General features: G+C 49.6%; 7 protein-coding genes across 14 annotated transcripts; 5 read left to right on the top strand and 2 right to left on the bottom strand.

Moving 5' to 3' along the window:
- Positions 1-406: 406 nt before the first annotated feature.
- Positions 407-28,985, bottom strand: HADHA (hydroxyacyl-CoA dehydrogenase trifunctional multienzyme complex subunit alpha). 2 transcript variants are annotated; one of them, XM_034060560.1, is made up of 20 exons: positions 28,838-28,985; positions 24,323-24,364; positions 24,164-24,234; positions 23,250-23,383; positions 20,914-21,052; positions 19,771-19,890; positions 19,584-19,686; positions 15,764-15,886; positions 14,993-15,111; positions 14,093-14,149; positions 10,293-10,402; positions 9,275-9,409; positions 7,987-8,158; positions 7,185-7,271; positions 5,352-5,492; positions 4,025-4,093; positions 3,451-3,646; positions 2,473-2,587; positions 2,070-2,215; positions 407-998 (listed from the first exon to the last, which is right to left on the bottom strand). In XM_034060560.1, the coding sequence occupies exons 1-20, from the start codon at positions 28,923-28,925 to the stop codon at positions 853-855; spliced, it is 2,313 nt and encodes a 770-aa protein (XP_033916451.1). In that variant the 5' UTR covers positions 28,926-28,985; the 3' UTR covers positions 407-852. The 2 variants fall into 2 exon arrangements, with proteins under 2 accessions (XP_033916451.1, XP_030902425.1); XM_031046565.2 differs by lacking the exon at positions 28,838-28,985 and adding an exon at positions 26,912-27,077.
- On the top strand, positions 28,932-43,909 carry HADHB (hydroxyacyl-CoA dehydrogenase trifunctional multienzyme complex subunit beta). Of its 4 annotated transcripts, none has more exons than XM_034060561.1 (16): positions 28,932-29,127; positions 30,763-30,837; positions 31,197-31,238; positions 33,026-33,122; positions 33,739-33,783; positions 35,201-35,300; positions 36,481-36,568; positions 37,126-37,313; positions 38,313-38,493; positions 39,412-39,533; positions 40,906-40,985; positions 41,072-41,119; positions 41,512-41,599; positions 42,441-42,515; positions 42,985-43,149; positions 43,779-43,909. In XM_034060561.1, the coding sequence occupies exons 1-16, from the start codon at positions 28,947-28,949 to the stop codon at positions 43,812-43,814; spliced, it is 1,611 nt and encodes a 536-aa protein (XP_033916452.1). In that variant the 5' UTR covers positions 28,932-28,946; the 3' UTR covers positions 43,815-43,909. The 4 variants fall into 4 exon arrangements, with proteins under 4 accessions (XP_033916452.1, XP_033916453.1, XP_033916455.1 ...); XM_034060562.1 differs by lacking the exon at positions 28,932-29,127 and adding an exon at positions 29,185-29,255; XM_034060564.1 differs by lacking the exon at positions 28,932-29,127 and adding an exon at positions 29,224-29,243.
- A 568-nt stretch (positions 43,910-44,477) lies between these two features.
- Positions 44,478-47,567, top strand: LOC115946071 (sterile alpha motif domain-containing protein 12-like). Of its 4 annotated transcripts, none has more exons than XM_034060565.1 (4): positions 44,478-45,360; positions 46,068-46,166; positions 46,752-47,013; positions 47,095-47,567. In XM_034060565.1, the coding sequence occupies exons 2-4, from the start codon at positions 46,107-46,109 to the stop codon at positions 47,097-47,099; spliced, it is 327 nt and encodes a 108-aa protein (XP_033916456.1). In that variant the 5' UTR covers positions 44,478-45,360; positions 46,068-46,106; the 3' UTR covers positions 47,100-47,567. The 4 variants fall into 4 exon arrangements, with proteins under 4 accessions (XP_033916456.1, XP_033916457.1, XP_030902452.2 ...); XM_034060566.1 differs by having other exon boundaries at positions 44,478-45,343; XM_031046592.2 differs by having other exon boundaries at positions 44,478-45,310.
- A 5,438-nt stretch (positions 47,568-53,005) lies between these two features.
- On the top strand, positions 53,006-61,814 carry URGCP (upregulator of cell proliferation). The gene is made up of 2 exons (XM_005146461.3): positions 53,006-53,058; positions 53,148-61,814. The coding sequence occupies exon 2, from the start codon at positions 53,150-53,152 to the stop codon at positions 60,470-60,472; it is 7,323 nt and encodes a 2,440-aa protein (XP_005146518.2). The 5' UTR covers positions 53,006-53,058; positions 53,148-53,149; the 3' UTR covers positions 60,473-61,814.
- Positions 61,815-65,149: 3,335 nt separating this feature from the next.
- Positions 65,150-92,232, top strand: SELENOI (selenoprotein I). The gene is made up of 10 exons (XM_005155222.4): positions 65,150-65,258; positions 81,770-81,838; positions 82,144-82,252; positions 84,548-84,622; positions 85,029-85,291; positions 86,696-86,804; positions 88,707-88,755; positions 89,191-89,371; positions 90,138-90,320; positions 92,167-92,232. Exons 1-10 carry the CDS (start codon positions 65,211-65,213, stop codon positions 92,230-92,232), a joined length of 1,152 nt encoding a protein of 383 aa, XP_005155279.2. The 5' UTR covers positions 65,150-65,210.
- An 8,194-nt stretch (positions 92,233-100,426) lies between these two features.
- Positions 100,427-196,525, bottom strand: OTOF (otoferlin). Its single transcript, XM_031046596.2, has 52 exons — positions 196,447-196,525; positions 190,643-190,701; positions 181,488-181,576; positions 166,111-166,210; positions 160,994-161,205; positions 157,605-157,691; positions 152,379-152,411; positions 150,375-150,410; positions 149,295-149,315; positions 148,152-148,199; positions 145,894-145,923; positions 139,982-140,055; positions 137,493-137,613; positions 137,154-137,208; positions 134,800-134,931; positions 134,297-134,359; positions 133,339-133,423; positions 131,868-132,027; positions 130,468-130,654; positions 129,958-130,144; positions 129,058-129,281; positions 127,481-127,589; positions 127,074-127,257; positions 124,652-124,772; positions 123,906-124,006; positions 123,236-123,326; positions 122,260-122,376; positions 119,797-119,949; positions 119,132-119,321; positions 118,612-118,736; positions 118,006-118,140; positions 117,373-117,534; positions 116,650-116,769; positions 115,967-116,128; positions 114,906-115,068; positions 113,907-114,037; positions 113,412-113,441; positions 112,630-112,770; positions 112,178-112,244; positions 110,405-110,559; positions 109,638-109,772; positions 109,234-109,371; positions 107,860-107,987; positions 106,857-107,027; positions 106,151-106,311; positions 105,360-105,502; positions 104,809-104,897; positions 103,992-104,090; positions 102,919-103,160; positions 102,263-102,441; positions 102,043-102,143; positions 100,427-101,571 (listed from the first exon to the last, which is right to left on the bottom strand). The coding sequence occupies exons 1-52, from the start codon at positions 196,523-196,525 to the stop codon at positions 101,391-101,393; spliced, it is 6,306 nt and encodes a 2,101-aa protein (XP_030902456.2). The 3' UTR covers positions 100,427-101,390.
- Positions 196,526-208,377: 11,852 nt separating this feature from the next.
- CIMIP2C (ciliary microtubule inner protein 2C) lies at positions 208,378-213,385 on the top strand. The gene is made up of 3 exons (XM_005146463.2): positions 208,378-208,512; positions 209,491-209,603; positions 213,241-213,385. Exons 1-3 carry the CDS (start codon positions 208,378-208,380, stop codon positions 213,383-213,385), a joined length of 393 nt encoding a protein of 130 aa, XP_005146520.2.
- The last annotated feature ends 936 nt before the right edge of the window (positions 213,386-214,321 follow it).

Here is a 214,321-nt window from a genome sequence, read left to right on the forward strand (position 1 = left end):
GCATCACCCAGCTCCTGTCCCCAGCCCTGGCAGGATGCAAGAGAAAGGCTGGAGCTGGGGAGGCGATGCATGGCATCACAGCAAGCCCAAAGAAGTGAGACCGGGCCAAGCTCTGAAATCAGTGACAGGTGCAGGGAGATTTAAAGCCTTTTAGTTTAAACTGAGCTCTCCCCACGGGGGACCCTTCTGGTCTTTGCCTGCTCGATTTGCAATTACAGGCGGGTCCATCTGCCAGAATAAGCCCGGCAGCAGTGCTCAGGGCCAGACAAAAGAACCGGAGGCTCCTCACAGCCCCTGATTGATGGCAGAGGTGACAGAGGCAGCCTTTGTTCTGCACTGCCTCCAGCAACTGCCAGCAGCCCCTCGGTGGGTGGCTCAGCCAGCAAAAGCAGAGAGGACCCCAGAGGATTGCCTGAACGCTTTATTTCCGACTTGAACAGTTCTGTTCCTCGGTGCTGAGAGGCTGCTGCCCCAGCGAGACGGGAGGACAAATAGGTATGGAGTCCAAACCCAGGAGATGGGGGCTTATTCTGTTGGAAGTTTACGGAAAGGCTGCGGGGCCGGTGCCATCCTGGGTGCAGCCTGCCCAGTGGGGAGCGCTGGAGATCACAGCATGGAGGTGAACGCAAAAGATCTCTTCCAGCAAGGAGCCACCAGGCCCACGCTGGCACAGGACGGACGTGCCCAACACACAGTAGCTGCTGCTAAGGCACTTGAAATGAGGAGAAGCCATGAGGCGATCCGCTGCCACTCTCCTTCCTCCCCTGGGTGCGTTGGAGATTACCTACGGATTGGGGTGCCTCTGGAGCTCGAGCTGTCGGCGCGTCACGGGCGGGTGGTGTGGGGCCACGCTCACTGGTGGAATTTCTTGCTGGGGTTGCTGGCGTAGTCCAGCAGCAGCTGGCACGGCGTGAACTGGCAGCCGTACACGGCCTCGTACTTGCGCAGCTTGTCCACCAGCTCCCTGGCTCCGTACGAGTCTGCGTACCTGAAGGGACCTGCAAGCACAGGGGACACAGCTGTGCCAAGGAGGCGAGAAGCACCAAGGGCAAGAGCACTGCATTTGACCACTCCATCCTTCTCCAAAGGAGAGCCCCAGGCTCTCAGCAGGGCAATCCAGGACCTGGTCCCTGCCTGCCCACCTGCACAAAGCGGACACACTCGACTGCTGGGACTGCTCTCTTGCCTCAAAGGGTGGAATGCAAGGCACGGGGCAGAAGCACTATCTCATGGGTCAAGAGCCCCTGGTACCCTTCAGGTGCAACCCCAAACTCAGCTCATGTCTCATCCATGGCCACAACCACCCACCCAGGTTGCAGATGGGTCCAGGAGCACTTTGCTGATGCTCTTGGCTGGGCCCAGCAAGTATCTTGGCCTGAGATGTGCTTTGCCCCATGGCTGAGGTTGTCAGTTCAGCTTTATCTGTTGTCCTGGGGCACAATTTCTGAATTCTATGTGCAGCATGAGTAACATTCCAGCAGTGCTGGATGTGTGCCTGCCCAGCCAGGCAAGTTGCAGTGGTAAGATATGAGACACCAGAGCCTCATTTTTCACCAAGCATTGTATGGCTGCACAAAAGCAAGCCAGGGATTTTCTCAAGTTGCAGAGCCTTTGCAAGTCCCCATCCCCCCTACAGCCCACAGCTATCAGGCATGGTCAAAGCTCTTCCATCAAAGTTCTCCCAGGAAGTGCTGATGAGGCTGGAGCCAGCAAGGCTCTGCCTTCTTATTCAAACCTGAAGACACAGCAAATGACCTGGTTGGAGTGTTTTGACTCCAGCAGCCACAGCTCTGTTAAACAGCTGTTACCAGTACAGGAACTCCACAGGGTCCTTGCCAAAACATCTGACAGCAGCTCTCAGGCTCACTGCTACCTCTCATAGGGTGGGAATGCTGGAGTAACCTCTCTGGCTCAGGCTTTACATGGGAAAAGGACACCTGGGCTTGTAGACTGCAGCTCAAACTTGACCTTAACATCTGCCTTGCCTCTGGTGCTAGAGCTCACTAGGGAAGCCCGTGACAAAGCTGTTGAACCAAGCCATACAGCCTAGCTCAGCTGAAACCCCTTACCTCCCAGGCACGGTGGGAAGCCCAAGCCGAACACAGCACCAATATCTCCCTCCAAGGGGTTGCTGAGGATCCCTTCCTGCAGGCACATGGCTGCCTCATTCACAAACCTCGTCACCAAGCGCATCTGGATGTCCTCCTCAGTGCAGCTGCAAGGAAAGGATGTAAGGGCTGTGCAGGTAACAGGAGCTGGAGGGAGGAGCACATGATGCCAGCATGCACGGGAGACTCTCTAAAGCCAGGGGGAGAGGATGGGTTCTCACATTGGGGTGTCCCTATCCACATGTGGATAAGGACTATGCTCTGTGCCATGTCCCAAAGCAGGCACATAAGAATGGCAAAGGCTTGATCAGGTCAGGGGTGGGAGCCAGCCCACACCACCACTCAAACACGCACAGCTACTTACACATCAGGATTGGCTGGCACTTGGAACTGTGCTAAGACCTCGTCCATAGCAGAATTGACACTCCTGTTCTTCACCCCCTCTTGGTAAACATAAAAACCTTTCCCTGTCTTACGACCTGCCGAGCATAAAAAAACATAGTCACATCCTGCCACACATCCCATTTGCTCCTGACATCTTTGCCACTGATGATATTGTGACTCCTGCTGCTGTTAGCACAGGTAGATCCTTCCAGCACAGGCAGCATCTCTGCACTTCATAGGAAGCCCATTTACTGCCTCACTAAGGACAGAGTGAAAAGGTCCCATGTTCAGCCAAATCCTTAATGAGATGTTGCCTCTGTGCCAGGCCCTAATGTCTTCACTACTACTAGAGGACGGTCAAATAAAACCACAATTTCTGTGGCTAGATCAGCAAAAGGACCCTGGGAGCAAGGGACAGAGATGACAAGATCTGAAGAGCAACTCTTTCTGCCAGGAGTCTGGTCACAGCATAGGTCACTGGAGGATGAGAGCTATCATGGTGTATGTGCAGATCCCACTGATGGACACTACTTTGTTTTGGCATGCTCAGAGACCCAGCTGCCTCTGGCACCCAGCGGCATGGCCTCTATCATGTGGATGGAGCTTCTAAAGCTCAGCTCAGGGCTTGTTTCACCTGAGAACATTTATTTCCAGCCACTTGCTCCCTGTGTCCCAGGGCACTAGGGCAGGTTTCAGGAAGGGGCCACAGAGAGGTTCATGAGATCTTGTCTGCTGCCTTTGCTTTGGGCAGCATCCTGCCAGCTGCTGCTGGTTCTGCAAAAGAAGGTCTGGTTGCAGCCAGAGGTCTACCCAGGGTACAGCTGGGAGGGATTCCAGACCCATTCCCAGGACTCTTTATGACTGCTCACACCTGAAGGCAGAAGAAGCTGATGGATACCAGTGCTTTTCCTTGAACAAAGGCGAAATACGGTAACACTAAACCAACCTAGTGTCTCACCTAAGAAGCCTTTTTGCACCATAAGCTTGAACAATTCGATGCTGCCTCCTCCAAAGCGCTCGCCAAAGGCCTTGCCAAGGTCCTCAGCCACGTGTGCAGCCACATCGACACCCACCTCATCGATCAACGTGGCAGCACCCACAGGAAAGCCAAAGGCTGTAGAGATGGTGTCTATTTTCTTTGGGTCAATGCCCTCCTGCAGGAATAGAAGGGGAAGCAACGGTATTTCTGGGTGAGTGTCCCGAAACCAGTGTGGGGCAGAAATCCCTCACTCATCTAGGGCCACAGACTGCAACCAGTCCCATTAGCCATCTGATGACTGACAGGGGCAGTGTCATCGTGCTCACCCCATTCCTGATTCTCCCTGGTGCTGTGTAGGGAGGAGAGACCCTTGTTACCACATCCCATCAAACCCCAGCTCAGCCAGTAGTGGTCTGGGGACAAGCACAAGGACGGGGGCTGGTTACACACCCCCCTTCCTGGCCAGGGCTGGGGTCAGCCTGATTGAGGGTATGGAAGAAGCGCAGTTTACATGACTATTTGGCAGAGGCACAGTAGCTGATGGGATACACACCTGGAGAACTCGGACCACTTCTGCCAGCATCGGTCCCAGGCACCTGGTGGTGTAGAAGCCAGGCCCATCCTGTGAAGAGAAGTGCAGCAGGAAGGCAGGTGAGTACAAACTGCAGGAACACGGCCCCTCTTGGCAGCACAAGAACTGCATTTCATGGCCCAAGCTTAGGCACTGACACACAGGACAAGCACACTGAACTCCATTTCTAACAGTAAGCTATAGACTACTAGGACAGGTTATTTTATCCTGGAGGGCTCTGCAGTGTTTGAAGACCTCCACAAACTCACTCACTGGAAGTTCTCACCAGAGTGGTTTTATCTGAAATAGTGCTTGGAGGCTCCAAGCAAGCTGCATAAGTCCCCTTGCTTCACCAAACCTATCAGGCTGACAAAGGAAAGGGTGCTCAGCACAAGCAGAACTGGCACAAACTGGTTGGTTCAGCTCTGAAATTGCTCACAAAGTCAGGAAGCAGGAGATTACCTGAAAACTGCCATGCCAGGAGGCATGTGGGGATGAGGGTCAGAGAAGCAGCACTGTATCTCCACTTGCTTTGAGAGCACTTTTTGACAAGCCAGTTTTCCCAGCACCACTGGAGACACCTGCTCAGCACTGCTGGTAACCTCACACACCAGTGAAAACACCAATCCGATAATACACTTCTCTAGCTGCCCTGAGCCTACTGGATGAACCTCCCACCTAGCTCAAACAGCAGCCCTGCTGAGCATGAGACCAGCTCCACTTGTAAGACCGTGAGTTCAACAGCAGCTGTCAGCTTGATGAAACACTTGAAGCCCATGGTTTTTCTGAGGCTCTGCTACCTCCTCCTAGAGACCACAGTAGTTTGTTCTCAGCTGCTGCCTTGCTGTGCTCAGTCTTCACCCTCCGCTTGGTATAGATCTTTGCCTACACTTATATATGTATTTCTGCCCCCCTCTCACACAAGTTTTAGATCCAGAAAGAGGAGGGTTACTGCTCACTGACCCTCTGTCCTTGCCGCCTGGCAGGGAAAAGAGGTGGTGAGAATCCTGCCCCACCTCTGCTCTCAGATGCCACTACAGACTCAAGCCTCCTGGAAGCTGTGTAGAGCAGGACTGCCAGCTCCTCATGCTGGCTGATCAGACTGCACCTGTGCCTCGTGGCCTTCCATGGCTGCTCCAAAGGACACTTCAGGGATCATCTGCACCTGCCATCTTCTAACCTCCATTTTTCCTTCTCAGCATGAGTAGCTAATGCCAGTGTACCCTCAACCATCTTTCAGCCTCCTCAGTGCATAAGCCTGCCCTTTCATTCATTATCCCAGCTTATATTCTGTGCAGTGCTCCCTCACCTTTACTACGATGACGACCTTGCCCTGTTTGAGGCCAACAGCAACGGCAGAAGCAGCTGTGTCCTGGGATGTTTTGTCTGTGGTGATGATTTCCAGCAGCTGCATTCTGTCAACAGGGGAGAAGTAGTGCATCCCAATCACCTGGGCAGAAGGAAGAGTTCAGGGTTAAGACAGACTTTGGCTCCCCGAGTAATCTGCTATGCAAGTCAAGTGCCCAGCTGCAGAGGGAAGCAGGGCTGCAAGACCCACCATCACCACAGTGCACTATCCATTCACCCACACACTCCACTGTATCCCTTTCTGACAAAAATGCTCCTCAACTCCCTTCCCTCCTTGGCTTTCCTGAGGACATATCACATGCCCCACAGTTCCTGCCTCAGTGAGGACAAAGGGGTAACACAGGATCAAGAGTGCTGCTCAGCTCTCTTTATGCTTGTTAATAGTCTGGCAACAAAAGCTGCCTGGGAATCTCAGTAAGCTCAGTCCCCAGGTAAATCACAGACACTGTGTGACTGCAGGTACTGTGTGAGCTGGCTGGGGAGCCACATGCCTGGGTGGTGCTTCTGCTGAGCATCGAGAGTGGAACAGCAGCCACAGAAAACAGGTGTTGATCAAAGTCCCTCTGTTCTGCTTGTCAATGATTTGTTCCTAGGTTTTCACCACAAGCATCTGTCACTGGAATAATCTCCTTGGGGACCTGGTGACTTCCCAGTGTTGGACACTGTTGAGATTTGTCTGGACAGGGTGCTGGGACATCTAATCTAGGTCACACTTTGCCTAGAAAGGTTGGACCAGATGATCCACGAGGTCCCTTCCAACTTGATATTCTATGCTTCCTTTTTTTGACAGTAAAGTGAATTTAAGGATGAGAAGACATGCTTCAAGAAACTAAATGCGGAGGTAAGAGCAGCCTTCCTCTGGGAACAGCATTTAAGTGGAGATTATTTGGCAGTGTGATTCACTTTCTTAACACGACCATGTAATCAACTTGTCACCTTCATGCCTCTGGGAAGCTACACTTGGCACTAAGATCTGCCAGAGGAGCACCTGCTGGAGAGAGCTGCAGACTGAAAAACTAATTTAAGAAAATACACTAATTAGTTAACTGATTTCCTGTTAGTTTCCTATATAGAGTCATTACACAGTCAATTTATACAGCAAGAGGAAGTTATTTGCAAGAAGAAATAAAACTCAGTTTGCATTTCCGATGTAACTAAGGTCTGACAGTAAACCAGGAAGAGGCTCATGAATATGAGAGGAACCTCCAACAGTTGCTCTTGACATCCTGTTCATGTAGATCATCTGGAGCCGGAAAAAAACCCCCAACCTTCCTGCAGGAGCTGATGCCACGGCTGACCAATGCTGTGATTTCAGCATCTCTGAGTTCCGCTTCCAGTCACTGACCTTCCTTCCCTTTTTGCTGCTAGGTTAGTGTCCTCTCCAAGAAGGCGTCAGCATTCTCCCATCATGGCAAATCACTCCTAGGTCTAATCAGCTTATCAAACTAACTGAAGTTGTTGACTGGAATCGCTCGAGTTCTTCCTCAGCTTCTCTGCACCCATGTGCATTAACATTTCCTGGAAGTGCACTGACCTCCCTTCTGCACCCTGCCTTGATAACATCACACTTGGGGCAAGTCTACCTTCACCCACTTCCTACCCATCCAAAGATCAGAAGCTCTTTGTTCAATGCTTGCACTGGGGGCAGAGGATGAGCTGTTTCATGGTTGAGGAGGAAGTAGAAGTTCCCAGCACTCACCTCCAGCAAAGACAGTTTGCCCCTAACAGGCAGCTCAGTGCAGAGCAGAACAGGCAGTTGGCGCTGGGTACTCACCTTCTCTGGCCTCTTGCTAACAGAAGCAATCTGGCTGATTGGGAGGGCAGATGTGTTACTGGCGAAGATACAGTGAGGAGGGATCACCTGTGGCAGGGGGTGGAAGAGACAGTGTAAATGCACAGGCTGCGGAGACAGGTGCAGAGTGTGATGTGCAGAGCGCTGTGAGAACAGCACAATCACCTGGCAATCCTGACAAACCAGGCAAACTTGATTTTCTCTGTCAGCATTAGAAACCAATTCTAAAGAAACAGCCCAAGTCAGCCAGATCTGACTTCCCCTGAACTCTCCACAGGTCTGCAAATCTCAGAGCGCCCATGTTTCTGCCAGATCACAGTAATGGCATTACACATGGCAGAGAGGGACTTCAGAAAGGTGCACAGACCAAATCTTTTACCATCCAATTACTTCCCCAACTGTCCTCTTGAACAGAAAAGTGCAGTGGTGGGAAGCTAGAGACAGCAGGTAAAGGAATATAAATTGTGGAGATATCAAAAGACATTACTATCATGTCCGTGTTGTCAGACAAATAGAAGTGTTTTTGGAGTGGTTCCCAGGAGTCAGCAAATGTCAGAACTGTCCCATTCAGCTAAAAACTACTGACTCCTTACTGAACAGTAAATATCCTTAGAGAATAGAAAGGCTGCCCTTACCACTTACCCCTCTACTGACATAAATTGCACCAAGCACTAAACTGCAGCACAAAGGAGATGTGACAAACTCAGCAGTGCAGGACAGGACTACCTGAGTCTCCACCATACGAGGCCACATCTAGCACAAGCTGCTCAGAAACAATACTCACAGCTTCCACTTCCTTCAGCACTTTATGCTTGATGTTGATGTCCTCAAACACTGCCTCGATCACCATGTCTGCCTTCTCAAAGCCCTTGTAGTCCAGCTGGCCCGTAAGGCTGCTGAGAATGGAGTCCCTCTCAAATGATGTCAAGCTCTTCTTCTTCACCTTGCTGTTCAGCCTAGGGAAGGACAGCTTTGTCATAACTCCATAGCAGGCCAGGCTGCTGGAGGTGCACCATGCCAGCAAGGGCATCCCTGCCTCCCTCCTGGACCAAAATCACCATCTCCAATCCAGAAAGACTGACACTGGCCTCTCCTTCCCCCTGGAAAAAGGAGAGCCCAGCTCACACAACTCAGCTGGTGCATTAGTCTGAAAGTCAACTAGTCTGAAGGTCAAGGACAAGCATCTACTGGAGTTCAGCAGAGGACTATGAATATGATTAAGGGACTGGAGCATCTCTCTTATGAGGAAAGGCTGAAAGAGCTGGCCCTGTTAAGTCTGGAGAAGGGATGACAGAGAGGGGATCTCATCAATGCATACAATTATCTCAGGGGTGGGGGTCAATAGGATGGGGCTACTCTTCTCTGTGGTGCCCAGTGACAGGATAAGGGGTAACAGCTACAAACTGAAAAACAGGGAGCTCCATCTGTATACGAGGAAGAACTTATTTACCATGAGGGTGATGGAGAATTGGAAGTGGCTGCCCAGCAAGGTTGTGGAGTCTCCTTCTCTGGAGGTATTCAAAACCCACCTGGACACAATGCTGCACAGCCTGCTCTAGGTAAACCCGCTTTAGCAGGGCTGTGGGACTGGATGATCTCCAGAGGACCCTTCCAACCCCAACCCCAACCAGTGATTCAATCACTGATAGTCCTGATGATGCACCGCTGAGCACTATTATTGCTGAGCCAGGAGGACAGGGGAAAGAGATCCAGCTTTTCAGAAGTGTGACCCAATGCCTCGCCTAACATGGGCTTTTAGGCAGCCAGGGTTATTCCGTTCCCCCTTAGCTCTATAAGCTACTGCTGTACCTAAAAACTAAAGCAATGGTCTGTTAGGTCATCTACCTACCTAAGGAGCTAAGGCTGAATACACTAGGCCTATTTCATAGCAATATACCAGCACACTGCATAGAAAAGAAAGCACTAAAAGAAAGCACTTCTGTGACATCTGATGGTAGAAGACTCCAAAGGAACAGAGGTGTCAGGAGCTCCTGACTGCTTGAAAGCAGAGGAGAATTTTGACTGACGGCAGCCCTACTCCATCCCAAGTAAATTCCTTTTAATTCACATACCCCTTGAAGATCTGCTGCTGTCCTCTGTCCAAGCCTTGCTGTGCTGTGTCCTTCAGAATGGTCTTTAGCCCTTTATCCACTGAAACCTGTGCAATGCCAGCTCCCATGAGTCCTGCTCCCAGCACTGCCAGAGTCCTGTACAGAAAAGGACGAGGGGACACGTTTAAAAGTAGAAATCATAAAATCATAGAATAGTTAGGATTGGAAAGGACCTCAAGATCATCTAGTTCCAACCCCCCTGCCATGGGCAGGGACACCTCACACTAAACCATATCACCCAAGGCTTCATCCAACCTGGTCTTGAACACTGCCAGGGATGGAGCATTCACTACCTCCCTGGGCAACCCATTCCAGTACCTCACCACCCTAACAGTAAAGAATTTCTTCCTTATATCCAGTCTAAACCTCTGCTGTTTAAGTTTCAACACATTACCCCCTGTCCTATCACTACAGTCCCTAATGAATAGTCCCTCCCCAGCATCCCTGTAGGCCCCCTTCAGATACTGGAAGGCTGCTATGAGGTCTCCACGCAGCCTTCTCTTCTCCAGGCTGAACAGCCCCAACTTTCTCAGCCTGTCTTCATATGGGAGGTGCTCCAGTCCCCTGATCATCCTCGTGGGCCTCCTCTGGACTTGTTCTAACAGTTCCATGTCCTTATGTTGAGGACACCAGAACTGCACACAATACACCAAGTGAGGTCTCACGAGAGCAGAGTAGAGGGGCAGGATCACCTCCTTTGACCTGCTGATCACTGAATTTCCATTGCTGCTGACAGATTCCCACAGCTCCTGTCCACTCAAGAACTATTTTTAGTGAAATTATGCAAGTTTTCACTTGTGGGTGAGACCTCCCAGCTGCAGAGCATTAGCCTTTGGAAGGCTGGAAATCAATCTGTGCTGCTACACTGCTTTTCAGGACTGTAGACCACTCACTCCAAGAACAGAGGTCCTCCAGAGGTCCTCTCTCTTTAGCAGAGGTCCTCCAACCCATCCTTCAGGCATCCCACACATGCACTTACTTGACCTCTCGCTGAGGTGCTCCAAACTTGTTCTTCTTGCAGTGTGTCTGCCCGTGGTAAAGTCCTATCAGTGCTTTGGATTCCTTAGTCATTGCAAGTGTGCCAAAGTTCTGGAAGAAAGGAAAGAGGAAGCAGAGAGTTTGGCATTTAACATCTGTCTCACTTCCAGCACACACACACACACACGCACAGCCACAACTGCACAGACTAGTAGCCAAGTTAGAAAAGGAAGAAGGGACAGAGCATATGAATCCTCTGCAGCAAGGCACCTGCTGTGCTAAGCACGGTCTGCTTTGCTCCACTGCCTTCCACACAGGCTGCCAAAGAGCAGCAGGGAACTACTTGTTCAATGGCCTTTCCCTTAAACACTATCATTTAAACCACCTGAAAAAGTCTGTACCTCTTAGGCTCCCATCTGGAGGCATAGGGGTTCTGCCAGGGAACAAAACCAGCCGGTTGTAGTTCCATGTCCATCTCCCTCCTACCCACTGAATCATTCACAGCTCATTTCCACCCTCCCATCACAGCTTTGGGAGAAGCATTGCCTGGCAGTTCACTGCCATGATGATAGGCCAGAAATGACACAGCTACCTTGACCAGCCAGCAGCTGCAGGGTCCCTCAGTGCAGGAGCCACTTCTAGCTCCCCAGCAGCAGGACTGAATTTCACTTATACAGAACCCTTTCTCCCCTACGTGCATCCTGCTGTAGCTGGGACCATTGCCTGGGTAGCTTCCAAGTGAAATGCCTCTGCCCTCAGGCTTTGAGAAAAAAAATCTTTAAATAGGCCAGTTCTTACTGACAGCAGTAGCCTGGCACTATTTTCAGAGGATCATAGACCAGGCAACAAAAGCTAAGGCCTGCATAACCTCCTAGCGCTCAGCATGAAACGGGAAAGTAGTCAGGAAGACAAAAGACGGCATAATGCAACAGAAAACTAATGTTGTCTGAGCCAAGTCAGTTAAGGAGAGACACCTAATCAGTGTAGTTTGGAGCAGGCTGTGCCTTCCTTCTCCACATTCCTGTGACTTAGAGGCTTGTTAAAATATCAGAAACACAGAACCTGGAAGAGAATCTGCAAATCTCTTATCCTAGAGGAAAGAGGGAGGCATTAAAGAAGACACGACACTGACACTTATTATTCTTTAGAGTTCTGGGAAGATCTCCATCCTGCTGCTGTTCTCAGGAAAAAAACATTCATTCTTTTCAGTAAGGAACAGAGTATCCCAAGCCTTTTATTCAGCACCAGACCAAATGTGGGTGGAATGCATAACCAGAACAGACGGGATATACCCAGGAGATCACTGTTAAGGTAGGAGGCAGACAGCTACATCTCAGACCAGAACACTGTCACGAGGAGAGAGCAAAAGGAGCTACTAAGCACGGCAGGAAAGACTGGGATGTGACAGATAGCAGTGTGAGAAGCTGGTGAAAGTTACAGATAGTACTGTGGGGGACAGATGGATTTCACCAGCAGTCACAGGGCAGCAAAGTGAGCCATGACCCAAATGCAGAGATAACCAGATGGGAGCATTGTGGGTCTTCTGGGGAGTCAGGTCTTGCAGAGCCTTAAGTGTCAAGGGACCCACACCAGTGACACTGTGCACAGCCAGAATTACCTCTTCAGTATCAGAAGTAGCAAATTTGAGTGTGGATTGAGTGAGGAAAAACTAATCAGGGGAAGCTTGTTTATTGAGACAAAGACAAGGGCAGAGAAGGGGAGGGATTGGGATGACTGAAGATGAAGAAGCATGGGAAAACAAAAATTATGTGTATGTGTGTAATAAAAGGGTTATGCATGAGCAACCTGCCGGTGAGGACATTTGCCTGCTGAAGCACTGGGCCTGCCCACCACAGGCTGCCCTACATCCATATCAAACTCTATGCCTATCTTCCTTGGGTATGTCACTAGTAAACCTCAGGCAGGAATGGGTGGCATTTAAGACACAAGGTCCATGTGCCAAGCAGCTAGTCAGACTGGGCACTGTGGCCAACTGACAGATTAAACATCTACAGACAGCTAATAAAGGGGTGTATGTGCACATGTGAACTTCAATTCTGATCACCTAACCTGGAGGAACAGCATCAATCACCCACACTGGCCATGCCCATGAGCTGTTTGTGTTTATGTGGGTGTCACCAGTAAAGGCACCATGCTGTTTGTGCAGCCAGCCATCCATATCATGTGTCTGTGAGAACACGTGTGCATGTAGCTGTACCTCTGCAGTACAATATCTTCTATGATTGTAATATCTACTCAGCCTCACTACCGGCTGGACCTATACAGGGGAAAAGCAGCAAGCAGAGCAAGAGGTGAAGTCTTCTGGGTCTTGAATGCAAAAGACCTAACTACCCTTAACAGCTGATATTGGTGCTAAACTCAAATGATGTGCCAGGAAAGTAAAGAACTGAAAGAAAAGGAAGAATGATACAGAGGCTTGTTTCACAGAACCACCAAACCACTGAATGGTTGAGGTTGGAAGAGACCTGTGGAGATTGCCTTGTTCCACCCCACTACTCAAACCAGAACAGGCTGCTTCGGACTGTGTGTAATTGGGTTTTGAGTACTGCCACAAAGGGGGACTCCACAGTCTCTCTGGGCAATCTTCCTGCATTCCATCACCTTTACAGGAAAACAGTTGGTTTGCATATTTAAATGGAATTTCCCATTTCTGTTTGTGCTCTTATTCTGCCACTAGAAAAGGTAGAATGGAAAAGTGGAGCCTGGGTCCAACCTTCCTGTAAAGAAGGAGGGTTGGGTTCTAGCCAGATGATCTTTAAGGTCCCTTCCAACCCAAGCCATTCTATGATCTATACACATTGATAAGGTCCCTCCAAAACCTTCTCTTCTTCAGTTCCAGTTCTCACACTGTCTCTTTGTGCACCAAATGCTCTCGTCTTTAATCATCTTTGTGGCCCTTTCCTGGACTCTCTCCAATCAAGTTAGCCCAAGCCTGGACTAGTGCATGGGGTTATTCCTCACCAGGACAGCACTTGGCATTTCCCTTCACTCAGCTTCATGAGGTTCCTTTCCACCCTGATTTGTTGAGGTCTCTCTGCACGGCCAGTATTAGCCAGTACACTGAATTGGAGTGTCTACTAGGAAGGTTAAGTTTGACAAACGGACAAGGAGAGAGAAGTCCTATTTGGGGTGAGAAACTACTGCTGAAAAATACCCCACCTAATTTTCAGAAGCACCCAAAATCATCAATGGGTGAAAAAGGGCCAGCACAAAGTATCTGGACTAGGAAACAGGGTAAATGGCAAACCGAGAATATTTGAGACTTAGCACCCTGAAAAAAGATAATGGTGAAAAAGTGTGACAGAGTAAACAGAGCAGTGGTAAAAATTCACGTTAACTCTTGGAGGAAATGGCTTCTTTGCAGCAAATTGTCTGGAAACAATGAGGAGACCAAAAGCACTACACCCACACCTCTGGATACCTGTCCCAGGTGATAATCAGGGGAAACAAAGAGAGCTCAGACACATGGAGAAATCACAGTCCTGCTCCATGAAACCTGTATTGGTGAACTCCCCCGGGTCATTCCCTACTCAGAAAGGAAACACAGACAGGAATGAGAAAAGGCACAAACTGTTTTCAGAGATGAAGAACCCTGAAAAGCAGTTCTGTTGTTTAAGCAGGCCTTTTTCACACCCTTGCTGCCAGAAGAAGGGGCAGGGAGTGAGATACCATTCTGAGCAGCCTGGGATGAATATTATCCTTTGTGCGTGGTTAGATACAAATCCCCCCCCCCCCCACTACAGAATTCACTAAGTACAGCCAGGGATCTAATCTCCTTACCTGGGATTCAGTGAGGTATCCGGCGTCACTCCCCTGATCAAGACCAGTCTTTACAACCTAGTCAAAGAAGAACAATAAGGATATGCCACTGTTAAGTCACATCTGGCAACATCTACTCTTTTAACAGGATCACTTGTTTAGCTGCACCTCCTGTTTTCACATGTGATTCCTCTCCAATATTCAGGTAACACTTTAGACTTTCTGGGTCCTGTCCATGCTGTTCAAAGCAGAGCTATGGAACACCTTGTCCTTCTAGCATATAACAGGTATGATGGAAAGGGGGTTTCCATCAGGTTCATTTTCACACATACCTTGTGGTTTCACGGATTGATTTTCAGTAGGACTGTGCTCCTGTAATGACCCTGCTCTCAGAGTCAGAGCTGGACATTCACAGATCTTAGAGAAGTCTTGGCAACAACTTAACAGTGGGAACTCATTTTAAAATAATAAGGATTCAACCATGGATTGTGCCTGTAAGTCACACAGTGCCTGTGTAACCTGGGGAACTAACTTTTTAAGTATGGTGTGGTTCATGCTATGAAAGCAGCAATTTGTATTTTCTTAGCTTCAACCAGATTCACCCAACTCTTTGTAAACTAAAACTGCAGCTGAAAGTTTCATTTAGACAACGTATTACAGCCAAGCCTCCCTTCAACTGGGATTCTTGATCTACCCCTTACTGATGCCACTATCACCTAGATTGGTGATTATACCCTGGGAAGCTATTCTGAACTTTACCATGCTTGCTTGATGCATCACACGGCCAACACACACCAAGGCTGATCTGTGAAGATCAGGATGTAAGGCTTGGCTCAGAGTAATGAACTACCTTCCCTCCGTCTGTTGCCATGTTATCCCACAGGTCCACCACAGTTTCTTACACCTCACAGTGGGGATTACCTCAATAATCTTTACTGGAGCGGGGTAGAGTCCTTTGGTTTGTTTCTGAACTTTGCTTTCCACTGTCTTGTAGACTTGCTGCCTCACAAATGGAAGAGCCATGGCATAGTCTGTTATCTCTGCAAGATGGACAAAACATGTCTCAGCACAGTGCTACATGCACAATCAGCCTTTAAATGATTAACCAAAAGTATAGGTGTGAATGTCGCATTTCTACACCAGAACCTCAGCCCCAGGTAGCAGGGTCTGCTCAGGAGGATTTCTATGGCTTGTTTCACAGACAAGTCTCTTTTAGGGCTGCAGTATCCTCTTAATACAACTGGTGACAATCGGAGCTCTGGGGAGCAGAACTTGCACAGAGATGTCACCTTTTCTGGTCTCTAACTATGTAAGGGCTCCAGTAAAGAGGATTAGAGCAGAGCAAACCCATATGCCTCTTCCCACTTGATTACACAAGCTTGGTACAGAACTTGCTACTATAACTTTGAAGATGGGCAAATCCTCTGGAGACAGCTGTTGAGGCTTGAGTTCTCTTGAGGCTTGGCTCCCTTCTTCAGGAGCAGCACCATGTGCAGCTCTGGCAATGCCACCTCAAAATATGCAGAGCAATGTTTTCTCTACTAACCCATCAGGCTCAAGATATGTCTACAACATGAAATAACTTTGTTTTGCAAATGGAATTAAGTAGGAGCACAAACACAGACATGTGAAGAAAACTGGATTATACCCTCTACAATCCCTTGGGATCTGCCACAGTGTCTACAGACTTACTCTGTACTAGCCCTTTCGATCTTTTGGAAGACACAGTCCTGTTAGCTAGTCCTCTGGCAAAGCCAATAGCTACCTCCTCTAAATACTCAATTGTTCGTGCTTCTGGAGTCTTCACACCTGGCCCTGTGAATAAAAAAGGAACTTGTGAGGACATGCAGAAGAAGTTATCACTGATAGCTGAGGATGCAGAGGAGCAAGGATGAGACTAGCAACATGACATTACTTTGAATTACCACCACTTTATTCCCCACACCTACATGACTTTTCTTGCTGATGAACAGTGAGGGAAAGGCTCAGACAACTATATCAAGGCCCCAAGGCATATATTATACATGGCTTTATACACAAATGCCAAAACATCAGCTCCCAAAGGGAGCAGATAGCATTATGCTGCTTAAACATTAGTGCTACTTTCACAGAACCATAGAATAGCTTTGGAAGGGGACGTGAGACCATCTGCTCTGATCTGCTACTCAAAGAGGGGTCAAGTTCAAAGTTAAATCCAGCTCTGGAATTAGATCAGGCTGCTCAAAGACATGTTTTGCCAGCCTCTGGAGGACTCCAAGGGTGGAGGTCCCATCCCCTCTCTGCACCCCTGCTTCAGCACCTGCTCATCTTTTTGCAAATTGTGCCCTTTATTCCTCAACTTCTTATTTAATTTAATTGCAGGCACTCCTGGATCCCAGCAGAACTCCAGTGTGCTGCCTGCCCTCTCTCTTGCTGCACCTCTCCTTTCTTACATGGTATGGTACGTCTGTACAACACTGTTGGTATTAAACATACAGATGGCAGTTGTGAAGCAGTGTATCCCTGAAGATTACCTGTCCTGAAGCTGATGTCCAGTGAAACCTCCACCTCTGGCCCCAGTTGTTGGAAATCTCTCTTGCTTTACCTAGTGCAACACCCAGCCTAACTCAGAGCTGTCCCACAAACAATGAAGCAAGCCACCACAATCTCTGAGGGTGGGTTGCACAATTTCCAAGCACTGAACTGGTATCATCAGACAAGAGGACGGAGCGCAGGGCTGAAAAGGCAGTTGTGTGAACTTGCTAGAAGCACAATGAGTCACTGATGAAAGAGCAATGCCCAGTGACTCTGCATGGGCCACCACGAAGAGCCTGCAGGTAAACCTGCAGCCTTGGGCTGCCTCTGAACTAGAAGAACAAACCTGTTGAGGTTACAACTCTATCATACAGCTGCACAACCTCCTTAACCTTCACTGTAAACTGCTCCAGCTACACCCAGATGCTCCACAGAGTCCTCACAGCAAAGAAACCACCACAGCAGACAACTACTCTGACACAGGAGACAGTCAAAAACCAAAACTAAAACAGAAACCCCCTCCTCTTTCACCTGCCACTATTCCCTCCCTCCACCATGAGCTGAGGTCTTGAGAGAATCACAGAATAGTCTGGGTTGAAAGGACCTTAAAGCTCATCCAGTTCCAACCCCCTGCCACAGGCAGGGACACCTTCCACTACACCAGGTTGCTCCAAGCCCCATCCAACCTGGCCTTCAACACTGCCAGGGATGGGGCAGCCACAGCTCCTCTGGGCACCCTGTGCCAGGGCCTCACCACCCTCACAGGAAACAATTCCTGCCTCAGATCTCATCTCAATCTCCCCTCTGTCAGGTTAAAGCCATTCCCCCTTGTCCTGTCCCTACAGGCCCTTGTCAAAAGCCCCTCTCCAGCTTTCTTGTCAGCCTCTTTAGGCACTGGAAGCTGCTCTACGGTCTCCCTGGAGCCTTCTCGTCTCCAGGCTGAACAAGCCCAGCTCTCTCAGCCTGTCTCCATAGCAGAGGTGTTCCAGCCCTTGGAGCATCTTTGTGGCCTTCCCTGGACTCACTCAAACAACTTCAAGTTTCATCTCTCTGCACATAAATCTTGAGAGAATACACTCAGTAAACCACAGACGCTGCTGCCTACTGGAGGGTCTCATAGCAAGAAGCAAATAAAGCAGCATGTACATTTTGACCAGATCATGAAAGCTTGCTGTTGCGAAGTCTCACTCATGCCCTGGCAGTATGACAAAGCCAGTGTAGAGAAAAACAGCCCAAACAAAGCAACATCTTTCATGTTACAGGCAGTACACAAAAACTTAATCCAGAGCTGCTGCATAATCTACATTTCAGCAATGCCCAGGGGATCTGAGAGAATTTTTTGGAAATCTGAGAGCATCTGGGATGGATTTCTGAGCTCCAACCTTACTTGCTTCCAAACTCTCTTCCCATCAGCAGATGCAAATACCTGGTTTCTCCCTTCCATTAGCTTGGATGTGCTGAAGCTGAACTGCAGCTGAAGAATAAAGCTGTTTACGTGTAAGTCTGAGCCATAAAACTACTCAGTCAAGGTGGTCAAACCCATGTATGTGGCTTTACTTGCAGTTACCTCCCAACATTTTGCTGTGTCCTAACCCGGGAACTCCAAATGGTCGACTCACATCTGCTTTCCTGTACAAATGGCACATGCCAGAATTAGATCTGGGCACAGTAGTAAATACATGAAGAGCATGCTGTAGAGCTCCCTACAGAAGGAGAGCTGACTGCACCCCATGAAATTGCCTCCTGATTAATGCTGTCTCTCTCTTTCAAAGCTTTGTATAATCAGTTAAAACATTATTCTCCATTTAAAGCTGCTTTCCCCCAGACATTCAGAATGAACATGCAAATACTCAGCAGAAAGCCTTCTGGCACTGGCTGCTATTTGAATGAGCAAGAAATGCCTCTAATGCCTGCACATAAATTGTTTTTTGTGTTCCTCCTACGTGCTTATCTGGTCTGAGCTAGGATTGCAAACAGCTCTTCAGAAAGTTCAGGTTTCCTTTAAGGAAGCTATTGTAATAATTGGTATAAAAAGCCACACTGGCTGTCTCTTAAAAGCCAATTCACATTTGAGCAAGTATACAGCACTGAAGTTTACTCAGGCAATTTTAACTCAAGCCTAGGTACCCCGATCTGTTTTATAAGTGAGACTACAGCTAAGGATCCAGCTGAACACTGGCATACAAGAGAATACCTACAAAGGTTTCCATGGCATTTCTCAGGGCAAGCAGCAGCACCTTTCCGTTTTGTTTATTTCATTTTCACCTACTGCAGGAGCTAAGGGCTACCAGGGTACTCTGGCCATGCTCTGCCTGGGGAAACCAAGCTCAGCACCCTGCTACTCTGTGGCAGTACCAGCTGACAGTCTAACTCCTGGCTGCAGCTGCTCAGACCTTTCAGAAGAGGCTGTGGAGGGCTTGCCCCTTCATTTAGTCACCTTCCATGAAAGCTGCCCTAGGGAAGGAAAAGCAGAAGCAAGAAATTATTCAGTAGCCCACTCAGCACTTGGAAATAAGCGTTTTGCAAGGAATTTCTCCATCCAACTGAAAGCTGGTTGACAATTCAGAGCACTTAAGCCATGGGGGTTGGCTTCTTGTCACAGAGATTAACATCTGGAGGCTGCATACACGTAGACATCAGTTATCTATTCTCCTTTCATTATAGGTTGTAATCTGTCCCCCTGACATGATAAATGAGGAATGCAGGCTCTTATCTGTGTAATTAGCTCATGCAAGAGAGTCACCAGCAAGCTGCCCTCTATACTAACCTTTCTTTAGTCACTTAGCTTTAGCAGGAACCTGACATTTCAAGGTTCCCATACTCAAGCTTCTGAAGAGGGCATGGAGACTGCACTGCAGAGCATGCATGGCAAGGACTTCGTAGTCCATGCTTTGCCCTCACTAAACTGCTGGCTGCACCAGTGGCTTCTTCACCCACTTCACTGAGGTGGTAAACTGATGGGCAGCAGATCAAGAAACTAAAAGGAACCATGTCTGACCTAGCGGGTCCACCAGCTGGTCAACCAGACCCATCTTCTTTGCTTTGTCAGCACGGATGTTCCTTCCAGTCAGCATCATATCAAAGGCAGCAGGAAGTCCCACCTGGAAGGGCAGAAAGGAGAATTCAGAACTGGAGCATGCCATGTGGCAGAAGGGGCTACTGAGTAAAGTTCTTTTCTTACTTACCATCTTTGGCAGCCTCTGAGTACCCCCTGCTCCTGGCAGGAGACCCAGTAACACTTCAGGTGTTCCCAAGACTGTTTTCTTGTCCTTCGTTGCTATTCTGTAGTGACAGGCAATGGCAACCTTAAGAAGGGAAAAGAAAAATAAAGGTTTCCTTGTGAAAGACCACAGAAGAACTGGGTGGGCATCCATCACAAAGGTCTCTTTTACACACTGCCTGAGCTTTCCTCCCACCCCTACCCCAACTCCCTAATTCAACTACCACAATTCCCTCTGTGCTCACTGATGGCTGCTTCTGGCAAAAGTGCACAAGCGCAGGTGATAGCAGGCAACTATGACATGAACATGAAATACAAAGCTAAGCCAAGCTACTTTTAAATCTCATCTAGGCCATCAAGAGCTAAATTCACTCATTACACTGACAGCATAGTTCCATATGCAGATCAGCCATGATATCTGGTTTATCACTGGATATCTAGGTCCAGATCCTTCACCATTGTGCTTGCTAAAAGCTGTGACTGCTTGAGAAATCAGAGTGCAACTGAAGAGACTCCATTCCCACAAGGTTATTCTGTTTTAGTAACAGCTTTGCACCAAGAATCACCCCAGAGTCCTTCAGTTTACAAAACCCTTAAAGATTATGAAGCAAATACTGCACATAGCCGAAGTGAGAGGCAAGAGAGTGAGCAGAGTACACAGGCCAGGGTGGAGCCTGGCCAGGTTACCCATGCTCATCCTGCTCACCACAACCTCTTAAAGAACAGAAGTTGCTGGGATACAAGCCTCAATTAATCTGAAAAGCAGCAATTTCCAGCCTGCGCTCTGCCAGCAGCATTTATCCAGATCCAATGCCTGCTGGAAACAGGCAGTTTTCTCTGGGACGCTCTCATCTAAATATTAGCCTGGCCCACATGGATTCATATTTGATTAGCTCTCAACAGAAGCAGAAAAATTACCATGGCAGAGCCCTGAAGCACAACCAAGCCATTAACTTGCCACCAACTCATTGGAATGGATGTAATGAACCCTCATCAGGTCTCAAATCCCTCTCACAGTAAGCAGTCCTGCAGGCATCATTTGGATAATTTAGAGAATCAGCACTATCAACTTCTTCTCCTGCTTGTCAGACCCAGAATTGTGCAGTACCTCCAGTCCTCCTCCCAGGCAGGAGCCACTGATGGCAGCAACTATGGGCTTTGGAGAATGCTCAATTTTTTCTAGCATCTTCTGTCCTTCCTGAGAGAGCTGAGTCACTTCCTGAGCAGTCTTGCAAGCTTCAATCATGCTGCAGTGAGGCAGAAAGACTGATGAGCATTGGAAAGGCACTGTGAAAACAGCAGTAAAATGAGAGTGCTTCAAGGAGTTTGTTCCTTTTTTTCCCACAAAGCTCCAGTGACTGACAGACAGGCAAGAGCTATTTAGTCCTCCAGCCTTAGATTAACAGACAATACAGGAAGACTACTAAATTCAGTGGCTTCAGCCACTGCACATTGACACTGGGCTGAGCCTGCAGGCACTGAATGAGTTTCCTTGTGTCAGAGCTTTGAAAGACTTTGGGGAAGAGGAGAAAGGGTCATAGGAAGTCTCAAAGCACTTGCAAGAAAGGGTGGAGGGGGAGAGCCCAGGATCACTTTTTAAAGGAGCAGATGGCCAGGGCTCTGATGTTGCATTCTGCCAATTAGAGGCTCCCTGTGCCAGTTATTCTCATGAAGGTCAGCAGTGCTTGCCAAGCTGGTGCAGTTCAGGAGCCTCCTAGCACTGAGACCATCAGACCCTTCTTAAACACAGCCTGTCCTTTTGATCTGCTTACCCACACTGCTTCCTTCCCACTGTATCATGTATCAAGTCTCTGCCCTGAATAAGGCCAGACAAAAAGGTTTTAATGGGTGTCTCTCCAATCGCTCTACTTTCCTCAGAGGTTTCTGGCTTTTAACAACTGTAAACAACTATTTTGTCCTGTCTAATGTCAGGACTAGGAGCAGTGGTGCTCCAGATCCCAGTGAGAGCACCAACACAGTTTGCCCCACACCATGCCAAGGCTAGCCAGGCTGAATTGCCTGGGAGGCTGCTCATGCTCCTCACAGCACAGTGCCAAATTCTGCCCAATCAAGGGGCCATGCTGGCAGACTGCCAAGCAATCAAACCCAGCTTAAATGAAGTCCTGAATGTAAATTATCTGCTCTTGTGTCCCATACCAAAGGACAGTGCTCACCCCAGAGCCAGCATGGGTTTCTCTGGCTGAACTCCAGCACACAGGAAGGAGTGACCAAGTGTTACAGCCAAATGGGGTTTCATGACTTGCCATGTTCCACTTTATAGAATCACAGAATGGTTTGGGTTGGAAGGGACCTTAAAGCTCACCCAGTCCCAACCCCCTGCCACAGGCAGGGACACCTTCCACTACACCAGGTTGCTCCAAGCCCCATCCAACCTGGCCTTCAACACTGCCAGGGATGGGGCAGCCACAGCTTCTCTGGGCACCCGGTGCCAGGGCCTCACCACCCTCACAGGGAACAACTCCTGCCTCAGATCTCATGTCAATCTCCCCTCTGTCAGGTTAAAGCTGTTCCCCCTCATCCTGACCCTACAGGCCCTTATCAAAAGCCCCTCTCCAGCCTTTTTGTCAGCCCCTTTAGGCACTGGAAGCTGCTCTAATGTCGCCTTAGAGCCTTCTCTTCTCCAGGTTGAACAAGCCCAGCTCTCTCAGCCTGTCTCCACAGCAGAGATGCTCCAGCACTCCGAGCATCTTTGTGACACTCTTCTGGACTTGCTCCAATAGGTCCTAACTTCATCTGAGCAGGTTAGGCATCCTGTGCATGCAGATCTGAGACCTCACTTGTAGTATTGTGTACAGTTCTGGTGTCCTTAACATGAAAAAAGACATGGACCTGTTGGAACAAGTCCAGAGGAGGCCACGAGGATGATCAGGGGACTGGAGCACCTCCCATATGAAGACAGGCTGAGAAAGTTGGGGCTGTTCAGCCTGGAGAAGGCTGCTTGGAGACCTCATAGCAGCTGTCCAGTATCTGAAGGGGGCTATAGGGATGCTTGGGAGGGACTCTTCATTAGGGACTGTAGTGATAGGACAAGGGGCAACGGGTTGAAACTTAAACAGCAGAGGTTTAGACTGGATATAAGGAAGAAATTCTTTACTGTTAGGTGGTGAGGTACTGGAATGGGTTGCCCAGGGAGGTAGTGAATGCTCCATCCCTGGCAGTGTTCAAGACCAGGCTGGATGAAGCCTTGGGTGATATGGTTTAGTGTGAGGTGTCCCTGCCCATGGCAGGGGGGTTGGAACTGGACGATCTTAAGGTCCTTTCCAACTCAAACTATTCTATGATTCTATGATTTTGTTTGCATCCTCTCCCTCACCCCTTGGATACATCAGTAACAAACTGCTCGGCCTTCACAGTGTACCTGACCTGGATGATAGACTTCAGAGAAAGCTCCATCAGTATAACTTCCAACGCCCCAATACTTACGTAATATCTGCTCCAGCAATGAAAGAGCCTGGCTTTGAAGAGATCAGAACGGCACTTTTGATAGCTTCGTTGGCCCAGATCTCATTCATTACCTCATTAAACTCAGAGTTTAGTTGTTTGGAGAGAGTGTTCACCTGTAAACAGCAAATAAGCACTGTAAATAGGGGGACCAGATGATGGTGGAGTTTAGCCTCTAATTAAGTACTGGACTCAATTATTTTATCATCCTTCAGAAAACTTGTACAGAAGACAGACTGACAATAAAAGAAACAAAGCCAATGTAGCTCTGAGTGGATTTTCCAAGCCAGTAGGAGCTGCAGTTCTATGGTCTTTCAAGATCTGCCTTTTGGGGAAAAAAAAATAACATGGACTAGACTACCCAGGAGCTTGCCCAACAGCCAGCGCATTGCTTGGCACAATTATAACACTTCTGAGGTGCTTAAACTGAGCCTAGATTTGCTATAAAAATTAATTCACTCTGTGTCATAATATAATGAGAAAAAAACCTTCCAAGATGAACCCTGCAGCAGATCATCAAGTAATTTGCTATTAAAAGTTCTTCCTTAACCTCTCCAACAGTGGTGACTTCAAACACAGATTTTATGAGCTGTTTTTTTCTCTATACAACATACACTCTTTAACCATCTTGAATACAAGAACTTAATATGACTTTAATAAAACTTCACACCAGTTAGCTTAGTACACACAACACATTTTCATGAGGCATTTTCAAACCTCTCATTAAACACTCCAATACTCATCTTCCTATTTCTGCTTTGCTCCTAACATTGAAAGGCTGCAGGTTAGGACAGCTCTTAGACTTAGACTAGACCTTCCAATGTCTTCTCTGTACCACTGCTATTCCTGTCATTTCCACTGACATGCCCATCCACCACAGCCAGGTAAAACAGCACCTTCGAATTTGGTGTGTTGAAGCGTACAACGGCAACATCTCCTTTGATGTCATAGCTAACGTGGGTTCTAGCTGGAAACAAACAGAAATACGTTATCAGCTTATGCTCAGCGGATTCCAAGAAAGCAAGGTAAATTACATAGCAAAGCTTTACACTTACTCTGAAGAGCAGTGGAGGTGGAGATGTTACGGCAAGCATAACCTAAAGAAAAGATATTGCAGATATTAAAGGAATTCTCAGTAGTCTCCGCTGAACTCTCCTTTATTAATGCATCCTCCCATCTCCCCTCATCTACTGAGGGCAGCATTTCAGAGAATCTCGAGTATGAGCCAGTTCCTTCTCTTACAGCTTGACCTGTGGCAGCACCAGAGTTCAGCAGACCCCACACTACTGAAGTGACCTTCACAGCAGAGTCCATGCTGGCAATGCCAGACTGAGAGTGAAGAAAATAATCAGAGCTTTCTTCCCAAAGAGCTGATGAGAGGTAGCAGGTGGCACACAGGGGGGTTCTACCTTTTGGATGCACGGTTCAACATCTCTTCACATGCTAAACCAGAGACCTTGCTACACTTTGGAGTGTTTCCAGCCTATGAGCTAACTTGTCTGCAAATCAAACACAACTGCCCTAGAATATTTCTGCAAAACCACGCTCTGGTGCCAGGGAATTGTGCCACCCGAAGTATTACTCCACAGAGCTCAGGGTGCACGGCTGGTGAGACACAAGAAGAGCACACAATATTTATTCTCACCTTCCTCTCTCAACAAGATACGCAATCTGTGTCTATTAATTACACATGGAAGCCCCGAGACAAACTTGTCTTGTTTCAAAGCACTCAGAATTCAGACCATGGTATGAGCAAGTTCTGTCCACAAGAGAAATGCCACTTTTCTCCCTCATAAATCCCAGACCTCCTTTTTGTGCTGAGAAACTGTATTTGGCCTGATGGCCTCTCAGTACATGAATGAATCTCAGTTCCATTCAAGCGACCTTGATCTTGACCAAGAGGATCCTCTGACACAGATCCTAGGCTGAATCCCTGCCAAGGCTATGTAAAGTCTGAAATCTAGTAAAAGCATTACTTCTAGAGGACCACATGCACATCTACAACTGGAACAGTGCCATTTAGCTTGGAGAGGTTTACTGCTTGATGCTGATAAAATATTCAGGAATGAAACATTTCCATTCCCAGCAGCAAGGAGGCAGAAAATCCAGTACAGGGAAAACAAGCTTAAAACCTCAGCCTGAACCTCACCAACAGGTGGTTCCCCCTTCCCACAGCCCCGTGACACGGACTCAGGAACGGAGTTCTGCTGCACTTTGGCCTTCTTTCCACTTTGTCTCCAGTGCTGGCAGTAGGGATTGACCTTTGTTCTCCATTCCCTGAGCCCAGGATACACTGTGCGCCGCTATGAGGATGGAAATTCAGCGTCAGTCTGTTCTGGCAAATGGGGCTCTGTGTGCATGTGCATGTCACGTGCCCACCACACCATTTTATAAACAAAGAGTGAACTGGTTTCCACTCCAAAGCTGCTTTAAAGTATTTCTTGATTACAACGATCTCCAGATTGCCATTGCTTTAGCCAGCATTAATTTCCCTGAACTTTTTGAACACTGAAGTCAAGTACTCCTGAAAATAAGCACCAACATTCTCGTCCCACAAAACCAAGCGTGGTTTCTGTGCTGATAAACAGTCCACTGAAGAATATGATGCACTGTTAATGGCAGTATTTTAACCCAATAAAAGCCATACAGTCCTACTACCTTAAAAAAGAAGTCAAGGACTGAACTATCTCACTGAACTCCCTCATTTCACTTCCATATTGCTGCCCACGGCTAGGCACAACCAGAAGAATCAGATCAAACAAATCTCAGCTGCAATGCAAGTGATGTTTTCTTTCCCTTTCCTCAGTCAGGTACCTGCTAAAGCTGAGAGCAAGGCGCTGATGGGGTAGTAAAAACTATACTGCATGCAAAGCAATATCAGCTCTAAATAAAAGAGGGAATGGATTAACTTTTCTCTCTTTCTACCATCTAGCATGCTTTCTTCTTTCATATCAGTTTCCAAACAGACTTGCCTCCCTGAAAACCTTAAACCTTGAATTCACTTTGCCTTTCAGTTCAAGCAAAACAAAAGATATGAAGTAGGGGAAAAAAACCCAACATCAAGGGCATGACAGAACCAATCTCACTACATTTTAATATGAACTCTTTTGAGGTTCTGCCATCAGAGTAACAGCTGCTTAATACTTGAGTGAGGTTTCTTTAGCCTGATAGTATTTTATTTTAGAGCCCAGGATACTTGTGGAAAACTTCTTCCACATTTAAAACTAAAAGCACAGTTATTTGGTCACAGTCACAGCACATCTGCTTCAGGCTTGGATTCATTCAGCAGCACAATAGTGACTTGTCAAGACTGGAGCTAGAAAAGTCCTCCCTCCGAATGCAGAAGAAAGCAGCAGCAGGCCAGATGCATGCTTCTGCTATTCCACTGACAGTCACTGTAGAATTAAAAGCTTTGAATATTGATTCCATTTTCACTACTTCACTCACTCCAATTAAAAGACAGTCTAAACATGGACACCAACACTTCAGACAGATGCTCTTGGGACTTGGCCAGGAACTTGGATGCAGCAGAGAATGGAAAACACCCCTTTCACACATTCTAGCCAGGACCTGTTTCTTCTCTTTCCCTTTTCCCTGTTCCTTCCTCAGATGTCTCCCCTGGCACTTCCCGCCTTCAAACTCACCCAGACGTGGCATGCCACTTGACGTGGGAACAGCATCCATGGTTCAGGAGAAAAGCCTTCCTGCAGTCCTGGACCAAGCAAGTGTCAGCAGAGCAAACCAGCTGAAGCTAAGGATGACTGCCCCTGCTTTCAGCCTGTACCTGCAAGCTCACGGCACTGAGCACCGAGCTGTGAGGTGGGGAACTTTTAAGAACCTGAGCTTCTCTATCCCCTGTGGGGACCTGCCAGCACACGGCATGTGGCTCAGCAGGTACAGCCAGCTCTCAGCTCCCAGTCTTCTGTCTGCTTGCTGCCTTTTGCATACTCTTTGGCCTGCCTTGGTGAGGTTTGCATCTAGCTTAACAAACACTGTGTTACAGCAGAGCAATGGTGCTAATTAGGGCAAGTGACAGCTTCATCACAGCACCAAGACTGTTAGTGATGAAGAATTTTGTCAGTTGTAACAAAGAGTCCAATCAATAACAGCCTGGAACAGCCACACTTCATAGAATCCTAGAATCCCAGGTTGGAAGGGACCTCAAAGATCAGCTGGTTCAACTTCTCTAGGCAAAGCATGACCTACACTAGATGGCCCAGTACCCTGTGCAGCTGAACCTTAACAGTGTCCAACACTGGGGAGTCACCAGTTCCCTGGGAGTTTATTCCAATAGCTGGTTGCTCTCACAGTGAAAATTTTTTCCCTTGTGTCCAGCTGGGATACCCCCAGGAGAATTTGTGCCCATTACTCCTTGTCTTTTCCATGGGACTCCTTGTAAAAAGAGTTTCTGTCTTCTTTGTACTGACCCTTTAAACACACTGAAACAGTTCTGCTTGTTAATCTATTGCAGCACCCTGCTCCTGGAGCAGCCAGCTCACGTACAAACTCGCTCCAACATTGCCTGTAGAACAGGTATTAGGTTTAAACAAATCTCTGCCAGGTTTCAAAGCACAGAAACGAGAACTGGTTCCCAGTGGCTCTCAGCCTTGCCCTTCAGCCTTCCTAGGGGCAAACAGTGCCTTCCAGCTCTGGAGGCTCTGCAAGGAAGCACCACAACCCAGCACTGCAAACAAGGAGAGTGCCTAGACCATGCCCAGGTTGGCAGATCACAGAGGAGCATTAGCCGACAGCTGAGACATCTGTATAGCAAAGTAATGCCAGATCCTGGCACGCATAGAGATGCTGATATGCCTGGAAGCATCCCACCCATACAGGGATCCCCGCTTCCGATAGCTTCACCTGTATGCCTGGAGGACAGCCCCGGGATCCAGACACCCAAGGACATGGGGACATTCTACCCCCAGGGGCATCGAGAACACGCACACATGCAGACAAGGACACTCTCATCCTGGGGATCAGTTCATACACCGATGACAATCCTGCCTCCAACCAAAGCAGGGTCACAGGATCCCCCCCCCCCAGGACCACAGATGGATTCCCAAAACGTACCCATGTACAAGGACATGGGAACCATGGCCGGGCACACAAAGACGAGCCTGCCTTGGGGACCGGCATGGAAGTGTCTCTCCCGTGGGCGTACCCCCACACCGCGGTGGGCCGCGAAAACACGGACACCTGCCCTGGGGAAACCTTGGCAGGGGATACGGACATGCCAGGGATCCTCCTGCGCGATTCACGGGCCGCGGAGCCAACACCCTGGCACAAGACACAGGCACACACAGGGAGAGCTCCGCAGCGGCAGCCCCCCCTCGCACCTGCAGCGGAGACCGGAGCGCCCCCCGCCCGTACCTCAGAGACCCCTCCCCGATAACAGCCCGTTTCTCGCAGCCGACCCCCGCTGAGACCGAGGCCGCACCGCCCGGTGACCCCCACCCCACGGCCCAGCCGCAGGCGCACCCCGCCACAGGCCCGTCCTCACGCGTGCCCCCTCCGCGACACCGCGTCCCGCACCCCACCCCGAGAGGCCGCGCCCGCTGCCCCGGGCTCACCCGCGGGCGGTGGGCGGCAGGACGGGCTGTACTTGGCGGCCGCCGTGAAGCGCCCCAGGCTGCCGATAGCACGCACCGCGGCCGCCATCTTTCCTGCGCGCGAGGTCGAATGAGGGAGAGGCCGCTCGAGGGCTTGGCCGCCCCGTCTCCGCCCTTCCCACGGCCGCCGAGGAGCTGCCTGTCCGCTCGGCCACCACCAGCTCCCACCTTCCTCTCTTTTCTCCTCTCTCCGTGTGGCCGTGGACGTTTCTGTTATGTACCGAGAGGGAACGGAGGGAGGGAGATCGCGGGTAAGGGCTATGGGATAGGTGGAATTCCTCAGGCGGGTGGCTGGTGTGCTGCCCAGAGGGTGGGGCGAGCGCGGGGTCCTTAGTGAGTGGCGGCGCGGAGGGCGGTGGCAGTGGCGGTGCGTGCGGAGGTGAGCGGCGGGGGGCTGTGGAGTCTGTGTGGTGTCCAGTGTGTCCCGTGAGGTACCTTGTGGTATCCCGTGTGGTACCTTGTGGTGTCCCGTGTGGTACCTTGTGGTGTCCTGTGAGGTGCCTTGTGGTGTCCCGTGTGGCACCTTGTGGTGTCCCGTGTCCCCCGCCTGGGTGGAGGGGGCCGTAGCTGTGCTGTATGTGAGGGATAGGTGCGTGTGCGTGGTGGTTACTGAGTTTCGGGGTGTGCTGTGGGTGAGTGCGGTGTTCGTGGCCGTGGAGGGGGTGCGTTGTGGGTCTGGGTTGTGCGTGGGGTGGACAGCCTTGGCCAGGTCCGTTTGTGTGTGGAGGGCGCTTCGGGGTGCTGGGGAGCAGCTGGTTTCTGAGAGCGCGGGGGACGGAGCGTGGGGCGGGGGAGGTCAGGTGAGAGCGGCTGTGCGGGAACGGGTCTGGTTTGGGAACCTGGAGAGGAGCAGTTCTGTTGGTTGGGCAGAGATTTGGGGTTGTTCACCCTGAAGAAGAGAAGGCTCCAAGGAGACCTTAGAGCAGCTTCCAGTGCCTAAAGAGGCTGACAAGAAATCTGGAGAAGGGCTTTTGAAAAGGGCCTGTAGGGACAGGACAAGGGGGAATGGCTTTAACCTGACAGAGGGGAGATTGAGATGAGCTCTTAGGCAGAAGTTGTTCCCTGTGAGGGTGGTGAGGTCCTGGCACAGGGTGCCCAGAGAAGCTGTGGCTGCCCCATCCCTGGCAGTGTTTAAGGCCAGGTTGGACGGGGCTTGTAGCAACCTGGTGTAGTGGAAGGTGTCCCTGCCTGTGGCAGGGGGTTGGAACTGGATGAGCTTTAAGGTCCTTTCTAACCCAAACCATTCTCTGATTCTCTGAAAATCTTCAGCCTGGTGTGGGGAGGAAGCCTGGCACATGTGGAGCAAGAGTGCTGTGACAGAGAACTGATCCACAGGAGGGTGGCAGTGAGAAAATCTGTTTTCTAGATCTCTGCTGATAAACTTCAGATAAGGATCTTTTTATAGGGAAAACTCTGTTTTGGAATGAGCTTTGGGGAGAGGCACCAACTCATCCTGCTTCCCGTGGGGATACACAATAGAAGTTATTGAGGTTAAAACGAAGGGTAGTGGCATAATGTGCCAAGGAGAGCGTGTCAGGAGCGTCACGCTGGCAGCGAGATTAGCTGGGCACTTGGACAATTTTCCAGTAGGGAAGAGGCGGAACAGTTACTATGAGTGGAATTGAAAACTGCGCTGGCTGCTGTTCATACAGTGCTGGGTCACTGTGGAGGTGACTGTTTATTTACAAGAACATTTGCAGGCCACAGTCCTAAGCCAGGCTCTTCATGAGTTCAGAAAGTGCGAAAGGAAGTAATTCTCCCTGCTGCTGCCCTTGGAGTGTCTTCTGGTTCTTCACTTTTTAGCTCTGTGTAAAGCAGGCAGATTTTTTGAAACTATTCAGAATAAACCAGGTTGGACTAATACCAGCCTTTCTGCAACTCTCTAGACAGCAAGATGAGTTGCATGCTGACCTACACCATCAGAAACCTCCCTGCTTCCTCAGCATGGGCTGCCAGGGGCTGTAAGTATCTTTATATTTATTGAAAGCTTGACTTGGGCGGTCATACAGTTCTGGTTTAAGTGTTGGGCTTGGGACAGATGCTGTATCTGAATTTCTGTTCTGATGTCATCATAGAGATGACTTTTTTAAAATTAATTCAACGTTACCATATTTGTCAGTTCCAACATTAGCTGTAGGAGGAACATTATGTTGTAATGTGAACTTAGTTTTGTGAGCAAACTAAAAAATACCTCAGGGGTGTTTAGATGCAGTTGTCTTCCTATGACCTTATCATATGTTTCAAACAGTTCTTACAGAAACTAGAAATGTTTTTAATGTTTCAGGTTTGACAGACTGGTTTTTTGTTTCTGTATTTTCAGTTGTTCGATCACTCAGTTGTTCTTCGCCGTTACAAGCAGCAGGTAAAGTTAAAACACCAGTGGGTCTGTGCTAGAGGAGATGATTTTTAAAGCTGCCTCCTTTTTCAGAGCCTCATTCTACTTAAATCTCAGAAGTGCAGTGCAGACTGCCTTAAGGCTCTGGGAGGACCAGGGGCCGACAAGAAAACTGGGGAGGTGCTTTGGCAAGGGCACGTAGCAATGGGACAAGGGGGAATGGCTTTAACCTGACAGAGGGGAGACTGTGATGAGATCTTAGGCAGAAGTTGTTTCCTGTGAGAATGGTGAGGCCCTGGCACAGGGTGCCCAGAGAAGCTGTGGCTGCCCCATCCCTGGCAGTGTTGAAGGCCAGGTTGGACAGGGCTTGGAGCAACCTGGTCTAGTAGAAGGTGTCTCTGCCTGTGGCAGGGGGTTGGAACTGGATGAGCTTTAAGGTCCCTTCCAACCCAAACCATTCTGTAAGTAGTCTGTGTGCTCCACAAAAGCTGCAAATAAGTAAAATTGCAGGTAAACTGTTGTTTGCAGCAGAATACTCTCAGCCTCTGCATACCCCTCACTCTCAGCATCTCTGCCTGGTCCAGAGCTCAGTCCCATCATCACCTGACAGTTTGCTATTTCTAGAACTTAAACTAAAATGCTAAGCTCAGACTGTAAAAACCATCTGGGCACAAGGAGATCACTTACCCAGAGGGGAGGAGATTGTCCATGACAAGGAGAAGCTTGTGGAATTAGTTTTGAACTCCAGCAAGACCAGTAAGAGACTCGGGTTTTGTCAGAGCTGCTCAGCACATGCAGTTACAGGGGTTTTTAGTTGTGGCCCTTAGCTAGCAGCTGGGGTGATCCAGCATTCTGGGGTTCACTGGGGGGAGTTGCTCAGGTGACATGCTCTAAGCTGCATGGGTTTTGGAAATAGGCCTAGACAGTAGCTCCCTATCGTCTTCTTGGCTTTACATGGAGAACCAAGAGCAGTGGCAGAGTTCCATCCTCACTTGCTTAAGCAAAGTATTTAGCTGCACTTAATTTGCTTTTATGTGTCTCCATCCTTTTCCTGCTTGGAAAAGAAACTGCCCCCATGCTGCCATATACGCTCACTAAGATTTGCGGGCCTGATTGCATTAGGACATTCTCATTGAACTCCTTGTTAATCATCACTCCAGAAGAGTTCTGGCACTGGCTGTTAAGCAACACTGTGTCATGACATGCTTTACCTTGAGCCCGAGGTGCTCGGACACCTTATGGAGAAGTAGCAAGTTACCCACAGCAACTATACACACTACTCTTGTTACTGCTTTCCTCTGAGAGTGAAAGTTGACTTCTTGAGCTGTGTTTTGATTTCCATTGAATCATCTCACCTTCTCACCTTTACCATGCAGCAAGAACACACACACAGGCAGTTACTATGGAAGGTAGGTTGCTCTTCACAGTTCTTGCTGCTCCCCAAGCAAGAGATCTTATTCAGACTTTTGAATTTGGTCTGCGTCATTTGTGCTGTAAGCTGTGCAACATTTTCAGAGGCATTGCTTCATGCAGTATTCTTGTCAGTGGTAGCAGAGACTGGGAGTTAGGTGCCTAGAGAGCAGTGCCATTGCCTCAGTGTAGCTGCAGATGAATCTGCTGATGAGGGATGCTGTTAAATCTTTTCACAGATCACATAATTAGCCAGAGACAAGATTACAACCAGGTGACCTACCTATTCTGCTAATGGTTTACACACCAAAAGAGACTTAATTTTCCTAATTTTGTAGTACCTTTTACAGGGTCTTAATTTGAGCTTGCTGGTATTCATGTTAACATTGCTTTTCTCTTACCAGTCCAGCCTAAGACTAAGAAGACCTTAGCCAAAAGTGGTGTGAAGAATATTGTTGTGGTGGAGGGTGTCCGTATTCCATTTTTGCAGTCTGGCACCACGTAAGTGTGAAAATAAGAAGATAAATGCTGACTTGATTAATAGTATATTCTTTTCTGTGAAAAGGGTTGCCTGACTTGCTCATTTTAATGTAGTTATTATGCCTAAAAGTACTGAGGTGGCAGTAAGTCAGGCTGCTACTGTTATTCCAGCTTAAGCTAATGAAAAAACATGATCTGAAGAAGATAGTCCATGTGTATGAGTTCTAAGAAGAGTGAGGTTTTATGCTGCATGTCTAGAGGAAGTTGTTGGTGAACCTATAGCAGATAAAGCAATGCATTTCACAGAATTGCAGGACATGTGCAGAATCTGCTGTAGACTCTTCCTAGACTTTTATGCCACCAGATTCATAGTTGAATTAAGACAAGACCTGGCTCTTAGGATGGACGGAGTATTTATTCTGTTACTGCTGTTTTTCAGTTGTTTTAGTACAGCAATTACCTGGTGGCCTATACACAGAGTCTTCACAACCTGGGATATTAATTGTTTGGTTATAAGTGCAGTGGAGCATTTCTGGCATGTCACTGGCTCTTTGCTGCTGATACGTGCTTACTGCAGTGAAGTAGACCTCTGGATTGGTTTCTGACACCCCTAAGTATGTCCTCTTCTAACTTCCAGGTACGTGGATCTTATGCCACATGACCTAGCAAGAGCAGCACTGCAGTAAGTAAATCAAATAGTAGAAGGGCCCAGAAAACTCGCTGGTGTCTCAGTGTTGGTATAGTAGCTTCAACAGATTTGAAAGCCAGGGCTCTAGCTTTATCTCTAAACAATACATCCAGGCACTTCATTTTTCATGGTCCACCATGACCTTCATAGGTGGCTTAAGCAGTAGGGCTTACAACAGGCTTGTGCTAAAGGGTGTTGTTACGAAGAGGTGACATTGTTCTCCTACTTGGCAAATTTTAGTTAATTTGAACTCTATAGTTTTCTAAATACAGAGATCATAGCTACTGTCTGTTGAGGTGTACTTGGGGAAAACAACCTGAAAAAAAACCCTGCCATTTTGAGAAAACTAAATGGCAATAAGAATAACAAGCAGATTCCATCATCTTGCCTGTCTCTTCCATTCTGGAGTGATTTGACAAAAGCTATAGGCCATTAGCTGTGAGTTTGGTTGAGGTGCAAGGCAAAGTGCTGTTAAAAAGAGAGAAGGCTTTACTGGGTGCATGGGGAAGGAGATTTCAAGGCCCAAGAAAAGAGCTGATTTGGTTGACAGTCACTGTGTTAGTCACATATGAGGGCTGTGCCCTGGATGTTGATGGGGTTTTAGTGTGCTGCAGAAAAAAAGGGGAATGGCTTTAAACTGACCGAGGGGAGATTTATATGAGATCTTAGGAAGAAGTTCTTCCTGTGAGGGTGCTGAGGCCCTGGCACAGGTTGCCCAGAGAAGCTGTAGCTGCCCCATCCCTGACAGTGTTCAAGGCCAGGTTGGACAGGGCTTGGAGCAACCTGGTCTAGTGGAAGGTGTTCCTGCCCATGGCAGGGGGTTTGGACTAGGTGATCTTTAAGGTCTCTTCTAACCCAACCATTCTAGGTTTCGGGTGCCTTTAGTTTCATCTTTCTTTGGTATTTTGTAGTGCATGAAACTACATTTGAATCCCAAGGGCCTCGAGTCGCTGCTGGCAGTGGGATTTGCTGTGCTGGCCTGTTTGTTGAGATCTTCTGTCAAATCATCCAATATGTTTTGTAATACTTTTCACATTGCTTATTTTCTGTGCACCTTATTGAAGTTTTAGGTGTTCCTACATCAGTTAATTTGCTTTATTATCTCTTAAAGCCCTCTTCCTTTAATTTTGATATCAGAATACCCCAAGTTGGGGAAATACTAACAACTATTTTAGGGAGGGGTGAGGATGTGGTGTAGTTGTTTTCATTAAAATCTGTATTATTGCCATGGTTACTTTCAGTCTGTAGTCAGTTACCTTTTTAGTAAGTACAGCTAAACACAGGATTTCCTTGTGACGTGGCTCCGTTGTTGCATTGTTCTCCAGCTAAGCTGCTGGAAAGGGGATGTCTGAGGGCTGCAATAAATTTATTGCTTATGTGGTGCAAATACTGTTTGTTGTAATCTTCTTAGGGGGTTACTGAACCGGACCAGCGTCCCAAGGGATGTTGTGGATTACATTGTTTATGGCACAGTTATCCAGGAGGTGAAAACAAGTAATGTGGCCAGAGAGGTGGGTTCTGTGCAGCATTTTTCCTGTGAGTCTGATTGTTGCTGCTAGTATGAAGATGACAAATACTTGGAAAAAAGAAAATTCCAGTATTATTGTTCATTTAAATGTGATTTGAGACTTGTGCAGCTCTGTCTGTCAAGTAACTGTGGGATCCTGTCTCTTGTTGAAATCTGCCTGTATTTTAATGTTTGATTCTTCCCTGAAAGGGAAGGTTTTATTAAGGACTGTTGATCACTCAGCTCTTAATTACCAATGTGACTCAAATGCTGCCTTGCCTGAGGTACTTGGGAAGGACAGCGTGTGCTGTGATAGATTGATTTACTGTGGTATTTTGGTATTTATTTATTTTACTTGGCTGATCAGATGAGGCTCTTGAGTGATCTGAAAGGGAATAGCTTAGCTGCGCTTTTCTTTGGCAGTCAGAAAACAAAATTCACATACATGCATATTATACTCCACTGAAGTTACAGAGGTGGCATGTGATTTTTCTGTAACCTCAAACCTCTGTTGTTGTTCTCTGCAACTTGATAAAACTATGATGTAACCTGGGCTGGAAACAGGCCGTTGTGAAGCTCTCCAAGTCCATTTTATGTATATGCAAATACTTGCTTTGGTCACGTGCCAGTCAGATGAGGCTGCGGTATAATTTTAACTTGGGAACAACTGTTGAACTTTAAACTAGTTGGCCACGTCTCAGCTGAGGCAGGTCTTGCTGGGAGCAGTTCTGCAGTGCGAGGCTGTGCTCTCAGCTGGGTCAAGCAAGACGCTGCATTCTAAAGTGCAGGAAATGTTTTCTGTTCTGTGTAAAATGTCTCGCAGTGCCTTGTACTGAGTGATCTAAAATCCTTTCACGTGTTGCCTTAAGCAAATAAGGTGAAGCAAAAATTATGTCAAGTAGTTGGAAAATTCAAATTGTGGGGTGTTAAATTGTGATTAGTTTGTCTCTTTATTAGTGGGGGGGCAGTGACTGTGTGCATAATGCAGTTGAGAGCCTGGGCAGCTGCCATCTCCTATTCCCAGTGTCTCGGGAGGGAATGAACGGCTGCAGGGACTGGCTGAATGAAACCTCAATGTGCTTATTCTCAGCTTAGTCTGGAAAGGTGTGTTGCTGGGCAGAAGGTAGCTCTGACCTGTGAAGCAAAAGGTGCAGGTTTTAACAGCCAATCTCTGTTGCTCATAGGCTGCCTTGGGAGCCGGTTTCTCTGACAAAACTCCAGCCCATACAGTCACCATGGCTTGTATTTCTTCCAACCAGGCTATGACCACAGGTATGTTGGCTGGAAAAACGAGCTGTGGGTTTGAAGAAGAGCTCAGCAGCTCCTCTACATCCTGCATTTAACTTGCAGCACTTAGTGTGTATAAATAAGCATCTGAAGAACGCTTTTCTGTTCAAAACCCAACAAAATATTCTATGAATCGGATGTCTGCTGTAGACCTGCCAGCAGCTTGATACACTTTGCATTCAGCAGTAGTCCCTGCTCAGTGACTGTGATAGCTTGGGAGGCAAGGGCTCCATCATGATCTGGAAGTTCACCTTTCATCTTTGTCTTACCATAAAAAGAGAAAAATAAATTGAGACCCGCTCTCAGAATGCTGGGTGTGTTCTCCCAACTGCTCTGTGTGACAGAGAGAAGTGGAAGCAAAGCTTCAAAAGTAGTATGATTCAGAAAATGTCTGTTCAGCCCAGTCAGTCACTGTGATGCAGAGTTGTATAACCTGGCTAAAGCCAGAGGCTGAAGGAAATAAAATGTAGCATCCAAGGCATTAATGGGTCAGTGTTACTTCCCCCTGCAGCTCTGACAGGCAACTCTGTCTCATTCTGCAGGTGTGGGTATGATTGCAGCTGGACAGTGCGATGTCGTCGTAGCAGGGGGTGCGGAGTTAATGTCAGACGTTCCCATTCGGCACAGTAGGAAGATGAGGAAGACAATGCTGACTCTTAACCGAGCCAAGACCTTGGGCCAAAAGCTTGCCGTGATTTCCAAAATTCGCCCTGACTACTTTGCTCCTGAGGTAATCTTTTTTTCAGGCATTAAGATACTCAGCTAAACTGTTTCTCGAGGTGCAAAACAGGTTGGCTTAGATAATTTATTTAGCCCCAGCAGAGAGGACTTAAAAAGGTAAGGCGGTTGCCTGTGGTTTGCCTGTATTGGATCTTTGTCCTGTACTTCGGGTTAAACCTGCAGTTGATTAATGCATCTCATAGCATTTCTCTCTTTGTCTTCTTACATGTTGGTCTTCAGTAATCCTACCATCTTTCAAAACCTCCTTTCTTCTGCAACTCCTAGACAAACTGCTAGGAAACTACAGAAGCAGAAGCTTTTTCCCCATAAATATAAAACTTTTACAGGGGTCCTAAAGGCTCAGAAGAACTTTATTAGATAATAGAGGTAACGTGCTTAATATCAGAGAGGAATATCCTCAGTGTATTAATAAAACCCTTTGATTAATGCACCTTAAATATGCCTTTATGACTACTATTCCTGGCCAGATCCTGCCAGGTACTGCATATGTTTAGCTCCCATATTTGGGCACGGGAGTCTGATGATTAGTTAGTGTCAGGACTCTGCTACAGAGGGAGCCACTCTTTTCTGTGTCAGAGGTCATGAGAGAGGTGAATTACAACATCGTGAAGATGGGAAGGGAAAACACTTCCCTCCTCACCACAATAAAACTGCTTGTGTCTGGGCTGCCTTTAGCAGGAGTGCAGGAAGCAGAGTGTACACACAGCAGAGATCCAAAGTCCGAGTAGATATAAAAATTGCAGGCTTAAATGCATGCAGGGATTTCCTGTGTGCTGCTGGAAGAAGATTAAATCACCTGGTTTTGCTCAAGCAGGTATTTGACAAGGAGTTTTAAGATCTCAGGATGTGGTGTTTCACCTTAGCCCAGAAAGTCTGGTTCCTTCCCACCTGGTATTCTAAGATTCTATGATTAACCAACATTTGAACTCCATATAACTGCCCAGGGATGGGTGTTTATGATTGCTAACTTAATTTTTCTGTTCTGTAGCTTCCAGCTGTGGCAGAGTTCTCCACCAGCGAGACTATGGGGCACTCTGCTGATCGTTTGGCTGCTGCCTTTGCCATATCCCGTTTGGAGCAGGATGAATATGCCCTCCGTTCACACACACTAGCTAAGAAAGCCCAGGATGGAGGGATGCTAGTAGATGTGGTACCCTTCAAAGTGCCAGGTAAAACTGCACATTTCATTGCTAGCATGCACTACTCTAATGAATAAACACTTTATTTACAAAATGAGGAGAAGTACTGGGACGAGATTCATAATGTTGTATGTATCTAATTTGGATTTTAACTCTCTGCTGTTTCTCCCAGGAAAACTACTGACACAGGATAATGTTTCTAAACGCACATATCTAAATATATAACCATATCCTTACACATCTAAATTTTGTCGCACACACCTTGTATCCATGCTAGTAGGGTGATAGAGCATGGAAGATCAGGATAGTGGGACCATGAATCCCCTTGCTCTTCCACTCGGGTGAGAGAACCCATCTTTATATGCCAAGCTATTAACAACAAATAGAAAACCCAGTAAAATCTCAGTCTGCTGAGTCAGGGATTGGGTAGGAAGAGCTGAAACCAACTTACTACCCAGCTGGTTCAACTTCCTCATATTAGGAAGGAGATCCTCACTGTGAGGGTGGTGAGGCCCTGGCACAGGTTGCCCAGAGAAGCTGTGGCTGCACCATCCCTGGCAGTGTTCAAGGCCAGGTTGGACAGGTCTTAGAGCAACCTGCTGTAGTGGAAGGTGTCACTGCCCATTGTAGGGGATTGGAACTGGATGAACTTTAGGGTCTCTTCCAACCCAAACCTTCCTGTGATTCTGTGATACCTGCTCATTTGGGGCACTTTTGCACTATAGTTTCCTAGAAAGGCCTTACTTTTGTAGAGTGTGGGTTACCATCTTTATACTAAAATTGGGAATTTATGGTAATACCATAAATGGATTAATGGACTTTCCTTTTCCCTTCCCCCACTTGTCATAAAAAGCAGTTTTCTGCATTCCCCTGCCACATACTCCCACAAATTCATGTATGTTGCTGACTTTCATAGTTGAAATAATGTTTTTTGTTTTTCATCAACAGGCAAAGAAACAGTTACCAAAGATAACGGGATCCGTCCTTCCTCATTGGAGCAGATGGGCAAGCTGAAGCCGGCTTTTGTCAAGCCCTATGGAACTGTTACAGCTGCCAACTCCTCCTTCCTGGTAATACATGTTCCCATCACTGTGAGCCTGTGGGGAAAAGTCTCCAGGTTACCCTCTGCCTCACACAGGCATGTAGATCAAGCTGATGTAACCTGTGAGAAAGAGTTTTCTCCTTTGGTGAACTTGGAGTTTTTATTTTTAAATGAGTAACTAACCCCCAGAAGCTTTGGTCTTTCTTAACCAGTTTGCTTTCTGTAGCTGCCTCATGAGGATTCATCATACTGCCCCATGGGCAGGGACACCTTCCAGTAGACCAGGTTGCTCCAAGCCCTGTCCAACCTGGCCTTGAACACTGCCAGAGATGGGGCAGCCACAGCTTCTCTGGGCACCCTGTCCCAAGGCCTCACCACCCTCACAGGGAAGAACTTCTGCCTAAGAGCTCACCTAAATCTCCCCTCTGTCAGGTTAAAGCCATTCCCCCTTGTCCTGTCCTTACAGGTCCTTATAAAAAGTCCCCCTCCATGTTTCTTGTCAGCCCCTTTAGGCACTGGAAGCTGCTCTAAGGTCTCCCCAGATCCTTCTATGTTAGGATGAACTCTCTTCTACATATGCTTCTTTTTCTCTCCTTGGCATTTTTAAAGGAAGTTTTTTTTTTTAGATGCTGAAATCTAAGGTAGTTGTGACAGACAGGTGAGGTGTTTCTGAGCCCCAGTTCTGAGACTCAGCAGAAGGTGGTTGCCACTGAAAGTCTTCAGCTGAGGTCTTGAGGTGGCTACATTGCTCCTGCATGCAGCCCTGTCAGATTGTTATGTATTTAAAAGGCTGTTTCACAGTTTCTGATCAACACTTAAAAAGAAGAAAGTAACTACTGCTGGGGCCCTTTCAGCAGCAATGCTATTTACTCCTTAGTGGTTCTGGGAACTTGCATAAAACTGGTGAGTCTGCAACCTTGGTGTAGGAATATCTGAAATGCTGTTGGTGCACTCTTGCTGCCAGTCTGTATGCAGCTAAGGTTGTTATTCCAGAAATTGATTTGACCACTGTGTGCCAAAGCTGTGATGTTCATTTTTGCAATGTCGTGAGCCTGTGGCTTGTGTCATCCCAGAATTATACTCTGGGTTTGGGATGGAGCCAGGTGGACAGGTGGGTGAGGTAACCAGCTTGTCCATAAAACTGGCAAGGGCTCCTAGGCACCTCTGTGTGGGTTTTGACGGTAAGAAAGTGCTTCAGCAATGTGTGTGCTAATGTCGTGTTCCATCCACACACCCATCTATCAGCTCAGTCATGCAGACATAGGGGGATGTCCTGGAAGACCTGAAAACATCAGGTCCTGTCCTGCCAGCAGCTCTGCAAGAGGGCTGTCAGGCTCCCTTTGGGCACAGAGTGTGCTTGCTCTTCAGGCAGAGACCTCACTCTTGTCTGCCTCTTTCAGACGGATGGTGCTTCGGCAGTTCTGCTTATGTCTGAGGAGAAAGCTCTGGCGCTGGGCTACAAACCGAAGGCCTACCTAAGGTAAAAAAGGGCTTGCTCTGCATGGCCTCTGACACCTGCTCTCGCTTCTCTCACCTCCTCTTTCTAATAGCATTTCTCCTGTGTAGGGACTTCGTGTATGTGTCCCAAGATCCAAAGGACCAGCTGCTACTGGGGTAGGTGCCGATGCTCAAAAGCCCTAACAGTCTGTACTAACCCAGCAGCCTGACTTTTCATTATATGTATTCTCTTTTGTGAAGTGTCTCATGAGATGTTAATCTTCAGGCTCTCTGGCAGAGGAGCCAGAGCTGGTGTGCTAGGTGTGACTTGGAGGGTGAGGTAGTGAATGTGGGAGAGAAGCTGTGGCAGACATCCCCACCCTGGTGTGCTGGGAGGCATCTCAGTGTGGTGTTACTAGCAGTGGTTACTTGGGGTTGTATTTTGATTAGACAAGCAGAGAGTTGTACCATGGACCTAGGGAATGTAACATGGGTTGCTGTGGAAAAAGGGGGCGATGATGTGATGAAATGTATTCATGTAAGACTTCTGTTTCTTAACTTCTCTTCAGTCCAACCTATGCTACTCCCAAAGTGCTGGAGAAAGCGGGTCTGACCATGGCTGATATCGATGTGTTTGAATTCCATGAAGCTTTTGCTGTAAGTACCAAGCACTAGAGCACTACCCATCCAGTCACTGCTCAGGTCAGGCTGGGTATCAGTCTGCGGGTGCTGAGCAGTTGTATTCTCTTCCCTTGTTTTTTCCTTTATCATTATCATTATTGGTGGCAGCAGCAGTGGTTTGTGTTATACCTTAGTTACTGGGCTGTTCTTGTCTCAACCTGTGGGAGTTACATTCTTTTGATTCTCCTCCCCATCCCTCTGGGAGCAAGGGGAGGAAGGAGAAGAGGGGTGAGTGAGTGGCTGCTTGGCTCTGAGTTACCAGCTGGGCTTTTAAAGCACGACAGTACAGCTGGAGCACTAAGGATACCTCCAGCTGTAAAAAGCTGTTCTGTAGGCATCTGCTTTCGTGTTGGTGAAAGCTCTTGATAAGACCTTCACTAAACATACATAGGTGTAATTCTACATTCATGTCTGAAGAGAAGTACTGTATATATTTTAAATATATAACATTTAATATGGACACAATCGACACTAAGAGTGGCTTTTGTTGTTTGAAGTCACCAAAGGAATACAGATTCTTCTAATATAATATATAAACAAAAATAGTTGTACTTCCCCAGGACCCTTGTATGAAAGAAACCACATCACCTGCTAACTGGATTGGGAATCCATCTTACCATGGTGAGGTGGCTCACTTACTGGATGGCACCTTTCTCTAGCGAAGGTTGAGCTGACATTAACAGGCTGAGCCTGTATTTGGCTGTGTTAGTTTAGTGGTTGTAGCAAGTCCTGGGATATCTCCCTCTTGGTAGCATTATCCGTAGATTTTCTTCAGAGCCTGCCCTTTCTTGTTACTATCATGCTTCCTCCCTTTCAGGGGCAGATCCTGGCTAACCTGAAGGCTATGGATTCAGACTGGTTTGCACAAAACTACATGGGCAGGAAGTCAAAGGTAAGACATAATCAGGACACTTTAATCTTCAGTTTAGCATAACTTGAGGATTTATTGAGTCCCTTGTTGAAGCAGGGTGTGTGGTGCTGCAAAGCATGGCTTTTGTTGTGTGTCCTCTGAGTTAGCAAATCCCAGTGTGAGTAGTTTCTCTGGGAGTGATGGAATTCCCATTGTCAGCAGGAGGTAGAGGTCTGAAGTCATAACAGAAATTATTGGAGATGGGAATTAAAGACAGTGGGAGGGGGCCAGTCCTCCTGCATGCTTTCTGGGAGTCTGGAGTATCCCTGCTGGGCTGCAGGTGAGGTGACAAAGCCTTTAGCACAGCTTTGTCCTGTCTTCAGGCACTTGTCCATGGCAACAGACACTTTGCAGGGCAGCCTGGGCTGTTGGAGGTTTGGTGGTGTCAGGAGTAGGTCAAGCAGCCTCCATGCAGGCAGGTGATGGTATGTGTCCCTCTGTGTCCTCGCAGGTTGGAGCCCCTCCTCTGGAGAAGTTCAATACCTGGGGCGGTTCCCTCTCACTGGGCCATCCTTTTGCTGCCACTGGCTGCCGGCTGGTCATTACTGCTGCCCACAGGTTGAAGAAGGAGGGAGGGCAGTACGGCCTGGTTGCTGCCTGTGCAGCAGGAGGGCAGGTAATGATGCTTTGGGGTCAGGCACTGTTCCCTCTGGAGAGTTAACCACATTTCTGATCCTGGTGGTGCTGTGAAATCCTGTCTTGGCACGCCAGGTGACAGTGGGTGTCCCTGACATGCTCTGACTCTGTTCAGTGGGCTCCATCTGCCTCATTCCTCTTTAGAGACTCTCCAGCCCAGCTCAGAATCATCAGCTGGGGTTTGTGAATGTCATTCTTCTCACCTTGGGAAGAAAGAACTTAACTAGAAAAATGGGGGTGAGACTACCTACAGCTTTTGGGCCTTTGGATGGGAGTCTGGTGGAGGCTGCAGTGACTGGTGGCACTTCCACAGGGACCTGGCATAGCTGGTACTCTGTAACCCAAGGGTCCTGGTGTTCCTAGCCTGGCGCTTGGGACAGCCTGATGCATTGGCTGGGGGGTACTCCAGTTCCTTGCCCAGCCTGGAGCAGCTCTGCTGTCCCAAAGCCATCAAACTGCTGTTGGCAGAATCCTCTCAGTGAGCCAGTGCTGGATTTTCATCTCCCCTTTTATGTTAAGGTGTTCAGGAGATGGCAGCTCCCATCACGAGCATGTCTGTGATGGTTATTCTTTTCTGTGACCATTCCCTCTCTTTCTCTCTCCTTCCAGGGCCACGCAATGTTAGTGGAGCTTTACCCTCAGTAGTGGGACAAGGGGCTGCTGAGTTGGTATTCATCCATCCTGTGCCTGGCAATGCCATTTCAATGCACTAATAAAACATCCTACAATCCTTCTCAGAAGGGGTTTTTGGTGGCCTTTATAAATAAATCCCCTCTAGCTACTCAGCTGGTAATTTTCAACTAATGAATGCAGTCTAAGAAATATTCCACTTCCAGGAGAGTAAAAGTTAAGGTAGCTTTTAGCCTCTTGTGGCTCATTGTAACCACTGTGATTCCTAATGCAACTCTTCATTAAGCAGGATTTCTCTCCCTGTGGAATAGAGGGATGATTCCAAAGCCATGTATGGAGAATTAAATTTGGGAATAAGGAGAATGGAAGGTACTGGAGGTCAGTGGGCTTAGGTGGAATTAATGTGGGGAGTAACGACTGTTTTCAGGAATGGATTCAGGCTGAGTTGGCTGACCTGGTTTTGAAGGAGGAGGTTTGCTGCGCAGTGTCCGGACAGCACTGGAATTAGCAAATCACTTCTGAACAAATGAGTGTCACTGATGTTAACCACAATAAATCAGGAAATAAAATAGTCTGGCTTTCTAACTTCCTTCCCTCACCTGACAGAGGTTGGGGATGGTTTCTGTAGGGGATGTGCTCTGAGGTGACCCCTTTCCGAAATGGGAGGTGGTGGGTCTGAACTCTGGCCCAGTGAATCATAAGAAGAGATGCTTTTGAGGGTGTTTTGGTGACTTGCTTTTCATGGCACCTTGATCTCACCCTGCCAGCATCTGACACGATTGAGATTCAGCAGTGGAGGAGGCACACCTGAGATAAGGGACAGGTGTAACGGGGTGGTTCTGGCTTCTTCCTGATTGGAAATCTCGTGCTGCAGTGGGAATCCTGTACTGGGAGGTGGCTGTGGGAGCTGTGTGGATGGTGGGTAAAGGAGGCTATCAGGAACTGCCTGGTTGAGGGGTGAAGGGGCCAGTTCCCTTCTCTGTGTGTCTTTAACCCCCATGTTGCTGCTTGCTTTGCTGATGTGGACACCAGCCTATCTGCAGCAGTGGGTGCAGGAGGGGTGATTGCCTTACTATCACTCTGGGGGGCTGCTGTGTCTGTGCTGGGGAAGAGCTGTGGATGGGGTTGCTTCAGGGAGCCAAGGCTTGTGTGCAGCTCGTGCTGGGAGGTGAGCTGATAGGATGTGAAATGTTTCCACAGCTCAGGTGAATGTGCATTGCTGTGTCCTGGGGCAGCCCAAGCAGCTCTGTGGCCCTGTTTGGATGTTGCCTGTTCCATAGTGGCTCATTTCCATAGTTCTCTTGGAGGACTTAATCCACCTCCGGGGCTGTGCTGTGGCCTGTTGCAGGTGGTGGCTGGGTTCCTGCATGCTCAGTGGGGCAGGGCTGCCGGCCTTCAGGCTGTGACTCATCCTGGAGGTTCATCCTGCTCCTCCGCCTGCTCTCCCAGTGTCTCTCCTGCTTCCTCACCACGCACCAGGACCCTCACTGCCGCCACCATCATCATCATAGGCGAAGCTGCTCTGTCCCTTCTGTGCAGAGAAGGTGCTGGGGCAAACGGGGTGGGTTGGCTGCAGAGAGCTGGGATAGGGGACATGGAGAACACCTTTACAGAGCTGCTTCTCTGGCCCTTGGTACAGATGAAGCCCAGCTCTGCTCTTCTCCAACCAGGCAGGAGTCTGACCCTCTGTTTCCTGTGCTGGGGAGCCCCTCGCAGCTCAGGAGTGCTGCATGCCGGGCAGAGCTGGGCTGCTGGGGCATGCATAGGGCTGTGCCTGCTGAAGCAGGGCCAGGGCAAAGGTTTCTTTCGCTCTCCGCGTGTTTGGCGCTGACCTGGCATGGGAGGTGTGGGGTGGAAGGTGGTGAGGAAGGGGAAGGGGCCGTGGCTGGGGAAGCTGTGCCGTGCTGGTGTGTCCCTGTTGGGCTCACAGTGTGGGTGAAATGGGCAAGTCAGGGCTGATCTCACCTCCTGGGTGTGCCCGGCTCTGCATGCTCATGTGTTGGGATGGGCTGTGGGGATTTGCCACAGTCCCTCACTGGAACCCTGGTGAGCAGCCTCATTCTGCTGGGGGGCATGGAGCAGGTGACATGAAAGAGGATGGTCACCCTCACCTGCATGCCCCTCGGGGATGCTGCACCACCTGCAGTGGTGAGCAGGGACCATGGGATAGGGTGCTTTGCCATGGTGGGGCACTGGGGGGGGGTATTTGGCTGACAGAATTTGGGAGGCAAATCACAGGCATCCTGTCTGATGAAACCCTGTTTGCAGGGAGCCTGAGCTGCCCCTGTGCTCTGCCGGCTGCCCTGCATGGACGCTGGGATGCAGAATGGGGCTGAGGCATCACTGGAGGGATGCCTGATGGCTGAGGTGAGCATGGGCAGGGGCTTGGGGGGCAGGAGCCACCCCAAAGATACCTGTGGCTGGGGTACCCCCACAGTAGAGGACAGAGGATCCCCATGGGTGGAGGAGGGGGGTGCAGGTGCAGCCATCAGCATCAGTGCAGGGATGAGGCTGAGGGTCGTGTTCAGAGTGGTTAGAGGGGATTGTGGTATGGACACAGGTGGAGAAGCTTTTGACAAGGGCCTGTAGGGACAGGGCAAAGGGGAATGATCTTAACCTGACAGAGGGGAGATTGAGATGAGCTCTTAGGCAGAAGTTCTCCCTTGTGAGGGTGCTGAGGCCCTGGCACAGGGTGCCCAGGGAAGCTGTGGCTGCCCCATCCCTGGCAGTGTTCAAGGCCAGGCTGGAGCAGCCTGGTGTAGTGGAAGGTGTCCTGTAGTGGCAGGTGTCCCTGCCTGTGGCAGGGGTTGGAACAGGATGAGCTTTAAGGTCTTTTCCAACCCAAACCAATCCTGTGATTACACGGAGGAAACAGCTTGACCCTGTAGTTCCCACGGGTGAGAGGCCAGAGGATGAGGGAACACCGCAGCTCACCCTGTCCTCCCGCTGCAGGAGCTGGAGGAGAAGCAGCGCCCGGTGGCGCAGTGGACGGTGGCCGAGGCTGGCGCCTGGCTGGCGGCACGCAGCGGGGCCGGGGAGCTGGTGGAGCTGGCACATGAGCACGATGTCTCGGGCCGGGTCCTGCTGCGGCTGACGGAGGGGACCCTGCGGCGCATGGGGGTGACCCCGCGGAGCCGGCGCCGGGACCTGCTGCGGGAGCTGCTGCAACTGCGGCTACAGCAGGAACTCGAGGAGCTGCTGAGCACCGTTGGCAGTGAGCATCCCCACGCCACATGTGGGTTGGGGGGGGCATTGGTTCCCTGGGTGAATGCTGGTCATTGTCACCTCTCCTCAGAGTGAAGACAGTGTCACTGCGGATGTCCTGGAGACTGCAGGAGGACAGATGGTGCCATGGGAGGACAAAGCAGTACCTAGGACTGAGCACTTGATGCAGGAGCAGTGCTGGAGGAAGCCTTGAGGTGACTTTGTCTCCCCTGGAGAAGCCCAAAGCTGGCTGGAAGAGGTGGCCACAGGGCCCCAGGTGGCACAAGTTGAAGGGTGGCTGCTGGCTCCCAGGGCGTCCTCTTGGCTCTGGCACGATGGGGCACTCTACCAGCCCTCCCCCCGTCTCCGATCCTGCTGCAACCATGAAGCAGCCTGGCCTCAGGAGTGATCCTCCAGTCTGTCTGTGGCGTAGGGCATAGGGGGACAAGTTCCCAAGTTGCTGTGTAGAGGAACCTGTCTCCTTGGTGCCCTGGGGCTGGCAGGAGCAGGGCAGCAGAGCCCAGAACAGAACTGGTCTTAATAAACATTGTCCTGGTAAGTCCAGAGGGGTCCCCACTCTGAGGACCTTGAAAAGGGCTGAAAGCCCAAACCCAGCCACCACAGCCCAGGACAGGGAGTCTGCAGCCTCCTCTGCCCTGGTATTTTTCTGGCCCTAAACTTCTGCACCGGTGCAAAGGGCCGGCCGTGAGCTGCAGGGCAGGATCCATCCCCAGGACCCGATTCTCCAGAGAAGAAGAGTGGGGCAAGCAGTCCTTCCTCCCACACTACCCTGCTGTGGTCTCCCGAGTCTCATGTGGTCCAAGGGTCTGGCTGCATCCTGTTGACCCCTGTGGTCGGGCACCCTGAATCCTGGTACTGGCACTATCTGTGCCTGCTTGCTGTGCTGGAAAATGTGGTGGGAGCTGAGCAGGCAGCCCTGTTGAGCCGAGGGACAGGAAACAGTTTGTTTTCTGCTTATTTTAGCGCAGATCATGGGCAGATTGAGAGTTTACTTTTTTTTTCACCTAGCTTGCGAAACAGGCATTGTTTCCCAGAAATAAAATCCCTTCCTGGAAAGGGCTCAGACAGCCCACAGAACTGAATTGGCTCCTCAGGCTCATGTGTTTTCACACAAAAAGCCTCACTTCTCTTTTCCTAGGTGAAGACTTTATCCTCTAAACATCTCTTGAAGATGGAGGATGCCAAGAGGTGCTGCTCTGGCAAGTCTTCCTGCAGGAACCAGCTGTGGGGGGCTTCCAGTGCTCCTGGGACAGTGCCAGTGGGGCTGGAGCATATCCCACCGGGCAGCTGGAGGGATACAGAAAAACACAGACTTCCACCAGGGCCTGACCCACGCTCAGCTGAGCCTGGAGCAAGAGACTGCTCTCCTTGGGCAGCCCATAGGAGGGGTCCCACAGGGCAGAGGAGCCCTCTTCTGCTGCAGAGACTTCACCTGCAGGAGCCCATTGGGTGCTCCGAACGGCTGCAGTGCAAAACCAGCACAAAACACATGGAGTGGAGGGGATGCTGGCTGGTTGGGATCTTGGAATGGTTTGGGTTGGAAGCTCATCTAAAAGCTCATCCAGTTCCAACCCCCTGCCACAGACAGGGACACCTTCCACCAGTCCAGGTTGCTCCAAGGCCCATCCAACCTGGCCTTCAACACTGCCAGGGATGAGGCAGCCACAGCTTCTCTGGGCACCCTGTGCCAGGGCCTCAGCACCCTCACAGTGAACAACTTCTGGCCAAGAGCTCATCTCAACCTCCCCTCTGTCAGGTTAAAGCCATTCCCCCTTGTCCTGTCCCTACAGGCCCTTGTCAAAAGCCCCTCTCCAGATTTCTTGTCAGCCCTTTAGGCACTGGAAGCTGCTCTAACGTCAAATTGCTCACGTTCTCCTCCAGCCTGCTCTCACTCCAGCCTTCAGCCATCCTGTTTTGCTCAGCTCCATTCCAGGCAGCAGCTGCCAAGTTTCACTTTTGCAGCTTTGTGAAAATGGCCTGATTTCCAGTAAATTGGGATGCTTCTTGCCATCTCCATTATCAAAAAGAAGGAAACCATGTGCTAAACACGGGCTCTATAAAGGGAGGACTTCGGACAGGCTGACTCCACCCTGGGAGGTGCTGAGCATTGGAGGCAGATGGTAGGACCTTGATGGTTACGCTTTGGGGAGGGGGTGGGGGGTGAGGGGTGATGAGGGATCAGCATAAAGTAGGGATTTTGTCTGTCTTCTGCTTCATATTTCATGGGTTTTACCATCTCCTGAGAGATGCCAGGGGTTTAGGGTGAATGGTCCCTGCTCTAAGCCTGGGATGCAGGAAACAGCCTTTGCTTGCCAGCCTGTTTGAAGAAGCTCAGGGGACTGAGGGCTGCATGGGTAGAACTGGGAGGGCAGGGAGGAAGCGGGGGGGGGGTCAATGCAGGAGCCTGTGGGGAAGGAAGAGGGACTCGGGGCTATGCAGGGGTAGACTGATGCCTGCACGGGAGTAAAGCCTGGCTTCAGCACCTGGCTGCAGGGCTGGATGGGGAGGGACCTGCTACCTGCTCTGGGGTCAGACCTCTTGCAGAGCCCCTTCTCTGCTGCGAGCTGGGAAACGCTCCTGCAGCAAGTGCTGATCCTGCCCACCCCGGACACGACCCAGTCCCACGGTGGGCCAGGATGGTTGTGCTCGCCCCGAGCACAGCGTGCCAGGGCCGGGAGCGGGGGTGGCTGCGGAACGGGGCAGGCACTTACATCCTGCTGACATCTGCTTCGGCTGGGCTGGGCTGCGTCGGGGCCAGAGGAGAGGTGGAAGGCAGCCCTGCGGGAGCTCCTATAGCCCAGGAGGCTGAAACGGATAGTTTGAGGAACATCACTGATGTGATGTGATCACTGAACCGTTTCGGTGGTGTGTGTTCTGTCAGCTCTAACAGGGGTTCAGAAGCAATGGGTGCTGGGGTGCAGTCCTTGGGCTGGCGGCGTGGGCAGCTTGGGCAGTGGTGCCTGCCTCCTGCCCCGCTCATTATGGAGTGTGGCAGCACTGGGGTAACTAACGAGGGGCAGCTGTGGGGCACCCTGCCCTGTTCCCAAGGACAGGGGGGGAACTCTTCCTCCCCCCCCCCATGCAGTGATGGTGGGATTCACCTCTCCCAGCCCCTCCTACAGTCTAAATTTCAGCACCCAAAGTGCTCTGGTCCCTGGCACAGCCTCTCAAAGGCACAAGCTCTTCCAGAGCCCAGCTCCCCTGGGGCAGGGATGGGGAAAACACTCTTGAGGGGGCTGCTCCCATGAAGCAGAATGCAGGCAGTCCTGCTGTAGGCCATGCTGCCAGCCTTACTGCTTCCCTTGTTTGCTTGCAAGGAAGAAAGCAATCCCGAGTTATTCCAGAAATACACTTAATAGTCCTCTTTCTGCACTAACACAAAAGCATGTGCCTTTTTCTTGAAGAAGTATGAAGCCATGCTGGGACTTCAAAGCTAGGTTAAGTGTTCAAGGCTAGGTTGGATGGGGCTTTGAGCAACCTGCTGTAGTGGAAGGTGTCCCTGCCCATGGTAGGGGTTGGAACTGGATGAGCTTTAAGGTCCCTTCCAACCCAAACCCTTCTAGGATTTAATGATTCAAAGTGTGCCTGCGTGCTAGTTGAGGGTCCAGCTGGGCTGGAGTTAATGTCTGCTACTGTAGCTCTGCAGTGCTGTTTTGGGCATCTGAGACTAAAATAGTGTTGGTAATGGGCCAACAAGCATGGAGCTGGGAGGGGACAGAACCTGGATGGGTGGCCTGAGCTGTGTGGCACTGGGCTCAGCAGTCAAAGTTGGGGCAAAAATATAGCACTGCCATAAAAAATAATCAAAAGTACTTTTTGAAATAGACTAGCAATAAAAGGGGGGCCAAGGAAAAGCTCCACCCTCTACTGGATACTGAGGATGAGGAAAAGGCTGAGGTACTTAATGCTGCCTTTGCCCCAGGCTTTAAGAGTCACACTAGCCATCTTCAGGTTCATGAAGACAAAGTGCTGGGTCCTGCATTTGGGCCACAACTACCCCATGGAACACTACAGGCTTAGGGAAGAGTGGCTGCAAAGCTGCTTGGCAGAAAAGAGCCTGAGGGTGCTGACTGGCAGCTGCTGAACATGAGCAGCTTCTGCCCAGGTGGCCAAGTTGGACAACAGCACCTTGGCTTCTGTTGTCAATAGTGTGGGCAGCAGGGCCAGGGCAGTGATCATCCCCCTGTACTGGCACTGGTGAGGCTGCACCTCAAATTCTGTGTTCAGTTCTGGGCCCCTCACTACAAGAAAGACATTGAGGTGCTGGAGCAGGTCCAGAGAAGGGCAATGGAGCTGGTGAAGGGTCTGGAAGTGTGATGGGGAATGGCTGAGGGACCTGGGGGTGTTCAGTCTGGAGAAGAGAAAGCTCAAGGGGCAGCTTATTGCTCTCTACAACTGCCTGACAGGAGGTTGTAGTGAGGTGGGGGTAGGTCTCCTCTCGCAAATAACAAGTGACAGGACAAGAGGAAACAGCCTCAAACTGTGCCATGGGAGGTTTAGACTGAATATTAGGTATTTCTTCAGAGAGGGTGGTCAGTGGAGGCATTGGAACATACTGCCAAGGGAAATGGTGGAATTGCTGTCACTTGGCAGAAAAAAATCAAAAACCATGTCCAAGAAACATGTAGATGGAGCCCTCAGCGATATGCTTTAGTGCTGGTCTTGGCAGTCCAGGGGTAATGGTTGGACTTGATACTCTTAAAGGTGTTTTCCAGCCTAGTTGATTCTATGATGCTGTGATTCTCCTCTCCAGAAATCAGGCGTGAGTCCTGTACCTGGGCTGGGACAATCCTAGGCATAAATACAGGCTGGGCAGAGACTGGATTGAGAGCAGCCTTGAGGAGAAGGACTTGGGGGTGTTGGTCAATGAGAAGCTCCCCATGACCCAGCAGTGTGCACTTGAGCCCAGAAACCAACTGTGTCCTGGGCTGCATCATCAGCAGTGTGACCAGCAGGTTGAGGGAGGGGATTCTCCCCCTCTGCTCCACTCTGGTGAGACCCCCCCTGCAGTCCTGCATCCAGCATAAGAAGGACATGGAGCTGTTTGAGTGAGTCCAGAGGAGGCCACGAAGATGCTCCAAGGGCTGGAGCAGCTCTGCTATGGAGACAGACTGAGAGAGCTGGGCTTGTTCAGCCTGGAGAAGAGAAGGCTCCAGGGAGACCTTAGAGCAGCTTCCAGTGCCTGAAGGGGCCAACAAGAAATCTGGAGAGGGGCTTTTGACAAGGGCCTGTAGGGACAGGACAAGGGGGAATGGCTTTAACCTGACAGAGGGGAGATTGAGATGAGATCTGAGGCAGAAGTTGTTCCCTGTGGGGGTGGTGAGGCCCTGGCCCAGGGTGCCCAGAGGAGCTGTGGCTGCCCCATCCCTGGCAGTGTTCAAGGCCAGGTTGGATGGGGCTTGGAGCAACCTGGTCTAGTGGAAGGTGTCCCTGCCTGTGGCAGGGGTTGGAACTGGATGAGCTTTAAGGTCCTTTCCTACCCGAACCATTCTATGATTACATGAGTCATGGATAGGTTTGCTTTTCCTCCCTGTGATGCTGTTTTGGTGTACAGGCTTTAGAGTCCTATCCTGAGCCACCTTGTGCTGTATGCAGAAGAGGCTCTTAAAGCAGGAGATATGTACTTTGCAAACTGTCCCTGGCCTAATGTACACAATGGGTATGTTGATTTATGTCCCAGTTGAAACCGCAGTGTGGTCACCACCCCAGAAAGGCCCTGATGGATGTGTCTTTGCTGGCTGGACTGTCATTACCAGCGAAGGGGGATGCCTCAAGTGCTCACTGGAATGAGTCCTCTGCATTGATGGGTTGCCATCTTCTGACTCTCTGGTTTTCTCCTTTAGGATTTTGGGTCTTTCCTTCCCAGTGTTTTTCCTCCTGAATTCTTGAGGTGGTTCCCATCATCTTCTTAAAGCCTGGGCTTGCCTAGCAGGCCTGCTGTGTGATGGTGTGCTGTCTCAGCTGAGCTGGGGAGCTTGGCTGTCTGTGTCCTCTGCAAAGTCAAGTGTCTGACCAGAGGCAATATCTGCTTGAGGTGAGATGAATCAGACCCAATACCCTCTTATAGGAGGCTGGGGCCTCTGACAACCCACCTTAAAAAGAGACTGTTTTATTCTTCCACAGCCATGGACTCACAGGAGGACAAACTAAAGGATGATGAAAAGGCCTATCTTGCAAAAAAACTACTGGCAGAAGCATGTGAGAAAGAAGGACTGGATGATAAACACTGGCTTCCCCAACTGTCAGAAATACTAGGAGTAAAGTCAAAAGAAGCCCTGAAACATACGCAATATGAAGACTACCTTAAGCTGGAGCCTAAAGTAAGGCACCCCTGGGAAAAAAAGGGTCTCCAGAAGCTTCTGGGAGTAACAGTCTACAAAACAGATGCAGAAAAGACTTTTGAGGAGGTGCAGAAGAAACACTTGGAGATGGCAAAGCAGAGACAAGAAGCATCCAAGCTACTCCTGAAGGAGCTGAAAGAAATGCACAAGAGCCACAGCCACAGCAAGGATGATATAAGAGAGAAAGAGGAGGCTCTGTGGCAAGCCATTGAAATTCCCAAAGAGTACTGGCCACCACCAGAGGAGTCACTGGTGGGTTTGCTGGAGAAGATTGAGAAGCAGCTGGAGCAGCAGGAGGTAATAGTGAACAGGGCTGAAATCATCTCTGACATGGAGGTCCTGAGGCGGGCATCAGGGGGACTGGCTCTGCAGGGCATCTACAAAACCAGCAGCTTTGAGGATGTGCTGGCAAAGCGAGACCAGCTCATTCAGATTCCGGATGGATTCAGGCTTGCTGGTCCAGAGCAGGGGTCTCTGTTTGAAAGGAAGGAGTTCTCTTCCTCTGCAGCAGAAGCTGCTTTCACCAAGTGCATGGAGAAGCTGGGGTTCAGCATCACCGTTTCTGCCAAAGCTGGGTTCTGGGGGTTTAATATTGACACTGACATAGATTACAGCAGGTCTTCACAGTTGAAGGAGACCCATCAGTCCAGCTCTGAGCAGAGCTACATTTGCACCACCAAGTACAACTACATCCCTCTGGCCTCCTGCTACTTCCAAAAGCATCAGCTTCACCTAACAGATGTGTCCCTGCAGGAGCTGAAAGACATCGAACATCTTTTGAGCAGTGTTCCTGAAGAAGACAGGTCCAGCGTACTGAAGAGCAGGTGTAAGAACTTCTTCAGCACATTTGGGTCCCACGTAAACCAGGGTCCCCTCCACTTTGGGGGGATATTCCAGTGGAAGGCATCTGTAACAGGATTCAGAGCTGAGCAGCGGGAAGAGATGAAGCAACAAGTATCTGAATCACTGAATGGCTATGTAAGTGCCACCTACAGCAACTTCGGTGTCAGCATGGGAGTGGATGTGGAAGGTTCAAAATACAGCTCACATGCTTCTTCTCACGGAAGAGATGGAAGAAGAACCTACACAGGAGTTCAGCACAACGTGACCAACATAGGGGGCCCACCAGAGACAAATTATTTTCCTCAGTGGAAACTGGGACTTGTAGCTAATAACACAACCTGGTGTATTATTGACCGAGGCTTTCAACTGATCCCAGTGTGGGATATAATCCTGTTCAATCACAGAAGCGACTTTAAGTCCAGCTCTCAAATGAGCAGCAGCCTCAGGGCTGCATATGAAGCATTAACGAATCACAGTGTCAGCATCATGTTTGGAGAGGAAGTGGTCAGTGCAGTGGAAGAGGCCAGAGCTTTCATGGAGTGTGTGAAGGCCTGGGAGGTGACAGTGGATGAAGAGAAACTGTCCACGCTGATAACATTCAAACAGAATCTGTATGAAAAAACCAAAACCCATAATGTCTGGATCAACATATGCCTGTCAGACAAAGGACTGCAGGAGTTGCTTGTGAATACTGTTCTGTTTTTCAGGAAGTCACCTACAGAAAATGACATGTGTATCAAGTCTCTGTTGAAGTGCCTCCTGGATCCTTACATCTATTCTGTCAAGGACTTCCCTAAGTCTTCCTTCATTATGCAATGGATCTTTGATAGCAAGTACACGCTTCCTGAAACTCTCAGTGTTTCTGAGCTTGAAGATCTCACCAAGACAATGCTACAAATGAAGGAGTACATCCAAGAAGTCACCTATGCACCAGAAACTGCAGCATCTGCCATTCATGAAGCAAAGGTAAAAGCCACGCTGACTATAAGCTCAGCTGTTTATTCCTTACTCCAGGTTCTCCAGGGAAGGGCACAGAAAGACATAGAACTGCTAGTACTTCTAATTACGACCAGCACAGGATACCAGATGGAAGGGAACAATTTTCAGTATCTCCTTGGATGTCCAGAAATTAGCTTCATGATAAATGAAATACAAGAGGGACATAAGGAGTATCTGAGTCTGAAAGAACAAGATGTTTACAGAGCTCAGGCTTTCCTGCTGCTGATGGGTCTAACGGTAACACCTGAATATAAAGAGGTGTCCCCTGAGCAGAAGAATGAGCGTTTAACTTTCATGGAAGATCAAATGAAAAACTTATGGTCCACAGAGGTAAAAACTCTCTTTGAAAAGCACCATGCACTCAAAGACTGGGAGACGCTGGAAGAGGACTTGCATTCCCTCATCAGTGGGCGCTTGGAGGACACATGTGACGATCTGAAGAAACACAGTATAATCAAAGACATGAAAGATACTTTTCAAAGAACAGAACCTTCCAGTCAGTCCAAATCCAAATCAGACAGCAGTAAAACTGAAGCAAATCAAACCATTACAAATCAAGAATTCCTCCACTTACTTAAGCGCCTTGGACTGGAAAGTCACTATCCAAGGAAGATGGGGACAGAAGACTTCCACATCATATACAAGAAATCTTTACATGACAGCCAGCCTAGCAACGACAAGGAATTGCCATTTTACTTCCTGCAAAAGCTGTTAACTGTGGATTATCGGGTGAGGTACCTGACTTGCAGGAATGAGAGCAACGCACGACCCGCACCTGTAACAAAACCCACAGAGCAAGAGCATGAACCCTCAGATTCCTTTGATGACTTTATCACATTGAAGGAAGAAGACCCTGAATCTGCAGCCAAAGACAGTTGTGTGCACCCCATGGACCTCCAGATGGCAATTTTTCATTGCGCTGATGATTTCATGAGACAGTACATTTCAACAAAGCTTGCTTTCTGCCAATTTGCACTACCTCTCCTGGTACCAAACCCGTGCACTTCAAAGATAGAGTTTCCCCTCTGGTCCCTCAGCCAGATAAAGAAGAGCTGGAAAGAGGCTGAGAAGCCAGGAAAGCAGGCCAGAACTAACAGTTACAAAAATAAATTCATTTATCAAGCAGAGACACCCATTGTGTCCTTCATACGGATTGGCAGTTGTCCTTCCTCGTCCAAGTCTCAGATCCTGAATGGTCTGCTGAACAATCTAAAGCATAACACTTTTTTCCACCGGGGTTGCAAAGGCGGCACCAAAGACTGTTTGCTGATGAAAGGTGTTGTGGAGATCTCCTGGTATTGCCCCCGGGGCAGTGATGATGACAGCTTTGACTGCTGTGTTGCTTTCTGTAACCTGCATGGAGATGCAAGGGACCACGAAGAACAGCTGCAGTTTCTACAGGAGATATCAGCCGTGAATGTGGTTCTTCGACCTGACTCTGATCAGAGTGACAAGAAAGGGATGAAAATTGTACGTGACCTGTGGCAGTCGCAGAAGCCTTTGGTTTGTCTTTACACTGAAAAAGAGAACATTGCCCCTGTCCGATCTGGCCAAAACATAAGAATAGGTATCAAGAACAGAAATGAAGCAGAATTAATGGACGAGCTGAAAAAAACCATTGGAGAACTTGTGGAAGGTTCTAACACACTTTTCAGCCTTGATTCCTGCCTGGACAAAGCTCGCAAGCACGGATTCTTAGTCGATGAAGATATAGATGCATGTGTAACAGCCAAAGAAAAGGCAAAGGAGCTGGTGAAGCTTCTGAAGGAAGAGAAGTTGTTTGAGATCAAATCCAAACTGCTGCCTCTTCAAGGAAAACTGTGGCACATGTGGTGCAAAAAGGACAAAGAACTCACTCGCTTGCAGGAAAAGAGGAACCAGAGCATAGAGCATCATCGGAGCCAAACTGAATTGGAGAAATCAGCAATAAGAAGAAAACAACTAGAACAAGCATTCCCGCTCAATCAGCTGATGAAATCAGTCCTTAGCTTTCTCCAGTCACAGCCAGCAGATACCAAGAAATACTTCCTGCACTGGATGAAGGTTTTCATGGATGATCTGTCTTCCGACCGCCTTGATGAACTGAAGAAAGAATATCACCTGTTATGGTCTCAAGTCCTGGCAATAACAAAAAGCAATGACAACACCCATCTAAAACCTCGGTTACTGAAGGATATAGATGCCCTCTCCAATGAAATCAACTACTCATCCATTGGCCTTGAGCATATATTGAGAGAAGTAGGGCAGATTTATGAAGTTCTGGAATCGATGAACTCAAAGGATGAATGTTTTGTCAAACTACCTGAAATTGCAGCTGATCTGATGGTTTCAGGGTATCCTGTCGAGCTGATGGATGGTGATGCTTCTTACATACCATTACAATGGGTCAATGCAATCTTTGACAGTTTAATTAATAAGCTAGGGGACAAACGAGTATTTGTTCTCTCAGTGCTTGGCATCCAGAGCACAGGGAAGTCAACCCTGCTGAATGCCATGTTTGGTCTTCAGTTTAATGTCAGTGCAGGGAGATGCACTCGGGGAGCATTTATGCAGCTAATTAAAGTAGATGAGAAGCTGCAACAAGATTTGGGCTTCAGTTACATGCTAGTTGTTGACACAGAGGGACTTCGTGCCATAGAAATGGCCAATAAACAGTCCCTTAACCATGACAATGAGCTGGCCACCTTTGTCATTGGCATTGGCAATATGACTCTGATCAACATCTTCGGAGAAAATCCTTCAGAGATGCAAGATGTCCTCCAGATTGCGGTCCAGGCTTTTCTGAGGATGAAGCAAGTAAAACTTTCCTCAAGCTGCCTGTTTGTACACCAAAACGTGGGAGAAATAACTGCCAAGGAACAAAACATGGAAGGACGAAGACGCTTCCAGGAAAAGCTGGATGAAATGACTGTGATAGCTGCCCAGCAGGAATTCTGTGATGTCTACTGCTTCAGCGATGTCATTCACTTTGATGTGAACACCCATATTCATTACTTTTCTCACCTGTGGGAAGGAAACCCCCCAATGGCACCACCCAACCACACCTACAGCCAGAACGTCCAGGAATTAAAGAGCAAAATTCTCCAAGCTGCCCAGAAGAGACCACCAGGCAGTATTTTGAGGCTCTCGAGCTTGAAAGTTCGTATTAGTGATCTCTGGAACGCTTTGCTGAATGAAAACTTCATTTTCAGCTTCAAGAACTCAGTGGAGGTTGCTGCGTATAAGAAGCTGGAAACTGCATTTGGCCAGTGGAGCTGGCGGATGAGGAGTCACGTCTTAGACTTGCAAATGAAACTGGACAACCAAATTCGGAATGGGGACATGCAGGAGGTCCCCAGAGAAAGCCTTGAAAATGTAGTGCAAAAGACAAATGATGACATCCTGAAAGACATGGAAAAGTATTTCACTGAGGAGAAAGACCACGAGATACTGGCCCAGTGGAGAGTTATCACAGAACTGAAGCTGAATGACCTAAAGGAATCTCTCCTTCGTGAAACTAGACAGAAGTGTCAGAATCTGATTGAACTAAAGAAGAACCAGTGTAAACTGGATGAAAGCAAGTCAGAATATGAAAGTGAGCTCTTGAAAAAAAGTAGGGAGATGGCTCTGTCTCTAAAAGGCCAGAAACTAACTGAAAGTGAACTCCGAGACAACTTTGTTCGTGTCTGGAATAGGTGGGTTGCTATATTTTCCTCTGCTGCACCCCCTCTGAGACAGGTTGATGTCAATAAGGACATAGTAGAAGTCCTTCTAGATCACTTTAAGGAGCCTAACTTACTAGCACGGATAAGGGAATTTCCCAAAACCAAAACATTTTCTGTTAACTTTGAAAAACACATCGCTAAGAAAAAACGTTGGTACGTCTTTGCTCAGAATTTTGATCCTGCTGATATGAGCAACATACAACAAATTACAGATAACATCATAAGGTGTGTGACAAAGAACATTGAGCAGAAGGAACAGGAGAAAAGGGATTATAATCAAAGTTTTATTCATGAAATACTAAATGAAGTACAGAAGGGTATGAGCTCTGTCCCTAGCAATGCAAAATACAGTTTTAATAAGGATTATGCAATAGATTTATCTCTGTATCTGTGCAGAATGGCAGCAGAAAGATTTAAAGGCATGCAGGAAACATTCAAAAAAGCAAACGATCCATACACCTACCTGGTGAGCAAGAGAGAAGATTTCTTTAAATATTTCCAGAACTCTTGCCAAGGGGCCACTTCTGTCACAGCATTTGCTGTTTTCCTGTGTGACAAGATTGCCCCAGCTCTTCGCCAGGCAATCTATGAGAGGACAGCTCTTACCATAGCTCAAGACATGAGGGGTAGGCTGCCAGATTTCAGTGGCAATAGATCCTCTCTGGAAGTTTGCATACTGAAATACCTAGCAGAAGAAGAAAACTTTGAGTATTTCTGCAGGTATCTTAATTTCCCAGGAGACTTTATGAAGAGTTACATTGAGAGACATGTTGAGACATACTGTTTAGATAAGAACAAGAGGCTGGAGAAGTTTTTAGATGACTCCCTTACTCACCTCTATGAAAGCATTCTGTCAGCTGTTTTTCAATCAACCAAGATTGTCAAAGACAGAAGAGACAGAAATGACAAAATCTCTCTTTGGCTGGATGAATTTTGCAAGGCACTTAGAGAGGTGCTAATCTTGCCCAGAAGCAACCTGAGGAGCATTGAGCATCAGGAGATTAAAGACATAGACTTCCTGAAAAATGCCATGACAGAAGCATTGGCTTCCCTGAAGGACAGTCTCAAGAAAGAGTTTCCTAATGCTGATATGAGCATATTTGAAAAGCAGCCCCACGCAATGTTGGCTGAGCAATTTTCAGGATGCTGGAATAAGTGTCCCTTTTGTGGGGCAGTTTGCACAAACACTATGCCACATCATGATGGAGACCATCAGCTTGTCTTCCATCGTCCTCAAGTTTTGGCAGGTTACAGATGGTATAAAACAGACAATCTGGTCATTGATATTTGTTCTAGTAGTATTGTGAGTAACATTTCATTCGAGATTGACGAAAACACATGGATCCCTTTCAGGAAATACCGTGATGCAGGACTTCCTTATTCCAATTGGCTAATTCTTCCTGATACATCAATGCAAGCGTACTGGAAATGGTTTGTGTGTCATTTCAGGACAGAGCTTGAAAACTTGCACAATGGGAAATTTCATGGCAAAGGAGAAATCCCTGCCTCATGGCAGAGAATTACAAAGCAGGAAGCGCTTGATGAACTGAAGAAGCTTTAGGCCAAGTTGACATCAGAGACTGTAGCGATAGGACAAGGGGCATTGGATTCAAACTTACACAGGAGAAGTTCAGGCTGGATATAAGGAAAAACTTATTTACTGTGAAGGTAGTGAGGCATTGGAACATGCTGGCCAAAGAAGTGGTAAATGCTCCACCCCTGGCAGTGTTCAAGGCCAGGTTGGACAGAGCCTTGGAGGACATGGCCTACTGTGATGCATCCCTGCCCATGGCAGGTGGGTTGGAACTAGATGATCTTATGGTCCTTTCCTACCCAAGCCTTTCTGTGATTCTGTAATATGAAGGAAGAACTGCATCCGCTTTGCATTTTAGAAGAGCATAGTATGAGTAATTCCACAAAATATTGTTACAATATACAATATATAAAATACATATGCAGGCTCAAGCAATACGAATGATAGCTAATTGCTGACAAAGTTGGGTGAAATAAGGTGTGCTGCTCCCACTTCAGAAACTCCCTTGCTTCATGATACTCAGAATCCTCTTCCTTTTTTGCCACAGACATTAACCTCTGCTTTGTCTTATATAAAAAATGAAAAACATTCCCACAGCGAGGAGTCACATGAACAAGATTAAGACCAAGTGTCAGGCGAAGAGCAAAGACAGCATTTGAAAGTACCGATTTTATCAGCTGCTATCAGAATAAAAGTGACACTGACAGAAAATAGTTTTTCCTGCAAGTACTTGTCATGCTTAAAGAAAAGGCTGTGGGATCTGAATTAGCATTCCCTTATCAATCCCCTATTGATAAACTGAGGTAGTACTCAGGTTAGTAGCTGTTCTGTCTCTGACATCATTAGGGCAGTTAACACCACATGTGTATTTAGGTAGTGATTTAATTAGGTTAGTTTTAGAAAACTTTTAGTTAGTTTAGAAAACTTTAGTTAAGTTTTAATTTGGTTAGTGGTTTATTAAACATACTTCATTTGTTAAGACGACCCATTCCTCACTGGGCCTGTTGAACTTTTCTCCACCTCTTAGCTATCACTAAGCAGCCACTCTTCTATTTGCTTAGCTGCTCAGTGAAAACCTTTGTATAACCAATGTGGAGGATTATGTGTCTTTGCAGCTTCCTCAGCAGCCATCAGCAGTGTGTGATGTTAGTGTTCATGTTGTCAGGACAGGCTGGTGGCAGTGGAACCATGATCTGGAGAACATGTAACCAGCCGGGACTGCACTGAGTTGCCTGGCAGTTTTTGCTCTGCAGTTCCTGCAAGGCCAATGGAAATCCAAGGACAAGCCCTCCTGGAACATTGGCTAAAGTTGTTATTCAGTATAATTCCTTGTACTCTTTTCTAATAAACTAGTCAAGTTAGACTGGAATGGTCTCTGCATCCTTTATTTTCAAGTTAGCTGCAGTTGTGCGTGACCTCAGTGTTTGTGCTGTGAAGACAGGCAGGCGGCAACTGGGCGAAGATCTGTGTGGATGGAGAATGTCTCCTCTTCAGGGTGAAGGACCTTCTTTACTGTCTCAAGGGATAATAAGAAGGGGAGGAAGCCATAAATAAGATCATTCAGTCAAATAAATCTAACCAAGAGCTGATGTGTTGAATGGCCTTAAACTGACAGAGGGGAGATTGAGATGAGCTCTTAGGCAGAAATTGTTCCCTGTGAGGGTGGTGAGGCCCTGGCACAGGGTGCCCAGAGAAGCTGTGGCTGCCCCATCCCTGGCAGTGTTGAAGGCCAGGTTGGACAGGGCTTGGAGCAACCTGGTCTAGTGGAAGAAGATGTCCTGTGGCAGCGGGTTGGAACTAGATGAGCTTGAAGGTCCCTTCCTACCCAAACCATGTTATGAGTCTGTGATTCTTTGATCTCTTGCCCTAGAGAGCACCTTTGAACCAGCTCTGGCAATTAAGAAGCTGGCATCTGCTCCAGGAGCAGCAGAGACAAAGGCTCTTATCCTATGTGCTCTTACCAGCAGGATCTAAAGGGGTTTGTAGGTCCCTTCCAACCCAAGTCATTTTGTGATTTTAAGATTCTATGATGGAGCCTGTGGTGGGAACCAAGCCTGGTCAGTCACACTAATGGATGAATGGGAGACCAAGAAGGGTTATTTCAGTGAGGTTATCAGCGCAGGTGCTGGTTGGTGGGAAACTAAAGGAAAAAAGGGGAACCAAACCCAAAATATATCATGACACAGCCCTGACAAAACAGACGTGGAGACAATGGCTTGGAAACAAGCCTCACCAGTGTGAGCATGTGCTGCAAAGAGAAAGCGAGTGGTGAGACCTGCGTGTGTGTTTGTGGATTTGACTCCAGCTCCTGGAGTCACATGGGTGTAGATGCCTGTAGATGCTCTGCTGGAGCAGGAGGGGTCTCAGTGCAGTGACAGGAGTGAGTGAGGATCTTTATCTTACAACTTCTGGTGTGGGAATGGTGCGTGGCCTGAAAACCAACCACTGGTGTCAATGAGGTGAGTGGAGGGCCGCTGGTGCAGGACCACAGGTCACAGCCCAGACTGGGTGTGCATGTGAATTCACCAGCAAACTTCAAGCTGGAGTGGCTATGAGAGAGTGGCCTTGGCCCAGGCTGTATCCAGGGGTTGCAGTGTCCGTGTTGCCTCATCACATGTGCGAAAGCACTCTTTCAGGTCTTCTGTTCTCCTATGTGTACTGTGCATAGCTTGCAAGCTTTCGGCAATCTTTATCTTTCAGATGTCTCTGTGCCTGTAACCTCCAGTTCCTTCTCTAGTACAGGAAGGCAGTGCTCTACATGGAGGCCTATGGATGTCAGCATCTCTGCCAGTCCACCCTGGCCTGAATCTTCTTTGCAGGGATCACCTGGCATGTCCTTCTCTGTGGACACCGCTGTGGGAAGGAATGCAAGGACACAAGGATGCACAGTTTGTAGCTAAGGTTCTCAGGATCACTGACTTGCTCAAAAGGAGTTGATAGGGGAGGCAAAAGACCTGACGATGTTGAGATATGAATGGAAAGCTGAGCAGGAACTGCCTGGTGGGGGTCTGTCACAGGGGCCAGAAAACACAAGTGACAGGGCTGGGGTGACAGGCTGGGAGGCCAGGACGGGGCTGTAAATGGAGAGTTGGAGATCTTAGTGTACCAACGTTGAATCATACAATCACAGAATGGTTTGTATTGAAAGGGACCTTAAAGCTCACCCAGTTCCAACCCCTGCCATGGGCAGGGATACCTTCCACTAGACCAAGTTGCTCCAAGACCCATTCAACCTGGCCTAGAACACTGCCAGGGCTGGGATGTTAGAAAAGGTGAAATTTTATGTTAAAAATAATTATATTTGAAAGTTTGTAAATCAATAGAAGGCCTCTATATATAATAACAAGTTGTAATTTTGCTGTTCTGTACCTTAGTTATAACTTTGCTGTTCTGTACCTTAGTTATAATTTTGGCATGGGCGTATTTAAGAAAGTATTGTAAAACCTTATCCAAGCAGAACATACAGACTGACCAGAGGCAGCCAAGTGAAAACAAGAGAATACTGGCACCCACATAATGGTTGGGACCTGTCCAAAGAACAGACAGGTGAAAAGGACAAAGCGAGGAAGACTTCTTACTTCATCTGAGGAAGACCCGTTACTTCATCAGGACGACCACCAGAGGGGGACTGCGACTGCCAGACGAACGCGATGTGACGAGGTCGAAGCCAGATTTGGGCGAGTGCCCCTGGTTTCCCAGCGCTGCAATAAAGCACCTCATATAACCACTCCGCTGGTTATGTGTGTATTCTTACGCTAACACGGGCGGCCACAGCTTCCCTGGGCAGCCTGTGCAGGGCCTCAGCACCCTTTGCTTTCGTTTTCTCTGCTCCCCTTCCTTGCTCTATTTTTCCTGTTCTTTCTCCCTGTGTGTATCCCCTCCCACCCCCACCCTGTGGCATCCCAAACACGTATTTCTTGTCCCACCTGTCCCTGGAGCTGGTGTGACACGGCTAGCCTCCCTGTGGAACCCAGAAGTTCCCCTCATCCCAGTCCTGGCATCTACGCTCCTCCTGGGGTTTTGCTGATCCTGGCCTCTTGCTGATCCTGGCCTCAGCATGTACAGAGCCTGGGATGGTCCCAAGTCCCAGCTGCACTGGGAAGGTCACAGAACCATAGAATCACAGACTGGCTTGGGTCAAAAGGGGCCTGAAAGCTCATCCAGTCCCAGCCCCCTGCCACGGGCAGGGACACCTTCCACTAGACCAGGTTGCTCCAAGCCCCGTCCAACCTTTGGACCACTTTTCTCACTCTTTAAACGGAAACAAATTACAGATTCAGAGTCACTGGGGTTGGAAAAGAGCTTTAAGATCATCGAGTCCGACAGTAAACCCCGCGCTGTCCGGGCCACCATGCCACTGCTCCCCTCAGCGGATGCTCAGCACCAGCGGCCGCTCCTGCCCTTTCCCTTTCCCTTTCCCCTTCCCATTCCCTTTTCCCTTTCCCTTCCCGAAGAGGGCTCCTTTGGAGCCCCCGTGCCTCCCCCTCCTCTGCCCTAACCCCTACGGGCCCTCCCCGGCTCTTTATTTCTTCCCCACGAAGCCGCTTCCCGGCTCCCGTCCCTGCTCCGCTGCCGAGCGCCACGCTCCTCCCGGCCTGCAGGCGGCGCCCTCGCGCGGCGGGCGGGGCGCCGTGGCGTCACGGCCACGCCAGGTGGGCCGATGCAGCGGCGAGAGGCGGGCTACGGTGGCCGGCGGGGGTCAGGGGTAGGGCGGGCGCGGAACGGAGCAGCGGTGCTGGCCGCGGGAGCAGGCGTGGGGGCCGCCATGGAGTACGTGACCGCAGAGCAGCTGGCCGGCTTCAGCAAGTACAAGGTACTCGTGGGTCGCGGTTGTCGGGGGCCTGGCCGTGGGGCTGGGGGCATCTCGGGGCCTGGCGCTGTGAGGGAACGTCCAGGCGGCTCTCACTGGGAATGGCGGCAGTTGGGCGGGGGCTGCAGTGGCCCCCGGTGCCGGGTTGTGTGTGGGGTGTTGCGTGCTATGGGAGGGGGTGTCGTGGGGCTCGGGAGTTGGGGAGGGAGGAGCTGCCCTGAGCACTTGAGGCTTGGGGGGAGGCAGGGGCTGCCGTAGATCCTTGCCCCGTGCAGGGGGAGCCTCGGGGCCTGGTTCCGTGAGGGGAGCCAGCGGCAGTGGGGTCGGGTCCCCGCTGCGTGTGTGTATTAAAAGGGTGGTTGTATGAAACACGTCCCCCCACCCCCTAGCTGCCTCACTGTGCGGTGCGGTGAGGCCTGGGGCAGCGTGGTGGGTGCTCGGTTCCATGCAGGACCCCCACCCATCCTCCTCCTGCCCTGTTCCTGGGTGGGCTGTGCAGAGGGCCCCCAGTGCAATGCAGCCTGATGAAATAAATGCTTCTCCCCCCGCTCCGAGCTCGGTGCATTGAGGACCAGTGTGTTGAAGGTATGACCGTGTGAGACGTGGGACCCTCTGCTTGCTGGCGAGGACAGGGAGCTGCCGTGTGCGCTGCAGCGAGCCGAGGGGTGTCTGAGTGCAAACTGGGCACCCCCCAGCCTGTTTCCCAGCGGCGACGAGGATGCCACGTGCAATGCTGCAGGGTACAACGTCCAGCACAGTGCAGTGTGAGCATGTCTGTGCTCCAGGTGGGCACTCCCAGGCTGTTTGCTGCCTGGGGAGGACAGGCAGTGTGCCCAGCAGTGGGGACAGCAGAGTGTGGGGCAGTGGCAGTGTGACTGCGTGCCAGCTGTGGTCCCCTAGGCATGCCCCTGGAGTGGGGACACACTGTCATGTGCAAGTACAGCACACCATAACGTTACCAAGTGTGGTGTGAGCACATTCAGTGTGTGTGCCCGCCTCCCTGGTCTGACCCTGGGAGTGAGGGGCATTGCTGGGGACCATGTGGTTGTGATTTTGAGGGGTGCTGTGGCAGCTTGCTTCTCCTCCCTCTCCTTCTTTGGCTGTCAGCGATGTGGTCAGGACAGGCAGTTGTGGCATGTCACCACATGGTGCTTTGCCAGGTTGCACTGTGGCCACCCTTGCCACAAAGGGGCTGTAGAGAAGGGGGCTGTGGGTGCGTGTGGGATCCCATATTTAGCCTGGGACCATGTTGCTTCTGTGCTGTGCCTGCTACGTGTGTGGTCAGACCAACAAAAACATGTCAGATGTTATCCCTGTCTCTTTGTGTGAGCGTGCCATGTGTGCAGTCTTTGAAGGAAGGCTCTGTAAGTGTTGATGGACTCTGTCATGGCAGTTTAAATCCCTAGGGGCTGATACGGGGCCAAAGTATGTGGCATCTTTAACACAGGGGAACACTGTGTTTATGCGGAGGGTGTTGTATTTCTTTTTCTCCCAGACGAACAGTGAAGCTGAAAGGTTTTACCTCATCTTCTCCTTTGTTCTTGTGCTAGGATCCATCACATTGGGCCATGTTGCAGTCATCCTTCCAGGGTGATTCGCAGAGTGTCCTTTAAGTCTGGATGAGTCTGAGACATCTGAGGAGTGAAGCTCCTCCTGGAGCAGTCTGTGGGGGCAGGAGTGGTCAGGGCTTCCTCACAATCTCCTTTTGCAGGCTCACCGCTGATGAGGTGGAGATAAATGGACTTGGTAGAGCGAGTTTGACCAATGTGACAGGTGGCATGAGATTCTTTGTGGAAAGCTGAGCGTATGGGGATTTGTCAGTAAAGTCTGTGTTTAGAAAGGCAGTGAAAGATGGCAGTTTTGTGTGGGTGCTAGAAAAAGTTAAGTAAAACACACTTGGGTTTGAGCCAGGCCTTACAAAGTAACCGATTTTGCTCCTGTGAAGACAAAGGTTTTGCTTAAACAGGGAGCCTCTTGCATATTGATCCCATTTCCAGCAGTGTGTAGAGGGCTTTGTGGTGTTGCTGCCTTCCCTCTCAGTACCTGAGTGCTGAGAATGGGGTCCCCACCCTCTACAGATGGTGCTTGCAGTTGAACTTGGGAGGGTCCAGACAACTGCAGCAAGATTCTCATTTGTGTAGCAGGCACCAAAGACCTGCTCCCAGGTCATGGTCTTTATGAAGGTGCTTCTGATGAAACGCTGTTGCAGTTAAATCTATGAACAGGACCTGGAATGCAGACCAGAGAGAGGAGAAAGGTCCTGTCTTGCACATGAAGTACAGTGTAGGCAGCACTGGCCGCTTGCTGTCACCAGTTATGCACTGGTGTTGTATTTACTGGCCTTGGTTTCGGATGGCATAGGGCTAAAATGGGTAAGCAGGTCTCCGATGGATGGTGGAGGTACCGCTCCCAGCCTGGCACAGCTGAATGGATGGGCAAAGGCCAAGAAAGCTGCCTGTGTCCTGAGAGCAGGAGTGCAGTCTTGCTGGCAGAAGTAGCTTTGTTCTAGAGATTGTGGTTTTATTGAGTCAGTAAGGACTTTGATAAGAGCATGCAGGTTCATGCTTGGTGCTCAAAGAGCATCATTCTGTCCTGTGCTGAGGATTTGTCTTATATGCTCCCCAGGGCAGTGTGAGCACCTGCAGGTTAAAGTGCTTTGCTGGACATGGCAATAAACTGTATGGAAAAGAGCAGTCAGTGCTGACATGTCAGACTGCCATGGAGGGCAGTGAAGCCCTGGTCAGTCTCTGCAGTGCTGCCCTCCTGTGTGTGATGTTTGCTTGGGGAGCTTTTGTTTTCTTTGCTATTTTAGCCTTCAGAAAAGAGGTCATCCAGGCCCAAGTATCTAATACTGGCTTGCATATTTCAGCCTTGCTTTAAGCATTGAGGTTTGTCACAGAATCAGCATCTTCTCTCACAGAGAAGAACAACTTCCTAAGATCTCACTTAAGTCTCCCCTCTGTCAGTTCAAAGCCATTTCCTCATGTCCTGTCCCTACAGGCCCTCATCAAAAGCGCCTCTCCAGCTTTCTTGTTAGCCCCTTTAGGCACTGGAAACTCCTCTAAGGTCTCTGTGGAGCCTTCTCCAGGCCGAACAAGCCCATCTCAGCCTGTCTGCTCTGCCCTTTCCTTTCCTGGAAGGTGACTCTAGATCCATCACCACTCTGTTGGTGAAACGGTGATTGACCTTCTGCATGCAGCTAAGTGTTCTTGCCCAGAAAACTTCTGCAATGGTATAACCTGTCATCCTAAATGGACAGAGCAAGGAAGAAGCAAAGTTGGATGTGTATGGATGGCAGTACAAAGGAACAGAAGAGTAATGTAGCCATTGCTGAGCTGCTTTCGGTGCCTCGTGCCCAAAGTGAGCCTGTGTTTTTAACCTGAGTGGAAGGAGTCAGTGTGTGGCAGCAGCACCAGATCACCTGAGAAGGTGGCTCATGTTGTCTAACTTGAATTTTTACTTGGAGCCAATGTAGCTGGAAGCCTTTGAGCTTAGGTCATGGTCAGAACCAAACCCTCTGCAGGAAGGCTCCTTCAGTTCCTGCTGCTAACAGCCCTGTAGCCTTTGACTGCCTCAGCCTTCTGCACCTGGCAGAAGCTTTCCAGCCTTCACGCAATAGATATGGAGAAGAGCAAGCAGACTGAGGGGCACATGGAAGAGGCAACAAATGTCCAAGGGAAGGAATGTATTCTCAGAGAGGAGTGAATGTCCCTGCAGCTGATACAGGAGGAGCAAAAGTGCTTCATGCAAGATGATCCACAGCTTTCTCCAGCCCTGGCTGGTTTACTCCCCCTGTTGCTGCCAGGAATGCATATGGGAAGCAGCGACTCAGGAATCCAGATGGTTTTAGCTTTGCAGTACGCACATATCTCCTGGCTGGGGGAGAGGCCACCACTCCTGTCACCAGCTGCCTCAGTGCTGCAGGTGGTGGGGTGTAGAGGGAGCCGTCCTTTAGCTGCTCTTGAAGGGATGCTGAAGAGCTCCTGTACTGAGGAAGCTGCACGGCAGAAAGCACTGTGTTTATTCGTACGCCTGACACTTCCTCAGTAGGAGATTGTGATTTGGGTGTAGCACATGTACCTCTGGAGACAATTTAAGCAAACCTAAAGTGGGAAGGAAGGGTTTCTCTGCCAAATCAAATACATCTTTTGTCACTAATGTGTCACAGCCTTGCCTGACAGCAACATGGCAAGGCTTCTCCTGAGGGGATGCTGTATGTGGCAGTTGGAGTGCTGGACAAATCCAGGGTGTGTCTGCTCCAGTGCTTCCTCTGGCTTGTCAGCCTCGTGTAGTTGATTGATTCTTCTGTCAGGGTGGAGCTCTTGATATCAAAAATAAAGCTTTGGTTTTGAGGCTGTAGAGCAGGATGCATGTGTTGACCTTCCAAAGAAAAGCAAACCAGATGCTCTGCTGTTGATGAGTATTGAATGTCCTCTGCCAAAACCATATGCTCTGTTGAGTACTGAATGTTTTTTGCCAAGAAAGATGCAGCCGGGCACTGTGATTTCAGAGTGTAAACTTTGTAGCTGGATGCCAGAGGTTGTGATCTGCTTCTTAAAAACCCATCTGCAAATTGCTTTCTGACAGGCTTTTGGGCAACCTTCTTCTATAATTTTATGGGGAGAGGGAAAAATGGGATTATCTGGAACATTCACAGAGGTGTCTACTCCTACTTTGTTTTCTCTAGGGGAAAGACATCTCCCTTTCTTCCCTCTAGGCTGCCTCCTAGTCCTGTTTTCACAAAGCAACCCAAACAAATTTCCCTTGTGGAAGTTCTCTTCCTTTCTCGAGTGTGGTGCCCAGAGCTGGATGCAGTGTGTGAGCTGGAGCCTTACCAGTGCAGTGGAGAGGGGGGGAGGGATGGCTTTATGTGTTGCATACAGCACTTGTATTACTTCTGCCTGTGCATCCTGATGAGCCGCACGTCGCTTTCTGCAGCACTGTGACTCTTGTGGCTCCCTTTAGCGGGTCGGGAGGCTGCGCTCACAGCTGCCATGGTGCCAAAAGCTGCTCCACTGCTAACAAGGGCAGAGCGCTGCAACATGGCTTGTGCTGTTAGTTACAGACAGCTTTGATGGTTTGTCACTGTCTTCGTGTTCCAGTCATGTGCCCTGCATTTTCTGTAGCCTTTCCCTGCCCAGTGCTGTATGAGCTGCTTGCAATTCTGCTTTATTCAGCTTTATGCTGTGGTGTCCTGTGCTGTACTGGTGTCTTCTGATGTGATGGAGTCACTGATGACTATTCCTAGGGCATGTCTTGCAGCCAGATGTGTGGTTGCTCTATGGCTTTTTCATCCAGCTCATGTAGAAGGAGGGAAAGTACTTGAGTGACTGCTGTGTATGAGTCTCCAGCTGTGTGTGTAAGTGGTCTCTGCCAGTGTGTTTATGTCACCGTGTGAGCTGGGTGGAAGTGCAGTCATGAGCCTGTCTAGTGATGCCGCCTGGACCTTTGGCTTTCCTTAAGGGTATGTGTTATCCTCAGGAGTGAAGGTTTGGGGGAAATGCTTATAAAGGAGGATGTGAGAATGCTGCTCCTTACATGTGGCATGGGAGGGACATGAGAGGGAAGGCAGTGCCACGTGTTTGGGTCCAAAGGTGGGACAGCTGAAGTCTTACCTAAGAAGGTTTGGGAGCAAGTATGAGTTCAGTAAGAGAAAAGCAAATTTGGTCTTGGGAAGTGCCTTTTATAGCAAAACTCCCGCACCCTAAAATCTCTCCTGAGCAGGAGCTGGTGATGGCAGCCCACGGGTAACATGCAACCAGCAGTGGCGTGAGGGAGGCTGGTGGCTCTTGTGAAGAGGTTCTTTGTCTCGTTACCTATGTGGGCAGTAAAATGAAGTCCTCTTGGTGTCTGCTGCCACATGCCTGCTGGGCTGAGGCTTGGGAGCAGCTAACAGTGCTCAAGTGCTAGAGAAAGCATCCCTGCTGCTCATCCCAGCTTCTCTCTGCAGCAACCTGCAATTTGCTGTGGGTTTGCCTGGCAACCTGGTGTGAGCTGGTTGGGTTCTCAGCATGGAGGGGAGTACCTCAGCACATGTCAGCCTTGCTCTCCTACCAAGGTGGCTGCTGTAGAGCTACCCAGAGCAGCACTGCAGAATGGCTGCAGCAGTGAGGGGTGACAACTCTTGCCTTGGCGAAAGACAGCCCTTCTCCAGCTGCATGTTCCTGAGGGTGGAAGAGGCATCTGGTACGGAGCGTAGCTGTGTGTCTGAGAACATGGCAAGCACTGGGGGGCTCATACATAGCACCAGGAGGTGCTGGTCTGTTATTCCAACAAGAGAAGCACTCAGCCTCTGGAAGGTGACATTTCAAATGCCATTTGTTAGAGCTAATGCTATAAGGAGCGAATAGTATAGATAATCTTGCAACCCTTTTAGATGGTGGGAACCTCAAGTGGTGTAGCATCAAATGGGCCTGTGATCCATGTGCAGTGTGCTGGACAGATCCTGTCTATGGAAGATATTTCATAGAATCACAGAATGGGTTGGAAGGAACATTAAAGACCATATGTTTCCAACCCCCTGCCACTGGCAGAGACGCCTTCCACTAGACCAGTTTGCTCCAAGCCCGTGAGGTCCAACCTGGCCTTGAACACTGCCAGGGATGGGGCAGCCACAGCTTCTCTGGGCACCCTGTTCCAGGGCCTCAGCACCCTCACAGGGAACAACTTCTGCCTAAGAGCTCATCTCAATCTCCCCTCTGTCAGGTTAAAGCCATTCCCCCTTGTCCTGTTCCTACAGGCCCTTGTCAAAAGCCCCTCTCCAGATTTCTTGTCACACCTTTAGGCACTGGAAGCTGCTCTAAGGTCTCACTGGGCTCCACAGTTTGATCATTTGAGCTATTAGAGGATCTTCTTGCAGGAAAACAACTTCATTCCTCATTTCCAGTGTCAGATGGAAAGAGTGTTCCCAGGAAAGCTTCTTGCTGCACTCCTGGGTAAAGGCAAGGACATGCAGTTGGCCCAGTTACTGATACCAAGTAGCAGCTGCCTACAGACTCTTCTGCTGCAACAAGCTGGCTGAGCTTATCCTGTGGCTGTGGGATCTGTGCAGTGCAGCACAGGCCTGGGCACTCTGGGGCTGATGCAATGTGAATTGCTGACTCCTTAATGTACGCCAGTCCCCATGTCGGGGTCACTGCAGCGGACTGGATTTGCAGTATGCCAAGCAAAGTTGTCCTGCAGTGTTGATGAGACCCTAGCTTGGGAGACCTGGTGCCCTGAATGCACCAGAGGGCTAGGCATCTACCTTAAAGGACTTTTTATCATGGAAAGTACTTTCCTTCTGGGTGCTTTTCTTTTCTGCATCCTTTCAGCTGGGAACCCCTGATCTCCTGGGCTGTCATCAGCCTGAGCCAGCACCAGCCCTGCCAGGCATTGCAGGTCCATGAATCATGTGTGTATCATGCTTTGCAATTTCTGTAGCTCCCTTAAGCAAACAGCAGGATGCAGAACTGCTGGTGTGCTCTCTGCCCTGAAGAATAGGGTGCTCTTCCCTTCAGACAGCCTCAAGAAATCCTCCTGCCTTCAGACTTTAAGTGCCATGCAGAGCAGGACTACAGATGGCTGGAAGGTGTCCCTGGCAGGCTGCTCTGGAAGTGCAAGCCCTGAAGTGATCTCTGCAGGGTTTGCTCTGCAGAGCAGCCACCAGTGTGTGCCAGTAGCAGCTCAGACCAGTGGAACAGCAACAAAACAGGTAGTGAGAGCAGCAGAAAGGAAAGGTTTTTTATGCTAGTGATGTGGATGTGAGGCTTGAGGCTATGGTGATTAAAAGGCTTGTCTTTTCCACCCCCAGACAAACAGCTTGTCTTCTTCAGGATCCTTAGCAGGAAGGGTGTGAAGAAGGGAAAGCCTTTGAGCCCTGTTCTTGAGTAACTTAACTCCTTCCTCAGGGGCTCTTCTGATTGCTCTGAGACTGTTTGCTTTTAAACAGTGCATGCTTCCCAAGGTGCAGGAAGTCCTCCTAGATTCCATGACCTCTAAGATGTGCAGCTGTAAAAGTTAAAGGTGTTTTTCTTCTCCATTTCTGCAGCTGAATTCAGGGTTTTGAGCCTCTGCTTAGCTTAGTGTGTCCCATGCAGCTCTTGTGGTCTGAAACCTGCCCAGCTGCTATGGTTGGAGGAAACAGTGTTTGTAGGTTAACTGGAAAGGACCTGGCTCATGAGCCTTGGCTGAGCTTTTGCTCTGTGCTAAAGCAGTGAGATGAGGGTAAGTGGTTTATCCTGCATCCTAAGATACTTCTAACATGTATTGTGAGGTTTACATGAGTGATGAGCTAGTTCTGCTCCTAGGACCTAGTCTTTGTGTGTCTCTTAATCTTGAACAGTCCTAATATTGTTGCTGGTCTCTCAAGGTGCTGTTTGCTGCTGCCACAGGTCTGGTTCTTGAGTGGTGACAGTTGATCTATGGGGTATCAAAGATTTTGAACCATGTTTTGATGAGGGATCCCCATACTCTCTGTTTTTTAGCTGTACAGTGGCAGTGTTTGAAGACCTTTTTGTGGTAGGGGATCTCCTGTTTCAGTCCACAGTGAGTCCTGCAGGGTTTCCTAGAAGGGACTTCAAACCTCTGTGGGTTTTTTGTGTAAGAAGATGGCTCACCCAGAGACACACAGCTTGGCTATATTGGCTGCCAAACAGCTGGACTATTGGACCAGGGCTGCCTTGGTTCCAGGTTGGATGGGGCTTGGAGGAGCCTCGTATAGTGGGTGTCCCTGCCTGTGGCAGAGGTTGGAGCTGAATGAGGTTTAAGGTCCCTTCCAACCAAACCATTCTAAGATGCTGTGGTTGATGCTCACAGGATGAGGCTTGTGCTGCTGCAGACCACCTCTCTGCCTTTCCTTCTGGTGAGGGGAGCTGTCTTTGGCCCTGCACTGCTGTTTGTGTGGGGTTTTTTTTACTCCAGTCTCTGCCCTTAAAGGCCAGAATTGGGCAGCCTGAGTAATGGGTTCAGGTAGTGGATTCCTTGTCCTGTCCTGCATCACAAGCCCTTTTGGCTCTTCTCTTGCTGTGCAGGTGAAGGATGAGGCTCTCGCTCTGCTCAGCTGACCCTCTGCATCAGCCCATAACCCTCTGCATCCTTTATCCCACTTGAAACAATGGACTGCTGCCCCCAGATAGATGGGGGCCTTTCTCTGGATGTGAGCACAATGGAGGAGTAGGAAGAAGAGTGTGCAAAGGACAGCCAGGTCACAGCTCTTGCCTGGAGTGCTCTCCCAGTGTTGCAAGATGTGCAGAGCAGTCATTTAAAAATAGCATAGGCTGCTCATCAGTCCACCTTGGGTCTCTTCAATTGCACTGTAAGTTTACTGTGGTGTTTATTGGTGCATGTTGCATCTTGGCTATGATGAACTCTATCCTAAAAGTCGCTCTTTGCTAAGTAGCAGCAAGTATTTGGCTATTGGGAGTGTTTGGAAGAGAATCAAGAGTACATTGTGGAAATGAAAGTATCCCATAGCAAGCTTAGAAAATGGCCGTGTTATTTGGGCTCTATAATTGGCCTGACTTTGCTGTGCTTCAAGTCTTGCACAAAGCAGGATGTCAGGACTTACAAAGTAACACATCTTTTTTATGCAAATTGTGAATTTCCTCTTTGTGGAGAATCGGGACAAGAGATGTGGGGAGGCAGAGTGTTACGTGTTATAGAGGACTATGTGCTTTGGAATAGAATGTTTTATTTGTGCCTTTCACATAGACTGTTGAAACTTGAAGGTCGTCTTCCCCCTCCTTCCCTGCAGTGCTTTGTTTCATCTGTAATCATCTCCTGATGTGTGGGGGGTTGTGTTTTCCTTTGATATAGGTATACTTAAAAGTTCATTTCTTTTTCTAGGCACAGTAACAAGTTCTCTTTTCTTGCACTGACTCGTGTATTCTCCTGGTTGGTGGCTTGGCATCAAACCCAGCTCATTCCTGGTTTCAGCCCAGTCCTGCCTGGCCTTAGCAGACTGGGGCTGCGCTCCTGTGAGTGCCTGCAGCTCCCCAGTGGTTCACTGTGGCTCCTGTGAGGGGCAGCCCGGCCTGGAGCCTTCTGCCTTCTGTGCCCCCTTGCCCAGGCTGCACTATCATGCTCACTCTTGTCATTTGTCATCTCCTTGGGCACCAGGAGCAGGCTTGCACAACTAGTCTGGTCCCCCTCTTGAGTTCTTCAGCCCTTTTTTTCAAAGTCCAAGCCAGCTTTGTCAGCACTAGGAAAGTCTTTTGGTTGTCGCTGTTACTGTAACAGGTTTCCTGTTTGTGCTTTTCTGTGTCTGCGTTTTCTTCCTCCCATTTTTCCTCCCCAGGATCACTGCTCTGATCTCTCAATTCCCACTCCAAAGGTTCTTCACTGGCTGATCGCCTTCCAACTGCATCCCTGCCTTGTGCCCCTGAAGGTTTATCTTTCCCACTCCTGTCTTCACCATCTGTGCATCCTTTCTGCAGCTGATCACCTCGAACTGTAGTGGAAGCAGTGGTGACCCATATTCATGGATATTTAATGCTCCCAAACAGAGAGCTCCTGGATGCAGCTGAAATTGGCAGGCTGCTCTCTAAAGCCTGCCATCATCAGGTGTTGCTCCATGTTATGTATCCATGGGGAAATAATTCCCCCCCTTCCCTCAGCACAGTGATGTCCCATCTCTGACAAGGCCAGTGTTCAAGGCCAGGGGCTTTGAGCAACCTGATCTAGTGGAAGGTGTCTCTGCTCGTGGCAGGGGATTTGGATCTAGACCTTAAGGTCTCTTCCAACCCAAACCATTCTATGAGTCAGGTGCATGGAGGGCCCTGGTCTGGGTTAGGCTGGGTGGGCATGTGCTGGTGGTTTGCATTCAGGGATGTTTGGTTTATCCCTCTGCAGTAGCTCTTGTAGCTGTGCTCCTGAGGAGCTTTGCTTTCCCTGAAGCTGATTTCTCCTGCCAGATTAAGGACATTGCAGCACGTTCCCCAGCCACCACACCAGTGGTCCTAAACACTTCTGCTCACTGAGCTGCAGCAGAGTGTGAGCTTTTCCCCAGTGCTCATCACCATTGACTTTGCTAGAGGAGTGGTCCCTTCTCTGTGTTTGCAGAAGGCAGGGACAATCTCCCAGCTGGTGCCAGGGAGAACTCAGGCTCTGAATATGAAAGGGTATTGGCAGGGCAGAAAACAGGTTTTCCCAATGAATTTGCACACCCCATGGAGCCTGGTGAGCAGGAAGGAGTTTTCTGCCCATCGTGGTAGTTTCTCCTGGGGAACAGGGACTCTGACCTTGCCAAAACCTTTGCATGCAATGTTTTGAAGGATCTTTAATTTCTAGATGTCTAAAACCTGCATGGTGAAAACCAGGCAAGAGGAGGGAGGTCATACTGGTGTTAAAGACACTGTGGGCAGTGTCTGCTTGCTGCTGGGGCAGTTCGTCCTGACTGTGGAGCAGGCAGATTGGATACTTGCCCTGCTGTTCCCTGCCTGCTGCTCATGGTGGGAGCCAAACCTGTCAGCTCATGTGGTCATTGCAGGTTTACCACTGCCAATGCGGTCTGTTCTTACACCAGCTGAGAAGTGACCTCAGAGATAAAGAGGAATTGAGTTAATAAGTACCATTAAAGCACAATTTGACTTCTTGTGCATCAGCAGAGTGTGGGCATAGTGCAAATGCGGCATGTTTGTGCTGGCATGGCTCTGCTTGGTTACATTTGCTGGGGTTTGTCGAGTTTGCTGCCTCTTGGCTTATCACGAGCTTGATGGGAGAAGGTTCTTAACCTTGTGCCCTCTTGTACTTCAGGAGATGTATAGGAAACAGCTCTATGGACTTGCTAGAGCTGCTCTGCTGAGGCTCCCTCTGCCCTGCTCTTGCTGCCAGTGACAAGCAGTGAGGCACAGGTTCATGGCCAGCAGCACAGGCTGCTGTGGACCTTGCCAGGGTGCCTGGGTGCAAAATGGGGTGTACAAATCCATCCTTGCTTGCCGTTCCCAGCATGGGTGCCTTTACCACCAGTGCTGTCCACCTCCAACCTACCCTGGATGGGTTCAAGTGTCTGACACTGGTGTGCCTAGTCTATGCAACTGTTTTTGCTTTGCTGCTAGCTCTGGGTAACCAGATTACTTAACAGTGCAATTGTTTTTCTGGACAGGAAGGCTATTAGTAGAATCTGGGTTATAAATCTGTATTTTTTCCTCCTTGGACACATAATTGGATCTTCCAGAAACTGCCTGGTTGAATGATGAATGTTGCTTTTAAGCTATAGGAACCATTCATGTCTCTAAATCCCATAACAATGCCAGTCAGATGGAGCAAGCAGGGGGCTGAGGGATCCTGTGGCTGTCCTGGCATGGATGAGGTGCAGGGGAGGCTGCTGCTTCATAGTGCGAGAGACAAGATTGTTTCTGCAAAGTTGGCTTTGCTCTTTTCTTGATGGGACCATCTGGGCTGGGTTGGCTCCTTCCTGCAGTTGCATGAGAAGTGGTGTCTGCATAAACAGGACTATTTTAGAGCAGGGCCTGTTACACGTGCCTGTCTGTTTTGAGGAGGGAGCTCTGGGGAATCTGAAATGCATTCTGTGCACTTACACTTTTCCTTTGACCTTCTCTTCCCGAAAATGAGGGGGAAATCAGAGTCCTGCCTAGAGGTAGTCATTGGTAGTGATATAAAAATTACTTGGAGAAGGATAATATTCACATGCATGAGTCACTAGACCAACATATAGAGATCTGAAATGGAAAAGGTGATGCTAATTGGCAGAGAGGATGAGGTGGGTGAATGACAGAGCTGGTGCTGTGCTTGCTGAGCTGAGATAATGCTGTGTTTGTGGCCTTGAGAGTGTTTCAGCAAAGCAACTGCAGCAGCTAAGTGTGATAGCAGTTCTGGGGGTATACAACCCTGGTCCTCAGTCTGGGGCTCTCTAGGGCTGTTGGGCTCCTTCCCAAGCTTTACTCCAAGGCACAAGCGTGTGTGAACAGGCAAGTTGAGACTCTGCATTCCCAGTGAAGGAATGTCAGTCTCCATAAGCATTGGCCCTGGAGGGCTGACACAGGAATAAGGAAACTCCATCACTGGTGTGGCATCTCCTGCTCTCTCCACAGTGTGGGATGCAAGGTGAGTGGCCAGAGGAGTGAGCTGTAAGTAAAACACCTCCACATCTTGCTTTGTTCCCAACTCTGATCACACAGAGGCCTCACACCCAGCGGAGGTGATGTCCATGCCCACCTGTCCTTGCTTGTCCCTCCTCCTGTGCCCACTGCTAGCATCCCCATCTTTGGAATGTTTGTAGGAAAGAAACCAGATGGCAACAAGCAGTTGTGGTGCAGCTGAGCATGGCAGATGTTGCTGAGCTTTGTCCCAGAAGGTGCCTGGCAGGTCATTGCTATTCTGGCAGGTGGCTCTCCTGGGCAGGCAGCCGTGTCCTGGCTGGCCAGGAGCGCTGTTCCTTAGGGTGACTGGCAGCCTGGCACCAGGCCCAGCTCCGTTCCCTGTGGTCTGTTGGTGTCCTCTGAGCTGGCAGAGCACTCACCTGCCTCGCTCAGCATTGAAGTGTGCCTCCATGAGGAGGGTTGGAGCTGGGGTGGTTGTATCAGCAAGCCTCTGCAGAACAGCTGCCTTCTCCCCTGAGAAACGGGTCACTCCAGAGTCACTGAGTTCTGCATGCAGGGTGGGAACGTGTGTGACCACGGGGAAGAGATGCTTATTTGCTTGAATCTGTTTTCTTGCTCCAGGGTGTTTTGGGGATAATGAGATTTAATCAGCCTCCAGCTCTTCTCCTCTCCTAACCAATGGCTCAAATCCTATTATCATGTAAAGCATTTGGAATTCTGTCCCCTGAAATTGCATTAATCCAGGATGGAAATTCCTTGTGGCTTAAACCTTGCCTCCATATGGCATCAAGTTGCTGCTGCTTGCTCTGCTGCAAATACAGGCTTGCTGGCGTGAGAGTGTAAGTGCTGGGGCTAGCCCCCAGTGAGATGGACTGATCCATCATAGGGAGGACCGGGAAGTGCTGGTAGGGGTACAGGAGTGCTTGACAAGGATGGGATTCACCCAGTTAGGAGCAAATGTTGTAAGCTCTTAGCCAGTGTGCTCAGAGCTCTTAGAGACCCACTGCACCTTCATCTTGCTGTGTTGTGGAGTGTTGCTTTGTCTTTTCCCACATTTTTCCCAGCTTTTGAACTGGACAGACTGATTCCAGGGAAAATGGGGTTTCCAGCCAGAGAGAGGAGCAGAGAGAGGAACAAACTGTGGGTGCAGGGATGGTGGCTGGTTCAAGGCCGTGGGGTAGGTGGGACATGAAGCTGCTCTGTGCTGATGGTTTCCTTTTGCCAGCTGCACTCCCCTTATCTCAGAGAGTGCATAGGTTGTGTCTGTGTGGTGGTGCAGGAGAGGTGGAGGCTTTGATTGCTTTCTGTAACACTGCTCATTACCTTGGGATTAGATTCATGCTCATGTTGAGGAGGTGTGGGGTAGTTTTCCCCGCCATGGAGACCCAAGGTGGGTGGGCACCAGTAGCCGCCCCACTTGGCACCAGAGAGTCTCATAGTCTATGGCATTCTTCGTGGGATTCTTATCAAAGTGTTACTTGGGGAAGAGGACTTCAGACATAATAATCTTTGCTAGGAAGGGCCTGTGAGCTGGAGAGCAGATCAGAGCTTGTGGAGCTCTTGAGAGCCAGATGGTGTCAAGTTTCATCTTTCTGATTAGAAACTGCTTCATGGCTTCTCTAGGGCTTCGATTTTTACTTGTGTTTTTATTTTTCCCACCACATACACACCCTCACCACCTCAAATGATCTAAGAGCAGTGGGATAAGAGGATTTCCCAAGGGCAGGAGCTGCCTCTGCTGGAATCTTTTCTCCTTAACGGAGAGGAGCCCTCTGAGACCTGTCCAGTGTGGGGTACCCATGGGCCTCCTGGTGTTCACCCACTAGTCTTCCTCCTTTGGAAATGTGAACTCCAGCTCCCAGAGCTGGACACAGACGAGGAGGAAGATGCTGATCCTTCACCAGGTCTGTGGGTAGCTGCTTCAGACTGCTCTGCCCTCACTGAATAAAGAATAATGACATGGATCCTACCTCCAGATAGTGAAACCTGTCATCTCTTCTGCTGCAATCACTGTGTTCCTTTGCTGACCCCAGTCTCTGTCCCTACCTCCACCAGTGAGGCAAGAGCCTTGGCTGGGAGCCCCGTGTCCTAACTGTGTGATGTGTGGATGTGTGGAATTTGGAGATGCTTGTGGATGTGTGGTGCTGTACATGGTGTTTTGGAGTATCTACAGGACAAGGGAGGAGGTTGAAGACCTTGCTCATAAATATCTGCTCTTGTTTCATGAAGAGAAAGTCTTTTCCAAGTGACTGGAGATGTGCAAGACCATGATAGCTGCCATCTCAATGGGCTTAGTCCTTGACTGAAGTGTGCCAGCTCTTGTGCAGGACCTCTGGGGTCAGTCACTGATGGTGTTTGGATCACTCAGAGCTGTTAGCACAGAAATGTGTCTCTGTTAGTATCCTGTCTGTCAGAGAGTAGTCTCCTGTTTTGGGGACCCCACCAAGGGGACTCATCACTGTTCTCCTGCAGCCTTTGGCAAAGGGGGTGCCAGGGTGGGGAAGCTGATGAGCCTGCAGACCAGTGGGGCTATAGGAGTGGCCCTGGCTCCTATGGCTGGGGGTGAGGTCTCCCCCAGCCCTTCTGCAATGGTACCTTTGGATGCTGAGCTGAGGATGTCCCTGGTCCTCATCTTGTGGGACAGGGCTCAAGCAAGAGCACACCAAGCTGTCCTGGGTGGGTTGGTCCTATGGTGTGGGTGCTTGGGGCCATGGGACTGTCGCTGCTGCTTCAGCTTCTGAGGATTGCCACCAGGCCTGGTGTGGCCATTGGAGTGTGGGGCTTTGGTGGGAGTGTGGGCTGCAAAGGAGGTTGCATGTCCTTGAGTCTCTTCCAGTACCTGAAGGGGCTGACAAGAAAGCTGGAGAGGGGCTTCTGACAAGGGGGAATGGCTTTAACCTGACAGAGGGGAGATTGAGATGAGCTCTTAGGGAGAAGTTGTTCCCTGTGAGGGTGGTGAGGCCCTGGCACAGGGTGCCCAGAGAAGCTGTGGTTGCCCCATCCCTGGCAGTGTTCAAGGCCAGGTTGGATGGGGCTTGGAGCAACCTGGTCTAGTGGAAGGTGTCCCTGCCTGTGGCAGGGGTTGGAACTGGATGAGCTCTAAGTTCCCTTCCCACCCAAACTGTTCCATGGTTCTATGATTCCTGCCTTCCAAAATCTGTTGTGGTGGGCCTGGTACCTGTTCTTCTCATGGGGCTGCTCCATGCACAGGGGAGGCATTGACTGCAGGCAAGAAATGTGCACCTGAGGGCTGCCCCTGTGGGGTTGTGTCCAGTGTCACTGGAGTGTTGAGTGCTTTTTGGGTTGTTTAGCCCTATCCCTGGTGAGGATCTGTCCCTGACCCAAGTGCTCTTGCAGTGCCAAGACTTGGGTAGCAGGTATCCTCATGGAAAGCTCAGTGTTCAGGATCTGTTTTTCTGCAAGTGTTGGTGGAGCCCTAACTACTGGTTTTTGGTTTTCCCTTGTCATTCACAGTACAGTGCTGTGGACAGCAACCCTCTGTCTCTGTATGTCATGCATCCCTTCTGGAACACGATAGTGAAGGTAAGACCTCCTCCTCCTATGAGTGGCACAACAAAACTCCGGTCACCCTCTGTAAAACTGTCAGCTGAAAAGCCCTGCTTTGTTTGTGGTGCAACTAATGACAAAGAGTGCTGCCTGCCAGCCTGCCCCGAGCTCACAGCATTGCAGTCTAAAGCTTCTACCTGCCCACTGATATGCCAGATGCAACTAAGCAGTGCTGTCTAATGCCCGGATGATTGCAACCAAGTCTGCCATGGCCGGGAACAGCACATGGTCCCTAGTACATGTTTTAATGAGTTATGTGTTCTTTTGCTGCTTTCCCATAGATCTTCCCTACCTGGCTGGCCCCAAATTTGATAACGTTTTCTGGCTTCCTGCTGCTTGTCTTCAACTTCTTCCTCATGGCATACTTCGACCCTGACTTTTATGCTTCTGGTAAGGCTGCATATTCATGTTTGGATGTGAAGCATCTGAGTGCTAAAATCGGTTGCCTCCTCTGCAGTGACCTCTGGTACTTGTTTATAAGGCCTCTAAATCTGGGCCTTCACAGAGAGGGGTGCCTGTGCCAGACAAGGGACAGAGTTGAGGGGTTGAACTTGCTGGGTTTCAAGACAAAGGCCTGCCCAAATGTGAGTATGCTGGGTTGCACTGCAAGGAGTATGGCCAGCAGCTCAAGAGAGGGGATTCTCCCCACTCGGCTGTGGAGCTGTTGGAGTGAGTCAGGAGGAGGCCATGAAGATGCTCCAAGGGCTGGAGCGCCTCTGCTATGGAGACAGGCTGAGAGAGCTGGGCTTGTTCAGCCTGGAGAAGGCTCCAGGGAGACCTTAGAGCAGCTTCCAGTGCCTAAAGGGGCCAACAAGAAATCTGGAGAGGGGCTTTTGACAAGGGCCTGTAGGGACAGGACAAGGGGGAATGGCTTTAACCTGACAGAAAGGAAATCGAGATGGGATCTTAGGAAGAAGTTGTTCTCTATGAGGGTGTTGACGCCCTGGCACAGGGTGCCCAGAGAAGCTGTGGCTGCCCCATCCCTGGCAGTGTTGAAGGCCAGGTTGGATGGGGCTTGGAGCCATCTGGTCTAGTGGAAGGTGTCCCTGCCCATGGCAGGGGGTTGGAACTGGATGAGCTTTAAGGTCCCTTCCAGTCTGTGGCAACTTCCCTCTGCTGGGTGGATGTGTGCCTGGTTGGCAGCATGTGTGTGAGGCAGGAGGAAACAGTTAGAATCTTGAGTAGGGTTTGGCTCTGCCTACAGAGCAGACAATAACTCAACACCCTTATTTTTAATCTAACGGTGTAACTTGGGAAAGTCTGCTTCCATAATGTCAGCAGGTAGAGCTTTGTTCTTTGCATCCCAGCTAATTACCCTGTTGCAAAAACATGCCAACACCACATTCAGACTAACAAAGGCAAAATCCTCTTTCTCGATTTTCACTGTTCCACATGAGGATATATGCAGCTTTAAACTTTTTCACAGTATCCATGTTCCTCTGATTGTGAATCCAAAGGTTCATTTGTGTCCCCTTCCTCATGGGACTGACCCAGGGCAAAGATTAATACAACATGATCACTTTCAGTCACTTACCAGTAGCTTTCTCTCTCAGTTTCTCTCTCCCTATGCCCCTTTCAGGTTTGGTTTAGGTTGCTCAGGAGAGACCATCTAGTTCTTCTAAAACTGGGCCAATTATCAAAGCACAGTTAAGTGGGAAGAAGTTGGGGTTCTTGGGATTGCCTTCATCAGTATCAGACAAGTACTGTTCTAGTTAAGTCAGGTTCTCAAAAGCTCAGGTGGCCTCAGTGGCTGTCACCTAATATGTGGACTGTGTTTTGGCCCACAAGCCATGGGAGGAAAAGTAGCTCAGGGTAGGAAGCTCAGTATGAGAATCTGCAGAACTTCAGGCATCCAGAAACTTGAGCTCTGCCATAAGGCTGGTGAAGCTCATACTTTAGAACCTTTTACATACGTGTTATGCATGTTCTGCTTGGAAACAGAACTTTTCATTTTGCTGGTGAGGCCTCCAGAAGCTTCCACCTTCCTTCCTTGTGAATGGGTTTGTAGACATGATGCCTTCCATTTGCTGCTGGAAAGGCACCATCATGCTGCTCTAAGGAAATAGGAGTTGACATTTCATGGAATCACTGCTCCCCTGGGAGACCTCCTCTATGTGTCTTCCTGTGAGGCTGCTGCCAAGAAGCTGTGTGCTGCTTCCTCCTCTTTTTCAAATGCACCTTTAGGCTCCCTGAGTCTCGGACGGCTGAGCTGGCTCTCTGCTGAAATGGTAGTGGAGGAGGTGGAGGTGTTATAAAGAAGGAGCTCTATCTCAGTTGGCAGGGTGCAGTCTGGAGCCTGGGCAGGGAATCCCAAGATGCAGAGGCAGGGTGTCTCCATGCCTTGGAGAGGCTCTACTTGATGCTCTGTGAGCAAGTGATTGAGGAGAGTCTGATCTGCACACGCTTCCGTTGCATGCATTTGGCTAGCTGCGATTACCAGTTCTTAGATCCCATGGTTCTGGGGAGCTGGGGACAGAGGACAAGTATGTTCTTGGAAGCAAAGTCCTTGGTGACCCAATTTCTCATGCTGTCATGTCCTGAAAAGCTAACATCTCGATTTCACTGTTTGAGTTGTGTAGGTGCCTTGTCTCGGTGAGCTGTCTTGTCACGGTGCCTCTTGTGCCAAAATAATCCTACTGAAAGTATGTGCTGAGCTGTCCTGACATGGGTCTTTGATCTCTGCAGCTCCTGATCACCAGCATGTTCCAAATGGAGTGTGGGTCATTGTGGGTCTCCTGAACTTCATTGCCTATACCCTGGGTAAGACTATCTAGCTGATTGTGGGGGTTTTGTGTCTGTCATCTGTTCAAGCTGCTTCTACCACGCACAGATCCAATTGCTGCTTGGGCTGCTCAAGCAGTTTCTGGAAGCTGCTTTGCAAAGCAGGTAGAAGGAAGTTGTCCCACAGTGAAAGGAGGATGCTGGGACCGACTTCATGGCAAAATGTGAAATTCTGTCTTTGGTCTGCTTTAAATGGGTATGATTTTGTCAGGCTATTGCATCTGTCAGTCTCAGAGAAGGGGGTGGGGAGCACACTCCCTGTTAGAGGGTGGAGGTAGTGAGAGCTGCTGTTTGCTGGCTGCGTGCATGTTGTTGGCTGCAAACTGGCCCATTGCTTTGCCTGGGAGTGTTTAACGAAACTCCCCATTTCTCCTTCTCTTCCCAGATGGTGTTGATGGGAAGCAGGCTCGCCGGACCAACTCCAGCACACCTCTGGGAGAGCTCTTTGATCATGGCCTGGACAGCTGGGCATGCGTGTACTTTGTCGTGACAGTCTACTCCACCTTTGGACGGGGTTCCACCGGTGTCAGTGTCTTCGTTCTCTACCTCCTCTTATGGGTGGTTTTGTTTTCATTCATCCTCTCCCACTGGGAGAAGTATAACACAGGGATTCTCTTCCTGCCTTGGGGATATGACATCAGCCAGGTGGTAAGTACATGCTGCTGCTCTGCTTTTGCAAAAGCTCAATAAGCCTATAGCATCTCTGGGGTGTGAGAGTAACCACTGAGGTGTGTGAGGGATGTGTGCAGCTCCAGTCTTGTAAATGGGTAACTGCAATGCTCCCTGGAGGTGGGCATCCTCAGCCTGTCTCCAGGCATATGGAGGAGGAAAGCTTTCCAAGGCTGCTTGCAGGCCTTTGAGCTGTAGTTGTGTTAATGACTTGGGGTCTTAGAGTGCTGGTAGCACTAGAGTTTGACTGCTCAAAAACCATTAAATCCAAGGTGATTTGTGCCATTCTGTGATTTTGTTCCAAGCAGCTTTTGTAGATAGACTCTCCACAAAACATGGGGCTTGAAGAATGGAGTTTCCTCTGCCTTGAGTTATTGCCTTGAGTTTCCTCTGTTTCTGCTCTCCTGAGATATCTGTTTTGGCCACCTGAATCATTGCTTTAGTTACTTTCCCACATTATACCAGTGTGGGTAAATTCAAGTCTAGAAGTTTGGGGTGCCTTTTGGCACTAGCAGGATGTGTGTCTAATTGTAATGGGGTTAATTGGCATGTTAATCTCTGTGCCAGGAGCAAAGGTTCCTTCAGGAGGTGCCTCTCTGTACTTTGGTAACTGGGCAGTCAATATGGAGACTGACTGGTGGTGAGGGACCCTTTGGTATGTTGGCATGTCTGTATCTTTAAGGACATCTCTGCAGGAAGCTCCTTCTGAATCACAGAATGGTTTTGGTTGGAAGAGATCTTAAAGCTCACCCAGTTCCAAACCCCTGCTACATGCAGGGACATCTTCCACTAGACCAGGTTGCTCCAAGCCCCATCCAACCTGGCCTTGAACACTGCCAGGGATGGGGCAGCCACAGCTTCTTTGGGCACCCTGTGCCAGAGCCTCAGCACCCTCACAGAGAAAAACTTCTTCCTTATATGCTTTAAGGTCTCTGCCTGTTGCAGAAAGGCAGGGGATGGAGTGCTAAGCTTCTCTGCAGTGTGTTTTACCGAGCTTCGGGGCTGCTATTAAAACTGAAATACCCCTTGTTAGCTTTTTCCCTGCAATTGCTTCTGCAGATGGATGAGAAAGTTCCCCAAGAAACGCTCCAGGGTCACTGCAACTTGCAGTATAAAACTTCACTCTTGTGCTTCAGTCTCATGAGTTCAAGCTGCATAAAGGCATCTTTGCTTCTGTTGTGAGGAGCAGCTCTTGGCTGTATCCTTCTCAGCAGCTCAGCTGCTACACTTATTAGACCTGGTCTCATAATATGGGGTGTTTGTGGATTTTTTTATTTCTTTTTCTCTTTCCTGCTGGTGGGGAGAATTGAACACGGTGTTGTGCTGCTTTCCAGTCTTGCCTCTCTGGTTGCTCAAGCCTGCTTGTCCTGTGCTTTCTTTCAGACCATTTCAATTGTCTACATAGTGACAGCCATTGTGGGAGTTGAGGCCTGGTATGCACCTTTCCTGTTTAATTTCTTATATAGAGACCTATTCACTGCAATGATTATTGGTAAGAAACTCCATGTTGAAGCCTGTCTTTTAAACTCCACCTTTTTAATGAAACCCAATGTCTTAATTATATGGTAATGCTGCTGTTCTGTTTGCTGTAATGAAAACTCCTGTAGGCTGTTACTGAAGTGACTAATTGAGGGTGTTCTTGCAGCCTGACTTTTCCCAGGATTTCAAAGTATTGTCTTATGCATAGCTTCTTTACAGAAGTTAACTCCAGTCTTCCTGGGTCTGCTGTTGACTTAAAACAGCAAGAGAGTGGAGCTCTGTGCTCATGTCTTGGATGTATTTTGTGCCAATCCTGAGGGTATAGGAGCCTGCTGCTGCTTGGGGAATCAGCTCAGGTGCTGTCTGCCTGGGGCTGGGGATATGTGTGGACAGGCAAAAAGTTCATTCCTTGCTTGGAGTGCTGTGGGGGGCAGGTGAGAGCAGCTGAGGGCTGTGGCTGCTGCTGCTTGTACCACGGCACTAGGAAGCAGCTGGAGCCTAGCAGAGGCGCCTGGATGCTAAACATGAGCCTCCTTCATGCCTGGAACCTGTGAGCATGTGAAAACATGTTTCCTCCAAAGAGCCGTGTTGCCCGAGCACTGGGGCTGTGGGATTGGTATTGCCCAGGGGAAGCAGGGCTTGTTTGCAGCAAGAGCCGTGGGGTTTTGGGTGACAGAAGGCTGCCTAGCACCCACTGCAGGTGGCCAGCAGGGACCCCCAGCACTGTTTGCAGAACACTTGCTTTGCTGCTGTGGCTGTGTTTCAGAAGCTAGATCCCAGATGCTGTGTGGGAGCCTGGGGCTGCTGTGGGGGGGGGGATGTTCCAGCCATGGAGGTGGGCAAAAGCAGTCTGCTGTCTGGGGATCCTGCCCTCCATCTGCCCAACTGAAAATTACATTTAGAAATGTACAATTAAATAAAAGCCCAGCCTTTGTCTCCAGTGGTCAGTCAGAATCAGCTTCTGCAAAGGGGATGGTAATGCAGAGAAGCTTAGCTGGGGAGAGCTGTCCTTGCTTAATGTAATTTAGCTTATTCAGACATTCTTGCTCAGTTTAATTTTTCCTAGTGTATGTCCCTTTCCTTAGGGGTTAATTGTATCTGCTCAATTTCAAGTTAATATATCTGTTATATATATCTGTGGGAACTGTCGTGTTAAATCTAATGGTTGCACTTAATCAGGTGGATGCTCTGAGCTTTCCTTTGACAACTATATAACTTAACACATGAATAAAAAATGCACTTTCCCTATGTGAAAACTGGAGCACAATGCCTCTGTTGGCTGTGTTTGTGCACTCAGGTAGGGGTTGGATTATTAAAAGCAGGAATATTTACAGCTCTGTTAAAATACTTACTGCTAGATAATTACAGAAGGAGCTGATACACTGTCATGGGCTTGGGTGTTGTGGATGATTTTTCCTATTGAGGTCTAGAGTTTTCAGAGTTATTTCGACTCTTTGCATTGTTTGTCAAGTTAAACAAGAGCTTTTTTGCACAGTGGGAAGTGAAAATGCTTGCTCACAGTGACAGAAATAGCAAATTGTCTTTATTATGAAGACTGAAAACTCTTTTGTCCACAGCCATGCCACTTGTGGAGTTTGAACTTGCCTCGTGCCTCATTAAATACAGTATTTTAATTAAACTTTGTGACTGTTTAAAACAGAATACTAGACTCATTAATGTAACTTTTGAAAATGGAAATGTCTTTAATTTATAGCAGATCTTAACTTGTAATTACAGCTCTTGGACCAGAATTAGGAGCACCTACTTTTAAATGTGCCAAGCTATTCTTGGGCCACCTCTGAACCATTTTTGTTGCAAGCACCTTAAGCCAGGTCACAACCCTCTGCCCATTCATAGGATGCATGTGATGTTCTCCCTCTGTCACAGAGCAGTAACGCAGCTCTTTCTCTTCCAGCTTGTGCACTCACTGTGACACTGCCCATGAGCCTGTATAACTTCTACAAGTAAGTTCCTCCATCCTCGAGTCTCTTTCCCTGCACTAGCGCCTTCGCAAGAGCCCCTAAAGCTTCTTAAAACCTGGTTTCCTTAGTAGTTTTCAGGCGAGTGACTTCAGTGACAAAGTGGCGCTGACACACCAGAAGGTCCCAGTTTGCAGGGTGGGCTGGCAGCCTGCTCAGCAGGGTCTTGTGGGAGGGTCCCCAGCTTTTCTAGTCTTACCCTATTGGTCACAACACAGAGCCAGACAACCAGGTACTTCTGTAGTTCAGGAGGGTTTTGGGTTACTGATGCAGGTGTGCATCTTTCTCATCTGACCATGGTTCTAACTGACACCAGCAGTTTCGAGTAGCTGAATGGCCAGTGAGATTTTACAGCCCTCTGCTGAAGGTGGGACCAGGTATTTCTCAGCTGTGATTTTGATTTCTTTGCTTGTATTTCAGGGCCTATAAAAACAACACCTTGAAGCACCACTCTGTGTATGAAATAATGCTGCCACTAGTATCTCCAGTGTTGCTGTTCTTGCTCTGCACCACGTGGGTCTTCATGTCCCCGACAGACATCCTCGAGGTCCAGCCCAGGCTCTTCTACTTCATGGTTGGAACAGCCTTTGCTAACATTTCTGTAAGCAGCTTTTGCTTTATGCTCCAGTGAGAAGTGTGAAGCCTCCTTGGGAGGCAGCTCAAATGTGAGGAGAGGGGCAAGTTTCCAAGATAAACTTAACAACTTTTCTATTTTACTGTGATTGGAAGAACAAACAGGAAAATAGTGTTTGGGGTCTGTGAATTTTGTGCTGCAATGCTCACTCTTGAGAAACTAGAGAATTACTTAAATGGAGTGTGTTTATATTCTCCTGCACCCTCTGTGCTGTGAATAACAAACTGCTAATACAAAAGGAGTTGCTGCTTCCTTTTTTGGGCTAAACTTAAAATGGAAGGGACTAAAGGTTTTGTCAGAATCCAATTTAGCCGTATATTGCATCTCTGCTTGCTTGGGACCTTAACAAAGGCACCTGTGCCTGTCACTGCAGCCATGTGACTGAGCAGCTCTGTGCAGCACACTGCTGCATGGCATGAGTTTCTGCTGATGATGCAGATAATATTGGTGAGGCTCAGTCAGCTCAGGGGAACTCCCTTTTTCTTTCAAAGATGCCCTCAATGCCTGTTTCCCTATTACCTCCCTGCCTCACAAGGCTTTGCTCTGGGTCCCCTGCAGGAATTCTAATGCAAAGAAAGATAATTCACGTGGAACTTAGAAACTGCCTGGTGGTAGTTGTAAGTGCAGATGGTTGGTACATGTATGTGTGTGACTGTCCTCTGCCCTGTAGACAGACTCTGGGCTTGCAGAGTCGATACCAGGAACAAGTTCTGACAGCTTTCTCTTCCTGCAGTGCCAACTGATTGTCTGTCAGATGAGCAGCACACGCTGCCAGCCTCTGAACTGGATGCTGCTGCCCATAGCGGCAGCACTGGTCATGGTGGTGTCTGGGTTCGTGCCCAACAGCGAAACACTTCTCCTCTACGTGTTAACTGCTTTCCTCACCCTGGCACACATCCACTACGGAGTAGTCGTGGTAGGTGAACTTGGCATATGGGCTTCAGGCTTGGCTGCCATGCTTTGGCTGCAGGTGTGGCTTGGGTGCTGCTGCTGTTTGGGGCATAGAACACTCTGCTTAAAAATGGGAACATCGGTGGGGAATGGCTATGTCACACTGTGACCACATGAGACTCGAGCTGCCTTCCTTGTGAGAGGCTTGTGCAGGCTGTGGGTGGGAGCTGTTTGAAACTAATGCTTGCACCCCTGCTGCCATGTTTAACTCCTCCTGGCTGGGGCTGCAGCTTAGTAACCAGCTTGGATATAAGCAAGCGTGGGATACCCACACTTGTGGGCAGTGGGAAGGGCAGCTGCAGCAGCTACTCTGTCTGCACATCAGGCAGGAAGTCTTCCTTTGGGAGTCTTTGTATAAAAACTTAAACTGCTGTTGGTGTTACTTTGATTAATGAGTTTGATTTGTGATCAACATGCCCTGCGCTATAGTCACTGGGAGAGCCAAGATGAAGGGGTGATGTCCCTGCTAGAGAAGGTGGGGGTTCTGTGGCTGCAGTGCCTTGTTCCCTGCTGCAAGGGTTGTATCGAGATTCAGGCACCAATTTGCTTCCCTTGCACTGTGCCAGCTCTGCCTGACTCCCTGAGTTTTGATTAAGAGAGAAAACAGACTCAGAGGAGACTGAGTCCCATCAGAAATGCCTTGGGAAGCTGCTGAGGAATGAGGGCAAGGGACCAATGTCCCCTGTGGAGCTGGCTGCTGCCACCTGTGTGCACCCTTCTTGGGAAGCTCTGTCCCCTAGGAACCCCGGCTCTGACATGGAGCCTCTGGAGTCAATTTTGAACTGTAATTACAGCAAAGAAGTAATAGCTGGGTTGTCTTTCCAATTAGTGTAATGAGGCTTCTGTGTGAGAAGGATTTGAATAGCTAAGAAGCTTAAATAAATTTGGTCTTGGAATCATAGCTGGAGATGGGGACTGAGCGGGTGGTGTAATCCTCCTGCCCAGGCTTGCCCATCCCCTGCAATGAGCTTCTCAGTGCTCTGCTCTCCTGAGTTTGTGTTCCCCTCGTTTCCCTCCAGCTTCCCAAGGGCCCATTTTTGCAGTTTCCTCTTGCAGGATAAAAGAAACTTTTAAGGCTCTGTGTCTGCCACATAATCCCAAAATGCTCTGAATTTTGGAGTAATCATTAGGAATAAACCCTCTGCCCAGCTCACTCTCTAGTACTGCTCAGCACTGCTCACTCTTGGTTGTGCAGTGACTGTTACCTTGCAGTCACCAGATGCTGGTGCTGCTCCGTCCACTTTAACCTCCTGTCTGCATTTCTCTGAACCATGCCTGAAAGCTCATTTCCTGGTGCAGCACTTAGTCATAGAATATAGAATGGTGTTCAGTTGGAAGGGACCTTAAAGGTCATACAGTTCCAACCACCCTGCCATGGGCAAGGACACCTCCCACTAGAGCAGGTTGCTCCAAACTTTGCACATCCTGGCCTTGAACACTGCCAGGGATGAGGCAGCCACAGCTTCTCTGGGCACCCTGTGCCAGGGCCTCAGTCACAGGGAAGAGCTTCTTAATAACTAGTCTAAATCTACCTCACAGAGCTGTGGCTGACCCCAACATTGAGCTGGCAGGGGCTGGCTCAGGTCCTGGGCAGGGCAGCGTGGCTGGCCACACAGCTGAAGACAGAGGCTGTGGTCCCAATCTGCTGCACCCATGGGAATGTGTGGTGTGGCAGTGGTTTGGGGAATTGCACATAGGAAGGTGGCAGGGGCTTTGTAGCCATATAGGGAACCTGTCTGATATTCTGGGTGCTTTCCCCCTCATCTATCCAAGCCTTGCTAATCCTGTCCTGTTGTCTGCCTTGTCCCCAGGTGAGCCAGCTGAGCAGGCACTTCAATATACGGCCCTTCTCGCTAAAGAAGCCCACGCCAGATTGACTAGGAGTGGAGGAAGAGAAAATTGGCTTGCGGTCTGCAGAAGTACTGTAAATAACTGCTGCAAATACCTGTAAATACTTCAACCATCACCACAGATCTAAACCTATCCTCTGGACAGACATCAGGGCAACGTACGCACGGTATCCGGTGCAGCCAGGGCAGGACTGGTACGGGGCAGCCCCCGCTGCTGTTTGAATGTGAGCTTTTGGTTTTGGGTGAAACTGGATGAGGAGGGCATTTATTTCAGGTCATTGTTACTGTATATTAGACCAGCTGAATGTTCCCAGTGAAACCTCAAACTCCAGCTCTTGCTCAAGTAAAGCCAGTTGGGTGTGCACATGGCTTTACCTGAGCAAAGAGTCTTGACCTGTCACCATAACCAACATAACAGTTGATTTCTACAAGGTCAGGGAACATCCTGGAGGTCAGGGACATTCCTGTCTGTCCCTAATCCTGCCTGGCAGCCCTTGTCCTGCACTGGTACTTAGGGAGCAGGTGTTGACTGCTCTCCCATATTCTGTCCTGCCTTCCTGCATTCACCTGTTTGGGCAGATACTGACACCTATTTGATTTTTGTTTTAAGAGGGGGAAAAAAAGAACTACACACAAAACTTTTAGTAACATTCTGCTTGGAGGGCTTAGAAAGTCAGGGCTTGATTTCCTGCAAAGGTGGGAAGGTGGCTCCTGCCTCCCCTGCTTGAGCTGCGGCTAGCATGGGACTGCATCTCGACCCTGTTTCTGTCTGTCCATGTGTGTTCCCCACCTGGGAACTGAGTCTGGGTTCCAACTGGCAGCTGCAAGTGGCTTACACCAGCCTAACACAGAGCTCATCTCCCCCTTCTGCCTCCCAGTAAGAACTTGGTGTTTTGGGCCGGCTCTGCGGGGCGGCTGCATGCTGCCCAGTCTGTGCCTCTCGCAGCTCATCACCCTTCCTGCCAGCCCTCCAGTGGCCACAGATCCACTGCTTAGAGAAGCACCTTACCTGCAGCGTTGTGTTGGTCATGTGTGCACTTTCAGGGAGCTCACAGGTGCATGTGTGTGGTGGGATCCTTTCCAAATACTGCTTTATTTTCCAAACCGTTGTCCCCAGCGGCTGCATGTCTCATCCAGGGATAATTTGTTTACTGTCCATTTGTACAAGACATGTTTGCATTGATTTATTTTTTTAAATTTGGGTTTTTTTCTTTGTGATTGAGTTAGAGTGGGGTGGTGAAGATGAATGCTGATTTTCTTTTCTGTTCACTTTATTTAATGAAGACCTGTGCTTGAATGAAGAGTGTAGCTTAAACCCAGGCTCTGGAAAGGCTGCATCCGGAAGCGAACAAGCACAACAGATTGTGCATATGTAATCTACCATGGGAACAAAGTCGCTTATACACTGATTATTGTGCAATGTGGCTCCTAGCAGCTTGGTCACGGCTTTTTCCTTCTGCAGGTGATGACTCCTCCTGCTTTAGGAAACCTGTAACTATTATTTAATGCTTTCTTTTGTAAATTTGAATCATCGTTGTGCAGACTGAGACTTGAAATCCTGAGGTGAGCTCACACGTTCCCCATGTGCATGTGGGTGCTTGGTTGTTACGTGTCCTGCGAGGAGCGAGCTGGTGCGACATGGGAATGTCTGTGTGCTCATGTGTCTGTCTGGCTGCAGCGTGTCTGGGAAGGGTGGCTGAGCTGGGAGAGGGGCAAATGGTTTTCAGAGTTTATTTGATAAAGCAGCTTACTCCTATATATTTTACTGATGTTGTACAGGAAAAAAAATCTTAAGTGTACAAATGAATTGGGCTGTGCTTGAATTTTTGACTCTTGCTATTCAATGAAATGTGGTTATGAAGGGAGATAAATTTAAGTCATGCTCGCACAATATTTACAGGGAATCTTAAAATGGGCACAGTGTTGATCTATGGGACATCTTCAGGTAGCAGAACTGTGCTGGCGGCACTGACAAAAAGTGGAGGTTGGATGATTTGCTTCCTAGTTCTGTGTTTGCAGGACCAGGGAGTAACTGGGCTGTTCCCTCAGGCTTTCAGGTGAGCTCTGGGTCCCCACCCTGGAGCTGGTGTTGTCCTGTCTCCTTCCACCAGCAGTGCTGGGCCCATAGGACTGGGCCACAACTGATGCTATGAGACGTTGTATGATGTTATATCTTAGGATGTCGCTTTGTCCCCCTCACACACTGTCTGTCTGTTGTCCTACTGACCTGTGAGCTGCTGCCCTTTTGCAGCATGTACCCTGAAAAACCCCTTTGTGAAGATACAAACATGTGGAAACAGGGCTTCCTCTTTAAAGTCCTGCAAATATTTGTGCTGTAGGAGAAACATCTGTTAAAAACTGGAACTGCTTCCTATCTGCACTGGCTTTATCGTTGGAGAGTCCTGGATTATTGGTGCCTTAATTTATTGCACCTTGAAACTAGAAGAACTGTCTGCTTCAATCAGTGCTGGAAAGCAGGGTCGCTTGCCTCTAGCACTACCAGGCTTGTGGCAGAGTGAGGAGAGCTCAGAGCTGATCTCAGTGCACGCATGACTCTTCCCAGCTCCTGCTGCTGTGAAGCTGGAGGGTTCCGTTGGGCTGTTGGAATTGAAGTGATTCTGCTCCCAGATTCTGGTAGGGGAGTGGAAGCAAATAGATTGACCAAACTATCTTGCCGTGGTGGGGTATGGCATGCTGAGAAACAAACTATTCATGAATCAGAATGGTTCTAAGTCTTAAGAATAAATGTGTTCCTTGCTGAGAGCATCTGGTGGTAATTGTGTTAAGAGTGGAGTGTGCTGGCTAGACTCTGTCATTGCAGTGGGATGTGCTTCCAGGGATGGGACAGGGTTGTGTGCTTGTTCCTCTGCTCCTGCCTCAGTATTTGAGAGCTGATCTGTGTTGTCTCTGCTTCCAGGGATAATGAGTCCTATTTTATTACCCATGGACCTCCTGGGTTGGTAACAGGACTCTTATGCTTTCCTAAATCTGTTCTGCACACTTTATCTCAATACAGAGTTCGACCAGGGGCAAGCCTATCCAGGGAGGGTTGAAGTCATTGGAGATGTCAGTCTCCCGACTGGTCCTTGTGCTGTGGAGAAAGGCGGCCAGTGCCACCAGCTTCTCCTCATCCTCACCATGCTTTGCTCTGAAGCAGATTTCTGTGGGAACCTGGGATGCTCCAAGGTGTCAATGCAGGACTCGTATAGCTGAGGCAGAGCAAGAATCTTGCTTGCAGCCTTTATCATCTTGATCTTTTGTTTCCTATCACAGCTCATGCCTCTGCACCAATCCAGGGACCCAGCGCAGGAACTCACAAGTGGAATTGGGGTGGAGGATGAGGTGTAGGTTTTGGGACGTCCTCAGGTTTGGGCCATCTAAAAGTGATTTTTACAAGTACAGATGCTGTGGCTGACCTGCAGGCTTACAAACACACACCTGTGTGCTGTTGGTTTCAGCTTGGTCCTTCCTCTGCTGTGTCTGTGCTCCAGTTACCTCCTTTCGTCAGTGGCTGGTCACTGCAGGGGCTTGGCGGAAGCCTCTCCTTTCATAAACATCAACCACCTGCTAGAGGTGGCTTTCCCAGCACTGGGGGAGCTCCATGATGTAAGTATGAGTTTCTCAGGCTCTGCAGACACTTTTTTAAGCTCCTTAAAGGGAGCTGGCCCAATGTTATCTCCTGGGTGCACTCAAACCTGTAGGTTGAACTTTGGGAGCTGTCCTAATCTCAGTCAGGTCAGTTCTAGCCAGGCCCTATAAATGCAGGGCAGGGACCATGTCTGCAACTCAGCTACGGGCCCCAGTATAAGAAGGAGGTGGAGCTGGTGGAGAGAGTCCACTCCAAACCATCCTGTGATCTGATGATTCTGCGAGCCCTTCAGAGCATCTTCAAGGGCCTGTGTCCACGGGGCTATTCAATATTCCTGGGCAGGGTGTGGAAGCAGTTGGTGATGCTGCCTCGTCCTTCCAGGAGCTAGTTCAGGTCTTGTCACCAGCCCCCTGTGCAGTGGGGCCAGAGAGCTGATGTAGCGGCTGCTCTCAGGTTCCCAGCACTGTGAAATGAGTCAGTGAAAGACAGCTTGGTGCTTGCGGTGGTTTGGTTCTTCCCCTTCCCTGCTGAACCTTCCCAAGGAGCTGCTTTTGGCAGGAGCCTGGATGCTCTGCTGCGCTCCCCACCAGAGCCGAGTGCTCTTGGTCCCTCTGGCTGGGGTTGTCCCAAAACAGGGATCAGATGAAGCTGCCGTGGGCCTTGGGACCCCGGTCGCTGTCCTGGAGCCCTGTCTCTGGGAGTTTAGGTACTGCAGTGGGTTTAAATTCTGGTCTGTTAAATGCTATTGCCGAAGTATTTATTGTGTTTAAACAAAACTATTCAAATATTGTAAAGAATAAAATTTCCAAAGCCTTTTAATGGAGTTTGTCTTTATTTCTTCCCTTTTCTGACAAACAGGCATCTCAGTAGAAGGGGCATGTTTGGGCAGTGGTGCCAAGGCTGGAGCTTCAGCCCCACTTTACCATGGCAGAGGTGGAAAAGCTCCTGTGTGGGCTCTTCCTGGAATGATGGGGTTTACTCTGGTGCTGAGCTAGGCTGTGATCACAGTGCTCATTGAGGTGCTGACTGGAGCATAGGGCAAGGGACACAGAGAAGGTGCCATGTTTGGGGATACGGCATCCTCTTTTTAGCTCAAGCACTGCCCTCCCAAAGGCTCTCCCTTCATCTTCAGGCTTCTCCCCTTTGTTCTGCCAATTCTGCAGCTGGTGCTCATCCCTGCATCCCTGTAAGTCATTTTGTGCCCTGGTAGCATGCCTGGGGCACTCATGGTGAGGAAGAAGAAGGTAGGGTGAAGCAGGATATAGGCTGTGTGCAGAGAGGTTTGTTTCTTGCTGTGTTGTGGATCGAGCAGTGAGCAGTGTCAGGGAGGCTGTGGGTTGTAGTTGGTGTGGTGCATATGGCTGTTGCAGGGGGATAAGCAGCAGGCCATGGACATGGACAGTGATGGGATAAGGGAGCAGTACCTCCTGTCCTGTTCCTGGTTACAGAGTGCCAGTTTGGGACCTGGGGAAAGAGGTGGCACCTCTGACCTCCCCAGGGCAGGTATCAGGGCTACTCAAAGTAGAATCATTGAATCACAGGATGGTCTGGGTTGGAGAGGACCCTAAAGTCCATCTAGTTTCACCCCCTGTCTCCACAGCACCCTTAGAGTTGGTGCTGCATTTCCACAGGTGCTTGGCAGACTTGGGGCTCCGTGGGGCTGTGGCTCTTGGGGATGGCCCCCAAAACACAGGGCTTGGAATATGGAAATGCCGCATTTCATGGGACTGGGGGTCACTGGAAGTGGGTGTTTTCCCATCAGCAGCGTGACTGCCCTGACAAGCTCTGCCCTAAGAAAGCTTCCTATCGTCACAGCGGGCTCTTAGCACCACTGGCTTTGGGGCTAATCTGGGTGATCCTGCCTTATCCCTGCTCCGGTGTGGCCGGGCCTGTACACAGGGGAATAAGCTGCTCTTGGTGGCTGCTGGCCCTGGGCAGGAGACCACAGACACCTGATTTAGCCAGGGAGGCTGAGGTCAGGAATTAAGAACATCCTCTCATGTCTCAGATCGACTTTCTCAGGGGGGTGAGTGGAGCCACAGCCCTCCTGGGTCCCCTGGCTTCAGAACAGGACTGTGCTGGAACGTGGAGGTGCTGGAACATGGTGGCCAAGTGATGCGGGATGCTGTGGCATGGGAGGGGATGGGGCCTGCCTTCTCCTTTCCAAACACATACCTTGGAGCTGGGTGGGGAGAACATGGTTGGTGACTATGGGAGTTTCCAGCCCCAGTGCCACTCTTCTGTGGTTCTCAGTGTGTGCCTGGTGCCCTTCAGGATGGTGCCATATTGCCTGGATGTGTTTGCAGTTGGGAAAGCTCTGCCTTCCTCCACCAGTGCACAGGGGCTTTGGTGGTGTTCTTGGGTGCTCTGCACACTGCATGGCAATGTCCACCTGCTGGCATTTCCACCGAAACCAGCAGGAATTGCTCTATATAAAGGTGTGTGATGGTGGTGCTGCTGGGGCAGGAACCACACTCTCCCAGATGAAACTGGCTGTGAAACATCTCCAGGAGCTGTTTTGCTCCCCAGGTGAAGGGATTGCTCAGCACCCTGCAGCTGCATGGGGCACAGTGGGACATCACAGTGGGCATGGGCTGTGCTCCACTGCAGGCCTACTCCAGCATATAGGGTGACAGCAGAGGCAGGGAATGCGGGGCTGAAGCTGTCCTGGGAGCAGTGGAGGAGGCTACAGGCTGGTGGCAAATCCTTGAGTAGAACACAAGAACCCTGCTGCCTGTTCCGGTGGCCCCTGGGCTAGAGCCCAGATGTGTTTAAGCGATGCCTCATCCTTTATCAGCATCTCACAGCTTCCTCTAAGAGGATTGCTGTGGTAGGTGTAATATACTTAAGGGATTGTTAGTAACAATGGTGTTTTGGCAGCACACCACATGCACTGGCTGCTGTCATGGTCTGCTTGAACCTTGGAGGTTTACAGGACAATGTACTCTGTCAAACTCCATTTTATGAACTTATATAGGAAGGAGAACCAAGGACTCAATCCCACTTGTACAGGCTAGGTTAATGGAAGAGGTCACTAATTTGTCACTGACTTAGGGGAAGACCTGTACTGCTGTTGGCACCAGAGCTGCTTGCTCACCTGTATTTGTCCAGCCATGGCCTCCTTCACCCCTCCGTGCCAGTGCCCAGCACCCAGCACTGCAGGGGTGTCTCCTCACACATCCCTCTGCTCACCCCCACACATGCACATGACCCTTCTGAAACTGGGGGGAAGAGAGGGGTGTTCTTGCAGGCTCCCCAGGGTCTTCTGCCAAGGGCCCTACCCCTCTCAAAGCACCCATAATGTCTGTGGTCCTGACATAGAAAGGACATGGAGCTGTTGGAGTGAGTCCAGAGGAGGCCACAAAGATGCTCCAAGGGCTGGAGCAGCTCTGCTATGGAGACAGGCTGAGAGAGCTGGGCTTGTTCAGCCTGGAGAAGAGAAGGCTCTAGGGAGACCTTAGAGCAGCTTCCAGTGCCTAAAGGGGCCAACAAGAAATCTGGAGAGGGGCATTTGACAAGGGCCTGTAGGGACAGGACAAGGGGGAATGGCTTTAACCTGACAGAGGGGAGACTGAGGTGAGCTCTTGGGCAGAAGTTGTTCCCTGTGAGGGTGCTGAGGCCCTGGCACAGGGTGCCCAGAGAAGCTGTGGCTGCCCCATCCCTGGCAGTGTTCAAGGCCAGGCTGGATGGGGCTTGGAGCAACCTGGTCTAGTGGAAGGTGTCCCTGCCCATGGCAGGGGTTGGAACTGGATGAGCTTTAAGGTCCCTTCCAACCCAAACCATTCTGTGGGTCTATGATTCAATGCTATGGTGATGGAGGTGTGAGGAGCTCAGAGCAGGTGGGACTGTCGTGGGCAGGGTGAGCACAGCATGGTGGGATGTGGACAGGATGGGGCTGACTTGTGCAGTCATCAAAGCTGTGGTGATCAGGATGTGTTTCCGCAGGATGATAGAGTGTGGTCTGGGAGGGCTGGGATGGTGGTGAGGGATGTGATGGCTTCTCACTGACTTCTGGTGTGGACACAGAGAGAACTTCTAGGAGGGAAAGCACAGGGTCCTGTTGTGTGGAAGAGGCCAAGGAAGGTGGAATCCCAAAGGGCTTGCAGGGGGAGAGGGTTAATGCCAGGGAAGTCCAGGAGATGCCTGTGCCACAGCTCAAGCGTAGTCCCTTTGCTCAGGGCCCCTGTTTGCACCTCAGGGCCCCTCTCTGCCCCCAGCCTGGGGCTCTGAGGAGCCTCCCTACCATGGGGGTCCTGCTGGGGGACAAATGGATCCCTGGTGTCCCTTCTTGCCTCCTTTCTCCCCCCTAGGATGGGCAAGAGGAGACTCTGGGCAGCTCCCCACAATGCAACCAGAAGGTGATGGGGAGCAGTGACAGGGACCCTTCCTCTGGGGTCCTGGGGTGGAGGTGGCTTCCTCCCTCCTGCTGTCCTGCCCTGGGGGAAGGCAAGGCCATGCCTGGTCTGCTCCATGCAGCTGAGGGACCAGGCTGCTGCCCAGGGCATGGGACCTGGGAAGAGGCAGCAGGAAAAGAGGCTGTGACTGGGAAGCAGTGGGGCAGGCAGGGGGGAGGAGGAAAAGCAGCCTGCAATGAGCCCTTTCCCCACTAGCAGGAGACCCTGGCAGAGAACATGGAAGTGAAAGCTGGTTTTTATTGTCTGATTAAAACAGTGGTGCCCTAAAAACATTCCCAAGATCTCTTCAGTTATTCACTGAGGGTCTTGCACCCCTGAAGCTGAGAAGGGCAGCTCTCCAACAGCGGAACGTTGAGGTGAGCTGAGAAAGGAGCCCTTCCCTAGCATGCACGGCAAGAAGGACTCCAGCCGTAACACATACCAATCCAAACAGAACGAACTGAGCATCAAGAGGCCCACAGGGAGCTCACTCACACTGTCCAGGGAGCCTGGCTCCCTGTGAGCCCCTGGGGATGTTCCAGCCACCACCACCTCCGGGTTGGTAACCTTGGGAAGGTGGATGCTTCAGAGAGGGAAGGTCAGTGCCTGCCCCTTGCACAGCTCCAGGGCTCTCTGCAGGGCCTTGGTGGCTGCTGGGGCACAATGCCTGGTGTTGCCCATGGTGGGATGGAGCCCTGCACCTGGGGGCAGTGAATTGCAGAGCTGAGTGGAGCAGGGACTGTGGTGGCAGCAGGGACAGGCAGTGGGGATGCTGTGTGCTGTCCCCATGCTGTCCCAGACCCCTGCTTTATCCTCGTCTCTGAATGCTCCTCCAATGGGCCTTTTGGGAGCAATCCCATAGCTCCATCTTGCTCTCCCCTCCCCTTTCCCCAGGCAGGTGCCAGCCATGGCCCCAGTGGGCAAAGGGCTCCAAGACTTACAGCCCCAGAGCCCCGCGGTAACTGCTGGGCACCTCTGCCAGCCCCAGTGTGGGATGTGTGGCCTTGGGATTGATGCCATCCTCCAGCCCCATTCCTCTGGGACTAAAGCTGTGAATGGGACCCACAGAGGAGGAATGTAGAGGCCCAGCAGCAGCAGGGAGATGTCCCCCGAAGCTGCTGAGAGGCTGCAGGGTGGAGAAGGACATGCAGTTGGGGACAGTTGTGCCACAAGGCTGGGGACATGGAGGAGGCTCCCATGCTTCATGCTCCCAGCAGCTTCTTGACCATGTAGCCTGGCATGCTGTAGAGGAAGAGGGCAACCATGACGAGGAGCAGCAGGGCCAGCACGATTTTGATGATGAGCCACTTGTAGCGTGTGCAGATGAGGTATTTGATGGACTTGAGTGGGTTCAGGAACCAGATGAAGGATGTGTCCGGGCGGCTGTAGGGGAAACAAACAACTCATCATTAATGCCATTGCCATGGAGAAGGGATGCATGGCCAGCAGTGCATTAGTGGACACAGTGGACAAGCCTGCAGAGAGGAAAGGAGCCCAGCCAGGATGATGAGGAGGGTGGACAAGGGGACTCAGTACAAGATATGCCAAATGGAGTAGTGGAGATTTGTGAGAGAGCATGAGGATTCTGGTTGAAGCTGGGATCTGGTGGTGAGGACTGGAGGGGAGGAAGAGGTGGCGGGAGGCCACAGAAAGGGGATGGAGCCAACAAGAGAGGCAGAGCAGGAACAGAGCAAGGAAGAGCAGCAAGTCAGTGAATGGTAGGGACCAGCAGAGATGGCTGTGCCCATGACCGTCATTCCTACATCCTCCAGTGCAAACCTCCCTCACCTCCCCAGGCCTGGATCCCACCCCACAGCACCCTGGTCCTGCTGGGGAGTGGGATTTTCCACTTACTTGGGTTTCTCCAGTGGATCTGGCTCATTTCGGGCCAGCCCCGCGGGGGATTTCTCTGCCTCTTCTGCTGTCAGAAGGTGCAGCTCAGCCTCAACTTTCCCCTGCAGGGAGCAGAAAGTTGTGCTGAGACCTAGGAAACGCACCCCACCTCAGTCCCCAGGGACACGGTGACAGAGGGGACCTGAGGGATGTAAAACATCTCCGTTTCCCCCATGCTTACAGTGACCTCCAGCTCATCATTCTCATCTCTGGCCACAAATGGCCACCAGCCCTTCACCCGCTTCTGCTTGAAGATGGAGATCATGGGCAGCTCCGCCTCGTTGGTCACCATCTCCAGGCTGCACTGTTTTGATGTCTTGGCTCCCCGGGGGAAGCGGTTCAGGTCCAGCTCGATGGCCCCTGGCAGGAGAAAGGGGAGCACAGGTGTTGGCACCCACAAAATGCTGAGTCTTGTCTGGAGGTGGGCTGGACAGCATCTTCTCTGGAGAAGAGAAGGTTCCAGGGAGACCTCAGAGCAGCTTCCAGTGCCTAAAGGGGCTGACAAGAAACTGGAGAGGGGCTTTTGACAAGGGCCTGTAGGGACAGAACAAGGGGGAATGGCTTTAACCTGACAGAGGGGAGACTGAGATGAGATCTTAGGAAGATGCCCCTGCCCTTGGCAGCAGAGACCAGGGCTCTCATCCTGTGTGCTCTTACCAGTATCATCTAAAGGGGTTTGCAGGATGTTGAGGATGTTGTGGACTTGAGGAACAGAGATGCCCTTCCAGTTTCTGTTCCTGCATAGGCTGTGTCTCATCTCACACTGCTCTTTACTTGTCCAGCCATGGGCTTCTTGCTGGCTGCCCCATTGCCCCAGCTCAGTGGACCCTCACTTACCAAGGAAATCATCGGCTGAGAAGTGATCAGCATCCCAGACCTGCAGAGTGAGGCGAGCTGGGATCTTGTACTCGGTCTCATCCCAGGAGAACATGGACTCCTTCTTGGAGATGACAATCTTCTCCTCCGCCATCAGGTAGTCAAAAGGGAAGATATAGCGCCAGTTGAAGTTGCCTTCACCAGTGAGTGAGTGGTAATGGACATCTGTGTCTTGCTTGTCCTCCTGTTGACCCTTCAGCCACCTGTGGGGCCCAGAGGGATAGCAGACATTACAGGGGGAAGGAGTAGGCATAGGACCATCCTGTCCGTGCAGCCAGGATGCCTCCAGGACAGACTGGAAGGACCTAAAAGTGTGAGCAATGCTCCAGCATCTCCAAAGGGCAGGATGGGCATAGGGGCAGGAAGATCATATCAGGCTGGTGGGTGACTTATGGGCTGTTTAACAGACTGGTGAGAAATCACCCCATAGTCACCCACCAGCCCGAAATGCTGATGCATTGATACGAGGTCCTGCAAATAATTTGGCTGTGGAGTTGTTGATCCCCTCATCTGTGTACAGGTAAGTCTTGGAAGGGGCTTTCCCCAGGTGCTGGGTCAGAATGAAGTGGAGATGAGAGCTAACCACTGTTTGGCTCTGGATACTGGGATTGGAGGTTGCAGGGCTGAAATGCCAAGTAAGGGCATCAAGGCAAGGTCAAAAAGGGGCAGACAGGCAGGCACAAACAAGCAGCAAGGCCTTGGCCATTAACCCCTGGCATAGATGTCAGACATCTTCTTTCCTACCAGGAAATCATCATCCAAAACCACCTCATTGGTGTTCCAGACAATAGCCTGCAGCTGAGAGCTGGGCAGCCAGGCCAGGTACACACAGGGGGTCGTGCAGCCAAGAGGTGGAGAGGCAAACACCCAGCAAAGAGGACAACAGCAGCATTGGTGCTATCTGATCCCGAACCATAGTCCAGGTTGTACCCTCCTTCCAGCCCCAAAACCCCCATGGGGACCCCAGTGAGCACCAGCACCCATGCCAGGGAGAAGCAGAGGAGGTGACACTGGCAGGCTAATGCTGTACCTACCCCCGGACAAAAATGTCACTGGATTTCTCTCCAGTGAAGTAGTCATCGTCCTCCAGGATGACCTCGTCTGTGTTCCACACTATCACTCTGAGCTCGTATCTGGCAGGAGGAAGGGAGACAAGAAGGTGAGGCACATGGGAAGGGGTAGGAGGGAATGGGGAGACACTGCCAGTGTGACAGAGGAGATGGATTAAACTCACAGGATAATAATCAGGCATAACCCTCCTTGAAACAGGCTGTCTACCTGCAACCCTCTCATCTAGCTCATAGTTTGGGTTGGAAGGGACCTTCAAAGGTCATCCTGTCCAACACCCCTGCAATGAGCAGGGACATCTTCATCTAGATCAGGTTGCCCAGAACCACATCCAGCCTTGAATGTCACCAGGGATGGTGCCTTCACCACCTCTCTGGGTAACCTGTGCCAGTGTTTTACCACACTCATTGTAAAAATATTTTTCCTCTCACCCAGCCTGAATCTCCCCTCTCTTAATTTAAAACCATCACCCTCATCCTGTCGAACAGGCCCTGCCAAAAAGTCTCTCTCCATCTTTCTGATAGGCCCCTTTTAAGAACTGAAAAGCTGCTCTAAGGTCTTCCCAGAGCCTTCTCTTCTCCAGCCTGAACAAACCCAGGTCTCTCAGCCTAGGAACATCTCAGCTGCAGCTCATGGGGAAGTCATCTCCTTATGACTTGGGATCTCTGGAAATCCCAGCATGGTCAAGGGATGCAGGCTGGGCTGCAGAGGAGAGGGGAGAAACAGGGGTCCGTTCCCAGCCTCCAGTTTTTGGTGGGGTTGGTTGCCTGGGAGGTTTCTTACTTCTTTGGTTTCCTGGGAGAAATATCAATGGCAGGGCCGGGTGCTGGCATGTCCATGGGGAACATGTCCACCCACATCTCCAGGCGGCCCTGCAAGGTTAGAGAGGTGCAGTCAGCTCCCCTTGTCCCGCGCAATGTGCAGTCCCTCCCTCCCTTGCCCTTCAGCATCAGTCTGGCCATGCCAGATGTGCTGCAGCACTGAACCCTGCCAGATGTTGAGCAGGGCAGCATTCCCCTGTGCCATGAGTCCTTTCCCCCTGCCTGCAGAAGTGTTTCATGGCATGGTGTGCTGCTGAGGTGCATAGGATGATGGGACTTGGGGGTATGAAAAGCATGCAGGCTGGAGCAGGAGAGGTACTGATTTAGTTTGCTACAGTCAACAAGTTAAGGGCTGTTGATGCCCAAGTGCCACTCTTTGCAGGATGCCTCCCCTGCCTCTGCTGCCCACAAGATGGGTTATGGCTGGTCTACTGATCCAACCATCTCTGCTCCCTGCTCAGAGGGGCTCTGCAACATGGGCTGCCTCCACCTCTGCTCTGGATCTTTGAGGACCTGCTCGATGCCCGGCTTGTCAGGATTCAGCAGCGGACGTGTCTCCACGTGCTCGGGGACCAGCTTGCAGCCTGCCCATGGGATGTCCTCCCAGTGGCGCAGCACAGCCAGGGCCAGGTGCTCATCCGTCTGCTTCTTCTGACCTGTGTGGGCAAATGGAGGGATGAGCTGGGCAGAGACACCAGGGACAGAGAGGCCCTGTTCCTCTACCCCTACCTACTCCAAGGGTGCAGCACTGCCTATCAGCTACTCTCCATTTCCTTCCATACAGTTTGTTCCACAGCCAACACTTCCTAACTCCTCTCTCTTCATTCACAGAAGGTCCAGATCCCCTGACAGTCTACCTTTTCCCAGGCTTAACAGGCTCGACATCCATCTCCTCCCCTTCTGCACCCCTCCTGGCCTGCCTTCATCTTTCTTGGGCACATCTGAGTGTGTTGGGACACAACCACTGTTTGGGGATGTAGTTACATGAAGAGCAGATTCCTAAACCCTGGAAAGGACAGAGCGGGCTGTCGTCATTGCTCTTCGGGCATATGGTGCCAGGAGGGTGTTTTCAAAGGCAGTGCCATGGACACTCATGAATGATTCTGAGAGCAGCCCACTGGTGGTCTATAATAATCTGTCTAACTGGTCTCATACTGAAGGGCCATTTAAGGTGGTGGATGGAAAGTGACCACAGTGCTGCTTTGGGGGGATGGGACCACTGTTTCTGTCTCCAACCCTGGATGATAAGGGGACACCCCAGACTCCTGCTTCCCTCCACAACCTTCATCCCATGTGGCAGATACCATTTTCATCCTCAATCTCCGTGGGGCCAGTAAAGACCCTGTTGGCAACTTTTACTCTTCCTCCTGGCCCATAGTGTGGCCCATCCACTTTGCCATCTTTGCATAGCTTGGACAGGATCTGGGAGGGCTTCATGGGGTCACGCCATGTGTTGTAACCATGTCTGTGAATAGGAGGGCAAGGTCAGTGAAGCAGCAGTGAAATGTGGAGGAAAAAAAGGCATTTTCTTCCCCTCCGCCAGCAAAACAAATGCTGCTGCCATGGAGGACCCAGGATTCACAGGGAAAGGATCTGAGGCAGCAAATGTGAAACTTCAGAGCAGATTAAGTACCTCTATGCCACCACTCTATGCTTTGCTAACACCCTTCCACTCCAGCCCCTTTACTCTGAGCACCCCACTTGACTCCTGATGCTCAGCACTGATCCTTTGTCCCTGCTGCTATTTCAGCTCTGGCTAACCCCTCTGCCCATTCCTACCAGTGCTCCTCAGGTCCTTCCTCCCTGTTCTGGGCTCCTTACAACCCACTCCACTGCTGCCCTGTTGTGCTGGTCACAAATTCTGTCTTAAGGGTGAGGATACAGCACAGACTCCTCTATTAGCAGGCAAGTAAAGGAGGGAGATTCCTGCAGGAGGTCTAGGCTTGCCATAGAAGATGAGGCAGGCATGGGTGCAGGCAGCAGGTTGGGCAGAGAAAGCATTGCTCATACATGGAGTAAGTCTGTGAGACTCCACAAGTGGCTCGGTGCTTGCTGTAGTAGCGGTTTTCCAGATCAATCTTGGTCTCTCCAATGAGGTCGTCAGTCCCCACCAGGTCCCAGTCGTACACGGCCACTGTCAGCATGGACTCCATGGGGAAGGTGGCCTCAATGTCAAAGGATCTAGGCCAGGGGAAAGAGAAAAGCTCCTGAAGGGTTTGGCTGCTACTCAAGACATACGTATAGGTGAGGTGGGTCTGCTCCAGTCTATGGACAGTGTTTAATTTTCATCTCCTGCTGCAGGACATTCAAGATAAGGGCTTTAAATTTCTGCATGGTTTGTTTCACATCCAGCAGCTCTAGACAGGAGGTAGCACAGGTTGATCGCTTGACCTGAATGTCTCAATAGCCCTGAAACTGAGTCTGTGCATCACTGGAGCGCCAGGCCATACTGTCATGATTCCTAAAGTACACTTAACCTTAACCATGGAATCATAGAAGGGTCTGGGTGAGAAGAAACCTTAGAGCTCATCCAGTTCCAACCCCTGCCATAGGCAGGGACACCTTCCACTAGACCAGGTTGCTCCAAGCCCTGTCAAGCCTGGCCTTGAGCACTGCCAGAGATGGGCAGCCACAGCTTCTCTGGGCACCCTGTGCCAGGGCCTCACCACCCCCACAGGGAACAACTTCTGCCTGAGAGCTCATCTCAGTCTCCCCTCTGTCAGGTTAAAGGCATTCCCCCTTGTCCTGTCCCTACAGGCTCTTGCACAAAGTTCCTCTCCAGATTTCTTGCGTGTTTATCAGATATGTACATCTCTTAAACACACTTTACTATACACAGCTGGCTGAAGTGAGGATGCCTATGCTGCTTGCAAGGGAAGTTCTGTGTGATGAGTCCCATCTATCGAGCTCAAGCAGCTGTGTGTGTGTGACAACTAGGGTGCAGGTTCAAGGACTAGCAAAGTTGGCTCACTACTTCCAGGTGCAGATAGGGAACAGGCCTGGGGCAACTCACTTTCCAAAGACAGGGTTCAGCTGCTTGGAGATGTAGTTCTCCTTGTCTTTGATGTCCGTCTTCCCCAGCTTGATGGCAATGTAGGGGTCAGCTTTCCCATTGATGTCAGCTGGATGGAGGTCTGTGGCCTGTAGAGAACAGATTAGATATATCAGTGCCATCTGCTGTAATGAGTTCAGGGATGGCTTCATTCTTCATCTCTGAGATCATCTGGCTTTGCCTGGCCATAGACATTCAGCTAAGCACTTTGGGCTCCTAAATAGAGTGTCTTGGTTTAAACTGGGGATAAATCCTGCTTTGTGTTAATCCCTGTCCCAGTTTGGGCAGTGGTTTGGGGCTGGCTGTGTCTCCTCAGTGAGACATAACCCCAGTCTCTTTTGGCATCTCTTTCATCAGCGGATAGAAACAGGCTCTTCTAAACAAATACCCACAGCAACAACATGGTCAAGATATCAAGAAGACTGTTCCCTTCCCCTCTTGTTCTCTCTGTACTAAGACCAAGGGCTTCTGGCTTCTCCCCATAAAGGAGATAAGTATCCTCAAACTCTCCAGTCCTGACCTCCATTATGGCACACAACAGCAGATGCCTGTGTTAGGGCCCATCCTGGTGATTTTTGGTGCTGACCAGATTGGTGTTTACTGTTGCAGTCTCAGCCTGGTGGTGATCTACAAGAAAGTTGTTGCCCCACTGGGCAATGGGATGCTGCATTAGATGGAGAATCAGGCTGGTGGGATATGTAGCCAAAAGTAGGTTCTCTTTGTAAAACACTGGAACAAGGTGGAGGGTGCTTCCAGCAGGACTGAGATCCCTTTCAAGTGCCTGGCTACAGTACCTCACTCACATGCTTAGGGTGACAAGGATGACTAGCTTAGGGGTCAGGAAAAGACTTTTTCCAGAGCACGCTCTATATATAAAGAGATGTGCGTTAGCTGGGTCAGATCAATAACCACACAGCACATCTTCAAGGAGGTGCCATGCTCTTCCACCAGATCTACTAGACCCTACTCCCATTGCTCTGCACACAAAGCATCACTGATGTGCTGTGGCTATGGAAGGAACCAGCATCTCAGTCTGAGCTGATCCAAATTATTCACTTGAGTTAAGCACTAGGACAGACACTCTGGTCCATCCTACACACCAGAAGAGAGGTCTCTGGATCTGGCATGAGCTTGGATGTGTCTTGCTCCCAGTGCTTGGAGCACACAGCTATGGAGACACCACACAAGTCCCTGTTGATGAGCCGCTTCAGTCCCCATGCTGCATCCTGGACCCTCATGCACTGAGAGCTAAAACCAACATCCCTACAGCTTTGGGACCATCTCCTGGAAGGGAGTGCAGGATCAGGCCTTGCCAAACCACATTGCTATACTCACCCGCACAACATAGACTCGGACCAGCACATTGATAGGGTCGTTGCTGGGGATCCCCTGGAACATGCCAAAGTTGGGGTCATATCCTGCCTCCTTGGTGATATCATCTGGGAGAGGCATTTTGTAGACACATATGGAGCCCTGGTGTGAGGCAACACACAGCCTGATGAGAGTCCTGCTGCCTGGGGGCTCAGGGTAAGCAGACCCATCCCAAACCACCCTTCCTGAGGACCCAGACAATATCCTCGTTTCTTGCCATGTGTTGGCCAGACCTGGAAAATTCCTCCACCTCACAAGCACCTCTTCAGCGGTTGCAACCATGAGAAGAGAAATTGGACAGAGGAAAGGAGGCCTGCAGAGGAATCAGGTTAGCAAGGTGCTTGTGGGCACCCAGCAACCAAACTCACTTTGAACCTCCCCACGATCCGCTCCTCTTCTGTTGCATTGTCATCGTTGTCCCCGATCTTCCCACGGAGCAGGTTGAAGGTGTGCAGCCAGTCCTCAAAGTTATCAAACTCTGTTTCCAGCTCTTTGTTGAAGACCTGTGATGGCAGAAGGTTAAAGGAGAGGAAAGTTATGGTGACTGCCCAGGTCAAAGCAGAGGGAACTTGGACACCTCTGCTCCAGTGTCTAATTCTCTAGGAGGTGAAAGGATCTCCAGGATCATTGGGTTGGATCTTGATGCCAGAAGCATCAAAATAATGTACAAGAGGGAAGCTGAGCAGTCCCCTCCTCTGTGCAAGACCCAGGCTCAAAACCCTTCTCAACAGCAGAATCACAGACTACATTAATCCTAATAAACATCATGGGCCAGATGAACCAGACTGCACCAGAGCCGATCCTTGCCCTTTGTCCTGGCTGGGCCTGCCATAGCCAGGCTGGAAAACCCTCCTCTAGCCAGGGCACATCCAAGCTGCTCCAAGGATGATCCTGTCCCAGGGCAACCCCTTTTCTGTAAAGCTTGTTATCTCTGACTCCTTCAAACTGTGGAGAGAAGTTGGCAGTCCCATGGCACATCTCACCTAGGGTTGGATAACCCATAGATAGCCAAGGTGCCTCATGCAGGGTTGACCCATCCTGCCCTGATTTCCAGGTGGCTGGACTGCCATCCTGCTAGAATTCCAGCCTGGCACTGAGCAGGCAAGGCCTTCTCCTTCCCTGCTGACACACATACCTTCAGTTCATCAATCCTAGGCTTGGTTTTCTTCTCAGGAAGCTCAGGGGCTGACTGTTGCTTCTTTTTCTTATCGTCTTTGGGTGCCTTGGACTTCTCTTTGTTCTTTGCCTGAGCCTTGGAGCCTTTCATGGGAGAGTCATCAAGTTTGATTTCTGAGTCCCAGGGGAAGCGGCAGGGTGGGAGCAGATGGAAATGAGGGTGAGGAGGGGTGGAGGGGACAGGGATGGGGGACTTTGATCAAAGTCCTTCAGACAGGAGGAGCATGAAAGCTGACAGCTGCTACTGCCTGCAATATCCATCCCAGCCCTCTCCTATCTTCCCCTGACTCTGGCCACTGCTGCCCAGGCCACGGCATCTCTAGGATGGTCTCTGTGCAGAAGTCATTTGGACGACTACAAAACAAGGACACAGGGCTAGCCTCTGGCTGGCTTGAACAGCAGTGAGAAGACCTGATCCTGCCCACTGCATCTCCTTTTTGCTCTTGTAATGGAGACTTTGTCTGTTGTATGCAGTCTAGAGAATAAAACCCCAGCCTGGGTATTGCAGAGGGGACAGTCCTTGATGCTCAGCACAGGCTGCTGCCCTTGAGATCCTGTTGCCTGTGACACATTGTTGAGGTCTCTATTAAGAGCAACCACCAGCCATGGGCATCAGCTACACTGGGAACAGGCTGTCCTGAAAGGTACATTCAAAGAAAAGGTCTCCCACACCCTGTACAATCCCTGTCCCTCACTGCCTCTGCCAGCTTTCATGTCTGCTGGGCAATGCAGATGGGGACAGACAGATAACAAAGACTTCATGTGGAAGAGGAAAGGAGGAAGAAATGAATGGGAGTGCCAAGGGGAAATGGATCCTTCTCAGAATGCAGAAAGAAAACAACAGGGGACCCAAGACACCCCCCAGCAGCCCTGCCATGACAGCAAGCCCAGAAGAGCTGCTCAGAGCAGTTTTTTAACAGAAACCAGGCTCTGTATTAAAATCAGTTCATGGATTTTGTAGTGTCTGGGCATGACAGCAATGTGGGGACAGCAACTCATGGGGACATGGAATGTATGGAGAGTATGGGTCAAAGTCCTCAAGGAAACCCCTCAAAGCCCCACTGGTGGGACTGGCAAGGAGCCTCCAGGATGCAAATAGACAAAGTCACCCTTGACCAGCACATCCCAGTTCACCAGTATTCTTGGCACACAACACTTATAGTACAAATCTTGTCTCACCAATTTTAGATATCTGCAGCACCCCATCTGAGCTACAGACCCTTGACTTCCTTCAGAGAAAAATGCATTTTAGGCACAATTCATCTTATTGTAACATAGTATTGACAATAAGTCACAGAACTTTCCCTAGAAGTGTGTAATTTTCTTCACTGCCTGTGCTAGAACAGCAGACAAGGAGGCCTCTACATGGAGGTAAAAGCAGTCAGACTAGAAGGATCCCAGACCTTCCGTCTGGCTGAATATTCCCATGTAAAACTGGAGCAAAATTAAAAAACCCGAAGTACTTCAAACCTTCTGCAAAAGGAGGATGGAAAACCCCATGAGGGTCAGTTAGAAGTATCTATTACTTGGTGTGATCAACAGACTTCAGGAGCACAGTCTTATAGCTACCACATCTGCTTGGCAAAAGCAACAGGGGGTATACAACACACTGTGAGCATCTGCTTTGGCAGAAAAGCAGCAGCAGGCTCTGAAAGGGATGCTCAAGCACCAGAAGGAGCCCTGGTCCTACCTTTCCCTGCCATGCTCCCTCTCTTGTTTGTGACCTGCTTACCCTCTGCCATCTCCATTTCTTCCTTCTCCTCTGCTTCTGCTGCAGCGGCCTCCTGCTGCCGGAGTTGCTGGGGGAGAAACAAAGAGGACAGGGAGTGGGTGCTTGTGTTGGGGTCTCTGTGGTTGCTGGGAATACCCAGCTTGGGGTTCAAGGCCAGGCTGGACGGTGCTTGAAGCAACCTGGTCTAGTGGAAGGTGTCCCTGCCTGTGGCAAGGGGTTGGAACTGGATGAGCTTTGAGGTCCCTTCCAACCCAAACCATTCTGTGATTCTATGAATCCTGTTCAGCTCTGCCAGTTAAAAATACTCTTGCTGACAGTCAGGCAGGGTTAGCGGTGAAAGCAGCAGAGCCCCAAACCTTTGGAAGCAGCTGGAAATAGGTGAGACCTCAACAGGCAGGAAACAGCATTTTCTCCTTCCCCCCTACAGACACCATTCTCTGCTCTGCACCCACCTCTTTCATAGTCTCAATTGAAGCAAAATACTTGGACCACCAGTCCAACATGCTGTCATCCGGCTCCTCCTCTTCTACTTCCTCTCCTCCCCCTCCTCCTCCTTTCTTCTTCTTTTTCTTTCTTTCTTTCTCTTCCTCAGACTTCAGGGACAAGGGAAGCAAAGACAGAGAACAGGGATCAGGTGCAAGCAAAATATCTCTTAAACTGCAAAGGTGGTGGGTGAGGCACCTCAGAAGCCAAACCCTCCATGCTGGGTTGTGTCATTAGCACTTTCTCCTTTTTATAACTACAGACACTAAGGCACAAAGCAGCAAAGCAAGATGGCCAAGGCTCCAGAGGGACACAGTGTCAGAGTCCTGATACATCCCCTCCTTTCCATCATCCCTTCCATCCAAGCATTTCCCAGGCTACAGCTCCTGAATCTTACACAGTCGCTGTCCTCCCTATGCCTCCCAAGTACCCTGAGTCTACTTGGTGGTGCAATAAACCCTTCTGCAGCTGGTATCAGGTTGTGTTGGGAATAACCAGCACCTCTCCCACAGGGTGCTGCCTGTCCCTGTTTCAGCTGGGTTGTGAAGATCTCAGTGAAAAGGAGCCAGGCCACTGCCACATCTGTCAGTGAGACAATGATGCTCTGTCTGTGCCTTGAGGTGAAAGGGTGCTGGTTCCTGCCTGTCTTTGAGTTGGTGAAGATGCATGGTCCATTGAAAGCTGCACAGAAGGGCTGGATGGGGATTGCAGAGGGTTGGGAGCAGGGATGTGGAGCAGATCCATCACTTACCACATCCACCTTCACCACTGCATCGGAGTTCTTCCGCCCAGGGTGGAAGGGAATAGAGAGAGGGAAAGCCAGTTAATAGCAGAGCCTCAGCCAAATACAAATACACACTGGCACATATATGTTACAAGTAACAGAGAGCTCCCCAAGCATGAAGGAACCAAACACCTTGAATGAAGAGCCCTGGCTGGGAAAGCTCTGCATGCAGGGGAGATGCCTGCGGTGATGGACCAAACCCACCTCCACATGGGAGACATCTCTGTCACTGCTAAGGCAGAACAACCATCCCAGACAGTGAGGGATCAGGTCTGGGAAGACACTTTGGCCTTCATCGTGGGTAACAGCTCTCTTGGAGCATTTCTTGTCCTTCATTCCAGGCATCAGCCCAACCCCATGTACAGCAGGACAAGGTGGCCTCTGATTGGGTGGAATCACTCAGAGATCAGCAATTCAGTGAGGAAAGAGATGCTAAAGTGCTGCTGACATACAGATACTCACAGCTTCCAGCTTCACCATCGTCTCCATCTTCTTGATAGGAACCTCAGGTTCCATATTGACAACGATCTCCCCTGTGGGGCGAGAGCGATGGGCCCTGTTGGTCATTGCCAGATAGCCGTTGAGGTGTTTGGCTGGACAGAGGACAGAGAAAGAAAAAGAAGAGAGAAGGAAGTGTAGAGGAGAAACTGAGAGCTTAGGTGAGATTGTGTAGGACTCATGCAGGAGTGATGTGTGCCCACAGAAGAACAGCAGTGGAAATAAGCACAGACCCTTACAGCACAACTAAAAAACCCCTTCCACAGCAAAAGAAAGCAAATGATGAGAAAGGATTAGGGTTTTCCACCTGCACCAGTGTCCAGAGGAGAAGAGACAGAGAAGATGATTGCCCCAGAACTATCAGCTGCTGTGGATACAACCACAGGTCCAGACCTCTGGCTGGAACCCAGGATGGGCCCTGGCAATCCCCCACAGACCTCCTGTCTCTGTCCAGACAAGGGTGCCTCCACTTCCAGCAAGGACTAGGAGGAGATCAGCAATTCCTGTGGCTCACCAAGCCCTTGACTGCTATGCTGGGTGCAGGGAAAGGGGCCTTGCTGTGGATGTGGATGGATGTGGTGGTGGCTGGAATTGAGAGGGTGACCTCAACCTGTAGCTTTATAGTCTTCACTCAAACAGCAGCAGCATGGCAAATTCCCCTCCCAGTCTTCAAGAACATTTGGGGAATCTAGAGTCATGAAGCTGCAGAGGTGTTAGTAGTGAACCAACCTTTCTTGTCTTACATGTTTGCAGTTACTGCAGTGAGACCCACATATGAAAAAATCAAAGGGGATTCATGGGCTCACACCCTGTGGCTTCTCACCCCCTTGACCCAGACCCAGAAGCACTGCTTGCTTAACCAACAAGCGTAGTCCTTACAGCCCTCTACCCATCTCCCTCTTCTCCATGCACAATGCCTCAGTGACCCGTACCAGCCAGGTCCCCCTGACCCAAGCCTGGTACCTGTCATATTCCAGTGCTGGGCTTTCTTATCTGGTGGGCGGTAGATGAACTTCCGCAGGGAGCTGACAGCGTGGGACCCCACCAGGGTGTAACGCCCGAAAGCCCGGCAGTCCACCACGCGGATGTTGAGTGGAGGATGGAGCAGCTCGTTCTCTGGGAGGTCCTGGGAAGCAAAGGTGTGCTGCTTATCAAGGGATGGCAAGGGGCTGTGGCATGCATGCTTTGGTGGTTGGAACTAAAACTGGAGGAAGCTAGAGCAGCTCCAGCAAAGCACAGAGTCATGAAATCACAGAATGGTTTGGATTTGAAAGGACCTTAAAGCTCATCCAGTTTCAAACCCCTGCCACAACATCCACTAGATCAGGTTGCTCCAAGCCCTGTCCAACCTGGCCTTCAACACTGCCAGGGATGGGGCAGCCACAGCTTCTCTGGGCACCCTGTGCCAGGGCCTCACCACCCTCACAGGGAAGAACTTCTTCCTTAGAGCTCATCTCAATCTCCCCTCTGTCAGGTTAAAGCCATTCCCCCTTGTCCTGTCCCTACAGGCCCTTGTCAAAAGCCCCTTTCCAGCTTTCTTGTCAGCCGCTTCAGGCACTGGAAGCTGCTCTAAGGTCTCCCTGGAGCCTTCTCTTCTCCAGACTGAACAAGCCCAGCTCTCTCAGCCTGTCTCCATGGCAGAGCTGCTCCAGTCCTCAGAGCATCTTTGTGGCCTCCTTTGGACTCACTCCAACAGCTCCACATCCTTCTTATGTTGGGGACCCAGAGCTGGATGCAGGGCTGCAGGGGGGGACTCAAGAGAGTGGAGCAGAGGGGGAGAATCCCCCCCCTTGACCTGCTGGTCATGCTGCTGGGGATGCAGCCCAGGACACGGTTGGTTTCTGGGTTGCAAGCTTGTGAGGCTGCGTGCTTTGGAGCCCTCAGAGAAAGGCCACACCAACTTGGATGGTGTTCTTGTCATCCATTGCTGTAGAGAAACTGAGGCAAGGGTCTAGGAGCCACAGTTTCAGATCCAGAAAATCTGGGCTTCAGCTGGGAGCACAGAAGGAAGAGGAAACACTCACCACTTCAAACCATTTGACCAAAGTGCTGAAGTTGGGGTTTTTCTTGTAGTTCTGGATGAGGGCTGACTGGACCCCCTTCCCAGCACACTCAATGTCCACACGGGGCCGGTCCACCTGGGCCAGGTTCACTCTCTTCAGATCCCTGAGCCCCCAAAACAAGACCTAGGGAAGGAGGAGGAGAATAAAGAACATAAATATGAGATGGAGTGCCCCATGGATGGAGCGAGATAGAGTCAAAGCTGGTGATTCTCTGTATCCGCCAGGAGCAGTGCCACTACTGCTAATGTCACTGCCTGGGCAACAGTGGACCCCTGAGGTATCTTCTCCTCCACCATGTGGCTCAAGGCTGCAGCAGGGCTCCTCTCTGCCACCCCACATCTGATCTGTAACAGCATAAGATCTCCAACCTGCTGCCTTTGACACTCCCTTTTCTTCCTTTCTTGCCTTTTTCTGCCATGGAATTCCATAATTCAGGACCAGAGCAGCCCTGTTTATCCACAGTGGCTCTTGATTCAGGACTGGCATCTGGTGCAGCCAGTACAGAGATCCTTGTAATGCAGACATGTGGTCTTAGTGCCCAGCTAATCATCAGAGCTTCAAAGATTCCTCCTGTCCTTCCAACACCAACAGATGGGCTCTCCTGCCCCATACAATGCTGACATTTGGTGCTCCAAGGCAATTACCTCCACTCTGTATTTACTCAGCACAGGTCGAATCCCCAGTGGCACTGGCATGATGGGGCCCCGGTCCATGTCTGTGGGGCCGTCAATCGGGGGCAGGTCTGACTTGCCCCCAGGGCCAATCTGGAAGAGATGCAGCATGGATTAGGGTTTGTTCCTCCCACCTGGTGCTCAGCTGCTGGGAAACTGTTTTTTGGCAGTCCCTGGTCTCGTGTATTGGGTCTGTGCTGTCTCAGAGGGTTCAGGAGCAGCAAAGGGCTGCTGAGCATTCAGCTGACCCCACAGTCCAGAGACTTTGGGAAAAGGTATATATGTGAGTGGAAGGTGCTGGGCAGTGCTGTACCTCCACACAGGACAGACCCAGCAGTAAAGCAAACTTAGCCCACCAACATGTCCCAACCCCAGGGCTGTTCCTTTTCTTCCTGCAAGGAGTTGCATCTGCCTGGGCTGGGTGCAAACTGATGCAGAAATGGTCCAAGAGCTTAGCTCAGGGCAGGTTTCAGGTCCTGTTTCCAAACCCAGGGCAGATCAAATATCCCATATGAGCCATTCCCCTCTCACTGGGTTAGTTGCTGTGTTAAACCCTTCTGGCTTTTCTAGGATGTGTGAACTCCTTGCTCTTTGCAGCAACTAAGATATACAAGAATGGGTTAAAGCCCTGTTCTCTTCCAACCCTCCACCCATCCTTTCGCTCCCTCGGTGCGGGGTGGCCTCGGCAGCAGGTACCTGGAGCAGCTCGAAGGCAGCCAGCAGGTCTCCTGCAGTGGAGTTGCCACGGTAGATCTGGTAGTACTCCAGCTGCGGGGGGAAGCGTGGGGGGCAGTACTGCTCGTCTGACATCTTCACCACTGGCTTGGCAAAGGTACGGCCCATGAAGTCAGCTTTGCCCTGCGGAGGCGAAGAGAGCACTGGGGTTTGCTGACCCAAGTCATGACCATGAGGTCTCTCCAGTTTGCCCCGCAGCTCTTCCCATCGTGGTCAGGACAGGACCAGCCCACTGCACCTGGGGCACCAAAGCTCGGGGACTGCTTTCATTCCTGGCTTCTTCAGACAAGGTGGAGGAGGTGGCTGAGGCTCAGCATAGAGGCCAGGGCTGAGCCACTTTTCTAAAGGAAAAGACTCTTGTAACGTCTCCTTGCCTTGCAAAAGCTCTTGCTTCACACTCCGAAAATAAGATGTCATTGCACTGAATCTGAGATCTAATGAGCACCAGAGGCTGCTCGTGCCATGATTGATTTGGGGGGGAAGCATCTTCCAAGGGTCGGGAGGAAAGCTGCTTCTCACATCCTCTGCACTACCTGGCTTGCCTCTGAACCACCTAAAACCATAAGCATTTTCCTTTGCTGTGATTCCTCTTACCACTGTGTCCTGATCATAGATCTCAATGACAATTATGGGAGGGTCATCCCGCATCTCATGAGCTTCTCCATACAGCTCCACATTGTCGAAGACCAGCAGCTGGTCCCAGGTTGGGCAAAGGGTCTCATTGAGAACCTGGAAAAATGGGAGAGAATTATTGCTTCAGGCAGGGTCTAAGGCCCCATGCAAAGGCAGCAGACTGGGCGCTGGTCTGAGTTGCCCAGCAGCACTAATGGGTTGCTGCATGGTTGTTTTAGACTAGTTAGGTATGAGGTATCTCCCAAGAGAAAAATCCCAACAGCAGGCAAACAGACGTGAATCACTGCCAATGTTCACCAGGCTTGATAAAGTTTGGCAGCCCTCAGCCCAGAGAGGGAAGACACAAAAACCATTCCAATATGTTCCAGTTTCTCCTAACCAGACAAGTGAATGCCCAAGGGATGTGGGAGAGCTGTAAACTGAAGTGGGAGACATGTTGTTGTCGTGAGACAGCCTGATCCTTGATTTACTGGCAGTCATGAGACCTGTGGCAGGGGAGCAGGATGAAGAGCTGATGGAACACACAACACCAAAGCCCAGCTCTCCGGGTCAGGAGATGGTGTTTACCTCTGTGCATTGACTCTGGGAGATGAAGAAGACTCGCGCAAAGGGGTCTGAAAGGCCACTGCTGTCTGCTGCAAATAAACTCCGGGCTTGGTACATGTGGGCTCGCAGCTGGAAAACCTGCTTCTCTGCAAGAGAAAGGGTGAGACAGCTTGATACACAGTGCTGCAGCCCAGCTGTGGGGCTCAGCCTGCAGAGCAAGGTCTCAGGGGCTTGCTTTTTGCTCAGAGCCAGCACTGATGAAAGATACAGCCTCAAAACATGAGTCCTGAATGGGCATGGGGACTTCCTCAGCATCCCGTTTGGCATGTGCAGGATGACAGCTATGAACAGGGTAGGGAAGAGGGTGCATGATTCCCACACCCCAGCTCCCCATGGGGGCAGTAGGAGACCTCATACTGGAACAACTGGAATGATTTCCCCCTTAGATCCTGGAAGCCCTAGGTCTAAGGGGTGTCTAGCCAGGCTCCCTCTGGCCCTCCATATCCTGTCTCCAGACCCACTTCAGGCAGGAAGCTCTTACTGGTGTAAAGGAGGCTGATGGGTGGGAACAATGGCAGGTTTTGGCCTCTGGCAGTCTTCTTCTCCTCAAATCCACAGGGCAGGCCACTCAAGAAGTCTTTGCGCTGTTTGTTGAGGCCCAGCCACAAGTATATCTCCATCTTGGCCTGAACTGTCCACCCAGCAGGACCAAATCCTCTCTTCCCAGGTAGCTGGGCACAAAGGACAGAATATACGATGGATGGATACATGGATATAGGGAAGGCCTTAGAGATGGACAGACCACTTTTTGCAGCATTCAGTTCCTTCTGGTGCATTGCTTTTACCACTGTCCCTTCAAAACAGGGACACAGCCCTCATCATTTTAGATCATGACACTACCCTGGCTCATGCATTATTTTCTTCCCACCATGCTGGCATCCTCTTTCTAAGCCAGCATCTTCTATTGTGGCAGCTGGATCAAACACCTCTCCCAAATGTTTCTCACCTACTGGACTGGGTAAGACCAGTGGCTGATACTTCATAGCATCAGACTTCCACCCCTACCAGCAGAATAGGGCTCTGTTTTGTCTTGTATACAAAACTAGGTACACTGCTCTCTCATCTTCATCTCCCATCCTCCCAGTGTGCCCTTCCTCCACTTCCCTCCTCTTGGCTGCAGTTCCCCCTGGAAAGACAGATCATCACCTTGAGGAAGATGGTGTTCACTTTGGCGCAGTCCTTGCCCATCTCCTCATCCACAATGGAGTAGAGGATATCCTTGGAAGGGACACGTGCATAGGCAATGCGTTTGTTGTTGCTCATCATCCAGATGAAGACGTCAGGAATAGTGTGCTGGGGCTGTGAAGAGCAGCAAAGAGCTCTGTCAGTGTCTCAGCTCTTTCTGAGCACTGAGGCACCAGCATGTCTGGAGACCTTCTGAAGGCCAATTCAACAGATGCCACAGGAGATGGGTGTACCTATTGCCACATTAGGGACACTGAAATGGTTGTGAGCCTCCCATTGCAGAAGCTTGTCTGCTTAAGAAAAGCTGCTCAGATAAGCTCAGCAGGGTGAAGCCAAGCAGGAAAAAAATTGGGATTTACATTTGTTCTAGATGAAAAAAACCCCACAACATTTTGGATTAGAAGACTAAAGAATTTTCTCCTTTCATCATTTGGTGGACATGGGAACTGTAGGGCAGAGTTCTGATTTCCAACTCCAATCAGAGAAACACCACTGATCATTTCTCATGCTTTCCAAAAAATCTGTTTATATTTAGGCTTTCTAAAATAAGCAGCTGCAATCACAAACTTCCCTCCTAAATCTACAAGGTCATTTTATACTGAGCATGGTTAAAAAGAATTTATGAAACACGCTATTATGTAAGAAGTCTGCATGGGAAATCCGCTTTAAACTCCTTTCAGCTCAGTATACTGCACACACTCCTTCATTCTAGCGCTGAAATGTTAAATTATTAAACTCACTTCACGTAAAGTCAGGATACCAGAGCCTCTCTGGGAAAGGCTTTGCAATTTTAGAGGAGCATCCCCCTCCCCACAGGCCTGTGCCATGCAGGAGCAGGAACCGGGACAGCACTTGCTGGATGGACACATTCTGCACATGCAGACAAACAGGGAAAATTAAAACCAAACACAGCTCCTTTACCAAGTGTTTCATAAACATGAACTGGAGTGTAAAGGGACAAAATCAAATGGAGCTGATCACCAGCAGTGAGATCAGCAGGTCAAGGGAGGGGATTCTCCCCCTTTGCTCCACTGTCTTGAGTCCCCCCTGCAGTGCTGCATCCAGCTCTGGGGCTCCAACATAATAAGCTGTTGGTTCGAGTCCAGAGAAGGCCACAAAGATGCTCTGAGGGCTGGAGCACCTCTGCTATGGAGACAGGCTGATAGAGCTGGGTTTGTTCAGCCTGGAGAAGAGAAGGCTCCAGGAAGACCTTAGAGCAGCTTCCAGTGCCTAAAGGGTGAACAAGAAAGCTGGAGAGGGGCTTTTGACAAAGGCCTGTATGGACAGGACAAGGGGGAATGGCTTTAACCTGACAGAGGGGAGACTGAGATGAGCTCTTAGGCAGAAGTTGTTCCCTGTGAGGGTGCTGAGGCCCTGGCACAGGGTGCCCAGAGAAGCTGTGTCTGCCCCATCCCTGGCAGTGTTCAAGGCCAGGTTGGATGGGGCTTGGAACAACCTGGTCTAGTGAAAGGTGTCCCTGCCCATGACAGGAGGGTGCAACTGGATGAGCTTTAAGGTCCCTCCCGATCTGAACAGTTCTATGGTTCTATGACAGATTCCCTGTCTGGACAGGTCCCATCACACCTTACAGTCTAGTTTATGTTCTGCTGTGATGAGCCAAAGCCAAGGAAGTCCTTGCTATAACAAAAGATACATAGTTGAGGCTGGGAGCCTGCCATGGGAATTAATAACTGAAGGTGCAACAGCTGCAGCTGCCATGAGTGCCAGTACCCTCAGTGACTGACCCAATGCTAAACTGTAAAAATAGCAGAGGAAAGGTGTATTTTTCTGAAGGAAGGAAAAACTAATTTGCAGATTCAGCATCCCTAAAAATAGCAGAGGGATGATGTATTTTTTTTCTGAAGGAAGGAAATATATTTTGCAGACAACAGCATCTTTTTGGAAATGCTGTGAGCACCTCTGATATACTGGGCTATTATCTCTTACCTGTGAGCTGGAGTGAAGCAAGAGTATGCTGCAGCAACAAAAATCAGGGGATCTGAGTTCTGTGAGAGAGCAGGGTGTTATCCCACAGCCCTTTGAAGAGCAGCTCCCTACCCAGCCAGGATCAGAACCAGCTCTCTGCTGCTGAACTTAATGCTGGGTTGATATGTGCCACCTTCTGATGACCAATCCCCCATGGCTTTCCTCATGGATTCCTCACGGCTCAGGCTGCCAGAACCACAAAAGGCCCCAGCTCTGTTTACTGGCTGGGAGGAAGGGGTTTTGTCTTGGTGTAGCACTAACTTGTTCCAACCCAGCAGTGCACAGGAGGCATGGGGCAGGGTGTAGAATTGAAGTGGCTCCTTACATACTACCAGGGACCTCTCCTGCCCACCAGGCTTGCAGATAGGTCTCCATCCATCCCAGGCTGCTATCACCATGTGCTTACTCAACTGATCTCTGTATGTGGAGGGGACTCACCTCATCTGCCAAGAACCGGAGTTTCTGCAGGAAGTTTTGCACCAATTTCAGCTTGTCTTTCATGGTGTTCTTCTTCACCTGCGACCTCAGAGTCGTGGCTTGCTGCCCCATGTTCTCCTGCAAGTAAAGGGGAGCCCATGGCTTCATGTGAGCAAGAGCAGAAGGGAGCACAGAGAAGGGAGCAGCACCAGGCATGTCCTCAGCATTTGGGAAGGAGTGGTGAGAAGGCAGATTCTTTAATCCCACCACATACATCCTGGTGATGGCACTCCTGACACCTGCTTGTTAACCTTGGCATGATGCGGGGAGGGCCCCTAACAGTGCAGGGGCATCTGCTATAGGAGAAGATGCAGAAGGCAGAAGGTGTCACCTGTGCTTAGGGCATTTGGGGTGCTTCAAGCCTGGACTATCAAGGATGGTCTCTCCCCTTCTGCTGACCCTTATGTAATTCAGCACTTGACCGTTCAGGAAAAGGGACATAGGGGCTTCCACATGTTAAATTCTCTCTCTGCAGTATGCAGCTGGCTGCTGAAGCCAGTGTCCTTGTCTGTGCCAGCTGAATAAGCTTCCCTGCTTTTTGTACATCTCTTTTGCACATCCAAATCCTTTGCCAGGAGCTGGGCTACCAGCCCCAAACACCTAGGTCTTATCTATCCTTGGAGCAAGCCCCCTCTAAATTCTTCCTTCCTCAGCCGTTTTACAGCAGTGTAGCTCCCACCCTGTGTTCCCATATTTCTTTCCAAGGCAAAGCAGAGTGTGGTGGAGGGAGGCAGCAGCATAGACCCAAGTGCCAGCCAGGACCTGTGTGTGCAGCACCCAAGTGGTCTTGGGCTCCTCTCTTCAGAAATAAACCTCAAACTCCCAGTCCAGAGGCACTGGAAATCAGCATGCCTATGGACCAGAGCTCCCCACTGCATTGACAAGGTCCAGTCCCTGCTCATGAATCCTCATTCCTGCCTGGCTGAATCCCACTCACCAGCTCCCGCATGCAGGACTTGAGCCTCTCCCGGTCCAGCCTCGTGCGTGAGGAATGGTGCTGGTCCTTGTCAGCCAACGTCACGAAGTGCCTGGTGGGAAAGGTGGGCAGCATGAATCCTGTGGGAGCCTCTGCTCTCTCTGCAAGGATCTGTGACTTGATGGATCTCTGCCAGCAGCAGGGCATGCCACTGGAGGGAAATGCCTTATTTCCCTGCAGGCCACAATGCAGTCATGGCTTGTTTGCACCCAGTGCATCCCAGGCCAGGTTGGACGAAGCCTTGGGTGACATGGTTTAGTGTGAGGTGTCCCTGCCCATGGCAGGGGGGTTGGAACTGGATGATCTTAGGGTCCTTTCCAACCCTAACTATAATTCTATAATGCTGAGTGTCACGCATGGGGAGTAAGTGTTCTTTGGGTACCAGCCTGTGGAGTTACCATAAGACTGAGGCTTTCATGGTTGGTTTGGAGTCATTGAGGTGAAGATGTAAGCACCACCTCACCCATGCTCCAAGTCAGTAGGCAGAGGATATAGCATTGTGCCAATGCAATGAAATACTTGCCCATCATGCAGAAGCTAAGGCAAGGTGAGTTTAATCTCACAACCTTGCCCATAGCCCTGCAGGAAGCAGCGATGTGCAGTGTGCCACCTCTGCCCATCTTCTACTCACAAGCATCCACTGCTCAGCTCCTCCAGGACCCCTCGGAGCCGGCGCTCTGGATGTGGTTTCTCTGTCTTGATCATTTCCTGCACATCGTTCAGCCCTTCCTCCTGCAGCATCAATGGTGGGAGCAGTGAGCAAGGTCCCCACTGAAGTCCAACCACACATAGAGCAGGTGTGTGAAATGTGCCAGTGGGGCACATCAGTGCTACTCCAGAACTGCCAGCCTTCAGGCTCAGGTCTGGCACTCATTTGGCTGCAGGGACCTGGCTCTGATTGATGGGAATGGCTCCACTGCCCTCCATGTGACCAGTTGGACAGACTCCACACTGCCTTCGCTGGACCTGCCAGGCTGTCTCTTGGCAGATCCTGCTGTGACCCTGAAGATGTGGAGCTGTCAGAAAGGCTCCTTGGGAATTAGCTGAGACTATTAAGGAGTCTTCATCCTGTCACACAAGTGGTTCACTCTCACAGTCCAAGGGGACAAAGCCTCCCTGCCCCAGCTGCCTTCAGTGGGGACACCTGGGTCCGACCCACGGATAATTCAGTGAGCCCCTAGGATTTGGATATTCACCTTATGGAGCATTTAGAACTGTGATACTTTCCCCTTTCTGGCACAAGTTTGCTTTGGGCCCTTGCACTGTGTGTCCCTGCTTTGTGACAAGCTGCAGAGATGCACAGGGAGCCTGGAAGTGCCTCATACCAGCCCCATGTCCCAAGCCACCTCCTTTCCTCACACCCCAGCATGTACTAACCAGCTTGTCCGCAATCTTGTCCATGATGTTGGCATTATACAGTCTGCGGCGCTGGTCCTGCCACCAGCTCTTGATATAGATGCAAGGCTTTTTCTCAAAGTACGGGAGGTGGAAGTAGTTCCTGTAAGAGGAGACAGAAGTGATGTTCCATGGTGGTAATGCTCCTGGACAGAAACAGCCCCTGTCTCAAACCTCTTCTGGGGATGCAATGCTGTGATGGGGGGTATATAGGAGATCAGGTGTGGGAGAGAGGGAGCTGAGGTGAATTGTACCCTGAAGAACAGAGGCTCCATCTCTCCTACACCCTTCCCAGTGCACGACCCAGAGTGGATAGGTGCAGTGCCCAAGGATGCTCTGAGGGCTGGAGCACCTCTGCTATGGAGGCAGGCTGAGAGAGCTAGAACCCACCCAGTCCAGCCACTGCAGATCCTGCTGCACCTGGGATCACCCTTAGTTAAAACACAGCTTCAGCTCATCCTTCCCAAGCCATCAGGGTGTTTCCAGCCAGAAGATGTCAGCAGAGCCCCACAGTTGGACATAAGGCCCCCAGCACCCTGGATAAACGGCATGAGAGTCAGAGCACAGTGACAGGCTCTCAAACCATCCATACTTCTCATCCCTGTTTGATATTCACCTTGATGAGGAGCTGGTAAACAAGTCAGAGAACCCCAGATAGACTTTAATTTGGAGTACAAATATTTTCAATTCAGTGGGGTTTGTTTCATTTCCCAATTGAATTAAATCAGGCAGTTCTATTAACATCTATCTACTGCATAACACAGTTAAAATCCACTTGAAGAACATTGCATCAGGTTAATCCAATTAGCTTTCCTTAGTACTAGTCCTTTGTATTCAAATCCAGGCTGTGACTGAAGGCCAGCCCAGCCTGTTCAGTTTGGGGCATTCTGATCCAGCTGCTTGGGGTGGAAAGCACCCACCAGCACCACACTGTCTGGATCTTGCCTGTATTTTAGGGTGACTACAACCTTTCCATCACAAAGCAACTCTTAAAGCAGACCAAAAACTAACTGTAATTATATAGGTGAGGAAGAGAAAACAGAAGTGATTTGTCCCCTGACAACCATCTGTGCATCAACAGACCCAGGGTAGGACCTGTTTTCCCAGTTCTGGCTCTTTTAAACACCAGAGTGCAGCTGTCAAGGTCAGTAAACAATGGGGACAGACAGACTGACCAAAAAAGAGATGCTGCAAACAGGGGAGAGTGAGAGGATTTTAAGTCTTTTTCCCCATCTCTTGCCTAACATATTCTAAAGATCCTTTTCCGACACTTTTTGCATTCTCCTCTCTCTGCATGTCTGCTAGACCTTGTCTAGCTTTTAGGATTTCAAGTGATTAAGAAATATACCTTGTTTCAGGACAAATAAGCCTCACTTCTGAAATGTATGCCCTGCCTCTAGATGGACCTTTCATTTTCTTTCTGTGGTGCTCATGATGTTTTTACATTCAGCCTGGAAAAGGCTCTGTGGAGACCTCTGGGCAGCTTCCAGTGCCTAAAGGGGCTGACAAGAAAACTGGAGAGGGGCTTTTGACAAGGGCCTGTAGGGACAGGACAAGGGGGAATGGCTTTAACCTGACAGAGGGGAAACTGAGATGAGCTCTTAGGCAGAAGTTGTTCCCTGTGAGGGTGCTGAGGCCCTGGCACAGGGTGCCCAGAGAAGCTGTGGCTGCCCCATCCCTGGCAGTGCTCAAGGCGAGGTTAGACGGGGCTTGGAACAACCTGGTCTAGTGGAAGGTGTCCCTGCCCATGGCAGGGGGATAGTGGTGTGTGGAACTGGATGAACTATGAAAAGTTACTTCCAACTTAAACAATTCCATAATTGTATTTTATATGTCAGGCAGCTAGAGAGAGCACAGAGGCAAGCCCAGACCTCTCCTCCGTGATGTGGAGTGATCCTAAGAAAAGACCCATTTATAGACTGGTTTCCTGTATGTATGAAGGTTGTATGTATGGAAGTGAAACTGATTTTATTTTTCAGTTCCTCGCTATGATTTTAGAATCCACTGGTTAATGTCCCTATTTGCCACAGGTGAAGAGCACTGAAGGTGTTGCTAGCCTTGAGTTTTGAGTACACATCTGGCCAAGTGCATGATGGATGTCCTTTGTAGGGTAGCTTGAGAACTGACTTCAGCCATTATTGGACACCAGAGAATCCACAGGAATGCTCAGAACTGTAGGGAATGGGATGAGGCTTCAGCTGGCAGACTGTAGTATATAAGGCAAGGTATCTACATGTGGTATCTTATCACCCTTTACAGAGCATGGAGATCTGGTCCCCATGCTGCTCCCATGTCTGTTGGCTGAATGAATCCAGGTGGGAGCTTCAATGCCTGCAGACCATGTCTGATTTGAGAGCCACATCTCTGCGCAGCAGCACTGCAGCAGCCAGGTGGGCACGCTTACCTGTCTGTGACCAGAGGCTTCATGGGTTGAGATGAAGAAACACAGACCATCTCTCCATCCTCATCACCTTCATCCTCACTTGAATTTTGGAGCAGCTCAGACTCCTCCTCATTCCCATCCCCACCCTCTTTCTTCCTCCGTAGGATGGGTTTGCTCATGCCATCAATCTGGTTCCCATAGTTACCTCAAGAAAGAAATGTGAAACAAACTCACAGGACTGTAACTCCAGTCAGGCTGAGTCTCTTGGCTTTAATTCAGGTTGGGGACAGAGGTTTTTCTAAACTGAGCACTCTGCTTGTCTAGCATGTGTTGGTATTAAAATGGGGAAGAAATCCTGATCTCATCCTTGGATCCTGCATTCCCCACCAGGCTTGCTTCAAAACCACCCTCCCAGAATAACAACCAACCTATTGTGACTTCGAAGTTGATGGGTTTGTCACCAATCTTCCTGTCGATCATGGTAGCTTCCAGGAAGGCTCCAAAGAGAAAGAACTCTTCCATCTTCCCAGTGCAGTTCTGCTGGAGAAATCATGGGGATCAAGGTTGATGTCAGCTGGATACAGGTCCCCTTGGACAGAGGGGTGCATCGCCTCTGAGCACCCTCATGGGCTCTGTGAAGGCAAGGTGCCACCATTTGGGCTTTCAAGGGGACCATGAGGGTTTTCTCTCCCTCCAGCATGAGTCATTTCAGGGAGAGTTCAATTAACAGATTTTAGCCTAACTTTTAAATGTGTTGAGATCAGTCACCCCCTGCACAAGAGAGAGTGGCCAAGGGACATTCAGGAATACAAGACTGAGTTCACTGCACCACTCAGTGATCCCTGTGCTCAGTTTTGGTCCCTGCTGTAAAAAAACCAAGATGTGGATGGGCTGGAGAGGGTCCAGAGAAGGGCCACAAAGATGATCCCAGCACTGGGCAGCCATGTGAGGGAAGTCTGAGAGAGCTGAGCTTGTTCAGCCTGGGGAAGAGAAGGCTCAAGGAAGGCCTTGTCCCCATGTTCCAGTATTTAAAGGGTGGCTACAAAGATGGAGACTCCCTTTTTAATAGTGGTCATGTGGAAAAGACGAGGGGTGATGGGCACAAGTTACTGATGAAGAGACTCTGGTTGGACACAAGAGGAAAATTTTTCACAGTGTGAACAATCAGCCATTGGAATAATCTCCCCAGGGAAGTGGTGACTCCCCAGTGCTGGACATTGTTAAGGCTCAGCTGGACAGGGTGCTGGGACATCCAACCTAGGTCATGCTTTGCCTGGAAAGGTTGGATCAGATGATCCTTGAGATCCCTTCCAAGATGGAATTCTAGGAGACTGTGATTTGCCTGGATGCTTTTTCAGAACTGGAAGGGCTTTGTTTCCAGGTGGCTTCATTTCCCTGGAGCTTAATTAAGGCGACTTTACTTCTGAAGGAGAGCTTCCAGACAGAGGGTGCACTGCCATCCGATTTTTCCGTTTCTACTTCACACCCTGGGTTCATATGGATTGACATACGTAGCATCCCCAGGTAGGACAAGCCTAGATTTAGCTGTTTATGCAGAGCACAGACAGCAGCCTTATGGGCTCCATGTATCAGGGCTAAAGCTGTGGGGCTTCTTTTATCAGGGAACAACCCTTTGATTTCTCTGACCAGAATTGCTTGGGAAGTAGATTAGATTCTTGGCTTCTGTTTGAAACCTATCTTCAGGATAGGAGCAAGACAGTTGTCATTAGGAGATTACTCTCTTTGAGTTGTCTAACTGCCAGCTGGAAAAAGATCTCTGTGAAGCTTAGCATCCTCCTCCCCTTGGATATTACTTATAACCAGCACTCCTGAGAGAGGTGAGCATGGGAATGATGCAAAAATCTGAAATCCTTGCAAGATTTTATTTCATTGTGCTGAGGACAACACTAAGTTAAATATTTGGTTAGTGAGACCAGGATAAAAACCCAAGAGGACTGAGACGTAAGACTCACCACTGGCAGCTGTAGGGTTGGGGGTGACTTACATCAGCAACTGATGTGGCTTGCTCAACTTGCACCTCAGTGGAGCTGTTGATCTCCGGGTTGGTGGTGTCCAAGATCTCCACAGCAAGACTCATCAAAAGCCTGGCCCGGAAGGAGACGCCTTCACCCAGACCCTCATTCAGCTCTTGGTGCTCATCCATCAGGGTGTAGTTTCGAGTGGAACCATACATGTTCACCCACGCAGGGCCAAAGGTGGGCAGGAAGCCTGCAGCAGACCAAGTATGCACATAGGAATGTGAGGGGGATGTGAGAAGGAGGGAATGTCTTTGCCTCAGATACAAAATCACTTATGGATTGGCATCACTTCCCTGGTCTGTGCATGGTAATACAGGCTGGAATATGCATGTGTATGTATGGAGGTGTATGCCTGCAATCATATGTAGTGAGAGTTTTGCAGTGATGGGGGCTGTGCAGTACACCAGCCCAAAGACAGAGGGTGACAGAGGTGAGTCTCCCATTGGGCAAGTTGCCCAGTGTGAGAGTCAAGAAAAAGGGAACATCCCATTAAATCCTTTTCTAGAGCTTGTTTGGTTTCATGTTGGTCCTATATGCGCTGGTGTGTTCATGAGTGTGTCAATGGGGGAGGCTGTCAGATACTCACCCATTCATGGCAATGAATGTTTTGGAAGAGCAAATTATTCTTGGATGTCTGTTTTCAGGTACTGGACTGGAGACTTGTGACAGGACTTGGTTTTCAAAGAGTGTGTGGCCAGTGACCTCAGAAGACCACTGCAATGAATCAAGGTCTCTCTGGCTGGGAACCAAGAAGCAGCTATCTCAAGGGGTGGGAAAGGAGCTTAGGCAATTTTGCTAACTCTGCAGAAGGGATGTCTCTCTACCCTGAAGAAGGTAGCTCAGTCTGCTCCCCACCTTAGCTTTACCTTTGTCTCCTTCATTAGAGATCTTCCGCAGATCAATGAAATGAGTACCAATGGCCACATCGTTGACTTTATCTGAGTCTCGGATCTGGATCTTTATCCGTTTGCACAATGGGGGGAACATTTCTGTGAAGATGATTTGCTCATTCCAGAGGGGCTCATAGCTACTTTTTTGTATGGATGTCTTCCCCTGCCGAGTGGGAGGAGACAGACATTAGAGAGGGTTTTGAGCTCCCAAGCCATCCGCCACAATCTGAACTGCTCCCTTGCTATTGACCACTGAAACACACATTCTGCCTTGGAACTCTCCTCTCCAAGGTAATGAGCTCCTTTCCTCAACTGGAGAGTGCTGCAAACCCATCATGGTCTGAACAAGAGAGGGGAAACAGCAAACAAGCATCACAGCATCTATGTGCTAGGACAGCTGAGATAATCTCTGGCCTCCTGTACAATGGCTGGTCCTGCCCATGTTCCCTCCCGGGATCACCCTGGTACCACACACATCTTGCTCACCTTCTGTCCTGCAAAAAACACCTGCACATAGGGGTCTACCAAATCCTTGTTCTCCCCAGTGAGAGCCTTCTTCACATTGGCCATGATGCTGGTGTTCATACGGGGCAGTCCCTCTGCTCGATAGATCTTGATGTAGAAACGAGCCCACTGCCTCTCTGGAGGGACACCATCTGGGAGGAGCAGGTTTCTGTAACACCAACAGATAGGGTGGAAACAGCTGCTGGCAGGTTTGTCAGGAGGCTTACTAAAGAGGGAGATGTCCCATTTTGTGAGCACAGGCTCTGTGGAAGTGCAAAAATGACCATTTCTGCAGCCACACATTTTATTGCTGTCCTGTTTCTGCCCAGCCTCCTGTTTTGGGATGAGGAATGGTGGCTTCATGATCAAAATGAACCCCTTCATGAGTATTCTTGAGGTGCCCCTGGGACAATGTGTATTCCATTGCAGGGATATAATAGTTATTGTCAGTGGAGTCTAGAGGACAGTTAAACTCAGCCTAATTTAGACACCTAAAGCAGGCCAGATGAATGGGATGTTAGAAGAGCCTGCTTTCATCAGGGTGCAAGGGAAGCTGGGGTGATTGTTTTGGGGAAGAACACTGAACTCCATCAAACTGGTTTTCCTCATATATATGTCTCTCTTTTTTGGGGGGGGGAAGAAATGAGAGCAATAGGGGATGGTGTGAACAAAAAAATTTCTGGAGGAACTGCTGGGAAAAATGGGATAATATCACCACTACAGCATGAAATGATGGCCCAAAATAGTTTAGGTGGTGCCTCAAGCTACCTGGTCCCTGGCAAGTCCACAGAGCTGCACTGGTATTTTGCCACTAGTCTGGGTTTCTGACTATGTGGTAAGAGACTGACAGGTAGGCTTGGAATCCTGTGGTTGCACTTGGAAATATTTGATTAATCTGAAATATCTGGGGGATGGAAATAAGTTTTACATTCTCATGATTTTTCTTCCATGACCTTTCAGATTCTCTGGGGAGTCAAAAACCCCTGCCCATCCATGCAGCCTGGGAAACCTCGTCCAGACCCCCCTGCTCTGCCCTGGCAGCAGGTTATGAGATCCCAGGATCAACAGGAGCAGTAAGTAAACACTGGGAACACCAAGTTGGTTGACATCAGGCTGGTGTTGAGCTCAACAACCAGCAGATGGTCTGACCTGTCAGAAATAACTGGTCTGTACTTGATATCACCTGGATTTGCACCGGCAATCTGCCATGTGTTCTCTCTCTCTCTGAAAAGCAACTTATTGGTCCCTCTTGTTTAATTGTACAAGGCAGGTGTACTAGAGAGGATGCTAGCCTGATGTGCTCCTTTAATAATCCAAGGTAAAGAGATGTGAAAAGTCATTCCACAAAAAGTCTATGTGAAGTTGGGTGTAGGGATCCTTACCCTTCAATATCATCTTCCTCCGTCTCATTGGCTTTGTGTGGTGTCTTGATGTTGTCCCCTTTCCCTACCACAGCAATGTCACACTTCAGGTAACCTTTCAGCCCAGCAGTGAGATCCTCAGGGTCAGAAAGAATGGCCCATTTGTGGTAGAACTGGTGCTCTGGAAGCAGAGAACAAGACAGTTATTTATCAGCATGAGACAGCAATTACCGTGAGGATGGGAAACATCCTTCCCTTGAGTGGGATCTTCAGATGTGAGGAATTGAGACAGAAACCCTGAGAAATTCATTAGAAATCATGGAACCATAGAATCATAGAATAGTTAGGGTTGGAAAGGACCTTAAGATCATCCAGTTCCAACACCCCACTCCCCATCCCCGTGGGCAGGGACACCTGATACTAAACCATGTCACCCAAGGCTTTGTGCAACCTGGCCTTGAACACCGCCAGGGATGGAGCATTCACAACCTCCCTGGGCAGGAAGATGGGTTTCATGTTGAAGATAGAAGTAGTGGGATAAACTGTTGGGGGGGGGGGGGGGGTCTGGGGGTGGATTCTCCATCACTGGAATTTACCATCCCTGCAGGTAGGTATTTAAAAGACATGTAGACGTGGTGTTTAGGGACATGTTTCAGCAGTGAACGTGGTAGCTTGTTAATTGTTAGGCTAACAATTGAACTTGATGATCTTTAAGGTATTTACCACCCTAAATGGTTCTAAGTTTCTATGCCTATAAGGTCTCAGGTGCTCTTTAAATGGTGTTAGAAAGATGTCATCCTTCTGCAGAGCAAGGAATCAGACCAGAAGCAACCTTAAGGTCTGCCTCATCATCTGCTGACCCAAGCCCCTCAGGACTCTGGAGGCTTCATTCCCATCTTAGCTCTCAGGCTTATTTACAGAAGCAGAATGCTGCAGTAGGTGTGATATAGAACCGAGGTAAAGACCAAAAAACACGGCAGTGATCTTGGAGGTGTATTTTCTGAAGGGGTGTTGTGTGTTGGCCTCCATCATGCTTCAGGCACCAGGCCCTTACATGGCAACAGCTCTAATCAGCTCCTTTCTCTTCTCCATTGCACACCAGACATCTTCCTTTCTTGGTTTATGCCAGGCACAGTGGGTAAGATCCAGTCCATGAACTTCAGCGATCTGGAAGATTGGTATCTTGCCTAAGCAAGTTTCCTTGGGCTTCCTTCCTCAGAAGGTCTGTGGACAGGGACCAACACATGCCGAGGGCATCACAGCCTCTGCCCGTACCACCTTATTTCAGTCTGGGATATGCAACCTCCCCTGGAGGTGTCAAGTGCTCTTTCCTGACCCTAGAGAAAGCCCAGGTGATGTGCTTATGTCTAAGGTACTAACAAGTTAGATGAGCATCACCCAAGGGAACTAGCACCTGCCTGGCTACTTGGCAAAGACATTCATTCAATGGTGCAGGACAGCACAGGACAAGCTGTAAACAGCACTTACATACCAGGTTGGGTATAAACAGTTCCAACGTCCATCTTGAAGGAGCCTACCAAGGTACCACTGCGCAAAAGGTTTTTTGAGTGGATTACCTGGAAATCAAGATGGGAAAACAAATCAGACTTTTCCCATGCACTGGGAGGCATAAGGCTCTTACCAGAGGTGTTCAGTGTCATATGGGAAGGGAGCTGATATAACTTCCTTTGTCCTTGCAGGACCTTGGCTTGTATAAGGACACTAAATGGCCCAGTGGGGTTGACATTTCTTGCTTAGTGATACTGGGAGTATATACTTGTATTGAATACGAACAAAAAAAAAAGGCAAAAAACAAATAATAAAGTTTTCCAGCCACTATGGCAACAAACAGTGGGACATTTATCTGGAGGATGAGTCCTTAGGATACTCAAAATCTATGGTCTGATTCCTTTTGTGGGAGAAATTATACAGCCACTCTGTGCATGGGATTGATACGGATACTCCTAATTAGTGTGCTTTGGTCAGTGAATCTGCAAATCATGTTCATCACCCTCCTCTCTGGCTGTTGGGGGGGCTGCAGTCTTCACTTTTCCCTCAGCATCTACAGTCCCCAATTTCCACAATAGCTCTGCCTGTATCATGCCCTAGGAAATGTTCCAGCAGACTCAGGAAGGTTTTTCTTCTCCCCAAGCCTAAATACATCCCATGATGAGTTTAGTTCTTTCTAGCTCTGAAATACCAGAGCTATTCACAGAGGAAGATGGCAAATGCAGGAGTGCAGCCGTGTGGACTCAGCAATGAAGGTCAGCAACTGAAAGAGGGACTGGGGGTCTGCAAGAAGAGGTGAGGCTCATAGGACTGAACACTTTGACTCCTATTGGGGGTCTCACATTTAATCATCACCACAAATCCATCCCCAGTGCATATGCAGAATGGGCTGGTTCCTTCCAAAGCCCCATAAAAAGGTCAACACAATTGTGCTCACTTACGGACAGCTTGATGATCTTGTCGAACATGACATCTGGTGGGACATGGAAATCGAAGACGAAGTACTGAAAGGGAAAGAGCAGTTATGACAGCAGGACAGCCGGGGCGGGTTCCCCTGGTATTGAAAGGCAGTATTACAGTGGATGCTGTAGCCAGGGAAGCTATGACTGCCTGCAGAAGCATTCTGCAGTACATGCCACAGCAGAGATGCATCCGCATGAGCCCCAACACTGACAGCCTCTGCAGTCTGAGGAGCTAGAAGGAAGCAGTAACTTCTTAGAAAAACTAGCACAGAACAAGGGAGTGCACTTTTAAACATTTTTACAAAATACCAGAGGGCAAAAGCTTCATTTCTTTCTGCTTTTTTTGACATTTAATCTTATTCCAACAAGAAATGACAGAAGACAAAAAGAAAACAAGTGATGAGAAGTAACATTTAATTGATTATGGCAATGTAGACCCTGAGAAAGGGGCAGGCTTGAGGATCACCAGATGACAGACCCACCTCATTGTAGTAAGGGCAATTGGTTGACTCCTTCATGGACGTGTATTTCTTTTCGTCTCCAACCTCCACGCAGACCACGGGGTCCATGTTGAGCCCAACAAGCTGCCGGGCCTCGATGATGGTGATGCTGACCTGTGGAGAGGGATTCCTGTGCCTTTACCTCCTGAGAGCAGCATCAAATGCCACTTGCTGCCTTCATCCCCATCTTCTCATCTCTCATTTTTTAAGAGATTTGCATTGCAATGCTGGAAACCCTGGGGTCTACTGGTCACACCAAAGACACCAGGCTGCTTGGACATAGCCCAGGCAAGCTTCAAGGGAGTGTGGGATACAGGAGACCCTGAGCATCCCTGTTGCTACATCCCCAGAACATGGGTGGCTTCACACAAGGTGTAAAGTCAAGCAGTTTAGCTAAACTGTGAGAGTGGACCTTGGCTGGTGAGACCCTGCTGGCTTCAGTGACTTCTGGTAGAAGACACTGTAGGTCCCTTCCAACTGAAATATTCTATTATTTATTCTTTCTGCAGTATTCCCCACTGTTTCCTGGCCCAACCCTCCTATATGCGTGAATAGACATGTGTCATTATATTTAAACAAAGTACTCCTCTATGTGGTATATGAAGAATAAACTACTTTGAACAGAATCACCCAGGTGAAGCATTTGCATATATTTACAATGCAGAAGTCTGTCATTCACAATTCAATCCACCTTGTGACATTAAATTAAGACTAGGTACTTAGCTAATATCTAGATTCTTTTCTTGCAACATCTAATGAAAGTGTCCCTACCCATGGCAGGGGGTTGGAACTAGATGAGCTTTAAGGTCCCTTCCAACACAAACTATTCTGTGATTCTATGATACTATGAAATTCCTTAACTTTAATTAAAAACGTAAGGTGTAATTTCATGCAGGTAACAAATATTTTCAGTTTTCAGCAGCCTTTTTTCTATTATCTGTATGGGTAAATTTGGGGAAATTTCATTTTGGTAACATATTAAGAGGCTTGACTTTCAATCAGGTTCCAGATAGGGTGAGAGAGATAAAGTCCTGTCCTCTTAATTCTTGGATGTTCCTCAAAATCCAGTTGTCAAAGGAAAGCAGACATAGGGATGTCAGCCAGGCACGTGCCTTGCTCATGAACCAGCTTAGAGCTGCAGATCCTGTTACATGCCAGACATAAGCCATTCCCCCTAACGCCAGCCTTGTGGTCTTCCTGTTTACAGTGACCAGAGAACAACCTTGTATTCCTTCTGCCTCTTGGCTGAAATTTGTTTTGCACCTTCCCCCCATCTTTATGATGTTCTTTAGGTTTCCCCCTCCTGTACCAAGCATGATCACTCCCTGTAAGCCTCTAAATTTGGTCTGCAGTGGATACTGCAAATGATCTGCAATAAATCTCTAAGAAAAAATCATTACATGCAGTGTTCCCAGATGTCCCCAGGAACGTGTTGCTGGGCTGAGAGGTGTGGACATAAAGCTAAATTGCTGCTGGATCAGCATGACTTGGTGAAAAGGAGAAGAGGAATTTATGAATCACACTGGCACCAGCTAGTATCATAAAAGGGAGCAGCGTGGATCATCTGAGCCGTGGCAAAGTAAACATCTGGTTCTTTTAATTCTAGATACAGTGTCAGGAACTGAACAGGACAACAGAAGCCACATACCAGCCGATTCCAGGAAATACAGTGAGTAAGAAACTGCCAGCCATGGCTCACTGATCTTGAATGCTAAGCAGCATACCAAAGGTCTTGGGAAGTAAGAGAAATGCATTGGACACAGCCTGTTTCAATCACAGATTAACGTGGGCTTTCTGGCCTCCACATGATAGAAAGCAAAACCACTTAATTATTTAATCTTGATTTTATCATAGAATCACAAAATGGTTTGGGTTGGAAGGGACCTCAAAGCTCATCCAGTTTCAACCCCTGCCACAGACAGGAACACCTTCCACTAGACCAGGTTGCTCCAAGCCCCATCCAACCTGGCCTTGAACACTGCCAGGGATGGGGCAGCTACAGCTTCTCTGGGCACCATCACAGGGAAAACTTCTGCCTCAGATCTCATCTCAATCTCCCCTCTGTCAGGTTAAAGCCATTCCCCCTTGTCCTGTCCCTACAGGCCCTTGTCAAAAGCCCCTCTCCAGATTTCTTGTTGGCCCCTTTAGGCACTGGAAGCTGCTCTAAGGTCTCCCTGGAGCCTTCTCTTCTCCAGGCTGAACAACCTTGACCATTGCCAGTTCTTGTGATTTGTGAGCTCAGTGTTGAAACTCAGCACAAACTACTTCCCTACAAAACACCTGCCATCACCTCCTGTGTTGTGAGCCAAGGTTGGGGGCACAACATTGTCACCTACCTGGTAATCCATTGGCCTCCCAGCACTCGGCTCCATTTTGATGTCAGGCTTGGACCTTTGGAGGGGCAGAAGAAACCCTCAGTGAAACCACAGATGGACTTGCTGCAAGCTGTGATGCAGCATTTGCAGGGTCACCTCACTGAATCTCCTGCCTCTTCGAACCTGAGGAACATGAACCTTGGGGCTGTGAAACACCACTGAACATCAGTGCCCTTTGTAGCAGGTCAGGTATTCCCAAATGGTTGCATGGGGCAATGTGATTTCCAACATACCCATCTCAGGGGACACGTGGTTGTGCCCTCACCTCTTGGCTTGCACAAGCTCACATCCGGACCTCACCTCTTATTTGAGACATTGGTGGTGACAGCTGTAACAGAAGCCAAGGAGATGGTGTCTGGCTCCAGTCCCTGTAGCAGGGCTTTTCGGTCCAGGTCTTCTGCTTCCAAAACAGCAGGTTCATCTGCATAAAGGAGACAAAAGAATGTCTCTTACTCTTTCCACTCAGTGAATAATTAAAGGCAAAGAGAAAGGTAACCAATACATCCTATCAACCTCAACTGATAATAGAAAGAACAATGGTCAGCGTGTAAGGTCACAGACAACCTGCTCTAAAAAGAGATTAAAAATGAGGTTTGCCTCATGTGACACATTATTCCATGGGCAGAGTGCCTCTACATGGGTTTGTGGAGGCAGAAAGAAAACATAAACTGACAAACACCTCAGACTTCAAGGGGTGAAAAGAGCATTCGGGCAAATGTTGCAGTTCTACATACCAGAAGAGTGGCTGCAAAGGCAGCTAACTCTTTGGCTTTGGGGAAGAGAGGTCTGAAAAACAGGAGCAAGGGGCATTTCCCAAGATGAAAAACTGCTGCAGGGAGAGTCAAGACACCAGATCCCAGCACCTTTGAGACATAGCTGCTCTGTTCACTGGTCTGCGTTTCTGTTGGAAGAACTTGATGGGATATTACTTTCCTGTGTGCAGTCCATGTGTGCATTGTGCCTGCCCATCCTACCTTTGCTCTGATCAGGAAAGGATCACAAAGCAGCAAAGAGTTCTTTTTTCCTCTGGGGCCAGAAGCACCAGTATAGCTGCTAGGTCACTGGTTTGCTTTGGTGCCACAGCAGGGTATCACCAAATCCACTCCTGAAGCACAGATGCTGCTCCTGTCTCTTTACTAACCAATGCAAGGTCATAGCTTGCTCCAGCAGACCAGAAATAATTTTTTTTTTCAGCATAGCCTGGCTTTCTGCAGCAACATGGGCCTCAGCTAAAGTGAGGGAGATCTAGGCTGGGTGTTAGGAAAAGTTTTCCATCAGGTTGGATGGACACAGTGCTGCAGGTTGGGTGAGGAAAGGGTGTCCTCAGCTGGAGTTTTTGAGGTTGAGTCAGAGCCTCACCAGCTGGGAAGCACCTCAGCAGGTTCAACCCTACCAGGTGCATGTGGGCAGATGTACTAGCACCCTCCCAGCTTGATTTTCAGTGGTCCAGTCAGTCTGACCTGAGCAGAACAGGCTCTGTATGGGAGGAAAGGAGCCCATGGCAGAAGAGGGATGCTGGCTTGGCCAGTAAGTAGTGGTTGCAAAATCATTACCTCATCACTAGCTGGCCAGACCAAGGGTAGGAATCACAAGCAATACAGTTTCAAGGCTGAGAGAAAAGGGTGGTGTGAAGAGAGCAAAGCCCCAGTAATGTGGGTAAATGCCAGAGGTACCTAGGGAAGGTGGAAGAAGGAGCTCCACAGTTGTGAAGCACTGACCACACCATGCAGTACAGCTGTGCTGCAACTGTCCCCTGATCCCAGGTAAGTCCTGATCTGTGCAGGCACTTTACTACCTGTCCATGCACACTGTCCCTCCCTGCCTTCTCATTCCAGTTGTTTTCCCCATTGTCTTGCATGGAGCTTTAACCACGAGATGAATACCCAGGCACCAGAGAGAGAAGGAGGCCACCCAGGTTTCAATGCCAATGCCTCCACTTGCACTGGTGTCCCAGGCCAAATTCCCTTTTCCTGCCCTCAAACCAGGCTGAAAAACAGTGGAGATTCACCCAGAAATATATTTAAACCAACAGTTTGTCCTTGCTGCAAACACACATTCCCCCGTTTCTTTGCCATTGAAACCCAATCCTTTGGTCTGAATGGAAACAACAATGAATTTCCAATTGCTGATCCCCTTGTGCGTTTCCAGAAAGGCATCTGGTTTCAGTACCAATGCTGTGCTGAGCCCTGGGCACAAGCAACTGAGTCCTTCTTCCCATGATGCTGCTGCACTGTACATCCAGCAAGGAGCAAGGGCTAAATCCTGCTTTGCATCACTGCATCTGCAAATCACCCCTTAAATACAGCCAGAAGCTGCCTTTATGAGTCCCAGGGTTGCCACAGGTATGATATCACAAGGTGGGTGATAACTGGCCAAGCCTTCAGCAGAAAACTCTTTCCATCAGTTCCTACATTGCAGGGGGTTTGGAACTAGATGATCTTGAGGTCCTTTCCAATCCTAACTATTCTATGATTCTATACTTGCCATTTTCTCATGGAGACCATCTCTCCATCTATCCTTCTGAGCACATACTGCTCCCTGTCTAATCCGTGAGTTACCAACTGGCTGTGCCAGTGTTCAAGGCCAGGTTGGATAGGGCTTGGAGCAACCTGGTCTAGTGGAAGGTGTCCCTGCCCGTGGCAGGGGGTTGGAGCTGGATGAGCTTTAAGGTCCCTTCCAATCCCAGCCCTTCTGTGATTCTATGATCTCTTAGGTGCCTTACTGGGATGTGGAGGACAGCCAAAAAGCAGCACTGGAGCAGGGAACAACATCCTCCCAGGAAAACATACCTTGTTTCCGATGGTCATCCTTTGATGGACGTGTCTTGCCAAGTTTCATGGCTGAAAAAACTCCTTTCCCAGCTCTGGAAGAAGAGAGGGGAAAAAACACCCATCAATTACTGTATTTTTTCTTGCTGTTTATTAGGACTCAGGGATGGGAACAGGAGGAGCCTTTCACAGCTCAAAAGCAAGTGAGGAAATAATAGCTTGAAAGATGAAGCAAGGGCTGCTGCAAACATGGCCCAGGGCAGAGTCAAGTTTGCAGCTAAATGCACTGCCTTGAGTCTTGGGTCTTGTTTGTGTTTCAATGCCTTAAGTTGGGATAAAACACGAGGCAGAAGCACAGTGTTGGCAGTCAACAAATGACAACCCATGCCTCCCGTCTCTGCTGCTGGCCCCTGCTGTGCACAGACTTCTCATCTCTCTTTACTTGGAATTGCTTCCCTGGGCAATTACCTAAAACCGTTTGCTAAAAATTAAACCATTCAACCAACTTGCTGTGAGAAATCAATAACCTCTTTATCTAGATCAGCAGCAAGCCTGAACAAATCCTAGATGTTTCCAGCAGCACATTGCAGCAACATGATTTTTCCCTAATGTTAAACACCAGCACCAGGTCAGCCTTAGCTCCCCTTCCGATTCCAGGCTGGGGTCAAATTCACTGGGGGCAGTTAGGGCTGGATTGGCTGATAAAATCATTGTGTGCAAATTGCTTGCCAGTTGCTGTCTAAAAATACCCATTTTTTTCATTTCAAGGTAAGTCATTTCAAGGTGAGTTTAAGAAGTACAACTTGTAGCTCCAAATGTTTTGGTGGGGCTTGGACCACTACTCCAGCCCAGAAATCAACCTATGCAACCACAAGTGCATTGACAGTCTGGACTCCAGTATTATTTGGCATTTGTTACATACACATACAGCAAATACACACAAATAGAGGATTCAGTAAATAACAGGATTTCTGCCCTGCAATCTGTCATGATCTCAAATGCAGGTCTAGCAAACGGGCAGAGATTGTTAAAGACAGTAAGAGCCTTGCAGGTATTTTCAGGAGACAGTTCCCTGTTATCTGAGGGTAAGTCCATGCTGCAGTTGCAAAGAGGTGGAGGGTTCTGAGTTACCCTGCTGAGAGTTATGGAGTCTGGAGGTAATGAGGATTTTTAGCCTGAAGATTCAGCTGAAAGCCTCAGTAGGAAGCAAATCTCCATAGCATCACTAAAACTGAAACCAGCGAGAAGAACAAGCCAGACCGTGCAGTCACCTTGTTCTAATAGTAAAGAGCAAACAGCAATAGTAGGGAGCAAACAGCTGGTGAGAGGCTTGAAGGCAATGGCCTGTAACTGCCCCAAACACAGGAGGTGGCAAAGCAGAAGGGGAAATTTTTTTTAACTGGAAAATTCCCATTGCCTGAAAACATTGGTCTTTGTGGAAACTTTGCAGGTTTGATGGAGATCTTCTTGTGCCAGCTTGGAAGCAAGAGGGAACCTTTCCTCCAGCCTGGATCTCACCTCCAAGCTGCTGCCAGGGCTCAGCACCATCCCTGGTTGCAGCAGAACTGGTATGTGCTGCCCATGATCCAGGCGTCAACACTGAAACTGTGGGACCCCCCGGTATCCGATTTGATCACAGCTGGCTGGGGCCAAAGGGTGAAGTTGTACCATTTCTCATATCTCTTGCAAAGCAAAGAAATCCTGGCATTGCAGAGAGCCTATGCATGTGTTGTCTTAGGTCACAACTGGAAGACTGCAGGCTGCTAGCAGAGCCAGAGCAAATGAGAAGAAAACTGAGGAGAATAGGAGAATAATGTATTCATCAAAGGAAGGGGAATTCAATTGGGGAAGAAGGCCAGCATAAGATACAGGAACTGCTTATAGCTGAGGTTTAATTGGGATTAATGCAATGCGTAGGCCACAAGGCAGTCTCTCAGAGCTGTGATTAATCCGTGTGAATGGATTAATGTGAATCCATTAATCCTCAGTTAAAGGGCAGTTGCTCAATGGATAGAGGAGGAAAGATGAGAGCTACGTTTTTGTATCTGTAATCCTGCCAAGGAACATCTGCTTCGAGGTGCTAAAGGGGAAGTAACTCTTCTAAACTACTTGCAGACTCATTTTTCTATATGAGTAAATGCTGTAACAATAGTGCAGGCTGTGAAACTCTGCTCTGAGACCTCTCCCCACCACCGAGTTTCCTTCCAGCAGACACACAGCCCCTCCGTAAGACAATGCACCTCCAGGGCTGGTTACATTACATTCCCTTCTTTCCAATTAATTTATTTGAAATGGAGAAAGAAACATCCCACCAGCCCCAGAGCTGGCACACTTTGCTTGCAGATGCTTAACGATAAAATCACTGTATTTGTCCTGGAAATTTCCGAGGTTCCTTGGGAAGTACAACAAAGAAGAAAAGCAGTAGGATGCTGTGGAAGCTGTGGCTGCCCCATCCCTGGCAGTGTTCAAGGCCAGGTTGGATGGGGCTTGGAGCAACCTGGTCTAGTGGAAGGTGTCCTTGCCCATGACAGGAGGATGCAACTGGATGAGCTTTAAGGTCCCTCCTGATCCGAACCATTCTGTGATTCTAAGGTGATGGAGCCAGAAGGACTCTGCTGAGAAGACACTGGCAATGTTTGTCCTCTACCAGCACCCAAAATAACAAGATCCTTGCATGGATGCATTTGGTCCTGGCTTAGGTCCCTAAAAGTAGTAACACTGCAGAAAAGGCCCCAGAAATGGGAAATAGCCTCTGGTACATCCACAAGATGAACCTCAGCACTACCTGGTTCAGAAAGCAGAGTCCAGAGGGCACAAGGTCTCTTAGTGGCATAAAATTTCAGGTGCTGCCTCCATGCCTGCACCCTGGCCACATCTCCCTGCTGCTCGTTTCAGACACAGTTACAACATCTCATGCTGCCTCCTTCCTTCACCCCTCCCCTTACTGGTATTATCACAGTGGACTGGAGCCTAAGGGAAGCAAATATCTAGGAATCCATGGAGTTTGGAGGACACCAAAGAAAGTAATAAAAACTAAAACAAAAAAAAGGGAAAAAAGAAAGGAGAAAAAAGGAACAAAAGATAAGAAGGAAATCATAGAATCACAGAATAGTTTGGGTTAGAAGGGACCTTCAAAGGTCATATACTCTAACTCCCATGCAATGAGCAGGGACACTTTCCAGTAGATCAGGTTGTCCAGGAAAAAAAAGAAGGGAAAAAACCCCCAAAAAGTGTATTTTGGTGAATTTTGCAGCATACTTGGTATGTGATGAGAAGAAGGAAAGAAGTGATGGATGAGGAAGAAGCCACCCCAGATGCTTTGGAGGCAGATGCCCAGTGGCTCACCCTTCTCTCCCAGCCCATTCCCAAGCCCCATCTGTCACCTTTTCCAAGCCAGGTGAGCACCAACACACCCCATACTCCTCCTGTTTCCCATCCCTTCACCCACCGGCTGACCAGGACTGGGATTCCCCCAGGAGGAGATGCTGGAAGAGCTCAGCTGAGATGGGAGAGCAGCCAGAGGCTTGTCTATGGTGGAGCGGCCATCCTGGTGCAGAGCTGTGCTCGACGTGTGGTTCAGGACCAAGCAGGGATGGGGACCCCGGCCAAGCCTCCTCTCCAGTCACAGCAGGGTCTTTGCAGCATTAAGCATAGGTTGCCAACCCCTCTGCTGCTCCTGCCAGGCATCCGACGGCACGGATGGGAAGCTGGCACTGGTGGAGAGCTGACACCGTCCACACATGAATATTACATGAGGAGCTGTGAACCTGAGATGCCAACACAGGTTGTGCAGCAGCACCAAGAGCCCCCGTTTGCCACAGGCTGGGTATAAGGCTGGTTTCCTAAAGAACTGAGACACTGGTGAGGATGCTGCTGCCTGACTGCTCCCCTCCAAAATGGTACAAGCTGCTGGACCACTGCAACCCAATGTGGCAGCAGGGTCAAGACTGGGTTCCTGCAAGTTGTGATTTAAGACAACAAATGCTGGCTGTAGTATGGTTGTCAGCCAGCTTCTCGGCTGCATCACCAGGAGTGTGACCAGCAGGTTGAGGGAGGGGACTCTCTTCCTCCCTCTATTCCAGTCTGGTGAGATCCCCCCCTGCATTCCTGCATCCAGCTCTGGGGGTACCAGCATAAGAAGAACATGGAGCTGCTGGAGTCCAGAGGAGACCACGAAGATGCTCTGAGGGCTGGAGCACCTCTGCTGTGGAGACAGGCTGAGAGAGCTGGGCTTGTTCAGCCTGGAGAAGAGAAGGCTCCAGGGAGACCGTATAGCAGCTTCCAGTGCCTAAGGGGGCCAACAAGAAAGCTGGAGAGGGGCTTTTGACAAGGGCCTGTAGGGACAGGACAAGGGGGAGTGGCTTTAACCTGGCAGAGGGGAGATTGAGATGAGCTCTTAGGCAGAAGTTGTTCCCTGTGAGGGTGCTGAGGCCCTGGCACAGGGTGCCCAGAGAAGCTGTGGCTGCCCCATCTCTGGCAGTGTTCAAGGCCAGTTTGGATGGGGCTTGGAGCAAGCTGGTCTCGTGGAAGGTGTCCCTGCCCATGGCAGGGGTTGGAACTGGATGAGCTTTAGGGTCCCTTCCAACCCAAACCATTCTGGGATTCTATGATTCTAATATTGGATTGAGCAGACAAATTATATTCAATTGAAGTACTTGACTTTGTCCTTTAGGGTTCCACCGTGTGGCTCTCCAGGAAGGAAGCATGGAGGAATGATGGATTTTATGACAAAGACAGCAAGGAGGAAGCAGTCCCTCTCCTGGCCAGCTTCTAGTTAAAGATACAGTTGCAGGTTGCTTGTTAATTATTCATAGCTTAAAGGACATTTTAATCATTGCTCTTGAGTGAGGAGCTGGGAGCAGGGAACACAGTTTCCATGGCTCATTTCTTTGCAGAAATTATACCTGTCAGATGGGTGCTGCCTCCATCACCCCTGTGCTAACAAGACTTTCAGTCCTTCCACTTGTACTGGGGGCAGATCCCACTGCCAACCCCATGGGTTCATGCTACACATAGCAGCCTTGAGGTCACAACCAACCCTCAGACATAGCCTGTCTCTTCCCCCTTCCCTGCATGGCCAAACTGGGAATGGGAACCAGCAAGGACCAGGCTGTTTGGTGCAGGGAGATCTCTTCCCACCTTTCCTTGAGTCTGCTTCCTCCTTGCTGACTGCTTGGAGACATTTTTCCCTCTCCCCATCTCATCCCTGCCTCCTTGCTTTACCCCATTAATTAGGAGGGTCCATTAGGAAGATACGACCAGAAACTGGTCCTTAAGCTGCAATGCAATCAATCTGAGCCAGAAGAGACCTCACTGGCTGGGAAGTGCCCTGCAGTGGTTGTATGGATCATCCCCTGCACAGCAGATTACCCAGCAGTCATGGGAGTAGAGCTGGAGGATGCTGCTGTTGGGAGAGAACTCAGACACAGCTTGGTCTGGCACCACTGTGAGCAGCTGGGGATAAAAGGAAGGCAGGGGCTGAAGAAACTTGCTCACATGGATGATGCAGCAGCCTGTCCTGTAGGCACAGGAGCTATAAATCTGGTGCTAAGTCCCATTTCCCCTGTGCTGATGACCTGCACCCAGACCTTCTCCTGTCCTGAGCCCTGAACATGCTGTCCATGACCAGGCTGGGAAACTCTTGCCCCAACCAGGATCCATCCAAACCTGATGGGAGCCAAACTTCTCTAAGGACCTCACAGTTCCATTCCAGTGCTGCCAGAGACTGCTGCAAGCCTATTACATTGGCTTTTGCTGTAGGTAAGTATTCCCTCCTAAGCCTAAGGCCGCACATCCAAGAGACCCAAGTTCCTCCAGGGTTGACAAGGCCCAGCTATAGAGAAAGAGCAAGCACACTGCATACCAGATCAGGCACAACATGAGCTAGGAAAGCTGGAAATAAGGAGAAGAAGGAGCAGGGAGAGCAAACCTACTTGTGCTCCTTTGTCTTCTCTTTGCCTTTGCTGGAGCCGGTGGCCGTGCAACAGGGGAAGAAAAGGCAAAAAAACCTTCAGTGCACTTCAAGTGCTTCAATCAGATCACAAACCACAGAGACTGTTCTTCCCTTTGCAGCTTCCCTGCTCCTCACACATGCTCAAAGTGCCCAATCCCCAGGCTGTGGTCATGGGCAACCTTCCTCCGTAGGGCTGGCCCCAAACACCCCTGTCCTACCTACACCTGTAATTCAGGTGGATAACATTGCTGCATGACCTCTGCTAGGCTAGAGGGGCTTAGGAGAACTACAGCTTCCTGCACTAGGAGGTGGAGGTGATGGGCATTCAGTGGATGTGTGTACATGGCCAGTAAAGCAGCTAGAGCTGTGTAGGCATACATGTGGATGGATACATGAGCAGGTCTGGGATGCTGTTGGGGCAGGAGATAAGACTTCTCCTTTTTGATGGAGGGGGGTGGTCTTCCTTATCCTCCCACAAAGGTGTATTCATATCCTCCCTCCAGAGAGGACTATTGAGATGGGCTGGATCTGGGGGGTCCTCATCCCTGCCAGGCTGACACTGCATCCTCCTGCCATGGCACCGTGAAGGAAACACTGACTGCTCACCTCTCTGTTTCACTCTTCAGCCCCCTGCTCTGCTTTCTGGCTTTTCCAACCTGTTTTCCTTCTCTCAGGGCTTCCACATCTCTCTATTTGGGACCTGCCCTCCTGTTTCTTTCACTCAGTCTTTCTTCTCTGGCTAATCTCCCCCATTGTGCATCAGCAAAGTGGGGAGGTGAAAGCAATTAACCAGCTCTAGAAAGTGATTAGGAGGGCTGGTTTTAGGAGGCCTGTTACTCCACCTCACCCCATGGCCATATCTGTGCTGGGAACGGGGGACAGGAGGGTGGTTTCAGAATAAGAAGCTCCAGCTTCCCCTGCACTGCATTGCTGGAAAAGCACCCAGAAAAAACAACAACAACCCCCCAGACACATTGTTTGATGTGTTACAGGATCGGTTTTTAGAGAGGTGAAGTCCAGAAGACCAGCTCCAGCACAAGATGGGGAGCAGGACCCAGCCCTGGGTGGAAGGCTGGGAAAAGCAGGGTTCTCCTGTTCAGTCCAGAATGGGCAGGGATCAATCTGGAGCCTGGCTTGGAAAACAGCCAAGGAAACCCACCCAGCAGCTCCTTCTGAAGCAAGTGATCCTGCTCTCTCCCTGCACGGACACTTGCTCTGAGGTCAAACCATCAGAAATTATTCCTTTGCCAGCTGAGCTTGCAGTAGGAGCAAAGAAACACCAATGCCAGGAAGCTCAACTGGTTCATCTGCATTGTAAAAGCTGCCCTGGTGCCCCTGCCCAGTGCTGAGAGAGGATTTAAATCACTCCATCCTTTCTCCCACATCTGAGCAACCTACAAAGCCATAGCTCATCTATCACCATCTCACCTGAGCATGCTGCTTTGCTGGGTCCTAATGCTGTAGGGACAGGGACCAGCAGCTGCATCTCCCTGAGCATCTCAGTGGTGCAAGTCCCTTCCCTGCTATAGCCCAGCTGGGAAACTCCCCCTCCCCACCAGGACCCATCCAAACTGCCTTGGGGTGCCACAGTGTTTGATCTCCCCATGCCAGGATGGGGAGAGATCAGAGAGATCTCCCCCCCTCCCTGCGGGGGGTTGCTCAGGACACTACAGTACCTGAGCCTGCATCCTTCCCCTGTTCATTTCACTGATGTAAATGAAGCCTGGATGAGGGATGCAAGAACATACTGTGGTTGCCCTCTTGCTTTGAATGTCTCCCTCCTCCTGCATATTTCTGCTTTTCTGGCTCCCATGTGCAGCAGCTCATGGTGCTGCTAATCCTGTGCTCTCATATCACCAGTGCCTGGGTGAATGGGGTGATTGCACTGCGTGAGAGATCTGGATATCCTAGTCCAAGGGCCTGGTGGAGCAGCTAACACCAGAATACACTTTCTCCCTCCCCTCCTTTACCCTTGCCCCTTCCACAGCAACCCTCACAGCAAAAGGTGCCTCTCTGGCTGCAGACAGCCACAGTCTGGGCTCTCGTGCCTGAAAAAGGCACCACCAGAGAATTCTCATTTTATGCCTTCAAGCAACTTGGTGTTAAGCACTTTAGATAGATAGCACAGAGGAACTTGTGGTCCTGCCCTGCAGCTCTCTCAGGGGGATGCAGTAACACAGCTGCAAGGGGCCATCAGCTGCAGCTTGGCACAAGGAGGGACAAGGGGAGTCAGGGTACCTGAATGGTAACATGAGATGTCTTTTCTCTTTCCCCTTAGCCTTAGCTCTGCAATCACAAAGAGCAGTTCATTCAGACATGGTTCATCCAGCTGCAGTGACAAAGACCCTGGCCCACCTTCTCCCCTCAAAACCCCCATCAGCAACATGCACCAAGCAATCAACCAAACCCAATTCACAAGCATGCCAGAGGGAGATCTTGATGCAACAGGACTGCCTAACCCACTGGCATACAGGGAACTGGGTACAGAGATAGTGACAGTACTGGTGGTGCTGGAATGAGGAGGAAGGAGAGATGGAAGAAGGAACAACTGACTGAAAAAGGGCATGGCTAGATAAACCATACAGCTCTGGTCTAGATGGTGTTACGCATAGATGCATGGACAGATAGTATCACAGTAGGATGGATGGATGGGTGGATGGATGGATGGTGAAAATTGCAGTGATGGATGGAAAGATAGTATCAGTAGGATGTATGGAAAGATGGATGGATAAATAGGATTGTATTGAGATGGATGGATGAATGGATTGATGAACGGATGGTGAGAATTGCAATGATGGATGGAAAGATAGTATCAGTAGGATGTATGGAAAGATGGATGGATGCATAGGATTGTATTGAGATGGATGGATGGATGGATGGATGAATGGATGATGAGAATTGCAATGATGGATGGAAAGATAGTATCAGTAGGATGTATGGATGCATAGGATTGTATTGAGATGGAAGGATGGATGGATGGATGGATGCATGGATGGATGGATGCATGGATGGATGGACAGATGGTGATGGTGATAACTGCATTGGGATGAAGGGATGGATGGATGGATGAATAGGTGGATAGCTAGGCAGACAGACAAATGTTATCCTCAAAGCTCCTTTGGAAGGCCCCGAATAGAAGAAAAATTGTCCTTTCTGGGAACAGGGGAGAATAGACTGAATACAAAGAAGCCCTGCTCTTTGTGGAGGAAGGGATGGAGTGAATACAAGAAAGCTCCCCAAGAAGAAGAGGGCAGGAAACAGTTAGGACCCTTCCCTGGGTCCAAATGCCATGCAGAGATTGGTATGCCAACACGCATGTCACATACATGCACACGCCATGCCCAAAGGGCCTGAGCAAAGCAGGGATACCATGCCCAGTACCTGAGGTCTTCAGGGTCTTCGCTGTTTGGAAGAGACACAGCCAGGAGGATGAACATGAGGAAGAAACAAACCCACCCAAGCAGATGTACCCTCCCACAGCCCATGGGAGCTGCTCAGGACAGGGAAGGGGCTAACGGATGCCACCACCCCCTGTGGGGTCCTGCCAAGCTGAAGCAGGTACTGAGGGGGCACTGTCCCACAGCTCGTTGCAACCACCCAGGTCCTTCGTGCCAGTGTGTGGACAGCACCCCTCTGCAGGTTCCTTCCACATCTTCTCCACCTACCCCCAGATACTGAACAGCAGCAATGAAGAACAGACTTACAGGAATGGGCTGGGGCTGGGATCATTGTCCTGGATTCACCCATGACTGATGAATTTACTTATACAGATCTATTCTTATTGATTTGTATAATCTTAATTATACATATTAATAATTACATTATATGTAATAATAATTATGTATAATACTATATATAATGTTATATAATTATGAAATATAATATAACTACATAATATAATATATTGTTTTAATATATATATAAAATACATACTTTATATAACCTTTAGAAGTTTACTAGCCCTAGAGATGGGGTGAACATTATCATCATCATCTTATACAGGATATAGCTTCAGAGGGACCAGAGGACCTGCTTCTCCTTTGTAATGTGACATGGAGGAAGCTTGCAGGTGTGGCTGAGGTACCACAGAAAGCTCCTGGAGCACAAGGCTTCTATGCTACTGTACAGCTCTTCCTCCCTTGCAGGCTTCAGCTACAGCTTCAGAACACTCACTGCGTGCTGTCCTGCACTTGCAGAGAAGTGCTGTGATAGAGATGCATGAAGCATTGGCTTCACCCAGGCCTGCCTGGACCACATACCCTGCTCTCCTGGTTTAAGATTTGGGAATTAATTTGGATTAATCAAGATTTGGAGCTTAAAGCATCCTGTATCCCAAATTCTGGTCATATTTATGCCTGGAAAGTCACATATGTGGGGGATGTGGGGTGACTGGGATGGCCTGGGATAAAGAGCCACCTCCCCAGAAAAGCCCAGATCCCATCATTCATGACATCTTGGTACCTTGCTACTGACTTGTATCCATCGTTAAACTTAATCCTGAGTGAGGCACCAAAGAGAAAGAGAAAAACAAAACAAATCAAAACAACGGTGTCAGGCTTCTTGAAGCAGCCCACCAGCAGCAAGGGAAACATTGACCTGGTGAGTGCAGGCACATCCTTTCTGAGGAGGGCTAGTGGTTTGTCTGAGCCACAGCCCCTCACTATGGGGTGCTCCAAGACAGCTGATGGGTGGTAACTGCAGCTGTGCGCACCCAGCCTATTGTGCTCCACTCACACTGTCCCCAGGAAAGGTATGGCTGGTGACAGGATCTGCACTTCTGGCACATGGCACAGAAGCTGTCACCATCCTGGCACAGCCAGGATCATCCATTGCTCCTGCTAGATCTGGAGATCTCCTAGATCAGTTTGAGGCCACCCAGATTAGAGATGCTAACAGCTTCTCAAGCTGCTAGAGGCTCTGCTTTTGGACACATAGCAGCACCCAGTCCATTGCTTTGAACAGCTTTTCAAAGCCCTTCTCCTGCTTTTTTAGGGTCCTCAGGATGCATTTCCCCCCCCCCCCCCCCCCCCCCCAGCAATTTAGTAGTACATTAGAGGGGCTACAGAAAGGATGGGGCACTCTTGACAGGGACTGATAGTCTCTGGGAGATCTTTTCCATTTTCTTTGCTCAGTATGAAAAGGACCCCAAGACTTGCCTAGTTGTGCTGATGGCAGGCACTGGTCTGATGTGTGACATCCCTAAGATCTGTGCCCAAGTGTTAACCTGAGTTAGCAATTTGAGCTCCTCCTTCTCTACTTAGTCACAGAGGTTAAGAGCTGTACATGTTGCTCTTCCACCACAACCAAAGGCTGAGTTAGACCCTATGTGGGTAAGCATTCTTTAGGAGATTCCTCTCTCCTTTGACTGTAAGGGCAACCTAGGAGGATTGGGATCATAACAAGAGCCTTGCTGAGCTTCATAGGGCCATGCAGGATGGTGCTGGGATGCACCTCACAACACTCTTTAGTTTCTATCTCTCCATAGCCACACAGCAGCTCTGGAAAGCTGAGCAGCAATAGTGCCTCGCAAACGTATTTGCACCATTGACCAGCATAGGCTGACCAGCAAGGTGCCCAGGCCTGACGGAAGCAGGGGCCTTGCCTCTCCCAAACTTCTGTCATGGGTGTTTTCATCACCAAGTTCAACTCCAGTGCTTGGCAATGACCCCAGCTTTGGGGCAAGTGACCCACGGGGGTAATTAGTGGCCAACAGAGGGTCGATTGCCATCAGCCATGTCTGGTATCCACTGGGTACTCACAAGAAAAGACACCATCAATAATTCACCATGACCAGATTGCTTTCGGCTGCAGAGCTCTGTCCTGTCCATGAATATTTCAAGGTCAACAGCTATCAGGTGATGCTTCCTGGGATCTCGGTTTCAAGTTGATCGGGAACCGTGACATACACAGCCCTGCCCCATCCAAATTTTGGCAGTCCAGAGAAGTACCTGCTCTAGAAGTGCCCTTCTGTCCTTACTGGCCTCAGAGGGAACCTAAGGATAAGCCTATATTGGTAAATAAATGGACCCATGCTCATTCTTTCACCATGACATGGCTTGTCTCTGTATAGGTGAAATTCCTTCCCTCCCAAAACTGCATCCAGCCTACTTGTTGGGTGTAATCCCTGGTCTATCATATCATAGATATGTTCTTGTGCTATCATAAACTATCCCAGTCATAAGCTGAGCCAAAGCTGTGCCAGGGACCATAATACTGATCTTAACAGATGGGAAGGTGCTACTGCCTATATCCTGGCCTGCTTCATCTAATGGATTCTGCATAGGGTGAGCAGGCTATTAGTCTGTGAGCTCCGGCTAAATTTGGATTTAACAAATCTGGGCCTCCAAGTTTTGACATTTAAGCTGGATTTAAGGGAGCATTCTCTGAAGATCAAGACTTAGAACGTGTCTCAGCACTGCAGCATTTCAGGGCCACGATCTGAGCAGGGCTGGTGTGGGTATTTACCTAGAGTGGTGCTCTTCTGCATCGTCTCCAAGGCTAGGGCATTTACAGAGAGAGAGAAAAAAATCCCACTGAGATATGAAGACAGAGGGCTCTTCCATTGTGTCAGTGTTGTAAAAACCAAGGTTATTTGCTTCAGCACAGGAAGAACTTCAGAACACACCAACACAGCAAACCACTCCATGCATGTCTGTAAATCCACAATAGCTTTGCACTGAGCTGACCCTCCCTCTGCCACCCACACCACTGCCTATTGTGCCTGAAGGGTCTGTGCACAACCCAGACTGGTTTTCTGTGCCTATTTGGCTGGTCAAGCTCCATGCAAGGGTGGAAGGAACCTGGTCCTCTCCACCCCAACCTCCTTCTTCCCCTCTTCCCTTCTGCTTGTTCTGAATTTGCTCAAAGAGAAAAGATGCTTAGGCTGGAAACAGCTGTGGTGGGTCAATGCTGTGCCCTGTGCCTTGTGCCTGGCAGGTGATAAGCTTTCCCCTTGGGAAGTCCTGATGTCATGCCATGCTGGCTCATTGCATTGTTAGCTATCCTAAAACCCACCAGCTCCCTGCCCAGAAGAAACACATGGCCAATATGACACAGACAACTATCACAGCTTGAAAGCTCAGGTCCCATCCTGCAAACACTTGCACAGCACCTTCAAGGGGACACAAGCACTACTCCAAGGGGCCTAAGAACAAAGCTCAGGTGGTTTTAGCAGCACTGGTACAAGGCATTTCTGCTTCCAGCTCTGTTGGAGCTCCCTCCCTGTCTAGAGCGGAGCTTGTAGGTGCTGAACAATAGGGTAGAGCTCCTACACATCATGCTTTGTGCTTGGCAAGCTGCAGGATTGCTCTCAGCTGCTTCAAGAAAGCACAGGGGTCCTGTTTACATCAGTGACAACAGTCCCATGCTTAGCATCAAGCAGAGATGTTTGTGTCTGTGGGAATGCAGACACATGAGGGTCAACACACATAGAGACACCCAGCAAAGGTGGGAGAGAAGATGAAGATGCCTTGAGTCACAGCAAGGGATTATCCAGGATCCAGCACTAGCCAAGGAGGATGCCCTAATAGGTATAAGAAACTAAAAATAAAAGGAAAGTAAGTCTTTTTGTCCTGAGTCCTTGTGTTCCCAGCACACAGCCTGCTTTCGGAGATGCTCCTGCATGCTGAGCTGCATTCACAGAGACCAGATTGCTCCTGAAGGTTAGGAGCCAGAGCCCAGCATGGTGTATCTGCAGTTAAGGCTGTTTCTCCCCAACCATGTCTCTTTAGCACATTTTCATGTGTGAGACCATCTTGCTGGAGGCTTTTTCAGCTGGGATGCTAATGGCTTTTCTCCTCCTCACACGTACTGGCTTCTTGTCTCCAACTGGCTGCCAGCTTGCCCAGCCACTCAAAATCCGTGTATGAAACATTGAGGCAGCCAATGTGGGGAAGGGTGAGCAGTCAGAACTGCTGGGTTTTAGCTTTGGTAAGGCTTTTTTCTGCTGGTAGCACTGAAGCCCAGTCACCTGCATGGTGGGAACCTGGTGCAGAGATATTGATGTAGCTCTGCAGGAGCTGGATCAAATGCAGTGCATGGAACCTTTGCTGACGCAGATGGATCTGTCTCCCCTGGTACTGGCAGTGTGAGGTGAAGCCCTAGAGCATGATCCCCAAAAACTCTGATGAATTTGCAGGCTGGGGCAATGCTCTGCTCCATGGGAAGGTGGTAGAGCCACCCCAGACCATGCTGGTTCTCCTGGCGCTAGAGAGGGCTTTACCTCTGCTAGGAGACCTGCCAAAGCTGCATGATCTCTGGGCTGACCCATACTGGGGACATCTGTATCTGACTCCCAGCTGACTGACCAGGAGGAAAAGGAGAACAGTGGGCCCTAGAGTTGGGAGTGGAGTGAAAGAAAGGCAGAGCAAGGAAGGAAGACTCCTCAGATGATAGAAAAAGTCATTTGCAAAGATGGGAGTGAAACCAGGTCCCTATGTGTGGGGACAGACTTTTTAGCAGGACCTGTAGTGACAGGACAAGGGTTGATGGTCTTTAAAAGAGGGGGAATCCAGACTAAATATAAGGAAGAAATGTTTTACACTGGGGGCAGTGGAGCCCTGGCACAGGCTGCTCAGAGAAGCTGTGCCTGCCCCATCCCTGGCTGGGGGTTGAAATGGACGAGCTTTAAGGTCGCTTACAACACAAATCATTCTGTGATTCTATAACTGCAGACTGGCTTGGACCATGATCTTTATGTGACATCTGGGCCGTGTCATGTTAACCCACCTTCTCTTGTTCTTCCCTCACCTGCTCCTCTGCCTGCTCCCAAGTCCAGATCTGTCAGGACAGGCTTCTGATCCATTTGGTCTAGGTCATGCTTTGCCAAGAAAGGTTGGAGCAGATGATCCTTGAGGTCCCTTCCCACCTGGGATTCTGTGATTCCGTGATTTTTCATTTGGGCAGCAAAAATTAAATGCCTCCTCCAGGCTGAGCAAGCCCAGCTCTCCCAGCCTGAAGCACAGGGGTGTTTTAAGAAGAGTATTTCTAGTAAGCCTCCCACAGACTGCTTCCCGCAGGTCTATTGACTGAAGCCTTATTTCTCAGTGTGCTACTTCTCTCTGCTTGAATCATTAGCAGGGAGCTGGGGCCCTTTGGGTACTTTTCCTTGTCATGGTGGAAAAATAGCAAAAAAGAGCTTTGCATCTGTGTTTCCTTGCCAGGAATCCTGCTGGGACTCTGTGGGGAGCAAATGTCCATCCCTTAATGACCTGTTCCTACTTTGAAGGCAGGCTGGCTCCTGCACAGTACACATCAGCACAGGGCTCTCAGGGCTTTATGTTTTCAGGTAAAGCACACACTGGCAAACAAAACTGTCTCATTCCCTCACCCAGTATTTTGTCCAGAAAACAGGAGAATTCACCTTGTGCAAATGTATTCTATGAACAGAAGTAGCTCCTCTGGGCACAGAGGAGTTAGGAGAGCAAATATGGTATTTCTCTCCAAGGTATGTTTCTTCTCCTGAGAGAACAGGGGCTGAGCCTGGCTCCAAATAACTCTGATATAATCCCCACTGGTGGCACAGGTTTCCAACACTTGTCTTGCCAGCATGGCTGGCACCTCTATTAGGCTGCAGGGAAATGTCTGAGAAGTGCTTGGCTAACCCAGTGCTATTTATACATTCCTTGTTGTTGCTGTTGCTTTTCCCATTTCAAGGTCTGTTTCTTTCTTCCCTTCTGCCTCCCTTCAGGAAAGGGAATGAGCTGAATAACAAAACAGTGTCCCTGATGAAGCAGGGGAGGAGGTAAACAGCTTTGTGATGGAGATGACACTGACAGAAGGCCTCTGGGAATCCAGGGAGATCCTCCCACTGCCTTCATTTGGATTCAACCCCCCCCCCCCAGGGGGACACAGGGGATGGAAACAGACTGTGAAGACACACAGAGCTACAGGCAAAGGGGCTGCCAAGAAGATTTCAAGTCCAACTTTTTCCCCAGGGGGTAACAGCCTGGCCCAAGCTGTTCCTCGCATGTGCATCCAGCTTGTACTTAAGCATCTCCAGGCAGGGAGCTGACTTCCCTCCCAGTCAGACCTGGAGCTTCTCTCCCTTACCCCTACAACACATCTCACTGCCACCCTGCAGAAACTTGTTTTCATAGATTCATTGAATCACAGGATGGTTTGGGTTGGAAGGGACCTTAAAGCTCATCTGGTTTCAACCCCTTGCCGTGGGTACCTCTCTCCTCTACAGGTACACGTCCTTCTTATGTTGGGGGCCCCAGAGCTGGACACAGTACTTGGCATGAACACAGTTTTGGCTGTCCTGTGCTGAAGAGCAATTCATTCTGAATCTGACCCAACCCTCAAAGGCAAGGCAGGAGCTAGACTTGGCTTTGAACTTGGTTTCCCTGGTTTGGCCAGGCCCAGATGTATGTGTGGCACAGCAGGATGGCCCATCTCAGTCCCCACACTGAGAAGTGGTACCCACGGAAAGCTGAAGATGTTGCACAGCCATGCATCATCCAATGGATGGAGTGACAGCTCCTACATCTGGGCTTGGCCTGAGTGGCATTTGAGATTTTGGGGGACACCCAGTAATCCAACATCCTTGTGAGAGCACTTTTGCTTCATCTCCAGGCACCCAAACATCCCAGATGCATCTATAGCCTGGTGCCTGTGCAGGCAGAGACATCTTCTGAAGTACCCTGCTCACTGGGCATGTGGTATGGCCATGTACTTCTATGCTGCAACATCAAAAGTTCCAGGGAATGCTACCTGCCTTTGAAAATGAGCTGTCTGTCAGCATCACACCCATGCTAATGCTTCTCAACCAAATACAAGGGTCTGGATGGGCAATCCCTAATCTGCCCTTTGGGACTGTCCCAGGGCTGTGGTACCTCCTGAGTCTGCCTGGGTAATGCCTGGGTCAGTGCTAGGTAACCAAAACTTTCTCTGAGACTCTCCTAATAATTTGCTAAGGTTATGGCCATACAGTGCTTGGCCTGTCAAGTTAATGAGACTTGACAGAGGTGTTTGTTAGCACTGATATGGCCATAAATTCCCATGACAGAGAGTCAATATCTTCATGCTACAGAAGCTTGAGGGACTTGGTGACAGGCTGTATGGGGAGCTGCTACAAGAAATGAGCTCCTCAGAAGAGCCATGTGTAGGAAGAACCACCCTCATCTGCTTTCTGCCATCACTGGAGCCACATGAGTTCAGGAGGGACCCCCAGAAAGCTCATTCCTTTGTCTGAGCCTCTCTCAGAGGCACTGGGTTGGTCCCTGGTTTTACCTGAACTTCTCTCTTGCAGCTCCTCCCCAGACTCTCTGGCACACGGTGAGGAACAACTCACAGCACCACACTGCAAGAGAAGCCACTGCACACGGAAATCAGACTGTCATGCACATCACAAGGAGCTCTTCCCCATGCACCGGACATGGCTGATCTCTGGTTCTGAGGACAGCTGTGCCTGATGTGTGGTGGGACCTGGAGAAGGAAGAGGGTCCCAACAAGGAGGTAGTACCCCAGATGCAGCCTCACCCCAAGGCCTTTTCTCCATTCTGGATCCCAGCACCTCTCTGGAGCATCCTTTCCAAAGATACATTTCCACCTTCTCCATCACTGCTCCCCACCAAGAAATAGGAATCCAGGAGCAATGCTTGTGGGACATCCATAGGGACAAGTCAGGAGCAGCACAGCACTGCAAACCACACTGCCACCAGCACAAATGGGTGCTGACTGGCTCCCTACCTCGTGTTGAGGGATCCCTGGCTAAGGGTATCCCCCTCTCCCAGAAGTTCATCTTCACTGTGGTAATACATCTCATCCTCTTCCATCCTGTGAGGGTGGTGACACAGGAAACATCAGGCTTTTCTCTCCTTACTGTTCCTAACAGTAGTGGTGGTGACATTAATGACCATGGTCCTTGGGGTTGGCAGAGGTCAATGAAGGGCAGCAACACAGCCAAGGTTGAGACCTGCTTGTGCTCAGAATGACCTGCTGTGGTACAAGACTCCAGTCCAGAGGAGATGGGGAAGCTCCTTGGTACAAAAGCAGCAGCTGAAACCAGTTATAGTGCAATTGTCCACACACAGACTTCATGGAAACATCAAATCACAAAGTGGTTTGGGTTGGAAGGGACCACCTAGTCCTAAGCCCCTGCTAAGGGCAGGGACACTTGCTACTAGACCAGGTTACTCCAGCTGACAAAGGGAAGGTTTAGATGAGCTCTTAGGCAGAAGTTGTTCCCTGTGAGGGTGCTGAGGCCCTGGCACAGGGTGCCCAGAGAAGCTGTGGCTGCCCCATCCCTGGCAGTGTTCAAGGCCAGGCTGGACGGGGCTTGGAGCAACCTGGTCTAATGGAAGGTGTCGCTGCCCATGGCAGGGGGTTGGAACTGGGTGATCTCTATAGCCCCTTTCAACCCCAAACATTCTGTGATTCTAGGATTCGGTGACTTTCACCAAACTGTGAACACCAAGTACTGCTCTCCCATCTGCTAAGAGGTGCTGGCCTTGGTGGGGGAAAATGCAGTGCAAGGATCATTGCCACAGTAGGTTTGAGCAGATGCCACAGTTAGGATATTTTCACCTCTACTTGTCCCTGCTCCCTGTTCATAAACTACTGCATTTACTTCATCTCTCCAACAGGAAGAATTCATCACCAGCCGTGTACAAACCAACCTCCAGAAGCCCTTCTGCTCAGCACTGTCTGCATGCCACCAGCACAGCTCAGCAGCCTTCAGCCACGATGCAGCTCTGCACACCGGGGCAGTGATGCTCAGCAAACCACACATCTAAAAACTGCTCTGTCAGGTGAAATGTGGCTGTGCTCAGCTTCCAGCTGAGCTGGTCATCATAGACCTATGGTACAGTCCCTGGGAAACCAATACAGAGCCTCAATCCATCCAACTGCCTGCAGGTATCTGCTGCAGGCAATGCATCAGCCACGCAGCATTACTGCATCTTGTGGCACAGGCAGGATGCTGGTCTCCCAGCACATAGGGCTGACGGACAGACTGGAATCCACCCCACCTGCACTACGCTGCCCTGCCACCAGCCTTTAAAAATCCTTCAGCATCTTCCCTGTTCAGCAGCATCACGGTTCGCTGAGCTGGGAAACGAAGCTGAGCTTTCAATTTGCTTGAAAATTCACAGGTTTCAGCCCAATTCACACAGTTAATTGGCTGCAGAGGAGTGATGCGAGCGATTGGAGATAGCTCCCCTCAGTCTCACACCCCAGGGAAAAAGAAAGTTTGCTCTTATATGGCCAATAAGATGCTAAATCCAGGCAAAAAGCAAGCCCTAGCGAAGCACGCTATTGCAGAAACCCGGGGTGGGAGTGACATATTGCTGCAGCAGCACCTGGGATGTAAATGCTATTAAAAAGCCGCTGATTCTCGGTGATATGTTTGGATTCATACCTGCAGGCTGGGCTCCTGTGTGCATTTGGAAGCACAAGGGCTGTCCACCTTTGACCCCCCAGCACCATGCAAGCAGTTGAGCTGAAGCCCTCAGACATGGGTTGTAGCCATCATACAAGGACTATGCTGGTCCCAGGAGAGTGGTGGGTGACTTGAGACCCCAGCTCTGCCTGTACTGCCTGCACTCCTTGCCTGTCCCACTACATCTACCAGCTTATCTCTTTCCACAAGACTTTAGCAGGTTCAGAACTTTGATGTCTCCACTCTTCCAGCTGAAAGAGCCAATGTGTCCAAGAGGTCCTGGAGCTGAGACTGACAAAGTCACTACTATGGGCAACACAACTATATAAAGTGTGTAAGGTTGCCTGAAAATCTGCCTTAGCAGCCCATGGATCCCATATATTTAGACACAAATGGTTTCACACTTGCAAAACTTCCCTGTTGCTGACACGCTGGATGAGGATTTGAGCACAGGATTCAAAGCACCTGTGATGTGTTGGGCTGAATCTGGCCCAGCATCTCTGGGGCCTCAGTGCCCATCCATGCCTTGACCTTGTGGCTGCATGCAAGTTGGTAAGAAGGGGCTGTTCCTCCCAGCAAGTGCTGATCCTTGAGCATCCGTAAACCACAGCTCATGGCAGAACTTGTCCTAGCTTGCACTTCATCCCAATGGATAGCCAGCTGCAGCATCACTGGCCCTGAGCCCTCTCTACCCATCCCAATCACCAGGCTGGGTTTGCAACTTGTTACAGCAGCTTTGTGTTGAGAAAAGGAAGGATACAGACCCTGGGCTTGGTTTTATCCAGTGACAGGTCCCATGAGCTTAGAAATACACAAGGGTGATGTTAAAGACCCTTAAATAAATGGAAAGATAGCAACAATATCCCTTAGAAGAAGTGGAGGTGCCCTCACCTGCCATTGCAGGGTGAAGAGTCCCTCAGATAATCCAAGCTGGCATTGCCTTCGGTAAGTGACATCATTTAAGCCTGGTGAGGTATTGAGATCCCAACAGATTGCCATGGAAAAAGCTTTGACAATGTCTTTGAGAAGCTAAGTGCTTGCCTGTTGAAGGGTTAATGCTGCAAGATAGGCTCACCCCATGCCACAGCATCCCTGCTTTTTCCTCCAGCCTCTGCTGTGTCACCTGCCTTGCCATGGGGTATGCACAGACATTGTCACTGTCACTTTCCACCCCAGAAGCACCCACACTGGTGCTGTTTTGTGACTGACATGCTGTCCTCCCCCCAACCCCTGGCTGCAGCTTCACCTCCTCCTCTTGCCCTGAAGGGAGCTCAGTCTGGAGGGCACCATGAGCTCCATCAAGATGCAAGACCCCACACATCTGCACATGTGGGTCTACACCACATGCATGGCTCTAATCCCATCCACTATGAGCTGTGACCAACAGCCAGACCTTTAATCCTCTCCAAAGCTGTACTTAATTACATTTGCCCTCCAGCATCTGCCACATGCTACAAACCTCAGTACTTGCTGGAAGACTCAGCCCTGTGCTAGGCAGGCATGGTGGAGCACCAGGGACTGCAGGCACTGGAGAGTGGACACTTGGAGCCCATCCTCACCTTGAGCTGGGTCTTCTGACGGCCAGGAGATGTGATGCATCTCAGAGGAGCACTTGGGCAATGTTGCCCATTCATGACAAGCCAAGCCCTCCCCAGCCCCACTGCCATCACACATCTCCAAGTGCTGAGCATTACTTTACCTCCTGAAGCTCCTCTCTGCAGACTGCTGGTTGGATTTTCCCGGAGAGATGTCCAGGCCTTGCCGGTGGCTGGAGAGGAGGCTGTCTGTCTCTAAGGGGTACCTGCCATCCCCCTCTGAGTGGACACTGGGGGTCTCCAGGAACTCCTTGTCATTCCATGTACCCACTGTCCCATCCAGAGCCTGGTACCTGATCTCGATGGAGATGCTGGTCTGCAACGCACAAGGAAGACACAATCAGTGCTCATAGGCAGCACAAGGATGATGGAAAGTCCTGCAAAATCAGAAAGGCAGGAAGAGTTTTTGCATCAGCTGGCTTCAAATCTGAGCCTTACTGACCCCAGAGAGTCTTCTTTCCTAGGGCATGAAACAGTGGGAAGGCAGGTCTTTGCCTTCAGAAGGTGGTTTGACCCACGTCAGGCACGGTGCTGCAGCCTGCATCCTGCTCAGACATCTGATCCATTTGGATCTGCTGGTGCATCTCAGACCTGGGTGCTGGTTCATTATATGTGAGAGACATAAAAAGCCCCGAACAGCAGACAAACTGCTCAAGCATCTGAAAGCACCATGAGCAGATGAAGCCATCTTGTGCTGGTGTATTTCCTCTGTGGTGCATCACCTTGTTAAGAATTTGTGCCTTGCTGTTAAGTGCTTGGCTGACAAACCCCACAGATGCATGACGCCTTGCTCCTGCCTGACCCTGTCCTTGGGCAGGATTAGATCAGTCCTGGTCTGGGGAGGGGGTCTCCCAGCCTGGCCATGAGCAGACCAGTTGGGAGAAGGATGGAAAGAGATCTGGCACTGGGTCCGTCCAAGCTTTATCTCAAGCCTCTTCTGTGTGCACCAAGTAAGAGTAAGGTCCTATCCCTCTTCTATGTGATCATTCCCCACTTACACACTGAAGACAGATTCAAGTTGCAGCAGCAGATTCAGGCCTGGAGCTCTTGAACATCTGTCCCCCACAGTCATAGAGTCATAGAACCATAGAAAGGTTTGGGTTGGAAGGGACCTTAAAGCTCATCCAGTCCCAACCCCCTGCCACAGGCAGAGACACCTTCCACTAGACCAGGCTGCTCCAAGCACCATCCAACCTGGCCTTGAACACTGCCAGGGATGGGGCAGCCACAGCTTCTCTGGGCAACCTGTGCCAGGGCCTCAGCACCCTCACAGGGAACAACTTCTGCCTAAGAGCTCATCTCAATCTCCCCTCTGTCAATTTATAGCCATTCTTCCTTGGTCTATCCTTTGCATTTGATTACAGGAGATAAAGTTATGTCTGGAAACTGCTTTTATGTAAAATCTTTCTCTGGATTTAAAATGCCATCAAATATGTGAGAGTTCATCTTGATGCAAAAGGCTGCTGGCACTACCTTTGCCCTGATGTCCAATGTAATTCTAAATCCACAGCTTTGGACAAATCAGCCCCAAAAATCTCTCCTAAAAACATATCTATTTTGAAATGCAAACAGCTGCTATAAAGATCAAAGCAAAATCAAAGCCCATTCTCCACCTCCAGCTTCTATGGAAAAATTATAATTTATATTTGATGCAGAGGCAATTGATTTTAGACAGGAGGACAAAACCAAAATGCTAACAAACCGGGAGCAGGAAAGTTTATTGCAAAATCTCCCTTTTTTCATCTTTATGCTTAAGAGGAGGTTCAGCACCCTGACTTGCTCCAGCTGCAGCTAGTCAAAGAGATGAGGAGAGGTTGGAAAATACTAGATATGGCCTGGAATGATTCTGTGTGTTTAGCAAATGACAGCTAAAGGGTGACTCCAACCCAGCTGGAAACGGAGCTTTGTGGAAGGTTTTGACTGATTTTAATCTTTCTATGGCAAAATACGATTTTGAGTCAGCCAAAGTGATTTGCCACGCTGTGTTGACGTCACCAACCTGTTTCAGATTGTTTATAAAAGCAAATGCAAAGGAGAGACAAAGATCCAGGTTGAAATATTAATTTCTCACATTTTCAACCCCCCTCAATACTGTTGTGAAACAGATACTCTTGAAATCTCTTTTTTGAACTATGTTTTCGTCTCATTTATCTCATCTCATTTATCTCATTTTTAAACTATATCTTATAGAATACCAGGTTGGAAGGGAACTTCAAAGATCATCTGGTCCAACCTTTAAAGGTTTAAAAACCCTTTAAAAGAAATGAAAAATTGTAGCTAATAAACAGAAAGACTCTGGATTGGGCCGAATAAAATCATAACTGGTTTAAAGGGGAATTCGTCGGTGTAAGCTGAAGGGAAGGGAAATTCATGCTGGAACCAAAAGTACAAATTTAATAGTAAAGAAAACTAACAAGCAGAATGCTACAATGAAAGCTGCTGGATTGCTCTGCCACCGGCATTCAGAAATCATTTTCATTTGTCCAGGGTTTTTTTTTGTCCACTACTTGAGATAATAATAATGAATTCTGAGACATCCCAGAGCCTCTCTTGCAGGAGGCCACGATCTTAATATCCCTTCTGGCTTTACAATTCCTGGCTCCTATAATTTGTTTGCTAAGGCAACTCAGTGATGTTGAAGAGAAGGCTGCGTGGAGACCTCATAGCAGCCTTCCAGTATCTGAAGGGAGCCTATAGGGATGCTGGAGAGGGACTCTTCATTAGGGACTGTAGTGATAGGACAAGGGGTAGCGGGTTGAAACTTAAACAGCAGAGGTTTAGATTGGATCTAAGGAAGAAATTCTTTACTGTTAGGGTGGTGAGGCACTGGAATGGGTTGCCCAGGGAGGTAGTGAATGCTCCATCCCTGGCAGTGTTCAAGACCAGGTTGGATGAAGCCTTGGGTGACATGGTTTAGTGTGAGGTGTCCCTGCTCATGGCAGGAGGTTGGAACTGGATGATCATAAGGTCCCTTCCAGCTCAAACCATTCTGTGATTTCGCAATTTTCCTACTTCTGGGGGTAATTTTTGCAACCCTTGCACATGATTTTTCTTTAAGCTTGCTCAATGCAAGTAACATGTTCTTCCAACCAAAACCTTTTTCTTTGTATCTCAAAGGAGGAGGAGTGCTGACATCCAGTTATCCCATCTCAGCGGACGGGCAGTGGCTTTCCGTACCTCTGCCTCCTCCATATGTCTTTCAGTCCCTCTCTCCTCCTGCAGCAGCCCTCACTGGCTGTGGTCCACTCCTATGCCTACTAATAGAATCTTTCAAGGCTGGGAGAAACTGGGTTACCTCTCCACAGGGGCCATCTCTGCTGCCCATCAGGAGCTTTTCCAGATTTATGTTTCCACTAAAACTTGTCTATACAAAATGTCCCAGGTGTTGCCCTCTGGATTACCTCTTCTTCAGGCTCCCTCAGTGCAAATTGATTCTCTTGCTGAAGCAAAGGCTGGCAGCAGAAGTTCAGTTGCCTCTGTGCCTCTGTTGTTGCAATGGTTACTACATGGGAGAAGAGATCTGGAATCCTGATGGAAGCCCAAAACACAAGTGTACACCCTCATGTCCTAGCTCCAGTTTGAACAGGTGTGGCCTGGGGCTAAGACGATGTCCCAGAAATCATAGGATCATAGAATCATAGAATAGTTAGGGTTGGAAAGGACCTTAAGATCATCCAGTTCCAACCCCCCTGTCATGGGCAGGGACACCTCACACTAAATGCAGGGGAAATAGAGAGATAAGGTATTCCCTCTTGCAGCTAGCTCAGGAAACGCAGGATTTGTGCATGAGCATCCATGCGGCTTGTGCTGTGAAGGACATGGGAGGATATTTTGTCTTATCCAAAGGAGATCTGTGGTCCTGTAAAATCTGCCTTGCCCAAACTGCTCTGATTTTGCAGCAACAGGCAATAGACAGTATTTATGTTTTCCAGAGCACTCTGTAGATACCAACTAAAACAACTCCAGCAAAGCTGCCATGACATAGGGGAGATGTAGACAGGAGATCCTCAAAGGAGAGGTGATGAGCACAGATCCAGCACACCAGGTGTGGGCTGGGAAGGTCATTTCTCCTCCTGGTCCTTCTAAGTTAAGAAGCACATGGCTTATGTAGAGATGAAGGGTAGCAGACCATTTGCTTTGACCTGCTATGTGGCTATAACACAGCCAAACAGCAAGGCACCAGGCACTGCAGGCACCTCCTCAGTCTTACGTTAGCTCAGTCTAAAAAACTACAACATTTTTGACATCAAGAAGTTGAATGTATTTAATTTTTCACTTATTTTTTTTTGCACTGATTTTCATCTCTCCCCCTTGTGACACTGAAGGGTATTAAAAATATGGGACTTTCTTCCTTTGGAGGATCCCATGGACTTTAGTCAGGTAACTCCTCCACCTGATAAACCAAGAGAACAGCAGGAGCTATTTTTGCTGGTATTATTGCTGCATCCCAGGTCTGCACCCCTTTCATTTCTTCTTCCTCCCCAGAACAGTGTCTTGTACTTTTATTGGTTTCATTCCCTCTAATCCCACAGGAGAAGTCACCTCCTGTCTGCTCCTAATGAAACCACTCATCTTTTCATTGCTAATTGCTTGTTGTTAGCACAGAGGGTCACAAGCAATTGAACTTTTTCTTTATGCTGAGTCTAGGAAGCAGCTTATAAAGGAAAAGGGGGGAGGTTGAGACTTTATTTCTTAATTAAAACACCGGGGTTTTGATACTCAAGAAGATCATAAGTAGCTGTATTTCCAAGCGTGTTATAAAACTCCATGGGAAACATTTCCCATGAGATGTGTTATGGGAATGCAGATGGGAATGCACAGACTCACACAGGAGCTGCTTTGCCTTTGCCTGGTCATCAAGGACTCAGGATGAGGGGTGCAGACACACACCAGCTCGCATTTCTTATCCTGATTTTCCCCAGGGGGTTATAAAGAATGGGACTTCAGATGAGCAGCTGCAAAAGGTATGTCTCATAGCCTACAAGGGGCAGAAAAGAAGCAGTGTTGAGGTCAGAGACAAATAGAGCTTTCACTGTGCACCCTCAGCACAGTCCTGGCTGCCTTATTCCTTCAGACCAAAAGTAATAGGGTGAAGGACAGGCTGAAGATTTGGGATTTCAGGAGCATAACACAGATTTCTCTCTTTCCACAGTCAGCAAAAATATGGGCACACAGATCAAGTCTGAGGGGCAACACCAGCTGCTTACTCCTCTTGACCTACCTGAATGGCTGAATTATTGTCATCTATGAGCGTATCCGTGACCTCTACCTGCCCTTCTTCCACCACCTTTTGCAGAACCATCTGGAAAGTGCCAATGAGCCTATGGAGCAAAGAAGAGAAAAGTCAGGCAAGCTGTGCTGAGCACCCAGATTCTGTTTTTAATGGGAAAGCACTTTGATGGCCAAGTTGCTCAAGCATATGAGAATGGTTTTGCTTCCCATTTGCCTTAAGAGGAGGTAGAAGTGACATGGAAGACCAGAGGATGGCCAAGGACTCCGGCAGCTGAGCCAGTGACCCCAGCTGTGTGGAGATGGTGAGCAAAGGAGAAGCAAAGAAGGAAACCGTTTCAATGGAACACTGTTGGTATAAGAAGAGGAGTCTTTGGGAACCATCAGTCTTGTATTACTGCGATTCAACTAAAGGAACCCAAACTGGCCTTTTCCATCCTGAATATCTGCAGCTATGTCTGCACTCATGAACAGAACATGACAAGAACCAGGGCACTGTCCCCCACCCATCTTCACCAGGACATTTTCAGCACAGGACATGCCATGGGGACATCCCAGAACAACATGCCTGGCCCCATATCACCCTCAAAGGAGGAGTTATCCTGGGGCAGGACATCCCTGAAGCACAATGGATGTGCCTGTTCTATTTACAGGAGGCATCAAGTGATGATTTAACTCATTATTTCCTCCTTCCCAGGCTGCTCCCACACCTGTGCTGGATGCTATTGCTCTGACAGTGGAGCATTCCCACCTTCTCTTCAGTGGAAAAGAGCTGGTTTCTCCAACCCACAGCTGCACTGAGCAGCCTGCCTGATCCTACAGAGGAACAGGTGAGAAAGGCTCACATTTGTCCCACCAGACCTGCATGTGCTGACACCCTCCATGGGCTGAGATGGATGCTGAGGGGGTATAACACCTTCCAACCACCATGGCCATTTCTCCCCTGAGCATCTGATCACGGTGTAATCTCCCCCAGGATGAGCAGGATGAAGGCATCTAATTTCTCTTAGTGGCTCTTGCCTGGGTTTGCTGCTGCTCTTGCAGCCAGGGTGTGCAGCACTGTACATGCTGAAAGCAGCCACGTTTGTTAAATTACAGGTCCAAATAGACACCACAGGGAGTAGAGAGGCCTGGCACCTCTAATAAAAGTCATTACTTATTTGCCAGCTCATGGCTTGTCAAGGAGCTGTAGCTTTATGTTCTTCATGTTCTGCTGTGGCACCAGAGGGACCATCGCCTGAGAAGACCCAGCTATAAATCAACAAGTGACTCCTGACATGGAAGAAGCCCTGAAATGCTGAATATGCCTTACCCCATCTGCCTTGCAAAGCATCTCCAGTGCCATGATCCCAGATGACAGTGAAGGTATTGCATGGCACACCAGGAATATGCCTGCAGTGCTCTGCTGACGGGACAGCGAGAAAGCTGCTGCTGATTAAACTACTTCCTTGCAAACCTTAAGGCATCGCTTACCGAGATGCTGATTTATCAAGATGTGATTTTAGAGTGGGAGACAAGAGCTCCCTGTGATGGGTGGTGGGATATTGAGGTTCCTCTGACTCTGCCCCTGTATAACCCAAGCACCCAATGCTATGCCTGTATCACAGCCTGGAGACTCAAGGTAAAAGCAGGGTCAGCAGATGTGCCCTAGGTCAGTCTGAGGAAGGGGATTATTTTTCCCACCTCTCAAGACATCCCCTTAGGTTTTGAAGAACCCTCTGAAATGGAAGAGTAGGGTTTGCCCAGCCTTGCTCTGTTCCCTGGGGTCTGCACTGACTTTGGGCATTGATGTGCTGGGTCCTGCCTCTGCCAGTCCTCTGCTTTTAATTTCCCCACCCCAAACAGTCTTTCTTTGCACAGGTCTCTGTGCCCCTTTGTGCACACACCTGCATGCTTGGGGATCAGAGTGTATCGATGTAGGCATTTTCTCCTGTGCAGACGGTGAGATGCAGGCCCTTCTATCATGCTCCTAACACGACTTTGCAGCCCTTTCAGCCTGACTTGTGTGCTTCTGCACTCCCCAGCTCAGCCCACAGACCTCGGGCCAGCTCATCTGCCAGTATGTAAATTATCAGGAAGATGGATCTGTGTTAGGCTCGGGATAACACACTCCTTCCTCAGACCCCTCCCAACGCACTGCCCCTGGCAGGCAAGAGCCAAGCAAGAGGGAATGAAATATTCAGGACTTGTCTACACAGCCTTTCATTTCCAAGTGTTTCATAATTCATCAAGTGCCCTGCTCCCTTCCCTGGCATTTCTGCTGATGGAAAGAGAGGGAGTTTTTCTGGGTCACTCGTAATTTTATCAGACTGTAGGTACCTCTCTTGTTTCAAACCCAGCTTGGCTGATTTGGGGATTAGAGCTTGCTCAAAGCCTTGGATCAGGGTAGCCTGGGACTGCTGCATACCCCATGATGTGGCTGGGGGTGACAGTGAACCTTGCCAGGCATGGCCAGGGCTGAAGTCCCACTCTGTCTGAGCAAGGGCTCTGAGGTTGAGGGTTGCATCTGGTTTGCTAAGAGCATTCTCCAGCCCATGAAGTCCTGTCCCCCTTCCCTGCCAGCTCAGCCCTTGGATGATGTTTGCTCCCTGAGCAAGTTCTGCTCCTGCAGCCTAGATGAGCTTCTGGCAGGGGGTGGCATCTCCATCCATCCATTCATACATCATCAGATCCTAGGAAGTGACAAAAGAGAAATCACAGCATTTCTGTCCTGGTTTGGTCCCCATTTCCAGATACGCCTTGCAAGGTAGCATGGGGAAAACATGGGGTACCGCTGATTTCAACCCATTGCCAGGCTTGCAAGAGCCTGGGAGATTGAAATGGAGGCTCAGCTGCCCAAGGAAGGATCCAATCTGCACTTGAAAACCTAAGGGAGAGGTGGTCTCCTGCTCCTGAACCACATGGAGTTGTTGGCTCCATTTAAATTAGCTTAAAATTAAGCCTGGGCACTGTCCCTCACCCATCTATGCTGGGATGCTGCCTGCCAGGCTTGGCCAGGCCAATACACCAACCCCTATCCATTGTAGGGGTGCAGGGGCAGGAGCAGGGCAGCCCCAGAGTTTTGGAGAGGAGAGCTTCCCCATATGGCCACTGCCAACCCGGATGGCTGCTTGGGACAGAAAAAGACCCTGGTGATGTCTGTGTTGGGTACTAGGATAGATGGAGAAATTTGTCAGGCCCAAATCAAAGATACAGAGTTGAAATTAGGATTGTAATCTAATGGAATTAAATAATATCTAACCATGGGGGGACATAGGGCAGGCAGGGAATAGCCACTGCATCTCCATGCATCCACCTGTCACAGCACCTTCCCACCCACTGGCACTAAGAGCTGCAAACACTGAAGGATCTGATTATACCCCTCAAACCACAGGAGCATCTCCAAACTCCTGCACCCAGGCTACAGCCCAGAATACACACTGAGCACTGCCTTGCCCATCCTGGGACTTGCAAGGAGGGCAGAGGAGATCTGGGGCTCCTGGTCCATGGGGACAGCTGGGGGTCACAGTCTCCAGCTGGGAGGGAGAGCAGCTCTTCTAAATGCCTGCCCAGTGCACAGTCTGCCCTGAATTAATGAGCTTCTGCAGTGCAAAACAGGCAGCAGAGGGACACGACCAATGCCCAGGCTGCCCAAAGAAGGTATCGTGGGAGATGCTGATCTTTCGGGTTGTCAAGGGGGCTCAGATGACCACATGGCTCAGCCCTACTCAACTAAAATCTGCTGAGGTGGTGAACCCTGTGGATTTGTCAGTGATTTGTCAAAGTGATGGCCACAAAATTCCTGCTTCTTGGTCCATGATCAGGCCGTATCTTCCTTTCCTTACCAATAAGCCAAACAGAGATGACGATGACTACAGGGTAGGCAGATCTGCTAAGATCCTGTATAGACAGGCTGAGAAAGTTGGGGCTCTTCAGCCTGGAGAAGAGAAGGCTGCGTGAAGACCTCATAGCAGCCTTCCAGTACCTGAAGGGGGCCTACAGGGATGCTGGTGAGGGACTATTCATTAGGGACTGTAGTGATAGGACAAGAGGTAACGGTTTAAAACTTAAATAGGGGACATTCAGGTTAGATCTAAGGAAGAAGTTCTTTACTATGAGGGTGGTGAGGCATTGCAATGGGTTGCGCAAAGTGGTAAATGCTCCATTCATGGGAGTGTTCAAAGCCAAGTTGGACAGAGCCTTGGTGGCATGGTCTAGTGTGAGGTGTTCCTGCCCATGGCAAGAGGGATTGGAACTAGATGATCTTAAGGACCTTTCCAACCCAAACCATTCTACGGTTCTATAACTCCAGCTGCTCCTCTCTAATCAATCCCATCTTTCCAGTTCCTTTCTGAAGCAGTGGGCTCTGTAACTAGACACATTTTCTTTTCAGGCTGAGGAAATGCATGATAAGGTCTGATCCCGCAGGGCTGCGCTGTTTGCCAGCATCCTGGATGATGGATCCCTGCCTGCAGTCACTCCCAAGCATTGCTCACAGGCATAACAGCTCCAGCAACTGCTTTGTCAAGTTTTCACTGAACTTTTCATCTCTTAATCAAAATATTGCGTGACAATAAGTCAAACACAGTGCAAAAGTCTGACTATACCCCAAAATTGCCTCTTTATCAAGAAATCTTATCCCAAATTAGTTCCCTGACAGGGCTGACTGGCACTCGTGCTATTCTACTTGTCTTCCAGGGTGAAAAGAAAATGCATTTGTATTTAATGAGAATTTTTGCAAGAGTTTGAGGAAAAAAATGTTAATTCACTAAAGCAACTTTTGCTATCTGGAGGCTGTTGAGCTGGAACAGCTGCGGTGTCCTACATTTCACTCCGTTATCCAAATGATAACAAACTGGTAATAATTGCGTACACTTGGGAGTATAGGCTCTGACTTGTGTATCACAAAGGCTTGGTGCAAAGGGGTAATTAGGAGGGAAGTGATTTAGGAAGCTTTAACTTAAAGAGTCAAATGATTACAGATGAAGCTGCAATTTGGCCAGACGGTGAAAGAGGCTCTTCATTTTCGTCCAAGCTCAGAGGCACTCACGGAGTGAGCCACAAGAGGTAACAGTGTGCATTTATCAGTACTGCAGTGGATGTAGAGATGTTGGAGTGAGTCCAGAGGAGGACATGAAGATGCTCCAAGGGCTGGAGCAGCTCTGCTATGGAGACAGGCTGAGAGAGCTGGGCTTGTTCAGCCTGGAGATGAGAAGGCTCCAGGGAGACCTCAGAGCAGCTTCCAGTGCCTAAAGGGGCCAACAAGAAAGCTGGAGAGGGGCTTTTGACAAGGGCCTGTAGGGACAGGAAAAGGGGCAATGGCTTTAACCTGACAGAGGGAAGACTGAGATGAGCTCTTAGGCAGAAGTTGTTCCCTATGAGGGTGCTGAGGCCCTGGCACAGGGTGCCCAGAGGAGCTGTGGCTGCCCCATCACTGGCAGTGTTCAGGGCCAGGCTGAATGGGGCTTGGAGGAACCTGGTCTAGTGGAAGGTGTCCCTGCTGGTGGCAGGGATTGGAACTGGATGAGCTTTAAGGTCCTTCTGTGATCATCATTTGCTGGTCATGTCCACCTTGTGGTGAGCCAGCCATCCCAGCTGCCTTATCCCCTGCTCATTTACTCTTGCTCTTGGTGAACCAAGATGACTGTCAGCTCCCTCTGTGCAGTCTGGACTCTGCACAGCTCTGCCTCTGCAGCTTCCCTCCTCCCTGGGGCTCAGTGTTCCAGCTCTTTTTCACATGCCAGCCTTGCCTGCAGAATGGGACAAGTTGTGTGACATGGTATTACTCACAGAAAGGCTGAGCTGATACCTTTGTAGACATCTTGTCTGATTAACCTGCACCTCTGACATGGTATGGAAACTTCTACTTTTCCAGCTTCCTACCCCTGGGGATATCAGTCCTCTCAGGTCATAACCAAGCACACCCTGTGCTTTTATCTTTACCTTCCATGGAAGCTGATGCTAGAAAATCTTAATGAGACTTCTAAAGACCCACTTCTTTCTAAGCCTACTTTCTACTGTCTTCATTTTCATGTCTTCCAAGTTTTTCTACTGGAATAGATGATGAATAACTGTTTCCTCCCCACTTTAACCTCATGGCTATTTATTATGTCCTTTTTTGAATTGAAGAAGTCTGATTAAATTTATAGTTCCTATTTTAAATCTTTTGCCTGTTCTGTTGGATCCTTTTTCTCCTGCACAGAGGAGTCCGACAACCAACAGCTTGTTGCCAAGAGAGCCTGGGACAGGGCTGGTGATCAACTTTCTGTGTGTCCACTGCCGAAAGGATTAGTAGAAAAACTTGATTTAACGATGTTTGGATAATTAAGGTTACTGCATTGCTCCCAGCTACTAAAGTGCAACTTCGCCTTACAGTTGCACAGTTGGACTTCATGTAATAAAGTTTGGGGATTCAAACCATATATGAAAATGACAAAAAAAAACTAAACTGTGCTGGTGGCCCCCAAATTGTTCCATCAGTTTTTGTCTTACTGGTGAGACTAGAAAGGGACCCTAAAATCTTGTTTTGAAGAGAGACAAAAGCAAACCAAGCATGAGGGCACCATGGTGTGATTTTATGTGCACATTTTGTCTGGGTTAAAAGTGTACTCAGTTTCATTTGAAGAGATTTAATTTCTGCCTTTTAGCAATTCTCTAGACAATAATAACATCTTGACGAGTGCATCTGTAGCATCACTCATCCAGTGGTGAGTGGATGTGACCTCCAGGCATCCCTAGGATCTTCCACACTGAGAGGGAAGCAACTGGGGAGAGCTGAACTTCCCACATCACTGATGGTGCTCCAAAGCCTGTAGCTCAGATCTCCACAGTGTTTAACCAGGCTGAGCAGCAGCAAGGCTTGCCCAGCTGAAGTCCAAGCACTGTCTCAGTGAAACAGGGGCACCTTCTGGTTTACAAAATGCATCACTTGCAACCTGAGTTTGCTCTTCAAGCCCTGCTCTGCTCGGGGAGGACAGTCAGACAAGAGGGGAACCTCCCTGCACCAGAGTTAATAACTTTTTCCATGATGCTCTTTCTACAGTGATTCTGCAGCAGCTTGTTTTCTGAGGGTGAAATGGTGAGCACCCGGGTTTCTGCAAGTTGGAGACACTTTTGTGCAAGACTTGAATTGCACAAAGGCTTATTTACTGAAGAAGCTGGAGTACAAAGGACAAAACAAAGCTCTATTTTTATCCTGGATAGCACAATGCTGTATTAAAAGCCTTTGGTATTAGTCTCTTTGTCTCTCTGTCAGGTAAGGAGAGCCAGTTCCTGCCTTTTCCCTGTGGGTATCAGCTTTCTGCGGGGGGATATTATCTGTGCCCCCACCCATACATTGTCCCTCAGGAGGTGACCAGTTTGTAACACAGCTTTCACCCTTTGGCCGGATCCAGTTACTGCTGCTTGCCCCAGAGAGGAAAACAGTGACATAGAGCAAAACAAACCACCCTGCAGCAAAAGCTGGGGCAGTGTTTTGGGGCAGTGTTCCTCATCCTTAAGGGATGCGGTCACTGACTGGAATTGTCCTTGTTTTATGCAGCAGGCCCAGGAAATGCTTGTCTAGGGTGATCCAGCAAGTCAGGAATGGGAGTAGTAGCAAGGAACAGACCTCCTGCCTCAGGGATGATGCTGGACCACGCAGCCATCCTCTCTGGTGTCTCACCAGCACAGCATGCTGTCTTGGCTGCTGCCTCCACTTGCTTCTTGCATCTCTGCCCTCTCCTGTCCATATGAACCTCTACCCCACACCACTAATACATGACCCATAGTGTCTTCTCCTGCTCAGACACACTCAAAATCTACCTCTGGGACCTCACATCTCACACTAGTCTGCTTGCACATGCCCTATCCGAAACCCCTTCACTGTGGGATCACATGCCATGATTCACCCTCTTGAAGGTATTTTGTAGGTCTTCCCAGGGGATCCGAAGACAAAGGTTAGAGATGAACTGAGTTCCTGTAGGATCTCAGTATTTCTACCCAGGTCATCCCACCAGGCAGCAGTTATTTGGCTTCTCCATCCTGGATACATGGCATCAGATGAAACACTTCATGTCTGCAGGATGGGTGGGTAGGACCCATACTATTGGTTCTGCACTTGCATAGAGCTTTTCCAGTCTGCATCTACACCAGTAAACCAGCTATGGGCAGGATGCGGCACCTACATTTGGACAGGGCATCCCTGGGGCAGTTTGGATAGGTCTTGGTTGAAGAGTGTTTCAAGCCTGGGGATGCCCTAACTGGTGAGGTGCTAGAGACAGGCTTCTGGGCTGGTGGCACTGCTGGGCTGTTCCTTTTGAGCTGTCCTCATGCATTAACTCCCAGCTTCCATGATCTGCCCCTTTCTTTGGGCACTCAGACACTGTCCCAGAGCCAAGACCCATGGAAGCCCGCAGCCCCTCCAAGGAGCCAGCATGCAGTCAGCTGCTGTAAGGAGGCTGAGGCACCTGGCCAGGGCCAGCACAGGATTATTTTACCAGCTAATTAGCTGCATGCTGATGGCCACAAAGGTAGGAAACAAAAGCAACTCAATGAACCACCAGCCATGCCTGGGCTCCTGCCCACTCCATTATTCAGGGTGGACCTGCATCAGGTGTCATGCCTTTATCTGGGGCTTTGATAAACAGCACTAATCAGCTGCATGTGAATTATTCACAAAGAACACAGCTCACTTTCCCAAACCCCAGCACCAGCTCGCTGCTTCTCCCCACACCTCAGCCTCCTCTCCAAGGTTATGTCTGTCTGTCCTCCTACAACTTGTTCATGTGCAAGAAGGATGGGCAGTAACTATAGCACTGGCTTGTGATCTGGGGCTTTAATTATTGTTGCTTCTGTATACCACAGATTGCCTGTGCTCCCTTGAGGAAGGTGCTCAGCTCCAGCTGCCTGGGAGTGAGAGGGGGCCAGGTACATCAGCTGTGCCCTGGCACTAATATCATGGTACAGACATTTCTGAGCCAGCAGGGAAATGCTGGGAGTCTGAACACAAATCCCTGGACAATCCCTTTATATTTATGAATTGGAGTGGTCTATTCTGCAGGTTGTTTCCTGCCACTGATGCTCATATCTGAAATGTATTCCTTCCTCCACCAGAACTTCCACAAGAAGTTTATAGGGTTGGAATAAAGCTCTCCTATCACTGCATCCTTTGGACTCCTGGTTGTCTTCTGCTTCAGGGAACTTCAGACTTTTCAGCCCACCCTTCAGATGAAGTCTGGTCTCAGGTCATAGAATCACAAAATCATGGAATCATAGGATCACAGAATGGTTTGGGTTGGAAGGAACATAAAGATCATCCAGTCTAACCTGCCTATCAGGGGCAGGGACACCTGCCATTAGACCAGACTGCTCAGAGCCTCATCCAACTCAGCCTTGAGTGTTTCCAGGGATGGGGCAGTCACAGCTTCCTGGGGCAACCTGTGCCAGGGCCTCAGCACCCACAGCATGAAAATTTTCTTCCTTTGTCTTAATCTCCCCTCTTTTAGCTCAAAACCATCACCCCTTGCCCTGTTGCTACAGATCCTTGTAAAAGGTCTGTCCCCATCTTTTTCACAAGCTCCCTTTAAGGACTGAAGCACAGAGCTCATCCTCCCCAGACACAGCTGGACCAGTCACTCTTCAGAACAGCATCCAACCAGCTGCCCAAGGCAGTGATGCAGTATGCAGCCCAGCAGTAGAGATCCAGTATCTCCCTGCAGAGGTTTTCTTCAGGTTAGACAAGCGTTTTCTCATGTTGGCATTTACAGATGCTGTAAAATGAACCCCGAAGCATGTCTGTGGCAGTGAGTGTTCAGCCTGTCCTTCAGCAATGAAGAGATCACCACAGCATGCTCTTGTTGCTGCCCATCTTTGCTTTGGGGGTCACTGGAGCAGCCAAGCCCTGCAGCCTAGCCCAGAAAAGGAGCTGGGATCAGAGGCCCCCTCCAGCAAATGCAGAGGAAGACATCTCCCCTGGCTTTGCCTTGACAACAGTGTGAAGCAGAATCCCAAAACAGCCTCCTGTGACTGCAGTTTTAGTGTCCATGGGAAACTAGGGCTCACCTCAGGTTCTCTTTGAGTATCCAGCTTCTCAAAGGACCTGTGTCTCCTGTTAGATCCAGAGTTGTACCTTCCAGCCCCATGTTTGTCCCAGACATTCCAGGACATGTGCATGGCAGCAGGTACTCATGTTTAGGTTATAGAGATGAGCCACCAGTTGCTGGAGAGGGATCTGGGAGGCATGCACTGCCCCAGAGCAACAGCCTTTGGGTGCAAGGGACCTGGGGAAGAGAAGGCTCCAGGGAGAAATCAGAGCAGCTTCCAGTGCCTAAAGGGGCCAACAAGAAAGCTGGAGAGGGGCTTTTGACAAGGGCTTGTAGAGACAGGACAAGGGGCAATGGCTTTAACCTGACAGAGGGGAGATTGAGATGAGATCTTAGGCAGAAGTTGTTCCCTGTGAGGGTGCTGAGGCCCTGGCACAGGGTGCCCAGAGGAGCTGTGGCTGCCCCATCCCTGGCAGTGTTCAAGGCCAGGTTGGATGGGGCTTGGAGCAACCTGGTCTAGTGGAAGGTGTCCCTGCCTGTGGCAGGGGTTTGAATTCGATGAGCTTTAAGGTCCCTTTGCACCCAAACCATCCTGATTAGATGATTCTATTATTTCAAGGCAAATGCACCCCAAAACCAGGAGCAGCAGGTGCTGTTGCACCCTGTAATGATGCGAAATAGGTGAACAAACTGGATTAAATATTTCTGTCGGTTGTTGCAGGCAAGGGGTAGTTTGTGGGTAGTCATCACAAAGGAACCAGCAGCTTCTGATCCACTGATATTAATTTTTAATGAAGTTAGAATAATAGAGAAATCCAAGCACAGCAAAGAGTTCATACAGGGTGGATGAAGAGAGCCAGGCTAATCTGGCAGCCATCCTAGGAGAAGAGTAGGAAAGCTTGTACAGGATTCAATGAATAAGCAATTAAAAACTGGAGTGTAATCAATGCCATTCAGGGTAGGTTTAGGAGGAGATGGAACCTGTCAAAACAAGCCTGGTTTGCTGCTTTGGAATTGGTTTGTTTGGTAAGCGCATGAAAGGAGCAGGTTCTTACAAAATGGTTTAACATGCCTGCTGTCAGTGCTCCACACTAACAGGAGCAGATTAGTGGAGATACTATAAAAATAGGATATGAGAATCATCTTTGAATGATAGTGCTACGGTGAAATTTTGCCATTAAACTCATGACTACTACACCAGTGACTGGGATGTAAAAACAACTTAGAATCAAATCTTCAAATAACGTGAAGATTGGTAGAGCAGTCAACCAGGAGTGAGTGGAGGCAGCAGCCATGCAGAGCAGTGGGGACCTTGGAATGAACGTGATCCAAACAAAAAGGGCACTCATATGCCAAAGGCACTGCCAAGGAGCAGCATCTGCACCCCAGGCTGGCAGAAAATTGACCTGACTTTGATGAACATAACAGCTCCAGAGTGTGGTAGACCAACAGCCCAGCACAGTGAATAAACAACCGATTAATCCATAACTGCATGAATGGAGGAGTGGCAGGGGAGAAGAGAGATGTGTTTCATCCTCAGTCTGCAGAGCTGGGGGTATGCAGTGCATGTATCCAGTCTGTGCCTGTACTTTGAAGGGAGGATATTGAAAACTGAACGTTAGCAGGATAAAGAGCTGCAAGACAATTTGAGATGGTAAAAGACACTGTGCAAGATCAACATGACCTGGCAGTGTGTGCTTGCAGCCCAGAAAGCAGCCATGTCCTGGGCTGCATCACCAACAGTGTGACCAGCAGGTCGAGGGAGGGGATCCTACCTTTATATTCCGTTTCTAACAACCCAAACTGTTCTGAGATTCTATGATGAGAGGTGACAAGAACAGCCTTCTCAGAAACAAGACGGAGGGATGCTCTGAGTATAAATGTGCAAGATCTTTTGAGGGCAGAAAACACAAGGGGAGCAATGGGCAGAGATGCTCCTGGTTTCATGCTCTCTAGACACCACTGTGGGAGAGCCCAGCTGCCTCAGCTCAGACTCCTGGGACAAGAACCACAGCACGTGAGGGTTACTTTGTACTGAGGGGGAGCTAAACTGATGGAAGAAGCCAATTCCCGTGGGGTACTGGAATCAGATTCCGGCTTGCTGTACATCTGGCTGTTACCTTAGTGGTAAGGAATAAAACTAACGCACTGCTGGTCCATGTTGAAGGTGTGGGTTACAGCACACAAGTATCAGTTGAGCTTGCTGAAATTGTAGCAGAAGATAAAGAGATGTAGGCTTCATCCTGAGCAGCTCAAGCCCAGACAGGATGCTTGGACGTGACAGCTCCCCTGCAGCATCACCAGTTGCTGCCCAAAGGAAAGGCTGCTCCTCTGTGGCTGCCCAGACCCTCACCAGTCAAAGACAAACTGGGGAAAATATCCAAAGTGATGAAAATGATAACACAGAATGTCATCGTGGGAGTAGAAGTGGCTTTAGGCTGGCTGGTGCAGCCAAGCTCTTTGCATGCACAGTTCACCAGGGGAAAAAAGGGCACTTAAAACAATGTGGCTGAACTAGCCGGGTACTTTGTTTGTGTGGGGTATTTGGAAAGCTGTAAGAGACTTTGGTCCCCTTGAAAGTGAAAGGAATTACCCGAGTGTCTGTTTTCCCAGCCTTTAATCTTTGCAACCTGCTGGTGTGTCCTGGCCTTTCCGATTCCCAGTTCCATGGAGGAACAATGACAGTTCTTCGCTTCCAGGCACAGAATCACCACTTTCTGCTCTCTATTGCACCTTTCAAGTGGATTTACTTTCAGATTTGAAGGCAGAGAGAGAAGGGATTGCTTCTCTGTGTGCAGAGCATGCAGTACGGATGTCTAGAAGGTAAATTGGTACCTCCTAAAGTGCAGTTTGTTAGAGCAAAAGCATCTGATTCAACTGGCATGTTTTTTTTCGCTGTACAAAAAAGATGTGGAGGGGCTGGAGAGAGTCCAGGAAGGACCAAACGGATGATCCAAGCACTGGGCAGCCATGTGAGGAAAGGCTGAGGGAACTGGGCTTGTTCAACCTGGAGAAAAGAAAGCTCAGGGGAGACCTTATCCCCATGTTCCAATATTTAAAAGGTGACTACAGAGAAGACAGAGATTTCCTTTTTACAAGGAGTCCCATGGAGAAGATGAGGGGTGATGAGCACAAGTTACTGCTGGGGAGGTGCCAGCTGGACACAAGAGGGAAATGTTTCACAATGAGAACAACCATCCACTGGAGTAGTTTCCCCAGGGAAGTGGTGGATTTTCCAGCCTTGGACTGGACAGGGTTCTGGGACATTGTAGTCTAGGTTGTGCTTTTCCAGGACAGGTTGGACCAGATGATCCTTAAGGTCCCTTCCAATCTGGGATTTTAGGATTCTGTGATTCTATGACTTCTGCTAGGTAATGAACAAATGAAGCTTTAAGCCATCATGGATGGAAGGATGCTCTGTCCTTCATGTCATCCAACTGCTGGCTGCACTAAACCTGTGCAAATCCATGGCAGTATCCAGGCTGCTTGCTCATAGCAGAGGGGTAGAAAGTGAAGGAAGGCATTGAAGGAGCAGCCAGTCAAATCAAAACCACTACTGTCATGGATGCGACATGAAGAACAGGTTCCAGAGGCCAGAGCTGACACTGGATAGGGAAGGAAGTGGATCTCCTTGTCTGTATCTGTCCATCTTGGGCTCCCATTGCCCGTCTGCTGCCCACAACCCCTGAGCAGTCCTTTCTCACATGGAGCCTGATACAGTTCAGAAAAGATTCAGCTCTCCTGTTCCACATGCCCATCACTCCTGAACTTAGTGACCACCACAGCTATCTCAATGCAGATGCGTTTAGGAGGCAGCCTGAACACAACTCCAAGTGACTTGTACTATGTACAGCTCCTGTGGCAGAGATGAGATCTCTCACAAGCTCTGGAACTGTCTTCTGCCTGTATCTGCCCCCCATTCCCCACACAGCTCACCCACCTGGGCTGGGACCCTCTGGGGGCTCCTTGCCTTTCTCCTCCCAAAGATCAACTTAATAAAACATTATCTCAACTTTTCTTACACTGCTCAAGCACCTACTTAAAGCAAAGCAAAGGTAACTAACTTTTTTTTTCTTATTTTGAGGGAGTTTTTTTGGTTTTGTTTATAGGGGATTTTGTCGGCTTTTTGGTTTCTTCGGCTTTTGTTTTTGTTGGTTTTTTGTTTGGTTTGGTTTGGTTTGGTTTGATTTTGATTGTTTTGTTTTTAATTTTGTCTATTTAGCATGCTCACCCCGCATGTCATCTGCCTGTCTCCTCATGTTGTCTTTTGGTTCTAAAGCAAGCTTTTGCATGAACACATGCCTGGGAGATGTTCGGGAGACCCTGCTGAGATCCTGCTGGGGCTGACACTGGATTTCAGGCCAAAAATGTTAGTGCGACACCCAACCACAAGCAAAAGCGCTTCCTCAGCTCTCTTTTTCCTTTCCCCTCTTTGATGGCAGTGTAAATGCTCTGTAGGACAATTCATGTCTCCCTCTCCTGGTTTTGTGAAAAGCTCCTGTATTTTTGCAATGGCAGCATGGATAAATGTGTGCAAATAAAGGAGGACTGAGAGAAGGAACAAACTTTCCTTCTCTCTGGTTCGTTATTAATGTGTGGGCAAAACTCAGACTGCAAGAAACCCTGAAAAACTGTTCATAACATTGCACATAATGCATAGGTCATGACTACCACCACAGTATCTATGTGAGAAAAATTACAAGAATAAGATAAGAATAAATGAGATACGTATGTACATTTCACAGGCTTAGTGCAGCCAGCAGCTTGACAATGCAAAGGGAATGAGTATCCTTGCATCCATGGTGGCCTGAAGCTTCTTCATCAACGAGAATTTGCAAATGCTGGGGAATTACATTTAGATATGAACTTGTGAGGGTGCTGAGGCCCTGGCACAGGGTGCCCAGAGAAGCTGTGGCTGCCCCATCCCTGGCAGTGTTCAAGGCCAGACTGGACAGGGCTTGGAGCAGCCTGGTCTAATGGAAGGTGTCCCTGCCCATGGCAGTGGGTTGGGACAGCATGAGCTTTAAGGTCCCTTCCAACCTAAACCATTCTGGGATTCTATGATTCTATGAACTTCCACCTTGACAATTAGCCAAAAGATTTCAAGTTGCATTGAACAAAACAGCAGCACTGTGGGAAAACATGGAATAGACATGGTGCTGCCTACCATCTCATCGCTGGCGGTGAGCAACCTCACTCATCGAGCTGTACACACCATATCCGAGCTCCCTTGCTCTTCCCAGGAGACATCAATCACTAATGTCTTCCTCACATTCAGGTCTCCAAAACAAACAGGGTTGTGGCTCCCTCTTCCCACTGGAGAGGACCTGAGGGGCCAGTGGGAGGGAAGGACACACCATGCTCTCACCTGTTGGTGAAGACTTTGCTGTAGTTGAACACCTGGATCTCCAGGATCTCATTCCCATCAATATTGCTTGCCACTGGCCAGCGGAAAGTCTGTGGAGAAAGGACAAGAGGGAAATGTCAGGCTTGTTCCAGGGATGAGGATGGAGCTGAGATGGCCATGGAAAAAATCTAACTGCTGATTTCCCCCAGCAAAAAGGCAGGCAGGTCTGTTTGCCAGGGGTGTCATTAAGAATGTGCTTCTGTGCCAAGTATTTGACATATGTATAGATAGTATAAATATATGTACTTCATATAAATGTGTGTGTGCATATATACGTGTATATGTCATACACACATATAAACATATATATCCTTGTATTCATATAGCTACATAAATATTTGATATTAATATGAAATACATTTTTATATAATTAAATATCATTTTCATTTGTGGGGCTTTTTGCTTCCCAAGGCAAGAAATCAGTCTGCCAGAGTAAACCACCTGAGCTCTCAGTTTTCCAAGTCACAGGTCTCTTGTGACCTTCCAAAGCCAAACACACTGCCTTGCCAAGCTGCTCTTGGTGCATAACAACATGGGAACATGAAGCCCCAGCTGCAAGGCAGCAGGGTTGAGCCCCGCATCACTTACAGGAGTGGCAGGACTGCATTCAGAGTATTGAAGGGAAAGTGCTTATCCAGCAACTTCACAGGAAGAAATTAGTGACTCTTCAGAAATATGCCAACACTCATTTTTAAGCTATTTTTTTTCCTACTTTTACACTTTCTGCAGTGAGTCAAGGAAGTGAACAAAAAAATCCTGAAATATAAAAGAAAACTAGAAATGTTCCCATGACAGCAATACCGTTTTGCACATGGTTCAGCCTCACTCCTCACTCTGCTCAGATTTACTCCAGGCTCTCCATCACGGGGATGTAACTCAGGCCGGATGATAGATGTTACCAGAAGTCCCAAGATTAATAACAAGCTGCCTGATCCCTCCTGCCATCACCATGCCTCTGGCCTGAGAAATTGTCCTGTCCTCACTGGTCAGGGCTCTGCAATGTATGCAGGTGGAGATTTGTCAGCCTGGTGTTCCTGCCCCCAGCTTCTCCTCTCCACCACAGCCATTTGATGCTGGTGATGGGGACAGAGTCCACCATGTCACAAGCACAGTGTCAGCCCATCCATCTCCCACAGTGTTCTGGGTGTTGAACTGGTCCCAGCTATTACTTGCTCTTTCAGCAAGGATAGTTTACTGTGGGATAAGCTGCACTTCCAGGATCAGGACTTCTGGTTGCTTGTCAGATGGAGACAACAAGCACAAGAGTAAGGAATATGATTTTTGCCTGGATCCTTCCTGATATGTGGTGTCTACACATCCTCACCATCTCAACAGATCTTTGATCCATCTGTCCTGAGCCTTGGGCACCATAAGACAAACCCATACCACTCCACTATCTCCAAAGAATAAATCACAGTCTAGGAACCATCTCTTTTCTGTTCACACATGTCTGACTTGGAGCAGGAGTTTAAAACCATCTGGAAGCACCTCATGAAGCCCCAGCAAAGCTCTGTCCCTATACACAAACAGGACCTGTTTTGGTTTGGGGTTTTTTCCTTTCTTGGAAATACCTTCCTCTGCTTGTTGTGTAGGCATGACCCTCAGTTAGGGGTCTGTCAGGAAGCAAAAGAGCAAATAGAAGAAATTCTACACTATGAGGAATTAGGCAGAAGTTGTTCCCTGTGAGGGTGCTGAGGCCCTGGCACAGGTTGCCCAGAGAAGCTGTGGCTGCCCCATCCCTGGCAGTGTTCAAGGCCAGGTGGGACGGGGCTTGGAGCAACCTGGTCTAGTGGAAGGTGTTCCTGCCTGTGGCAGGGGTTGGAACTGGATGAGCTTTAAAGTTCCTTCCAACCCAAGCCATTCTATGACTCCGTGATTCAATAAAATAAGGTGATTTGAAAGTGTGGTGACCTAGAAAGGCTCCCGGGATCCCCACTGAACAGCTCTGCTGACAGCTTTCTGCACTAAGAAGCTCGTCCAGGGATGTTGACACTGCAACCCATCCACTGCTACTATGGCAAACCCCAGAGAGCCAGCAAGTGATGCACAGTGTGCAGGAGCATGCTCCCATCTGCTGTGCTCTGCAACGTGCCCTATCACCCCAGGAGCACACCTTGCACATGTGCCTGCACGTGTGATTGCACACCTCCAGTTCTAGAGAGACCCACCTGTCTGGAGCCACTCATGCCATTTGGTAAAGCACTTGGAGTTTTGCTTAACATCCTGGGGAATGCAATACAAGGTACCATTTCCTCTATCAAAAGTCATCCTTTCATGGTGTAGTCCCTGATTTGTTGATGCTGGGCTTTGGAAACAGGGGTAGTTCTGCATTCATCTGCAGATCCTCTGAATTTGTTTGAATCTTTCAGAACAATTTAAACAAATCTGCATCAGGAATACAGATGCTCTTTGTTTGGGGCTTAAAAATCACGGTTGGGAAACCTTCACCTTGATTTAGGTGTTTAGAGGTTACCTACCTAAATCAACACCCCTTGCCTGAGCTCTCATCACTAGAGAAACTCCTGCATGTCCCAGGTACTAACAGAGACATGGATTACCTCTGGGAGGGGGTCACACTCTTCTATCCATTCTAGACAGATTACAGATTATCCAGCCATGATTATATGCCTTAGATTGAAGGAGGGCACTCTGCTGTGGAAGATGACCAATATCCACCCTCAAAAACACTAACAGGACAAGGAATGGGCACACAGACCCTTAGGCTACGTACAGACTTCTGGACCATGTTCCCCAGCCCATAACTCATGGTCTTCCCGGTCACTGTCAGTCTCCTTAGTTTTATCCCAGTGCATGGAAACCAGCTCAAATCACCTTGGAGCACTCAAACATGAGTTTTACAAACTTACTTTCTCCCCCTTTGCTTTACCGACATGCTATCCTGTGCATTAGTGAATTCCCAGGCATTGTTCCCTCCAAGGCTGCTGTCAGCTTCTCTGGCTGTTGTCTGAGTGTTCTGGATAGATGGATTGATGGACCTGGAGCACCCAGACCATTCTAGCACCCTGTGGGTGGAGGTCTGGCAGTGCCAAGGCAGCCTGGCTATGACATGAAAACACAAGTGCTTATCTCTCCAAGTTACAGCCACCTCATCCTCAGCAGAAAACGCCTCAGAGGAACTGGGTGATTTGCTCTCCCTCCGAAGACAGGTATTTTCTATTATTATTATCTTTTAAGCCTGGAAAGGATTACTGCAGTTGCTCAGCCTGACCTCTTCAAGAACCCAGAGCACAGATTTTCATGTTTCACTCAAAGGCTCTTCAATCAAATGCAGATATGCCTCATAGCTCAGTCACAACATATTTTTAACAGGGACAAAATGGGAAAAAAGGCATCCCAGAATTCAAGCAACAGCATTTAATTACACCCTCAGATAGCAGCTTCCATCACTGGTTACCTTCAGCAATAAACACCGGCACTGTATTTCTGCTTTGAATTTATGGGTTTCAGCTCCGCAGCCTTTGCTGTATGTTCTCCAACCAAGCTAAGGGGCTACCTAAAATCTTTTATTCAGCTTTTCAGATTTCATTCCTCACTGCCTGTGAAAATGCAGCAAAAGAATTGTCCTTGTGCTGAAGCCAGAGCTCCCATTGCAACACAGAGAGGCAAAGCAATGCCCCAGCACTTGCCTCAGCTCTTTCCATGCAGGTTTCCCTTCCCTCAGCACCCTCGCAGGGAGCAGTCCTTCATGTAAATGAGGAAATAGAGCAAATGTTTCAGAGCTGGAGTTTTCTTGGTTAATTTATAACTGTTCCTAAGGTCAATTTGCTCTCATCAATTCTGAGTGCCTGGGCTGAGGGGAAGCACTGTGAGGCAGGTAATGTGGGCGCCATGGCACGAAGCATGTCATGGAGCAGTTCTGCATCAGGGCTGCAGTGCCTGCACCAAGCCCCATGCCTGACAGAGGAGAGACTGAGATGAGCTCTTAGGCAGAAGTTGTTCCCTGTGAGGGTGCTGAGGCCCTGGCACAGGGTGCCCAGAGAAGCTGTGGCTGCCCCATCCCTGGCAGTGTTCAAGGCCAGGTTGGATGGGGCATTGAGCACCCTGGTCTAGTGGAAGGTGTCCCTGCTTATGGCAGGGGTTGGAACTGGATGAGCTTTAAGGTCCCTTCTAACCCAAAGCGCACTGTGATGATTCCATCAAACTGCACTTACTTCACATTTTTGTGTGAAAGCTGTGGTGGACACAGCGGTGGGAGAAAAGACAGCTGTGATGCACAAAATAAAGAGGTGAGAAGTGACAACCAGGTGGCATTTAATGCCCGATGGAAGCAAAGGAAGGGAAGAACAAGCTCCTGAACTACACTGTTGTGGTATGTGTTATAGTGGGATGGCTGGAGGAGCCAGCTAATGCTGCCCCATCATGCTCCCAAAGAAAACTGTTCCTAGCGTACAGTCATGCCAGCACCCCCCATCAGGATGGCCCAGTTGTGTGCCAGCTGTAGAAGAGGGGGGAAGGGGGAAGGTATGCAACTTGAAGAACAGAACCTCCACCACTGCTGGTAACCAAGTTGATAGTGAGGAGCTCTCAGCACAGGAGTCAGCAGCATCCTGAATGCCTGTGGGATACTCTCCCTACTCCCTACCTCCCATTCCCATCAGGAAATGCTGGGAGGACCTGCCCAGGATCACATTCACCATTGCAACACTGCTGTGGGCTGAGGCTGCTCCCAGAGATGCTCTACTTTCATCACCTTTCCTCCTTCCCCTGCCGGCTGCTCGTTTATCCTCCTTTTGTTGGTTTTTGTTTGGTTTTGTTGCTAAAAGCCTTTTTAAAAGCCCTGTGAAAGCTTAACAAGCTGTATCTGCTGGGTCAATTTTATCTGTTCTGCTAATGAAGGCAAAAAGAAAAAGATAGAGGCAGAGAAATGCCTTGGCAGAATGCAGCAGCCAGACACTTCCAGTGAAACAGCTTTAAGGGAGTTTGGAAAGGATAGCTTTGCATGTCAAGTCTCCCCTTTTTAAGCCATGCCACCTCTTTCTAAGCCGTGTCTCCCTTTTTAAGCCATGTCTCCCCTCCTAAAGTGACTGGGACCCTTGGCTGGGTGCTCATCTTGCCTGTCATCCCCCTGATTAACTATAGGTATTTCCAGATGTTCAGGTCATGGCTGAGCTCTGGGTCTCCCCTTTCTTGGCAGCACCACCTGAGCTTGTTATGGTCCCTTGAGCAGAGACTGAATGCAGGCCTGGAGGACCACACAGGATCACTCTCTATGCCCAGCACCATCACTGGAGTGCCCTTTCCCTCCCTCCTGCACTGGATGCCTGCAGGAGACCTGCAGGATGAGCTCCTCCAAGAAGAAACCCTTCGGGGTGCAGGCAGGACACAATGCAGCTATTCCTAATTAAATAAAACACAGCTCTGGAATAGCCACCATCTCACCTTCCCTGGGCTCTGGAGAACCACAGGCTTTGCATAATTCATTAAGCAATGAATACAAATAACTGCAAAAGAAATAGAGTGAAACTAACCAAATGAAAACCACTGAGGCAGCCCAAATTCAGCCTGATAGTGGGTCCTCATGAATGCTAAGCGATGTCAGGGAAAGCTCATGTCCTCAATAGTGCTGTCAAAAACCCCTTTGGCTTTACCTGAACCTAAAGTGAGTTTTCTGCTTGTCCCCAGCTCTGAGATGAGGCAGGAAGCATCCTCATCATCTTCACCCCTCAGAGAGATGAGAGATCTGCCAGCTCAAGTTCCAAACCCCTACATGGGGGATAAGACATCCCCTCCACCCAAACCACCCCCAGACACAAGGTCACCACCACAGAATCACACAGAATCACAGAATCCCAAGGGTTGGAAGGGACCTCGAAAGGTCATCTAGTCCAACCCCCCTGCAAGAGCAGGGAAACCTAAAGTACGTCACACAGGAACTTGTCCACACCCCATTTTGAGGGGAAAGCAGCGGAAAATGGAGTAATTTCTGAAGCTTCTGGTTCATAAATAAGTGCAAGGATGCACCTGAGCACTAGGAGGATGCAGAGGTGACTAGAGAGTAATGTGAAATAACACCCCACCTCTTACCCCACTGGTATTAAAGTAATGGCAAAATTCAAGGAGAACTTGGAAGCTGAAGAGGGAATAAACCCATGTATGCAGAGGAACTACCAGAGGGCATCTTCAGCTGTCCCAAACTTTCAGTGCCCGCAAGCAGACCACTTGATACTGCCCAGCCATCAGGGCTCAGACAGAAGATGGCTCCATGTTGTTCATCACAAGCATTACAGACCATGGGCATCCATCACCTCCCTTTCAGAACAGCCCCTCATATGGGAATAGCTGTGGAGTGCTTGAGTGCTGCAGGGATGCAATAATAACATTTTACTCAACAAAATTCATCATCTGGTCTTGCCATCAATGGCGTGATGACTTGCCTTGTGTGTACACTCAAAGACAATTATCTCCTTTCCTGGATAGCTTCATCAGCTGTTTACTCCAGGCAGCACAAAACACATTTCCTTGCTCACATCAAGTTTCTTGTCCATGGTTGTTACATCAGGGAGTTGTAGATTCACAGAATGGTTTGGGTTGGAAGAGACCTTCAAGCTCATCCAGCTCCAACCCCCTGCCATGGGCAGGGACACCTTCCATTAGACCAGGTTGCTCCAAGCCCCTGTGTCCAACCTGGCCTTGAACACTGCCAGGGATGGGGCAGCCACAGCTTCTCTGGGCAACCTGTGCCAGGACCTCACCACCCTCACAGGGAACAACTTCTGCCTAAGAGCTCATCTCAATCTCCCCTCTGTCAGGTTAAAGCCATTCCCCCTTGTCCTGTCCCTACAGGCCCTTGTCAAAAGCCCCTCTCCAGCTTTCTTGCCAGAATTTTAAGTACTGGAAGCTGCTCTAAGTTCTCCCTGGACCCTTCTCTTCTCTCGAGTCCTTCAGCAGCAAGAGTTAGGAAGAGATTTAAGAGAAGAAGAGGAAAGAGGACTGCACCTCTGCCATGTCTTGCTATGTCTTGTGCTCTGTCCTACATGATAAGGAGGATGCATCTGCTCCAGCACTCCTGTATCTCCAGCTGGGCAGAAGCAGGGACCAGCATTCAGCCTCCCAGTGTGTGACAGGGCTGCAGCACTACCAGTACTGCTGTTACAGAGCTCTCAGCAGTTTAGGAAGAGGAGCAAGCAGCAGCATCCCCATTTCCATCCATGCAGGAGCCATTGCCCACTTGAGCTCATTTTGCAGAAGTGGATGAATTCTCATCAAGCTCTCAGCAGAGCTGGAAAGCTGAACCCAGAAATACAGTCTTGTTTTCCCCTCCAAACTGCAGTGTCGTAGATCTCACTGGCTTGCTTCCTGCATGTTTTTTTTCTCCATCACTCACTAAATGCCATCAGAACACATAAACCGTTATGTTTTGGGCCAATTAGGATCATGTTGCTACTGGCCCTATAGCAGGAACTGTTTCTGACCTGTTATTAGCACATATTTAGGTAACTGAATGCCTTCTGGAGTGGTTACACACATCTCATCTGTTAGATGCTGTGAAGACCTTGAAGGACCCTAGGATAAATCCTGACTGATGGGGCAGTCATTCAGGGAATTAGCACTCTCCTGCTGGCACAGAAAAGATTTAGGAATAGGCTTAACCACTAAAAACCACTTGGATTATTTATGTTAGAGAGGTCCCAAGCCCTGGAGGCACTAGAAGAAAATATGCACATTTGTGGCTCAAGACACTTATACCCACTGTCTTTTAAGCTCTCTATTCCTGACATGCGTCAGTGCTCATCCTCTCCTGCACACTGCCTGGGCTCAGAGCTCAGCTGGGATGCTCCAAGATCACAGTGCAGCACCAAGCACTCGGAGCAGCCAGCATCTGGTGTACCACCAAGCATGAGACCACAAGGAGAGCCTTCAGCCTTTCAGCCCCAGCAGGGAAGGATGTCCTCATTCAAATCACAGGGAATTTTGAGACACAGGCAGCTCCACCAGTGCACACCTCCGTGGTTGTTATTCAAATCAGTTATTATACTAACAAATTGCTGTGTGCTGATCCATAGAAATCTGCATGCTGTTAACATCAGTAGCTTGTCCTGGCTGCTCGGCTTTGTAGGAGTAGGGTTGGAGCTACATCTCCAGACACCTTCTCTCTGGGCCTCACTGACCCAGTGCAACCCTGGAGCTATCAGGGGCAGATCCCATCCTGCCTGCACCCTGGGCTTCTCCTGCCCCTTACTCCTTCCCAGGTCAAGGGAGCCTGAGATTAAGCTCTCCCCTATAACCTGGAGCAAGGTCTAACCTGTTCCATGGCTGCAGAGGGGCATGGAAGAGCTGGATGTGCTTCTGGCTGTGCAAGCTGGAAAGCTGTGCAAGCTGGGATTTTTCACCACAGGAAAAATCCCCCCCCTGAAATGCATTCCATGCCTGGAACCAGGATGAAATTTACTCCCAAAGATGGAATACGCTTTAGAAAGCAACAAACAATTTAACAATTTAACTTAACTATTAAACAATGAATAATACTCCCTCAGCCTCTTGTATTCTCCAGCCCCTGGGTATGGGATATCTCCTATAAGAAACACAAAGCCATGAGAGGAAACACCCAATCTCTTTTGAAAGCGTACTTTCATTTTGGATGTGACTTCATCCAGCACCTGTATTCCTTGCTTGTGTGGGTGACTTTATTTCAATCTTCTCAGAATATTTTCTTGGTAACTGCTTAAGAAAAGGCTGTTTTCAAACCACAGGGAACTTGGGTTGCAGTTCAACACTGAGGAACCAGAGATCTGAACCAAGGAGGAGTTTTCCCCCCTAGGGCAAGGAAAGGGAAAGCCGAGAGCCCATCAGGACTTGCCCCATAAAGACAAGTAATTTTTCCTGAAGCTTCCATGTGAAGAACATGGAATTTTTTTAATTAATGAGGAAATTCTGTTTGGCTGTTCCCATGACATGGAACACCCTGTGTCCTCAGCCCCAGCCAGACCACAGCCAAGAGACCCATTTGGTACCTGCCAGGACAAACCCTGGAGCAGACAATGAAGATGCCAACACACTTCAACTTAGGGAATGGGGATATTCAGTTGGACAGGGAGTCACAGCAAAGCACACCAGCTGTAGGAGGCAGACCAGGAGGAAAACACAACTTCTCTTACCTCATCAAACCTGGCCTCATCCTCGCAGTTTTCAAGCACTCTGGTGTAGAAGGAGAGCCCTGGAGAGGGGAAAGGAAAACCGGGTTAGTTCCAGTGGAGCACAGTCTGTGAGCATTGCCTGGGATGGGGAAAAGGTGTTTGTGAAGGTGTGAAAGCACCACAGGCACACAGGGTGTGGAGAGGGGGTGCAGCAGAGACACAGTACATGCAGGAGGGTGAATCCAACTATTACCAGCACCAAACACCCCATTAACCACAGGAAGGTTTTTCTGGAGTGTGCTTAATGCGTGTGCTCAAGTCTTGTCCCGTCTTTTGCAGCCAGATGAAACAGAGCATGGGGATGGGGACTGCAGCATTTTCTGCAGTGGCTTTTACGTGGTTGAACAGGGGCTCCTCAAGCTTTGGGGTATTGGGATTTAACTGACAGAGGGGAGGTTTAGGTGAGCTCTTAGGCAGAAGTTGCTCCCTGTGAGGGTGCTGAGGCCCTGGCACAGGTTGCCCAGAGAAGCTGTGGCTGCCGCATCCCTGGCAGGGTTCAAGGCCAGGTTGGATGGGGCTTGGAGCAACCTGGTCTAGTGGAAGGTGTCCCTGCCTGTGGTAGGGGTTGGAGCTGGATGAGCTTTAAGGTCTCTTCCAGCCCAAACTGTTCTGTGTTTCTATGATTCTATGCAGGTCTATACACCCCAGAAGTGTGCTGCAGCCTCAGGGACGAGATTTAGGAATGGCCACACCAAGAAAACCATCGCAGCTCCTGCCCAGAGCAAAGGATCTGCATGTTTGAATTCAGTCACACGGATGTACCCACACATGGCCACCCTGACAGCAGCATCCCTCCATTGCTGCACCCCCAGATCTGCCTGAGCAATGGAGTCCCAAAAGCCCCCAGTCAGTTGGGAGCAGGGATGGGACACAAGGAGGACATACTGTGGAGGGGAAACCCAAGGAGATCAGCCAAGCATGTGCATTAGTCACTGAAATAATCAGGTTTCCCCAAGGAGCCCCAGCTCATGGTTGCCCCATGCTTTTACCTGCTCTCAATAGGATCTCACCCACCTCCCCCTGGAATCAATATTTCTAGTTAATATCTGCTTCATAACACTGCAGGAGGAAAACGTATAAAAACTGCTAGTATTTAATCACTGATTCACACTGAGGCTTCCCCTTCCAGCAGGGAAAACTGTCTCCTGGGTCATTGAAAACATCTCTGTGTGCAAGTCTGGTTTGGGCCCGGCACTGCACAGAGAACCTGTGGCTAGGGCAAGCGGATGCCAGGTACCCCTTACTGCTGCATGTCAGCTTCTGCTTTACCTTACCAAAAAGTGAGATATCCTGATGACACGGCTCTTGGTGGGGAATGCCCCATCTCTGTCTAATTTAACTATTACACAAGGAGAGCTATCATGTTGTCAGACTTCCTGCTGCCTGCAGCAGCCAACCTGCATGAAGTAAACCCCAAAGGGTTTATCCCAAAACACCCTCCCAGTTCCCTGCTGTGAGTCACTTCACCCACAGATACATGAGTTTCTTGAGAGCGTAGGCAGAGCACTGCATTTATCTCATGCAGGTGACTCTGGGTAAAGGTGGAGGAGATCCACATGGGCCATGGGACAGCTACCCACTCTTGCCCTGTGCACACTGGCCACCTCCCAGTGCAAAGGAACCTGGTGCTGGTTCCCTCCTTGCCTTCCATGGGATGGGATGGTAGTTGCAAGTAGAATGATGCCCAGACCCTCTTCACCCAAGACAGGGGGACCCAAAGGGGGAATGGGACCGTTACTCCATCAGGATGGATCCATGAGGAGCAGGGCCACAAAAATTGTCAGAGGGTTGGAGCACCCCTGCTCTGGAGACAGGCTGAGAGAGCTGGGCTGGTTCAGCCTGGAGAAGAGAAGGCTCCAGGGAGACCTTAGAGCAGCTTCCAGTGCCTAAAGGGGCTGACAAGAAATCTGGAGAGGAGCTTTTGACAAGGGCCTGTAGGGACAGGACAAGAGGGAATGGCTTTAACCTGACAGAGGGGAGATTGAGATGAGATCTTGGGCAGAGGTTGTTCCATATGAGGGTGCTGAGGCCCTGGCACAGGGTGCCCAGAGAAGCTGTGGCTGCCCCATCCCTGGCAGTGTTCAAGGCCAGGTTGGACGGGGCTTGGAGCAACCTGGTCTAGTGGAAGGTGTCCCTGCTTGTGGCAGGGGTTGGAACTGGGTGAGCTTTAAGGTCCCTTCCAACCCAAAGCATTCTGTGATTCTATGATGTTTCCTTACGGCAATATCATTATCCACCAGTGCCCCATGGTGCTCCTCCAGCAATTCGTGAATGATCTCCCTCATTTACACACAGTAATCCAGAGAGGAAGCCTCACCAAGAAGCTGCTTTATCACTCCCTGTGTGATCAATTAGCTGACAAATACTCTGCACCAGGGCACAAGTCCCCTCCTTCACAAATGCACTGCATTAGTCTGTCCTGAGAGTGAAAACTGCTGCAGGCAAGTGATCCTGCATAAGCTCAGGCCCTGCTGGGGGACAGGAGCAGGCACCCCTATAATGGGTAGCACTGAAGAAAACCCACCATGTTTCTGCTTTTCCCCTGCAGCCAGCCTGGATGCATGTGCAGAATATCCCAGTTTCCCCTGCCTGGCTGAGTTCCACTTGCAGAGCACAGAGGTAGGGAGATGGAGAGCTGCAATCACAACTGATCTGGAGCCCCCAGCCTCCGAACGTATGAGCATCCCCATGGCATTTGGTGAGCCAAACCCAATGCTATGGTGGGAAATGAGTCTCTGGTACTCAGGGATGGGAGTGAACTTTGGCCACCCATTCTGGGACAGATCCCACCTCTCCCCCCGCATCCAGACTAGGAGCTGGAGTCTGGCACCTCTCCCTGGTCCAGACCTGGGAGCTCCTTCTCATGCCTCAGTTTCTCTTATTTGCAGAATGAGGATATTGCAGCTACACCTCACAGAGACTGCCCAAAGTGTGGGAATCCCTGGGAGCAGAGCAGCAGTGTTATTCCATCCCACACAGCTGTCAACCTCAGCCCGTTCTCAGGAATGCTTCTGTCAAAGTTGTGATTTATTCATCTCCATCCTGAGCTGGAGTGGAGCAGTGCTTCAGAGCACTGCCCACCTGCAGAAACGCACCCTGCTGCCTGTTGCACTGGAGTCAAACTCTTTCCTTCGTTTCTTTACATGCAATAATAGATGCTTTCGGCTGAATGAGCACATACCCGCTTGGGGAGCTCTGCCTGAACCCCAGGCTGTGCTGTTGGCGGGTTAGGTGATGGAGGAGCCTGCATGGCAGCAGGCTACTAGTGGAGAGCATCCCTCTCTACAGCACTCAGGAGCTCCAGTAAAGCCAGGATACTGAGGACTCAATCTATGGGTTGCTGTGAGGAGCACTGAGGGATGCCAGGCTGGTGGAGGTCACTTCACACCACACCAAAGGGCTCTAAAGTTCCATTTGCAGTCACTGGAGAAAGGCAGAAAACTTCCCCGTGGAGACTTTGGCACCAAAACCCAACCTTCCACAGTGGGATGCTCTCCCAGGCCTGGCACCGGAGGTCCAGGCCAATGTGCCTGGCTACATCCTGTCCTGTCCCAGTCCCATCCCATCCCAGCCCATCCCATCCCACTGCTCCATATCTTTCTTATGTTGGGCCCCAGAGCTGCACACAGGACTGCAGGGGGGGGGTCTCACCAGTGTGGAGCAGAGGGGGAGAATCCCTTCCCTCAAACTGCTGGTGATGCAGCCCAGGACATGGCTACCATGCAGACTGGAGGAGCTCTGCTCCACCCACATGCAAAGTGCCCAGAGTTGTGGGACACTTCACAGCCACCTCCAGCATGTCCTGATCAGGAGCAGACCCTGTTCCCAACTCCAGGATGTGCTTACACACCCATAAGCACAACTGCACCATGGCCATGTCCTAAATGCCCCTGAAGCAGGGAGCCTGCTTGCAGAAGGCAATGGGATGCAGTGCTATACTGAGAGCCACCTGAAACCCACCAGTGAGAGTCAGGGGCCAGCCCAGGGGTCTGCAGGACCTGGCCCTACCTCATCCAAAGCAATCAGCAATCTGGCATGAAGCAATCCTCAAAGCACTACCAAGCACATCAAGAAAAGTCCAAATGCATGTGAAAACTCCTATCTTACTATTGTTACAACTGTTGAAATCCATGGTGTGCGAGAAGGATCACCTACCCATAAGCATCATGCTGCTTCTGTATCCTTATGGTGTGATAATTCCAGTCCCTTCACCCACAACAAGGTCCTGTCCAGGATTCACATCTCATCTTAGCTGGACCCCAGGCTCTGTGCTCTTCCACAGCCCAAAACTACACTGCTATTTGCCAAACAGGTGCTCAGGGGATCTGCCTATGCACTTCCCTGCCTGCAGGGAAGCTGTGCCCACTTTTTCCCCTTTTGGGACAAGGAATGCAGACAGGTTTTGGAGCTAAATGTTAGCAAAAGATGTTAAAATGCTGTTCCTGTGCAGGAAAGGCTTGCTGCAGCTTTGGACACACACTGAGTGGCATGAACAGGGCACACCACCAAACCCCTATTGACCACCATCCCGTTTAAGGGAAGGATCCTATCCAACCCACCTCCTTGCTGCCTTCACTGACCCAGCCCTGCATGGGATCACATCCTAACCCACCTCTACCACCCTTGGCAGCAGGATTTTGCTTGCCATGACCTCAGGGTCCAGTCCTGCTGAGTCTGGTCACCAGGAGCCTCCCTGCTAGGACCGAGCTTGCAGAATACAGCAGCATTGAGTGTCCCAGTTGTGAGCTCTGCAGCTTCCCAGGGCAAGCAGGGAAAGAGACATCCCCACTTACAGGTTTCTGATACCTGCTACATTCCCAGCATGGAACTGAACCCCCTCTGTGCACAGAAAGTGACAGAAGCAAACTACCAGGTAAAACTATTCTATGATTCTATGAACTGCCCCTGGGCTGAGGCTGGGAAGCAGGGACAGGGAAGTAAGGGGGTAATTGCACCTTTCCAATGACCTTACGGTCATTAAGGCAGTACAGGGAAAGCCATTTCAGGCGGTGCTGGCTGGCCTGGCTTGGAAGTGATGAAAATACCCACTCCCCTGCTCTCCCACGACATGTTTGCAGAGAGAAGGGATTGCTGTTCCCAACTCCTGGCACTGATAAACCACCCCACAGCCTCCTCTGCCTGCCGGTGGGCTCCCACATGCTGGCACCACATAGCAAGCTCAAACCAAGCCTGCCCCAAGCCCCCGGAGCTCAGGAAAGGTTTGGCTGCTGCTGAGGGTATGCACCCCAGAGAGTGTTTGCTCCTTTTGCAGCTTCCCTTGGAACGCTCTGGAGCTGGCGTGGGACTGAACCAAAGCTGCAGCATCCTTAGAGGAAATCCAGACAGATGCTGAGTCCCAGCACAAGGCAAGTTCTCCTCCTGGCTCTTCCAGTGGCAGCTTCTTGGTGGCACAGCCTCACCACCAAGCCCCTGATGCTGTGGTAGGAGCCCAGCTCCCTCCAGCTGTGGCAGGGTCCTGGCAGGGGTTTGTCACCCTGGGACTTCACCTACTTTCTCTGGGACGAATCCCTCTCCCCAGGCCTGCCCGTGGGAAGGGAATGGGGGCTGCAGTGTCCCAGCCCAGGGGCAGGCGTGCTGGGGGGCCCAGGACAGCCGCTCTGAGTGCAGGATGGGCAGCTCTTGTAGCCAGCAGGTTCGCATCCCCCTTCCCAACCCAAGAGCGGCGGCGGTGGGGAAACTGAGGCAGGGAAGCGCCGCAGGGAGCAGCTCACCCGGGACCCGCGGGACCACCCGCTCCCCCTTACCTCGGAAAACGGCTTTGGCGATGCGGTCGGCTTTGCCGCGGAGGCCGGTAACGGTGCGGAGCTGCAGCACCAGAGCCATGGGGCGCGGTGGGGCGCGGTGGGGCTCGGAGCGGTGCAGGGAGCGGTGCGGTGTGCGGTGCGGTGCGGTGTGCGGTGTGCAGTGTGCGATGTGCGGTGCGGTGCCGCGCTCCCAGCTGCGCTCCGAGGCGCGGTGCGGTGTGCGGAGCGGTGCCCCCTCCGACGCTGAATTATTCAGCAGAGGCACCGCCCCCAGCTCTCCCTTCCCTCCTTCCCCTTCCCATCCCTTTCCTCACTTTCCTCTTCCACTCCCTTCCCTCCTTTTCCCGCTGCTCTGAACGAGCTGCTCGGAACTTCCCCCTCCAGTTGCATAATGTTGTGAGTCGGGAAACTGAGACAGGAAACATCCCCCCCTCAGCACATCCAGGTAGAGCCTTTGGGGTTAGAGTGTGTACCCACCCCCTGCCCCCGAAATATATGACAGGAGAGGGGAGACAGGGGGATGCTCAGGGAGATCTGACTTCACTCACTACAGCCTGGGACCACCAAGGGCCAGCCAGCATGGGGGTCCTGTGCTGTTATCAGCATCTCCTGGGGTTAGGTGCAAGAGATGGGTGGGTCATTATCCGTGTGCCCTCTGTTGCCAGCCAGCTGGGACAGGAGACAGAGCTAAGATCATCCCACCTGGCCCATGACCATGGCAGCAGGGCCACTACATCACAGCCCTTCAGGCACACCATGGCCAGCTTTGGACAGAGGAAGGAACATGCAGTGCTGTGGGATGCAGCAGGGTCCCTGGCAGTGCAGGTAGCATGGGTGCTCTGTGGGGCCAAGGCATCCCAGCCTGGAATGCCATCAGCACCACACTCTGCTGCACTCTTATCCAAGCTGGAGAGTGCTCCGCACTGCACATTTGCTGTGTTCTGGGCTGAACATCAATAGGATCAAGTGAAATTTCCAGATATCAGTGGTAACTTTACAGTCTGGACTTGTGGACTGCATTTGGAATAGGTCTTGCCTGTAGGGTTGCACATGAACACCTTTCCCAGGGTCTTAAAGTAGTCCTTTATTTTAAGGAAGATGATTAATGCATGCATTTGGGAAGGGCACAAGGGTCTTCAAGCCTCACATATCTTCTTTTCCTGCTTGGCCACCTCCAGGAAGCATCCATCAGTGTTGAGACATGAATCCAGGAGAGCTTTAACATTATCAGAGAGAGAGAAGCAGGGGTGAAACCTTCACAAATGGATACTAAACCACTGGAAATTGGGTTCTGTTACAGAGCCTGGATTGTTGTCATCTTGCCAACAGAGAAGATCATTAAGCTCATTCCTAAGTGCACGAGGGTGAAGAAATTTGGGATTAACAACATGTGCAATTTCTCATTAGGTTCATAATTACCTCCTGGCAGCATGGCCTGGAAGCAACAGTGCTGTTGCATGGAGATAGGAGATGGCAATGAAGGCAGCAGCTTGCTGAGGGCTCAGGTTTGTGGCAGGTTTGTGATAACAGTGGGAGGGCAAAATGCATCCCTGCCCAAGCTGGTCCATGACATGCAAGTGAGAACTGGTGCCTATGCAAGAGCTCAAGAGGTGATATCATGCATGAGCCAGAGACAGGTCTAGTATGTCTGATGCTGCTGAAAACAAAGCATTTTTGGATTTCTGGTTGGTCTTTCCCAGCTGAGCCATCCATGCTGGTGCAGCTTTTCATGGAATCATCAAATCACAGAATGGTTTGGGTTGGAAGGGACCTTAAAGCTCATCCAGTTCCAACCCCCTGCATGGGCAGGGACACCTTCCACCAGACCAGGTTGCTCCAGGCCCCTGTGTCCAACCTGGCCTTGAACACTGCCAGGGATGGGGCAGCCACAGCTTCTCTGGGCACCCTGTGCCAGGGCCTCAGCACCCTCATAGGGAACAACTTCTGCCTAAGAGCTCACCTAAATCTGGGGTGGGACATAATAGCTGTGTGAAACCCCCCAGTCAATTACTGCTCATCTGTTCTGACCCAGCAGAAGATGTCCTTGCCTTCACCTCCCCCATCTCCATTTCTCAAATTTACTTGATTTCAGAGCAAGCAAATTACACCAGCATCTCTAGGAGGCACCTTCAGAGCAACCCATGATGTCCTAAAAGCACAAGTACCACAGAAAACACCTTCTGCATCATGTTGTTCATTTCAAACCTCTTATTCAATATCAGGGAGCAGAAAACAAAGTGAAAAAATCCAGTGTAAAGGGTGTTGACTGAATCGTTAATCTCAGAAGGCAGCATCACTTTGAGCTGCACTGTGCAATTGGGTGAGTGGTGCTGGGTGCAAACACCAGCCTGAAGAATGTGACAAAGACTATGACTTCTCTTTTCCCAATTTTGTTTTATCCCAGACATGGTTTAGATGTAAAAGCACAGGTGGAGGGCTCCTGGGGAGTGGTAACCCACAGGTTTACCCCCAGACTTCAAGAGACACAGCAAAGCAAGAAAGAAGAAATTAAGACAGAAGATGATATGCACATAAGTCTTTAATACTGTGCCTTAAATCTGACCATGATCTGTCTGCTGTAGCTGCTGAAAGCAGTACAAGAAACTATTGCCCTTCGTCTGCTGGACATGAGCTTCCTCTTAGCATGCCACAACTCAGCAAAGTTTGCTCCTACCTAAGACACCTCAACAGTTCAATGCTCTTCAGAATGGTGGAAAATCTACCCTCACTCCCCTGGTGATTTATCCACCCATTATACCTTTAAATTGGATCATGAAGATGAGCAGGAGCAAGATAGGAACCCAGCTGCAATGAAGTCAACAAAACACAAGGAGTGTCAAAGTGCGGTGCGTTAAAAATGTTCTCTCCAGCTCAGAGCCGAAGAGTCCTGCCTGTGATTAACAGCTCAAGGTGAGAAAATGCCCTTTATAAACACTAATTTCAGTTTTCCACAGTGCCTCTGCAATTTTCACATCGCTGCATGTGAATAAAATTACACACCCACCTCTGAATCACTGATGATTGCTCTTATTTACTATGGCTTTACACCAAAAGCAAGGAGGAAAGGGCCACTTGCCATGGCAGAATCAGTCCTTAACTAGTCCCTCCGTATACATCACCCACAGCAGTGGTATTCCATTAAAATAAATCCAATTACACATGCTGAAGCAATAACTTTATGATGATGCTACAGCGTGTTAAGTCCAAAATTAATGAGATTTTCTCTTCTTAATTCTTTTGCTCATTTTTTTCACCCAGCTCTTCTCTTCCCACGCTTGGAAAAAATCACATCAGCCTCCCCATTTGTCAAAACACTAAAATCTCTCCTATTAATTACAGAAAATTGCTGTCGTTTTCTTTCCCCTCTTTGTTTTTTGTTGCCTGAGAGTTAGACCAAGGTTTCACACTTGGGGGATGATTTTGACCCCTCCTATCAACAGGAATCACTGCAACAGGCTCTGAGCTAGGCTTAAATGCTAATGGTGGGTGATAGTGTATTGTGCAAGTGCATGTTTGTGTATGTATAGAGCTATATGTTTTCCTGTATAATGTTTCTCTCCTTGTGCCATCCAAGCTGCTGAGTAAAATCCCCAGGAACTCAATAGCCTGAGCAGATCCAGGCTATGGTAACACATTCTGAAGAAGGCAGCTCTCCTTTCAGTAACATACCCACAATAAATGTGCCAAATGACCCACTCCAAATTGTCTTCCAATCCCTAGAACCGGATAACTGAACCATCCCCTTTCCGTGTGTCTGCAGACCTGCACAGATGATTCTTGAGTCCCTCCCAACAAGAATTTGATGGTTTGATAAAATCAGCAATGAAAACCAGTCCTGAGCATGGGTCGGGACAATTCCAAGCACAAATTGGGCAGAGACTGGATTGAGAGCGGCCCTGACGAGAAGGACTTGGGGGTGTTGGTCAGTGAGAAGCTCCCCATGACCCAGCAGTGTGCGCTTGAGCCCAGAAACCAACCGTGTCCTGGGCTGCATCACCAGCAGCGTGTTCAGCAGGTTGAGGGAGGGGATTCTCTCCCTTCTTCCACCCTGTTGAGAACCCCCTGCAGTCCTGCATCCAGGTCTGGGGCCTCAGTATATAAGAAGGATGTGGAGCTGTTGGAGCGAGTTCAGAGGAGGCCACAAAGGTGCTCTGAGGACTGGAGCACCTCTGCTGTGGAGACAGACTGAGAGAGCTGAGCTGGTTTGGCCTGGAGAAGACTCTGTGGAGACCCTAGGGCAGCTTCCAGTGCCGACCAGATGAGCTTTGAAGCTGCTTCCAACCCAAACTATTCTGTGGTTCTATGACTCTATGACTCTAATAACTGGGGGATTCCTCCTGCCAGATGTGAAGAGGCAGATGGTTCTCTGCTGGAGGTGCAGCCATCAGGTATCACAGCAGGTTCCGTTTCACCTTCTTGATCCCAGGAGGATGCAGTCAGCACAGGGCAGAGCCCACTGGAAGCACAAATGAAGTCCCAGGGAGGGTCCTGGTACCCCACTGGCTGCAGGCATTGTGCACTGGGACAATGTCCTTTGGGGACCATAAGCTTTGGGGACAGCATGTTGTTAGGGCAGCAGTGCTGGGCAATGGAAAGAGGAAGCAGAGAACAATTACAGAACCCTGGCTGATGGGCTGCTTTCAAGCCTAGAAAATACCCTTATTGGAGAGCTCTTGAGCCAGGACATGCAGCAGCTCTGTATGAGGACAGACAGGATTTCAGTTTTCCAGTGAGTGATTTTGCTAAGAGAAATACCACCAGCCTTTCCCTCCAGGCAACTTTATTTCATGCTGAAAGCCTGCAGCACTCAGCTCTAGAGATTCCCATGCTGGGCCATGTCTGTAAGGTCACTGATGGCCCCTGTAGTCCTCTCCCATTGTCAGTCCCAAATCCCACAGAACAGGAGCAGCAACCTAAGCAGCTTTTCTATCAGTGCATCAGCATTGGCCTGGAGGGTAACCCTGGCTGGGTGGTAAAGGAGAAGTTGTGGGAGACATGACAAAAAGGAGCAAAAAAGACCGTTCTCCTGCAATGCAAATGATCCTCAGACCAAATTCAGTGCCCATGCTCACAGGAGCTGGTGCCAGAACCTCCTTGCCCTCTGGAGCAGGTGCCAGAGCCTTTTCTCCCTCAGGGACAGCAATGTGCACTTCTTCATTTCCCATTGGATTCACTTATTTTGTGGCCAGGCTCTTCCTTGTGAAGCCTCTTTGCCCCAACAGAACTGAGCTAGACCCTTAGAGAAGGACTAACAAGGAGATCCTCATGGTGGGAGCAAATAGCCAAACCAAAGAACCCTTTTCATGGGGAGCTGTCAAGTATCACTTAACCCACAGCTCCCCAGAGAGCAGTCACACTAATCTGGCCACACACTGAGGGACCTGAAGTCCCCACTGATGAACCACCCCATGGAGCAGTATCTGTGCAATGTAGGTGCATGGAGAGCATCTGAGAGACTTATTCATGACTGCTGTAACCAGGGCATAGGAAGGAACAGAGAAAGGACTGGGAGCAACCCTTGTCCCCTGCCATCTTTCACCACTCTGTTCACAGACTCCATCTTTGACATCCCAGCTCTCCCCAGCCTTGGCTCTGCCAGAGTAAGTCTCCCTCCATCTGCCATCATTCCCCCCTGCAGCTGAGACTCTTTCACTTATGAGTTTCAGGGATGTAACTGTCAGAGCTGAGGCTTCGTGGGATAAAGCTGCTCACAGCATCATCTGTAATTTTGAGTGCTGCAGTAGGCGGTCCTGCTTGTGTGTATCGGTCCCTGAAAGAAGGGGGAAAATGCTGTGGAGGCATTTTTTCATACAGAAGGATAAGTGTGAGCAAGGAAAAGGGGGAATGCTGAACCCGAGGCAAACCGGTAAACTCTACTGTGTAAATCAGTGCTTGCAAGGTGTCCTTGTGAGATCTTCTGGACTGGGTGTCCTACCCTGGTGAACTAAGGGAGATCTGCACCCTTAGTACCAGCAGGTCCTCTGTCAACAGATCATGGAACTGTTAAGTTTGGAAAAGTCATTTAAGATCACTGAGTCCAACCATTAACCCAGCACTGCCAAGCCCACCACTAAACCATGTCCCCAAGCACCACATCTACATGTCCTTTAAAACCCTCCAGGGATGGTTACTCCACCACATCCCTGGGCAGCCTGTTCCAGTGCTTGACAGCCCTTTTGGGGAACAAATTTTTCCTGATATCCGATCTAAACCTCCCCTGGCACAGCTTGAGGCCGTCTCCTGGGGTGATGTCTTCCCCCTGGAGTGATGTCAAGACCCTCACTCATTTCCAGAGAAAGGCCTGGGGTTTTCTGGCAGGGCTGAGCTGGTCAGTGCACCCATGGAGGTTCCAGGCTCTGTTATAGTCCTCAGATCCACAGAAGAGGCATGTGGACTATGGCTCCCTGTCATCCCACAAAAACATCATTTCCAGGCAGATAAAGAAGATGTTGGAGAGCCCAAAGCTTTTCTGTCTGAGACAGCAGCTCCGAGCACCCTGATGCAGAGCTTCTCCCAAGAGCATGCTCCATTTAAAATCCTGAAAAGTTTCTGCCTTTGTGGGTGCTGTTGGAAAGTCATTGCTTTTCTAATCCCAGCTTCACCCTGGTTGTGGTTGTCTTCTTGCTCCTTCTGTCTTCCCCTTTTCCTCTCCAGATTAATTTCCCTAGTGCAATCCTCTCCCCTCAGCCTCTCTTTTGCTTAACTAAATAAGCCCAGCTATTCCATCCCCTCCTGATGAACAGGACTTCTTCCCTGATGGTCTTTGTCTGCAGCTCCTCAGGCCAGGAACAGTGTTCAAGGGCAGTGGGCAGTGTTCAAGGTCACAGACACTATCACCTTGCAGGTCTGGGACCCACAGGTACACTCAGTTCTTTCTTCTCAGTCTTTAATGCATGGCTTCGCATTTTGCAGGTAGCCCAAGAGTGCTTCCATAGGATCACAGAATGGTTTGGGTTGGAAAGAACAGAGCAGAGGGGGAGAATCCCCTTCCTCAGCTGGTCATGCTGCCGGTGATGCAGCCCAGGACACGGTTGGTTCCCTCCCACCAGTGCTCTTGTTGCCCAGCTAGAAGATCTGCTGTTTTCAAAGCAGGTAATCTAAGCAGTCAAGCAGGACTGACTTTTGTCAAATTCATTTGGCCTTTTGCATAATTTTCCATTTACTTTCATGTCTTCCCATTTTGTCCTCTGAGACGGATTGGAAAGCTGTGCCGATGCTGGGTCACAAGCCCACAGCGACCCAGACAGCCTTCTGATTCCTTCTGAAATACCAGAGCTGTACTTGTTACTCCAGGGCTGTAGCAATGCAGCAGCTCCCAGTGAGTGGAGGATTTCTATTTATTTATTTAATTTCCATGTATTTATTCTTTATTGGTTTATTTATCATGACAGAGCTTTTCCCATTCTCTTGAACTCAGTGCAATTAGCAAACCCAGATTTCCTCATTTGTCCACCCTGCAGAGAGGAGCCAGCTTGTAAAGACATGTGCTGGGTCTCTGTATGAGGTCTCCTGTGCCTGTAGCAAACTCACTGGGGATCCATCCCAGGCAAAACTCCATGAATCCCACCCCTCTCAGCTTCTCCCCCATCCCAAGGTGTCTGAATCCATATCTCACTGGCAGCAGGAGCCCAGCAGGCAGCCGGCAGACCTTTGCAGGGCCGGCACTGCAATGTCCTAGTGAGAGGTGGGTGCTGAAAGCCCCTGGATTTCTGTGTTGTTTCTTCTGGTTTATTTTTAATTTGAAGCACTTCACGGCTCAGACTGAGATGCAAATGAAGAGCAGCCCCCCCCAATTCCTGCACCTCCCGGATCCTCTGGCGAGCGAGGATCATTTATAAGGATTATTTTAATAGGATGTGCAGATCTCTGTGTGCAATTGTATCTTTTTACATTGGTTCTTTATAGGCAGCTTCCCAAAGCTGTTCCAGGACAGGTCACCGGTTGCTCTCCTGGGGCAGGAGCAGAGCCCATTATTCCAGTTACACAAAACTCCAAAAGCCTTAAATATGCAAACCTTGGGACCTGGTTTCCATTTCAGGGGATTTCTGAATCCCCTGCATCAGGAGGGGAGAGGGCAGGGGTGCAGGGGTTCTTGGGGAGAGGTGCAGGCCACAGTGCCAGGGTGGGTGCAGACAGAGCATGCTGGTGTGGGTGCCACTGTGAAGCCTGCCTGGATGCAGGCAATGGGTGCAGGGGATGTTCAAGAGTGGCTGCTGGAGGGTGCAGGATATGTTCAAGAGTGGGTGCTGGAGGGTGCAGGGGATCTTACAGTGCCAGAAGGATGCAGCAGGTTCAGTGAAGGGTTCTGGGCTCCTTCTGTTGCCTGGTGATGGTGTTTGTGATGGTTCTGGGGGCAGCTGTAGCACAGGGATGCTCTGTATCCCAGGCACAGCTGGCAGCAGGTAAGGGCTGAGTATGGCCAGACTGGCACCCGAGGCCCCCCACCATACCCCAGGCACCCTGTACCCTTCCTATTCCAATACAGCTTTTAACCCAGGCTGCAGGGTGCAGGCACTGCAGACACTCCATCTCCTGACTGCTCTGGCCCTGCAACCCCATGTCTGTATGTGTTTCCTCAGGCGGTTTTAGACGGGTCAGGGGTTGTCTTTTGTATTGGTGACTGTAGTGGGACAGAGCAAAGCATTTTCTTACCCCTTCATGCATATGACATGAGGGCAGTGATAACACATGCAGCCTATGGAAATGCTTTTCCTGTGCAATGAGAGACCCCAAATGTCTCTCATCCAGAAGAGCTCTGCTGTGTTTCAGCTCGTCCTCCCTCTGCCCTCTCAGCTGACGCAGTTTCCCCAGCTCCTTGCCATCATTGCATACTTTCTCTGCCCTTCTCTTGTTTTCTTTCACGTCTCCTTTTTGTTTCATGTAAGCAAAGACTGATGCTGCAGCCAGGGCTGCTCCTGACTGCCAGGCAATGCCCTTGCCTGGGGCAGCCCTTGCCCTGAGTGGACAAACCTGTCCCAGCAGCTTTCCCCTGATATAAATCCAGCCTGGGTGCTAAAGCTGGATGTCCTGTGCACCCAGGAGGTGCACCCATGGCTCCTTGCTGACGGGGTTACGTTGTGGCTTGCATCCATCCCTCTTGCTGCTGCTCTCCAAACTGCTGGAGTACATTTCTCCCTTACAGGCAGATCTGTGCTTGTAGGAGTTACACAGTTTAATGTTTATATGTATATTTACATATCCATATACTTAGATATAGGTATAATTTTTTCCTCTGGTGTCTGAGGGCATCATTTGCAGCCATCCAGCACTCTGGGGTTGGGTTCCCGTCTGAAGGACTCTCACCACTTTAACCACTGGCAGCTTTGCTGCCAGATCTCACACCTTCTCTCTTTTTCAGCTGCTCTGGCAAATGGCAAACTGCAGGCACACTGTAGGGTGGAATGCCAAAATGCCCCAAGCTGTGGGGCCTGATGCATGAGTGCTGGGCTCTACTCTGCCTGGCTGCATGGGTGCTTGGACCCTGAAATCACACCCCACATCGTTGGCACCTGTATGGGTTGACACAAGTATTCCCAGCAATGTGCAGTGTGGCAGGCAGCAGGGCACACATATTCAGTGTCTTTATTTACTGCTGGACTTTGGATTTGTGGCCTATTGATAGCAGCAGAGGTGAACAGTGCTGCTGTCACCACCTGCACATCTTCCCCTCTGTGTTTCAAGAGGCTCAGATGAGAGAAATCATCATTATTTGGCTGTTAAATCAGAGCTCTGAGCAAAGGGGACAGGCTGGCATGGCTCTCTCATCCTATAAACTGGTGAACAAGTGTGTCTTCAGTCAAGAGCAGGTACAAGGTATATAAACATGCTGAGGATTAGGATTAGCTTTGGCGAGCTGTAGCCTGTTGGATCTCACCACTGATGGCATTATTGTGGCAGTGGCTATGGCAAGCAAAATCCATTTAACAGAGAGATCAAGATTAACAGCCTTATCTTGTGGAAAATCGTAAATGAGCAAATCCCTAGTATAGAATCTTGCTCAAATATGACCAAAGTTTGTAGTGTACAAATCATCATTCCTGGTTGAAGCTACACCATGGGAACTGGGCAGCATGAGACAGAAAACCCCACCTACAGTGGACTTCCTTGGGAAAGCTGGAAGGGGTTTTGTGCTGTGTTTGCCCTAGAAGTGTAGAATCACAAAATGGTTTGGGTTGGAAGGGCTATTAAAGCTCATCCAGTTCTAACCCCTGCCACAGGCAGGGACACCTTCCACTAGACCAGGTTGCTCCAAGCCCCTGTGTCCAACCTGGCCTTGAACACTGCCAGGGATGGGGCAGCCACAGCTTCTCTGGGCAACCTGTGCCAGGGCCTCAGCAGCCTCACAGGGAACAACTTCTGCCTAAGAGCTCATCTCAATCTCCCCTCTGTCAGGTTAAAACCATTCCCCCTTGTCTTGTCCCTTGGGTTCAGGGGCACAAGGCACAGGACTCTGAGCTCCAGGGTCTCATTGATCAGGGGATGCACTAGTTAAGCTTGTCCTTGATTTTTGCCTTCAGTTATCTCCATTTTTCAGCAGCTCTATTTTCTCTGCCCTGGCAGCAAGGGGAAAGGGCTGTGTTTCCTCCTTTTTCCCTTAAAGATTCTTTTTCTTCTCCTGGCTTTCGCAGAGCAGTACAGCTCTACACCTGAGCCAAGGCTTCCTGCACCAGCTGAACTGCTGGTTTCAGGTTATAGGCAGAGCATCTCAGGCTGCAGCAAAATTAACTCCAGTATGCCTTGGGTGAGCTTGTCTGGCTGAGAAGCAGTTTCCACTGGCTCCCATGAAACATAGCAGTACCTCAGCACATTGTGCTGTGTAGGAAAGCCAATTGCTTGCAGCAATTGTGAGGAGCTGAAGGGAGAATAATGACATATTTCCACATTCTGGGAACACACTGGGAGTCCTACAAGCTTTCAGGGATGGCTGAAGTGGAAAATGCAGCTTATTGTTTTACCCTGCCTTGTTAGGGATAAATGGATTTTTAGCTCTGAATATGCAAACAACTAAGGGAACTTCCATCTGTGGGGCAGATGAAGTATTAACAACGGGTCTGTGCAGCTCTCCCCAGCTCTCCAGGCCAGCCAGTGCCATATCCTGGTGAATTCCCAGCCCAGCATCATGTTTTGGAAAGGGGGCACCTGTGAGGCTGTTCCCTCCTTGAAGGGAGCTCCTGATTTCTTTGTGGGAGCATTATGCAGCATCTGGGACTGTCCCAGGAGACAACAGCCCCATCTTGGTCCCCCAAGATGCTCTGCAGCATCTCCCCATCTAGCCCTGAACCCTCTGCAAGCTGTCCGGGAGGAATGAGCTGAGCTTGGTACCATGTCCTCAGCCCAAAACCCCAAGTTTTTGGGGACATGAGGCCATCAGGAGACATCTGGCCAGAATGGATGCTGACCTTTCCTGGATGCTGGGGGCTGTGTGCTTGGAATAGAGGGATCCCATTCGTTCTCACACGTTTTCTGCCAGGAGAGGGACCAGCTGCTCCCCTTTCCTATTCCTCAGTGCACAGCCAGGCAAGGATATGGTGAGCCCTGCTCTACAAGCAGCAGCACCTCTAAAATGCAAGGAATGGGGCTTAAAAATGAAAATGAAAACATTTCCTGGGTCATGAAGGCAGTGTTCCCTCCACCACCATAACCCCTTGAGCAGCAGTTTATCCTCAGATGCAATGCTGGGCATCAAGTTGGGGTTGCTAAAGTGAATCATGGATACCAGGTTGGACCTCAAGGATCATTCTGGCCCAACCTTTCTTGGCAAAACATCACCTAGACTAGAGAGATGGGTGCTGCCCCCCATGGGCATTTTACAGAGCCATAGAGGAGAAGGGAGCTCAGCATGGCTCTTCTTAACCACATTTTCCATGCAAGTATTGAAGGCATATTCCAAACCCATAATTTTCCTTCAGAAACACCTGTGGGAAAGCCACCATGAGATACCCCCCGGGTCTCCGAATGGTGACAACATGCCAAGCAGAGGACCAGGATGTCTACCCACACATCCCACTGCAGACCTCCTTCAAGCTGGATGGTGGCCGATCCCAGGAGCTGAGCAGGTTTTACCAGGTGAGGACATGGGGGCCTGTGGAGTGGAAGCAGGATGGCCACAGGCTTGTGCTGGGGGCTGGAGGTTGATGACCATTCCCTCACAGTAAAGAACTTCCTCCTTATATCCAACCTAAACTTCCCCTGTCTAAGTTTTAACCCGTTACCCTTTGTCCTATCACTACAGTCCCTAATGAATAGTCCCTCACCAGCATCCCTATAGGCCCCCTTCAGATACTGGAAGGCTGCTATGAGGTCTCTACGCAGCCTTCTCTTCTCCAGGCTGAACAGCCCCAATTTTCTCAGCCTGTCTTCATACAGGAGGAAGCTGTGAATGCTCCATCCCTGGAAGTGTTCAGGTTGGACAGTCTTGGGCAACATAGTCTAGTGTGAGGTGTCCCTGCCCATGGCAGGGGGTTTGGAACTGAATGATCCTAAGGTCCTTTCCAACCCTCACTATTCCATGATTCTGCTGCACGCACACAGCAAGGCTCTCTTGCTGTGCCTGAGGCCCATGCACAGGCAGCAGCCAGGTCTGCCCCTTACAGACCCACTGTCTCCAGGGCTGGTGTAACAGAGGGCACAGCACAGGGGGAGGGTCTTGAATGTGACAGAGCTGCAGACAGAGACCTGCCCTGAAATAACTCCACACTTGAGCATCCGGCTGCAGGAGTCCCTGCTGCAGGCACCACACTTGACCCATGCCTTGGCCTGTGTCTTGCTCACAACTTACGATGCGATACAAATACCTTACAAGCAACACAAGCCAAGATGCCAAATTAACACAGATTAAGCACAGATGCTGCTTGTTAATTTGCCTGAGGGTCTGAGGCAAGGCATCTTAGGAGCATGACTGTGACTGGCATTTCTGTATGGGTAGAGCAGGGAGGGGATGACCACATGTGCTTTGCAATAGTAACCCCTGCAGCATTCTGGTGCAAAGAAGACGTGGGGCACTGAACTCAGCTGAAATTCCCAGCTGTTTGCCTTGATCTGCAGCTGGCCCAGCAGCACCGTGATTTTTACCGGGACAGGAGCGGGATGCTGTACATCCATCCCTTCTTTGTGCTGCCCGTGAAGGAAAAGGAGAGATACCCACATCCACTTGACATGTGAGTACCAATGTCACTGCAGATAGTCCCTGGGATGTGGTGGTACCCACTTCCCAGGGCTAGTGGGACTAAACCAGAGAGGTCTTGGGGAGAGCCAGCCTTGCACTGATCCTCCTCTTCTTCACCCAAACCTTCCTTCCTAACAAAAATGAGAGCAGAAGAAACCAGATTAACCTGAAAGGAAAGAGTAGGTGGGCAGAGTGCCAGGTTTTGAGGTTTTTTTCTCAGTTTAGAAATCCCATTTGGTTTGTGTTGTTTTGGGTTGGTTTTTTTTAAGCAAGCAACCTCCTGGCTGTGTGTTTGTTATTCATTTCAAAGCCCTCACAAAGCTCTTTAGCAAACAAACATGTGAGCTGGCCAGAGGTGAGTCCCCTGGGCTGCCCACTGGCCACCCAAGCCATCACAAATAAGCGAGGTCTCCAGGTCACTATGGCTATGAATTGATGGGGTAAACCCAACCCCATCCCATAGCTGCCTCCTGCCTCCCCATAGCTGGGTATGGGCAGTGCTGGGGTTCCTCTCCTCCGAACTGGTGGATCCAATCCTCTGCTATGTGCCTCCACAATATGGGGCCCTGGAGAGGGGAGGAGGATATAGGAACTGAAAGGCGAAAAGAAGACATTACTGAGCAGAGCTCCCCTGTATTCCTTATCCCTCCTGGATCTCCATGTTTGTTCCTCGCAGAAGAGCTGTGGTGGCTCTGAGCAGTCCCCAGATACCTCACTGAGAGTCATAGGGCATCTTCTCTGCCCTGAGATGTCAGGGTGGGTGCTGCAGATTGGACCATGCTAAGTTGCTTCTCAGCATCTCTGGGGCACAGGGGTGGACAGAAGTAGACAGAGCACTGCTGGAATGTGGGTTAGGGAGCTGGATATTTTTCACCACATAGTGGAGATAGAAATAAACTGAAACAGGGGAAGTTCAGGTTAGATAAAAGGAAGAAGTCCTTTACTGTGAGGGTGGTGAGACACTGGAACAGGTTGCAAAAATAAGTGGTAAATATTCCATCCCTGGCAGTATTCACAGCCAGATTTGATAGACCCTTGGGTGACACGTTCTAGTGTGAGGTGTCCCTGACCATGGCGAGGGGGTGGAACTGGATAATTTTCAGGTCCTTTCCAACCCAAACCATTCTGTGGTTCTATGAAATAGTCATAAATAATTTTTATTAAGAATAAAGGGAAAGGAAGTTTTGTGGGGATGTGGAGCAGTGCAGACCCAGCCCAAATTCAGGGGCCAAACTCCTGCAGAGAGACTTTGCATCTCCCCAGTGGGCAAACTTAACTGAGACTGTCTAAGTTCACAACCATGGGCTGTGCATTACTGGCTGTTGTGGCCTGTGGCACAGCCCAGCATCGTGTCCCACCACCCTTTTGAGTGGACACCCATGGCACTGGCAGCCCCCACTGCTCTGCTCAACTCCAGAGGAGCTGAGTGTATTGCTCTCCACTGGTATCCCAGGTTCCCTCTTGCCTTGAGCTCTGAGCACCATAACGGCCCCCTGGGGTGGTTACCCTGGACCTGAAATGGGCTGAAAAGGCACCTGCGATGCCAAGAGTTGAGCTGGGGTGAGAAGCAGCTAGACCCAGCGCCAGCACAAATCCGTGGGTGCCCTCTAGTGCTGCATTCCTGTGCCTCAACAGGAGCGTAAAATCTGACGACAAAAAACCCTCAAACCCTTCTGTTGTCTGTAGAGGTCTCCAGATCAAATATTTCCCTTGTATCTGGCTGGACCTGCCTGTGTTGTAGCTTGTGTCATCGCTGCTCCTGTCAGCTGTGCACCTCGAAATTCAAGGTGCATCCTCCAGTTTCTTACATGTCTACATCTTCTAGATGGTCTCACCTCTGCTACCTGCCATAAGGTAGCTGTATACAATAATAAGATCCCCCTTTGCCTTTTTCTTTTGAGGCTGGACAACCCAGCTCTCTCCCTGTCTTTGTACATAGAACCACAGAATGGTTTGGATTGAAAGGGACCTCAAAGCTCATCCAGTTCCAACCCCCTGCCATAGGCAGGGACACCTTCCACTAGACCAGGTGCTATAAGCCCCATCCAACCTGGCCTTGAACACTGCCAGGGATGGGGCAGCCACAGCTTCCCTGGGCAGCCTGCACCAGTGCACTGCAGACACCAACTGGGGCAGCTGGACTATGCCTCTGCCTCTCTGGCTGCTGTCCTGCTTGCACAGCCCAGGAGGTGGCTGGATCCCCCTTGCCCAGAGATGGGAAGTGATGGTGGTGCTGCAAGCACAGCAGTGAGGTTGGCTATGGACAGATCTGGAAACCTGAGTATGTGCAAAACTTTGTGTGTGGAGCTCTCTGAAGCTGTTTAAAAGATAAGTTCATTGATGGGGATGGAGTACTTCATTTAAGATGTGTGCTGTGGCTGTCCTAGCTGGCTTGTGGTTTCTTATCACACCTTCACTGCCCATCTAATACAAACAGCGGAGCGGGAGATCGTCCTTCACAGAGGCCAGGTTTCATGGGAAGGCAGAGTAATGTGTAGGATGAGAAGGATAGATGAAACTGGATGAAATGAAACAGATGGTGTCAGGGACATGAGCGCATCCCTCTTACAGGAATTTAGCTGGCAGAGGCCAAGGTCAGCGTTGGTGCTGATATGAGCTGTTGTGAGCAAAGCTGGAGGTGATGCCAGCACCTCCTTTCCTTTGGGATCTGCTTTCAAGCCGCAGAGTCACCAGCCCCCGCCTTTGCAGCTGTGCCACAGCTGGCTCAGCGTCCAGTCTTGGACCTCCTCCACTCCAACATGGACCAGGCTTTGAGCTTGATCCCAGATGTACCTCGATGCCAGGTGGCCTTGGGCTGCCCTAGCCACCATCTCCAGACCTACTCCTAACCCTGACTAGCTGCTATGTACCTCTGCTCCTTGCTGCTGAGGAGCTTGCTGTTCCCAGCCCATGACAACAGAAATGATTTTACTTTGACCAGCTCCTGGAGGGACAGGCAACGTGACCCCAAAGCAGCACAAGTGGTGCTGGTGTTGAAAGCGATCTCTATTTTACCTCTATCCCTTCAAACACTTACCCATCCCTATGGTCCCTCCTGATGCAGATATGTGACTGAACCCATGTGGGTAATGTCAATAAGCAGAGCTGTTTGTACATTAGTATTTGTGGCCTGGAGGTCAGGGGTGTTTGCAAACAAGAGAGCACAGCTTGGCCTTGAAGCATCAGTTCTGAATGTGGCATAGGCAAAATCTCCCAATTCTGCCTTTGTTTTCCTTGTGCCTAACAGTAAGCAATACCTGTGCTGATGCAATTGGGGACATCAAGGCTTTGGGTGATGTGCAGACCTCAGGAATATTAGAATCCTTGAATCCTATAATCCCAGGTTGGAAGAGACTTCAAAGATCATCTGGTCCAATCTTTCTAGGCAAAGCACAACCTAGACTAGATGCTCCAGCACCATGTCCAGCTGAATCTTAACAGTGTCCAACACTGGGGAATCCAACTTCTTTTAGTGGGACAATGCAGCAAGCTCGCCTGCTTCTGCAGCTCTACTGGGGTGAGCAGTGCTGCTCTGTGGGTACCCCAGTGCCCTCAAACACACCCCTAGGACTGAGCTCTGCCTGCACCTCTGCATCTGTAACTATTCTTGGTGTTCTGCTGCTCCCCAGCCCACTGCTCAGCGCAAAGACCCACTGGCATTTGAGGCGAGTGTCACCTCTGAACGTTCGAACCTACCAGACTTTCCCCTCAGGGAAGAGAATCAGCACCGAGGAGAGACAGAACCGGAATGCTTATTTCGAGTACCGAGCCTAAGCAGTGGCATCCAGCCTGCCCCTGGTGGAAACCTCATTTTCCAGCTGGGAGAGAAATAATGGCAAAATAAAGGAGAAAGAACTTGCTGTCTCAGTGTCATGAATGAGTTTAGCATCACCTAAAGAATCACCATCAAAGTTATTAGCAAAAGTAGTTTTAATATGAATTTCTAAATAGTGGCCTAACAAAGTCCGATAGCAAGGTTCACTCTATTACTTACTATGTGGATGGAACATACAGAGGAAAATCAAGTTAGAATCAAGCTATAATGATTTACACAAAGACCAGAGATGCAAAAGGGTAGGGAAGACCCTCCCACTGATCATGAGGTTCAGAGCAGATCCCCTTGCTTTAGGTACAGCTAAATCCAGTCTTAGTCTCAGACTAGGTCAATGGTTTGTGTCTCATGGAAGAAATGAAAAGAGTAAGGAAATCCTCCAATTGTGTCGCAAGGTTCAAAGTGGACCCCTTTTTGCTTTCTAAACTCCTGATGAAGTTTAGGTGAAGCTAAAGCCAATCTTGGTCCCAGACTTGGTAACAGTTTGTGTCTAAAGGGTTACGTGTATAATCAGTTACGGTCGCCTAAAGGATCACTGTAGAAGATATCAGTGAAAGGTGATCTTGATATGATGTTGTAAAAGCACCGATTCACCACAGATGGGATCTTTACAGTTTTGATCTAACAGCAGTCTATGGTTCTAAGATGGATCACAAGATCCAGCATCTGTCTAAGGTTATTCCTAATTTAAGGTGGAGCACAAAAGTTAGTCAAGGTCCATCACTGACTAATTTAACACAAGGTGAGACAGTAGGGTTTACTACATTCACAAGAGTGTCTTAATTACAGATCTGAGGTGACAATATTCATGCTATAGTTGCTATAGGGTATCTGAAGCAATTTACTCACACATGCACACAGACACAAAGAGGAATGTA

The sequence above is a fragment of the Melopsittacus undulatus genome, chromosome 3, assembly GCF_012275295.1.
Source record: "Melopsittacus undulatus isolate bMelUnd1 chromosome 3, bMelUnd1.mat.Z, whole genome shotgun sequence".
Classification (NCBI taxonomy): Eukaryota; Metazoa; Chordata; class Aves; order Psittaciformes; family Psittaculidae; genus Melopsittacus; species Melopsittacus undulatus.

What these genes read in the sequence shown, in the direction of transcription:
- HADHA (XM_034060560.1), bottom strand. Translation starts at nt 28,925, where the DNA reads ATGGCGGCCGCGGTGCGTGCTATCGGCAGCCTGGGGCGCTTCACGGCG. An exon ending in CCAGCTGGTGGACCCGCTAG is followed by an intron (nt 15,887 to 19,583) that starts GTCAGACATGGT and finishes TTTTATTCACAG; the next exon opens with GGCCAGGTGTGAAGACTCCA. An exon ending in TGCTGAAGGAAGTGGAAGCT is followed by an intron (nt 7,272 to 7,986) that starts GTGAGTATTGTT and finishes CCCCTGCCACAG; the next exon opens with GTGATCCCTCCTCACTGTAT.
- HADHB (XM_034060561.1), top strand. Translation starts at nt 28,947, where the DNA reads ATGAGGGAGAGGCCGCTCGAGGGCTTGGCCGCCCCGTCTCCGCCCTTC. An exon ending in CAAGTAATGTGGCCAGAGAG is followed by an intron (nt 35,301 to 36,480) that starts GTGGGTTCTGTG and finishes TGTTGCTCATAG; the next exon opens with GCTGCCTTGGGAGCCGGTTT. An exon ending in AATTCCATGAAGCTTTTGCT is followed by an intron (nt 41,600 to 42,440) that starts GTAAGTACCAAG and finishes CCTCCCTTTCAG; the next exon opens with GGGCAGATCCTGGCTAACCT.
- LOC115946071 (XM_034060565.1), top strand. Translation starts at nt 46,107, where the DNA reads ATGGACGCTGGGATGCAGAATGGGGCTGAGGCATCACTGGAGGGATGC. An exon ending in AGGGATGCCTGATGGCTGAG is followed by an intron (nt 46,167 to 46,751) that starts GTGAGCATGGGC and finishes CTCCCGCTGCAG; the next exon opens with GAGCTGGAGGAGAAGCAGCG.
- URGCP (XM_005146461.3), top strand. Translation starts at nt 53,150, where the DNA reads ATGGACTCACAGGAGGACAAACTAAAGGATGATGAAAAGGCCTATCTT.
- SELENOI (XM_005155222.4), top strand. Translation starts at nt 65,211, where the DNA reads ATGGAGTACGTGACCGCAGAGCAGCTGGCCGGCTTCAGCAAGTACAAG. An exon ending in CCGGCTTCAGCAAGTACAAG is followed by an intron (nt 65,259 to 81,769) that starts GTACTCGTGGGT and finishes TGTCATTCACAG; the next exon opens with TACAGTGCTGTGGACAGCAA. An exon ending in CAGCCTTTGCTAACATTTCT is followed by an intron (nt 89,372 to 90,137) that starts GTAAGCAGCTTT and finishes CTCTTCCTGCAG; the next exon opens with TGCCAACTGATTGTCTGTCA.
- OTOF (XM_031046596.2), bottom strand. Translation starts at nt 196,525, where the DNA reads ATGGCTCTGGTGCTGCAGCTCCGCACCGTTACCGGCCTCCGCGGCAAA. An exon ending in GGAGGCCAATGGATTACCAG is followed by an intron (nt 134,932 to 137,153) that starts GTAGGTGACAAT and finishes CCCTCTCCACAG; the next exon opens with GTCAGCATCACCATCATCGA. An exon ending in ATGATGAGCTGGAGGTCACT is followed by an intron (nt 102,144 to 102,262) that starts GTAAGCATGGGG and finishes TGCTCCCTGCAG; the next exon opens with GGGAAAGTTGAGGCTGAGCT.
- CIMIP2C (XM_005146463.2), top strand. Translation starts at nt 208,378, where the DNA reads ATGAGATACCCCCCGGGTCTCCGAATGGTGACAACATGCCAAGCAGAG. An exon ending in AGCTGAGCAGGTTTTACCAG is followed by an intron (nt 208,513 to 209,490) that starts GTGAGGACATGG and finishes CTTGATCTGCAG; the next exon opens with CTGGCCCAGCAGCACCGTGA. An exon ending in TACCCACATCCACTTGACAT is followed by an intron (nt 209,604 to 213,240) that starts GTGAGTACCAAT and finishes GCTGCTCCCCAG; the next exon opens with CCCACTGCTCAGCGCAAAGA.